The 288,358-nt window shown below is 43.7% G+C and overlaps 2 protein-coding genes, 1 long non-coding RNA gene and 2 other non-coding genes across 5 annotated transcripts in view; 1 reads left to right on the forward strand and 4 right to left on the reverse strand.

The window, feature by feature from the left end:
• Positions 1–17,046, reverse strand: part of SAP30L (SAP30 like) — a 20,277-nt gene extending 3,231 nt beyond the window's left edge. Inside the window, exons 1-4 of the mRNA XM_038740707.1 lie at positions 16,714–17,046; positions 4,748–4,870; positions 3,410–3,508; positions 1–1,430 (exon numbers count right to left, since the gene is read on the reverse strand). The exon at positions 1–1,430 is cut by the window's left edge and continues 3,231 nt beyond it. Coding sequence (XP_038596635.1) covers positions 1,302–1,430; positions 3,410–3,508; positions 4,748–4,870; positions 16,714–16,947 — 585 coding nt within the window. The 5' untranslated portion in view covers positions 16,948–17,046 and the 3' untranslated portion in view covers positions 1–1,301. The remainder of the gene's footprint in view (positions 1,431–3,409; positions 3,509–4,747; positions 4,871–16,713) is intronic.
• Positions 17,047–39,855: 22,809 nt separating this feature from the next.
• LOC119919682 lies at positions 39,856–43,584 on the reverse strand. Its single transcript, XR_005447716.1, has 2 exons — positions 42,741–43,584; positions 39,856–40,938 (listed from the first exon to the last, which is right to left on the reverse strand). It is a non-coding gene; the product is annotated as an uncharacterized LOC119919682 (long non-coding RNA).
• A 513-nt stretch (positions 43,585–44,097) lies between these two features.
• Positions 44,098–225,693, reverse strand: GALNT10 (polypeptide N-acetylgalactosaminyltransferase 10). Its single transcript, XM_038740400.1, has 12 exons — positions 225,533–225,693; positions 159,811–159,913; positions 158,621–158,759; positions 134,379–134,545; positions 82,893–83,078; positions 80,431–80,614; positions 78,718–78,835; positions 57,146–57,253; positions 52,001–52,222; positions 51,468–51,584; positions 49,812–49,961; positions 44,098–45,027 (listed from the first exon to the last, which is right to left on the reverse strand). Exons 1-12 carry the CDS (start codon positions 225,671–225,673, stop codon positions 44,860–44,862), a joined length of 1,803 nt encoding a protein of 600 aa, XP_038596328.1. The 5' UTR covers positions 225,674–225,693; the 3' UTR covers positions 44,098–44,859.
• On the reverse strand, positions 95,616–95,753 carry LOC119920091. Its single transcript, XR_005447858.1, has one exon. It is a non-coding gene; the product is annotated as a small nucleolar RNA SNORA7 (small nucleolar RNA).
• LOC119920170 lies at positions 154,881–155,019 on the forward strand. The gene has a single exon (XR_005447934.1). It is a non-coding gene; the product is annotated as a small nucleolar RNA SNORA7 (small nucleolar RNA).
• Positions 225,694–288,358: the final 62,665 nt, after the last annotated feature.

Raw genomic sequence — 288,358 nt, forward strand, 5'->3', positions numbered from 1 at the left:
TTCTAAACATGCACTTTAAGCATGGTTATGCCACATACTTGTCCCCCAAATATTTTGCAGGGCTCTGTTTCTTACCTGTCAGGGCCTATATTTGCCACGTTAGACATTTTGTGACCATCAGGCGTGGGGAAAGATGACCTTATTATTTAAGGCTGAACAAAACACATTTAAATCAAATGTGGCCTTTCAACCAGGGAGAAAGATGGCACTGACAAGAAGTGGAAGGACCCTTACATCATTATTCCACCCGAAGGTCCTAGGCAAAAGTCACCTAAGCACTAGACATCCCCTCTCCCCACAAGCACAAGAAAACCAAAACCTTCCTTTTAAAGAAAAGCCAAACAAACAAGCCCCCAAATCCCTGAAGGTATTTTGCCCCAAAGCCCAAGGCTTTACCCTTGGTTTTCCCTAATAGGGAATGTTATGCGGTACAAGATGTCAGCTAACATAAACACTAAACTACCTAGACTTTGAGAGACATCATTAAATGAATTTAAAAGCCGGATTTGGAATTCCAACTTAAATTTGAATGGTTTCCACTTTAAAGATTCACTCCTTCACTCCTGCAATAGCAAATCAGGAAAATTGGAAGCCACTTAGAAAAACCTCACAGCAATTAACAAGTAGGCTCCTGTCAGAGACAGAAAGGGTGGCTGGGCCTGCTCCCATTTTTCCTTTTTGTATTACCCCGAGTGTCGAAACCCGTTTCAAAGTCATTAATGAAGAAGGATGAATTGGGAGGACGTGGCCAAGTATAGTCCCTCCAGTGAGCACTGGCTGAGGCCTGGGCAGAATGCACGCTCATGCACCACAGTCTGTAACTGAGACTTCTGCTTATTGTGGTAGTCTACTCTCCCCAGCGCTTAGTACAGTGCTCTGCACACAAAAGGCGCTCAATAAATACAACTGACTGACTCTGCCCTTTCAGAGCTGTGGCACAGACATGCGGTGGGTCCGATGCCATCGCTTGTTTTATTGACAACCTCCTCGACCCCAAACCTCCAGAAGTAATCAGGGTTTTAACGCACTGCACTGTGAATGTGACAATTGGAAATACATAGCTTTGCTCTTTATTTCTTCCTAGGGTTCAATTATTGACTTTAGATGAAAAGAAACTCTTTCTTTGATACACATGCTGAATCGTTAAAACACTTCCTTCTGTCCAAAATGATTTACATTATTCCATCATTCGTACTAATTTTTTATTATTATTATTATTTACATTAAAATTTAACAGTCTTCCTTGGCTTCAACGCGCCGGATACCACCTGTCCTTAATTTCTTTAAAGTCCGACTCATCATCACTCCAGCTGCTTGCTACTCTCTGATTTCTGGTCCAGCCTACTTTTGTTACTCTTCACCATGTATATGAAGTAAGCCAGGGTCTCCTTTTCATTCACAGGGATATTCCTGAAGTGGCGGCTGACAGTCTATGGGAGCGGGAAGAAAAAAACAAAACAGAGGGTAGGGTCTCAAAATGCTGGAACTGGATAAAAGGATCTTTACGGAGCTGCAGATTTTTCTCCACCAGCGGTTTCCAAGATAATAAGTGACACTGAGAAGCAGCTTGGCTCAGTGGAAAGAGCACGGGGTTGGGAGTCAGAGGTCGTGGATTCTAATCCCGGTTCCGCCACTTGTCTGCTGTGTGACCTTGGGCAAGTCACTTCACTTCTCTGTGCCTCAGTTACCTCATCTGTAAAATGGGGATGAAGACTGTGAGCCCCATGTGGGACAACCTGATCACCTTGTATCCACCCAGCACTTAGAACAGTGCTTCGCACATAGTAAGCGCTTAACAAATACCATCATTATTATTATTATCATTTTTGCATATTAACTCAGCCTATCCCCTCCTCACCCCCTTCACTTCTCTGGAAATGTGCTGAGATGCACAGATCTCTGAGAGGCTAATATTACTTTCCAGCTGGGTCAGTTAAATATTTAGAATTCAGGTATTTCTCTGGCAGAAGATAAATACTTGGGGAAATATAATAAAGGAAAACACCATAATTTATTAAACGTTTTAGGTGGGTATTCTACAAGTGAATACAGATACTTTACCTGCTTCATCTCCTCTGATCCCTCCTGCCAAGATTCCAGAAAGAATAAATGGAAAACTAGATTTTCTAAAAGGCAGGAAAGGTTTGACAGCACCTACGGTTTATTTGGATACTATCCCTGGGCAGATTAAGAGAAAAAAGAGTTCAACTTCCTTAGAAGAGATAAAAAGGTAGGAAAAAATTAATGAAAATATGATGGGGCTGTCAGCTTTTAAAGTATTGGTGCTAAAATGATCCTCGGAAGTGTGTATCAGAAACAATAACACAGCCCATTTTTTTCAGTTAAAAGGGGAAATAATGGAAACTCACAAAAATGACATAGATCTGGGAGCAAGACGGCAAATCCAGGGCTGTTTAACTGCCGATGTGTTTTTTTGTTTGTTTCAAATGATGTTAAGGCTCCAAGGCAGAAGGCAAACACTACTTAACTTTATCAGGAAAGAAGAAGGGACAGTCAGAACAATGTCTACCCCAAAAGGCAGGGACAGAGCTAGTCAGGGAGGGAGAGGGGTGGTTGACTTGGGTATAAAAAGGGGAACCCTAACTCCTGCTTTTCCCTAATCATAAGAATAACTTGGGTCATTACTGGATCAGATGATGGTGTGCTAAACCCAATACAGTCATTTCTCCTGTAACGCGGGGATTATGTTCTTTGACGAACCCCACGTTAAGGAAAACTCGATATAGGGCTCATCGCTTGATCATCTGCACGCACACAACTCTTTCTTCTAACAGAGCTTTCTATACAGACACATGATGTTGGAAGATTGCTTCCTAACCCCACAATAGCTGTCTGTCCCAATCTAAAGTAAATACATAAGTCAGAGGAGAACTGAGGCTACTGTTTCTTTGGGGATGGTTGTCCTTGGTATCCATCTATTAGCGAGGTCGTCCCACCCAACTCTGACAACTTTTTCTTGTACATCCTTAACTTTTCACTCCATTCCTTCACCTTCTAATACCCTGTCCAAGATTGCTGCCTGAAAGGGGTGGATAAGAGAAGCCACTGGAGTCACAACCATCTCTGAAAATCTTCTTGCTCTCTTCCCCCTCTCCTTCCGCCCCTGTATTGGTGACGAAGGGAGGTTTGACGTGAGGGCTGGGCTAGGCCTAGATCCCATCTTCACCTCTGAACAACACTCAGAGCAGGGAGGGGATCCTGGGGACGGGGGTGGGGGGCACGGGCGACAGCACAAAACCAGCATCCTCTTGGTGATGCTAGTCTGTTCTTTACAAACTTAAACCACACAGAAAGGAAAAATGGACAACAGTTAGAAAGCCCACTATTTTCTCTTTCCTTTATAAAAGTTTTTTTTAAAAAAGCAAACCACGTAAACTCCCCTACATACTTCTGCTAACTGTGCCTTATTGAATCCTGGTCTGGTCTGCAGCTTGTAATGCCTTTTGTAACGCCGTAAGGTGTTCACTTGCAACTGGAACAAATCCACCTGGAGAAGAAGCACAATGAAGAAATCATCCCCAAGTCCTTCTCTCTATTTCAATTCTTAACATTCCTTAAAAACTCAGGAGTCAGTCAGTGTTACAGGTATTAAGGTAGGGTCACTGTGCAGATTTTTTTTTTCTTTTTTAATTCAAGAATACTAGAGAACTGCATAGTAATGAAATATTCAAGGGCCGGGAAAGTTTGGCTGCCTTGACCTAGCCTAAAGGGACCTCCCAGGGGTCAAGCGAGATGATAATGACAAATACTGATAAATGTGACCCCACAAATTCCTTCCTTTCCCCCACCCCAAAGCTTTCCTTAGATTTGTTTGTGAAACACATTTGATAGTTCATGTAGAAAACAAAACTAAACAACCAACTGCAAAACTATTTTTTGAAAAAAAATCTGTAAAAAATAAGAGACATAGTTTGAAAAATTTATTTTAAATCTGGAGACAAAGGACGGGCTACACTTTCCATTCCTGCATCGTCATTTCCACTCTGAGCGCTAACAAGCAACTGCCTTATGAAAAATTCATACACTGAATATTCAGCATACACTCTATGGCTCTACTTTTGCTGAGACTTAAGTGAAAACAATTTAGAAAGAAAAAAAATCCAATACTCCTTCCCGAAGGTTATTAGGCTTCCCTGGATAAAAGCTGGAATTTCTAAGGAAAGTTGAGTCCTTAGTTGGAGAAACCTTCTCCTAATGATACCAGTGCCATCAACTATGGCAAAGATTCTCAACAAAACATTATCAAAGGACAGTCTCACAGCCTTCAACATTAAAGGGAAAAATTCAGAGCTTTAGGAAAGCTTTTGTGATAGGACCTCCCCAAAGATCTTGAATCTTTACCTTTCAATCAGGATGAATTATATCAAAAAGCATCATGATTTTTTTCTCAGTCTGGGCCCGAGGTTCCAGTATGTGCACCACACCAAAGCAGAAATCAAGCCTGAAGTCCAGATTTGCCTAATGTATTCTTTCCATTTATTATTTTTGCTATAAAAACCTATACAGGCAGGATGTTAAAATCCCTCCTGAATGGTTTTTTCTTTCATATTTAAAACAAGAAGTTATAGTTTTAATAAAATGAAACGAAGCTGGTTAGCCCATGAATGTTTCCATCCTGAGATGGGAAAGCTATATGGGTTTTAGAGTTAGACTTTCGGTGAGTCGAGTGATCGATCAAATGGAGTCCAAGAAATCCTGGTCATGGAAGTAAGCAACGCTCATTTACCTCTGGGACATCTGTTTCGTGCTCAGGGGAATCACCTCCATCATCACTGGTCTTTCTCTTCCTTTTATTTCGTACGCTCTGGATGAAATTTTTATGGAAATCACAGATATAAAGGTGCCTTACCTGGAAGACAGGAAAGGGGAAAATTAAGCTACAATTTCCAATGCCATAAATGGTCTCTTTGGCACCTAAGCAACTGATCATCAGAAAGATGATTTGGAACCTTCACTGGTAACTTGGGCATAAACTTTTACAGGTGTGGTATCACAAACAGATTACCAAGAAATGTGCAACCTCACAATTCTGACTTCTCTAGATGTGAGCTCCTTGTGGGCAGGGAATGTGACTCCCAACTCTGTTGCATTGTACTCTTCCAAGTGCTTAGTACAGTGTTCTGCACACAGGAAGTGCTCAACAAATACCACTGACTGACTGATCTTGAGCTGAATTTGAGCCTGATCATTATGGTGAATTTTACATTTGCTTTTAGGGGGAAAACAAAAACTGATGCAAAAAATACAGCTCAAGGCTTCTACAGACTGAAGCAGCAGCACTTATGGTGACACACATAAGCTCTTAGCAAAGAATGTCAGCATTAGCGACAAGGTCTATACAAAAATGAACGGCCTAAAATTAGGGTACTTCCCAATGTTCACACTAAAGTAGATGTTACACTAATATTCTTCCCTCCATTTTGCAGTTGGGCATTTTGGAATGAAACTGAGTACAGTTTCCGAATTACACATTTTAGATAAAATAAGTATACAATAAATTTGCATGCATTTCCCTTGAAACTGGGTATTTATTATCAGGACCTGGAATTCCTTATTAGATAAAATGATGGCTCCTGAACAATTTTTAAGAATCAAAAGACAGTTTTTCTTGTCACCCAAGCATCTTGCAGTGGGATGTCCAATGCAGGAAAAGTCACTTTTTATATATGTTCCAACAGGACTGGCAAAAGAACCTGGCTAACTTCAAACAATCTTGTTTTGTGGCAAGAATATTCCCTAATTCACCCATTATTTTATATCAGTCAATCAATCAATAGTATTTATTGAGCGCTTACTGTGTGCAGAGCACTGTACTAAGCGCTTGGGAAGTATAAGTTGGCAACATATAGAGACAGTCCCTACCCAACAGTGGTCTCACAGTCTAGAAGGGGAGACAGAGAACAAAACCAAACATATTAACAAAATGAAATAAATAGAATAGATATGTACAAGTAAAATAAATAGAGTAATAAATATGTACAAACATCTATACATATATACAGGTGCTGTGGGGAAGGGAAGGAGGTAAGACGGGGGAGATGGAGAGGGGGGCGATGGGGAGAGGAAGGAGGGGGCTCAGTCTGGGAAGGCCTCCTGGAGGAGGTGAGCTCTCAGTAGGGCCTTGAAGGGAGGAAGAGAGCTAGCTTGGCGGATGGGCAGAGGGAGGGCATTCCAGGCCAGGGGGAGGACGTGGGCCGGGAGTCGACGGTGGGACTGGCGAGAACGAGGCACGGTGAAGAGATTAGCGACGGAGGAGCGGAGGGTGCGGGCTGGGCTGCAGAAGGAGAGAAGGGAGGTGAGATAGGAGGGGGCGAGGTGATGGACAGCCTTGAAGCCCAGGGTGAGGAGTTTCTGCCTGATGCGCAGATTGATTGGTAGCCACTGGAGAGTTTTGAGGAGGACAGTAACATGCCCAGAGCGTTTCTGGACAAAGACAATCTGGGCAGCAGCATGAAGTATGGATTGAAGTGGGGAGAGACATGAGGATGGGAGATCTGAGAGAAGGCTGATGCAGTAGTCCAGATGGGACAGGATGAGAGCTTGAACGAGCAGGGTAGCGGTTTGGATGGAGAGGAAAGGGCGGATCTTGGCAATGCTGCAGAGCTGAGACCAGCAGGTTTTGGTGACGGCTTGGATGTGAGGGGTGAATGAGAGAGCGGAGTCTCTCCGCTCTCTCTCTCTCTACGCTCTCAAAATTTGTATCTAAATTCTGTAACTGAAAATACAAACTCTAGCACAACTGGGAGTATTCTCGAGACCCAGGTGATAGCAATAAAGTTGGCAAAAATCTGATGTTAACATGCAGTAATATCGTTTTGTATTTTCTTTCAGGGGAGCTTGGAAGCTGTTACGTGTTCATTCTCTGCCAACATCCTTGTGAAGACATTCCCAATTTACTGAATGAGAAATTGAACCTCAGAGAAATCAAGGGACCCAACCCAGGTCACAAAACCTTTTGGCAGAGCTGAGTGAAGCACACAGGTCCCCTCACTCTCAGTTCAGCATTCTTCCCACTAGATTCCCCTTCCTCTAGACTGTAAGCTCATTACGGGCAGGAAAAGTGACTGCCACTTCTGCTATATTGTACTTTCCCAAGCACTTCGCACAAGTGCTCTGTACATCCTAAGTGCTGAATAAATAACACTGACTGATTGAGAGACTAGAATTTTCAACTGGAAGTATTTCGATATTGAGGAAACCCTGCCACTGCGGAACTGCTTCTGACTGGGCTCCTTGCTGAAATGAGGACTCGGGGGGAGTCCAGCAAGAAGCGCTGCCGCAGCAGTAACCATAACAGTAGTAGCAGCAGCCGCAGGAAAGACGAGAACCTGCCGGGGGCACAGCATAAAGTGGCCTGCATCCCCAGAAGCAGCAGGGGACAACAGGAGAAGCAAAAACAGTTTCATGTCTTAATGGCTCCAGCTGCTATGGGAGTGTCTGGGTGTGCAAGAAAATGTGGGCGTGAAGGGAAGAGCAAGGGATGGGTATAAAGGGAGCTGTACAGGTGTGCAGGGACTGGGGGTGGGGGGGGAATGTGTGCTTAAGGTGAAATTTTGAGACCAAGGGGACCGTCTCGATGCAAGGTTCAAAAATGCGGCTTTAGACTCTGCCAGATCAGCTCAATTTAAATTCAGAGCTTAGATCTCTCAAGGGAAAAGAACTGGGTTATGTTAATAGGAGTCATTTTTAAAAGAAGCATTAACTTTTTAATAAGCCACAGGATAAAGCCAGCATGAAATGAAATACAGCTATCGGCTGATCATCTACATTACACTGCTGGTACAGTTCAAAATCAGCTTTGACTTATTACCCTGTCTATTTGGTAATTTATTAATAAGCATAAGTTAATTTTCTGGAATTCAGAAGCTTTTGTTTTGGGAAGAATTCTTTCCCAATTATGTGTACTATTTAGATTTTATAAGATGCCGGTGAGTTAAAATTAAATTCTTGACTGTGAACTGAATAGAATCCCTTTCAGAAATAATGACATCACCTTGCTACATAAGTTGCTAGGGAATTCACTCCTAGAAAGCAACATTTCAGAAGGTACTTTTAGGAATGCTATTGGTTTGCTGCGTTTTCTTTTAAACAATAGCAATGTAAAAAGCTCCCAAAACGCAGTAAAATATTTACTTTGTACTGGAGTCGGTTACCTCAAATCCTTGCTGTAAAATAGTTCAGAAGTTATTCAATCAATAGGCTAAATGGGAAGCATTTAAAAAAAAAATCAAGATTCTTTTAAGGGCATATTTGATTTTAAAAACATGGTAACGGTAATCTGTTAAGACTACAAGTGAATGCTCACAATTAGTTGATAAAACCAAAACCCACACAGAACTCATTACAGTGTTTTTCATTTAGATGAACTCCACTGTACGTTCCTCAAAATGAGTCAATCAATACCTATTACTGTATTGTGTAACTCATATCTAGGAACTACTGTGGATTTAGCTTGAGATCCACAGTCATTGGCAACGCCTTCAAGTCGACAACACCTTCAGTGCTAGAACTGAACTGCGGACCTTAAAAGCAAGTCACCGCGCTACTCACCCAGGGATACTTAACGACCGAGAATCTAAAGGTGCTTTCCAATTATTAATTTACTAAACCTCACAAGTGAGGGAATATCAATCTCCAGTCAGATTTTATAAATGGGGAAACGATGCCAAGAATGCGAAGATGGCAGATAACTAGGCTTGGTCCATGAATCCCAAACCAGGGGATAGGTAACTCTTGGCTCTTGAACGAAAGCATTCAAGAGTAAAGGCTCCATTCCCTGTTAAATAAAAGCAAGTCTAAAAATCTCAGATTGACCACCTTGCTACCGATCGCGGTAGAATGTGGCAGTGTTTCTGCTATTGATGTTTGACAGCCAACCGTCTCCAAATTCTTTAGTTGTGTAGAAAAAATCTGTGAAATATCAACCAATAGGGAAAAAAAAAGAAAACTCAAAAAGAAGCTTGACTTCATTCTTCATTTAAAACGTCAGCATATCAATCGTTTGGGAGTGTCAGCTACCCTACAAAGTTCCTGGTAATGAATAGTAGGAAATGATAATTACATAAGCGCTTAGTACAGTGCTCTGCACACAGTAAGTGCTCAGTAAATATGATCAAATGAATTTAAACCTTGTCCCTCTTATCAACAGCCTTCATAACTGATTTTATGGGTCTCTGCCCTGTCTGTCAAAATATAACAGACGCTATTACCGTGGATCAATCAAGAGTATTTACTGAGCGCTTACTGTACGCACAACACTGAGGATGCAATATAATAGAGTGGATAGATGGTATGCAGAGCACTGGACTAAGCACTTGGAGGATGCAATACAATACATTTGGTGGACCATCACTGTCCACAACGGGTTTACAGTCTAGTGGGGGCCTTACTGATGCAAGAGCCATCTCCTCCGCAGCCCTGATAACATTTGAGTCCCTTCCTTGGGACCAGGTCCACTCTGCTCTTCCTTAGCAGGATTAATAATAATGATAGTATTTGTTAAGCGCTTACTATGTGCCTAGCACTGTTCGAAGCGCTGGGGTTCATACAAGATAATCAGGCTGTCCCACGTGGGGCTCACAGTCTTAATCCCTATTTTACAGATGAGGTAACTGAAGCTCGGAGCAGTGACTTGCCCGAAGTCCCACAGCTGACAAGTGATGGTGCCGGGATTAGAACCCACAACCTCTGACTCCCAAGCCTGGGCTCTAAAGTGGTTCTGATCACCAACTCAGCGTGGCTCTGTGGAAAGAGAACGGGCTTGGGAGTCAGAGGTCTTGGGTTCTAATCCTGGCTCCGTAACTTGTCAGTTATATAAAAAATAAGTGCTTAGTCCAGTGCTCTGCATACAGTCTGCACTCAATCAATACGATGGAACTGAATGAATTAGGGGAGGGGGGGAGGAAGGGAGGGAGGGAGAGCGGAAGGAATGACGGCAGGAAGGAAGGAAGGAAGGAAGGTAGGAAGGAAGGAAGGAAGGAAGGAAGGAAGGAAGGAGCCGTGTTGAGGCTGGACGGGGAGTGGGGATAATAATAATAATAATAATAATGATGACATTTATTAAGCGCTTACTAATAATAATAATAAGGGCATTTATTAAGCGCTTACTATGTGCAAAGCACTGTTCTAAGCGCTGGGGAAGTTACAAGGTGATCAGGTTGTCCCACGGGGGGCTCACAGTCTTAATCCCCATTTTACAGATGAGATAACTGAGGCCCAGAGAAGTTAAGTGACTTGCCCAAAGTCACACAGCTGACAATTGGCGGAGCCGGGACTTGAACCCCTGACCTCTGACTCCAAAGCCCGTGCTCTTTCCACTGAGCCACAATGCTTCTCTACTATGTGCAAAGCCCTGTTCTAAGCGCTGGGGGAGATACAAGGTGATCAGGTTGTCCCATGGGGGGCTCACAGTCTTCATCCCCATTTTCCAGATGAGGGAACTGAAGCTCAGGGAAGTGACTTGTCCAAAGTCACACAGCTGACAAGCGGCGGAGCCGGGATTAGAATGAGTCGGGACCGTCTCTATCTGCTGCCGGCTTGTACTTCCCAAGCACTTAGTCCAGTGCCTTGCACACAGTCAGCGCCCAATAAATACGACTGAATGAACAAGACTGTGAGCCCGCTGTTGGGTAGGGATCGCCTCTATCTGTTGCCAACTTGTGCGCTCAGTCCAGAGCTCTACACACAGACTAAATGAATGAACTTCCCAAGCGCTCAGTCCAGTGCTCTGCACACAGTCAGTGCCCAATAAATACGACTGAATGAATGAACTTCCCAAGCTCTCAGTCCAGTGCTCTGCACACAGTGAGCGCCCAATAAATACGACTGAATGAACAGACTGTGAGTCCGCTGTTGGGTCGGGGCCGCCTCTATCTGTTGCCAACTTGTACGTTCCCAAGCGCTCAGTCCAGTGCTCTGCACACAGTCAGCACCCAATAAGTACGACTGAATGAATGAACTTCCCAAGAGCTCAGTCCAGTGCTCCGCACACAGTCAGCGCCCAATAAATACGACTGAATGAATGAACTTCCCAAGCGCTCAGTCCAGTGCCTTGCACACAGTCAGCGCCCAATAAATACGACTGAATGAACAGTGAGCCCACTGTTTGGTAGGGACCGCCTCTATCTGTTGCCAACTTGTGCGCTCAGTCCAGTGCTCCGCACACAGTCAGCGCCCACTAAATACGACTGAATGAATGAACTTCCCAAGCGCTCAGTCCAGTGCTCTGCACACAGTCAGCGCCCAATAAATACGACTGAATGAACAGTGAGCCCGCTGTTTGGTAGGGACCGCCTCTATCTGTTGCCAACTTGTGTGCCCAGTCCAGTGCTCCGCACACAGTCAGCGTCCACTAAATACGACTGAATGAATGAACTTCCCAAGCGCTCAGCCCAGTGCTCCGCACACAGTCAGCGTCCACTAAATACGACTGAATGAATTAACTTCCCAAGCGCTCAGTCCAGTGCTCCGCACACAGTCAGCGCCCAATAAATACGACTGAATGAACAGACTGTGAGCCTGCTGTTGGGTCGGGACCACCTCTATCTGTTGCCAACTTGTGCGTTCAGTCCAGTGCTCCGCACACAGTAAGCGCCCAATAAATACAACTGAATGAACAGACTGTGAGCCCGCTGTTGGGTCGGGACCGCCTCTATCTGTTGCCAACTTGCGCGCTCAGTCCAGTGCTCCGCACACAGTCAGCGCCCACTAAATACGACTGAATGAATGAGCTTCCCAAGTGCTCAGTCCAGTGCTCTACACACAGTAAGCGCCCAATAAATACGACTCAATGAACAGACTGTGAGCCCGCTGTTGGGTCGGGACTGCCTCTATCTGTTGCCAACCTGTACGTTCCCAAGCGCTCAGTCCAGTGCTCTGCACACAGTCAGCGCCCACTAAATACGACTGAATGAATGAACTTCCCAAGCACTCAGCCCAGTGCTCTGCACACAGTCAGCGCCCAATAAATACGACTGAATGAATGAACTTCCCAAGCGCTCAGTCCAGTGCTCCGCACACAGTAAGCACCCAATAAATACGACTGAATGAAGAGACTGTGAGCCCGCTGTTGGGTCAAGACCGCCTCTATCTGTTGCCAACCTGTACGTTCCCAAGCGCTCAGTCCAGTGCTCCGCACACAGTAAACGCCCAATAAATACGACTGAATGAATAGACAGTGAGCCAGCCCGCTGTTAGGTCGGGACCGCCTCTATCTGTTGCCAACTTGTGCGCTCAGTCCAGTGCTCTGCACACAGTCAGCGCCCACTAAATACGACTGAATGAACTTCCCAAGCGCTCAGTCCAGTGCCTTGCACACAGTCAGCGCCCAATAAATACGACTGAATGAATACACAGTGAGCCTGCTGTTGGGTCGGGACCGTCTCAATCTGTTGCCAACTTGCGCGCTCAGTCCAGTGCTCTGCACACAGTCAGCGCCCACTAAATATGACTGAATGAATGAACTTCCCAAGCGCTCAGTCCAGTGAGTGCCTTGCACACAGTAAGCGCCCAATAAATACGACTGAATGAAGAGACTGTGAGCCCGCTGTTGGGTCGGGACCGCCTCTATCCGTTGCCAACTTGCGCGCTCAGCCCAGTGCTCTGCCCACAGTCAGCGCCCACTAAATACGACTGAATGAACGAACTTCCCAAGCGCTCAGCACACAGTGAGTGCCCAATAAATAGGACCGGGCGAATGCGGGGCTGGATCAATCAATCAATCGCATTTATTGAGCGCTTACTATGTGCAGAGAACTGTACTAAGCGCTTGGGAAGTACAAATTGGCAACATCTAGAGACAGTCCCTACCCAACAGTGGGCTCACAGTCTAAAAAGGGGGAGACAGAGAACAAAACCAAACATACTAACAAAATAAAATAAATAGGATAGATATGTACAAGTAAAATAAATAAATAAATAGAGTAATAAATATCCATCCGAATGCGCAGCTCGGAGAAATAGAGTGGCTCCCGTTACCCTGCTGTCGGCATCGTGGATCTGCCACATGTCTGCTGTGTGACCCTGGGCAAGTCACTTAACTTCTCTGAGCCTCAGTTCCCACATCTGTAAAATGGGGATTAAGATCATGAGTTACAGTCTACAGGGGGAAAAAGACGTTAATATCATCAATCGTATTTATTGAGCGCTTACTGTGTGCTGAGCACTGTACTAAGCGCTTGGGAAGGACAAATTGGCAACATCGAGAGGCAGTCCCTACCCAACAGCGTGCTCACAGTCTAAAAGGGGGAGACAGAGAACAAAACCAAACAGACTAACAAAATAAAATAAATAGGATAGATATGTACAAGTAAAATAAATAAATAAATAGAGTAATAAATATCCATCCGAATGCGCAGCTCGGAGAAATAGAGTGGCTCCCGTTACCCTGCTGCCGGCCTCGTGGATCTGCCACATGCCTGCTGTGTGACCCTGGGCAAGTCACTTAACTTCTCTGAGCCTCAGTTCCCCCATCTGTAAAATGGGGATCAAGACCGCGAGTTCCAGTCTACATGGGGAAAAAGACATTAATATCATCGATCGTATTTATTGAGCGCTTACTGTGTGCAGAGCACTGGACTAAGCGCTTGGGAAGTACAAGTTGGCAACACATAGAGACAGTCCCTACCCAACAGTGGGCTCACAGTCTAAAAGGGGGAGACAGAGAACAAAACCAGACTAACAAAATAAAATAAATAGGATAGATGTGTACAAGTAAAATAAATAAATAAATAGAGTAATAAATATCCATCCGAAGGCGCAGCTCGGAGAAATAGAGTGGCTCCCGGTACCCTGCTGCCGGCCTCATGGATCTGCCACATGTCTGCTGTGTGACCTTGGGCAAGTCACTTAACTTCTCTGAGCCTCAGTTCCCCCGTCTGTAAAATGGGGATCAAGACCGTGAGTTACAGTCTACAGGGGGAAAAAGACATTAATATCATCAATCGTATTTATTGAACGCTTACTGTGTGCAGAGCACTGGACTAAGCGCTTGAGAAGGACAAGCTGGCAACATATAGAGACGGTCCCTACCCAACAGTGGGCTCACAGTCTAAGAGGGGGAGACAGAGAACAAAACCAAACAGACTAACAAAATAAAATAAACAGGATAGATATGTACAAGTAAAATAAATAAATAGAGTAATAAATATCCATCCGAATGCGCAGCTCGAAGAAATAGAGTGGCTCCCGTTACCCTGCTGCCGGTGGATCTGCCACATGCCTGCTGTGTGACCTCGGGCAAGTCACTTAACTTCTCTGAGCCTCAGTTCCCCCGTCTGTAAAATGGGGGATCAAGACCGTGAGTTACAGTCCACAGGGGGAAAAAGACATTAATATCACCGATCGTATTTACTGAGCGCTTACTATGTGCAGAGCACTGGACTAAGCGCTTGGGCGGTACAAGCTGGCAACATATAGAGATGGTCCCTCCCCAACAGTGGGCTCACAGTCTAAAAGGGGGAGACAGAGAACAAAACCAAACATACTAACAAAATAAAATAAATGGCATAGATATGTACAAGTAAAATAAATAAATAAATAAATAGAGTAATAAATATCCATCTGAATGCGCAGCTCGGAGAAATAGAGTGGCTCCCGTTACCCTGCTGCCGGCCTCGTGGACCTGCCACATGCCTGCTGTGTGACCTCGGGCAAGTCACTTAACTTCTCTGAGCCTCAGTTCCCCCGTCTGTAAAATGGGGATCAAGACCGTGAGTTACAGTCTACAGGGGGAAAAAGACATTAATATCATCAATCGTATTTATTGAGCGCTTACTGTGTGCAGAGCACTGGACTAAGCGCTTGGGCGGTACAAGCTGGCAACACATAGAGACAGTCCCTACCCAACAGTGGGCTCACAGTCTAAAAGGGGGAGACAGAGAACAAAACCAAACAGACTAACAAAATAAAATAAATAGGATAGATATGTACAAGTAAAATAAATAAATAGAGTAATAAATATCCATCCGAATGCGCAGCTCGGAGAAATAGAGTGGCTCCCGTTACCCTGCTGCCGGCCTCGTGGACCTGCCACATGCCTGCTGTGTGACCTCGGGCAAGTCACTTAACTTCTCTGAGCCTCAGTTCCCCCATCTGTAAAATCAATCAATCAATCAATCGTATTTATTGAGCGCTTACTATGTGCAGAGCACTGTACTAAGCGCTTGGGAAGGACAAGTTGGCAACATATAGAGACAGTCCCTACCCAACAGTGGGCTCACAGTCTAAGAGGGGGAGACAGAGAACAAAACCAAACAGACTAACAAAATAAAATAAATAGGATAGAAATGTACAAGTAAAATAAATAAATAAATAAATAATAAAATGGGGATCAAGACCGTGAGTTACAGTCTACAGGGGGAAAAAGACATTAATATCATCGATCGTATTTATTGAGCGCTTACTGTGTGCAGAGCACTGGACTAAGCGCTTGGGAAGGACAAGTTGGCAACATCGAGAGATAGTCCCTACCCAACTGTGGGCTCACAGTCTAAAAGGGGGAGACGGAGAACAAAACCAAACATACTAACAAAATAAAATAAATGGGATAGATATGTACAAGTAAAATAAATAAATAAATAAATAGAGTAATAAATATCCATCCGAATGCGCAGCTCGGAGAAATAGAGTGGCTCCCGTTACCCTGCTGCCGGCCTCGTGGATCTGCCACATGTCTACTGTGTGACCTCGGGCAAGTCACTTAACTTCTCTGAGCCTCAGTTCCCCCATCTGTAAAATGGGGATCAAGACCGTGAGTTACAGTCCACAGGGGGAAAAAGCCATTAATATCACCGATCGTATTTACTGAGCGCTTACTATGTGCAGAGCACTGGACTAAGCGCTTGGGCGGTACAAGCTGGCAACATATAGAGATGGTCCCTCCCCAACAGTGGGCTCACAGTCTAAGAGGGGGAGACAGAGAACAAAACCAAACAGACTAACAAAATAAAATAAATAGGATAGAAATGTACAAGTAAAATAAATAAATAATAAATAAATAAAATGGGGATCAAGACCGTGAGTTACAGTCTACAGGGGGAAAAAGACATTAATATCATCAATCGTATTTATTGAGCGCTTACTGTGTGCAGAGCACTGTACTAAGCGCTTGGGAAGTACAAATTGGCAACATATAGAGACAGCCCCTACCCAACAGCGGGCTCACAGTCTAAAAGGGGGAGACGGAGAACAAAACCAAACATACTAACAAAGTAAAATAAATAGGATAGATATGTACAAGTAAAATAAATAAATAAATAGAGTAATAAATATCCATCCGAATGCGCAGCTCGGAGAAATAGAGTGGCTCCCGCTACCCTGCTGCCGGCCTCGTGGACCTGCCACATGCCTGCTGTGTGACCTCGGGCAAGTCACTTAACTTCTCTGAGCCTCAGTTCCCCCGTCTGTAAAATGGGGATCAAGACCGCGAGTTCCAGTCTACAGGGGGAAAAAGACATTAATATCATCGATCGTATTTATTGAGCGCTTACTGTGTGCAGAGCACTGGACTAAGCGCTTGGGCGGTACAAGCTGGCAACATATAGAGACGGTCCCTACCCAACAGTGGGCTCACAGTCTAAAAGGGGGAGACGGAGAACAAAACCAAACATACTAACAAAGTAAAATAAATAGGATAGATAGGTACAAATAAAATAAATAAATATTGTGTGTGTGTGTGTGTGGGGGGACACTGACGGTTTTCTCGATGTCCAGCTTGAGCTTCTTCTGGGAGATGCTCTTCTGGATCCTCTTGCTGAAGGAGGCGTTTCCTGCGGGTCGGAGGCAGCGGTCCCCGTCCTCGATGAGGCAGCAGGTCTGGCCGGCGGCGGCGACGGGGGGGACGGCGATGGCGGCGGCGGAGGGGATGAGGGCGGCGGCGATGGCGGCGGTCCCTTCCCGGCTGTCGTCCTCCGGTCCGAAGCCGTTCATCGGTCCGCCGTCCCGTCCCCCCGGCCCCGTCCGACGGGAGGGTCCCCGGGGCCGCGGCCGGGAGGCGGCCTCCCACCGCGCCCCCTCAGCGCGCCGTCATGGCGGCCGGCGCGACGCTCTCCTCAGCCGCCCTCCTCCTCCTCCCCCTTGAGGACGGCGGAAGTCCCGCCCCCCGCCCTCCCCATTGGCTGCCCCCGCGCGGTGGGCGGGGACTCCCGCACCGCCCCGCGCTCCCATAGGCCGGACCCGCTGTCCGTCGCCTCCCGGCCCCGCCCACCGAGCGCCCGACGACAGAAAGGGCGAGGCGGGCGGAGCGGGCGGGGGGCGCGCTCGCTTGTCGCCGGAATAATAATAATAATAATAATAATTAATAATAATAATAATAGTATTTGTTCAGCGCTTACTATGTGCAAAGCACTGTTCCAAGCGCCGGGGAGGTTACAGGTTTTTCCCACGGGGGGCTCACAGTCTTCACCCCCCCATTTTACAGATGAGGGAACTGAGGCACAGAGAATAATAAATAATAATAATAATAATAATGGCTCACAGTCTTCACCCCCCCCCCATTTTACAGATGAGGGAACTGAGGCACGGAGAATAATAATAATAATAATAGGCTCACAATCTTCACTCCCATTTTACAGATGAGGGAACTGAGGCACAGAGAATAATAATAATAATAATAATGATAATAATAATAATAATGATAATGGTATTTTTAAGCGCTTACTATGCGCAAAGCACTGTTCCAAGCGCCGGGGAGGTTACAGGCTTTTCCCACGGGGGGCTCACAGTCTTCACCCCCCATTTTACAGATGAGGGAACTGAGGCACAGAGAATAATAAATAATAATAATAATAATAATAATGGCTCACAGTCTTCACCCCCCCCCCATTTTACAGATGAGGGAACTGAGGCACGGAGAATAATAATAATAATAATAGGCTCACAATCTTCACTCCCATTTTACAGATGAGGGAACTGAGGCACAGAGAATAATAATAATAATAATAATAATGATAATAATAATAATAATGATAATGGTATTTTTAAGCGCTTACTATGCGCAAAGCACTGTTCCAAGCGCAGGGGAGGTTACGGGTTGTCCCACGGGGGGCTCACAGTCTTCAACCCCATTTTACAGATGAGGGAACTGAGGCACAGAGAATAATAATAATAATAATGATAATAATAATAATAATGATAATGGTATTTTTAAGCGCTTACTATGCGCAAAGCACTGTTCCAAGCGCAGGGGAGGTTACAGGTTGTCCCACGGGGGGCTCACAGTCTTCACCCCCCATTTTACAGATGAGGGAACTGAGGCACGGAGAATAATAAATAATAATAATAATAATAATAATAGCTCACAGTCTTCACCCCCCCCATTTTACAGATGAGGGAACTGAGGCACGGAGAATAATAATAATAATAATAATAGGCTCACAATCTTCACTCCCATTTTACAGATGAGGGAACTGAGGCACAGAGAATAATAATAATAATAATAATGATAATAATAATAATGATGATAATGGTATTTTTAAGCGCTTACTATGCGCAAAGCACTGTTCCAAGCGCAGGGGAGGTTACGGGTTGTCCCACGGGGGGCTCACAGTCTTCAACCCCATTTTACAGATGAGGGAACTGAGGCACGGAGAATAATAAATAATAATAATAATAATAATAATAGCTCACAGTCTTCACCCCCCCCATTTTACAGATGAGGGAACTGAGGCACGGAGAATAATAATGATAATAATAATAGGCTCACAATCTTCACTCCCATTTTACAGATGAGGGAACTGAGGCACAGAATAATAATAATAATAATAATGACAATAATAATAATAATGATAATGGTATTTTTAAGCGCTTACTATGCGCAAAGCACTGTTCCAAGCGCAGGGGAGGTTACAGGTTGTCCCACGGGGGGCTCACAGTCTTCAACCCCATTTTACAGATGAGGGAACTGAGGCACGGAGAATAATAATAATAATAATGATAATAATAATAATAATGATAATGGTATTTTTAAGCGCTTACTATGCGCAAAGCACTGTTCCAAGCGCAGGGGAGGTTACAGGTTGTCCCACGGGGGGCTCACAGTCTTCAACCCCATTTTACAGATGAGGGAACTGAGGCACGGAGAATAATAAATAATAATAATAATAATAATAATGGCTCACAGTCTTCACCCCCCCCCCATTTTACAGATGAGGGAACTGAGGCACGGAGAATAATAATAATAATAATAGGCTCACAATCTTCACTCCCATTTTACAGATGAGGGAACTGAGGCACAGAGAATAATAATAATAATAATAATAATGATAATAATAATAATAATGATAATGGTATTTTTAAGCGCTTACTATGCGCAAAGCACTGTTCCAAGCGCAGGGGAGGTTACGGGTTGTCCCACGGGGGGCTCACAGTCTTCAACCCCATTTTACAGATGAGGGAACTGAGGCACGGAGAATAATAATAATAATAATAATGATAATAATAATAATAATGATAATGGTATTTTTAAGCGCTTACTATGCGCAAAGCACTGTTCCAAGCGCAGGGGAGGTTACAGGTTGTCCCACGGGGGGCTCACAGTCTTCACCCCCCATTTTACAGATGAGGGAACTGAGGCACGGAGAATAATAAATAATAATAATAATAATAATAATAGCTCACAGTCTTCACCCCCCCCATTTTACAGATGAGGGAACTGAGGCACGGAGAATAATAATAATAATAATAATAGGCTCACAATCTTCACTCCCATTTTACAGATGAGGGAACTGAGGCACAGAGAATAATAATAATAATAATAATGATAATAATAATAATAATGATAATGGTATTTTTAAGCGCTTACTATGCGCAAAGCACTGTTCCAAGCGCAGGGGAGGTTACAGGTTGTCCCACGGGGGGCTCACAGTCTTCAACCCCATTTTACAGATGAGGGAACTGAGGCACGGAGAATAATAATAATAATAATAATAATAATAATAATAATAATAATAATAATAATAGTATTTGTTAAGCGCTTACTATGCGCAAAGCACTGTTCCAAGCGCCGGGGAGGTTACAGGTTGTCCCACGGGGGGCTCACAGTCTTCACCCCCCATTTTACAGATGAGGGAACTGAGGCACGGAGAATGATAATAATAATATTAATAATAATAATAATAATCTCACAATCTTCACTCCCATTTTACAGATGAGGGAACTGAGGCGCAGAGAATAATAATAATAACAATAATAATAATAATAATAATGATAATAATGGTATTTGTTAAGCGCTTACTATGCGCAAAGCACTGTTCCAAGCGCCGGGGAGGTTACAGGTTGTCCCATGTAGGGCTCACAGTCTTCACCCCCCCATTTTACAGATGAGGGAACTGAGGCACAGAGAATAGGCACAGGGCTCACACTGAGGCACTGAGGCACGGAGAAGCAGCGTGGCTCAGTGGAAAGATCACGGGCTTTGGAGTCAGAGGTCATGGGTTCGAATCCCGGCTCCGCCACATCTCTGCTGTGTGACCTTGGGCAAGTCACTTAACTTCTCTGAGCCTCAGTTACCTCATCTGTAAAATGGGGATTAAGACTGTGAGCCCGACGTGGGACAACCTGATCACTTTGTACCCCCCCAGCGCTTAGAACAGTGCTTTGCACATAGTAAACGCTTAACAAATGCCAACATTATTATTAATAATAATAATAATAATAATAATAACTAATAATAATAATCGCTTACTATGTTCAAAGCAATGTTCCAAGCGCCGGGGAGGTTACAGGTTGTCCCACGGGGGGCTCACAGTCTTCACCCCCCCATTTTACAGATGAGGGAACTGAGGCACGGAGAATGATAATAATAATATTAATAATAATAATAATAATCTCACAATCTTCACTCCCCTTTTACAGATGAGGGAACTGAGGCACAGAGAATAATAATAATAAATAATACTACTACTAATAATCGCTTACTATGTTCAAAGCAATGTTCCAAGCGCCGGGGAGGTTACAGGTTGTCCCACGGGGGGCTCACAGTCTTCACCCCCCATTTTACAGATGAGGGAACTGAGGCACAGAGAATAATAATAATAATAATAATAATAATAATAATAATAATAATAATCGCTTACTATGCGCAAAGCACTGTTCTAAGCGCTGGGGAGGTTACAGGTTGTCCCACGGGGGGCTCACAGTCTTCACCCCCCATTTTACAGATGAGGGAACTGAGGCACAGAGAATAATAATAATAATAATAACAATAATAATAATAATATTTGTTAAGCGCTTACTATGCGCAAAGCACTGTTCCAACAATAGTAATAATAATAATGGTATTTGTTAAGCGCTTACTATGCACAAAGCACTGTTCCAAGCGCCGGGGCGGTTACAGGTTGTCCCACGGGGGGCTCACAGTCTTCACCCCCCCATTTTACAGATGAGGGAACTGAGGCACAGAGAATAATAATAATAATTATTATTATTATTATTAATAATAATAATAATAATAATCGCTTACTATGCACAAAGCAATGTTCCAAGCGCCGGGGAGGTTACAGGTTGTCCCACGGGGGGCTCACAGTCTTCACCCCCCCATTTTACAGATGAGGGAACTGAGGCACAGAGAATAATAATAATAATAATAATAATGATAATAACAATAATAATGGTGTTTGTTAAGCGCTTACTATGCGCAAAGCACTGTTCCAAGCGCTGGGGAGGTTACAGGTTGTCCCACGGTGGGGGGGGTTTAACAGTCTTCACCCCCCATTTTACAGATGAGGGAACTGAGGCACAGAGAATAATAATAATAATAATAACAAGTGCTTACTATGCACAAAGCACTGTTCTAAGCGCTGAGGAGGTTACAGGTTGTCCCACGGGGGGCTCACAGTCCTCACCCCCCATTTTACAGATGAGGGTACTGAAGCTCAGAGAATAATAATAATAATAATAATAATAATAATAATAATAGCAACAATGATGGTATTTGTTAAGCGCTTCCTATGTGCAAAGCCCTGTTCTAAGCGCTGGGGAGGTTACAAGGCGATCAGGTTGTCCCACGTGGGGCTCACAGTCTTCATCCCCCATTTTACAGATGAGGGAACTGAGGCACATAAAATAATGATAATAATAATAATGGTATTTGTTAAGCGCTTACTATGCGCAAAGCACTGTTCTAAGCGCTGAGGAGGTTACAAGGGGATCAGGTTGTCCCACGTGGGGCTCACAGTCTTCATCCCCATTTTACAGAGGAGGGAACTGAGGCCCAGAGAATAATGATAATAATAATAATGGTATTTGTTAAGCACTTACTACGCGCAAAGCACTGTTCTAAGCGCTGGGGAGGTTACAAGGGGATCAGGTTGTCCCACGTGGGGCTCACAGTCTTCATCCCCATTTTACAGATGAGGGAACTGAGGCACAGAGAATAATAATAATAATAACAACAATAATAATGGCATTTGTTAAGCGCTTACTATACGCAAAGCGCTGTTCTAAACGCTGGGGAAAGACAAGGGGATCAGGTTGTCCCACGTGGGGCTCACAGTCTTCACCCCCATTTTCCAGATGAGGGAACTGAGGCCCAGAGAAGTGAAGTGACTTGCCCAAAGTCACACAGCTGACAAGTGGCAGAGCCGGGATTTGTAATAATAATAATAATAATAGTATTTGTTAAGCGCTTACTATGCGCGAAGCATTGTTCTAAGCGCTGTGGGGATACAAGGGGATCAGTTTGTCCCACGTGGGGCTCACAGTCTTCATCCCCATTTTAATAATAATGATAATAATAATTATTATTATTATAATGACATTTATTAAGCGCTTACTATGCGCAAAGCACTGTTCTAAGTGCTGGGGGGATACAAGGAGATCAGGTTGTCTCACGTGGGGCTCACAGTCTTCATCCCCATTTTACAGATGAGGGAACTGAGGTACAGAAAATCATTCATTCATTCATTCAATCGTATTTATTGAGCGTTTACTGTGTGCAGAGCACTGTACTAAGCGCTTGGGAAGTACAAGTTGGCAGTAATAATAATAATAATCATGATGGCGTTTATTAAGTGCTTACTCTGTGCAAAGTACTGTTCCAAGCGCTGGGGAGGTTACAAGGGGATCAGGTTGTCCCACGGGGGGGTTACAGTCTTCACCCCCATTTTACAGATGAGGGAACTGAGGCACAGAGAATAATAATTAATAATTGTGGTATTTGTTAAGTGCTTACTATGTGCCAACCACTGTTCTAAGCGCTGGGGGGATACAAGGTGATCAGGTTGTCCCATGTGGGGCTCACAGTCTTCACCCCCATTTTACAGATGAGGGAACTGAGGCACAGAGAATAATAATTAATAATTGTGGTATTTGTTAAGCACTTACTATGCCAAGCCCTGTTCTAAGCGCTGGGGGGATACAAGGGGATCAGGTTGTCCCACGTGGGGCTCACAGTCTCCATCCCCATTTTACAGATGAGGGAACTGAGGCCCAGAGAATAATGATAATAATAATAATGGTATTTGTTAAGCACTTACTACGCGCAAAGCACTGTTCTAAGCGCTGGGGGCATACAAGGTGATCAGGTTGTCCTGCGTGGGGCTCACAGTCTTCATACCCATTTTAATAATAGTAATAATAATGATGACGATGTCATTTATTAAGCGCTTACTATGCACAAAGCACTGTTCTAAGTGCTGGGAGGGAACAAGGTGGTCAGGTTGTCCCACGTGCAGGTCACAGTCTTCATACCCACTTTAATAATAATAATAATAATAATAATAATAATAATAATGGCATTTATTAAGCACTTACTATGCACAAAGCACTGTTCTAAGCCCTGGGGGGATACAAGGTGATCAGGTTGTCCCACGTGGGGCTCACAGTCTTCATCCCCATTTTAATAATAATAATAATGTCATTTATTAAGCGTTTACTATGAGCGAAGCACTGTTCTAAGCACTGGGGTGGATACAAGGTGATCAGGTTGTCCCACGTGGGGCTCACAGTCTTCATACCCATTTTAATAATAATAATAATAATAATAATAATAATAATAATAATGGCATTTATTAAGTGCTTACTATGCGCAAAGCACTGTTCTAAGCGCTGGGGGGATACAAGGTGATCAGGTCTGACGTGGGGCTCACTGTCTTCATCCCCATTTTAATAATAATAATAACAATAATAATAATAATAATAATAATAATGTCATTTATTAAGTGCTTACTATGCGCAAAGCACTTTTCTAAGCGCTGTGGAGGGGATATAAGGTGATCAGGTTGTCCCACGTGGGGTTCACAGTCTTCATCCCCATTTTAATAATAATAATAATGATAATGTCATTTATTAAGCATTTATTATGCACAAAGCACTGTTCTAAGCGCTGGGGGGGGATACAAGGTGATCAGGTTGTCCCACGTGGGGCTCACAGTCTTCACCCCCATTTTAATAATAATAATAATAATAATAATAATAATAATAATAATAATAATGTCATTAAGTGCTTACTATGCGCAAAGCACTTTTCTAAGCGCTGTGGGGGGGGATATAAGGTGATCAGGTTGTCCCACGTGGGGCTCACAGTCTTCATCCCCATTTGAATAATAATAATAATAATGATGGCATTTATTAAGCGCTTACTATGTGCGAAGCACTGTTCTAAGCGCTGGGGGGATACAAGGTGATCAGGTTGTCTCACGTGGGGCTCACAGTCTTCATCCCCATTTTAATAATAATAATAATAATAATAACAATAATAATAATAATAATGGCATTTGTTAAGCACTTAACTATGTACTAGTACTACCGAAGGTTCAGAGTCATCGCGTCAGTTGGGCGCCTAACCAACCATAATATGGATGAAGTGGATTCGTGTAGGATGGCAAGGAAAGCTGAAGTTCTTAAAATCTCTAGCATTTACATGGGAAAAATCCACTTGACTAAAGCACCACCAGGGAAAAATTAATGTGCCAATCAGTCATTCAATCCATGGTATTTATTGGGCGCTTACCGTGTGCAGAGCAGTTTACTAAATACTTGGGAGAGTACGCTGCAATGGATAAGCTTGCAATAAGCTTACAGTGTCCAGCTAAAACCAAGCCCGATACCTTCTTCCCAACTCTTTAATCGCTGTCATTATCCTAGTCCCTTAAGAGATCCTCTTTCTGATTAACCTCCTCCATCCAACCTATTAGAATCAGTCAATCAATCAATCGTATTTATTGAGCGCTTACTGTGTGCAGAGCACTGTACTAAGCGCTTGGGAAGTACAAATTGGCAACATATAGAGACAGCGCCTACCCAACAGTGGGCTCACAGTCTAGAAGGGGGAGACAGAACAAAACCAAACGTACTAACAAAATAAAATAAATAGAATAGATATCTACAAGTAAAATAAATAAATAAATAGAGTAATAAATATGTACAAACATATATACATATATACAGAATGTGACCTCATAGAAAGAGCACTGGGCCCGGGAGCCAGAGAACCTCGTTTGGGATCCCAGCTTTGCCACTTGCCTGCTGGGTGACCTCGGGCAAGTCACTTAGCTTCTCTGTGCCACAGTTTACTCCTCTGTAAAATGGGAACTCAATACCTGTTCTCCCTCCTATTTGGACTGGGAGGTCAAAGAGGGACAGGGACTGTGTCCGACCTGATTATCTTGTATCTTCCCCGGTGCTAGACATAGACCAAGCACTTAACAAACACCACTGTTAACGAACACCACCATTCCCAAGTCCTACCTGTTCTCCCTCAGTGGTATTCCGTAAACCCATCTCCTTTTCCCCATTTTCACAGTCCCTGATGTAGTTTTCTTAGTCTAGGTGTTAACTTCAGGATCGCTTCCCTGCTGGATTTCTTATCTCAACCTCTTTCAACTCCACTCTACCCCATTCGCAGAAGCAAGAATCATCCTCACGTCTAAAGAATATTCTACTCCATCACTCCCGCTTCTCAAGAGCTTCCTAGTCGGGAAAAGGAGAAGAAAGCATCCAGCAGAGCAACCTTGGGACTAGTCTATGTCCCGTAGCTTGTGTCGCTCAGTCCGTGGGTGATTTTCATCTAGTTACTTCCAATCAACGTGGGTCAGATGAGCATCAAGCTCCAGTATTTCCTTTATACTTGGTCCTTCCAGCTGTGGAAAAGGAAGCATTTCCTCTCTTGGAGCGGAGAGTTATGCCATCTGGAAGCAGTCATTCAGTTGTATTTATTGAACACTTACTGTGTGCAGAGCACTGTACTAAGTGCTTGGGAGAGTACTCCATCCAGGCAAATCTAATTGCTGCAACTTGCCCGTGACTCTCCCATTTGCATGCGATTGCAAGCATCCTCTGCTTCCTCGTCTTCACCGAAACAGTCCCTTTCTTCCTTTAAACCTCTACTGAAAATCTGTCTCCATGAAGCTTTTCTTGATAAACCTCACCTGGCTCCAATCACACTGGAGATGTCAGTCACTCCTTGAAGCTTAAATGTATTTCCACAAATACATGACAAATAAATCTACATTCATTCATTCATTCAATCATATTTATTGAGCTCTTACTGTGTGCAGAGCACTGTATTAAGCACAGTACAATAATAAAGAGTGACATTCCGTGCCCAATATATTTCTGCAGTCGGTGTATTTATCTTTCTGCTTTTTACTTCTTTGGGTTCAATATTTATAAATTTGTGTCTTTTTCTCTGCTCTGACTCCCACTGTTAGATGTCAACTCTTTCTCAGTAATCCAAAGGTGTCCGGTTCGGTATTTTGCACATAGAGATGGAACTCACTGAGTAGGGCCGGATTGGGTTTTACTCAGGTGCTCGCACTCCCGCGGCGGTACATTGCAATGCTGCAGAATGGATGGACACAGTCACTTTTCTGCCTCAATGGGCACATTTCGTGCCACCTAGTTGGGTAGTGGCTGTGGCAGCAATAGAAGAAATAAGGGCTTGGGAGTCAGAGGACGTGGGTTCTAATGCTGGCTGCGCCACTTGTCTGCTGTGTGACCTTGGGTAAGTCACTTAACTTCTCTGTGCCTCGGTTACCTCCTCTGTAAAATGGGGTTTAAGACTGTGAGCCCGTGGGACGACCAACCTGGTTACCTTGTATCTACCCCTGCGTTTAGTGCTTGGCACTTATCATCATCATCATCAATCGTATTTATTGAGCGCTTACTATGTGCAGAGCACTGTACTGAGCGCTTGGGAAGTACAAATTGGCAACATATAGAGACAGTCCCTACCCAAGATTGGGCTCACAGTCTAAAAGGGGGAGACAGAGAACAAAACCAAACATACTAACAAAATAAAATAAATAGAATAGATATGTACAAGTAAAATAAATAAAAGCAGTAGAACAGAGAAATGCTTTACGTTTTGATTTCATGACCCAACTGAAAGCTTACGATCAGTGGGAAGTTTCGCCGCCACTACCTTGCTATTATAGATCACCTTGGCCCGGAGAACACAAAGTAGCATGCCAACACCAAAAGTCCCGTCCAGAAAGTACCGAAGAATTAATAAAGTAAGAAAAAGGCACATAGTAAGCGCTTAACAAATACCATTATTATTATTATTATTATTATTATTTCAAGCCAATGACTGCCGGTGTCTATGTTCACAATTTCTCCTCCCCTTCTGCAGTTATGGTATGGGTTGCTATTTCACTCTGCATAGCTTTGCCGATGAACTTGGATGGTAACTTAGGAGGACTAAGCCCTCCTTTCCTCTTCGCCCTCTCCTTTCTGCATCACCCTGACTTGCTCCTTTCATTCACCGCCCCCTTCCCAGCCCCACAACACTTCTGTCCACATCTGAAATTTGTTTATTTATATTAATGGCTGTCTCCCCCTCTAGGCTGTAAACTTGCTGTGGGCAGGGAATGTGTCTATTTATTGTTATATTGTACTCTCCCAAGCACTTAGTACAGTGCTCTGCACACAGTAAGTGTTCAATAAATACGATTGAATGACTGAAAATTGCTGCTTCCAGATGGCATAACTCTCCGCTCCAAAAGAGGAACTGCTTCCTTTTCCACAGCTGGAAGGATCAAATATAAGGGAAATACTGGAGCTTGATGCTTTGCTCATCTGACCCACGTTGATTGGAAGTAACTAGATGAAAATCACCCACAGACTGAGCGACACAAGCTACGGGACATCGACTAGTCCCTAGGTTGCTCTGCTGGCTGCTTTCTTCTCGTTTTCCTCGTTATTGCAATTTTCATTTTGCCCTCGATTTCAGGTTGGGCAAGGCAAAATCCAGCCCATAAATTGATTTGCTCCGGCCCACAGCGCTGGACCGGGGCCACCAGTTGATTTACAGAAGCAACATTTCCTCCTGTGGCATTTCCTCCGGGCCGCAGTACGTCACCTCCCTTTGCTACTGTTCTCGGTTGCTGCGGCAGGGGATTGTCGATTGGATCCATCACGGGCGAAAGAGCCGTTGCTTTGGTCTTTCAAAGCCCTTTCCCCTCTTCTCCCCCCCATCCTTTTTTTTAAATTGGTATTTGTTAAGTGCTTACTATGTGCCAGGCACTGTACTAAGCGCTGGGGTGGATGAGTTAATCGTGCCCCACCTGGACACAATTAATCCCCATTTTACAGATGAGGTCCCTTTATTCATTTAATGTCCATCTCCCCCTCTGGACTGGCAGCTCATTATGGGCAGGAAACCTGTCTACCAACTCTATTATACCGTATTCTCCGAAGCGTTTAGCAAGCACATAGCAAGCATTCAATAAATACACTTGATTGATTGATTGATTGATTAAAGAGTCTTGCTCCATCAGTCAATCAATCAATCACATTTATTGAGTGCTTACTGTGTGCAGAGCACTGTACTACATGCTTGGGAAGTACAAGTTGGCAACATATAGAGACAGTCCCTACCCAACAGTGGGCTCACAGTCTATAAGCTCAAGGTCACTCAAGATCCCCTCCATCTATTCTCCCACCATGGCAGTCACCTCGTGGAAATGGAGTATAAAATGGAGTAAGTGGCCTGAAGGCCAAAATATTTACCCTTTCCAGTTTTCCCACTCTCCTGGGAGTTGCAGGGGCTTTTTCCAGTAGTATCCACCATACGGAGTGAAAGCCCACAAGGTGTTCTGAGCTAGGTGCTTGGGAATAGGCAGACGGCAAAGAGACCCAATTCCTGCTCTCCTGTTGCTTACAATCAAATAAGAGCAGGAAGACTGACAAACCAACACCAATATGAAGAGGTGTGCATGTACAGTCTACGCATCAATGGCAAGAACACGATGAGGGCAGTGGGATGGTGGATGGGGGGGCATGAGAGAGTCAATAGGGAAAGTCTTTCTTGCTTTCTCGTTAATAGGGGATGGCTTAGGCTCCATCTTGTAAATGCTTAACTTTCTTGTCGGTTTTCCGACCTCCGTTTCTGATGCCAACTTGTCCCCGGAATGGCTCCACCACTGGGGATCCTGCTCAGGGTCTTCAGGCTTCGGGAAGTAGGGGATCCCAGACGCTCCTTCTGCTGTTGCTCTTGGGAACTTACTTTGAACCTAGCCAGTCTCTCAGCAAGTCTCTATTCAGGGACTTTGTCACATTTACTGTTGCTTTCATTTAGCCGGGCCTCTCCAGGGAGCTCAAAATGCCATACAGGGTTTTTTGTTATAATGTAATTAATGTTTTCAGCCCCGCTTGAGTCTGGGGGCTAATCATCTCCAACCGCAATTCTTCGTGAGTAAGAATGATTTTTTTTTTTTCCACGTGGGAGCTGTTCACATGTTTCCTTTGGCTCATCAGGCCCATCTGAGGCCAGCAGGGAAGCAGACAGGCAGCTGGAGGAAACATTCCTGGACGGGTTCTCAGTCTGATGCTTCTCAGTCCACGATGCGGTATTTATTGAGCACTTACTGTCCATTTTCTCCTTCCTTTTTCACAGAAAAGAGGAAACGGAAGCATGAGGAAGTTTGGCCTAGGCCAAACGGAGCTGGTGACCCAGCTGAATCCGGAATCTAGGGCTTGTGCTTTCCAAGCCAGGGCTCTGTTGTTTTATTGGCAAAGAGCGGAGTTTTTAATTTAGAAAAAGCAATCTCTCCCCTGAACAACCGCCCTCATCCTTTCTCCTCTCCCCTCACCTCCCCCCCGCCTTTCTTGGGAGCTGGCATAGGATCTGACAAAGCCGCATTTCAGAGCTGTGCTTGGAACAAAGGCTGCAAAGTTGCTAAGAAACCTGCCTTCCTGAGATTGAGTGCTTTTGTCTTGGCCGCATCATCCGAGAGAGTATCCCGGGCATCCGGCCTGCGAGGAAAAGAGCCCATCGGCGGGCTCGGCTGTCTCCGAGAGGCGACTTCCACCCTGCTTTCGGGAGCTTCCCGGGGTCGGCCTTCTCTCATTTTGACCCTCTTGCCTTTTTGGGGGTCAGGGTCAAAACGGAGGCAGGGCTGCCAAATGGACAGATGTTGTTGGAGCTGGGGGAAAGAGAGGAATGTGACACCTAGCCACGGAGATAGGAGATCTACTGTTTCATCAAAGGCGCGAGTGCGGGGCACGCTCGGCCTCTCCGGAAACCACTCGGTGTTAGGCGGACAGAGCCGAGCGGACTGCAGAAATGAATCTGTCTGAGCTTCCGGGGTTAAAATGGATTGCTGTTAACACAACGAATCAATCAATCAATCAATCGCATTTATTGAGCGCTTACTGTGTGCAGAGCACTGTACTAAGCGCTTGGGAAGTAGAAGTTGGCAACATATAGAGACAGTCCCTACCCAACAGTCTAGAAGTCACAGTCTAGAAGGGGGAGACAAGAGAACAAAACATATTAACAAAATAAAATAGAGTAGATACGTACAAGTACAATAAATAAATAGTTACCTTATCTGTAAAATGGGCCTGAAGACTGTGAGCCCCAATGTGGGACAACTTGATCACCTTGTATCCCCGCGGCGCTTGGAACCAATCAATCAATCAATCAATCGTATTTACTGGGTCTAGTGCGCCCAGGCAGATGTGGGAGTAGCCAGTAGTGGAAGAAAATGATTCTCACCCGTGGAGACCCAGGAAAACAATTTGGGTGGAGATAAGATACAAAGCACGGGAGCTCCGCTCCCCTCCCTGGCCCCCTTCTCCCCTACTGAGGGAGGAAGCCAAGGCAGTGCTGGTAAACTAAGGCAGGCTTTGTGGTGAAGGCTCAACCGATGAGAGACTGGAGAGTCTTTTTGAGTAAGAGAAACCGGTTCCAGTCCTTTATTAGAGTCCTAACCAAGGTATCCCTCCTCCCCGCAATTGTATCTCTCTCCAATTATGACTTGAGAAGCAGTGTGGCCCAGTGGGAAAAAGCATGGGCTTGGGTATCATTAGGACCTGGGTTCTAATCCCAGATCGGCCGCTTGTCTGCTGTGTGACGCCTGGCCCAGTAACTTCACTCCTCTCCGCCTCTGTTACCTCATCTGTGAAATGGGGATTGAGATCGTGAGCCCCTCATGGGACAGGGACTGTGTCCAAACCGATTTGCTTTATATCCACCCCAGTGCTTAGTACAGTGCCTGGCACATACTAAGCCCTTAACGAATGCTACAATTATCATGCTTCTTCAGTACCTAGGCTAAATTCCATGTTTTTGAGACGGATGTTCGCAGTGGCCTTTTTATAAGATCATTTTATTCTCCGAGTGTACCGATGACCTGTTCCCTGTAAAAACCAAGCTTAGAAATGTCACAGGGCATCTGTTTTTGGGTCGGTGTAGAGTTCTAACCCAGCTCCAGTTGGAGTCACAGTACGGGGCCTGGCATGACCAGGGCCAGCTTCAGGCAGGGAAAAATTGTGACCCCGATATCTATAACGTGTGAGATGTTCAGTCAGGTGTGCAGCTCCAGACTGTAAGCTCACTGTGGGCAGGAAAAGTGTCTGTTCATTGTTGTTCTGTACTCTCACAAGTGCTTAGTACAGTGCTCTGAACACAGTAAGTGCTCAATAACTACATTTGAGTGAATGAATGAATGAATGAATGAAGGTCCATCCCTCCTCCACTTGCTTCAGGGCCACTGCACTCCCCTCCCCAGTCTATGATGATGATGATGATGATAATAATAATGATAATAACTGTGATACCCTCCACAGTCTATGATGATGATAAGAATTGTCATAACTAAGGACTTACTATGTATACTAAACTCTGAGTAGATACAAGACAATCACGTTGGACAGTTTCTGTACCACATGGGCCTCACAGTCTAAGTAATAATAATAATAATAATAATAATAACAATGGCATTTGTTAAGCACTTACTATGTGCAAAGCACTGTTCTAAGCACCTGGGGGACACAAGGTGATCAGGTTGTCCCACGTGGGGCTCACAGTCTTAATCCCCATTTTTCAGATGAGGTAACTGAGGCTCAGAGAAGTTAAGTGACTTGCCCAAGGTCACACAGCCGACATGTGGCACAGCAGGAGTCGAACCCATGACCTCTGACTCCAAAGCCCGTGCTCTTTCCACTGAGCCACGCTGGAGGGAAAACAGGCATCGAATCTCAGTTTTATTGATGAGGAAACCGAGGCCCAGAGAAGTTAAGTCACTTGCCTGAGGTCACGCAGTAGGCAGTGGGGGAGCTGGGATTAGAACCCGGGTTTTCCGACCCTTAGGCCCATACTCTTTCCAACAGGCCAAGCTGCTTCTTGTTAATATAGGTGATTTGGACAGAGGGAAGCTGGGGACTTCCAAATCTTTAACAGCTACCAATCTCTCCCACGTGCCTCAGAAGGTGCACCCTGAGGCCTCTGGAGTACATCAATATACGTAAATCAATAAAATCGATAAATAGCAGACATATTTTACTTGTAAATATCTATTCTATTTATTTCATTTTGTTAATATGTTTGGTTTTGTTCTCTGTCTCCCCCTTTTAGACTGTGAGCCCACTGTTGGGTAGGGACTGTCTCTAGATGTTGCCAACTTGTACTTCCCAAGCGCTTAGTACAGTGCTCTGCACATAGTAAGTGCTCAATAACTACGATTGATTGATTGATTGATTGATTGATTGAGTAGCCTTGGGCAGGGCACAGACATTCCCTACTGGTCCCCGGATTCCATTCTGAGTGGCCACCTTTCATTTATTCATTCAACTGTATTTACTGAGTGCTAACTGTGCGCAAAGCACTGTACTAAGCGCTTAGGAGAGTGCAACAATAAACAGACACAATCCCTGCCCACGACAAGCTGCTGATGGCAGGGGGGATAGGCTCCGGAGATGAAACCTTTTCAGATCAATCAATCAATCAATCGTATTTACTGAGCGCTCACTGAGGGTAGGCCACTGTACGCACTTGGGAGAGCACAATATAGAGATGTTAGCACTCTTGACGTCCGAACGGAAGGGGCTGGTCACCCATCGTAGAGGAGTTTCAGTCCACATTGCGAGGGAAATTTGAACGCGGCATTGCTTGGTGTGCCCTATCATTCAGTCGTATTTATTGAGCGCTTACTGTGTGCAGAGCACTGTACTAAGCGCTTGGGAAGTACAAGTTGGCAGCATCTAGAGACAGTCCCTACCCAACAGCGGGCTCACAGTCTAGAAGGGGGAGACAGGCAACAAAACATATTAATAAAATAAAATAAATAGAATAAATATGTACAAATAAAATAGAGTAGTAAATCTGTACAAACATATATACATATATACAGGTGTATATATGCAGTATATATATACATATATACTGAATGGTGGGTCCTATCAGTCCCAGCAGGGCTCTGCCAAAACACGGCCAGGGGGTAGATGCCCAGGGCTAGAGCAGGGGCTCTGATGTTCACAAGGTTTTGGAAATAAATTCAAAAGGGGATGAAGGGGAGGAGAGGAGGCCCAAGCAGTTCTATCCTGTCATGGGTTTCGGTTTCGGACATGCTAAAACTGGTTCCAAAGCATTATCTGTGAAGACAAGCTGTTTCCCTGAACCTGGGGTGCTTGAACTCAGGCAGCAGCAATAGTTAGCAGGCCGCAGGCTCCATTCATTCATTCATTCATTCATTCATTCATTCAATCATATTTACTGAGTGCTTACATGTCTTCCTCCTCTTACCAGTCAGCCCCCAAACTCCGCTCCTCTGCCGCTAACCTCCTCACCGTGCCTCGTTCTCGCCTGTCCCGCCATCGACCCCCGGCCCACGTCCTTCCCCTGGCCTGGAATGCCCTCCCTCTGCACATCCTCCAAGCTAGCTCTCTTCCTCCCTTCAAAGCCCTACTGAGAGCTCACCTCCTCCAGGAGGCCTTCCCAGACTGAGCCCCCTCCTTCCTCTTCCCCTCCTCCCCCTCCCCATGCCCCCCGCTTCCCCCCCAGCCTTACCTCCTTCCCCTCCCCACAGCACCTGTATATATGTATTTATGTTTGTACAGATTTACTACTCTATTTATTTTATTTGTACATATTTATTCTATTTATTTTATTTTGTTAATATGTTTGGTTTTGTTGCCTGTCTCCCCCTTCTAGACTGTGAGCCCGCTGTTGGGTAGGGATCGTCTCTATATGTTGCCAACTTGTACTTCCCAAGCGCTTAGTACAGTGCTCTGCACACAGTAAGCGCTCAATAAATACGACTGAATGAAAGTAAGAAGGAGAACAGGAATTTAATCCCCATTACATGGGGAAAAATCGGGAGGGGAATTAGCTCAAATGGTAGAGCACTCGCTTAGCATGTGAGAGGTAGCGGGATCGATGTTTATTTTAGACTGTGAGCCCACTGTTGGGTAGGGACTGTCTCTATATGTTGCCAATTTGTACTTCCCAAGCGCTTAGTACAGTGCTCTGCACATAGTAAGCGCTCAATAAATATGATTGATGATGATGATGATTACACAGATGAGGAAAGTAAGGCACAGAGAAGTTCAGTGACTTGCTCAAAGTCACACAGCAGGCAAGTGGCAGACCAGGGATTAGAACCCAGGCCCTCTGATTCCCAGGCCCACACTCCTTCCTCTAGGTCATGCTACACAAGGTACCTGTATTTTTGTTTTCTTAATTGCAATTTTCACTGTATTGGGCTGCAGTACAATACCAGTACAATAGAGTTAACAATATTGCCACAGATGCCCAGAAGGTAGCTCACCTTGGGGATTTTGCCGTTGCGAACGTGAGACAAAGTGCTTTTTTTGTCAAAATGAGCAATGGGAAAATAAAAAGAAAAGAGACTGAATAGAACCCAGTCTAACAAAATAGCTAAAGACAAAAGCTTCTAGACTGTGAGCCCGCTGTTGGGTAGGGACCGTCTCTATATGTTGCCAACTTGTACGTCCCAAGCGCTTAGTACAGTGCTCTGCACACAGTAAGCGCTCAATAAATACGATTGAATGAACGAATGAAAAGCTAGAGAAAAAGACGTGCTGTGATGGAATCACCGTCATCCATCTCCTACAATGTCCTCTGTTAAAAGGAAGCTGAGGTGTTGGATGTTGGTGCATTTAAAAGCTCATTCAATAATAAACACTTTCATAATAAATTATTGAATCCTTTAAAATTGTAGATGGTAAGCGATGTCAAGCTCAGTGTCTTTGAGGTCAGACTATTAAATCCATCCCTGTAAGTGAGCAAACTGTATGCCCCTCATTCCCTGAGCAGAAACAGGAGCAACGTGACCTCGTGGACAGAGCCCAGCTGTCCTGGGTTCTAATCCCCGCTCTGCCATTTGTCTGCTGTGTGACCTCGGGCGAGTCACTTGACTACCCTGTGCCTCAGTTAACGCATCTGCAAAATGAGGATTAAGACTGGGAGCTCCAAGTGGGACAGGGACTGTGTCCAACCTGATAAACGTGTACCTAGCCCAGAGCATAGTAAAGTTCCCGGCACATAGTAAGTGCTTAGTAAATAACATTTGAAAAAAAAAACAAAAAATTGGGTGAGCAGGTGAGACCAGAAAATGGTGCTGCCACCGCCTTGATGGCCAAAAGTTGGAGGTGGAGTGGAGTGGGGTGCCTGGATTGGGGTCAGAAGCACCACCAGTGTTTGCCGAGGCCCTTGGCGGCATACAATAAAAATAGTAGGAGTAGCCTAGAGCATATTTGACCTAAAATGATTGCAAGAAGGTTCCTGTTCTACTTTGTTAATTATAATAATGTTTGTTATTATCTTTTTCATTTTTGTGGCTATGTGTCAAACACTGTCCTAAGTGCTGGGCTGCATAAAAGATAATCAGGTCCTACATGGGGCTCACGGTCTACGTTAAGAGGGAGACCGGGTATTGCACCCCCATTTCGCAGATGAGGGAACGGAGGCCCAGAGAAGTAAGGTGACAGGCCCCAAATCGCACAGCAGACAAGAGGCAGAACCGGGATTAGAACCCAGGTCTCTGACTCTCGGGCCCATTCTCTTTCTACTAGGCCATGACACTGTTCAGAGGTAACAGTTTAAAATGCTCTCTTCAGTTTTCCGGCGACCACAAACCCATACGTCTGATTCAAAGGCATAAAGAATTTCTTTTTTAATCAATCAATCGTATTTATTGAGCGCTTACTGTGTGCAGAGCACCGTACTGAGCGCTTGGGAAGTACAAGTTGGCAACATATAGACAGTCCCTACCCAACAGTGGGCTCACAGTCTAGAAGGAAGCTGAAGAAAATAAAGACAAAATGGGATATTTAGGCCAGGTCAGATATGTTAAAAATGGAAAAACTTATATATAAAAATCATAAAATCATTAAAATGGAACCTTTGGAAAAAAAGGACAGCATTTAATAGCTGTACAGTTGTGTCCATTATGTTGAAGTGTCACTTGGACTGTGTCCAACCTGATTCCCTTGTATCTACCCCAGCATTTAGCACAGGGCCTGGCACACAGTAAGCACTTAACGCACACCACGGTGGTAGCTGCAGCAGTCTCCATTCCGACCTGTTCCTGCAGCTAGGCTCCGAGGAATTCTTGCCCCCCATTAGGAGCCCACAATGCCAAGAAGTGGATGGAGAAGAGGCCGTAGGAGCAGCGGCAGGAACAGATGAGGAGACAAATGATGGCGGCTGCTGCTGTTTAGAAAACCATCAGAGCTGCGTGGACGGTTGGAGCCTTACGGACCGGCCTGTTCAGCAAATGTCCCAGCCTTGGTTCTCGTCTCAGGATATTAAGGAGATGCTCTCCTTCCTTACTTCCTCCCAGAAGTAACTGGCCATTTTCGGACCAAACATTTTCAACTGGAGCGGGGCTCCCGTGAGGTAGGTAGTGCGCTCAACTGGTTCATGAGGGAAAGTTACTGGAGCCCGAGAGGCAGCAATGACATTTAGTGGCAGTTATTGGTGATGCACATTCTACAGCTTCCCCCAATCAATCAATCGTATTTATTGAGCGCTTACTGTGTGCAGAGCACTATACTAAGCGCTTAGGAAGTACAAGTTGGCCCCACCTCTCATTCTGTGGTATTTACCGAGCGCTTACTGTGTGTACAGCACTGTAAGCACTTTGGAGAATCCAACACACTCGAGCTGGTAGACACCATCCCTGCCCTCAAGCGGTTACGGTCTAGTGGGACTTGGGATGTCAGAGGGCAGCGTTCATTTCTTCAAACAGTTCCTCTCTTAGGGTAACGGCATGCTGACGGAGCAGGTGGAAATGGAGCACTTAGCTTTGGGTTCCAGTGGATTCCTGAGAAGACACAGTGGTTTCAGCCTGACCGGATGATTTTTAAAGAAAATCTTGACAGCAACCTAGGGGGAGAGAGGGGGAAAGAGAGAGAGAGTGTGTGTGTGTATGTGTGTGTCTCCACATCACTAGAGAATGGCAGAGAAGGTGGGGAAAAGAAGTTTAAATCCCTGACTTCTAGTTCAGACTACTCCTATGTATTGCCATTATTACATTTAACAATAATAATTGTTAAAGCACTTACTATGTGCCAAGCACAGGGGTAGACAGACGATGATCGGGTTGGACAAAGTCCCTGAACCACAGTCTAAGAGGGAGGGAGAACAGGCTTTGAATTCCCATTTTACAGATGAGGAAACTGAGGCACAGAGAAGTGAAGTGACCTGCCCAAGGTCACACAGCAGGCAAGTGGTAGAGCCGGAATTGGAAGCCAGGTCTCCCGGCACTCTATCCGCTAGACTGCCCTGTTTTTCTAAGCCCTTGGCATGTGCATTCAAATAAATCCAGACCCATAAGCCTGGACAATAGTTTGAGGCTTAACTGGGAATATGGGAAAGTGGCCAGCTTATCTAGGACACCCCTAATTTGCATCATTTTCAACTAGCAGCCGAGTCAGCCTTTAAAAATTCTGGACTGTTCCTGCTTGACAAGGACATATGGTCAGTTTCACTTCCCCTAGTGCCTCCCCCTTCCTCTCCTCCCCTTTCTTCCTCTCCTCGCAAATAACCTTGTTGATATAAAATTAAGATTGGAAAGAGCCTACAGTAGATTAATTTTGGATGCTTAGGAGTTTGCATTTCCTAAGGGCTCCCATATGACCAATTCTCCCTTTTTATCACTTTCAAGCAGGCGTATAACCTGGAATAGACATCAATTTCCCCTTATAAAATGATTACAGTGGACGCTTAATGAAAGGGAAAAGTCCTCTCTCCCCAACACTACTAGAACTTGCGGCTGTTTTTAAAGGAATCATCAATTTCAGGGCTGGCATTAATATTGTAATTCGGGAGGGGAGGACTGCTGCACAGCAGAATCAGAGAGAAGTATTTGTTCTAGAATCCCAGCTTTGATAAAGAGGAGAAATTAGGCAGAGCTGGGTTTTCCTCTATGCCAGGTACGGACCAACCCTATAATGGGAAAGTGGGGGTGGACTGGAGAGTGTTGACAGTGGTAGAACTAGACACTCTCATCTCCATCATGCCCAACTCTGAGAAAATGTTGGTCCAACAACAATTTCCTAAAACTAAGCACCACCTAGCTTTCTCATTTCCCGTTGCCATTGCCCCAACTAGCCCGGTCCGGTTCTCCCAACCAAAACGAAACAAGCTGTTCCTCTAGACACCCTCTCTCATTCACCCATCCAACCAGCCCCAAATAACACAGCAGAGAAGAGGGAAAGGGAGGAAGTGACACCCATCTCCCCTCAGCTATGATAAAGCGAGGCATAATGAAAGGAAGAGACTTACAGCTACTCCGGAACCCAAAGATCCTAACTAAAGCATCTTTGACCCCGTTTTGAGCTTTCATCCCCACTGCAGATTTCCATGAGCAGAACGTGATGCTCATCGCCCATGCTGCTTTAGGTTGGGCATAGGTTACAGACTTGGAATCAATCAATCAATCAATCAATCGTATTTATTGAGCGCTTACTGTGTGCAGAGCACTGTACTAAGCGCTTGGGAAGTACAAGTTGGCAACATATAGAGACACTTGGAACCCATTGCCATGTTTGTTTTGGGCGGGAGGATTTGGATTGTGTCCCTAAACTCGACTCTGGAGTGGGACGGAGGGGTGGGTAAAACTATCTGTGGGCTAGATTTGGCCAATGACAGTTATTTCCTATTTAAACTCCAAGTCGTGGGCGTTAAGCATTTTCAAATCTATCTCTGCATTGTTCAGCTGTCTCTAGCCTACTTTATAGGGTTTGGGAACCCTGAGCTGAGAGCAATCTTTTTTCTTTTTTCCCAAGTTCCTTTTCAGAATTCCTTTTGAAGTCTCACAGCCATCACTCTGGCAGGGCTTAAAAGGCCCTTAATTAAAATCAACTTATTTCCCCTTCCCACTCTCACATTTCCTTAGCTGATGGGTGAGCTTAGGCTGCAGCCAACTGGATGAGTCTCAGACTCTCTGGCAGGCAAAGCCTTTACTCAAGCACATGGAGCATCCATTCAAGAAACCCCTTGTTTGGATGCTGAGACTCAATGTTCACCTTTGAAGAAAGAAAGTTTATTCTGGACGGTTTCTACCAGTGCATTGGCCTTGAGTGTCCAGCCATCTACTTGAAAAACATACAACATGGGCACACAACAGGAGCATAGCCGGACACCCATTTACAGAAAGTGAGAGGGAATTTTTTATTCATAGCAGTCATTCTTGTACACAGTTGGTAAGACCTTCCCAAAGGCTCATCTTTTTTTTAACAGGAAAAAACAGCTGGGCAAAACAGTATTTACATTTGCCCCTAGTTTTTCTTGAAGGGGGGTGGGTCTCAGTCCAGGCACCATTAGAAAGAACACTTCCCATGTCCTCACCAAATAGCACCCACAGTGATCAAACAGTTTGCAATCTTATGGCAACATGAATACTATGTACACAGCATTAAAAGCTATTTAGGGCTCTCCTTGACCTGCCTGGGGCTCCTCCTGAAGGGACAGGGAGTTTGTGTCTTTTGTGATGGATTCAATTCTGCTCCTTCTTGAGATAAAGCTGTACAGTTCATGCAGTTCGGTTCTCTTGGTCCTTCCTTCCTCCCAGAGCACCTCAGTCGGTTAGTCAATCATTTATTGAGTGCTTACTGTGCCCAGAGCACTATATTAAGCGCTTGCGAGAGTACAATAGGACAATATGACCTTCTTCAGAAGCCAGTGGGTGGTGTCCAGGTGAGGCCCCAGACCAGAACCTTTCCCATGCTCTTAACAAGGAGGTACATCACAGAAAACAAGTGGGTAGTTCCATATAAAGGACCGGCTATTTTCATGTTTACAAATCTTCTGAAAACACACATTAAAAATCAATTATTTTTTCAGTATTACAAATAGAGTACCGTTCAACCTTTACACAAATGAAGCATTGCTGCTGAAGGGGTTCTGAGTTAACAGACCTACTGTTAAAGTGCTAATCATTTTTTTACCACCCAGGGGTTAGAAGCATGGGCTAAAGTAGCATAGAAATACATACATAGCTATTGGAGGCACCATTAAGTTGATAAAAAAACGATATTCAACAGTGTGGAGTTGGAGTGACATGAATTTTTGACAGACCCGAGATGATGCATTTTCAATAATAACTTGTCTCTCTTTTTTTTTCCAAGCTGGCTTTGAGGCCTTTTTAGTTGATTAGCCTTTATACTCCCTGATTACCAATGGGGATCAGTAACTGATGCCTCCTAGAGAGTGCTCGATATTCCAAATGCCTTAAAATGGGGAAAAAAAAATCAAAGGAAAATTTGTCAGTCATTGCAGCTACTGATGCCTTCTGGGCAAAAACAGAAACACCAGAAATATTCGAGGTCAGAAAAGAATAAGAAGAAGGCTATTTGATCTTCCACAGCAGAATCTCAGAAAACCAAAGGGCTTTTGGAGGAAATGATCAAACGTCAAAGGGCTTTATACAAAGGCTGGGAATATGAAAAATTTCTTTATTCAAAATTTGCCTCTAGGAAGGACAATTTATTTAAACTACGCAAAACTAAGTTTCACACAAGTCAAAATTTGGCTTGACACATAGAATCCTATGACTGGAAGAAACGTTCACCGGGCATTTCGTTCATCCCCCTGCCTCATTTTTAAAGCCCTTCAGAGAAGAAAATTACCATTTCTTTTGATGACCATCGAGGGTCTAAAATCCTTTTTCATTGGGAAGCTTCCTATCATCTATGATACATCTCGCTGTCTACATAGCATAGCTAAACATTTCTCTTATATAGCTCTGAAAAGAATCATCTCAATCAATAACACCACAATCATTTGTACCAACACTTCAAATAAGTCAGTAAATACTGGTTACTACAAATATTTAAGGTGGAAATGGCAACCAGTTGGTGGTCTCTATGGTTTAGGGAACAAGTGATTCCTTATCAACTTTTCTTGGGGTCAAAAACTTTTCAACCTTGGCCTCCCTCTCTGATGTTCTCCTTTTCAAAAACTCGCCTATTATCAGAAGAGAACCGCCACTCTCGCAAGAACACTTGTGAGCTTGCCACTTTCCCTTAAATGACAGTTTTAGGGCGTACCCTCCTCTGCTCATTCAAACCACCACACATTCTGGAGCTCTGATATAAGAGCAAAGGATGATCATTTCCCCCTCTGTGTTACCTGAATGTTCTCTTCATGAAAAACGGCTGACGGATGAATGCTAAGCCAGGACCCGAAGGCTAAAAATTTGGAGAGCTAAGCCAATCAAATGACAGTGAGCCTGTTGTTGGGTAGGAACCGTCTCTATACGTTGCCGACTTGTACTTCCCAAGCGCTTAGTACAGTGCTCTGCACACAGTAAGCGCTCAATAAATGCGATTGAATGAATGAATGACAGTGATTCAGGATCTACAGTTTGTTACTAATGATAGATTTTGTAAGGGGCCTGTACCAATTCTTGAGGTTTTGCCAGCTCGCTGGTTACAAAAGAGAGACTTTGATTCTCTCTCTTTACAGGATTCTCAGCAGATGGTTTTTGAGGTTATAAAACAAGATATGGAGGAAGAATAGGAGGAAAGGAAGAAGACAGGTGGAAGGATCTTTTTGCTCATTTTCCATTTGGATTCAGACCACCTAAAATGCCTCATCGCATTTAGTGAATACCAGAATGTCAGGAGCCTAGCTGCTCTCTCTATTCTGGGTCAAGGGTGACATGGCAACAGGTGTTCTGGAAGTGGGTGCTGCACTCTAACATTTGGGGTGTGCTTTTGAAATGTGAGTCAAGGGTTATTGTGCACACAACTTTCAAAGGCTGCGGTCACAAAAGCTGCTCATGGGTTTCAGCTCGCTCCTTTTACAGTTCCAAAAGACAGGCCGGGGCTTCCTTGATTGTCCTTCTTCGTTTGTGCCAGACAGCAACAGCCCCAGACATCCCGATGGCTAATTCAGAAACCTAAAGTCCTCTGCTCCTTGGTCAGCACTGTCATCCCATCACCTCTCACAATTCTAAACTCCTTACATGAAACTGGACATCAATTCCCCCTCCCCATCCCACCCACGCCCAAATAGTAATTGCACTCACCATCAAAATTCCCTGGCCCCCTTCATTCTTGTCCAGCAAGGCACTAGAAAATGGTTCAAGTTTAGGCATTTGCTGTACATTTGCACTCTTTATAAAGGCACAACTTTTATTTTAACGATGCTGCAATGTCCTTTAAAGAGTAATTTCAACACCATCTGCTGCCCCTAAGAAGATTCAAATATCCAGAGTATATACAGTGGCCCTGGACCCTCAAGCAAAGACCTCAATCTCTTCATTTGCTTTTACATCTGACACCCCAGCATGGATTGATGAGAGAAACCCACGAAGCCTCTCCGGGAGAAGAGAAGCCTACATTCTCAGCTTCTGGAGCAGAATAGGGCTTTACGCTCCCCGCAGTAGCAGTAACACAAATTGAAACTAAATGACTACATATAGCTAATTGGATGGGAAAAAGGGGTTCACTTTCCTCTAGATAACTGGGTTTTTTACAATAGAGGAAATGCTTGCATGCAAAAGAAAACCTCTTTTAAACTCTAGTCATTTAATTTGTAAACAATGAAACTAATTGAGATAATGAGTTAAGCATTTGTTAGGCTAGTCTGGTCAAAGTTGTTGGTGGTAAAAAACAATTCCTGTATTTTAATCAGTGAGTGGCTGGTTGGCCACAGTATTACCTTCCATTAGCTTGCTAAGTCTCTGGGAAGCTCAGACATAATTAAGGAAGGGAAATGAACAAATAACAGGGAAGACATTGGGCCGGACCTACATCTGCTCATGGGGCATTTGCTTCTTTTAAGATTGTAAAAAGGAAGCAAACATGGTCTAGTGGAAAGAGCACAGGCCTGGGGGTCAGAGGACCTGGATTCTAATCCCGGCTCTGGCTCTGCAATTTACCTGCTGTGTGACTTTAGACAAGTTACTTGACTTCTTTGGGCCTCAGTTCCCTCATCTGTAAAATGGGGATTAAAGACCTGTTCACCCTCCTACTAGACTGTGAACCCCTTGTAGGACATGGACTGTGTCTGATCTGATTAACTTTTAACTACTCCAATGCTTAGAACAGTACTTGACACACAGTAATCACTTAATACCACACATCAATTGAGAGCATTTATTGAACAACATCTAGGCGTGCAGATATGATCCTTGCCCTCAAAGATTTTACAGTCTAAAATCTTCTTCAGTAAGATTGTCAATCACAGCAGAGCTTTTGAGGTAATGGATTCTAGTCAGTATTAGGAGTCATGAGGACCCAAATTTCATTAGGCCAAATGGAGGCCAGAAGACAAGGATGCACAGTAAGGATTGAGTTAGGCTGGACTGGAATCTCAGTCCTCCCCTGGTTCCTATTTCCCACCTCTTTCCAAAATACACACCCACCCACCCCCGCCCCCGCCATGGATTTTGCAGAGAATGCCCATGAAATGCATTCATTCATTCAATCGTATTTATTGAGCGCTTACTGTGTGCAGAGCACTGTACTAAGCACTTGGGAAAGTACAATGCAACAATAAACAGTGATATTCCCTGCCCCCAGTCCTATTTTCTCTTGCTTCTAAGATCCCAGGCTATCCCTATGGGCAGATGCTTGCTTTGGAGTGCATCTTCCAGGAACATTTTGACCCGACATACGGGAAATACCAGTCAGTGAACTGCTTTCCACCAGATGACTTTGTACCTCGTAGCCCCGAAGCAAATTTATTCTGGTGGCAGGACTCCAGGCTGGAGGGTCCAGGGTACACTTTGCTTGACTGGATTCTGCAGGGTGTCCCCTCACCAGAAACACCTTTCTACAGCTCTTTTGAAGCAGGGTGGTTTCCCCCTCAATTTTATTGGGAAGCAAAGTGCAACAAGGGTCAGGCTCAGATTGCCCTGAAAATGCAAGTTCAGGCCTTGCCCTTGAGAAGTTCCATCTTATCCAATGAGAGATGAGGTGGGGGAGGAGGCAGCATCAATGGAATAAAAAACTGGCCCTAAACCCTCCCCACTCCCTCCTCCTGAGATGCTCCCTTTTATTTTAAATGACTGTTTGAAAAAAGTTATTCTCTTAAAAAAATCTGGACCCCCCCCCTTCCCTGTAAAAAAAATAGCTGTAAAATATATATATATATATATATATATGTATATATATAGAGAGAGAAATGTGGGTATTTAGTCCCTATAGGTCAGGATTCCTGTTGAATTTTTCCAAGATGGTTGAATTTGTGTGTTCAAATACCCACTGCTGTGTGGGAGATGAAGGATTGCAGGTGTTCATAAAGATCTTGCGGTCACTCTCACTGCAGTCCATGCAGCTGCTACTGACTGGATGATAGAGGGTCTTATCCTGTGGGGAAAAAGAGATACGATGAACAGAATCTCCTGGATGAAGAAAGTGTCCCGAATGTTCACAATTACCAAAGGAAATGACCACTGGCAAGACTCCGAGAAGCAGATACGATTTTGCCCCTGACAGCTTCGTATCGCTACCCGGGTGCTGGAAGCCAGTGAGTCCAGCTGCTCTGAGAATCGAACTCACCTTTACCATCATCATCATAAATGATGGCATTTATTAAGCGCTTACTATGTGCAAAGCACTGTTCTCAGCGCTGCGGAGGTTACAAGATGATCCCGTTGTCCCACGGGGGGCTCACAGTCTTAATCACCTTGTAACCTCCCCAGTGCTTAGAACAGTGCTTTGCGCATAATAAGCGCTTAATAAATGCCATTATTATTATAATTATTAATCCCCATTTGACAGATGAGGTAACTGAGGCACAGAGAAGTTAAGTGACCTGCCCAAAGTCACACAGCTGACAACTGGTGGAGCCGGGATTTGAACCTATGACCCCTGACTCCAAAGCCCGAGCTCTTTCCCCCGAGCCACGCTGCTTCTCTGCTGCTTCATCATCATCGTCAATGGTATTTACTGAGCACTCACTGTGTGCAGAACACTGTACTAAGAGCTTGGGGAGGGTACGATACAACAGAATTGGTAGTCGCAGAGAAGTGCAGGGGGCTGAGGGGCTCAGGGAACTCAGCCAGACACTGGCCTGGTTGGCTTTGAACCCCTGGTCTTAGCCCCGAGGCCTTAGGTCTATTTGGGGAAGCAGAAGAGAAGTGGTGGGAGGGAAGGACGGGGGCAGGGTTGACAATCGACTTTTGGCTCTAGATGGCTTTGGTCAGCTCCAGGAGAGATATGGAGGGTGGCATCTCCCTCCTGGCAACACACATCACACCAGCGTGCCGATAGTAGGGGTGTTGGGAGGTGGTAAGCTCTCTGAGGGAAAAGCTGCCCAGTGCACAGACAGTGGGGGCATTGGGGGTTGGTAAGCTCCCTGAGGGAAAAGCTGCCCACCTGCCGCCATACAAACGGGGGTCTGGGAAACTAAGTGGGGGCGCCTCCTCTTGTGCAATCGGAAGATGAGATAGTGAACCTATGAAACAACTGCATTAACAGATTCGTGGCTGAAGAGGTGGTGTTGGTTTGCTGTCGGACAGTCATACGTGTGCAGGAAAACTGCAGCAAGTGACGCTACTACAGAAGCTAGTCTCTTTCTTGCAGGAAGGAGAGAGAAGGAACCTGTTCTGAATCCTTTCCCTTCCTCTACTGGGGTGGTGGGGTGGAGTGTGTTCATATGTGTTGGGCCATTGCAAGCCGTAGGGGTGGATGTGACTGTAGTTTTTTTTTTTTTGTATGACTGTGTTTAACACATATGCGTATGGGATGGGGAGGCCAGAAGTTTTTGGGGGGGGGGGGGGGGGAGAGAGAGAGAGAGAGAGAGAGAGAGAGAGAGAGAGAGAGAGAGAGAGAGAGAGAGAGAGAGTGTTTTAGACTGTGAGCCCACTGTTGGGTAGGGACTGTCTCTATATGTTGCCAACTTGTACTTCCCAAGTGCTTAATACAGTGCTCTACACACAATAAGCGCTCAATAAATATGATTGATGATGAGAGAGAGAGAGAGAGAGAGAGAGAGAGAGAGAGAGAGGAGAGAGAGAGAGAGAGAGAGAGAGAGGGAGGGAGGGAGGGAGACCAGAAGCCTTTGGGGTGAATGTGACTGTATGTGTGGTTTTGTCCGAATATGTTTGTGAGAGGTGGATAGCCGGGAGCCTTTAGGGTGGATGTGATTGTGTGTGCTTTAGTTTGACTAAGTGTGTGTGTGGTTGTAAGATGGGGATGAGGAAGCCGGAAGACTCTGGGGGGGGGGGGGGGGGAAGAGAAAGAGAGAGAGAGAGAGAGAGGGAGAGAGAGAGTGGGGGGGGGGGAGGCCAAGAGCCTTTAGGGTGAGTGTGATAGTACGTGTTTCTGTGTGTATGGGGGCGGGAGGAGGAGGAGGAGGGGGAGGATGGCGAGGCCAGGAGACTTTGGGGTGGTGGATGTGACCGCTGAGCAATCAGTGGGCTCCACTCTGCTCACTCCTCACAAGGAAACCCGAGAAAAGGCCTTGGGCCAAGCCCCCTGCTGCCAAATGCTGCAACGGCCTGAGCCGGGCCCTGGTGGCACCAGACGGTGCTGCCGAGAGCCGCAGGCCGAGCCACCTGACCCACCAGTCACCTAGCCAGCCTCCAAGCCACAAGTGGGGGCAGGGACGCTGCAGCCCAGCCCGCCTCAGGAAGGGGCCATTTCCGCAACCCCATTCTCCTTGCTGCAGTCGCCTTCCACTTTCATCTGACCGCATAAAGAGCCGCTCCTGGGCTGCTCTTCCCACCCTACCTGGGCGGCCGGGAGAGTAATGGCTCCAACTTAATCCCAGCTCCACCACTTGCCTGCCCTCAGGCAAGTCACTTCACTTCTCTGTGTCTAGGTTCCCTCATCTGCAAAATGATGACTAAGACTGTGAGCCCTATGTGGGACGGGGACTGTGTCCGACCCCATTATCGTGAATCGACCCCAGTGCTATGGAACAGTGCCTGGCACACAGTAAGTGCCTAACAAATACCATAATTCTTTTTCTTCTTATTATTATTAGGGAGCAGCCCCCATCTAGAAGTGCCGAGAGCATCCGGAGCGTCTCTTGGGGAGCCCCAAAAGGTTGGCACGGCACTGTGTTGTGAGTGCTGCAGCCCAGTTTGGATTCAGGCCAGACTATGGGTCTTTCCCAGACCCTTCGAGGGGCCATGGCCATGAGCGCATCGCACACCAACCTACTGTACTTTGAGTAGCCAAGGTATCATTTCCTGCTGCCTTTGGCCCTTCTGGAAAGCTAAAAAAAGACCCTATACCTATCGACATGACCATGTTCCTTGGATTAATTCCAAGGGACAGTGCGATTTCCAAACGCTGATCACAACTCCAACAAGAGTTCAGGGACTTGCCACCATTCATTCATTCATTCAATCGTACTCACTAGCGCTTACTATATATATATAGTATATATGTTTGTACATATTTATTACTCTATTTATTTATTTATTTATTTTACTTGTACATATCTATTCTATTTATTTTATTTTGTTAGTATGTTTGGTTTTGTTCTCTGTCTCCCCCTTTTAGACTGTGAGCCCAATGTTGGGTAGGAACTGTCTCTATATGTTGCCAATTTGTACTTCCCAAGCGCTTAGTACAGTGCTCTGCACATAGTAAGCGCTCAATAAATATGATTGATTGATTGATTACTATGTGCAGAGCATTGTACTAAGCACTTAGAAAGTACAATTCGGCAACAGAGACAATCCCTACCCAACAACGGGACGGAGAGGTGAAGTGACTTGCCTAAGGTCACACAGCAGACAAGTGGCGGAGCCAAGATTAGAACCCATGACCTTCTGATTCCCAGCCCTGTGCTCTATACACTACGCCACATTCCTTCTCCTCCTTCAGATCACAGTGTGCTACAGCAGACACAATTCTTTTTGGCATGAAAGATGCTGGACAAATTCAGAAAACAGTATCAAGACCTCCAAATAGTTTTCTAGAATTTATGAACATGTTTACAAACTCTGTTACATATTGTACTCTCCCAAGTTCTTAGTACAGTGCTCTGCACACAGTAACCACTCAATAAATACCTCTGATTAATTGATGGATGAAAGCATTTGAGAGCATAAGTAGATCTGCAGATGTACTTGCAAATGTGGCTGCCCTGAAAAGTTCAAGTTTCTGAGTATCAGTTGCATTTACTGAGTGCTTATTGCATGCAGAGCACTGTACTAAGGCTTGGGAGAGTACAATACAACAAAAAACAGACACATTCCCTGTCCACAATGGGCATACAGTCTAGAGGAGGGGGGACAGTCATCAATACAATTAAATAAATTACAGATAAGTATGTAAGTGCTGTGGGGCTGAGAGTGGGAAAGAGCAAAGGAAGCAAGTCAGGGTGACACAGAAGGGAGTGGAAGAGGAAAGGAGGGGCTTAGTCTGGGAAGCCCTCTTGGAGGAGATGCACCCTCAGTAAGACACCACACATTGTTACCAGCATCCATAAAGCAAGAATATTTTTTTCCCACTTCTTTCTGTGTCACCCTTATACTTGGACTTCCACCCTTTATTCACCCCTTCCTCAGCCCCACAGCACTTATGTACATATCCATAATTTATTTATTTATATTAATGTCTGTCTCCCCCTCTAAACTTTAAGCTCATTTTGGGCAGGGAATGGGTCTACCAACACTTTTATTCATTCATTCATTCATTCTATCACATTTATTAAGCGCTTACTGTGTGCACAGCATTGTACTAAGCGCTTGGGAAAGTACAATACGACAATAAACAGTGACACTCCTTGCCCACAACGAGCTCACAGCCTAGAAGAGGGTGAGAGACATTAATACAAATAAATAAAATTATAGATATATACGTAAGAGCTAGGGGGCTGGGATGGGCGGAAGAGCAAAGGGGGCAAGTCAGGGCGATGCAGATGGGAGTGGGAGATGAGGAAAAGTGGGCCTTAGTTTGGGAAGGGCTCCTGGAGGAGATGTGCCTTCAATAAGTCTTTGAAGGAGGAGAGAGTAATTGTCTTTAGGATTTGAGGAGGGAGAGCGTTCCAGGCCAGAGCCATGACACGGGCCACTATTGTACTCTCCCAAACGCTTATTACAGTGCTTTGCATACAGTAGTACTTTAGGAATACAACTGACTGATTGACTAAATGGGTAATGCACTTCTTGGTCTTTCCCCCCGACTCTTACTTTTCTGTATTTCCAGAGTTGATTTCCTCTCATCCCATGGCAGTCATAGAGGGTGACAGGGCTGCTGTGGGAGATAGCATCAAAACAGAACTTTTTGGTGTGCTGGGGATCCCCGGGTCGGATGTCTTCCCTCCAGCTGAAGGTGAACACCTGTTGACAGAGACATATGACACTCTGAGAAACATGAAGGAGTATGTGGGGAGGCTGGGGCAGGGGAGGGAGAGACGGGGGGGGGGGGGGGAAGGTGGAGAAAAGAAGGAGAGAGGGAGGGAAATGAGGGCTGGTGAATCACTGGGGTGCCCCTTTACTTTAAGCCCTCCCTCTGGACCGACCTTTTCCCTGGAGAAGGCCAATAACCCTTGCAAAGTTGATTAGACACCTGGTCACCAGAGTCTGTGACTCACTGATCACCACGGGACAAAGCTTCTGAATTATCACTTGCCTTGGCGTCCGGTTCCGGCTAACGGGAGTATCACAGATGAGCGTACAGGGAAGAGATGCCGGGAACAGGGCAGAAGGATGTTGCCCACCATAGGGATCACTGCCGGTGATTGGACTGGATTTCCAGTTTCCCATAGGAACACGGGCTTCAGGATCCTCTCCCCAGTTCCCTCAACTGAGGAGTTTCACTTCGCTTTGAAGTGGACTCCCTGCTTTCTGTTCGTTCCTTAGCTCGGTTGCTCCATTCCAGGCTGACATTTTCCACCCACAGTGAGGAATAAAGATGTCAATTTGGGGCATTTTTATGCCTTTTTAAGAGACCGGTTCAGTCTCTTCTTCAGCTGAGTCAGCCCTTCACTGGTGAAGTTTGTGGTGTAGACTGCGGCTTTGCCTCTGGTTAGGGGCCATTAGCCACGCCAGTGAGTTCATTAACACGCCTGGAGCTTCTTTCTATCACTCATTTCAGTGGATGCTTAATAAATAATAATAATAATGGTATCTGTTCTGCACGTCTTATGTGCCGAGCACTGTACTATACCCTGGAATAGATATGACGCAATCAGATCGGACACAGTCCCCGTCCCACATGGAGTTCAGAGTCTAAGGGGGAGGAAGAACAGGAATTTAATCCCCATTTACAGATGAGGGTTGGGGAGGATGGACCGGTTAAACTGATGGCCTTTGGGATGCAGTTTTCCAGAGGGACAGAAGATCCACTTTCCAACAGTCACTGGCCTCTACAGTGTCCACCAGAGGATGGACAAGGCCTCAGTGAGTCTGAAGCCCACCCAGTCAGAGAGTCGGCCTGCGAGATTTCATCCACCGCCAGGCCCAAAAGCCAAGATATTAGCAGTGCCCTTACCTCGCTGAACTACTTCCAAGAGGTGAGTAAACACAACTAGAATGGTCTGTGCTGGACTTCTGGTTTTCTACCCTGGCAAAGCATCCCTTTCACCCCAAATACTGCAGAGAGGTTCTCATACTCAGCCTTCGAACCTTGGACAGCTTTCTCCCACACTGGAATCCAGCTGCTCCAGGCCTAGCACCGAGCAATTATTTTCCAAAGTCTGTCACCGAGGATGGTAACGGGAGGCCTGGGAATGAAGACCCCTGGGAAGAGCGAGTCTGTGGCGCTGAACTCTGGGCCATCTCTGGCGCGCCGCCTCCCAGCTAAGGAAAGATCCGAGGGCGTCTGTGGAGGGAGAGGTCAGGTACCTGCATGTTGTTCCACGCTGCTTCTCCTCGGCCTTTTACGCAGCTGTCCAGCCTCAGAGGGGAACCCAAAGCTCCATGTTTCGTGTCTGCACACAAGCCGGTTCCCACGTTGCGGATCTGAAACAGCAATCATTTAGTTCTGTGAGTAGAGTAGTAGTAATAGTATTTATTTAGTGCTTGCTGAGTGTAGAGCCCTGCACTTAATGCTGAGGGCAGAGGGTGCCATCTTTAGAGTGGGCTGGGATTCCATAGCCAACAGGGACACGCTGGGCTGAGAGATCCAGGTCTCAGGTCTGGGATTATCATTTAATCCAAGAGGGTTCTGGGCAGGTTAGGAAAACTTCAGGTTGCTTTCTGGTCAATGACGCCTCTCCACTTCCTTCTCTGTGGAGCCCACCAGACTGGCAGCTTTGGAAGGGTGCAGGCTAACTGTTGTAAATTCCTAGGTCGACCAGATGCGTGTGGGGAGAGCACAGCATGTCACCTTTCCCGTCTCCCCACACACCCACTCTTCACGTTCCCCTAAGACCCACCTCTCCCCAAGCTGCTGCCGGAGGTTCCACTGGAGGGTAAAACTTGGGCAGATCCCAGGCTACCTCAGTCATGAACCACCTGAAGCTCTTGCAGTTGAGGTTGTTCCGCAATTCCTTCTGGGCCACGACGTCTCCGGCTGAGAGATGCCGATATTCTGGTCGGCGCTGGTATATGTACTCGGCGTACTCATCCATCCACACCTCCGCTACCCGCTTCAGATTCTACGGGGACACGGGCCAAAAGAGAAAGGAGGTGGACTGAAGCTCTGAAAAACCACCCTTTACCCTCCTTTCCTCCCTCACGACTCCATTTTGAGGTGTCTCATGTAGGTTGAGAAGGATTTTGGTTGGCCTAATCTAAAGCCCTTTGTAGGCTGGTTTGCCAGGAAGCCAACCCAAATGCTTCCAGCCCTCCTCCAAATCATCATCATCATCAATCGTATTTATTGAGCGCTTACTATGTGCAGAGCACTGTACTAAGCGCTTGGCAAGTACAAATTGGCAACATATAGAGACAGTCCCTACCCAACAGTGGGCTCACAGTCTAAAAGGGGGAGACAGAGAACTAAAAACCAAACATACTAACAAAATAAAATAAATAGAATAGATATGTACAAGCAAAATAAATAAATAAATAGAGTAATAAATATGTACAAACATATATACAGGTGCTGTGGGGAAGGGAAGGAGGTAAGATGGGGGGGATGGAGAGGTGGACGAGGGGGGGATTCACTTGTAAATCCCATATTTTGAGTCACGGTGGTTGGGATACTGCGAGAAGCAGTGTGGCTTAGAGGAAAGAGCACAGGTTTGGGAGTCAGAGGTTCTAATCCCTTCTCCACCACTTGGAGTTGTATGACTTCGGGCAAGTCAGTTAACTTCTCTGTGCCTCAGTTACCTCATCTGTAAAATGGAGATCAGTTGCCTATGGGCTGGTGGGGGAAGGGTGGCGGGGAGGACAGAAGGTTGTCACATTCTTCACCAGTGCTTCCCCCCTGTTCACTATGCCACCTCATTCCTAAATCCACGAAGGGACACCCCCCTCACCTCCACTTGTGAGCTTAAGCAGTTTATTTGTGGAGCACAATCAGGCCTAGCAGCATCGATAGTGCTGGCAAACCTTGCGCTCTGTTAAATTGAAAATTCATTTAAAAAGTCCAAGGACAGAAACTCCAACGAGCTAAGGCAACGTCACCGTGATCATTAAATTCACACTCTACAACAAAAGTCGGGGCTGAATTCTTTTTTTTTTTCCTGGTTGTTTTTAAATGTACTAAACTTTACCGGCACAGAGATCTAGTATAAGCCTTATGATTCACTTGTAAAATTACTACACAAACATTTTCAATCCCCGTGGGCAATTATGTGAACACGTGAACACAGTTATGTTTTTATGATGCATTACTCAAACCGTGAGAGGCAGGAGGCAGTGTGAACTACTGGAAAGGACACAGGTCTGGTGGGAGTTGGATGGCCTGAGCTCCAAACCCAGCTCTGCCTCTATCTTGCACTTAAGCTCCCGGGTTTCAGTTTCCTCAACTGTAAAACGATGCTTGCATTCTCCCGATTTTACAGGAATGAAAAAATGAGATGGATATGGTGGTAGCACAAATTATTATTCTCATTACTGATGGATCTGGACTGCAAACTCATTGTGGGCAGGAACAAGTTTACCAATTCTGTTATAGTCTACTCTCCCAAGTGCTTAGGACAGTGCTCTGCACACAGTAAGTGCTCAATAAATCAGATTGACTGATTTTTGGAGGTACACTTTGAATACGCCAGGCAGAAATCTATCAATCAATCGTATTTATTGAGCGCTTACTGTGTGCAGAGCACTGTACTAAGCGCTTGGGAAGTACAAGGTGGCAACATATAGAGACAGTCCCTACCCAACAGTGGGCTCACAGTCTAGAAGGGGGAGACAGAACAAAACCAAATATATTAACAAAATAAAATAAATAGAATAGATATGTACAAGCAAAATACATAAATAAATAAATAGAGCTCTTTTTACATAGTACGAGCTCAGTGAATACCACTGATTGATTTAGGGACAGTTAAATACTCTGCATCTGGAGCAGAGTAAAACAAGGGCTGATGCTGACATTTAGCAAAACGTTTCAGAAAGGCACACAGAAACATTTCGCTAAATTTCAACCTCAGCCCTTGTATCACCTGAAATTATTCATCATCCTAAAACTACGCCATTTCCTTGTTTCGTGGAAGGCAAAGCTGATTTGCTTTGTCAAATATAAGAAATATATTACACTCAGCCCCAAATCCCTTAGAAGGTGAGCCCCATGTGGAACAGGGACTTTGACCTGAATATCTTGCATCTCTTACCCCAGCGCTTACTATTAGTATTATTATCATTATCATCATCATCTTCCATCAATTCTAAAGAAATGCAGAGAGGGTTTCAGTTGTGGAGTATTGGCACTGAAAGAACTAATGGGACAGGTCCAAAATTATAAAAGGGACTGGTGATTAGAACAAGAAAAAATGGGCTTGAATTAAAGTCTGAAGGCCTTAGGTTTAATGCTTTTCAAGAAAAAGGGCTATTCCACACAAGATAGGTGATGTTTTTCTAGACTGTGAGCCCACTGTTGGGTAGGGACCGTCTGCATATGTTGCCAACTTGTACTTCCCAAGCGCTTAGTACAGTGCTCTGCACATAATAAGCGCTCAATAAATACGATTGATTGATTGATTGATGAATGAAGGGTTGTTTTTTTTTTGAGGGTATTTGTTAAGCGCTTAATATGCGCCAGGCACTGTATGAAGTGGTGGGGTACATACAAACTAATCAGGCTGGACACAGTCCCTGTCCCACATGGGGCTCAGTCTTAATCCCCATTTTGCAGATGAGGTAACTGGGGCACAGAGACGTTACCCAAGGCCACACAGCAGTGGCGGAGTTAGGATTAAGTAGGGACCGTCTCTATATGTTGCCAACTTGTACTTCCCAAGCGCTTAGTACAGTGCTCTGCACACAGTAAGCGCTCAATAAATACGATTGATTGATTGATTGATTAAGTAGGGACCGTCTCTATATGGTGCCAACTGGTACTTCCCAAGTGCTTAGTACAGTGCTCTGCACACAGTAAGCGCTCAATAAATACGATTGATTGATTGATTAAGTAGGGACCGTCTCTATATGGTGCCAACTGGTACTTCCCAAGCGCTTAATACAGTGCTCTGCACACAGTAAGCGCTCAATAAATATGACTGAATGAATGAATTAGAACCCAGGTCCTTCCGGCTCCCAGGACCGTGATCTACCCAGTAGTCCAGGCTGTTTCTCTTGTGGAATCGTTCCCTCTAAACGTAGGAAAGAAGGGCCTTTCTGTAGGATGGTCTCTTTAGGACTGGCAGATTCGTATCGCCGGTAAATCCTCCCATCAACGCTGCTTTTTGCCAATCATCGTCATCATCATCAATCGTATTTATTGAGCGCTTACTATGTGCAAAGCACTGTACTAAGCGCTTGGGAAGTACAAATTGGCAACATATAGAGACAGTCCCTACCCAACAGTGGGCTCACAGTCTAAAAGGGGGAGACAGAGAACAAAACCAAACATGCTAACAAAATAAAATAAATAGAATAGATATGTACAAGTAAACTAAATAGAGTAATAAATATGTACAAACATATATACATATATACAGGTGCTGTGGGGAAGGGAGGGAGGTAAGATGGGGGGGATGGAGAGGGAGACGAGGGGGAGAGGAAGGAAGGGGCTCAGTCTGGGAAGGCCTCCTGGAGGAGGTGAGCTCTCAGCAGGGCCTTGAAGGGAGGAAGAGAGCTAGCTTGGCGGATGGGCAGAGGGATTGGGGGCATTCCAGGCCAGGGGGATGACGTGGGCCGGGGGTCGACGGCGGGACAGGCGAGAGCGAGGTACAGTGAGGAGATCAGCGGTGGAGGAGCGGAGGGTGCGGGCTGGGCTGGAGAAGGACAGAAGGGAGGTGAGGTAGGAGGGGGCGAGGGGATGGACAGCCTTGAAGCCCAGGGTGAGGAGTTTCTGCCTGATGCGCAGATTGATTGGTAGCCACTGGAGATTTTTGAGGCCAATCATAATACTTCACGCCGGCTTAATCTTCGGCGATTGTGGTGACTTCTACTATGAGCTGGCACCACTGGAGGGCAACATGGGCCCTCTTTTCAATCGGACGGTTGGGAAAACAGACGTGGCAAACGAGCTTGTGGCCAATTTACTTGACCGTAATAGAGAGGGCATTTCTAGGGCACAGTGACAAAATAAAAGAAATAGAATAAATATGTACAAATAAAATAAAAGAGAGTAATAAATACGTACAAACATATATACATCTATACGGGTGCTGTGGGGAGGGGAAGGAGGTAAGGCGGGGGGATGGGGAGGGGGAAGAGGGGGTGCAGTCTGGGAAGGCCTCCTGGAGGAGGTGAGCTCTCAGGTGCCTCTGGTTCCTGTCTCGTTCACCTTTTTCACCCCTCACATTGCTGTGGAAGGTCAGGAGCCACGCACGGCTCAGAGCTGCCTTTGGGATAGATAAGGAAAAAAATCCCCGTCCGGTAGGGAACTGGTTAGAGCTGAGCATCGCTGGAGATTCATTCATTCATTCAATCATATTTATTGAGCACTGTGTGCAGAGCGCTGTGCTAAGCGCTTGGGAAGTACAAGTTGGCAACACATCATCATCATCATCAATCGTATTTATTGAGCGCTTACTGTGTGCAGAGCGCTGTACTAAGCGCTTGGGAAGTACAAGTTGGCAACATATAGAGACGGTCCCTACCCAACAGTGGGCTCACAGTCTAAAAGACTAAACAAAACAAATTAACAAAATATAATAAATAGAATAAATATGTACAAATAAAATAGAGTAATAAATACGTACAAACATATATATATATATATATATACAGGCGCTGTGGGGAGGGGAAGGAGGTAAGGCGGGGGGATGGGGAGGGGGAGAGGGGGCTCAGTCTGGGAAGGCCTCCTGGAGGAGGTGAGCTCTCAGTAGGGCCTTGAAGGGAGATTTGCCACCCAGCCCTAGAAAGCCTCATGTCTAGCCGGCTTGCACTCAAAAGTGACCCGATGGGCTCTGCTACTGGTGCTGGTCTGACCGCCCCGGGAAATAGAAAAGTGACCGCCTACTTACCCGTGCTAGGCTGACTCCGGTGGGAACCTTATATGGGACGTATTTCCTGTAGATATGGCCCACCCTGGAGCAGGGAATGTCTTCCATGCGCCCGCCACACATCCACACCTGAAGAGAACACCAGAGAGACACAGGCCTTTACCAACAGTCTTTTCCCCCAGGGACACAAAGGCAAAGCAGCTGCAAAACTCTGCAGTTTGAAGGAACGCTTGTCATAAGGGAGCCCAGATCTTGCTGGTCTCAACTTCTCACCTCTGATCAACTCCTCAACTTTCATTTTACTAGTCTCCACCTCTCACCTCCAACCTCGTTAGCCTCAACCTCTCACCTCCACTACAATTCCACATCTCCTCTACATGGATAGCCCGCCACAAGTGCCGCAACGTCACCTAACTTTCCCATTCCATTTGACAAAACCACCGTTATCCCCATAGCGAAGCCAACGACCTTGGTACGAATGCGTCTTGTACGCTGCACTGCACTTGGAAGATGCCCGATAAATAATAATAATAATGATGATGGTATTTATTAAGCACTTTCTATGTGCAAATCAATCAATCGATCGTATTTATTGAGCGCTTACTGTGTGCACTTACTTACTAAGCGCTTGGGAAGTACAAGATGCCAACTTGTACCCAACAGTGGGCTCAAAGCACTGTTCTAAGCACTGGGGAGGTTACAAGGAGATCAGGTTGTCCCACGGGGGGCTCACAGTCTTAATCCCCATTTTACAGATGAGGGAACTGAGGCACAGAGAAGTTAAGTGACTTGCCCAAAGTCACACAGCTGACAATTGGCGGAGCCAGGATGCGAACCCATGACCCCTGACTCCAAAGCCCGGGCTCCTGCCACTGAGCCACGCTGCTTCTCATACCACTGCTATGCCTACTATGACTACTACTGCCAATTGCAACACCTTCCTGTCACTGACGCTTGTTTTCCACTATATAAAGGGTCACTTGCTCCATGGATTTGTTTGAACCCCGATTATTCCCTTTTGTAGATGAAGAAACTGGAGCCCGGAGATACGGGACTGACTCTAGATGACACAGGAGATCACTGTCAGAACAGGAATTAAAACCTAGATTTTTTTTCCCTATCAATGAGATTTATTGAGTGCTTACTGTGTGCAAAGCAATGTCTTAGGAGAGTACAATACAACAGAGTTGGTAGACACCATTTGTACCCACAAGAAGAAGCAGCGTGGCCTAGTAGAAAGAGCAAGGGCTTGGGAGTCAGAAGGATGTGCGTTTTAATCCGGGCTCCGCCACTTGTCTGCTGTGTGACCTTGGGCACTTAACCTCTCTGTGCCCCAATTACCTCCTCTGTAAGATGGGGTTTAAGACTGTGAGCCCCATGTGGGACAAGGACTGTGTATAATCTGATTACTTTTTATCTGCCCCAGGGCTTGCTATGTGTCAGGAACTGCTCTAAATACTTTTTTGTTTTGTTTGCTTTTTATGGTATTTGTTAAGCAAGCACTTACTACGTATTTAACAAATATCATTAAAAAAAACGAAAAAAAAAATGAGCTTACAGTCTAGAAGACTGTAGCCGCTTATAGAGGCCGCCTCATTCCACTACGGAAAGCCAACCCCGTTTGGCACGACCCGGGTCACTTAGAGGAGGCAGACGGCGATCCTTTCGTCTCTTCAATGTCCTCACCCAACCTGGGGTTTTGTGCTTGTCCTCCCTTTCCCCGGCGTGGCTCACGGGTAGGGCCATTTGAGGCCCGCTGAAAGGTACCTCAGCACACCAAATCTGATGAATCGACGGTTAATAAATTGTCAGGTCCCCAAATTTCATACCTCGATGGGGCTCCAGAGTGGAGTAGAGTCATTATCGGAAGGGAGAAAAACCCCCCTCCCACCGCACCCGCTCCCTGAATACTATCTGCTAGCGATCGTTATTATGATTTCGATTCCCAGATGCACTCTTTGTCCTCTCTGATTCCCCAGATGTAATCTAAGCGGGCTGTAATTAGTGGAAGGCCTTGCCCGAAGAAATGCAATTATATTCCAATTCTGGAGGAAAAAAAAATTGAGCGGGTCAATGGAAGAGAACATTGGTCTCAAGATAATGGCCTCCCGATGCTAGATTAATGTCAAGGCCAAGCCAAGAAGCCTATTTCCAAAGCAGGAGATATTGATCCAGAGCCAACATCCTATAACAATAACTCTTCCTCTATGCAACATGATTGATGCGGACGCAATGCTTTTGTCTGATGGATGTCGCTGAAGCAGTTACTGTTGTGCCCTCTGCCATTATGGTTTTCCAGCGGGGAATACCTCACACACTTCATTTCTGAAAGCCCCCACTGCTCGGACGATTAAGGCAGCTTCCAGTTCACTCTCCCCCGTATGAAACCTGCATTAGCTAACTAGGCTAAGACACTCAGCCCTCCACCCGCTCGCTGAAGATTCCCGGACATCGACAGCTAGCCGATTCTGGCCTCCCTCCTGTTTTCTTGGCGTGGTTCGGATTTTCGGGGCTATAATTGCGGATGACGCAGGGTGACGGCATTCTTGTTGACTCCATCATCATCATCAATCGTATTTATTGAGCGCTTACTGTGTGCAGAGCACTGTACTAAGCGCTTGGGAAGTACAAGTTGGCAACATATAGAGACAGTCCCTACCCAACAGTGGGCTCACAGTCTAAAAGGGGGAGACAGAGAACAAAACCAAACATACTAACAAAATAAAATAGGATAGATATGCACAAGTAAAATAGAGTAATAAATATGTACCAACATATATACAGGTGCTTCATATATACTCGATGCTTCATCTATATGACCCAAGGGCCCTGAGAGCATCCAAGAATATCGTGGGAACGTGGAGGTGAATGGGGAAGTGGAGACGAGGGGAAATGTGCTGGAGGAGTGTTTGGGCTGTGCCTTTCTCATTACTGATTTGTAGCTGTAAACTCCCTAAATCATGAGCCGATTTCACCAAACAGAAGGCGCTTCAGTAACGCTCTGCCCATAGGGAGACAGATACTAAGCTAAGAATGGTTAGTTCAGACATCCTTCGCTCTCTTCCTGCCTTGCAGGATACCTACCAACCCTCCCTGGCATTGTCACGGATGAGAGTCTGCCCTAATAAACCAAATTCCATTTCTTTTGCCCAGAGAGTTTGTGACCTGTGCGCTGGGAAAATACACAAAAGGCTCTCGGGAGGGTTTTTTGGCTGGTGAAGAAGAGAAGAGAAGCAGCATGGCCTAGTGGGATCAGTTCTGATCCCGGCTCTGCCACTAGTCTGCTGTGTGATCTTGGGCAAGTCACTTCACTTCTCTGTGCCTCAGTTTCCTCATCTGTAAATCGGGGATTAAGTCCGTGAACCCCATGTGGGACACGAACTGTGTTCAACCTGATTGTGTTGTATCTACGCCAGTGTTCAATATAGTGCCTGGCATAGTAAGAGAAGCATGAGAAGCAGCGTGGCTCAGTGGAAAGAGCCCGGGCTTTGGAGTCAGAGGTCATGGGTTCAAATCCCGGCTCAGCCACTTGTCAGCTGTGTGACTTTGGGCTCCCCCTTTTAGACTGTGAGCCCACTGTTGGGTAGGGACTGTCTCTATATGTTGCCAAGCCAAGTGCTTAGTACAGTGCTCCGCACACAGTAAGCGCTCAATAAATATGATTGATGATGATGATGAAGTCACTTCTCTGGTCCTCAGTTACCTCATCTGTAAAATGGGGATTAAGGCTGTGAGCCCCCCATGGGACAACCTGATCACCTTGTAACCTCCCCAGCACTTAGAACAGTGCTTTGCACATAGTAAGCGCTTAATAAGTGCCATCATTAATAGTAAGCATTAACAAAAATCATAAAAAATACAGTTTGGTAACCCGGGCTTAACTTAGGTCCTCTCAGGGAGGTTGATGAGAAGAAATGGCTAGAGCTGATTAGTCCATTACTCATTTCACTGTCTCCTTTGGTTCCGGGCTCTCTAATTCTGCTGCGGTGTCGGGGGAGTAATAGCTGGGATATACTATCACCGCTGTGGATGGCAACGAAAGATGGAGCAGGAAACTGAATTAATTTTTGGCCGTAAAATCCAGTTTCACTCTCCAGCGGACCGGTTTTGTTGGAGGCTGTTCCGAAAATAGGTTCGTCCAGGGATCGGTGTTTTCGTCGGGGTCCGATGACAGACACTCTCGTGAAAGCAAGCATAGTTAGGTGGTGATCCAGGAAGACTCCATGAAAACCATGGATACGTCTCCGTCCCTCCCTCCACCCCACTGCGTGTGCCGTCACTGGGGTCCCGGTGGCGGGCAGTAGCTGCGACGACAGCACAACCGAGAAAATGCAGGAGCACACGCCTGGACTTGTAACCCCCTGGAGCTGCAGCACAGCTGTAACAGCCGTAGTAACACACAGAAGGTTGTAATTGCTTCCCGACAGATGGACCTGTGGAGTGGGGAGGAGCCCCCACACTCTAACAGTAACGTACGGCAGCTCCTGTTAATAATTAATAATGATAATAACAATAATATCTGTTGAGCACTTCTGAGCCAAACACTGTACGAAACGCCGGGGTAGACAGAAGATCCCACATGGGGTTCACAGTCCTCCCCCCGACCTCTTTTAGACTGTGAGCCCACTGTTGAGTAGGGACTGTCTCTATATGTTGCCAATTTGTACTTCCCAAGTGCTTAGTACAGTGCTCTGCACATAGTAAGCGCTCAATAAATTCGATTGATGATGATGATGATGAGCAATCAATCGTATTTACTGAGCACTTCTTGTGCGCAGAGCACTGTATTCATTCAATCGTATTTATTGAGTGCTTACTGTGTGCTGAGCACTTGGGAGAGTGCGATACAACAGAGTTGATAGACACGTCCCCTGCCCATAGTGGGCTTACAATCTAGAGGGGACTTCTGTACATATTCTAATATTATGTAGTTTCTCTTATCTAAATAATAATGATAGCATTTTTATTAAGCGCTTACTATGTGCAAAGCACTGTTCTAAGCGCTGGGGAGGTTAACAAGGTGATCAGGCGGTCCCACGGGGGGCTCACAGTCTTCATCCCCATTTCACAGATGAGGTAACTGAGGCCCAGAGAAGTGAAGTGACTTGCCCAAAGTCGCACAGCTGACAAGTGGCGGAGCCGGCATTTGAACCCATGACCTCTGACTCCAAAGCCCGGGCTCTTTCCACTGAGCCATGCTGCTTCTCGAATCTAAATTTATTTCAATGCCCATCTCCTCTACAAGACTGTAAGCTTCTTGAGAGCAGGGTTCTTGGCTCCCATGTATCAACCAATTTTATTTATTGAGTGCGTACTATGTGCAGAGCATTTTAAGAGGGAGAACAGGTACAGAATCCTGATTTTGCTATTGAGGAAACTGAGGCACAGAGAAGTGAAATGACTTGCCCAAGGTCACTCAGCCGATAAGTGGTGGAGCCAGGATTAGAACCCGGGCTCTCTGATTTCCAAGACTGTGCTCTTTCCACTAGGTCAAGCAGCTCCTATTTGTTTTGTTGTCACCTCCTGCACATAGCCAAAGTTGGGTAGGGACCGTCACTATATGTTGCCAACTTGTACTTCCCAAGCGCTCAGTACAGTGCCCTGCAAGCAGTAAGCGCTCAATAAATACGATTGAATGAATAAATGAATGAAGTTCCCAAGACTGGCTTGATGCAGCAGCAGAAGCAGCGGCAATTCTCTGCAGCACCCAAGAAATCAGACAGAGTGAGGCCTTCGAAACCTGTATTATGACACGCAAATCAAGCTAAGGAACTCGAGTGGAAAAGGTAGGGTGCCAAAGTGAAAGAGATCCAGATCCTCAAAGGATCTGAGGATTTTTTCCTCAAAAATCTCCAGTGGCTACCAATTAATCTGCGCATCAGGCAGAAACTCCTCACCCTGGGCTTCAAGGCTGTCCATCACCTCGCCCCCTCCTACCTCTCCTCCCTTCTGTCCTTCTCCAGCCCAGCCCGCACCCTCCGCTCCTCCGCCGCTAATCTCCTCACTGTACCTCGTTCTCGCCTGTCCCGCCATCGACCCCCGGCCCACGTCCTCCCCGGGGCCTGGAATGCCCTCCCTCTGCCCATCCGCCAAGCTCGCCCTCTTCCTCCCTTCAAGGCCCTGCTGAGAGCTCACCTCCTCCAGGAGGCCTTCCCAGACTGAGCCCCTTCCTTCCTCTCCCCCTCGTCCCCCTCTCCATCCCCCCCATCTTACCTCCTTCCCTTCCCCACAGCACCTGTATATATGTATATATGTTTGTACATATTTATTACTCTATTTATTTATTTATTTTACTTGTACAGGTCTATTCTATTTATTTTATTTTGTTAGTATGTTTGGTTTTGTTCTCTGTCTCCCCCTTTTAGACTGTGAGCCCACTGTTGGGTAGGGACTGTCTCTATATGTTGCCAATTTGTACTTCCCAAGCGCTTAGTACAGTGATCTGCACATAGTAAGCGCTCAATAAATACGATTGATGATGATGATGATCTGTGCAGACTGCCATGAAACCTAAAACTTCTACACACTGTAAAAGACATTACATAGCCATCATGATGGTATCACTGAAGAGTGAAGAGGGTGTCAGTCTCATCCCGGACAAGGAGGAAATTCTCGAAAAGGATTCTGTAAGCTCCTTGTGGGCAGGGATCACATCTACAAACTGTGTTGTACTGAACTCTCCCAAGTGCTTAGTACAGTGCTCTGCACACAGTAAGTGCTCAATAAATACCACTGATTGATTGAACCTGTAACTATTGGGGAAGTCACTACAGCCATGAAACATGGCAAAGCACACCTGCTGACATCCACAAGCATGGAGGAGACACCTTTCTTAAGCTCCTCCTCAACATATGAATCACTGAGGAAATGCCCCAGGATCTCCGAGACACCACCATCAACGCTACTTCGAGAAGAAATGCGAAAGATTATTACTCTCCACAGCAGGTAAGAGCTTAGTCATAATATTCCTAGATCGGGCTACATGAGAATATCATCCACCAAACACCCCTGAATGCAATAATGGCTTCAGATAATAATAATAATTGCTGCGTTTTTTAAGCACTTACTATTTGCCAGGCACTAAGCGCTGGGGTAGATCATCATCATCAATCATATTTATTGAGCGCTTACTGTGTGCAGAGCACTGTACTAAGTGCTTGGGAAGTACAAGTTGGCAACATATAGAGACGGTCCCTACCCAACAGTGGGCTCACAGTCTAAAAGGGGGAGACAGAGAACAAAACCAAACATACTAACAAAATAAAATAAATTGAATAGATATGTACAAGTAAAATAAACAAATAAATAGAGTAACAAATATGTACAAACACATATACATATATACAGGTGCTGTGGGGAAGGGAAGGAGGTAAGATGGGGGGATGGAGAGGGGGACGAGGGGGAGAGGAAGGAAGGGGCTCAGTCTGGGAAGGCCTCCTGGAGGAGGTGAGCTCTCAGCAGGGCCTTGTGCGCTCTCAGTAGGGCCTCAGTAGATACAAGGCGACAGAGTGAACACAGTCCTTGTCCCACATGGGGCTCACAATCTCAATCCCCATTTTACAGATGAGGTAACTGAGGAACATTCATTCATTAATTCAATCATTTATTGAGCGCTTACTGTGTGCAGAGCACTGTTAAGCGCTTGGAAAGTACAATTCGGCAACAAAGACAATCCCTACCCAACAACGGGACAGAGCAGTGAAGTGACTTGCCCAAGGTCGCACAGCAGACAAGTGGCGGAGCCAGGATTAGAACCCATGACCTTCTGATTCCCAGGCCTGTGCTCTATCCGCTATGCCATATTCCTTCTACTCCTTCAGATCACGGTGTGCCACAGCAAAAACAATTCTTTATGGCATGAAAGATGCAGGACAAATTCAGAAAACAGTACCAAGACCTCTAAATAGTTTTCTAGAATTTATGAACATGTCTACCAACTCTGTTACATATTGTACTCTGACTGAGGTTGCTGTGGGGTGGGGGGAGAAATAGTTGGGATATAATGGCACTGCTGTGGATGGCAACAAAAGATGGAGCAGGAAATTAAATTAATTCTTGGCCGTAAAATCCAGTTTCACTCTCCAGTGCATTGGTTTTGCTGGAGGTTGTTCCTAAAATAGAGCTCTTGAGACTGTAAACTCCTTGTGGACAGGAATCGTGTCTACCAACTCTATTGTATTGTACTCTCCCAATTCAATAGGGAAGACTGAGGTTATTTACCAGCCATCGCAGATTTTTCTTGGCACATCCAAGTTAAAAACTGCCAAGGAATTCTGCTATTGAGGCAGCACACTGTCCATTTTCTCCTATGGTTCTTAATTTCATTGCCTAACTAAGGGTCAGGCACTCCACTTACTCGGGAGATCTTTATTTATAGCTGAAATACCCAGACTTACCACAAACATCAAAGTCCAACGTTTGGAGAGGTGCCTTCAGCATTACCTTTGTCCTATATTTAGCATTTAACAGTGAAACAGGATCACAAACAATAAGGAACTGGAATGCTGTCAGGTCATCAGCTGATGCTAACCATAACCCAGGTTTGCTGGGCAAGGAATAATGACGGAAGACGGAAGACATTTGCCTTGGGAAAATGAAGGCCACGTGGAAACTTGAGATCCGGAAAGGTGAAGTGGTTTGCCCGAAGTCCCACGGCAAATCAGCGGCACAATCTGGCATGCAGTCCAGACAGAGCTACGGGACTGGAAAGATTTATGCTTGGCCCATTGTGAGCAATTATAAGTCCACTGAGAACTAGACTGACGAGGAGCTTGGCTCTCAAAAATTTGATGCTCCAGAAAGAAAACTCTCTGGCTTCAGTTTCTAGAGTGGCAGTGTATAGAACTGGCAGCAACTGCGATCCTTTTTGGACTCTACGGGCAGATTTTGTCCACATCCTCATTACGGGTATTTGTTGATCACCTACTATGGCCAAAGTCCTGTACTTGGGGAAACGTATGAAAGAAGTACAGGAGGAGATATCCATCCTGGAAGGGGCTTATAATGCTAACAGGGACGATTAGAGAAGGATACTATGGCAGGAGAACACATTTGGAACATAATCATGTCATTTTTACAATCATTTCTTGCCATTATAACATTTGCACTCCCTGGCTGCCTCTTTGGTAGAACCCTTTTCCTCTCCATCCCTCTGCTGAGGACGCAGCTGCTAACTCCAGGAGCCCTGCTGCTCTGCCATAAGGAATCTTCAAATGTAGCTTGCCAGCTTTGCTCTCGGGACTTTTTTTTTTTTTTAGGATTTTTCCGCCTAGAAGTGGCAGAGTGCCACTCACCCAGTACAAATCCAATTTTAAGGCAGGTTTCCCATTCATTTTCATTGTTGCTTTGATTTATTTTATTAGTGAACTTCTTTTGTGCAGAGAGGGAATTCATTATGGCTTCTATACAGACAATTACCAGTCCTTATCTACCAAACTGAAGAAGAAACAATGTGTTGTGATATGCATCAGTGAAACACAATGGAATGACTAAAGAGAAAGAATTTAAAACAGCTCACTGCTGAATGGGGAAAATATACACGGTTAATGTTCACTGCAAGAATCTTTGTCAAGAAGATAGCTGCCACAGGGCAGCATGGTTTCCTGGAAAGAACAAGGGTTTGGGTATTAGAAGACTCTAGTGCCACCTTTGCCACTGGCCGGATGGTGGGCAAGTCACTTAATCTCTCTGAGCCTCAGTTAGGTCATCCATAAAACGAAGAGGAGGTTCCTGCTCTCCCTCCCTCTTGGATGTTAAGCCCAGCATGGGCCTCTCTGTCCAAACCAATGATGAGACATTAATTCATTCATTCAGTCGCATTTATTGAACGCTTACTGTGTGCAAAGCACCGTACTAAGTACTTGAATCTTGCTGATTATGAATCTACCCCAGTAATTTGCACTAAGTGCTTAGTAATTTTTAATGGTGCCTCTTAAGCGCTAGGTGCCAGGAGCTGCAGTACGCAGTGGGGTGGTTACAAGATCATCAGATTGGACACAATCCTTGTCCCTCATGGGACTCTCAGAGGGTAGAGGATTTAATCTCCGTTTTATGGATGACGTAACTGAAGCCCTGAGAAGTGAAGTGACTGGCCCAAGGTCACACAGCAGACAAATGGCAAGGATTAGAACCCAGATCCTTTGACTCCCACGTATGTGATCTATATGTTGCCAACTTGTACTTCCCAAACGCTTAGTACAGTGCTCTGCACACAGTAAGCACTCAATAAATACGACTGAATGAATGAATGCTCTTTCCACTAGGCCCTGTATTAATTATTATTATTAGGAAAGCAACCAACCTCCTCTTTCTCTTCCCACACCCAAAAACTGTGCACCATCAATCAATCAATCAATCGTATTTATTGAGCGTTTACTGTGTGCAGAGCACTGGACTAAGCGCTTGGGAAGTACAAGTTGGCAACATATAGAGACAGTCCCTACCCAACAGTGGGCTCACAGTCTAAAAGGACTGTAGCCACACAATCAGTATGGCAGGAGAAATATCACTAATTCATTTTGCTGTTAAAATCTCTGCTGAGGATCATTGAGTCTTTTCCTAAGTTACCTGGTGACTGGCCTTATTCTTCTATTAGTTTTCTGACGTTTCATACATAGCCAAAACCTTTGGCTAACAGGTTACTGAATTTGTCTCAAGTGGAAAGTATTTCCTCTCCTCTCCTCCCATCATCCTTAAGAAGAGTATACTGGGAGGTGATAGGATTACAGCCTAGTAATAGAGCATTGGCCTGAGAGTCAGAAGGTCGTGGATTCTAATTCTGGCTCTGCCTCTGTGTGCTGGGTGACCTTAGGCAAGTCACTTCACTTCTTTTTGTCTCAATTACCTCGGCTGTAAAATGGGGTTTGAGACTGTGAGCACCACGTGGGATAGGGACTGTGTCCAACTTGATTTGCTTGTATTCACCTGGCACACAGTAAGTGCTTAACAAACACCACGATTATTATTATTATTATTAACTAAAGTGCACTTCAACTTTTTTCTACTATCACTATCACATAGCTAGCAGTCCCAAAATTCCCATTCTGCATCATAATGGAAAAGGACTACAGTGCCCCACCTCCTCAGTTGAATGGTTATGAAGTGGATGGGAATTAAAAGCAAAGAAGCTCAGAAAGGAGAACGAACAGGATACTCATGGGGGTAGTGTTAACTGTGATACTTAGTGACCCCCTTTATATAATTGTCCTTTTTTAATGTAAAGCAAATAGACCGCCCTCATTTCTTCTCCAGTAAAGCAAATATTACAATGAATTACCCTTAGGTGGGGGGAGGTGAGAGGGTTGAATTCTCCATATGTTATTAAGTATGGCTGGCTGAAAACAGAGGTTACGAAAAAATCCAAGTTTGATCTGATGGGTATGGAATGGAAGGTGGAATATGAATTTTGATGAGAATGAATGGGAATCAGACCAAATATATAGCCTGTAGAACCCAGGGATGGTTTTCTAGATTGCAAGCTCCTTAAGGGCAGGGAAAGTGCTTACCAATTCTTTCGCATTGTACTCTCCCAAGCGTACTGCAGTGCTCTGCACATAGTAAGCGTTCAATAGACACCAATGATTGACTTTTGTATTCAAAGTCTACGAACTGTGGCTGAGAGAAATATGCCACCAACTCTCCCTGCCATACCTCTTTCAATGCATACATATTTTCCAGGTGCTTGTTGTAGCACCAAATACTGTTTTTAATGCAAGCATTTACACTTTAATGCATTTAGACACACCATTCCTCTTCCCCACCCGCCACCTCCTCATCCACTTGTCAGCTGTGTGACCTTGGGCAAGCCACATAACTTCTCTGCACCTCAGTTACCTCATCTGTAAAATGGGGATTCATTCATTCATTCATTCATTCAATCGTATTTATTGAGCGCTTACTGTGTGCAGAGCACTGTAGTAAGCGCTTGGGAAGTACAAGTTGGCAACATATAGAGACGGTCCCTACCCAACAGTGGGCTCATGTTTGTACGGATTTATTACTCTGTTTATTTATTTGACTTGTACATATCTATTCTATTTATTTTATTTTGTTAATATGCCTTGTTTGGTTGTCTGTCTCCCCCTTCTAGACTGTGAGCCCACTGTTGGGTAGGGACCATCTCTATATGTTGCCAACTTGGACTTCCCAAGCGCTTAGTACAGTGCTCTGCACACAGTAAGCGCTCAATAAATACGACTGATTGACTGATTGCCAACTTGTACTTCCCAAGCGCTTAGTACAGTGCTCTGCACACAGTAAGTGCTCAATAAATATGACTGATTGATTGATTGATAGAAGGGGGAGACAGAGAACAAAACAAAACATATTAACAGAATAAAATAAATAGAATAAATATGTACAAGTAAAATAGAGTAATAAATAAATAAACAGAGTAATAAATAAATAGCGTAATAGAGTAATAAATAGAGTAATAAATAAATAGAGTAATAAATAAATAGAGTAATAGATTAAAACTATTAAAACTGTGAGCCCCAAGCGGGACAACCTGATCACCTTTTATCCCCCCCAGGGCTTAGAACAGTGCTTTGCACATAGTAAGCGCTCAACAAATACCACCATTATTATTATTGTTATCCCTGCCCTTGCGCCACAGCCATCACCCAAACCATAACTCCTTCTGGCACTAACTCTTTCTGACAGTGGGACTCCTAATGGCAAACGTGAAATGGCTTCCTCCTGGATTCACATTTTTTTCTGGGGTTTAGGAAGAAGAGAGAGAGAGGAAAAAAATAAAGAGCAATTCTGGATCCCTGGGCTCTGATAATGGTTCCTTTGCTACTGCTGGTGGTCGTGGGGACTAGGATGGAGGGAGGGTGGCTTTCGGGCGATCGAGGGCTCATTCAGTTTTTGGTTTTCTGCTTCTATTCTCTTGGCCTCTGCCCCTTTGCAGTCTGACCCTAAAAGGCCGGGGCCAATAATGGGCCTTGTATTTGAATATGTGAAACACAAACCAAGGCCACCCACTTTGAAGAATGGTTGGTGGGGAGGGTGCTGTTCCCCCCCAGGGCTAAGACCTTTATGGAATACAAAATGCTCTGGGCAGAATGCATCCCTTGTTCATGGCAGGCAACTTTCCAAACTGCTGGAACGCTGCCGGAACACGTGCACCAGGGGAAAACAGAGAGCCCTCACAGCAGCATGAGCAAACCTGTGACATGAAGTTGGCAATGGATTTCTGGGCAGCTCCTATGGAGCTGGGCTTCTCCCGAACACCTGCAATGAGGGGTCCGAGATGAGGGTAGCTGGGAGGCGGATGCAGGAGGAAACACATTTCCCATGCAGATGGATCTTTGGATTTATAGCTGGTGCTGCAATACCATAGGATTTGTGCAGGAATCACAAGAATCCCCACCCCATGTGTGCATATTCTCCTGTGGATCAACAAAGAGGAATTTAGTGACTGGTGAATGTCTTCAGGAGTTGATGTCTGAGTCTAAAACAATTTCGATAAAAGCATCTTTCTCACTGATAGGAGAAGGTCGAGCAAGTTGACCTTATGATAATGCCAGAAAACTGGATAACTGAAAGCTTGTACAATCTTTCCATCACTTGGAACAGGTATCTGAAGGCATGAAAGGGCTTTACAGATGCTCAAGCATATACTTTAGCAAGACTACACATACAAACAAATAACTTGGAATATAAGAATTACATTCAAAAGTAAGAGGTCCAAACAGAAGAGAGGAGTCACCTTTCATTGGACTGGGATTAATTATTTTTTGGTTTAAGTGACAGGCTAAAAAAGCTACCGTCCAAGGTATCTAATCAGTATGTGGACAGTCCGGTGCTGGAGGGAATGCAAAACGACCATTAGTTAAAGATCTAAATTTGCTTAGGTGGGTGCACTGTGAGGAATTTTCAAAGTGAGGTTACAAAGGATCCTCGATGGAAGATGCGTTCTTCCAAGTGCCAGGTAGTAGACACTGAAAGGAAAAGGAAAAGGAAAAGGAAAGGAAAGGAAAGGAAAGGAAAGGAAAGGAAAGGAAAGGAAAGGAAAGGAAAAGTTCCAGTCATATGCCCAGAGTACTGGTTTCACAAATCGCTGGAGCCTCTTTAGAAGACAGCCAAGTGCTTTAGTAGTCAGTTTATCTTTATGGCATTTATTAAGCACTTACTATGTGTCAAGCACAGTTCTAAGTGCTGGGGTATATACAAGCTAATCAGGCTGGATACAGTCCCTGTATCACATAGGCCTCACAGTCTAACTGGAGGGAGGAGGATTTAATCCCCACTTTACAGTTGAGGAAACTGAGGCACAGAGAAGTTAAGTGAACTGTCCAAGATCACACAGCAGAGAAGTGGCAGAGCTGGGATTTGAATCCAGGTTCTCTGATTCCAAAGGCCTGTGCTCGTTCCACTAGGCCATGCTGTTTATTAGTTGTTGAAAGACTAAATGGGCAGTATTAAGCAAGTGGGTGGCAGGGGACCAGGAGAATAATCTCTGACATCAAAAATATCAGATTAGTAGGGACAGGATGGGGATGATGGCTCTGGGTTTACTCACCACGCATCACCAACCGCCCCCCAAATTCTAGGATTTTAAGGCTTCATTTTTTGCTCCAAATTAGAGTTCTTTACATAGTGTAAATATCCCAAAATTGCTCATATTTGCCCCATGTGGCCTTTGGGAGGGGGGAACTCCCCCTTGAGTGCTCTAGCTTTCGGGGTACGATTTGCCACTGGAAAAGGAAGACGTCTATTACAGTGTACTATCCTGGCCTCTGTTTTTTTTGAATGCTAGAATTAAGTCCTTTGCTATGAAAGGTGAGGTCCTAATGATAATCATAACAACAATGATAAAAATACAATGGTATTAAGCACTATGTGCCAACTACGGTACTAAACACTGGGACAGATATAAATTAACCAGTTGCTGCTGCCTGTGGGGCTCACAGACTAAGGGGGAGGGAGATGGGGGATTACTGAATCCCCCTTTACACAGATGAGGAAACTGAGGCACAGAGTATTTAAATGACTTGCTCAAGGTCACACAGAGCAGGTAAGTGGTACAGCCAGGATCAGAATCCGGGTCCTGTGATTACCTGGCCTGGGTTCCTTCCATTTGGCCATGTGATTGTGCCTGAAAAGACCCATATGGGATAGACACACTTCACACTCTGGTATTTGTTAAGCGCTTATTATGTGCCCGGCACCGTACTAAGTGCAAGAAAGTGTAAACCTCTGTGGCAATAATGGGCTTGTCCCATATCAGATCCACCTGTGTTTCTGACTCTGCCTCATTACATCCTAAACTTTTAAAGCCTCTGTTCTACAAGAGCAACTCCTGTTCTGATTTCTGCCCAGTAGGGAGGTCTGTCTGCTGTTTTTTTTTTTTTGTTCTTTGTTTTAATAGCATTTATTAAGCGCTTACTATGTGCAAAGCACTGGGGAGTTTACAATGTGATCAGGTTGTCCCACAGGGGGCTCACAGTTAATCCCCATTTTACGGATGAGGTAACTGACGCCCAGAGAAGTTAAGTGACTTGCCCAAAGTCACACAGCTGACAAGTGGCGGAGCCGGGATTTGAACCCATCACCTCTGACTCCAAAGCCCGGGCTCTTTCCCCTGAGCCATGCTGCTTCCCCACACTGTCTCCCTATACTGTTTATCACTCTGCTACACACATTATGTCTTTTCTGGAGGGCAGTTCCCTTGTGGGCAGGGAATGTAATAATACTTATGGTATTTGTTAAGCGCTTACTATATGTCAGGCACTGTACTAAACGCTGGGTTGGAAACTAGCAAATTGGGTTGGACACAGTCCCTCCCATGTAGGGCACACAGTCTCAATCCCCATTTTACAGATGAGGTAACTGAGGCACAGAGAAGTGACTTGCCCAAAGTCACACAGCAGACAAGTGGCTCTACCAACCCTGCTGTATAGTACTCCCCGAAGCACTTAGTACACAGTAAGCACTCAATAAATTAATTGATGAATGTTAAGTCTTTAGCTTGGTTTTGGAGAGCACACCTCTGGATATCTTCAGTTGCAGGGTTTTTTTTTATGGTATTTATTAAGTGCTTACTATGTGCCAGGCACTGTACTAAGTGCTGGGTGGATACAAGGTAATCGGAATGGACAAAGCCCCTGTTCCACATGGGGCTCACAGGCTTAATCCCCATTTTACAGACGAGAGAACTGAGGCACAGAGAAATGAAGTGACTTGCCCAAGGTCACACAGCAGACAAGTGGCAGAGCCAGTATTCGAATCCAGGTCCTTCTGACTCTTGGCCCGTGCTCTATCCACTAGGCCACACTGCTTCTGTAGGCCTCTAGACGTATCAGGTGCCGCGAGGTGGTACTGACACATCTCCGGTCTCGTTGCATGTCACTGTCAAATCTCTGAGTCATTTTCCACGAAACCCCTTGATGTCTCCTTGCCATACCCACTGCCTTGATGGCAGCTTGGTAGTCGGTGTCTCTGAAAAATGCCTACTTTCTGACGAAGTCTTTACTCACGCCTGGGGGATTTTGTTCCAGTAGGACTGCTGTGAAACTATCACCCCATGCCTTATAGGTTTCTTTATTTTCCAGGAGCTTGACATTTAGCTGTCTTGAAAGTTTGGACGCCACTTTGCTCTGTACTGTGGGGCAGCCTGAGTTTGGAGTGTATGAACAGACAATCAGTCCGGCACCTAGCCCCTCCACACCTGAAGTAATCTGTAATGGCCAATTTTCCTTTCCTTTTCCTCATTAATCTAGAGTCCACAGGATCTTTCTCGGTACCACTACCCTGCTGGTTCAATCTCTCATCCTATCCCGGCTGGATTACTGCATCAGCCTCCTCTCTGATCTTCCAACCTCCTGTCTCTCCCCACTTCGATCTATACTTCACGCTGGTGCCCGGATCATCTTTGTGCAGAAACGCTCTGGGCATGTTACTCCCCTTCTCAAAAATCTCCAATGGCTACCAGTCAACCTACGCATCAGGCAGAAACTCCTCATCCTCGGCTTCAAGGCTGTCCATCACCTCGCCCCCTCCTATCTCACCTCCCTTTTTTCCTTCTACAGCCCAGCCCGCACCCTCCGCTCCTCTGCCACTAACCTCCTCACTGTGCCTCGTTCTCGCCTGTCCTGCCGTCGACCCCCAGCCCACATCCTTCCCCTGGCCTGGAATGCCCTCCCTCCACACATCCGCCAAGCTAGCTCTCTTTCTCCCTTCAAAGCCCTACTGAGAGCTCACCTCCTCCCGGAGGCCTTCCCACACCGAGCCCCCTCCTTCCTCTTCCCCTCCCAATCCCCCCTGCCCTACCTCCTTCCCCTCCCCACAGCACCTGTAAATATGTTTGTACAGATTTATTACTCTATTTATTTTACTTGTACATATTTACTATTCTATTTATTTTATTTGGCTAATATGCTTTGTTTTGTTGTCTGTCTCCCCCTTCTAGACTGTGAGCCCGCTGTTGGGTAGGGACCGTCTCTAGATGTTGCCAACTTGTACTTTCCAAGCGCTTAGTACAGTGCTCTGCACACAGTAAGCGCTCAATAAATACGATTGAATGAATGAATGAAAGTGGTGGAGGCGGGATCAGAACCTATAACCTCTCCCAGGCCTGGGCTCATTAAGCCACACTGCTTCTCTTGTCACTTCAAACTTGACATGTCCAAAACAGGACTCCTTATCTTCCCACCCAAACCCTGTCCTCCCTTCAAAGCCCTACTGAAAGCTCACCTCCTCCAAGAGGCCTTCCCAGATTTAGCCCCCTTTTTCCTCTCCTCCTCCCCATCCCCCCCGCCCTACCTCCTTCCCCTCCCCACATCACCTGTATATATACTTGTACAGATTTACTACTCTATTTATTTTACTTCAATAGCCAGTCCTTAATCAATCAATGGTTTTTACTGAGTGCTTACTGTTAGCGGAGCACTGTACTAAGATTAGAAGAATCCAGGTCCTTTAACTTTAACCTTTTCACTATGCCATACTGCTTCTCAATTAATTGCTTACTTTTTATCCTTTATGCCTAGTCCCTTACTCTTTTACATATTATCTATTTGGTAATTTGTGTTTGCTCCTTTCCCTCATTACATGGTAAATTCTAATACGGCAAGGTACAGTTTATGACTCTACACTAGGAGGTACTCAATAATTGTTGTTGATGATTGCTGGCTGTAGTAGAATTAGTATTTATTAAGCACATACTATGTGCAAAGGAAAAGAACACATGGGAGAGAATTAGGTTCCTTATTTAAGAGCTGTAGGTCTCCCTTTCAATTACATAATCACTGCCTGTTTACCTTGGTAAACAGAACCATAAGATTTCCCAGAAATTTCAGAGAGTTTCACCCCTTTGGTTTCCCAAGTTCTTTTTAATCAGAACAAACCTCCTATTCTAGGAATCGGAGCAGAATTATGTATCTATCAGCCTCAGATGAATGCGCCGATTTATCTTAATTTCTTGAAAATACACAGAGTCTTTCAGCCGAACCTCCATTTTCTGTCCCCAAGAAGAAAAGGGATATTTTTTTTGCCAAGATTAATCAGCGGGAATTGAGCCTTCCACGAATTACCTGCTTGGGCCTGAAATGGAACCCAAACGAATGAAGTTGCCTTGTTTTCTGCAGATCAAGCAGTGGCAGGCTGAGGCGGCAGGCTGAGGCTGTCAGCTGGGACACGATAACAAAGGCAAAGACAAAAGAACTTGCAGATGTGCTGTCGTCGCTCTTGGAAACTTGGACTTTCAAGGGGGTTAATGAGAGAAAGAAAAGTGTTCTCCTTCCTTCTGGAAGTTATATCATTATACCACCACACTTACTCATTACAATGAATGAGATAATTGGATCAAACTGAAACAGGAGTTTCAAAGGTTTCTTTTTTTAATCTCTCCAATCGCAGGATTAGAGACCACCAATATGGCTTTAATAGTCAGTCTTTGGTAAATAAACAAGTGGGGGGAAATGCCATTTGTTCTGTAGCAGTTCCACCTGACTAGCCCCATTAGATAAGTCATTAAAAGAGCACAGAGCAAAATCATTTAGGATTTTGAGGTCGTTGAGAAGAACTGCTATGCTCATTCACAGTAGGGAGGAGGTGAAGGGGCTTGTTGGAAAGGGTCTCTTTAAGCAGGTTTCACTTTGCTCACTCATTTTTCCATATGGAATCTAGTTGGACACCCTCCACCTCAGCGTCCAATTTCCCAGTTTCATTTGGAAGGACAAGGCTTTGGCAAAAAGCCTGAGAAAGTGACTTCCCAATATTTGACTGAATTTTAGTTCAAGACCAGGTTCTTGAACTCGGCTTCTCCATTACAAATCTGAAGAGGAACTTGTGGATAATGCAGGAGATAGTATATTAAGGTGGCCAAGTGCCATCCCTTGTGACAAACAGAAATGACCACGGGGTACACTGGCTGATGAATTAAGGCTTTGTCTTCTCTGGGACATATGTTAAATGCTTTCAGAGAGAGAAAAAAAGCACTACTCCCTATTAGTTGAGCAGAGGACACTGCTTTATTCAAAGTATTTTGCTATAAAGATTTAGGTTATTAAACCCTTCGTCATTCTGGCTTTCTGACCCCCTACTTTTCTAATCAAAAGTCAAGAGAGGTTGCAAAGTGTAGGATGCCAAGTTCAAAACTGAATTCCTGCGGTAGATGTCCTAATCGAGCAAAAACTCCTCACTCTCGGCTTCAAGGCTGTCCAGCGCCTCGCCCCCTCCTACCTCACTTCCCTTCTCTCCTTCTCCAGCTCAGCCTGCACCCTCTGCTCCTCTGCCGCTAACCTCCTCACTGTACCTCGTTCTCACCTGTCCCGCCATCGACCCCCAGCCCTCGTCCTCCCCCTGGCCTGGAATGCCCTCCCTCCACACATCCGCCAAGCTAGCCCTCTCCCTCCCTTCAAAGCCCTACTGAGAGCTCACCTCCTCCAGGAGGTCTTCCCAGACTGAGCCCCCCTTTACCTCTCCTCCTCCCCATCCCCCCTGCCCTGCCTCCTTCCCCTCCCAAAGCACTTGTATGTATTTGTACAGATTTATTACTCTATTCATTTTACTTGTACATATTTACTGTTCTATTTATTTTGTTAATGATGTGCATATAGCTCTAATTCTATTTGTTCCGACGATTTTGACACCTGTCTACATGTTTTGTTTTGTTGTCTGTCTTCCCCTTCTAGTCTGTGAGCCCGTTGTTGGGTAGGGACCGTCTCTATATGTTGCCGACTTGTACTTCCCAAGCGCTCAGTACAGTGCTCTGCACACTGTAAGTGCTCAATAAATACGATTGAATGAATGAATAAATGATAGGAACTCTATCATATTTGTGTGGTTATCCCTTTGAACTCTACGGACTTTCAGAGGGGGTATCACTGGGGTAGGGCAGAGTGGCCTCAAGCACACAATAAGCGCTCAATGAATACAATCGATTGAAGTAGCCCTCTAGTTTTCAACATTCCCCTGGAATTTGCTTCCTCTCTCTCTTCCTTCAGCCTACAAACAATTGGACTCCTTTTTCCCCACTGTCTGGCAAAACTGCCGTTATCAACGGCCTACACAATCTTCTCTATGTCTCGACTTTCTCCAGTTCACAAGTGGACGATTCCATTTCTTCCTCCTTTGCACCTTCTCCCAGGGGAGTGGATGAAATAATTGCACTGGGTCTCTAGAGATCTCCAACTGAAAGGTACTACCTAAGGATGCTCAGGTCTGAAAGCCCATCTTAATCGGGCCTTAAATTCCATCTTTGCTCCCATGTGGGTACTGAGCTTTTCTTCATCAAGTATGAAAGTCTGTATTTCCTCCCATATGAAGAGAGAACCTTTTCTTTTCCCCTCTGCTGTTGATAATTAATTTTAAAGCCTTGGGTCACCAAGTCCGGGTGAAAGACAAGTCATAAAACAAAGTTGCCTTGATAATAGATGGTCTGACTAAAGAGATTCTCAGGTTTCAGGGACAATTCATCATGTACTTTGCACGAGTTCTCATCTGTTTGGCTTTTTTCATTTTTCCTTAAATGTGAAGTTCTAATCACTAAGCATCATGTTGTATCTTAGAGAGAGGAGAGGGTCTTTCCAAATGCAAAGTTGGAAAAATAGAGTAAGCCTTGGAAAAGGAAAAGGAAATGCCACAGAGGTAACTTTGTTTGCAGGAACAGATCTGTCACTGCCTCGAGGCACTAGTGCCAAGTTCTCTCGTCCTCAGGCTTTGGTTAGGGCACTGAAACCTGCTCATATAGTCTCTAGGGCACAAACTGCAATTGAAATAAAAAATACACACAGGTATCTTGTATTATTAGTGAAATAGATTTTCCTTTTTAAATTTTTCTGTAAAATCACCATCTCTATTTCTGCCCCCAGTTTTCTGCCCACAGGGTCTTCAGAACAGCTTGCCACTGCAAGCGCCACAAACGGCACAGCATTTTCCGTCGATGCTACTGAGACACCGCTCTCTTGCTGCTATTTAGCATGTCTCCAGGGTTTTTGAGCCCAAGTATTCTGGGATATTTCCATCATGCTTGACACAAATAACATTCTAAAAAGGTCAAAAAAATCCCCCAAAGCAGCCCAGAACTCTACCAGATTTCATGTTTGCAGTCTAGTCTAAGGAAAATGTGACTTTCTGAGATAGCTCACCTTAAAAGAGATTTCATACTGTTCTCCTCCCCAGATCTCCAGCCCAGCATCGTAGCCGCCAAGCTCCCAGAACCACTTTTTATCCACAGCAAACAGTCCCCCAGCCATGACTGGAGACCTACAGGGAAAAAAAACAACAACTCAGTATCACAACTCAGAACCCAAATGCAGTCATCTTGCCAGGCAGCATTGGAAACACCCCTTGGACGTCTGCATCCCAATAGGAAGGATCCTTTGTTTCTAGCATTCCAAAGCAGCATGGCTTAGTGGAAAGAGCAGGGACTTGGGAGTCAGATGTCGTGGGTTCAAATCTCAGCTCCGCCACTTTTCATTCATTCATTCAATCGCATTTATTTAGTGCTTACTGTGTGCAGCGCACTGTACTAAGCTCTTGGGAGGTACAAGTTGGCAACATATAGAGACAGTCCCTACCCAACAATGGGCTCACAGTCTAGCAGGGGGAGACAGACAACAAAACAAAACATGGAGACAGGTGTCAAAATCGTCAGAACAAATAGAATTAAAGCTATATGCACATCATTAACAAAATAAATAGAATAGTAAATATGCACGAGTAAAATAAATAGAGTAATAAATCTGTACAATTATATATACAAGTGCTGTGGGGAGGGAAGGAGGTAGGGTTGGGGAGGAGGAGAGGAAAAGGGGGCTCGGTCTGGAAAGGCCTCCTGGAGGAGGTGAGCTCTCAATTTATCAGCTGTGTGACTTTGGGCAAGTCACTTAACTTCTCTGTGCCTCAGTTACCTCATCTGTAAAATGGGGATTAAGACTGTGAGCCCCACGTGGGACAACCTGATTACCTTGTATCTACCCCAGCGCTTAGAACAGTGGTTGGCACATAGTAAGCCCTAAACAAGTACCACAATTATTATTATTATTATATTTTCGCTGCTTCTCCCCCCAAGGATGCAAGAAGCCACATTATCTTTGTGGAAAGGGACAGAGTAGGGCTCCTCTCAATGGAAAATGGCAGCATTTCCAGAATCTATGACTCAAAGCTGCAGTGACAAACATCAAATGATGAGCAGTGGATATAGTAATTCACATAGTGCTCCCACCCTCCGGACTTCCAAAAAGGCACCAAAATTTAAAGCTAAGCCTCTTTCAAAATGTGCTTTCTCTCTCTTACTCCAATCAATGGTACCTATGGAGAAAATGAGGCCATCATTCAAAGATATTACATACCCTTGAGTAATAATAATAATAACAATGATATTTGCCAGGTGTTTACTATGGCCCAAACACTATTCTAAGTGCTGGGATAGACACCAGACAATCATAATGGATTGAGTGCTCTGGATGTTTTAATGCTGACATGCCTGTAGGTCAAGGAGGGCTTTCAGAAGTTTCTCGTGCTTACTCTCCAACGCTCGGGAATTAGTGGAATTTGTTATCATCCAACTGGATTTTGTCCATACATTACATTGTTGTTTCTAACTTGCTGTTCAGAACTGGGTAACAGATAGATACACGGAATCCTAGATGATATTTTTTGCAGAGAGGACAGCATTTTCCATTATTTATACGAAAGCCAACGAGTAACAGCGTGAGCCAAATCACCGCAGCAGGATACAGATAAACAGGCAAACAACTAGGAGTCACACTCAACTGCTAAGAGCCCTTTTTTTGGTAGTACCGGTGCTTGGAGACTCTCTGAGGCACTGGGGCCCCTCCACATTTGCCCACACTTACTCAAACGGGTCACTGGGGTCAGGTTTCTGCAACTCCTGGGGAATCGGGATCCTCTTGTAATACATCTCCCAGTCAAATGCTCCCCTCATGGCATCTCCCGCCTGGGTCTCATACCCAAAGTGGTCATGATCGATCACGTCGATCATCGGGCACACGATGGTCTTGCGGTTCCGGGCGATGCGATCTGTCAAGGCCACAGACACGTGTTAGGAAGGGAGCAAATCTGGAGCCCTTGAGTGGCAGCTCCGGGAAACTACGGTATACAGGCCCTTGCATTTTTTTTTCCAGTCCTATTTGTTAAGTACTTACTATATGTCAGCACAAGGGCTGGGGTAGGTACAAGTTAATCAGGTCGGACAGAGTCCTTGTCCCACAAGGGGCTCACAGTCTAAATAGAAGGCAAAATAGATATCGAACCCCCATTTTACATTTGAGGAAACTGAGGGAGAGAGCAGTTAGTTGACTTTCCCAAGGTCATACAGCAGACAGTGGCAGAGCTGGGATTGGAATCCTCTGACTTTCAGGCTCGTGTTCTTTCCACTATGCAACACTGCTTCCCACTTTAAAGGACATTAGGTGTACCACAAAATGAAGTTCCGAGCCTGTCCGGGGGCAATTTTCCTCAATACGAACTTAGCTTTAGAGCTGCTGCAGCACCATACAACAGACCCCCTTCCCCCACAGTCAACTTACTCCTAGAGATGTTTGTTTTTTTCTCATCGCAGAGTGAAACTCATTCCAGTTTTCCCTATGTTTAACTCCTTCAATTTCAGGTCAGTCTGGGGCTGATGACAGGTGGTCCTAGCCCTAATTCTCTGAGCAATTGACCTCCTGAACTTAGATCTTCCAACTCATCTTCGGGTATCCCTTGATTAGAGTTTGGGAGCTTAGCTTGGCCTGTCATGTGGCACACACCAAGGAACTGGGATGTGTTTATTCCACATTACTGGGGTGGAAAAGCATTGAAAAAGTCCAACAAGGGAACAATACTGCATTTATTCTCCTGGGGTAAAAAGTAACTCTTTCTTGATTCTCCTTAGAAAGATTCATTAGAGACAGATTTTCTGCTTTAGGCTCCCTTGGGCTTACTCCCCTCCCACTGCTACTTCTTGCATTGCCCTTTTGGTGGTTCTCTCTTTCCCGGGACTTTTGGGAGGTGAGCACAGCCAGGGAAGGTGGATGGAGATAAATGCAGTCCCGAGTGCAGGGTTGTGCTGGATGGGGCTTCTTCAGCCCAGCCTGAATCAGCCGGGTACCTTTCCCCACCCTTCCCCGACTGATCCAGCTGCTCAGATACTGAGTCCACAGCTGCTCCCTGAACCTGAGCCAGATTTGTGAAGTGATTTGTGCCACTTGCTCACTCCTCGCTTCCACCACTGCCACTGGGGTGCACGTTCCAGCGTGGACAAGACTGGACAAACGAGGCTGGACCAGCCCTAAAGTATTTATGCCACCTGAACCATGGGCTTGTGTTTCCACTGGGCTATGGGGAGAGAGCCTTTGGGTGCTGGGGTGGGGAAAGTAGGAGACGGAGAAAGAGAGAAGCCCCTCCCCGGGGGTTTCGGTTCCCCGTCTGATAGGTGGGAGGCTGGGGAAGGGATAAGACGACCAACTTTCGGCCCAGCCAGTGCGTGGCCTAGTGGCAACGGCACGGCCTGGGGAGTCAGAGGACGTGGGTTCTAATCTCGGCTCCGCCACTGGTCTGCTGTGTGACCTGGGACAAGTCACTTAACTTCTCGCAGAGAAGCAGCGTGGCTCAGTGGAAAAGAGCCCGGGCTTTGGAGTCAGAGGTCATGGTTCAAATCCCGGCTCCGCCGCTTGTCAGCTGTGTGACTTTGGGCAAGTCACTTGACTTCTCTGTGCCTCAGTTACCTCATCTGTAAAATGGGGATGAAGACTGTGAGCCCCACATGGGACAACTTGATCACCTTGTAACCTCCCCAGCGCTTAGAACAGTGCCTTGCACATAGTAAGCGCTTAATAAATGCCATCATTATTATTACTATTATTATTATTCTCTGGGCCTCAGTGACCTCATCTGTAAAATGGGGATTAAGACTGTGAGCCCCACATGGGGCAACCTAATCACCCTGTATCCTCCCCAGTGCTTAGAACAGTGCTTTGCCCATAGTAAGCGCTTAACAAATGCCAACATTATTATTGTCTGGGCCTCAGTCACCTCATCTGTCAAATGGGAATTAAGACTGTGAGCTCCATGCGGGACAGGGACTGTGTTCAACCCGACTGGCTTGCATCAACACCAGCACTTAGTTGCAGTGCTTAGCAGTGGTGAACGCTTAATACCAAAATTATCATTAGTGATAGTTGCCACTTGATTTGGGTAGAAAACAAATTTTGCAGGTTCCTGGTTTGCTGCCGTGGGAAATTTCCCGGAGAAAAGGCAAGTAGGTGGCTTGTTCTGCAATTCTGAAGCTCATTCTTGCTGAAGATGGCTTCCTTACCTAGCAGTGGGGGGAGCCAATTGACATTAGCTTCACAGTGTGAGTCTAAGAAGGTAATGACATCTCCAATGGCCACCGAAGCCCCGAGCATTCGAGTCCTTATCAGTCCTTCTCTCTTCTTGGTCCGAAGAATCCTCACCTTGGGAAACCGCGCCATGTAGTCTTCCAAACGCTTTCTCAGATGCTCTGCGAACAAGACAAAAAGGAGAAAGGCCCAAGAATAACTCCTTCAAATGTCGTGTGTCCATTGTCAGCTCAACATCCCTGCAACTCAGAGGAAAGCTAGGTTCCGGTCTAAGGGAGAAAAATAAAAGAGATGTGTGTTTTCAAGTTTACTGGATTTCAGATTTTATTCCCAGCAAGGATCATGAGTTAATGCGGTTGGGCATTTTCTTGATCCAGGTCTTACGTCACAGTAGGATTATGCTCCTGTAGTCCCTTTAGACTCATTCAGAGTTGCCCAGTTGTGTGCTTTTTCCCCAGGTTTTAATTTTGCCTTGAGATAAAGCGGGAGATAGAATGAAGGTCACTGTTGACTCCAAATAATAGGCAAAATCTTCTGAATTTCTTGCGTTTTCTGCAGCCAGAGTCTGGCTCTCGGCTTTGATGCTCGTTACAGTTGGGTTCCACAGACTAAGGCCAAATTCCGTTTTTTTCCTTTACACTCCAGTCTTTGATACTTAAAAACAATTTTTCCTTTTTAAAGTGCTCTTTGCGAAAACCTGACATTTCCCCCTACTTCCGGTCTCTAATTTAAAATCCTCCAGAAATCTCCACAAGACCAAATGCGTTTTGGCGTAATGTCCCTTACACCCTGTACAGCTGTGGCAATTAAAATATACGTATAGGTTAGTGGGCTCAATAAAATCTTTACTACTTATTGCTTTCTCATGAAGATTAATATGTCATTCCTCACCCTTTTCCTTTCACCTCAGAACAAGGCCTTTGCAGTAAGGAGAAATCAATCTATGCTAATTGAGCTGATAAATCTTCCTAAAGGAGAACTTCTAGAAGAACAGACAAGATATTAGCAGTCTTAGTGACATTTTAGATACAGTGTAGAATAGGCAGGGGCTTTGTCAAATTTAAACAAAAAAAAATCATAGCTGTCATCTTTGACTATAGCTGTTTCAACACAGGGTGAAACTGATAAATCATTAAAATGACAACCCTTTTCAACTCACACTACTTCTTCCACCAGATAGGAAATGGGACTTTCTCTTGGTTTTAGTCATCTAAAACCACAGAATTAGATTACCATCATTAAATCACCCTTGTTACAGATGGGCTTAGTAATTACAGATCTACTAATTAAGACCTGCTGGCAAGTTTATGGAAAAATCTGAATAATTATTTAGGGACGATTAGGCTTTTCTGTCTGCATTTGAATAAACATTTACATACAATCAAGACTGCTGCCTCTAATAGAGTGATTTTATTTCTCAAGTTTATCCAACAAAGAAAAACTTACATACGCTTGTATCTTGATTGGCTTTACTACGTCACAACTACTCTGCCTTAATTTTTCCTTCCTTAAAATGGAGATTACTCCTTCTGTGAATGGTTTTATAAGAATGGGCTATAATTGTATAGGCCTCTGAAGATCAGAAGGATAAGGAATGTGATGGTATCTTCCTACCTCCAATTCACAATCTTTAGTCTGTGGCTTCTGATCTCTCTCCTCGGCAACCACCAACAAAGGAAAACTGTAACAACTTTGAGAGGGAAATATAAACAGCCTTAAAAGACATTTAGGAAGCTAAGATTCTCCTTTCTGCACAAATGTTTTAGCAACAATGGAGCCCAGAGATTAAGGAGAATGAGGAAGCAACAGGACTATTTCTGATGGCTTTCTTAAGAGTTTGATGTCTATCTCCCCCACTAGACTGTAAGCTTCATAAGGGCAGGGATTGTGTTTACGCTGTACGGTACTATCCCAAGCACTTCCTACAGTGCTCTGCACAAAGTAAGCACTCAATAAATACCATTGATTTATTGATTTGATTTCTGGAAATTACCAAAATTTTGAGACCAGACTTACAGGTAAATATCAAATATGTGTTGGCTGACAAAGATGTTTTTATTAGCATCCCAGAAGAGGTGCACAGGGAATTCATAGCCATTACCCGGGTGAACTTGTTACTTGGGAGAAATAGCCTTGGTTAAAGAGATATTTGCAAAATTGCTTTAATCTCTTATTACAAGGTTCTTACTGGGCAAGGGGCATTGAGACATTAGATTACGCTATACATACTCTTACAGGCAGTTCCTCTGTTGCTTTAAATCTAAACTGATTTTCTCCTGGATTTAATCAGGATGCCAACTATTGGCTTACTTTCAGAGCTTAGAACAGTGCTTTGCACATAGTAAGCGCTTAAGAAATGCCATTATTATTATTATTATTATGATCATCATCGTCGATCATATTTATTGAGCGCTTACTGTGTGCAGAGCACTGTACTAAGCGCTTGGGAAGTACAAGTTGGCAACATATAGAGACAGTCCCTACCCAACAGTGGGCTCACAGTCTAAAAGGGGGAGACAGAGAACAAAACCAAACATACTAACAAAATAAAATAAATAGAATAGATATGTACAAGTAAAATAAATATATAAATAGAGTAATAAATATGTACAAACATATATACATATATACAGGTGCTGTGGGGAAGTTGTACATGTCGCCTAGCTGGTACTTTTTCAAGAAAGTTGTGGCAACTGGTTTGCTGTGAACTAATGAGCAAACTGATTAGTTAAAAAGTTAAAAAATACATCATTTTTTTCCCAATAAACCTAGTTAAATTCAAACACGAGAATTTCCATTTATAGTTCCTCACATTTCCTCACTTATTTTTAATGGCTCTTTGAAAATTCTAAGTAATCTGCTTTCCCATTTCACAGTGCACAATCCTTACGATGAATTCATTTATTGCAATAATGCAAATCCTACCATCACAAACACACTGATTTCTACCAAAACTGTCCCAACTACATGTTTGGGGTAGAACATGGAAGAACAATTAGTGAACACTCTTCCAGCAGCATGTGTCTCTGGAAACACCTCAACTGGGCATTATACTACACTGGATATGGGATAACTGCTTCAAAGCAGTGTGACATAGTGAAAAGCGTCTGGGCCTGGAAGCCAGAGGGCCTGGGTTCTAATCCCGGCTCCACCACTTGTCTGTTGTGTGACACTGGGCAAGTCACTTAACTTTTCTGGGCCTCAGTTACCTCATTTGTAAAAGAGGGATTAAGACTGAATGTACCCCAGCACTTAGTACAGTGCCTGGCACACAGTAAGTGCTTAACACCATTAAAAAAATTGGACTTTTCCTTAACACAAGAACACAACCCCTACTAAAGGACCAGACAATTTCATTAAAAAGAAGAGAAAGAAATGAGGAGAAATTTGAAAAAGAGGAAAATATCACTACTTTTGTCAGTTCTAAGGATTATAATTCCTAGAATGGCACAAAGTTTGATCTGGATCTGAAAAGAATGTCAACGACACATTTATATCTGATGATAAACTGTTTAAGCATTTTTGGAAAAAAGAAAGGAATAAGGCATCAAACTTTGGGATCTGATTACCAAAGTACCTTTCTTTAATTGACGAAAATCATTAGGACAAAGTAAAAAACATTCTAGTATACTACATTTTAATATATTGAGATGATATCCCTGGTGTGCATGCATCTTCTATGCCATTCTATGCCTCCCAAAATAACTGAGACTACACTACTATTAGATTGAGATTTTCAAGACATGGAGACACTGGCTTGCAGTTTTTGGTTACGTTAGATATACTGCACATTGATTAACATTACAATGTATACATAAATCAGTTGCTTTTTAAAATCAATAATCAGCACTCACAGCAAGAAGAGATTAGTTACACTGATAAAATAAATGGATTTAACAATCATCATCAATCGTATTTATTGAGCGCTTACTGTGTGCAGAGCACTGCACTAAGCGCTTGGGAAGTACAAGTTGGTAACATTACAAACGTGTAATCAACTGTTGTCTGACTCACTTTTCCTGGCTTGATTTTTGTGGGTGGGATTCTGGGGGTGGTGGTCGTGGGGGAGATACAGAATTTATTGCTATTTTTCAGTTAAAAGATTCACAGCATTTTGCGCTTCTGCTTCTACCAAATGAGTTAAGGGTTCCTTAGCCTCATGGGTTTCTTATTCTAAGACTTCAGGGGATTGAGGCCCTTATAGATTTTTCTTTTTTACTGCCAATCTGATGGGAAAGAACCACAGCTATAATATCCAATGCTGGTCTACTTATATTACTGCATTTTTATTGCTGGATAAAACAGCCAGATCTCTGAGCTCTCTCAGCCAGTGCATTGGTGCATTAAGAAGTTTGGGGAGGTAGGTGTGGGTGAAAAGAAGGAACGGGCTTGGGGAGTGTGAGTGGAACCACACTTGCTCTTACTTAAACTCAGTCAGTGGAGAAGACTGTTTCTAAGAGGTGGGGGACCAAATAGGAAGTTCCATTTCCTGGGTGGAGAACCTCCTGAAAAAAACATTTCCTTCATAAAGTCGTGTACAGGCTCAAGTCGGCTTGTGGTCCTGAGTCTGAGGTCTCGGGAGGCTTCTTTGCTTTGCTGGGGAGGGCTTCTTCTTTGAATTCAAGTTGGGCTTTGATACCCTTCCTCCTTAGAGCTCCGAGGGCTTTCAGGAAAGCAGTATGGCAGCTGAGACGCTCCAAATTCCAACAATCCACAGGAACAAGCCAATTGTTTCTGAGTAATCTGTCCACATGTGGCAGGATCCATTTGAAGTGAAACCTGGGATCCCTTCTGGCTCCCTCTGGTGCAAACTGAATCTCAGTCCGACTCTGATGCCTCAATACTGGGGTCCCAGCCGGAATTCCTACGATTCTCGGGTATAGTACCCCTTGCTACATTGTCCTCTCCCAAGCAGTTAGTATAGTGCTCTGTACACTTTAAGCACTCAATAAATATGACTGATTTCCTTCTATCAAAATTCAACAAAACCATTACCTTATTCAAGATGTGTTCCTAGATTAACCCCCTAAGATTAATCCCTATTAACTCCTATAGCACCTCAGCAAGTGACACAGTGGGCTTCTGCTATAATGTGGTACCTGACCTCCACGCCTCTGGGCACCATCGGGCCTATTCCACAGTTTCGTGTGGTGCAAGGTATTCCCTGGCTTCCAATTTGTATGGCACCAGGGTTTCCCTTAATAATAATAATGATGGCATTTGTTAAGCGCTTACTAAGTGCCAAACACTGTTTTAAGCGCTGGGGGGGGGGGGGGGGGGGGATACAAGGTAATCGGGTTGTCCCACATGTGGCTCACAGTCTTAATCCCCATTTTACAGATGAGGTAACTGAGTGATTTGCCCAGTTACACAGCTGACAATTGATGGAGGCAGGATCAGAACTCATGACTTCTGACTCCCAAGCCCGTGCTCTTTCCACTGAGCCACGCTGCCTCTCTAACCCTTACCTTAGTGCCCCTGTGGTGTCTGAGAGTCCCTTCTTTCCGGGTTTCCAGAATTTGGGGGGCTTCCAGGACCTGGGCTCTAATCCCGGCTCTGCCACTTGTCTGCTGTGTGACCATGGGCAAGTCACTTAACTTCTCTGTGCCTCGGTTACCTCATCTGTAAAATGGGGACTAAGACTGTGAGCTCCATGGGGGATGCTGTCCAACCCAATTTGTACAGTGCCTGGCATAGCAAGTGCTTAACAGATACCACAATTATTACTATTATTATTCCTGGGGGAAGTCTGGGGTTACCTATGGATCCATTCTATGCCTTTGCTATGATTTAGTGAGGTGCATGAAAGCAGGGTTAATGTTTTAAATATCTTTTCCATACATCTATATGGATTTTATGCCTCCAGTTTGATTGAGGGACAGCACAGAGACTCCTCCAAACAGTTCTGAGGTCAATATTTTGCACCTGTGGCTGCTCAACCTACAATGCTGAATGACTGGCATGCCCAGTTCCTGGGATGGAGCATGGAATCTAATTAATGAGCATTTTGGGACATTGACTACTCAAAACCCAAATGAATCACTAGGCTAAAAGGGAAGACAGACCACACCTTGGACAGTCAAAGAGGCAAATAAAAGTTAATGCAAATGCTGAACAACGAGGGAAACCACTCCAAATGGATGGATTGCCGAATAGGGTAGCTGGCTTGCAAACACTATAGTTTCCAGTGCCAGCTAACCTTCCTCCTGAAGGGAGGAACGGCTGAGGCAGGAGATCTTAGAAGAGAAAACTCTCATTTAATAATAATTATGAGCTTTTCTCCACCTGGAATGCCTTCCTCATTTCTTTCTGCTGAATAATGTCCCTCACCTTCATCCAAACTCTGCTCAAGATTCACTTCTAACATGAAAATTTTCCCAACTGGCTGCACAAAAATCTAAGTCACCTCTCACCCTCTTTATCAATCAATCAATCATGAGCATTTATTTAGCACCAGCTATGTATAGAGTGCTCTGCCCCTTCTCTGCTGTGTGACCTTGGGCAACTCATTTAACTTCTCTGTGCCTCAGTTACCTCATCTGTAAAATGAGGATTAAGACTCTGTGCCTTATGTGGGACAGGAACTGTGTCCAAACCAACTGCCCTGTATTTACCCCAGTGCTTAATACAGTGCCTGGCACAGAGTAGGTGCTTAACAAATACCACAGGGGAAAAAAAAGGAGCAACCTACATATGAAACACACCAAAAATATGCCTCCATATCTCTAGGAGTATCTATATCCATTTGTTTCATTTTCCTGTTTTAGAGATAAGCTTCTTGAGGCCAGAAACCATCGTCATTTATCTCCTATGTAACTATACACACATTGCTGATATACACCAAAAACATCTGGTTTCATTATCATCTTATTCCATCTGACCCTCTTTGATGGAGGTGCAACAGTAATAGCAGCTATTTGGCTAAAATCTGGGTAACCAGGGAGAGAGGAGAAGGATGAGGAGGAGGCCTTGATATTAGCCCTAAATGGCTAAATCAGCCCCTGAATAACTGAAAATCCAGAAAACTCCACTCTGGGACCAGAGTGAATAGTTCTTTGGATATCTGAGATGGCTTTAATAATGCAGAGGCTGCCATTCACTAGAAATTGCCAATTGCTTGTGCTTTTTCTGTGGGGGAGTTTTAAGTGCTCTGGGCAATTTGCAATTTCCTTAGACTCCTGGCCATTAAAGTCAAATCATTAATGTACTACTTCTCAGTGAAGGACTGACGGATTTATTCACTTGTATTTGTTCCATAGTTGGGTAATTTTTCCCTAATGAATGCACTTTAAGGTACTGACAATCTGGCGTGAGGGAGGGGGAACAAAAGAAAAAGCTTTAAGTAGAAATAGAGTCCGCATTTAAAGGACTCAGCACTCATTTGCTACAAATTTTCAGGGTCTACCTAGTTGCTTTGTTTTGGTTTTTAAATGCAAGGCATCTTGTCCTCATATACATCCGCCATTTTTCAAACCACTCACTTGGGTTTATGAGGTTTTCCTGAAGTTAAACCCTACCCATATGGCATTTCACCACCTGGAAGGGGTTTAATGTTTACCTGTAAACTTGAAGGTTTTGCTCTTCCACCTCGTTTATGAAGATATTAAATAACACTGGTACCGGCAGAGTTCCCCGAGGGTCCTCCCGATTCACCCTTCTCTTTGGTTTTCAATCTTTCTGCCTGATTTCTATCCACAACAGAACATTCCCTTTAATCCCTGGATTACTCAGTTTTTAAAAATAGTTATTGTTACAGAACCTTGTAAAACATCTTTTGCAAATATAAATACATCATGTGCACTTGTTCCCCTCTCTATCAGCTGGGATCTTGTCAACTTAACTCTAATGGTTTAGCAAAACACAATTTGGGTTAGCAGACCCCCCCAAAATTGGGTTTTTCAAAGTGTTCATTGATCCTAAACTACCGATTGGCTTGGCTTGGGTGCAAGACTTCCAGCCTGTAATTCGCATGGTCACCAATGAATAAACACTTCCTAGGGGTGAGATTTACAGAGATCGGCCAGACCTCCGTGTCAGTGACCGTTTGTAACAATGTTGCTCACTCTAGCCAGGAGTTCTGAAGCTTTCATGCTGAGGTCCTTCAGAATTTCAGTTTCTAGTTATTTGATTGTATCTACCTCATTATTTTGGTATAAAAACTCCCATGTGGTCACCACCATCTGACCTACTTATTCTGACCTGTCTACTACAAAAAGCAACTTGAGTGTGGAAAATTCTCTAATATCAAGCGCTTAGTACAATGCTCTGCACACAGTCAGCCTCAATAAATACGACTGAATGAATAACTCTTTCTTAGGACAGTGCTGTCCTTCAATCAATCGCATTTATTAAGCGCTTACTATGTGCAGAGCACTGAATGAAATACTTGGGAGAGTACAGAGTTACTAAACACGATCCTTACCTTCCAAGTTTACAATTTAGTGGGGGAGACAGACACTAAAATAAGTTACAGGTAGGGGGAAGCGATAGAAAATAAAGACACGTATATAAATGCAACAGCGGTTGGGTGGGAAGGGATGCGTACCCAAATGATTAGGTGACATGAAGTGCTAAAAGAGCCACAAGGGAAGAAATTGGCTTGGGGTGGGGATGACACATTAATTAGGGAAAGTCTCCTGGAGGAGATGTGATTTCCAACTTCTTACTTCTTCAGAGAGCACAGCTGCCCAGATCGCAATAAGTTTATAAGAAATGCCAAAGGTCACCTCAATGGTTCAACCAGCCCCATACACCATTTCTGACAATGGTCCTAGAATGCACGGTGAAACAGTGAGGTTTGCTTTCAATGACACTTGAGCAGCCACTGGACCAGTTTTCAGTTGGTTAGTCCTCTGCCTGGGCTGATACAGCCCTTAAAGACTACGATATTTATACGTCCACCCTTATATGTCCACCCTCCTTCTGCCTCGGCTTCTGTCACCGATTCTTGCAGCTCAGAATCGACTTCCCTTTCTACAGGGACCCAGCACACAAACACAACTGCTCTGAAACAGAGGTGGAAGTCAGGGGTCTCCTGGAGACTACAATTTTGCCAATCTCCACAAAACTTTCTGTTATGAAATCATTATGTTACGTTGCATTACTTCTGTAATCCACAAAATATATGTCTCCTATTTCCAGGTTCACAAAGGGCTGTCTGGTATACGTAAGTGCTGTCGAGTCAACCTACTCGATGATGATGATGATGATGATGGCATTTGTTAAGCGCTTACTATGTGCAAAGCACTGTTCTAAGCGCTGGGGGGATACAAAGGTGATCAGGTTGCCCCATGCAGGGCTCACAGTCTTAATCCCCATTTTGCAGATGAGGTAACTGAGGCTCAGAGAAGTGAAGTGACTTGCCCAAGGTCACACAGCAGGCGTGTGGCGGAGCCGGGATTCAAACCCACGACTTCTGACTCCAAAGCCTGTGCTCTTTCCACTGAGCCACACTGCTTCTTGAGACCCACCCTAATAGTCTCACAGCTCTAAGTTTTTCTTCATGTCCCTAACTTTCCTCCTGGTAATTCATTTCAACTTCTTGTCTGTGGATTTAATAAAATCACTTAACATTTATCAGTATCAATTCCTGTGGCAACTGATGTCTGTTTTGAACACCCTTCAAACTTCAGTGGTTGCTTGATGAATAATAATTCTGTGCTTATCTTGTTCAACCTTCAATCCTGTTCCTCTTAGACATCTTTCCAGGCTGAAGAGGCCTAAGCCTTTTAGGTTCTGGAGTCAAGCTCCCTTCCTCAAATTGCTGGGATTAGTTTTCGCTCAGCAAAGGCAGAGAGAAGGGATGAAGAGAAATGAAGCATTCGTTCATTGAATCGTATTTATTGAGCGCTTACTGTGTGCAGAGCACTGCACTAAGTGCTTGGGAAGTACAAATTGGCAACATATCGAGACTGCCCCTACCCAACAACGGGCTCACAATGCAAAGAATATGGGCCCGGGAATCAGAGGACCTGAGTTCTAATCCTGACTCTGCCACATCTTCTATGTGGCCTTGGGGAAGTCAGTTAACAATAATAATAATGATGGTGTTTGTTAAGCTCTTACTATGTGCTAGGCACTGTACTAAGCGCTGGGGTGGATACAAGCAAATCAGGTTGGACACAAACCCTGTCCCACATGGGGCTCACAGCCTCAACCCCCATTTTACAGATGAGGTAACTGAGGCCCAGAGAAGTGAAGTGACTTGTCCAAGGCGACATAGCAGACAAGTGGAAGAGCCAAGATTAGAACCCATGACCTCTATTTATTTATTTATTTTACTTGTACATATCTGTCTAATTATTTTATTTTGTTAATATGTTTGGTTTTGTTCTCTGTCTCCCCCTTCTAGACTGTGAGCCCACTGTTGGGTAGGGAGCCGTCTCTATATGTTGCCAACTTGGACTTCCCAAGCGCTTAGTACAGTGCTCTGCACACAGTAAGCGCTCAATAAATACGATTGACTGATTGATTGACCTTCTGACTCCCAGGCTTGTGTTCTATTTATCACACCACGCTGCTTTAATAACGATTGTTGTATTTGTGAAGTGCGTACTGTGCGACAGTGGGAGGATATACGCAAATCGGGTTGGACACAAACCCCGTCCCACACAGGGCTCCCAGTCTTAATCCTCATTTTACAGATGAGGGAATTGAGGCACAGACGAGTTAAGTGTCTTGCCCAAGGTCACACAGCAGACATGTGGCAGAGCAGGGATTTGAACTCAGGTCCTTCTGATTCCCAAGCCCATGCTCTATCCACTAGGCCATGATGCTTCTCCTTATCTTAACTTCTCTGCGCTTCAGTTACTTCATCTGTAAATGGGGATTAAATCCTACTCCTCCCACTAGACTGAGAGCCCCATGTGTAGACCGGGTCTAACCTGATTATCTTGTATCTGCCCCAGCGCTTAGAAAAGCACTTAAATGAGCCCCCTGTTGGGTAGGGACTGTCTCTATATGTTGCCAATTTGTACTTCCCAAGCGCTTAGTACAGTGCTCTGCACACAGTAAGCGCTCAATAAATACGATTGATTGATTGATTGATTAAAAAATGCATTTGGGCCAGAAATGGACGGTGCTCTCTAACCGACTTGGGAAAAGCTCTCCTAAAGTAGTGACCAGGACAGTTAGTCTTTCTATTTAATGATTACCAGATCTGACTCAAAGCTAGGATGTGCGTGCTGACATCCTAGGGCTCACCTGCCCTAACACAGCTGCACGATTTGAATCAGCAAAGTTTCCGCACTGCCACAAATCTCCAAAAATTAGAGATGGAACTTCAAATACGTGACATATGAACTAGAAGTGCCTAAGAAAAGAAACTTTCTTGATCCTCTCAGAAGTGCACTCTAGCAGAAACAGCTAAGGACTGGGAACAATCATCCAAGGATTATCCATCTCTTTGGGTAAGTCCCTGAAGACTGCCCGTGCCTCAAGTTTCCTATCTTTAAAATGGGTATTGAAATGAAGGCATGATGTAATGGGGCTGAGTCTCTTCAACGCTTGTGAAGCATTTTGGACTTTTGGAAAAACAAAACACCGCAAATGGGAAAGAGTTTATTCTTTTTAAATTGCTAATGTACTGTTTCCAAGACTCCAAGCTGCAGAAATAGTATACTTTTGGTATGTCAATCATCACACAGTACATATTGTCAGAAGAACATTTATATGCCTGGCTTTCTTGGCAGATGAAAGTATTATGGGTGCTTTGGGACAGATGGGCATGCCACCGAAATCTTCTAATGAAGGATCTCACCACATCCTTTAGCAGACGCACCTTCTAACAAACATACTTGGAAATACACAAGACCCCTATTGGTGTTGTTAATATTATTATTAATAGAGTATTTGTTAAGAGCATACTATGTGCCAAACACTGTGTTAAGTGCTGGAGTGGGTTAAGGATAGATAAGGTCTATTCTATTTATTTTATTTTGTTAGTATGTTTGGTTTTGTTCTCTGTCTCCCCCTTTTAGACTGTGAGCCCACTGTTGGGTAGGGACTGTCTCTGTATTTTGCCAATTTGTACTTACCAAGCGCTTAGTACAGTGCTCTGCACACAGTAAGCACTCAATAAATACGATCGATGATGATGATGACTGTCTCTATACGTTGCCAACTTGTACTTCCCAAGCGCTTAGTACAGTGCTCTGCACACAGTAAGCGCTCAATAAATACGATTGATTGATTGATTGATAAGGTCCAGACCCGCTCCCACAAGGGGCACCCAGTCCTGGGCCAGCACTATTGCAGGCGATAATACTTACGAGAAGCAGCGTAGCGGATAGAGCACGGGCTGGGAGTCGTGGGTTCTAATCCCAGCTCCGCCATGCGTCTGCTGTGTGACCTTGGGCAAATCACTTCACTTCTCTGTGTTGCGAGCCAGTGTGGGACAGGGACTGTGTCCAACCTAATTAACTTGTACCTACCCCAGCTCTTAGAACGGTGCTCGGTATATAGTAAGTGCTTAACAACTCTTGTCTTGCACTGTTAAGTCATTTCCAACCCACAGCGACTCCATGGACACATCTCTCCCGGAATGCCCTATCTCCACCTGCACTCTTTCCAGTAGTGTATCCATAGAGTTTTCTCGGTAAAAATATGGAAGTGGTTTGTCATTGCCTTCTGCACGGTAAGCTTGAGCCTCCGCCCACGACTCTTTCCCACACTGCGGCTGCCCGGCACAGGTGAATATGACTTGTAACAGATTGCTTTCCACTTGCTAGCTGCTGCCCAAGCTAGGAATGGAATGGGTTTGCTTCTGCTTGACCCTCCCTCCTGTAGCCAAGACTGGTAGAGAACTGGAATTCCTCCAGATGTGATCCTGAGAAGGGGCTTAACAAGTACCACGATTATTATTATTAAAGGATCCCAAGAAATAATGAAATTGGTTTGCTAAACTAATCTGGATTGGTGAGTGGAGTTAGAATGCAGAATCATCTCCACGTGGTTTAGCTTAACCCTGATGGCAGTACTGTTCGTTACTACAGAACCATTCCCGGTATCTTTCTTTGGACTGAACCCATATTCTGTCTCTGGTTTGGTTGAAGATAAATTGTGTGCCTTCCCTGATCATCCCAGCGCTTAGAACAGTGCTTTGCACATAGTAGGCGCTTAATAAATGCCATCATTATTATCGTTTGCTTGTAAATCATAAGCCCCTATATTTTCTTCTGTCACATTACAAATGACACCACTCATCTTTACTCGACTATTTGGTCCTAACATGCTGCTTAGTGAGTTTAAGAATGAATTACACTCCTTCCTGAAGCAATCCCATCTACAAGCCAGCTCCCAGAAATAGAAAGCACTTTATCATGGAAATTAACTCCGCTTCCCTATTTTGGTGAAGATGAGTAATCCGTTTAAAAAGAAATGCCATTATCCAAACAGGCAGCCTCTCCACCACTTTTAATTTCATCTAAACGCTTTAGCCCCTTTTTCGGGAGGTGGGGAAGGCAATAAATCCATTTAATAATCACACTACCAATAAAAACACTTCAAATCTCACTATCGTCATTTAATTACAGGCTGCGCTGTTTTCCTAAAACCACCCCAGTCAATTTGCTAAAAGAGATCATTCTGCCAACTGCAAAGAAAGTTTTGTAGTGGGAGCCAAGACAGGGCTCGTTTCTGCAAGTCTGGCCCTTAGCAGAGAGAATTCCTATTCGTATAAACCGTGGTGGAACGTGCCAGGGTGATGACTGTCTAAGCGGCCCCCACAGTGGCCCAGGAGGTTGTCATAGCCAAGCTTGAATCCCGAATCCTCCCCGGTTTTCCTGGCTCCAGCCTTTCTCCTCTATCGAATCTATACTTTCCTCTGCTAAAATTACCTTTGGTAAAACGAGTGACCTGTAACTGTCTGTCCTCTCCTCAGAAACCTTTTTTTTAACGGCATTTATTAAGTGCTTACTACGTGCAAAGCACTGTTCTGAGCGCTGGGGAGGTACAAGGTGATCAAGTTGTCCCACAGGGGGCTCACAGTCTTAATCCCCATTTTCCAGACGAGGTAGAGCTGACAATGGGCGGAGCTGGGATTTGAACCCGTGACCTCTGACTCCAAAGCCCAGGCTTTTTCCACTGAGCTTGGGCAAGCCCCCTAACTTTTCTGGGTCTCAGTTTCTTCATCTGTAAAATGGGGATCCACACCCAGTTCTTTTCCCCTCTTGGACTGTGAACCCATGGGGGACAAGGACTGTGTCTGACCTGATTAGGACCTACTGAGAGCTCACCTCCTCCAGGAGGCCTTCCCAGACTGAGCCCCTTCCTTCCTCTCCCCCTCGTCCCCCTCTCCATCCTCCCCATCTTACCTCCTTCCCTTCCCCCCAGCACCTATATATATGTATATATGTTTGTACATATTTATTACTCTATTTATTTATTTTACTTGTACATATCTATTCTATTTATTTTATTTTGTTAGTATGTTTGGTTTTGTTCTCTGTCTCCCCCATTTAGACTGTGAGCCCACTGTTGGGTAGGGACTGTCTCTATATGTTGCCAATTTGTACTTCCCAAGTGCTCAGTACAGTGCTCTGCACATAGTAAGCGCTCAATAAATACGATTGATGATGATGATGATGATCATATTCCCCTATATTTATATTTATTACTTTATTGTACTTGTACATATTTATTCTACTTATTTTATTCTGTTAATATGTTTTGTTTTGTTGTCTGTCTCCCCCTTCTAGACTGTGAGCCCGCTGTTGGGTAGGGACCATCTCTATATGTTGCCAACTTGTACTTCCCAAGCGCTTAGTACAGTGCTCTGCACACAGTAAGTGCTCAATAAATACGATTGAATGAAAAGGTAACTGAGGCCCAGAGAAGTTAAGTGACTTGCCCAAAGTCACACAGCTGACAATTGGCGGGGCCAGGATTTGAACCTCTGACCTCTGACTCCAAAGCCCATGCTCTTTCCAATCAATCAATCAATCAATCAATCGTATTTATTGAGCGCTTACTATGTGCAGAGCACTGTACTAAGCGCTTGGGAAGTAGAAATTGGCATCACATAGAGACAGTCCCTACCCAACAGTGGGCTCACAGTCTAAAAGGGGGAGACAGAGAACTGAACCAAACATACCAACAAAATAAAATAAGTAGGATAGAAATGTACAAGTAAAATAAATACATAAATAAATGAATAGAGTAATAAATATGTACAACCATATATACATATATACAGGTGCTGTGGGGAAGGGAAGGAGGTAAGACGGGGGGATGGAGAGGGGGACGAGGGGGAGAGGAAAGAAGGGGCTCAGTCTGGGAAGGCCTCCTGGAGGAGGTGAGCTCTCAGCAGGGCCTTGAAGGGAGGAAGAGAGCTAGCTTGGCGGAGGGGCAGAGGGAGCAGGGCATTCCAGGCCCGGGGGATGACGTGGGCCGGGGGTCGATGGCGGGACAGGCGAGAGCGAGGTACAGTGAGGAGATTAGTGGTGGAGGAGCGGAGGGTGCGGGCTGGGCAGTAGAAGGAGAGAAGGGAGGTGAGGGAGGAGGGGGCGAGGGGATGGACGGACAGCCTTGAAGCCCAGGGTGAGGAGTTTCTGCCTGATGCGCAGATTGATCGGTAGCCATTGGAGGTTTTTGAGGAGGGGAGTAACATGCCCAGAGCGTTTCTGGACAAAGATAATCCGGGCAGCAGCATGAAGTATGGATTGAAGTGGAGAGAGACACGAGGATGGGAGATCAGAGAGAAGGCTAGTGCAGTAGTCCAGACGGGATAGGATGAGAGCTTGAATGAGCAGGGTAGCAGTTTGGATGGAGAGGAAAGGGCGGATCCTGGCAATGTTGCGGAGCTGAGACCGGCAGGTTTTGGTGACGGCTTGGATGTGAGGGGTGAATGAGAGAGCGGAGTCGAGGATGACACCAAGGTTGCGGGCTTGTGAGACGGGAAGGATGGTAGTGCCGTCAACAGAGATGGGAAAGTCAGGGAGAGGACAAGGTTTGGGAGGGAAGACAAGGAGCTCAGTCTTCGACATGTTGAGCTTTAGGTGGCGGGCGGACATCCAGATGGAGATGTCCTGAAGGCAGGAGGAGATGCGAGCCTGGAGGGAAGGGGAGAGAGCAGGGGCAGAGATGGAGATCTGGGTGTCATCAGCGTAGAGATGATAGTTGAAGCCGTGGGAGCGAATGAGGTCACCAAGGGAGTGAGTGTAGATTGAGAACAGAAGGGGACCAAGCACTGAACCTTGGGGAACCCCCACAGTAAGAGGATGGGAGGGGGAGGAGGAGCCTGCAAAAGAGACTGAGAAAGAACGACCGGAGAGATAAGAGGAGAACCAGGAGAGGACGGAGTCTGTGAACCCAAGGTCAGATAACGTGTGGAGGAGAAGGGGGTGGTCCACAGTGTCAAAGGCAGCTGAGAGGTCGAGGAGGATTAGGACAGAGTATGAGCCGTTGGATTTGGCAAGCAGGAGGTCATTGGTGACCTTTGAGAGCGCAGTTTCCGTGGAATGAAGGGGACGGAAGCCAGACTGGAGGGGGTCGAGGAGAGAGTTGTTGTTGAGGAATTCTAGGCAGCGCGTGTAGACAACTCGTTCAAGGAGTTTGGAAAGGAATGGTAGGAGGGATATGGGACGATAACTAGAAGGTGAGGTGGGGTCAAGAGAGGGTTTTTTTAGGATGGGAGAGACATGGGCATGTTTGAAGGCAGAGGGGAAGGAACCAGTGGAGAGTGAGCGGTTGAAGATGGAAGTTAAGGAGGGGAGAAGGGATGGAGCGAGAGATTTCATAAGATGAGAGGGAATGGGGTCAGAAGCACAGGTGGCCGGAGTAGCACTTGAGAGGAGGGAGGAGAGTTCCTCTGAGGATACCGCTGGGAAGGATGGGAGAGTAGCAGAGAGTGTTGAGAGCCGGGAGGTTGGAGAAAGGGGGGAAGAGACTTTGGGGAGGTCGGACCTGATGGATTTAATTTTGTTAATGAAGTAGGAGGCCAGATCGTTGGGGGTGAGGGAAGGAGGAGGGGGAGGAACCGGGGGCCTGAGAAGGGAGTTGAATGAACGGAAGAGCTGGCGGGGGTGATGGGCATGGGTGTCAATAAGGGAGGAGAAATAGTTTTGTCTGGCAGAAGAGAGGGCTGAGTTAAGGCAGGAAAGGATAAACTTGAAGTGAACTGAGCCATGAGTTTTCCACTGAGTTTTCCACTGAGCCATGCTGCTTCCCTTCTGTGGTTACTATTCATTGATTCATTCAATTGTATTTATTGAGCACTTACCGTGTGAAGAGCACTGTACTCATTCCCCACTATATCACCTAGAAACCACTGACCATTGGCTCTAAGGGACTCCATCAGCTCACTCTCCTTTACTCTCCTGCTTTCGATCTCAGGTTCGGACCCTTCCTCTGGCTGGAAACTCCCTTCCCTTAAAATCCACCAGCCCCCATCTCTCTCCATTTTTACAAGCCCTTCTAAAATCCAACCTGCTTTAGGATGTTTTCCCCAATTAATTTTTCTTCACCCCAGGTTATAGCCTCCCAACTATCTCAGCACTTTTGCACTAAAAACCCCACTGTACTTTGGAATATTTTGTTTTATGTACTTTTTAACTTTAGCACTTATTCCTCCTGTCTGTAAATTACTATATGAGAGGCAGTATGATCTAGTGTAAAGAGAGCATAGGGGGAGTCTTCAGGCTACCAACTTCTTTTGGGCAGGGAATGTGTCTGCTACGTTTGTTGAACTGTATTCTTCCAAGCATTTAGTACAGTGCTCTGCACATAGTAAGCACTCAATAAATACCATTGATTGATTGAGTCAGGACACCTAGGCTCTACTCCCATCTCTGCTTCTGGCCCGCTGGGTGACCTTGGGCAAGGCACTTAACCTCTCTATTTCTCTGTCTTAGATTGTGAATTTTTCTATGTGGGAAAAGGACTATTTCTGATCTGACAATGTTAAGCACATAGCAAGTGCTCTTGCCTCTCCTGTTAGATTTTCAGCTATTTGCAGTTGAAAGAGCATACGAGCATGAGGCTTTCTGCATGCAGGGATCTGGGTCCCAAAGAGGACTTTATTATAGTCACTAGCCTTAAATTTAGAGTCTCCTGAAAGCATCTAATCTCTACACTCAAAATTTAATGTGGTACCTTTACTCTTTCCTTCTAAAGTATAAAGGAAACTATACAAGTATTGAGCTTTTCTTTAACATTTCATTTTCCTCTTCCTCTCATAACTCACATGCTTCAAGAAAAGTGCTCTCTCTGTGGCAACAATTTATAGGAATTATAGAAGACGGGGGGAATATATTACAGGGGATTTCTGAGTGAATATCGGTAATCCTTGATTGATCAGTACTCTGGAAAACCTCAAATATCACTTGCATGTACAAGTCATCAGTGAATAAATTTTGGGGACTCAAAATACACTTCTCCAGGAAGTGTTGAAGGATTCTGGGAGGTGAAAGAAAAAAATGGAAGGGACAGTTAAAGATGCCTGTGAACTTCATTTTATCCCTTTTAAATTTAATCAATCAATGGTATTTATTGAGCACTTACTATGTGCAGAGCACTGTAGTAAGCGCTTGGGAGAGTACAACATAACAGAGTTGGTGGACACATTCCCTGCCCACAACGAGCTTTGCCTCAGGGATTTTCCCCATGAAACACTGTCAGATGTTCTAAAGCCTTTTATGTTTGGACTACATATTCCTGTGTTATTTAAATAAAGAGCCATTAAAATACCTTTTGAAGTACCAGAAAGACATGGCTGTTTTACCTTTAGTTGAGTGAACTAAAAGAAAGGGACTGAAATGCACCGATACTCCCATATCTTCCCATTGGCAATCATCAATCAATGTTATTTCTTGAGTTCTTTTTGTATGCAGAGGGCTACACTAAGGATGGGAGAGTACAACAGAGTTGGCAAACATGTTCCCTGTCTAGAGGGGGAGGCAGAAATTAAAATAAATTAGGGATATGAACATAAGCTCAGTGGGGCTGAGGGTGGGGTGAATATCAGGTGCTTAAAGGGTACGGGTCCAAGTGCAGAGGCAATGCGGAAGAGAGAGGGAGTAGGGGAAATGGCATAATTGGGAAAGGCTTCTTGGCATTTGAGTAGCTCAGTATTAGAGTTTTGAAGCCAGAGGTAAGGAGTTATATTTCACAGAATTTTTAAGCCCTCATTATATGCCAGACACTGCACTAATCAGTAGGGAAGAAACGATCTAATCCGGTTGGACATAATCCATGTCCCACATGGATTGTGAAGTCTTAATCTCCATTTTACAGATGGGGTAACTGAGGCACAGGTAAGTTAAGTGACTTGCCCAAGGTCACACAACAGACCTAGGTCCTTCTGCCTCTCTGGCCTGTGATCTATCCACTAGGCCATGATGCTTCTTGAATGATTGAGAGAGAGGAGATGAGGATAATGCCAGAGTTAAGGGCTTGTGAGACAAGGAGGATGGTGGTTTTGTCTACAGTGAAGGGGAAGATAGGGAGAGGACCGAGTTTGGGTGGGAAGATGAAAAGTTCCCCAGCCAACTTCTTTGGGTTCTGTTAGCTGGGAGGCAAGTCTCCAGTTAAAACATAAATAGAAAGAAAAACTGGGCAGTAGTTGAAGCAAAATCCAAAAACTTCAGACAGCTGCTGGGCCCATACGAATCGCCTAGTCCCCCCAATTGGTGTCATGTTGTGATACCATCTTCCTGCTCACATTCTTATGTTTGTTGCTTAAGTATTTATAAGTGATTTATTATGTCATGCACTAAGCACTGGGGTAAATCAATCAGGATAAATCAATCAATCAGTTGCATTTATTGAGCACTTACTGTGTGCAGAGCACTAAGTGCTTGGGAGAGTACAATATAACAAGGTTGGTAGACACATACCCTGCCCACAAGGAGATTAGAGTCTACTGGGGGAGACACACTTATAAATAAGCTATGGATTTGTATGTAAGTGCTGTGGGTGGGTAGAATAAAGGGTATAAATTCAACTGCAAGGGTAATGTAGAAGGGCAAACCAAGATATGGTCCCCATCCCTCATAGGGCTCAGATGAGGAAACAGAGGCACAGAGAAGTTACAAGACACCTGCCTATGGTCATAAGGTGGGTCAGTGGCAGAGTTGGGATTAGAACACAGATCTCCCAACTACCAGTCCAGTGTTCTTTCCATCAGGCCATACTGCCTCTCAAGGATGTGTTAGATGGCCTCAAAGGATGGGTATGGGCATGGTTCGGCCTCTAAATAAGACCTTGGCTAGAAAAATGAATTTCTGAGTTGATGGCTGGCCTGGCCTGCTTTCTTCTATTTCTTGCTTCATTTATCTGAGTGTTGCTCTTCTGATGCACTCATCATTCTCCCTGTAGTGAGATATATAGTGTGTGTGATTCCCAGCTCCCAGTGGCACTTGGAAGAGCGGTCTCAACAGAGGGGAACCTTAGGGGAGTGTAGTCTAGTGGATAGAGTAATCACCTAGTTGGGTGGGCCTTTAGGGTCTACTGACCTCACTTCGCCCATTGAAAAATCACCTCCATGGTTGTCAATTTCCCATCTTTTACGAAGCAGAGCACAACATTCTAGGGCTAGAGACACCCCTGAAGTCACCTACCCCATTCTCCTGTCTTCTGGTAGTGCTCACACTGAAATGATCGCAGACAGGTAACTCAGATGCTTCTTGTTTTCTGGAGACGTTTACAAATGGGAGAGATCCTCATCCCACTTTTGACAATTCTCTAGCAGAAAATTCTCCTCCTTAGTCTAACCCAAATCATTTGTGCTGCAGGTTAAGTCAGTTGCTTCTAGTTCTTTTTCCGGTGGATAGTAACACCATCTGGGTACCATTCTCAGTGAAAGAGATATTAGGAGGTTTAAAGAATGTGGTGAAATTGTTTTTCAGCCTTTTCAATAATAACAATTACTTTCTTACTACATACAGGGTTATTGTAAAATGATATACACAAATTGTTTTAAATTCCTCAAAGAATCTGCACCACAAGGTAGAGCTCTTATTATTTCTGTCAGTGTTTTGTTTCATCTTTTGTTATGTCTCTGTCACCAAGTGCCCTCTCCCCTTTTTTATTTTTAGATTATGAGCCTCCCGAGAGACAGGGATCTAGTCTAATTCCCATCTATGTATTCTTTCCCAGCACTTAGCAGAGTGTTCTGCAAACAGTAACTCCTTTGGGGGGTGGGGGAGGGTATTTGTTAAGCACTTACTATGTGCCAGACACTGTTCTAAGTGCTAGGGTAGATACAAGGTAATCAAGGTTGGACCCAGTCCCACATGGGGTGAAGGTGTCCTACTCCTCAATTTACAGATGAGGTAACTGAGGCCCAGAGAAGTTACATAACTTGCCCAAGGTCGCACAGCAGAGTGCCGGAGCTAGGATTAGACCCCAGGTCCTTCTGACACCCAGGTTTGTGCTACATCATATCCAATTCAGGATGTTTTTGGCGCTCTGCGCCGCTCATTTGAACTGAACAAGTCAACCTGTGCTATTCATTTGGTAGACGTAAAGTCCGCATTCACTAACTCCAACAAAGATCATTTTGATCTTTTCAAACGTGTTCTAGCACCTTTTTTTTTTGCCCATCTTGAAACCTTTGGTTGGATGGGTTTTTAGAATTAGCAACGGCACCGAATACTGTCACTTCTGTGTACTATCTGTTAAAGCCAAACCTTTGTTCCCATTAAAATCTACAGGTGACATAAATGACGTCAAACTACTTTCTGGAGATTTCAAGCCATGTCACTGTCTGCCCTCCTGATTATTTAGCCCTCTGTAGAATCAGTGCAGATTCCTTGAAGAAATGACTAAACTCATCGCATGCTGTTCTTTGAAAAGGGTTGAACAATTAGGGTGAGATTTCTGGAGTCATTCGGCTTTCTTATTTAGAGACTCAGAGTTATTTTGGCCTAGAGTTCTTTTTATCTTGACGGTGGCTGTTTTTTTAAAAGCAAAATCATTGCATGGATTAAGCAAAAAAAGTTATCATGTCCAACATAGATATCCTCTTTACTGTTCAAAGAGGGTGTGAGGTAGAACAATAGATGAACCAGCTAGATATGCTCTCTTAGCAATCTTTCCACATTTTCACCATAAATAACTGCTCATTCTAAGAAGTTTCCCATTCACTGAAAACAAGGAGGCTGGCTGCCATTCTCTACCTTCCCCAGACGGCTTTCCTAGAAATCACTGTCCTTGGGAGTTATCGTCCCTCCCTGGTTGACCTCAGGCAACAGTGGGAGAAGCAGCATGGTTCAGTGGATAGAGCACGGCCCTGGCAGTCAGAAGGTCATGGGTTCTAATCCTGGCTCCGCCACTTGTCCGCTGCGTGACCTTCGGCAAATCACTTCATTTCTCTGGGCCTCAGTCACCTCATTTGTAAAATGGTAATTGAGACTGTGAGCCCCACATGGAACAGGGACTCTGTCCAACTTGATTTGCTCGTATCCACCTCAGCGCTTAGTACAGTGCCTGACCCCTAGTAAGCGCTGATCAAATACTATTATTGTTATGATTTTAGGGGAGGGAGGACTTTCTGCACTTTAAAAAAATGCTTCCAACCCCGCACCCTATATCTTTTTCTATAAGGAGAGTGGTGGGGATGAGGAATGGGGCAAGCCAGGCCCCATGCGCTACCCGTGGTGGCTGTGGTTACGGAAACCCATTACTAATAGGAAGAGATAGATATAGAATGTGCATATTCAAAATGGCTATTTCAGGCCTAGTCAAATGAAAATGGCTCTCCTCTTTGTCCAACTCTGACAAGGGAAGTAGGTAATGTTTATAATTCAATTATTTCCTCAGGAATTTGTTAATATTTACCTCTGCTAACATGCTAACGGTCATCAGAGATTTAATTGGTCACCTCATTGGTTCCCCTGCCTCCAGTCTCACCCCTCCAAACTATACTACACCCAGCTTGCCCAGGTCACCATCTTGAAGCATTTTTTACTACACACCTCTAAGTTCCTCAAAGCTTTCAAGGGCTTCCCATTTCCCCCTGCATCATGCAAAACCTCTTCCCAGTGGGCTTCAAGACTATCCCCCAACTCTATCCACTTTACCCATCCGCTACCTTTACCCACTACTCACCAGCTCACCCTCTTTGTTCCTTACAAGCCAAACTTCTAATTGCACCTCTCCTCCACCTCTCCTGCCTCTATCCCCTTGCTCATGTTGTTCTCTGAGCCTGAAACCACCCATGAAATCCACTCCATAAAATCCGACAGGACACTGCTCTCCTTACATTCCCCATGTTTAAAGCCTTCCTAAAACCCACCTCTTCTCCAATTAACTTCCAGCCCATCTGCCATCTCTAGTATGCATTATGTATTTATTCTTGCCCTTCCCCAGCACTTAATCATCATCATCATCAATCGTATTTATTGAGCGCTTACTGTGTGCAGAGCACTGTACTAAGCGCTTGGGAAGTACAAATTGGCAACATATAGAGACAGTCCCTACCCAACAGTGGGCTCACAGTCTAAAAGGGGGAGACAAAACCAAACATACTAACAAAATAAAATAAATAGAATAGATATGTACAAGTAAAATAAATAAATAGAGTAATAAATATGTACAAACATATATACATATATACAGGTAATAATAATAATAATAATAATAATGAAGGCATTTATTAAGCACTTACTACGTGCAAAGCACTGTTCTAAACACTGAGGAGGTTACAAGGTGATCAGGTTGTCCCATGGGGGCTCACAGTCTTAATCCCCATTTTACAGATGAGGTAACTGAGGCACAGAGAAGTTAAGTGACTTGTCCAAAGTCACACAGATGATAATTGGCGGAGCCAGAATTTGAACCCTTGACCTCTGACTCCAAAGCCCGGGCTCTTTCCACTGAGCCACGCTGCTTCTCCATAACCAACTGCACAGTCAAATATTTATTCTGCTATCTCTTTGTAAATATTTGTTTGTACATCTCCTCCGACAGCATAAGCTCCTTGGCAGGGAGAACACAACTCAGGTTTATGTATACTCTTAGTACAGTGGGAGCTCAATAAATCAATCATATTTATTTAGCCCTTACCGTAACCTCGTAGTGGGCAGGAAATTTGTCTGTTTATTGTTATATTGTACCCTCCCAAGCTCTTCCTACAGTGCTCTGCACACAGTAAGCGCTCAATAATACAATCGAACATATGCAGAGTACTATACTAAATACTTGGGCGAGTACAATAGAGTTGATAGATACATTTCCTGCCCACATCAAACTTACAGTCTATACCATCATTATAACTACTACAATATTAACTTACATTAAAATTTCTTTCTGGCTAACATAGCTTATTCTGTTCAAAAATCATGCACACAAACTAGCAGAGGGTAACTGATTCTAGGCAAAAACGTGCATCATACCTCTAATTAATTAAAATAACCAGCTGCCACACATTAAAGGTTCACATCATTGTTGTTAGTTATCTGGATATTTCATTACGGTGCTTTTCCCTAGGTGAGAAAAATAACAATTCAATCTAACAGCTAAATCAGCTCCAACAGAATGAAAAAACAGTCTTTTAAAAGTTGTTTGCTTAACTAGGCCCATCCTATTATACCCCAATAATAGCATATAGGTTACTTGTAACAAAAGAGATTCCCTTTATCCACCTCCAGAGTTTTCCTTTCTCCTCCCAGATTCTTCCTCTGAGTGACTTTGATTTTTTTTCAACAAACAGTTGCTGCGAGATGGAGAACAAAATGGAAACCTGACTCCACCACGTCCGCTGCATGGCCAAGGGCAAGTTATTTGACTTCTCTGAGCCTCAGTTACCTCATTTGTAAAATGGGGATTAAGACTGTGAACCCTGTGTGGGACAGGGACTGCGTCCAACTCGATCATCTTTTATCTACCCAGCCCTTCGTATAGTGCCTGGCACAAAGTAAGTGCTTAACAAATGCCGTTCAACAAATACCTGTCCTACCTCACCTCACTGTTTTCCTATTACAACCCAGCTGACATATTTCGCTCCTTTAATGCCAATCCACTCATTGTACATCTCACCACTAACCTCTCGCCCATGTCCTGCCTCTGGCCTGGAATGCCCTTCCTCTTCATATCTGACAATTACTCTCCGTCTTCAAAGCCTTATCGAAGGCACATCTCCTCCAAGAGGCCTTCCCTGACTAAGCCCTCATTTCCTCTTCTCCCACTCCCTTTTGAGTCACCCTGATCTGCTCCCTTTATTCACCACCACAGCACTTATGTACATATCTGTAATTTATTTATACTAATATCTGTATCTCCCTCTAGACTGTAGGCTCACTGTCAGCAGGGAATGTGTCTATCAACTCTGTTGTACTGTACTCTCCCAAGTGCTTGGTGCAGTGCTCAATAAATATGATGGACTGATTAAAAAGCTATTCATTGGAGAACTTGACATAGGTGGGTTCATAAAACACAGGGCTTATTAGGGGCTTTTTGTATATTTCCAGCATGGAACTTCAGAACAACTTCTTTTGTGCGTTCTTCAGTTATTTACGAGCCAATAAACACAGTTTTCAGAAGAATGTCTCTTTATCAAGGGCCAAATTCACTTTCAAGCCGGGAAATGCCCCCATATCAACACCTTCAGAGTTTAGAAACTTAGCATAGAAGTAACTCAACAGCTGGCACACCGGAGCTCGAAAATGAGGTCATTTAATTTGGGACCCAGAACCAGACCCTCATTATGATAAACGTCAGAAATCCAAAGTAAATCAAATTTTCAATCGCTAGCCGTGGTTGAACTTTGCCAAGGAGAATTCAGGTCCCACATGGTAATTGAGCCACCTGCATTAACCCAGATGGTCATTTGTGCTGTGAGCTCACAGAGAGGCCTGTATTTCAGCTTGCAAATTTGCCGCACTCAAACCATGGATGTTGTTTCACGTGTTCCAGTTCCTGTTGTAATTTACCCAAATGAGCAGCCAGTATTTCTTGACTGACTCACAAGTCTCCAGCAGGGTGAAATGGGCTCCTACCCAGATGGCAAACGCACAAGAGATTTTCTAACTATGACACTTAGGAATTACACTATTGGAATTTGATTCGAGAATTAACAACTACTTTTTGTTGAAAACCGGGGTTATGAAAACTGCGCTTACCGCGCCGCTTAATGTATTAAAGGTAGAGGAGGGAGGTGACGGCACTTCAGGATGTGAACTTAACTGTTCAAAAATGTGTACCAATTAAAATGATTACCAGTTTCCTCTTGCACAAATACTAACGGCTTGCGGTTCACCAGCACATTTTTCCCAACTTTCAACTCCAAGTGATTTATATGGTTTTTGTTCAACACACACACACATACACACAAAACTAATCATCAAAAAGTCAGGTATTTGTGAGTAGCAGTAATGTGACGTAAATTCATGCCACTGTTAATGAAGAAAGTAGGAAAACTCAATTTTCAGGGCTGGCACTAGTAACAAGGTGACCTCGGGGAAACCTACCTTTTGGGGCCCAGGTTGAGAGAGGGTAAGGGAAGTTGCCTAAAAGTTGGAGCCAATGACCCCTTGGGGTCCGATGAGGGAGGAAGCAATTTAAAAACCTCCAATCAATCAATCAATCAAATTTATTGAGCGCTTACTGTGTGCAGAGCACTGTACTAAGCGCTTGGGAAGTACAAGTTGGCAACATATAGAGACAGTCCCTCCCCAACAGTGGGTTCACAGTCTAAAAAGTGGGCTCACAGTTTAAAAGGAAGGAAGGGGCTCAGTCTGGGAAGGCCTCCTGGAGGAGGTATTTATTGAGCGCTTACTGTGTGCACAGCACTGTACTAAGCGCTTGGGAAGTACAACACCACTGATGGATTAACTCAGTTTCACTCCCAGGGGGGATGTTGTCAAAGTGTTCACATTGTCCAAAAAGCTCCTGGGGAAAGGGGAGAGAGGGAAAAGCCAAGGGAGGCCCGCAGCTGGTTTTTTTTTTTTTGTTGAAATGTCATCCCGGTGACTCCATCCCAGTTGGTTTCTAGGCCTGAAAGAAATGGTTAAAAAAGAAAAAAAAACAAAAAAAAAAAAACAAGCACGAAGCCCCAGGGCTGCCCACCGTGGGGAATTCTGGCCCTTTTGCCTGCCTGTAGTGCGGCTGGAGAAGCAAGTTGTTCCACTCTCTTCACCCTCCATCCTGCCCAGGCTGGGGGCCAGAAAACACTAGATCACTGGGGGCACTATGTTACCACCACAATATGTTACCACCACAAAATTACGTGTTGACCTTCACAGAGCAGAGCCCATTTGAAGGGTAGGTGTCTCTTTAGGCTGCCTACCTGAGGAAGTGAATAACATCAATTTGGCACCCCCAGATGATAGACCGATTTTTCCCAACTCCTAAAACGAGCTCTGACCTCCCTCTCAAGATACCAAAAAGGCTTACAGTAAATCTTCCCTTTTTTCCCCAATTCCCTTATTGTATTTGTCTGAGTGTTTTTCCATGGTGATCTTTAGCCCATCACCTTCCCCTAGTTTCCTTTTATAGCAGTAGAATTTATTGAGGACTTACTCTTTACTAAGTCCTTGGGAGGGTACAACAGATAGCAGACACGGGTCCACACTCTTCGTTCCTGTAGCACCATGTTGCTCACTGTGCCCTGATCACATCTATCTCCCCGCTTAACCCTTTCCCATGCTTTCTCTCTGGCCTGGAACTTCCTCCCCAATATATGTGCCAGACCACCACTCTCCGCACCTACAAAGCCTTACTGGGGTGGCATCTCCTCTGGGAGGCCCTGCCCCAATTATGCCCTTTTTTCCCCAGCTCCCTCTCCCATCTGTGTCTATGTACTTGGATCTTAGAGCAGCATGAAGAGCAGCATGGCATAATGGATAGAGCACAGGCCTGGAGGTCCAAAGATCATGGGTTCTAATCCTGGCACTGCCACTTATCTGCTGTGTGATCTTGGGCAAGTCATTTAACTCCTCTGTGCCTCAGTTACCTCAAATGGGGACTGAGAATGGGAGCCCCACGTGGGACAGGGATTGTGTCCAACCCGATTTGCTTGTATCCACCCCAGGGCTTAGTACAGTGCCTGGCACGTAGTAAGCGCTTAACAAATACCATTATTATTATTAATAATAATATCAATACATTATGGATATGTACATCAGTGCTGTGCAGGCTGCAAATCCAAGTGTCCCCTCATTAAGTATTTTCTGCCCAGCCTTTTACAGAACAATATCGCTAAATAACGTAAAGGGAAGAGCCAAAATCAAAAACAGAACAGAACCTGGGGGAAAGTCAATTACTTAGAGTCTCTGGCAGAATATCTCATCTATGTACTTTTTTCCTAGCACTTAGTACAGTGCTTAGCACATGGTAAGCACATACCATTATTATTATTAGTAGTAGTATTACTACTATTACTTCTTTAGCATGCGGAAGCATTCATTTACTAAAAGTACCCTAGAACAGAGTTTCCCAGCTGGCATGTTGCGGGACGAATTTAGGGTGCTCTAAACTATGTTGCACAATATAGGGGGGCTCTGGGCTTTGAATTTTTTACATGACATATGTCTTTTATGTTCCCAAATTCAGGATTTGTGCAACATCCTAAATGGAGGGAGCTAGTTGGAGATGCCAATGCAAGCCACTGTACAAGACGTTGGAGCCCAGGACTGGATTAATGCAAAGGCTAGGAGGATCTTGGGTCTCAGTCAAGCCCCCCAAATCATAGCCCCTCTTGACTTTACCAACAAATAGTACTCATTGAGCACTTACTCTGGGTAAATCAATGTATTCAGAGCTTGTGAGGGTGCGATATAGTTATTAGTAACATAATCCATCAGTCAGTCATATTTATTGAGCAATTACTGTGTGCAGAGCACCGTACTAAGCGCTTGGGAGAGTACAATGTAACACTATCAGAGAAACATTACCTGCCTACAACAAGCTTACAGTCTAGAGGTGGAGACAGACATTAATATAAATAATTACAGATATGTACATAAGTGCTGTGGGGTTGGGAGGGGGGAATGAATAAAGGGAGCAAGTCAGCAGGGAGTGGGAGAAGAGGAAAAGAGGACTTAGTCAAGGAAGACCTCATGTGCCTCATGTACTCATCAGCTCTCTCCCTCCTAGTTATCTACTTACCTACTCTCCTCTGCTATATATTGATTGATGTGGCAGACCCTGCAGAAAGGCAGAGAGCCGCTCCCCTCAAGACTTTGGCTCTTCCAGAAGGCCCAGAGTGGAGATATGGGGTGTGAAAGACTGTCAGTTACTCAGCTGTATTTATGGAGTGCTTACCGTATGCAGAGCACTGTACTAAGCGCTCGGGAGAGTGCAATATAACAATAAAGAGACACATCCCTGTCCACAATGAGTTTAAAGTCTAAAGGGGAAGAACGACATGAGCAAAAATAAATTACAGATATGGACATAAGTGCTGTTGAGGGGTGTTGCCATTTTTAAAGACTTAAAAGGAGGTTATCAGGACCCAGCCCACAGGAGAAAGGCCCTGGACCACCTACAATGGTTGAAGGTTGAATACTTGACGCTTTTAGGACAAATGAGAGAATGTGTACGACTAGAATGAAGGCATTTGTGTGTGACTCTAGACTGTAAGCTCGTTATGGGCAGGGAACAGTTCTGCTAATTTTGTTGTACTCTCCCAAGTGCTTAGTACAGTAGTCTGCACATAGTAAGTGGTCCGTAAATATGGTTGATTGACTGATTACCTGAGGTCTCTGCACTGGTGTTGCCAGAATGGGGTCCTGCTGACCTGATTATGAGAGGACCCTGTTGGAATGCACTTAGTACAGTGCTCTGCACATAGTAAGCGCTCAATAAATACGATTGATTGGTTGATTGATTGATTGAATGGAGGGATTCTTCTGATTTGGGAGATGCCTATTTCCGGTATACCTTTGATAAATCTGCATCTTCCTACCCCAGGGGCTCACAAGGTGGCAAATAAACCTTAGTGAACCCCAGCTTTGATAATGGCCTATCAAATTTGAGAGTTGGAGACTGGGCAGATGTGCATTTAAAAATCAAGTCCCATGGCTTCCAGTGCCTGGCACAAAGTGCTTAACAAATACCACCACCATCATCACCTTAACAAGGTGAATTCAGTTTAGTGAACATATTATACACTCAGGTACCTGGGCCACTTTCTTTTCAAAAGCTGGAAATCACTGAGTTACACAAGGACATATTTTGGGGGGAAGAGGGCTAACCACTGAATTTTCCATTTTAATAGATCCAAGTTATTAGAAATAAAATTCTTAGAAATATAGAATGGGGAATTTAACTATTAGAGTTAGAAGATTTCCCATATAAATCATTTTATGAATGGTTTGTCATGCTAAAACCTATAGGTTGTAAGAAAAAATGGTTATTTTTTTTTAAATAAATTATGTATGTCCATAGTGCAAAAACTCTACATATTCATATATAGAAGGAGGGTGGTCTAGTGGAAAGAGCATGGGCCTAGGAATCGGAGACCTAGGATTCTGATTCTGGCTCTGCAGTTTGTCTGCTGTATGAACCTGTGTGCTTCTGTGTGCTTCACTTTCCTCATTCTCAAAAATGAGGATTAATTCCTACTCCCACCTATTTAGACTAAAGCCCCATATGGGACAGGGACCGTGTCCAACCTGAGTACCTTGTATCTACCCCAGTGCTCAGCACATAATAAGCACTTATAAAATACCATAATAATCATTAATTATTCATGACCCTTCAAAGCCCTACTGAGAGCTCACCTCCTCCAGGAGGCCCTCCCAGACTGAGCCCCTTCCTTCCTCTCCCCCTCGTCCCCCCTCCACCCCCCCATCTTACCTCCTTCCCTTTGCCACAGCACCTGAATATATGTATATATGTTTGTACATAGTTATTACTCTATTTATTTTACTTGTACATATCTATTCTATTAATTTTATTTTGTTAATATGTTTGGTTTTGTTCTCTGTCTCCCCCTTCTAGACTGTGAGCCCACTGTTGGGTAGGGACTGTCTCTATATGTTGCCAACTTGTACTTCCCAAGCACTTATTAAAGTGCTCTGCACACAGTAAGTGCTCAATAAATATGATTGATTGATTGATGACCAGATGCATAAATTGGAAGACTAGAACACAGCTTCTCTAAAACCCATAGTGCTTCATATGTAAACACTGTATTTTTACTGTCTACACTGTATTAGCTGTTGTACTCTCCCAAGCACTTTGTATAGTGCTCTGCACATAGTAAGTGCTCAATAAATGCCACTGATTGGTTCATTGGTTTTCTAAAGAGTGATCAACTAGAAGCATTTGGTGCACTTAAAAGAAAACTGATATGTACACTTTGTGTCTTACATCTAAACCTTTATAAATCTACTGAAAGACCAAAAAGAGTTCTTCTATTAAATCCTTTCCTATTCCAAATGCTGGAACACCATGCTCTTTGGAACATAAAGCTATGGAAGTAATACAGCCAGGGATTGGGTGGGGCAGGCTATGGGTAGGGTGGGTTATTTACTCAATAAATGCTTAGGATTGGAAAGGGGCAGTTGGGCTGCAGGTGGGAAGGAGGCCAAGACAAATTTTCATAGAAGTTTGTCAAGCCAGACTGATAGTTTCATATGGTGATAGGGACACACACCCAGTAATTAAGTTTCTACTTAAGCTGCTTGACCCAGGCCTGTTTTAAGAGGATTTTTGTGGTGTATCTTCAAGAGACTGGTTTTTAAATGAGGATTTACGCTTCCTTTGACAACCTCAAGGACAAAGGGAGACCAGGGAGCATGAAGAATTGGTACGAAACATGAAGCGGGGGTGTAAGTGAGAGAGTCAGAAGTCTCTGCATTATTTCCATTATCAATTTTCTCACCTACCATATATAACCAACTGGCCTCACGTCCTCTTTTTGTAAGATGGGTATGCTACACTATCTCTTTCTCAGATGAGAATTAGTGAGGATTAGTGAGCTATTTCTTTTGAGAGCCTAAGGAATCGAGGCTACATTAAAGACTTCCTTGACTGTTCTAGTGAAAGATTAAATCCACAACACACAAAATTCACACACTTCCCCATAAAAATAAACACTGAGATTTGCAGAGAGAAGTAGAGAGTGCAAGCTGGCTAGTCACATAGTGGACAGTAAAGTTAAGTGTATTCAAGGCCAAATTTCTAAGTTTCAACAAAATTCAATAGGCCAGAATTGCAACTTATTTCTTATTGAATCTGAGGTACAAATATAATAAAACTCTCATAAAATTCTTCTCACTGAATGACTGGGAAAACAAACACCACTACTGGCCGTAACTTCATGCCAAGATTAGAGGCTTTAAATGCTTTGCAAGCTCGGATTTTCCAATTACATTGTTTATTTGGTCAAGACACAGAGCACATGGAACTTGCCAGAGATCCAAATGCCAGGATCTCTGAAGCTCAATGTGGCTCTGTCCACTTTATGCTAACAATTTTAAAAGGATTCATGGCAATAAATGTCATTAAATCATTCACCGCATGAACAGTTACAGAATAGGGATAATTGAAAATCATCAGTTAATGGGTGGTGGGCAACTTCACTACATTTTTTAAATCTTCAAGATCTAACTACCGCCTGGGCCTCTGGGTGGAAGGGCAGAAAATGAAATCCACGGAACGATACATGCTTCATGTTAATGAGGTAAGAAGCTCAAATGGGTTTTAATTAGCCTCTAAAAGGAAGTAGATTTGAGTCTGGTTGGAGTAGGGATAGAGAAGTCAACTAACAATTATGTCAAACAGGTTACTAGACCAAGAACAGCTTCTTGAATCTCCTGTGGAAGGACAGCTACTAGTAGCAGTAGTACTAGTAGTAGCATGGGTAAAAGTAGTAGTAACCCACTGTTGGGTAGGGACTGTCTCTATATGTTGTCAATTTGTACTTCCCAAGTACTTAGTACAGTGCTCTGCACACAGTAAGCGCTCAATAAATACGATTGATGATGATAACAGTATTTATTGAGCACCCACTCAATGCACTATACTAAATACTTGGGAAAGTACAACGGAAGCACAAAACATGGTCCCCGCCCTCAAATTTAGATAAGTGATGTGCACTCTGCACACAGTAAGTGCTCAATAAATAGACCACTGATTGAGTATATGTCGGCTTAATAATATCTGTTGAGGTTCCAGAGAAAGTGGGGGGGTAGTCCCAATATTCAATGATAGCTGGAATGTAAGTTGTAAACCTACTGTACTAGAGTGAAGGATAACAATAATAACTGTGGCATTTGTTCAGCATTTACTATGTGCCAAGCCTGGTACTATACATAGGGATAGATGCAGGATAATCAGGTCAGATGCAGCCCCAATAAGTAGGGGGGAAAACAAGTATTTAATCCTCATTTTGCAGATGAGACAGACGCAAAGAGAAGTGAAGTGACTTGCCCAAGGTCACACAGCAGGCAAGTGGCAGGGCAGGGATTAAGAACCCAGCTCCTCTAACATCCAGGCCTGTGCTCTTTCTACTAGGCCGGGCTGATTTCCATTGGAGGAATAAAAAAATGTTTTTGGGGGCTAAAGCCCAAAAAATGATAAGGCTGTCCTTTCCATGCAGTGGCTGGAAGATATTAATTCAGTTAACAGTAATTCAGTTAACAGTACGTTCTCTAATTCTGGACCATTTTCTCCACACCTGACTAGATGATAAAAACTGCTTCAATTCTTCTAAGTCACACTTTTATTTCACAGTTTACCATCTAGCATTCCAAAAATTATAAAGAATTTGAGTTATGGTCTAGGGATTTTAAATAATCTACCAAATGATCAATAATCTTTCATCTACTCTACTAGACAGTTTTGTAACAAAACACAATTTGAGGACAGGACTGGGAGAGAATGAAAAATCACAGGATGTGCAAGAATTTAACAACTGATGCCGTAAAAGCTCTTTTAATAAAAAAAACCTACGCTTGCCACTGATGATAAATATTAGAAATGGATACCTGCCTAGACGGAAACACACGTAGGAAGAGGAAGAGAAATGGAATTTATCTTCATGACTAAGGTGGTGATAACATCCTGATTTATGAGTAATACCATATTTCAAAAGGTCATCCTTTAATTGGGATGATTAATATTAAATTTCATACATTACATGGGCTGTTTATTCAAGAGTATTATTGAGACTGAAGTGAAAAACGGAGTTGCCCATCAAGGTGCTGATGACTACACAGAAATAAATGATTGATGCGGTACAAGGCATTTCAATGCTTTGAACATCAGCAGTCATTTATTACTGGGCTCTGAGGCAGTGGAAGGAGAATAATAAGATTGATCCAAGGCAGCTCAAAACCACCCCTGATGTATAAATATACATTTCCCACTCTTCTCTGTCCCAGGTTCTCTGAACAAGGCAGCTTACCCAGTTAGACAGCTCTTTTAATGATGCTCGATAATTATATTACTGTCTTCTAGCAGACAATAAAGCTTCAACATCTTGAATAACTTAAAAATTTCCAGAGGTATAAAGGGTGAAACGGGGATCGGGGGGAGAGCTCTGAATTGGGAAGAAAGGAATGACAGTAAAATCCAAAGTTGTTTCATTTTAGACAAAAGAACGGATCTGAAGTGCCACATTTCAAGAGTAGCAAGCTTTCCTGAACTGCTTGTCTCCTGGACAGATTCTTCTAAAAGGCCCAACGTGGTCGAAGTGTTTTCAGCATGGAAAGAATTGAGACAGTGGGCCAATGGGCTTTCTGCCCTGAGCGCTCTCTGATTTTACCAAATGTGATTTTACAGGATGCTTCCGGAAATTCCCTGGAACCACTTGCTCGTTTATTCAATTGTATTTATTGAGCCCTTATGATGTGCAAAGCACTGTAATAATAATCATAATAACGATGATTATGGTATTTATTAAGCGATTACTATGTGACAGTCACTGTACTAAGTGCTGGGGTACCTACAATCAAATCGGGTTGGACGCAGTTCTTGTCCCATGTGGGGCTCACCATCTCAATCCCCATTTTACAGATGAGGTAACTGAGGCAGGGAGAAGTAAAGTCAAGGCCACACGGCAGACAAGTGGAGGAGTCAGGATTAGAACCCACAACCTTCTGATTTCCAGGCCCATGCATTATCCCCTACGCCAATAGACTTGATAGTCTCTCTTTATTGCTGTATTGTACTTTCCAAGTGCGTAGAGTACAATATAATAACAAACAGACCCATTCCCCTCCCCACAACTTGTTATGGGGGAGAAATAAATTCAGCACGATTACCTCAGACTTTGAAGCGTTAGGTTCTCCTGAAGGCAAGATAGCAAGAAAATACTGAGCGGCAACAACAAAATGGGTCCTGACAGAGAGAATTGCGGACACCACTCAGACAGGCCAAAAGACTGTGGGAGAAATACCTGCCATTTTCAGAGATTTACCTACTTTTCTTGCAAAACTGAGGGGAGGCTCCTTCTGATTCTGTACTCAGTGTTGGGTAGGAAAATGCCAAGAAGGGAAAGCAAGACCTGGATTCTATCCCCAGACATTGCTTCTCTTGTTTTAAGTTGGCAGTGCCGCTCTGGATGAGGGTAAAGGAAGAAAAGACGGATAAGGACCCCGAACGAATTTCCCAACAAGGCAAACAAAAGGCCAGAAAGACATGAATGAAATACACACAGATGTACTTCGGATCAGTAGCAGAAAACTAAATACAACAATGAGCAAAGAGAATTCTTTAAAATACCCAATCTCATTTTCCCTGTATATTTTTTATCCGCTGACCTGGCTGTGCCTCCATGTTTGTCTGTTTTCACCAAGTTCACTGAAGCAAAAGTTTAAGGGGGCATGATGACTTTCTTTACTCTCTTTGCTCACACATGCTAAAGTCTTTTTCTAAACTAATCTTCGGCTCTAAAGCTTTCAATCACTCCTGACAGTACCAAAAAACGGCTTAGTCTTTGACAAGTTGAAGCTAAGTAAATTCAGCTGCTTTGGAATGCTGTGAGAGGGAACATATATACATTTTCCACATTTAAATATAGATTTTTTTACACGTGGATAACTTGCAAATGTCTGAACCTTAGGGCTTCTCATACGGGTAGCTCTCCAAGAGACCGGATCTGTGGGAGTGTGGAAAAGTATTTAAAAATAAAGCCTATGTGAATAGAAGTACAGTTTTGTTCTCATACAGGAAACTTCCCCTCAATTTTTAACTGAGCCAAGTTGGTGTGGGATTACACACTTTTCAACTGCTATAGGGAAGGATTTTAGTTCATTTGCTTTGAGACCTGGTGTACTTTAGGAATCACGTGCACGTAGATTGTGAGCTTCTTGAGGGACAAGGTCTGCGTCTAATTCTCAACTGTGCATTCTTTCCCAATGCTTTATATCTGCTCTACAAACAGTAAGCACTTAATAAATACCATTACTACTAAGTTGTAACATAAGGGGCGGCTAAAAAAGAACATTAGCATGAGAAGCAATATGATCTAATGGATAGAGCACAGGTCTGAGAATCAGAAGGACCTAGGTCCTAATCCCGGCTCTGCCACTTGTTTGCTGTGTGACCTTGAGCAAGTGACTTAACATTTCTGTACCTCAGTTACCTCACCTGTTAAAAGGAGATTAAGACGGTGATCCCTATGTGGGACATGGACTGTGTCTAATGTGATTAACTTGTATCTACCCCAGTACTTAGTTCAGTACCTGGAACATAGTAAGCAATTAAATACCATTAAAAATAGTAGGTGTTAAGAGATGCTGATTCTACTTATTTATATTGATGCCTGTTTACTTGTTTTGATGTCTGTCTCCCCCCATCTAGACTGTATGCCCGTTGTGGGCAGGGATAGTCTCTCTTTATTGCTGTATTGTACTTTCCAAGTGTGTAGTACAGTGCTCTGCACACAGTAAGTGCTCAATAAATACAGTTGAATGAATGAATTCCTTTCCTGATTCTGCCACCTCTTCACTGAGGAGCCTTTCGGATATTCAGCCTCTTAAAGCTTCAGTTTCTTCATCCGTAAACTAGGGAGAGCCTCATTTTACTTCACAAGGGTGTTGAGTGACATGGAAAATGCCAATACGGAAATACAAGGTACGGCATTTACTAACGCTGCCAGATTTTCTTTTACATTGGATTTTTCCACTTTCCCTTGTGGTAAGTGAAATGGAATTAAGCACAAGGCTTATCCCTGATAATGCATTGGTAAAAGAAAATACAAAGTTAAGAACTGAGACTGCTGAATGGCCTGCAACTTAAAAATGCTCTCTCAGCACACCGGCAATGATTTGGATTTCCAACCTGACTTTGGACACAAAATGAATGGGTCAGTAAGAGAACTTTAACTTTGAAGTTTCAGCAATTTCAGCAGCAAAATTTTAATTCTCAAAAGGTGGCTGCAAAGCGGATTGACCCATATTTTGGATAAACATGACGGGTATTTGTTAAGCACTTACTGTGTGCCAAGCTCTGTACTACGCACTGGGTTAGATACAAGATAATCGGGTAGGACATAGTTCCTGGCCCACTTTGGGTATGTGGGCAAACAGCTATTGAGTCCCTATTTTACAGATGAGGAAACTGAGGCACTGAGAAATTAAGTGGCTTACCCAATGACAAATAGCAAGTAAATGGCTTAGCAGGGATTAGAATCCTTGTCCTCTGACTCCCCAGACTGTGCTCTTTCCACTAGGCCCTGCTTCTTCTCACTGACGTGCTTCAGGTGCCTGAGGAAATACTGATTTCATATCAGCAATAGCCATTGGTCTGTGAAGCAGACACCTTTAGTTAGGTACAAAATGAATATTATAGGTGGCCTTTGCTAGAACAGCCAAGGCTGCTCAAAAAAAATGGCACAGCACCCAATCTCCGGTTCCAGGACCGTAGTTTGGTGGTCATTTCAGAGGAACTCTAAACACGTTGGTCAGAATCAACAGCTACAGGCTCAATGATGTGCTTAACAGGGTGTTAATGGTTCAAGTGTGCAGTTCGATGCTGTTTCTGCCACACAGTTTAACTGGGCAACCCAACAGTAGCCAGAGCCCATACATGAGGCCAAGGGAATGGTTGCTGAATGGATGTGTTCTCATTTAAGAAGGAATAGAAAAGCAGGCTATGGATCTAGTAATTGCAGGCTAAGGTGTCAAAAATGTCAACCGCAGTTCAGTGACTGTTTTAATAGCAGGTTCTAAATTCGTATGGTTTTTAAAAACAACACTTTTTAGCTGAGTGATTCTCAAATTTTCTTACTGAAGACCACTTGCCTCGTTAGCCATGGTTTAAGGGACCAAGCCAGCTTTTGTCCTTATCTTCCAACTCCCAGGGCCAACTGAAAATTTCCTCACCAGGTTTGAATCTTAATCCAAAAATCTCCTGACAAAAGCCAGTAGTGCAGGGCCCATTTATACTTAACATTGCTTAGAGGCCAGAAAAAGCTCTAAAATGATCTAGCTCTCCACAGCTCTCCGGGGCAAGGCTGAGTCGTCAGATTGGGGTAGGGTGCAAAACAATAAGGATAAGGAGTTTTAGTTTGGATGAATGGCACATTCAGGTTTTCCTCACCTAACATGACTTTCCGACCGCATTTTGGAGTATCTATGCTCAGTTTTCTACACACCATCTTAGCTACTGGGTACATCATTTAGAGTAACCACAATATTTTTTGGCTGTGGATATCACTCCCATCAGTTCTCCAATAACGTGTTCTCTTTACACAGTTTGGATAGACTGTACACTCTAGAATGTAAGCTCCTAGTGGGCAGGGAATAGGTCTGCCATCTCCGTTATATTGAGCTCTCCTAAGTGCTTAGTACTGTGATCGGCACACAGTGAGTGCTCAATGAATAAGAATGATTGATCACAAAGTCTCCTGCTAAACTGTCTGATAGAACTCAGGGTGGTAGTGGAAGAGAGTTGCGTTCATGTACATGTTGCCAACTTGTACTTCCCAAGCGCTTAGTACAGTACTCTGCACACAGTAGGCGCTCAATAAATACAATTGATGATGGCAGCCATCAAGGAAATCAGTATGACAGGGTGCTTTCCTTAATGCAGGAACAATTTCTCCATATTACAGGAGAAATGATTGCGTCTGTTCAATTCAAGCATGTTGAATGTGAATGACATTGTGCTTTTATATCACCATATCAGTACTTCATTAGCATTACCCTGGAAACTACATCCACCACAAACTGTGCTATTGGTCCAGTGGAAAGTGCATCCTGGAAATCAGGACACCTCGGTCCCAGCCCCAAGTCTGCATACCTGCTTCATAATGGGCTGCTCCACGGCTTGCCTACTAGCTTGTGGCACCTGGTGCCGCAGCCAGAACGCCTCATTCTCGGCTTCAAGGCTGTCCATCACCTCGCCCCCGCCTACCTCACCTCCCTTCTCTCCTTCTCCAGCCCAGCTCACACGCTCCACTCTTCTGCCGCTAACCTCCTCACTATGCCTCATTCTCGCCTGTTCCGCCATCGACCCCTGGCCCACATCCTACCTCTGGTCTGGAATACCCTCCCTCCACACATCCGCCAAACTAGCTCTCTTCCTCCCTTCAAAGCCTACTGAGAGCTCACCTCCTCCAGGAGACCTAGTCAGAATGAGCCCCCTTTATTCCTCTCCTCCTCCTCCCCTCCCCATTGTCTCCGCTTCCTCCCTCTACCCAACTCCCTTCCCACAGAACTTGTATATATTTGTACATATTTACTTCTCTATTTTATCAATGATGTGTATATAGCTATACCTCTGTTTATTATGACGGTATTGACACCTGTTTTGTTGTCTGTCTCCCCTTTCTAGACTGTGAGCACAATGTTGGGTAGGGACCGTCTCTATACGTTGCCAATTTGTACTTCCCAGGCACTGAATATAGTGCTCTGTACACAGTAAGGGCTCAATAAATACGATTGAATGAATGAATGAAAACACTAACACTATAATCAATTCCTGCACACAGGTCATGAACCTCAGGGCTGAGGATCATCTGACAGGAAAGTTCAAATTCACTGCTACCACGGCCTTTTTGGTAAGAGTAAACTTTAGCATGACACACTGTAGCTGATTAGTGAACTTCCACTGCAGGATTAAAGTAGTCCATGGTGTTTGAATGCTGAAGGCAGTAAGTTGGGTCTGCTGGTTTCAAATCGGCTTAGAATGCCTTTTTTTTTTTTTTGGTATTTCCTACAAGCCTTCTTGAGTTTCAACTAGTGTGACTGAAGCCAGGCAGTCCCTAACCCTCCTTTTACTTCAAAAAACCTCTGTTCTTTCCAAATTCCGGGACATTCAGGTACGCTTTATTCAGTTTGAAAAGGAAATCAGTCACAGAAGAAAATATATCCCACTAGAGGAAAGCCAGCACTAGTCTGCAGTCATGTAGCCCAAAGCCTCCTGGCTTGAGCTTGCTTTCCTCCCTTGCTGCTTTGAGGTATTTATGCCATTAGTTCTTTCCCTGTGTGTCTCCCCTCTTCAATCGATCAATCAATTGTATTTATTGAGTGCTTACTGTGTGCTGAGCACTGTTCTAAGCTCTTGGGGGAGTACGACATAACAGTGTTGGTAGACACATTCCTTGCCAACAAGGAGCTTACTGTCTAGAGAGGGAGACAGACATTAATATAAATTGCAAATATGTACATATTCATTTGATCGAATTTACTGAGCGATTACTGTGGGCAAAGCACTGTACTAAGCACTTACTTAGATATGTGCTGTGGGGCTGCGGGTGGGGTGAATAAAGGGTGAAGAAAATCCAAGTGCAATCCTCCCTCTTCTCCTCCCCCCCCTAGTATTCCTTGTGCGCTAGGGACTACGTCTAATGCTCTTGCATAGTTTCTCTCACATCTAGAACAGTGTTTTGCCCAAATAAAACATGTTAAGAAATACAAGAAATAATGGTAAAAGTGTGGTGACTGTCCGCCCCACACCCGCGAGGGTCCCGAACCAGGTAATTCAGGAGTTTGGGCCAGAAGTAGAAGTGCTTGGATTGCTCAACCGGTGAGATGGTCTGGCATACGTGTCCAAGGGAAGGAGCTCCAGGTCTCCCCAGCGTGTGGACAATCCAGAGATGAGGATGTGGCAACGTTCAGCATTCCGCGTCTGATGAAAGAGTATAAAAACCCCAGATTGATCTGGAAGTCCTTAGTAGCTGCTATGTGAAGGACACCAGCAGGTCTGGACCTGGCCTCACCCGCTGCGACAGGGGATACCCACGCTGTGATTAGCCAGAGTTGGGATGGAGAACTCAGGAATTCAGTAAGTGTCGGAGCCACTGTAATCGGCTTGTCGCAGAAAGAGACAGGAGGCTGAGAACCATATCTAAGTAGTAGCTACAGGGAACTCAACTGAAGTTCTTGTCTGTTTATATTGACTGTCAGCTGTAACTAATAAAATGCTTATCCATTATGCCACTTGGGATCTCTCATTCATTCTTGGTTTGGAATCCAAAACTAACCCAGTTCCCACTCTTCCCCTTCAGGGTTGGTTGGTGATACAGGTATAGATGGAAAAAAAACAAAAAAAAAACAAAAAACTTGGGCCCTTATTAAAATATGCCCTCACTGCACCATGGCTGAAGGAAGAGGCTTTTACAGTGGAATGATCAAACTTCCTGATCTTCTGCGGGGGTTTTATGTGAGAGGTATAAAATCATGTCCAGAAATCTATGACAAAATGAATACGACGGGGGATGGGGAAAGGGATGCCCTAGAAGCAGAGATTTGTGCCGCCCCTCTCTTCAACATGTACAACCTTCATTTTTTCCTGTTAACGATCCAGAGGGAAGCACTTGGTTGAATGCTCTGCACATTAGGTGCTCAGTAAATACTATTTATTACTTGATTTCAAGATGGTGGATCAGTTTTGAGCCAGAGGGTTGGGGAAACCTCAGCAGCAACATGAAGTCTTTACCAACGTGAGTTCTATTCTAAACGAGCCAGCTAAACCCCATAATGATGGCCCCACTGGTAAGTGGAGAAAAAACGATTTTGAGAACATCTAAGCTTTGGCTTTGTCAGTGCTCAACACACAGTGAGAGTTGTGTTAGTTTTAATAGTGGAGATAAAGGTTATTTCTTTGTTGAAACCTCTCTGGCTTTTACCTCAATCCTCCCACCCATTTTTTCTTTAAAATTTTAATTTTTCAGTCAAAAGTTACATATAATAATAATAATAATGATGATGGTATTTGTTAAGCGCTTACTATGTGCAAAGCACTGTTCTAAGCTCTGGGGGAGGTGGCAAGGTGATCAGGTTGTCCCACAGGGGGCTCACAGTTTTCATCCCCATTTTCCAGATGAGGTAACTGAGGCCCAGAGAAGTGAAGTGACTTGCCCAAAGTCACACAGCTGACAGTTGGCAGAGCTGGGATTTGAACCCATGACCTCTGACTCCAAAGCCCGGGCTCTTTCCGTTGAGCCACGCTGCTTCTCAGAATTCATCACATTTGGTCACCAGATAAAAATCCTGTTCAGCCTGCATGTAGGATCTTTGGAATAACTTTTTAATTATTTGTTCTAGATTGTTTAATATCTTACCTTAATGTCTATTTCCCAGCTGGTTTGCTAATTTCACCTGGGAACGCTTGCTCCGCTCATTGTACTCAGTACATAATAATTGAAAAAAGCAAAAACACTGTCTGGAACTAGCAGTCTTGTGGCAGAACAAAATGCTAATTAGTGGAAAAATGTAATTAAAATGTAATTTTAGTGTATACGGTCATCTTGATGGTAATAGAGTCTCACAGATATAATTAGTGTCCTACAAGTTTGAATAGGGAAGTTTATTCACTTAATTTGATCATCAAGATTAATGAATACCTGCTGGAATTAAATGCGAAACCATAAATTTACACCGAAGTGCTGTAGCTTTGCAATTATTTATGACACAGTGCTTTAAAAACAAGGGGTCACAATTGAAGATTAGACATTTCAATTTACACTTAGACCATAAGAGCAGAGTGCTTTTGTATTTGTGGTGACCTAGTGAATAAATTACAGGAAGCTTTGTTTTAGACAAGCCCACTGTTGGGTAGGGACTGCCTCTACGTGTTGCCAATTTGTACTTCCCAAGCACTTAGTACAGTGCTCTGCACACAGTAAGCGCTCAATAAGTACGATTGATGATGATGATGAAGTCATGAAATAACTTATGTTATGTGCTACTTTCTCAGGTAAGCCAGAAACCACTCTCAAGTGTTGTCATGAAGTTGCAATATGAGAGCTTCTCCAGGTGCAGCAGGTTCTCCAGAAGGAGCTGCGATCAACAAACACCCAAATAATAATAACTTGAATTTGTTCAGGCTTTTCATTTTCCAAATCATTTTCACACCAATGATCTTATTTTATCCTCAAAATACCCTGTGAGGTAGGAAGAGGCAGAGTGGAAGAGCTGGGACTAGAACCAGGGACTCTTTTCTTCCAGTTGCATGCTCTTTCTACTATTTCAACGATTCCCTGTCTCTCCCTTTTCCCTCCGACCTCTTTTCACATTAATTCTGGATTTTCTACACACAGTAGGTACTCAAAAAATACCACTGATTGAATACCTGATTGATGTTCTCGGACCAGTGGGGGGAAAAAAAAAGCTCTAATTAGAGGTATATGGTCCTCTGGATGGAAATTTCAAACAGACAAAACTGTCAGAGTAAGATTCTCGAAACCTTTCTGCTTGAGTCTGTGTATAGCATGTTTGGATGATCTCTTTGACCACCTGGTCAGAATGAGGAAAATGAATTGGAAGTGCTAGATGAGTGAGGAAGTTGTAAAATTTGGGCACGTAGCAATAGCGGGAGACTTCAATTTTCCCCTCACAGATTGATGGAATCAAGAAGAGAGATGAAGGAAGAATTTGGGGACAGGAAAAATGGCTGTTTCCTGGAATCACTGGTTGTAAAACCAGCAAAGAAAGACATTACACTGAATTTGAGTAGTGAACAGGAGCTGCTGCAGAAGGTACATGGGGGTGAGATTCAGGCCCTCTGCAATGTAACATTCTTGTTAAAAGGAGGGGGAAGGGAAGGCAGAACAAAAATAAACAAAAAAGCCCCCCAAGCCCCAACACAAGGAAATTTAATTTTAAGAAATAAAACTGAGAAAAATGAAGACCTTAAGGAGAAACTGAAAAGTGTTCGCAGGGGTAGTTGAAAAAATAGTGAGGTACTGGAAGAATTCCAGTCTCCTGATTCTCGGGTCTGTGCTCTTTCCATGAGGCTACATTGCCAATTGCCCTAATCAATTCATCAGCAGTATTTGTTGAGAACCTTCTGTGTGCACAGTCCTGTATTTTGGGCTTGGGAGAGTACAAGAGATTTAGGAGACCAGATCCCTGTGGCTCTAGGCTTTAATCCCGAGGGACTGCTGAGGCAAATCAATTGTATTTAATCAATCAATCATATGTATTGAGTGCTGACTGTATGCAGAGCACTGTACAAAGCACTCGGGAGAGTATATATATATATATATGTTTGCATATAAAACGGTATTTGTTAAGCGCTTACTATGGGCCAGGCATTATTCTAGTGAGTATATATAACAGAAAATGTAGACTGTGAGCCCATTGTTGTGTAGGGACCGTCTCTATACGTTGCCGATTTGTACTTCCCAAGCACTTAGTACAGTGCTTGGCACACAGTAAGCGCTCAATAAATATGATTGAATGAATGAATAACAGAGTTGGTAAACGTGGGTCCGTGCCCACAAGGAGCTTAAAGTCTACCCCTGCGGCACCCCGGTCTGTATTCAGAACACGTCCTGTGCCTCTGGGGTTAGATTTTATTGCAGCACCAGCTTGAAACCTTACATATTGTAGTATGTCGAGAAAGCTTTGATTTTGACTGGCTCTGGATGATTTGGCGGTCCCTTCCCCAACACACTTGTTGGATGCTGAGCTTTATGTTTTGTTACTTTAGTATTTATATTATTTCACCTTTCCTATTGAGTCTGTTGCCAAATTCCTCCACAATTCCTTCCTAGATTGGGAGCTTCTGGAGGGGACCATATCTCATTTTCACCAATGTATTTTTTCCCCAACACTTAATACAGTGCTCTGCAACCATCAGGTGTTTAATACATGCTGCCGCTGCTAATACTACTACTACTCAAGGAACTTACAATAGAGCCTTCAAGGCATTCGGAGGAGGCAGATAGATTTAAAGGCTACCACAAATAACACTTTCAAAATCCTGCTTAGTAGGATGGTTTATTTAAAAGCTATTTAAATTCACTCTGCAGTTGTCTTTTTTATTTTAGGAGGGAACATGTTTATTAGTAAAGGTCAGAGGCTGTCCTTTCCTCACCTCTAATTAAAACAAATCTGCTGGCTGTTTGCTGATGATAATTGTTAGTCTGAGTGCTCCATTAGCGGAAGACATAAAGTGGTTGCTTGTTTCGAGCTTTCTGGACCATATAGCTTGGCAGCAAAACAAAACAAAAAAAACCCACCAGACCAAAGAAAAAGCCTACTGAAATGCCAAAGACACTGCAATCCTTTAGTTCTGTATGCCCACCTGCTTCCTCCCTCCCACATAACATTAGCAATGACCAGGAAATGTTAGATCTGGGCAATGACTGAGGAGAGGAAATATATTTTCTGAAATTATTTGTAATGTTGAGACCTCCGCTTACTAGTTGGTAATTTGAGGGCAGCCACTGAACATCACATAATTTAAGATTTAACAATTCAGTGTCCCAGGAAAGCTGTCCAAATGTTTTAAAGGCTGGAGAAGACAGATAAGAGTGTATCTTTTAAAGTTAATTTATCAATCCAAACTGGAAGGAGACAAGCAGCTGTCATACTGACCAATTCTATGACGGGTGATTTCCTTTTTACCATTTGACTTAACATTTTATTTCCTTAAGCCTATCTTAGAGCTAGTGAACATTCAATAGTTAATGTAATTAAATCGTGGTGCTTGAACTCTCTTAGTTATCTTCGAATGGTTAAAGACTATTTTCATGGAATTTGTTAAGTGCTTACTATGTGCCAAACACTGTACTGAGGGGGAAGATACAGGCTAGTCTGGTTGGGGTTCACAATCTTTATCCCCATTTTGCAGTTGAGGTAACTGAGGCACAGAGAAGTGAAGTGATTTGCCCAAGCAAGTGGCGGAGTTTAGATTAGAGCTCATGTCCTTCTGATTCCCAGGCCCATGCTCTATCCACTATCTGATAGTGGATAGTGCCTAAAAATGGTGTTTATTAAACGCCTGCCATTCACAGACTCCTTCATTTATGTCTTTGGGTCCAATCCAGACTCAAAATACCATTCAGGCCCTAAAACCATGCAAGTGCAAATGAGAATTCTCTAAAATCTACTACTTCAGAATGAATAAAGAATTCATTCCTCCACCCTCCTTCCCCTAGTTCTCAGCCTTGTTCAGTCGCCTCAACGTTTTTGGCAGTTACCTTTAGCTGATATCCTAGATATTTTTTTAAGCGAGTTTGTGGCAATCACAGTTGCAGGCTAACAGAGGCACATCTCCATAAAAAAGATGAGGCACACAGCATCAGCCAGCCAGAAAGAGCTGGTGATACAGCAGTCAACTAGAGACTGCCACCACAAAAGTTGAGTCTATCTCCCTCCGAGGGACCCTCATTTCTTTCTGACAAAATAGAAATTCCCTCTCTGACACAGTCCTCATCCTGTCTCTTCCCCCAGCCACTTCCCAAACAGGAGGAGAGACAGAAACCGTATTAAAGGTATTAACTGAGCACCTGAGTGCAGTGCACTGTTCTAAGAGCTTAAAAGCACAATGGAAGACAGAGAAAAACCCTATGGTACTGGATTGGGTCATTTCAGGGGTTTCAGGCTGGGTGTGCAACTATAATCCTTGTCCACATATCCATCTTTCCAACACGGCCTATCACACAGTGCAAGGAACTCAGTGCATTTTGAAAGCCAATAAATATTTCATTTTCAGAAGGGTCACTTCCATTGAAAATGGAGAAAATAATCGAAGAGAAATGACTTTTCTTTCATTTTCGAACAACTCCACATATACAGAACATAAATCTGAAGGCACTCATGCACAAACGCGCCACCTTCTCTTAACACCCTGTCAGCTGATCGTTTTCAAGTAAAGATCACACATTTGAGAAGCTTCTGATATCTCCTAGAAAATTCTGAAATATATTCTATTTATAAATAGGGTTGAGTGGGGTTTTTTTTTCCCTTTGTCCACATTTGGCTCACTCGTTCACCAAAGCTGCTTACTTCAATTCTTAAATTAAGATCCAGATTTTCAACTAATTTAATTTTCTCCAAAATCTAGGTCCTAACCTTTTGTTAAATCACAATTAGTAACTATGAAGACATTGATTGATGAACAAAAAGAGTAACATTTTAATAGAGATTTATTATGAAACACCCGTACGCTTTGGAATCTCTACTCCCAGCATTAAATGGCTAAGAAGAAAGAGCTGGGGAAAGTGATTTCTAAAACCTTTACCTATTCATAACTACACTCAACTAAATATTCTCCTTAAGTGTGACGTTATTATTCTCACTCATTGAACAAAATTACCACTCTTTATAGGTCTCTTTTCCTCAAAAGTCTCAGAGAGCTCTCTCAGAGTTATCTCAGTCTTTCCCAAGAAACACATTGGGTGGTATTAATCCACAAGGAGAAGGTGACATAAATAGGACCAGGACATATATTACCTGACCTATGCATGCCTGAGCTATGTTCACTACTGGATCATGCTGTTCCCTCAAAACTCTTCTAACTTCATACACCACAGAGGCCAAAGAACTCAAATTAAATCTTTTTTAAAAAACTGTCTCTCTTGTTTAAATGTAAGCTTCCTGAGGGGAGGGACCAGGTCTTAGTCTTTTGTAATTTGTCTCAGGGCCTATGAAAGTGCCTCAAATTTTTACACTCAGAATTAAAATCCAAGTGATGTTACAGTTTTCAATCACTACAGTTTTCAATAACAGTTTTTCAATAACACTACAGTTTTTCAATAACTGGTTCTTATTTTAGATGGATCTCCAGGGTTTCTCAAACATCAAAAAGATCAGAGAAGGCCTTCTTTTTGAGAGGACCTGTAATATCATTAAAGTGATGTTACAGTTTTCAATCTAATGATATTACAGGTCCTCTCAAAAAGAAGGCCTTCTCTGATCTTTTTGATGTTTGAGAAACCCTGGAGATCCATCTAAAATAAGAACCAGTTGAGAGGAGGAATGTTTGAGTCTTCTCAGCAGCTTTCCACAGACACACTGAATATTATGGGGGGGTGAGGGAGCAATGGTTACTGCCTTTATTTTCGAGGAGCAGCCATGATAGTGGCAGTTGAATGGTGTAGGAGTCTCTAATGGGGTCACGGCAACCAAATGGCCTAGTTCTGAGTATCTAGGCTTGTGGAGCTAGCTCTAATTCGTTGCTGAGGGAAATGTAGAAGAATGAGGAAGGGTGGTATGGATGGCATGACAGTAGTTCGGCATTGTTTGGGGCATAATCATCTCTGGGAAACTGGCTGGAACCGGCAGGCGGGGCATCTGCAGGGTCTGATCTTTTTGTAAATAGGTAGGTCTCAGGAGATCGCTGTCAAATTGACAGGGGCGAAACCCAGTGGCTTGAAAAGTGTTTGAGAATGACACTTACATAAGCCAGAAATCCCCTTGGAACCCACAATGGCATGCAGTTCTTTTTTTTTTTCTCCAAATGGCATTTGTTAAGCACTTACTGTGTGCCAGGCAGTGAACTGAGCACTGGGGCAGATACAAGCTAATCAGATTGGACACAATCCATCAATCCATGACCCGGATGAAACTCACAGTATTCACCCCCATTTTACAGATGAGGTAACTGAGGAACAGTGAAAATAAGTGACTTACCCAAGGTCACACAGCACACAAGTGGTGGAGCCAGGATTAGAACCCAGGTCCTTGTGATTTCCATGCCTGTGCTCTATCCACTAGGCCATACTGCTTCCAGTGTGGAAATCTTCCTCCAGAAAACCTCCATGCTTCACAACTGGCTGCTTTTACTCTTCCAGGCCCCAAAATTACAATGTAATGTCATATCAAATGCCAGTTTACTTTAGTCTCAAGACATTTTAACATGAATATGGATATTGTCACTGAATCCTAATGAGTCCTCTCAAGCATCAAGTTACTTCTTTAAATCATCAACTTAATGTGTATGGCAGCAGCCAAGAACAGCCGAGTTAGGCATTATCAGGAGGGACCCAGAACATCAAAAGGCAGAGTTTTATCATTAGGTTCGTACACGAAATACTGCAAGAGATTCTGGTTGTCACATCTTAGTACAGAGCTGGAAAACCCACAGCTAAGTGAAACAAAATGAGGAATAGAGCAACTCTGCAGACAACAGACTGAAAAGAGGTGAACTCATAACAATATTAATAATTATACTAATTGTTGTATATGTTAAGAACTTATTATGTGTCCAGCCCTGTACTAAGCACTGGGACTCATAGTCCACGTAGGAAGAACAACAGATATTGAATCTCATTTTAGAGATGAGGAAACACAGGTCCAGAGAAGTTAGGTGACATGCCCAAGGCCACACACAGCACACTAATAGCCTGCTCTTCACTTTGAAAAGGTGAAGGTTGAAAGGGGACATGACTGATGCTTACAAAAGGTCTAACACCCAATCCCACAATGAGGGGACTCCCACTGAAGCTCAAAGATGGTAAAATTCAAAACAAAAGGAATTTACTACTACAGGAAACTGTAGAAGTCAAAAATCAAGAGCGGTTTGGATCAATTCAAGAGTGCTCCAAAGGGGTCTTTGGGCAAAAGTTAGGACTGCACAAGGAAAAGTTAGGAATGTTAGATGGTTCATCCTTAGCCATCAGGATAGTTGTCAAGAAAGGCAACGGACAAATTAGTTCTAGAAACATCTGGCTGCATCTGTTGGAAACAGAATCCTCGACTGCCCATCTTACCTCCTTCCCTTCCCTACAGCACCTGTATATATGTATATATGTTTGTACATATTTATTACTCTATTTATTTATTTATTTTACCTGTACATATCTATTCTATTTATTTTATTTTGTTAGTATGTTTGGTTTTGTTCTCTGTCTCCCCCTTTTAGACTGTGAGCCCACTGTTGGGTAGGGACTGTCTCTATATGTTGCCAATTTGTACTTCCCAAACGCTTAGTACAGTGCTCTGCACATAGTAAGCGCTCAATAAATACGATTGATGATGATGATGATGACAGACAAATGAGTTGGCCTGGGAATAGCACTGCTGACATTCCAGTAAGTTCACATCAAGTACCAGCTGCAGGAACAACAAAAATATGAATTCGCTTTGTGTGTGTGTGTGTGTGTGTGTGTCTGTGTGTGTACGTATACACACAAACATATATACATATATATATGCAAATGCATTAATGCCATCACGTACATTTTTGTCAGCATTATATTATAAATTCTTCCAGGGTAGGGATTGTGTCTCTTGCTTGCATATATTCTTAGTCACCTAATCCAGTGCTTTGTACTGATGAGCTGGTCAACAAATACTACTGACAATGATGAAACATGTTTCCTTTTTTATGTATGCCACAAGGAAATGTATCCTTGCAGAAAAGTTCTGATTAACTTTTGCAAAATTTTACGAGGCATGCTCAGGTTAGCCTCCTAAGCAATGAACACACTAATGAAGTTTCTAATAGTGGTAACAGTACTTATTGAACAGTCTCTGGGACCAATGCAATGTACTACGCATTTGGTAAGTACAAAAGAGAGAAGTGACACGTTCCCTGTCCACAAGGCGCTTACACTCAAATTGGGAAGACAGACACAAGCATTACTAGCAGAGGAATCAAAGTAAGCAATTGAATGCACAACTCAATAACCTATGCCCTTATTCTGAGCAGTGTTACATATGCTTTGATAATGCTGGAGGGTTTGGGATTTGGGGAACTTACTGGGAAAGGCTTGTTGGAGGAAGGGCACTTTAGGATTTTGAATTGGGTGAGGTCTGTGGTATGTTAGATTTGGCAAGGAAATTCCAGGCCTGAATCTCGTCCTAGTTCTAGATCTCCTACTGGTTGCAAAACCTTACATAAAAGTTTATTCAGAAACACAAATACCAAGTGCACAGACAGCCTGGATGAAATATTGCTGAAGCATTTTAGAAAGGAGTATCCCACACTTGAAACACCCTGAAAAGACGAAGCTTCTCCATAAGCACTTTGTACTTTGCTTAAGTGCTTAGTAAAGTGCTGACGTGCTTAGGATAGTGCTCTGCACACAGTAAGTGCTCAATAAATAAAATTGAACATATGCATGCACATGCCCACAAAGACACAGACACACACACACACACACACACACACACACACACACACACAAGCTATGTCTCTCTATATGTTCAAAGAAGTTATTGAAAGTGGCTGTTGCCTAAGCGTGTTGGTTGGGCCAAGTGCCTTGATCCATACCCTACGTCTTCCCTCTAACGTTCAGTGTTGCTAAGCTTTCTTTTCCCCTTTAGCTGTTTCAGTGTTAATTAAAAAAACTCCAGCGTTTAAAACCCAAGTATTATCTGTGGGCATTAAATCTTGATTCCCTCTAGTTAGTAGCATCTATTTTTGATTTCAGTTGTGCTTATCATAACCACCTCGATCGCTGAAGTCATCCACCAGCACGATCTCTGCTACTAACTCCGGCGGCGAACGGTTCAGGACACTGTGGACAGTGCGCAAGAGGGAAGACCATCCCTCATTGTGGAATGGGATGATGACACTGGTGTTTGGCAGCTTCTCCAGGTACAACTTGTTGTTACAGCTAAAGAGGAAAAAAACAGAACCATTTAGCTTCAAAATTCAACTCGGGAAGTAAATACTAGAGTTGGCCTTGAATCAATCAATCAATCAATCAATCGTATTTATTGAGCGCTTACTATGTGCAGAGCATTGTACTAAGCGCTTGGGAAGTACAAATTGGCATCACATAGAGACAGTCCCTACCCAACAGTGGGCTCACAGTCTAAAAGGGGGAGACAGAGAACAGAACCAAACATACCAACAAAATAAAATAAGTAGGATAGAAATGTACAAGTAAAATAAATTGAAACTTGAGTGTTACTAGCTACCTGAGCATTATTTGAGTAATCTTCCATAAAGTCTTCTAAGAAGCCTTCCCCAATTATGCCCATTTTTCCATGGCTCCCTCTCCCTTCTGCATTGTCTGTGGATATGGATCTGTGAACTTTGGACATTTGATATTCACCCCACAGCACTTATGAACATATCTCAAAATTACGTTGTAAATGATTTATTTATATTAACGTTTGTCTCCCCTTCTAGACTGGACGCTCATTGTGGGCAAGGGATGTGACTAACAACTCTGTTGTACTGCAGTCTCCCAAGTGCTTGGCTTAGTACAGTGCTCTGCATACAATAAGCACTCAAAACCATTGTTGTTGATGAAGGGGTGGATTCTATACTCATCACCCAGCATCTTTTCTGATACAATGCAATCCAAATACCGCATTTAGCACACCTACATGTCATGATAGCTAATTTTGTCCCACTTACTTGTATTTCATCATGAAGGCTTTATTGAACAAAGTGCTTGTCCACCTATTTGTTCATGTGGCCTTCTTTTGAAGAATCTAAACCTCCATAAAATAAAGACTGTGGTCCACTCAATATGTTTGGTGCAATGCACAGTTCACTGTTATGTGCATGGGGGTCTTAAATATATCGCTTGATGCTATGAAATCTGACGATGGTATTGATTCAGGGAGCTCTGAGAACCTTAAAAAACAGACCATCCACCTTCACAATGGCCTGGGAGGTAAGTAGAAGACAGAGGCTATCATCCTATTTCATGAACGGAGAAACACAGGGACAGACAGGGAGGGAGACATTGGGTATAGGGATGAGAATTCTTGGCTCCAACCAGTTTGTCAATCAAGCAATCAATGGTATTATTGAGGGGTCACTGTATGTACAGCACTACACTAAGCACTTAGGAGAGTATATTACACTACAGTTGATAAATATAATCTCATTCTAGTCACCATGAAAACTTTGCTTAGGCAAGTTTTGGGTACCAAACCTTTTTCCATACAACCCACACATTCAATCTTTAACCAAATCCTGCAGGTTCTACCTTCACAACACTTTCTTCCCTTTCCACCCTTTCTTTCTTCTCCAACTGAACTGCCACTACGCTGATCCAAGCACTTATCCTATCCCTCCTTGACTATTGCATGCAATTGCAATTTTACATCTTCTCAGGGTAGCCTCCGAGGAAAGCCCTGAGGTTCTGTCTGACCCAAGCAAATGAATCAATGATACTTGCCGAGTGCTTACCGTGAGCGGTGCACTGTACTAAATGATTGAGAGAAGACAATACAACAGAGTTGGTGGATCTGTTCCCAGCCCACAGGGAGGTTACAGTCTAGAATCCTTCCAGGGTTTGAAGTAAAAAGCACCCGGGGTTCAAACTCAACACATCACAAGGGGTGGATGGAAACCCTACATGTAGGCTATGGTTTTTGATGTTCAACTGTCCCTCTGGTTGACATCTCTTTAGGGAGCTTTCTTAGGACAATTGGGGGTGTGGTGTAGGGAGGGAAAGAAGGATTACAACCTGATATAGTTGACTATGTAGTGTTTCTACCACTCTTACCCTCACCTCACAGAACCTGGCTGTTCTCATTACAGCTCAAACACTCTAACAGACTCTTCGTTTGCAAGCTGATCAGGCTCCGGGAAGGTGATTGTTAAAAAGACAAATTCCAGAGAGTGACAGGCCGGAACCAACCCCTGGTCAGCTGGAGTGCTTTGTGATACCGAACACTGCACTCTCACGTACGGATATCCTGAAGCAAGAGTGGGAGTTTTAAAAAGACTCTGTTAAAAGGGATCTCCGTCATTTCAAAGTGTAGGAGGTTGAAACTTGCCAGAGAAAAAATCTTCCTGGCAATACTGAAAGAAGAACATCGAAAGAAGAAGCACTGGGCGCACAAAGCTAGTTTCTTCGCCCTGGCTTTTCCCCGAGGCTATGAGCAGAGAGGGTCTCCCACAGAGAAAAGTGAGCAAGAAGATTTAAAAACAAAGAATAGCAAAGGACCATGTTTGCTACACAGATGCCTGGTGTCTCAGGTAAACTACCAGCCTAGAGGACACGCAACCTGTTGGTCGCGTTGTCCGGAGAGTTCTGACTGTTCGGGCAATCAGGATTCACAACGCCAGACTCATTACCTCCTACCCATTACTTTCCTGTTGCCTGCCATGCCTATCTGCCCTGACGTGGGGGTCCTTGACCACCTTCCTCATTGGCAGCAGCATGAGTGCCACTGGTGTGCACAGCAAGGCAATTTAATGAGATTAAATCAAGTGTCTCGGTGCAGAGTGCTGTACGAGTGTAGTAACCAGTAAAAGATACAGCGAGGCTTAGTGGATAGACTACAGGCCTGAGTGTCTGAAAGACCTGGGTTCTAATCCCAGTTCCACTACTTGTCTGCTGTGTGAATTTGGGCGAGTCACTTTACTTCTCTGTGCTTCAGTTCCCTCAACTGTAAAATGGGGATTAAGACTGTGAACCCCACGTGAGATAGGGACCATGTCCAACTCAATTACCCCGTAGCTACCCCAGGGCTCAGTTCAGTGTTTGCACATAGTAAGCACTTAACAAATACCACAATTTTTAGAAGAAAGGGTTTGAGCCACGGTGGTGGTTATAAGGGTGAAGAGAAAGAGGAGGATCCATGAGGGAAGGAGAACCAACAGTTAAGGTAGAATGAAGATGGGAGTATATATGTATATATGTTTGTACATATTTATTACTCTATTTATTTATTTATTTTACTTGTACATATCTATTCTATTTATTTTATTTTGTTAGTGTGTTTGGTTTTGTTCTCTGTCTCCCCCTTTTAGACTGTGAGCCCACTGTTGGGTAGGGACTGTCTCTATATGTTGCCAATTTGTACTTCCCAAGCGCTTAGTACAGTGCTCTGCACATAGTAAGCGCTCAATAAATACGATTGATGATGATGATGATGATGGGAGGTAAAACAGAAGTCAAAGATGATACCAAGACTGTAAACTTTTGTCATTTGGAGGGTGGGGGTGTTGTTGACCATGATGGGCAGGATAGAAGAAGAAGGTTTTGGAGGGAAGAGGAGGAGTCCCGGTTTTAAGGTACTGAGTTACAAGTGCTTGCAGTTCCTCCATAGGGAGATGTCCTGGAGGCAGGAGGAGAGAGATTGTAAAATTAGAAGACATCAGTACAGGGGCGGTACCTGTAATCACAAGAGTGAATGAGCTCCACAAGAGAACGCGTGTAGAGTCCAAAACAGAGCCCAGTGAGACAACCACAGTTAAAGTTGATGGGAAGATGAAGAGCCAGCAAAGGATACTGAGAAGGAGCAGGAAGAGAAAAAGAGTACCAGGAAAGTACTGTGCCAGAAAAGACAAGGCTGGAGAGTTTCTAGATGTGGTGAACACTAGCAAAGGCAACCAAAATACTGAGGAGAACTTGAACAGAAAAGAGCCCATTATATTTAGTAACAGGGCAGTCTCATGGAGGATTACTTCTGTAATGCACTCACCGTTGCACTCTCCCTCCTAGGTTTATACTGCAGAGTGATCACCACTATGTTAATATTTTGAATTCATTAAAGGTGAGAAACTGACATTCAGGGGTCCATCGATTTGCCTAGAAATGATTTAAGAAGTACTCAGCTAGGCTACCAGGATGGGGAAAATAACTTCTCATCAACACAGTGTTGAAATATGTCTGTGGCTCACACTAGCCTCTCGGTTGCCACCTCGAAAACCTTCCTTATGATCACTATTATTACCATCAACTGTCTTCACGTGTGCCATTATTATCATTTAGATCACTGTGCAACCATTCTGACTTGAACTGACGGTGGCTTAGTCAAAAAGCCAGGTCAGGGACAGAACTACCCTTGGGAAGCCAGTTCTAGAGGTCCAAAACCAAGATCCACGTGGGCCAAGTTGTGCCTCCAAATGATAATCTTTCCAACTAAGCTGGCATCCACCCTGGTCAAATGCCCAAAGTCTTCCTGCAGCTCTGGATTTGGAGATGCTATTCCCAATATTATTTTGTAACTACCTCAGCGCTTAGCACTGTGCTTGGCAGAGACTAAGCACTTAACAAATGCCAGAGTTTTTACTGTTATTATTTCGAAACAAGTTGCTTAACTTGCTTCAGTTTCCTTAGCTGTAAAATAGGAAAATCAATATCTGATCTCCCTCCTAATTAGATTGTGAGCCCCAGGTGGGACAGGGATTGGGTCCAACCTGATATAAACTTGTATGTACCCTAATGCTTAGAACAGTGCTTGACATATTGTAGGCACTTTATAAATACCGTTCAAAAAAGTGAGGGAAGAGGGAGAGAGGGGTGAGAGAATAGGGGAGAGGTAACCTGACTGACACCTCAGTGACCTCTGATGATGACTATGAGCACTTTTTCATAGAGATATCAAGTACTGATTGAAACGGATGAAGCTCAGGTCTGAAATGAAATTTTAGGGAGGCAGCTCTCTCAGAGGGTTATCATTACAATGAAGGAGCTGTGAATTACTGATCTGGCCACTAATCTAGTTGGGCAAGAATCGGGGCCTTCTCTGCCCAAGGCTGCTGTGAGTGATAATAAAAGCGATTCTCAAGAAGCTGGAAGAAACAGACCGTAACAATTACATTAACTTTGATGACTCTTCTAACCAATCAACCCTGCAAGACAGGTTAGCAGGCACTGGGAATAATTCATGATGTTCCCTGTGGTCTTAAGCAGAAACTAAGTATCAAAACAACAGAGTTGTCTGCTCATGATTTTTCACCTATCTCCGTGATTGGCAGTGAATTAAATAAGTGAAACCATCCTGTCTAGGAATTTCTTCCCTTAACTTGCCTGAGTCTTCAGAGGTAAGAAGAATGGAGATAGCTTGTTTTCAATGAAGTTCTGACTTTTTATTGATTTAAGGAAAGGGTCTATGGAAGCACTGACAGTTCTAATCAATTTCCTTGTGATCTCATGGTGAAACCAGCATCCAGTTACTGCACAGTGCAATCCTACTGTAGCCACACCATCTATTTGGCATCCTTAGCCTCACAAAGAGGTACATGTCTAAAATAAGGCATTGAGGGAAATAAACAATGCTTAATAGACCAATTTAACTCGGAACAACAAAAGAAAAACTATTCAAAACTGCCACATGGATCTGGACTCAACTTGGGCTTTCCTACTTTTACAGATCACATGACCACATTTTATTGTATTTATTATTGTTGTTATCATTATATTTGTTTAACATTTACTAATAATTGTGGTATTATGTGCCAAGCACTGTTCTAATCACTGAGGTAGATATAAGATATTTAGGTTGGACACAGTCCTTGTCCCACATAGGGCTCACAATCTAAATTGGAGTGGGATTTAATCCTCATTTTACAAATGAGGAAACTGAGTCACACCGAGTCAAGTTAAGTGATTGGACCAAGGTCACACAGCAGCCGAGTTGACTTCTCTGCCCCCGTTACCTCATCTATAACATGGAGATTGAGACTGTGAGCCCCACGTGGGACATGAAACTGTCCAACCTGATTAGTTTGTATCCATCTCAAAACTTAGTACAGTGCCTACGTGTTTAACAAATACCATTAAAAAGGGAGAGTGTCAGAGCCAGGATTAGAACCCATGTCCTCCAATTATCAGGCCCGTGCCCTTTCCACTAGGCCATGCTGCTTCCCTCACGTATGCTCTGGTATGAACATTACCCATGAATTCAGTCACAGCTAGAGTCTTGTGGTTTAAAACAACAAGCAACTATGGAACATGCCTGTAGGAATCCACTACCTGACCTTTAGAGCTACCCACAAAGAAAGATCACTAAGCCAATATGTCTAATGGCCAGAATCTTCAGTTTCTAAGAGAAGTGGGATTTCTGACTCTGCTAATTAAAAGTTTACCTAGAAAGAACAAAATGGTCTGGATTGGAGGAGAGCAAAAGCCACCCCAAGAGTTACATGTCAGAGTTGCCCTTTAACCACTCTCAATAGTGTTTCTAGGGATAGAATCACTGGGAGTTGGCCACAAACCTGTTCTGTTGAATAAACGACATAAAGGCCAATGCTTCCGGGCTTAATGCACTTTTGAATACCAGGAAGAAAGATTATGAAGCTAATGTAACATTTGGATGCCTATTACCCCCAAATTTGGCTGAACTTGAATGGCTGTCAGCATTGCGAGTCCACTGGGAAGAATAACTAAACAAATAAGCTAAACAAAGACACTTCCCTCAAAGCACACAACCATAGTACAAGAGAAGGTGGAGCCCCCATTTTGATAAAAGACAAAGGCTGACTGGCACGAAAAAGTCTCTGGCAAATTTTAATCTTTGAGATTCTAATTTTCTCCAGGTTTGATGCATCGGAATATAAAGGGAGGGGCCATGCAAATAAAACATTTTACTGATTGCTCAAGCAGCTGGAAGGTCTCATTTAGTCTCAGGTGAGAAGTGTCCTTTAGTGAGAAAAGAAAAGATGCACAAAGGTGCAATTTGTTAATGGCTATCCTTGACTGCAGGTGTGACACTCAGAAATCAGCATTGCTACACTTCCTTCCACTTATAGATGTTGGTATAAGTTCTTGTGCTATAAACACCAGAAATGACAGTGAGAGAATAATAAGGTGATCAAAAAGGAAGAGAAGCCAGAAAAGAAGCTAAAATGATGCAAAGATTTTTCTTCTGCAAACGTAAACATTTCTTGAAAAAATAATATCACCTCATTTTAGCTTCTAACTGAATAGGGTTCCAGCTAAAGGAGCCCTGTCCAGTCTTGGCAAAGTCAATGAGCCAGACTGTCACCCTATTTCAGCAGTGAGTCATGATGAAAGTCAGAACTGAATATGGCCAGAATCTTACTTCTGGGGTGCTTGTGAGGTTACCTCTTGACAGCTCATTGTGGGCAGGGAATGTATTTATTGTTATACTGTACTCTCTCAAGCTCTGAATACAGTAAGCGTTCAATAAATACAACTGACTGACTGAAAGCTTGTTATGGGCAGGGAATGTGCCTGTTATATTGCTGCGCTTTACTCTTTCTAGAGGTTAGTACAGTACTCGGCACTGTAAGCACTCAATAAATACGATTGACTGACCCTAGGGATTGTAAACTCCTTGTGGACAGGAAATGTGTCTCCCAACTCCGTTACATTATACTCTCCCAAATGCTTAGCACAGTTCTCTGCACACAGGTACTGCCCAATAAATATGATTGATTAATTGGGATGGTGTTGCTTACTGGGCTGAGGTGGGCTTTGAGGGGCAAGGGTCAGTGACTGGCTGGAAACAGAGAGGGGCTTATACCCTGGATTTCCTATCCACGTAAGCCCCTAGAAGATAGGTGACTACGACAGGTGGCCTGTATGACTACTCTTCAACATTTGATGATGGAAGAATCTGAGACACAGAATATGGGAACTCTTTGTGTCTCCGTTTCCTCACCTGTAAAATGGGAATTTACTAACTGTTCTCCCTCCTATTTGGACTGTGAGCCCCACGTGGAACAGTGACTAACCTGATTATCTTGGATCTACCCCAGCAATGAATACAGTGCTTGGCACATAGTAAGTGCTTAAAGATTGTAAGCTTGTTACGGGCAGGGAATGTGTCTACCAATTCTGTTGTATTCTACTCTCCCAAGCCCTTAGTATCGTGCTCTACACATAGTAAGTGTTCAATAAATACCACTGGCTATTAAATATCACTATTAGAATTGCTCCCATCACTGACAGGAAAAGGAAAACAAAATACAATTAAGTAAAACTTGTTTTTCCTTCATAACATTTTGCAAATGGATTTATTTTTAATGGATTTATCGAATGCTTTTAATTCCACAGCACGGAGCACCTTCCAAAGATAAAATTAGAAGGCAATTCAGCCCATCAGAACACTCGATTGGCTGAGCAACCAGAAGAGCTTTCAAATTCCACACTCATAGCCCGACTCCTGCTGTGGGGGTATCCGCTCTCAGGGTGTTCTATTTTGAGGTTAACTTGCGGGAAAGAAAACATTCCTAATTTCATTGCATTTCAGTTCTTTCATATGACAGGTTTTTGCTACATAAACATTGCACAGAAAGTCTTTTTGTTTGCCTTCCACATGCGTCATCAGCAGTTTGCCAATGACTTGCTTTGCACATTTCTTCCAAGAATGTTCTGTAACACAAAGACGGAATATCTTGGGACAGAGTACTTAGCGCTCAGTTTCTGGGGTGCAGTAATATTCAACTATATGAATTCTACAGGAAACACTGTTAAACAGCTGCAAAAAAGCCTCTGATATTTGTGTGAAGACAATGGCTTCCTTACACACTCTCATTTCACATAAATCATCAGATGGAGGAGTGCTTCAAAAAAATTACATATGGTGCTAATGATTGGCTCTCTGCCATTACAGTCCTATGTGGCGGCATAAACTCTGCAAGTCTTTGGGTAGCAGGTCTCTGACAGGTTATTAAAGTTAAAGTATGGGAATCATTAGTGAGCTTTTAATGAACTTTAACAACCAGGTCCATCTACTATCGGTCATGTGGATGACTAAAATACTACTTTTCCACTTTGATCTCTAAAAGGGAATTTAACGGCAAGGCAGCATTCATGTTTGAATATGGGATTTTCCATATCAAGAAGGAACTCGAATAAAACCACAGGAACTATCCACATCATCGGATTCCTAATGGGGTCCGAGAAAAGGTGTAATGGTGGGCCTCAGTGCAGAACCCTGGCTTTGGGCTCCTTTCCTTGGCAACCTTAGCTGGTCCCCCTCCTAGACTGTGAGCCTACTGTTGGGTAGGGACTGTCTCTATATGTTGCCAACTTGTACTTCCCAAGCGCTTAGTACAGTGCTCTGCACACAGTAAGCGCTCAATAAATACGATTGACTGATTGACTGGAGAAGAATGGAATGGAAAGGGAATAGAGGGGCAAGATGCTTTTAGACTTTCACTCATCCTATCCTTTTTACAGCTTCCGGAATGCCTGAGTTGACACTGTGATCATAATTGTAGTGTTTGTTAAGTGCTTCCTATGTGTCAAGCACCATACCAAGCACTGGGGAAGACAGAAGATTATCAATTTGGACACAGAACCTGTCCCTCATTGGGCTCACACTATGACCATCTAGATCAGGGGGTTGGCAACTCATGGCTTTTGAGCCACAACTGGCTCTTCTTGGTACCAAAAATGGCTCTTGAGCACTGGCTGCCATGGACTTGGGAAATAACAATAATAATAATAATGATGGCATTCGGTAAGTGCTTACTATGTGCAAAGCACTAAGTGCTGAAATGCCATTAGCCTCACCCACATGGCTTTTGGGGCAGGTAATAACTGGCCTGCCCTGTCCCTCTGAGCAGGGGGAGTCAAGATGGCAGATTCCCTCCTTATCCTTCTCCTGCAGTAGGAGGCCCCATCTGGACCAGGGACTGGTGGATTTTCATCTTTCTCTGGAAGGCAGAGCAGATTTCGCTTCTGCCACCTTAAAGCCTTCTAAGTATCAGCTGAGGCTGGGGCGGAGGTGGGCCAGTCCATCTAGATGGGGAAGGGGACCATTCACCCAACAAGGTGCTGGGGGCAAGAGTAGCTCTGCTGTTGGGCACTGCATGCACTGAGTGAGCAATAGGGGGGCTGTACTTGGGGCAGGGAAGCCCTGGGCAGAGGGTGAATTCAGTCCTCACATATCGTGGTTTCCACGGGCCCTCGGGAAGAAGCTTTACCCTCTCTCTTTTGCCTGGTGTGGGACACCTGGGTGGTGAGGAGAAGGTGCGTGATTCGGTGACCACAGCGATTAGCAAATTGGGCACCCATCCCCAAAATAAAAGAACCAGGAATAAGTTTGTCTTCCTGTTTGTTTTCTCTCTCTCTCTCATTTCATAATTACACCTCTAAATGAAGTAAACTATTTTATAATATAGTATTTAAGTTGCATTGACTCTCCCCCTCGTCCCCCTCTCCATCCCCCCCATCTTACCTCCTTCCCTTCCCCACAGCACCTGTATATATGTATATACTTTTGTACATATTTAAGAGAAGCAGCGTGGCTCAGTGGAAAGAGCATGGGCTTTGGAGCCAGAGGTCATGGGTTCAAATCCCGGCTCCGCCAATTGTCAGCTGTGTGACTTTGGGCAAGTCACTTAACTTCTCTGGGCCTCAGTTACCTCATCTGTAAACTGGGGATTAAGACTGTGAGCCCCCCATGGGACAACCTGATCACCTTATATCCCCTCCAGTACCTAGAATAGTGTTAAGCGCTTAGTACAGTGCTCTTAACACAGTAAGCGCTCAATAAATACAATTGATTGATATTTATTACTCTATTTATTTTACTTGTACATATCTATTCTATTTATTTTATTTTGTTAGTATGTTTGGTTTTGTTCTCTGTCTCCCCCTTTTAGACTGTGAGCCCACTGTTGGGTAGGGACTGTCTCTATATGTTGCCAACTTGTACTTCCCAAGCACTTAGTACAGTGCTCTGCACCCAGTAAGCACTCAATAAATACGATTGATGATGATCATGATTGACTTACTGTGCCAACCTCTCAATGACTCCATTTTGTCTGGTTATTCTGCACCAAAAAAAAGGTGCCTAGAGAGAACTGGAGGAACTCACAGCATTTTATTTATCTACTTATTCATGGTATTTGTTAAGTGATTACTTCGTGCCAGGCACTGTTCTAAGCACTGGGGTATATACAAGATAACTGGATGCAGACCATGTTCCATATGGGGGGGGGGCTCTTAGGCTTTATTCCCATTTTACAGATGAGGTAACTGAGTGGCAGAGAAGTGAAGTGACTTACCCAAGGTCACTCAGCAGACAAATAGCGGAGCTGGGGTTAGAATGCTGGTCCTTCTGGCTCCCAGACCTATTCTCTATCCACTAGACCACACTGCTTCCCACACTTCCAGGGTGCCTTAGGTGATCAGAATATCAACTCTTTGATCGGACCACACTGGAAGGGCATTTTTCCAATATATCGGCCCCTTCCAAATGAGGACGCCGGTGCAGCTGAACTGGCTACAACAGCTAAATTTTGCTTATCTTGGCAATATAAAGACAAGTACAGAGTAGGGAAATACCGCAAACTACCAACATCTGCAGTTTCCAAACTGAGCAACCTAAGTATTAGCGGTCAGTTGGGGCTTACCACGTGAGATCTCGGCCAACAGTACGCTAAGCAACCAACTTTTTCCCTTTCCAAGGGGAGGATGAAGCTTACATTTTGCTGACCTTCTCTTGTGCTCTTTTGACATGTGGAAATCACATCTATCTATCAGCTTGAGCCCAAGCTGATTATCAGAAGCAGAACATGGTCAGGGAAATCAAAGAGGGAGCAAAAGCAAAAGTTAGCTGCTGGTTTCAATCCTGTTAAATGCTTTATTGTCTGCCACCCGAAGGGGAGAAACTTGATCCTAATCCTGGCATGTCTGCAAGACTCCGGAGGCTCGGGCATTTGCTGCGAAGTCCGACAAACCAACACGCTGAAGCAAATATGATGAAATCTTCAAATGACACGATGGGAGGCATCAGGCATGTGGGGCCACGTCAGCCTGGCCCAATTGCCTGCACAAAGCCATCCCCTTGGTGCCTCGATTTTAGAACCAATTCCCAGAGCAATTCCTTGGTAATCCCGTCGAAACGATCTTGAGCTCTCAGCTCAATTGCCATTCTTTGTGTTCAGATTTCATTTGGCCAACGTAGGCAGGGCTGGGGTTTATTCACACGTGGTACGGGCTCTCGTGTCTAGCTACAATCCAAGGCTGTTAGGGGCCTCCCTCCTCCCCAGACTGCCCTCCCCATCTTCAGACTCCTACTGAAATCATATCTCCTCAGGGAAACCTTCCCTGACTAATCTCCCATCCCACACCCATAAATTTAGTTCCACTCCCTAACTCTAAACCCATCCTCCCACCCCCACAGCACTTAGGTACATCTCCTTATACTCAGTTGTTTCCCTTATTTGTAATGTATTTTAATATCTTTCTCCCCCATTAGAGCACTATAACTAAACTCCTGAGAACAGGGATTATGTTTATCAACTGTACTGAAGCAGTGGGGCCTAGAAATCAGAAAGAGCTGGGCTCTATTTCCAGCTCTGCCACTTTGCTGTGTGACCTTGGGCAAGTCACTTAATTTACCTGTGCCTCAGTTACCTTATCTGTAAAATGGGGATTAAGACAGTGAGTCCCATGTGAGACAGGGACTGCATTCAATCTGATTAGCTTGTATCTACACCCCCCTTTTAGACTGTGAGCCCACTGTTGGGTAGGGACTGTCTCTATATGTTGCCAATTTGTACTTCCCAAGTGCTTAGTACAGTGCTCTGCACATAGTAAGCGCTCAATAAATACGATTGATGATGATGATGCTTAGAACAGAGCTTGACACAGTAAGCACTTACATACTATCATAAATACCATCATAGTACCGTGCTTTGCACAAAGTGCTCAATAAATACCACCGATGAATGAATGAATGTACACAAAAAAGGTCCACGATTCAAGTCTTAAACTTGAGATAATTTCTCAAAGAAACAAATTTTCACATTCAGTTTGCAAAGTGAACTTTTCTCAGGAGACCAAAATAGCAAAACAGAATAAAAGTTCTGCCTCCTGGTAGGATCTACAGAGTATAAAGAGTAACTAACTCTCCTACACATAACTTGACATTGTGTTTAGTCTGCTAGCCTAGTCCATGTCACGGTGTTTTATACTGAGTGCCCACACTGTACTGGATATACAGCATGGGCTTGGGAGCCAGAGGTCATGGGTTCTAATCCCGCCTCTGCCACTTGTCAGCTGTGTGACTTTGGGCAAGTCATTTAACTTCTCTGGACCTCAGTTACCTCACCAGTAAAATGGGGATTAAGACTGTGAGCCCCTCGTGGGACAACCTGATCACTTTGTACCCCCCCAGCGCTAAGAACAGTGCTTTGCACGTAGTAAGCGCTTAACAAATGCCATCATTATTACTGATATATACTGTACAGGACATACTGTGCTCTAGTCCATACTTTACCACCCATATCATTTTTCTAAAAAAGAGTTTAGTCAACATCTCCCCACTCCTAAAGAACCTCCAGTGGTTGTCCATCCACCTCCATATCAAACTCCTTAGCATTGGCTTTAAAGCACTCAGCTTGTCACTTTTTCCCTTACCTCACTGATCTACTATAGCCCAGCCCATACACTTGACTCTCCTAATGCCATCTTGCTCACTGTCCTTCGACCTCACCATGGGCCCCTTTTCCACTTCCTTACTCTGGCCTGAAACTCCCTCCTCCTCCATATATGCCAGACCACCACTCTTCCCCTTTTCAAAGCCTTATTAGAGTCTCAGGAGGCCTTCCCTGATTGAGTTCTCTTTTCCATGGCTCCCTCCCCATTATCTTTGCAACCTTTGGACACTTGGTACTCACTCCACCCTCAGCCTCAGCACTCGTGTATATACCTGTAATTTATTTTTCATTCACGTGATCGTCTATCTCCCTCTCTCGACTGTAAGTTCATTTTGGGAGGGGACTGTGTCTATCAACTCTGTTGTACTGTACTCTCTCAAGCACTCAGTAAGCACTCAATAAATACAATATATAAATTGATAGACTGACACCACGCAAAATCAAACGTGACCCTTTTCCTAACCTCCCGGAACATCTATTCAAATGGCAAAAATCACACATGGCACGTACGTACAGAACACATGATCCACAAAAGTCAACCAAATATGTTTCAATCGGTTTTCATACAAACTTGTAGCTTTCCTTGTTTTTCATTTCTCATTTTATTTCCTGACATATCCAACGTGGATCCCCTTGGGAAGAGTGATTGAACGAAACCCTTCATTTCCTATTAACTGCCCAGAACCTTTTCACTTAAAATACACAGTTCCAGGGGAACAGTCCTTTAATCAACAAAAATTGCTCTCAAATGCTCAGAATATGCTGCCATTAGTAATTAACGCTATTTATGAAAAATCACCTTACGTACTAGCTTTGATGAAAAAGTGTTTGTTCCTTGGGATAAGTACAGACGAGACTTGGCTCAGTGAGTAGTTAACCTAAAAGATGAAAGCGTGGCTCAGAGACAGGCCATGTGACCAGATGACCCTTTGTAGGTGGGGTCTTGAATTCGAGTGGTGCTGTTTTAATAATAATAATATTAATTGTGGGATTTGTAAGGCGCTTACTCTGTGCCAAGTGCTGCTCTCAGTGCTGCAGAAGATACAAGAGATTCAGTTCAGTCTCTGTCCCAAACAGGCCTCACAATGTAAGTCGGAGGGAGGAGTTATTGGATTCCCCTTTTGTAGATGGGGTAACTGAGGCACAGAGAAGTTAAGTGACATGCCCAGGGTGAAACAGCAGACTTGTGGCGGAGCTGGGATTAGAACCCAGGTCCTCTTACTTCCAGGCTCATGCTCTTTCCACTGGGCCACGCTGCTCCTATACTGAGCTGGCTGGTGGAAGGAGCCTGGCAACTGTAAGGTGCCTGTGAAGAGGAGCAGCGTGGCTCAGTGGAAAAAGCCCGGGCTTTGGAGTCAGAGGTCGTGGGTTCAAATCCCGGCTCCACCACTTGTCAACTGTGTGACTTCGGGCAAGTCATTTAACTTCTCTGGGCCTCAGTTCCCCCATCTGTAAAATGGGGATGAAGACTGTGAGCCCCACGTGGGGCAACCTGATCACCTTGCAAATTCCCCAGCGCTTAGAACAGTGCTCTGCACATAGTAAGTGCTTAATAAATGCCATTATTAAAAAAAAAAAAGAGGGGGTGGCAGTGGCAGGGAGATAGCTAAATGGAGGAAAACTTTTCCTTCAGCACTTCTCTCTTCCTCATCACTCCCCTCTAGACCGTAGGCTCACTGTGGGCAAGGAATGTGTCTGTTGCTATATTGTACTCTCCCAAGCACTTTAGTACAGTGCTCTGTATACAGCAAAGGCTCAATAAACACTACTGATTGACTGTGATGCTGGGGCATCCACCGCCAGGAAGGAGGGGATGGAGCTCTCTTTGCCCCCTACTTTACTCTGTCTAGCCCTCCCCATATTCCTTCCACCTCCTCCCTCCATTGTCTTCATTTGCCACCTGGCTCAGGGACCTGTCCCTGTTCTCTGGAGGCCTCACGGCTTTCCCATTTTGAACTTGCAGAAATCTGGTCACCTTATACAGTGGACCTGAAAGCAAAGGTAGGTTGCGGTGGGCTTCTCTGCTTTTGATTAGGGAAGATGAAGGCACACAACAATTTGTTATGGACAAATCTGCTACTTCTCAACATTTCTTGGATAGGGAGGAGAAAATATAAGTACATAACAACAATACTGGGTTTGGTGACTGGCCCCCCTCTCTATCCCCCCAGCCTTACCTCCTTCCCTTTCCCATAGCACCTGTATATATGTATATATGTTCGTACATATTCATTACTCTATTTTACTTGTACGTATCTATTCTATTTATTTTAGTTTGTTAATGTGTTTTGTTTTGTTCACTGTCTCCCCCTTCTAGACTGTGAGCCCACTGTTAGGTAGGGACCCTCTCTATATGTTGCCAACTTGTACTTCCCAAGCGCTTAGTACAGTGCTCTGCACACAGTAAGCGCTCAATAAATACGACTGATTGATTGATTGGCCCAACCAACCTGGTACTCTGGAGGAAGTGTGGGTGAACAGTGCTCAGCGCACATAGTAAGTGCTTAACAAATACCATCATTATTATTATTATTATTGTCCTCATTGACATTTAATCTAACGTGCCAGGATATACAGAGGAGCAGCATGGTGTAGTGAAGACAACACAGGTCTGGGATTCAGAAGGTCATGGGTTCTAATCCCGGCTCCTCCAATTCTCTGCTGGGTGGCTTTGGGCAAGCCATACCACTTCTCTGTGCCTCAGTTACCTCATCTGTAAAATGGGGATGAAGAATGGGAACTCTGTGTGAGACATGGACTGTGTCCAATTGGATTTGCTTGCATCCACTCCAGCACTAAGTACACTGCCTGGCACAAAGTAAGTGCTCAAATACCATAATGATTATTATTATTACCTAACATCTCTTTCATTTCCCTCTACATCCCTCCTTTGCAGCTAATCAATCTTTATGGCCTGCTCATTCGCAAATGGATCCAAATTTTCTCTAATCAACCAATATTTTCAGCCTGCACAACTTTATGGAGAAGCAGGGTGGCTCAGTGGAAAGAGCCCGGGCTTTGGAGTCAGAGATCAAGGGTTAAAATCCCAGCTCCGCCACTTGTCTGCTGTGTGACCTTGGGCAAGTCACTTCACTTCTCTGGGCCTCAGTTCCCTCATCTGTAAAATGGGGATTGAGACTGAGCCCCACATGGGACAGGGACTGTGTCCAACCTGATTTGCTCGTCTCCACGTCAGCGCTTAGTACAGTGCCTGGAAACATAGTAAGAGCTTAACAAATACCATAATTATTATGTTACCAAATTTTCTACGCTTAGTGCCTGCTGTGTGGCTATTTTTCTTTAAACTGACCACATTTCAGCTTCCAAAAAAGGGCCAGTCAAATCACCAATTGCAAGAGGGAAATTTTTCTTTGGTTTCTGTGGAAAGAAAATATCTTCAAGACCAGTGAACTGCACGGCAAAGCCTTCTTTAGCTCCCGCTTTATTGTTGCCAAGAGGTTCATACCTGTGTAGGCAAGAGATGTTCAAGTTAGCAGCAGCTGTCTGACGGCTGCAGGAATAGCCCTTGTTCATGGCTGTTACAGTCAAGGTTAACTACTTATCAGAATAAAAAGCAGGAACTATCCACAGTCTGCTGTGAACAAAATGCTTCTCAAGAGAATTCACTTCAGAAGTTTCTTCAAGACTCAGAGGGAAATGTATATATGTTTGTACATATTTATTACTCTATTTATTTTACTTGTACATATCTATTCTATTTATTTTGTTAGTATGTTTGGTTTTGTTCTCTGTCTCCCCCTTTTAGACTGTGAGCCCACTGTTGGGTAGGGACTGTCTCTATATGTTGCCAACTTGTACTTCCCAAGCGCTTAGTCCAGTGCTCTGCACACAGTAAGCGCTCAATAAATACGATTGATGATGATGATGAAAGGGAGAAGGATGCCTAGAAGTATATGATTATTATATTCAGATTCCCATAGTGCTGACTGATTAAATTATGATTACTACATATTACACATTCCGTTATTAATATTAACAATAATATTAACAACAATGCTTATTACTTGACAAGCACTGTGCCAAGTTCTTGGGGAAGATATACTACAATCATTCCCAAATGGGGCTCACAGTGTAAGGAAGTGAGAAAACCTGCATTTAATCTCCATTTTACAGATGAGATAAGAAAAGCAGCATGGCCTACTGGATAAAGTATGGACTCGGGAGTCAGAGGACCAGGGTCCTAATTCAGGTTCCGCCATCTGTCTGCTGAATGACCTTGGGCAAATCACTTCACTTCTGCATGTTTCGGTTACCTTATCTGTAAAATGGGGACTAAAACGGTGAGCCCCACGTGGGACTCGGACAGCGTTCACCCTGATTATTTTGTATCAACTCCAGTGCTTAGTACTGTGCCTGGCACATGGTAAGCACTTAACAAATACTGAAAAATACTACTAATAATACTAAGGTCACACAGCAGGCCAGGAGCAAAACTGGGATTAGAAGCCAGATAGTATGACTCCCAGTCCTGTATTCCCGCCATCATGCCAAACTATATCTGGTTGTTGCTTTGTAGTGCTCATTCTATACTGGATGCTCCACAAACACACCAGTTCAACACAACCAGAGGATGCAGGTTGTCAAAAGACCAGCTCCTAATTCTGCAACCGAATTCTACTGAGAATGGGTAGTGAAAACATGCATTCTATTTGGAAAGTGTAATGAAAACATGCATTGGGGGGAAAGAAATGAGTGTCATCAACTGGCCACAATACTACTTCTAAAATATGAAATGCCCCACTTTCTGAATAAGAATGGGTAGTGAAAACATGCATTCTATTTGGAAAGTGTAATGAAAACATGCACTGGGGAGAAAGAAATGAGTGTAATCAATTGGCCACAATACTACTTCTAAAATACGAAATGCCCCACTTTCTGAATAAGAAGAGTTGCATTGCTTCTTTTTTCTTTTAAAGACAACTCAAATTCAATACCAAGTTTCATCTCTACAGGTACTGTTGATTTTTTTTTTAATCCATTCTAAGAAATCCACACGGTTTTTTTAATGGTGCTTGTTTAGTGTTCACTATGTGACAAGGACTGTTCTAAGTGCATGGAATAGATAGAAGTTTATCAGGTCAGACGCCTTCCCTGACTCACGTGGGATTAATGGTCTAAGTAAGGGAGAAGAATAGGAATCGAATCTCCATTTTACAGTTGAGAAAACTGAGACACAGAGAAGTTAAGTAAATTGCCTAAGGTCACACAGCAGGCACAAAGGGGAGCAAGTATTAGAATCCAGGTACTTTGCTCTTTCCTTTAGGCCATACTGCTTCCCCATTATATACATATTCATTCATCCATTCAATTGGATTTATTAAGCGCTTATTGTGTTCAGAGCACTGTATGAAGTGCTTGGGAGAGTACAATATAGCAATAAACAGACATATTCCCTGCCCACAACGAGCTTACAGTCTAGAGGACGAGCTTACAAACAGCAAAATAAACTCAAGCAACATTTTGGCCACACTGGACTTAGCTTATCCTGCCCAGCTATTTGGAGTGCAAATAAACTCTTACACAGAGGAATCAGTATAGAGGTGCTTGTTTTATAAATTCTCAAAAGGCATCGATATTGAGCATCAGCTACAATCAACGGTATTTCTGAATTATAATAAAAGTTAACCTTAAAAAAAAACCAGGCATTAACTGAATGATGGAAGGGAATATATGGGTCAGAAGAGGAAGAATTTTGCTATTGGTGTTAACAAAATACTGTCTGCTCCCAGAAGGGAAAATCTCAATCTCTTCTCTTGCAGGAATATCCAGGCCCTTGAGATTCCACCTGCCTGTTTCACACTTTGCTAGCTCATTTACCTTTAAATACAGATATGAAGGGCCATGCTCAAAACTGGCTCCTGGAGAAGGCAACAATTGTTCTGAATGACGACTACCACTTGATCTCTCGGGGTGGGGGGGGAGAGAGTATTGCATATAACAACTAATACATGTTTCCTGAAAAAGCAGCTAATTTCCAATTAATTATTTTTATTTTAGCACACCCAATTCCACCAGGTCCTATAGCTTCACTTTGGGAGCTTTTGGTCTGGGTCATATCCACGATGCCAAAGCGCTCATGAGCCATCACACCTGAGGCTATTAATAGCCTCTGTCATTCTCTCTCTGCATTTCTAGGAAGCTTATCTCTGTTGATCAAGTAGTGCACAGTTACAAAATGTCAAGCATGTTTTCAGCACTACATAAATTTAAAAAGTGCTAAAATTGCTAATAAGGCAAGTCAGTCTCAGAAAGCATTTTCACAGATCGTTCTGCACCTGGGGAAAATGAAGAATAGACACACTGACACTTCAGATCTCTGCAGTGGAGTGGTGTGATCCAGGCCAGACTGGCTTGCAAATCATTCCCGGGAAATGTTGGCAGGAATGCTAGAGCGCGGGGAGGAAATGTGGCAATGTTCAATTAGTCAAAGCTCCTCAACTTCTACCAATCACTCTCCTATCTCACTCTGAGGACCTCCTTCCTGCTCTAAACTGCAACTGGAATGGGGCTACTTGGGGCCGAAAGCCTGGATCAACTCACCAGCCTGTGGCATGCTGGTGAGTCAGTTTGGCCCTGACGGAACATGAAACACAATTCCATCAGGCTTAGAAATATAGTCCAAGCAGGTGCTTTCCAAAATTTCAGACAGTTCCTGGCCTAGGCCCTTCAGGCTCCCCCGAAAAAAAGATTCTTAATAGTTAAAATAATCATGGCTTTTATTTTGTATTACTTTGCGTACAGCACTGTGCTAGCCAGTGGGATAGATAACAAAACAATCAAATGGGACACAGTCCCTGTCACAAATGGGGCTCACAATCCATCTATAAATTTAAGCCTGCACCCCTTCAGCATTTAGTACACATCCTTATCCCCTCTCAGGGTCTCATCTGCAGAGTTTCCAATACTCTACCAGTCTCGACTATGGGAGGGAGAGTCAAGCAGAAGCATACGCATTTCCACTCCAAGCTTGGGCAGTGGCTAGTGAATGGAAGGCAATCTGCTACAAGTCAAAACTCACCAGTGCTGGGCAGCGGCACGTTCTGACGACTTGACATCTGTCCACATGTTTTGTTTTGTTGTCTGTCTCCCCCTTCTAGACTGTGAGCCCATTATTGGGTAGGGACCATCTCTATATGCTGCCAACTTGTACTTCCCAAGCGCTTAGTACAGTGCTCTGCACACAGTAAGCACTCAATAAATACGACTGACTGACTGAATGAATGACTCAAGTTGACTGACCGCGCGGAAGGAGGCAATGGTAAACCACTTCTGTATTTTTACCAAGAAAACTCTATGGATCCACTACCAGAACGACTGCAGATGGAGGTGGGGCATTCCGGGAGAGATGTGTCCATGATGTCGCTATGGGTCGGAGACGACAACATCGTAAGACAAGACACATCCTTATACCCAGCTGCTTCCCAGATCTGTAATTTATTTTAGTGTCTGCCTCCCCTCATTAGATTGTAAGCGCCTAGAAGCAAGGGTCATATCTACCACCTGTACTGTACTCTCCCAGGCGCTTAGTAAAGAGCCCTGCACACAGCAGAGTGATCAATAACTGACTGGTTTGACCAACTGATTAAGAGCATGACCCTTTTCCTCATTTAGGCCCCGAGAGGTTAAGTGACAAAGCTAGGACTAGAATTTGGGTCTCTTGACTTCTCAACCCCATGCTCTTTCCACAAAGCCACACTGCCTCTCTGTGAACTGAGGAAACAAACACAAACATTTGAATGTTTCACTTTCATTTCTATTTTCTATTGTTGAGACCATTCCAAATCAGAAGTTCACTAATATTTCCTCCCCAACCCACCTTACGCTAGCTCCCCCTGATTTTACCCAGCTCTACTGTTTTTTCTATAGGGAACGCTGGTAGAAATTGCTTGTAAAATTCTTCCAAGTCTTGAGGAAATATACTTCGTAAACCCAACAAAAAGAAAGCCAATGAGTACCTTTAAAGCAGGTACATAAATTGAATCTATGAATCTACTGAATCTAGCTGGAACCCCCTACCATTGTGGCACATTATGAATGGGATTTCCCTGATTGCATACCTGGTGTGTGAGAGGATTTTATCCCACAAAAGAACCCAACATTTTAAACTCACATTAAAGATAATCACAGCCTCAAAGTACCCATGTGCAGGAGACCGTGGTCTAACCAAAGTGCACAGTTACGTTCTCCGTGAGGCTTGGCTGTATTGTACTAAGGAAGCTCAGCTGTGCTATAGAAAAGCTTTTAAATGCTGGCCAGTCAACCAGCTAGTTTCTCTTCAAGGTTGGTGGGAGGAATAAAGGGAAGCCTTTTCAAGACGTTTGGCTCCCCATTCAGTCCAAATTCTGGATGTTCCCCAAAAACTTCAAATAATTGGAGCCACACTGCAGAGCTTCCGTTTTCTCTGGTGGTGGTGGTTTTTAACCAATGCAGTTTCTTAAGACCAAAAGGCAGCTGGCAAAAACACACAGCGTCTCAATTCAGTATTTGACTCACCGCTGCCAAAATTCAGTTTGACGGAACAAAAGCTAAACACAAAACAACAAACTGAAAAAAATTGTTTAAGCTATAGAATGGTAAGGAGTGAGTCAGATACCCTAATTTGTCCACAAATTTCTGCTGTTATACCTGAAGGGAACTTCCCCACTGAACAAACAGGGACTTCAAAATGTTTGGGCACTGGCTGTGCCCAAAACGCAGGCTCCGCTGGTGGCTTAGGGTCCATATGTAACCTTGCAAATAGAGAGATGGATTTATATAATTGAATTTTTTAAGGATGGATTTAGAGAAGAAAGAACTCAGTGTTTCAATGGTGCCTTTCATCTCAGCTTCCTTTAAATACTACCCTTGCTTTCCAGATGAATCAGAAGTGATACAGAAGGTGACGGTAGAGATAATAAAATACTGGGACAGATGACTGGGGGAAAGACATGGAATCTTCATCCATGGAGAGCCCTAAAAGAACCAAATGAACCAGATAACAGAAAACCATGAATCATTGATGTTTTATGACCTCTTAAGCTTTCTTCCAACTTTACAACTGTGAAAGACGACTTGGTGGAAGCTTGGCACTGAGACTCCCTTTGGGGATGAGGACTGAAATCATGGAGAAGCAGCGTGGCTTAGTGGAAAGAGTCAGAGGTCATGGGTTCTAATCCTGGCTCCGCGAACGGTCGGCTGTGTGACTTTGGGCAAGTCGCTTCACTTCTCTGGGCCTCAGTTGCCTCATCTGTAAAAAGGGGATTAATGAGAGCCCCCCAGGGGACATCCTGATCACCCTGTAACCTCCCCAGCGCTTAGAAAAGTGCTTTACACATAGTAAGCAATTAATAAATGCGATTATCATCATCATCATCATAGTTCCTCAGTCAGGCACCTTGTACTGCAGCTGGAGCCCTGCCCTGGAAGTACCCTGTCTGTGGACAGCTAGAAACAAGCATGGATTGGCATCAGCTCCTGCATACTGATCACCTTCTCCCTTTTCCCCTTCCCTCACCCCCGCGGTCCCAAAACTGTGGTGGGGTGGCTATGGGAGGCTGGGTGGGCTTGGCTGCACTTTTGAGCCTGATCGATTCAGTCCCTGCGGACTGGAACCTGCAAGCCAGGCCCGGAGCGTACCAGGTTCTACCAGTGGTATCCAAGTTCATTAATCATAACTTGAAAGATCCCAAGGTGTTCCTTAGCTTGCTTTGCTTTATTCACTGAAAAAGAAAGGAAACAACTCCTATGGCTGCCCTTGAGGAATAATTAACGAAACCAAGATTCCAAACCCTTGCCATTACAAGTTGATATGCATGTAGATATGCATGCCAGGGTCTTGCCCAGTCAAATGACACCTCTCCTCCTCATCCCCCTCTCCATCCCCCCCATCTTACCTCCTTCCCTTCCCCACAGCACCTGTATATATGTATATATGTTTGTACATATTTATTACTCTATTTATTTATTTATTTTACTTGTACAAATCTATTCTATTTATTTTATTTTGTTAGTATGTTTGGTTTTGTTCTCTGTCTCCCCCCTTTTAGACTGTGAGCCCACTGTTGGGTAGGGACTGTCTCTATATGTTGCCAATTTGTACTTCCCAAGCTCTTACTACAGTGCTCTGCACATAGTAAGCGCTCAATAAATACGATTGATGGTTGATGATGATGATGGGGAACCAATAACTGTGCATTCCTCACCTGGAGCTCTAACCACCAGTTCATGAACGTAACCACTCAGAGCTTGGAGCCTGCTGACAGTGACTTCACTCACTTGGGTTCATCAAAAAGGACATGAAATCAGGGGTGTGCTGAGGAAAACCCAAGGGGACATTCCAATCCAAGCCTGGACGCTCTTAAAATCCAGCTGTTATGTTTCACTGTCTGAGGCAGCACTGCACCCATAATACATTTCCTTACCTTACTGCAGCCATTCAGTAACCTACTATTTTTCAACCAACACACATGTTCTCCCTAGGGCAGCAGTGTTGAGGGCAGCATAGCTTTAATACTGGCAACTACCAGGTGATTCAGTACTGTTGCTTTGTTGCAGCAATCAAAAATGTCCAAATTCTTAGTTACAACAAGCGTAGCAATTTTATGACACCCAAAAGAGAAGGAATACTTACTTTGGGTGTCGAATATCAGGCAGGGAGCGGTTCAGGGAGATTTTATCACTGACGAAGATGTTGAATCCATTTTCTCTATAAGCTTGGTCTACTCGTTCAGCATCAGTCATGGGGTAAGGCTTTCCTTGCTCTCCATTTCCTAGGGAAGAAGCACCCAGTAAATGGTTATATTCCCTCTTGCTTATATGATTGACTAAAATTTGGTTTAGGAGCATGAGATGCAGCGTGGTCTAGTGGCTAGGGCCTGTGGGTCAGAAGGACCTGGGGTCTAATCCCAGCTCCGCCACTTTTCTGCTGTGTGATCTTGGGGAAGTCACTTAACTTCTCTGGGCCTCATCTGTAAAATGAGGATTAAAACTATGAGCCCCATGTGGGACATGGACTTTATCCACCCTGATTAACTTGAATCTACCAGAGTGCTTAGTACAATGCCTGGCACACAGTAAGCACTTAACACAAATACTTCAAAGAAAAATGAGTTATGTCCAAAGGGATCTTCAACGACAGGTTGATAACTTGTTCAGTCATATGAGCTGTGAATATGGCCCAGAATGGGCATGGCTTTAGTTTCTTTTAAACTTGCCTAAAATTGAAGAAACACAGTTCTAACATTTTGTATTTGACTTTTAAAGAGTCCATTCCAAAAAGGAATAAGTCTAGGCTAGCTGATAATTAGCCTACAGCATTTTCTATTGCTTCTCCAAATGGGATGAACACACCTCATTCCCTCCCTCTGTCTATTCTTTGAGAAAAAAAATACAACAACCAAACCATTCTGGTTCTTGAGACATCTATTCCTGAACTAAGCCTGCCCCAACTCCCTTTAAGGCAGGCTTTCAGTCTACTTCCTCAGATACCTCATGATTCCGAAGAAAAGTGCTTTTTGGGGGATGTTGTCCTTTTAATAAAGGTGACTTACCTGATGTGCACTAGGAGGAAAAACGTGGAGAAACTTCCCTTCCAAGGACCAATAATTTATTTAAGTCGAGTCCATTAATCATTTCTCATCCATTTTCTTGCCTTTAAGCATTATTAGTCCCGGGGTCTGACCTGTCCATGAAAACTGGTTGAAGGGAGAACACTACAAAAAGCACCCTTCCTCCTCTGTCACTATTCTTGGGCAGGTAAGGTTTTTCCAATCACCCCAAAACACTACAAAGCCCAAAGACATAAAATGTCGCCTTCCATACCTATGCGCTCTGAGTCTTTCCTGATAGCTTCTTTATCATGCCAGTCCTTGTTCCTTTGTCCATCTCCAAAATAAATATCCTTCCTTGGCCTCACTTGTGAGCCCTTTAAAACACACAAGATGAACAAAAGTGTTAAACAAACCATAGCAATGGACAAGAAATTTAAATTTCTTGTGTGCTTAAATGTGTGCTAAGAGTCAAGAAACCAGCTCCTCATCTTGTGAAAAGCTGGCCTGGCAACCCATGTATACCTTAAATGACTAAAGGAAGTTGGGATTTTAGGTTCAAAATGCATCAAAGGAAGTTTTACACTCTTTCCATGACTACCAGAGTCTGTTGTATAGCACCACTGTTCATGTGTAAATGTCCCCTTACAGGGTATCCCAGCAGGAGGGGGTTCTGTTTAAATATGTGCAACATTCACGTTAATCAGAATAATTTCTTGCTTCACGCTGCCCTTTAAAATCCCTTGTGTTGTTTCCATGGGAGTGGAAGGGGCTGTAACCAATAGTTCTATTTCCCATTTGATTAACAATAACGGCCTTGAATGGGTGACCTGCAGCAGCAGTTCCATTAACAAGCAGATTACATGAATACGATCTGCTACAGGCCTGTTCCTAAGGTCCCTAGCTGCTCCTCCCCAGAGCTAATTTCCACAATTGCTCAATATACCTACAAGAATTCTTCTAACAATGTTTTTGAGTTGAAAGTTTTTTGCTTTCATATTCTCAGGCACTGTAAGCCAGGGTATAGGAATAAATTGTAAAAATAAAATCCTCCAAAAGAAATTATTTCATTCATTCACTCAACTGTATTTACTGTATGCAGAGCACTGTAGTAAACGCTTGGGAAGTACAAGTCGGCAACATACAGAGACGGTCCCTACCCAAAAACAGGCTCACAGTCTAGAAGGGGGAGACAGACAACAAAATATAACATGTAGACAGGTGTCAAAATCGTCAGAACAAATAGAATTAGCTATATGGACATCATTAACAAAATAAATAGTAAATATGTGCAAGTAAAATAGAGTAATAAATCTGCATAAATATATATACAGGTGATGTGGGGAGGGGAAGGAGGTAGGGCGGGGGGGGATGGGGGGAAGAGGAAAAAGGGGGCTCAGCTTGGGAAGGCCTCCTGGAGGAGGTGAGCTCTCAGTAGGGCTTTGAAGGGAGGAAGAGAGCTAGCTTGGCGGATGTGCGGAGGGAGGGCATTCCAGGCCAGGGGAAGGACGTGGGCCGGGGGAAGACGGAGGAACAGGTGAGAACGAGGCACAGTGAGGAGGTTAGCGGCAGAAGAGCAGAGGGTGCGGGGTGGGCTGTAGAAGGAGAGAAGGGAGGTGAAGTAGGAGGGGGCGAGGTGATGGACAGCCTTGAAGCCCAGGGTGAGGAGTTTTTTGAGGAGGGGAGTAACATGCCCAGAGCATTTCTGCACAAAGATAATCTGGGCAGCAGAGTGAAGTACAGATTGAAGTGGGGACAGACAGGAGGATGGGAGATCAGAGAGGAGGCTGAGGCAGTAATCCAGTCGGGGTAGGATGAGAGACTGAACCACCAAGGTAGCGGTTTGGATGGAGAGGAAAGGGCGGATCTTGGCAATGTTGCGGAGGTGAGACCGGCAGGTTTTGGTGACGGATTGGATGCGTGGGGTGAACGAGAGAGCGGAGTCGAGAATGACGCCAAGGTTGTGGGCTTGTGAGAAGGGAAGGATGGTAGTGCCGTCTACAGTGATGGGAAAGTCAGGGAGAGGGCAGGGTAGGGAGAGGGCAGGGAGAGGGCAGGCAAGAAATCTATCCATTCACCAACTTGGATGTGGTCAGGTTTGCCATAATACATAAAATTTCACAACAAGGTTTGGCTAGAAGGTGACAGTAGAATTAAGGAGTGGTCTCCTGACAACACTTCAAAACTGGCTAGAAAATGTGTGTGTGTCTTTGGGGATGGGGTCGGAAGAATGGTTGAGCAACTTCAGGCTGCATCAAACATGGGAGTATGCAACATGATTGCTCCTTATCGTGGGTTATTTTAAGAATCTTTACGTTCCTGTTCTGGGATGAAATTTCTCCAACAGGAGCATGTACAAAGTATAAATAACCTCAAACGTATGCCACTGCCTTTTACACATCCAAGTGCCACTGCAGGGGCAACTTCTACACCTGTGATCCCCATTCTTCTAGGGACTCACTCCCCAGAGGTCACGTTCTTTGGCAACTCCATAGGAAATGCCTTTCAACTCCCTGTGAAGTGTATACCAATAGCCAGAGACAGCCCCAACCTTCTCCATGCTGTAAAGAACCCCAATAGAACCTAATCTAATCAATCAATCAATCGTATTTATTGAATGCTTACTATGTGCAGAGCACTGTACTAAGCGCTTGGGAAGTACAAATTGGCAACATATAGAGACACTCCCTACCCAACAGTGGGCTCACAGTCTAAAAGCGGGAGACAGAGAACAAAACCAAACATACTAACAAAATAAAATAAATAGGATACCTAGATACCTCCTGGCTGTCTGGGTCCTTGGTTTGGGAGCTAGAGGCAATAGAGCATCAATTCATTTATCATAATCATCAATGGAGCTTTGATTGAGTGCAGAGCATTAGGTGAGTACAATAAAACAGAGCAAATAGACACACTCCCTGCCTACAAGGAGCTTACAGATTACCATCAGGAAACTTCCACATAGGCTCCTGAAGTTTATTCAAGCTCCAGAAGCAATAACACTTCTGTACCTGGGAGTAGATGAAAACAGAAAGTTTCATGGAAAACTCTATATCATGCTGATGTAGCTTAACTTGACACTTGATTCAATTCAACCAGCAACTGCTGGTGGCACAACTTAAATGTGTTTCATAATCACCTGTACCTCATGAGTGTACACAGAGTTTGGTGCTATTAGAAATAAAATTCCTGGCTAATAGCAACAGTGGCATTCTACACCAGTCTCAGATGTCACACTTGCCCTTTAATTAATAACAAAAAAGACACAAACAATTCTTTTCTAAAGAAAGTAATTACTGGGCAGAAAGATGTCTAGGTTTTAAATGCAAAGAGAAGTTGAGATTTCCTTAAAATCATATAGACCCTTTTACAATGCTGTGATTTTATTCCTTGGGTAATGTCTTGAGCTCTTTCTTTCCCTTAGTTCCAAGTCCTCATTTTTCAAGGGGGAGTAAGGATTAAAAGGCATACTAAACAATAAATTGAAAATTGATTTAGGCAGCTGTAAATAACCATTTCATGCTATTACTTAACGTTCTACTAAAGGAACCAATAGTCATTCAACAGCTGAACGCACACACACACCCATACACACTGAATTTTGATATTTTGTTTAATCACTATTTAGTGTGCTTGGCTCCAGCCATAATACGAGAAGAATGGATGGAGAGGCAAGCCAACTACTGTTGGGCACAAGAAAGATTCATTCAAGTCATACACTTAATCCCAAGACTTCTTAGCAAATATATTCAAATTTCAGAGGGAATCAAGTAGTATCTTCTTAAAATGAAAGAAAAATTATCCTATAGCCATGAACATCCTGGGAGGAAAATTGAGTAGGTTATCAGGTTCATCCAGGGTCTGATAATGTATTACAGGATAAATGAATTCCATGGAAGCTTTATGATGGATTTTTTTAAACGATTCCTGAAATGCTGAACATGAAAGGAAAATAATCTCAAATGACAACATAAAAAAAATCGATACTATCCCTACTTTGAGAAAAGAAACAGCTTTCTGATGTTGCACTATAAACATGTTTGCCTGCTAAGTACATTACTACATTAATAACCTTCACAAAAAGATAAAAAAAAAGGAACCCAACATTGGAAAGCTCTCTGTTCAAGGCCACTATCGAGGTTACTCTTGAATTTGACCACCTCCCAATTCTGCAAAAAAAGGCAGTATTGCGTATGGCAGCAGAATATGAAAAGGTAGTAGAAAATGTCCCTTTCCCTGAAATGATAAGACCCAAGTTAAAGTTCTTTCACTTGCTTCCTGAAGTGGCTACACTTGATTTGGCAACTGGGAAGAACCTCAACTTCCTAAAAAAAATATATGGTTTAGTTTTGGGTTTGAGCAAAAATGCGAACAAATACTTCAGCCTTGGCACTTCTATTAAGAGTGATGGCACCTATAATAATAATAATAATGGTATTTGTTAAGCGCATACTATATGCAAAGCACTGTTCTAAGCACTGGGGAGATAAAAGGTGATCAGGTTGTCCCACGTGGGGCTCACAATCTTAACCCCCGTTTTCCAGATGCGGGAACTGAGGCCCAGAGGAGTGAAATGACTTGCCCGAAGTCACACAGCTGACAATTGGCGGAGCTGGGATTTGAACCCATGACCTCTGCCTCCAAAGCCCGGGCTCTTTTCACTGAGCCAAGCATTTTCAAGGGACAATGCCACCAGGTGCCTTACTTACATGCAAACCTATTCTTCTCAAGCTGAGGTAGAGGGGAGGAAGGTGACCTTCCCCAGTTTTGACTGGGGTCCTCAACTTCATCCAGTCTCCTCATCCTTCGAGGCCGACTCATCATCACTGTAGGCAGGGAACACGTCTGCCAACTGTGTTGTACTGTACTCTCCCAGGAGCTCCGTACAGTGCTCTGCACATAGTAGGTGATCAATAAATATCATAGTTAAGTGATGAGGATGACCACTATCAATGTTATCATTTGGTATATATTCATATCCTGTATATATGTTTGTACATATTTATTACTCTATTTATCTATTTATTTATTTTACTTGTACATATCTATTCTATTTATTTTATTTTGTTAGTATGTTTGGTTTTGTTCTCTGTCTCCCCCTTTTAGACTGTGAGCCCACTGCTGGGTAGGGACTGTCTCTATATGTTGCCAATTTGTACTTCCCAAGCGCTTAGTACAGTGCTCTGCACACAGTAAGCACTCAATGAATACGATGGATGATGATGATGATGATGACTGTCTCTATATGTTGCCAACTTGTACTTCCCAAGTGCTTAGTACAGTGCTCTGCACACAGTAAGCGCTCAATGAATACGACTGATGATGATGATGATGACTGTCTCTATATGTTGCCAACTTGCACTTCCCAAGAGCTTAGTATAGTGCTCTGCACACAGTAAGCGCTCAATAAATACGATTGATGATAATGATGATTTGGTGATCGCCTATGTGCACAGCACTGGACGAGGTGCTTGGGAATATTCAAAATAGGTGGACACCACTTGCCCTTATGCTTAAAAACTCTCTAGCCCCAGTTTCATCCTACTCTTACAGCAGATAGAAGGGAAGAAATTATAATAATAATAATAATAATGGCATTTATTAAGCGCTTACTATGTGCAAAGCACTGTTCTAAACGCTGGGGAGGTTACAAGGTGATCAGGTTGTCCCACGTGAGGCTCACAGTCTTAATCCCCATTTTACGGATGAGGTAACTTAGGCTCAGAGAAGTTAAGTGACTTGCCCAAGGTCACACAGCAGACATGTGGTGGAGTAGGGATTCAAACCCATGACCTCTGACTCCAAAGCCCGTGCTCTTTCCACTGAGCGACACTGCTTCTCTGCAATTATGCTGTCAGGCCACCGGCAGAGTTAAATGTAAGATAATGGCATAAATGAACCCCCTCCTACTGTTAACCTATTGTCTCTAGGTAAAGTACTACAGAAAAAAAATGATAACATTTTAACAACTAGGACTAAGTTACCGCTACGCCAGGCAACATAATAGGCATATCTTCAAAATGAAAGATAAACCTGTTTTAGATTAATGAAGATACTCCCAAATACTTTTATGGCCAGGATCAAGCCAATCAGACAATTCTCTCTAGTTCCAGCCAAATTTCCACATTTCCGAACATCTTATTTTTGTGCCTTCATGGCATGAAATATACCAAGATGTGGGAACCTGAAGATTGGATAAGACTCCACAGAGACAGGGCAGAGTGCCAGTAATTAAGATGATATATCATTTAAAATGCCAACCACCCTGCCAGGGTTGCCTTTCTTCTGGATTTGTGGTCCGCCTAACAAAGTTATTACCATTCAAAAAACTGGGAGCTAATTCACCCTCATTACCATTATCCTCCTGTAACACTCGTGATTGTTCATTAATACGAAGATGGGACCAATTACAGAAGATTTCAAACATTTTTAATGAGGAGGACCTTGAAAAGTTCACTCCACTCCTTGAGGTGTGAAAATTCATTAAAATGTTGCAAAATGGCAGAACAAGAGCCAAGAATTTCAGGATGAATGATAAAATGACTTTCATACAGGGTGAATCACACTGTCGCCAATTTTTCTCTTTCCACCTTCACTTTAATCGAAAAGCGCATTGCTCTCTAGTGTGGGCTTCTAAGTTTAAATGCATAGTACAGCTAAGTATACTTAGTGGAATTTTAGCATGCCACATCTAGATTTTTAAAAAAGATATATCTATCCCACACCCTCGGAACCAGCACCTAGGAGCGACCTAGTTTCAACGCAGTAGCGTGATGCCAGGAGACCAGATTAGTTGATTTGGGGGGTGATCTTGGCCAATCGCCCAACTTCCCTGAATCTTGGCTTCTTACCACCTAAATGGGGGCCCTTTCTTGCCTGACTGTTGAAGAGTACCAACTAATAACCCCAAATAGGCTTAAATGCCATGATACAGATACAAAAGTGATAATGTCCCAAGAATAGACCCTGAAAACATCTGCTTGGAAAAACAGTTCCTTAAAAAACTATATAAAAAAAACACAAAAAAGCAAAAGCATCCTAGTTCATGTACGGTGAGATTTACAGTGGGGACCCATCTCGAGCTTTCTTTTAATCAGGGACGTAAAGGGTTTTGAAGCAGACGGGTGAGGAGAGAGAAGGGATGAGGCAGGTATGCTTACTCCAAAATGCACCTATGAATAAATAAATTCCTGGGAAAAGGCAAGTTCCAAAATGACAAAAGATACATCCTCTAAGTCTCCAATACATCTTCAGAAATACAATGAGATACAAAGAGCAGTTAAAGCTATTTACAGTCGATTTTTGATTTCTCATAAGTGGATTATTCACTTTGCGTATTATCTGTGGTAAGTTTTTTTAACATCCCAACCCTGTAATTCTTTCCCCTCTGACCTCCCACAATGCAGATCCCACAGTCTGTAGCAGGAGCTTTCTTCAGGCTCCCCTTACCACTTGGCTGACTTTTATCTAAAGAGAAGGGGAAGGAATTGGGAAAAAGAAAGTTTGCATGAGAAAAGGAGGTCACCCAGGTTACCAGTGCCCTACAGGTGATGGTGAGGATTAGCTAACTGAAATGGAGTTTGAATAGCAGCCTGCAAAACCTAAAGTGCTCCATATATACATATTAATACTAATATTAGCACCACCTGCTCACTTGCTTCCATAATGCAATTGTTTTCAAATTTTTATTGATTGCCCATTGTCACATGTTCTGGACAATATAAAAAATGAGTTAAGTGGACATGATCCCTACAGTACAGGAATTTATTACTAATAACAGACAATACTAACTGAGACCAATAAGAAGGGTCACATTGAAAACTAAACAAAATCCAAAATTATTTATCTTGAGTAAAAGCAAGAGGCAGGATATTTTCTGGGAGAGTTAGTTTAATTTTTCTCTGCCTGACTTCATTCCCCACATTCCCCCAAGCTGTACCTTTCCATTTGCAATGGACCATTCCTCTTTTCCTTGGTTTTCCTCAATAATAACCGGTATTGTTAAGTGCTTACTATGTGCCAGACACTGTATTGCTGGGGTAGATACAGGCAAATCAGGTTGGACAAAGTCCCTGTCCCACATGGGGCTCACAGTCTTCATTTTCCATATGCGGTAACTGAGACACAGAGAAGTTAAGTGACTTTCCCAAGGTTACACAGCAGGCAAGTGGCAATTAATATTAGAATCCAGGTCCTTCTGACTTCTAGGCTCATGTTCTATCCAACAGGCAAGCTGCTTCTCAAAGGCAGGTAAAGAAAGGTCTGATTTTAGATTTTATAAACAACATAGGAAGGCTCAGAAAGTCCACAGCATCAATTAATACTGCAGTTATACTAGCCCAGAAGCATGCTTGGCATAGATATTCCTGAAGGATTTGTTGACTGGCTTGACATTTGTTTCGCTGTCTTCTCCACTGACCACTGAATTCAATGCAAAGGCCTCTCTAAAAACAATTGTATTCTCCTGGATTAGGAGGGCTAAAGAGTAGTATGGCCACTAAGACTAGCCTCAAGGGCTTTTGGACCATTATTTTACTTGTTGAAAGCCACACTAGTGGGCATACATGTGTAATCTGTCAAAAGCCAAACACCCCTGACTTGACTGATTTTACGCAGTTCTTGTACTGCTTTACTGTAGCTCTGACTCCATCAGTCACTGATTACGTCCTGCCCTGCCATTCCCCACACCAAAGTTTCTTATATGCAAATAACCCTAGAAAAATCATTTCGCCTGAGGCCTTTTTCCCCTCTTTTGCTGTTTATTTTATAAAATTGTATAATACTTCTCAGGATAATCTCTGGAGATAATGTAGCTCAGCCTTTTTTTTTTTTTCTTGAGTTCAAAGGCTCATGAGAAGAGACATACAATTTCCTTCAGCATTTTGTCTGTCAAAGCCTGAGGTTAAGTTTCACCCTGTTACTGAAATGGAAAAAATCTCATTTCTCTCCAGCATTTATTCATACCTGGGAAGCATATTTCAAAGAGAGTACGATGTCTACCTACAAGTTTCTAAGGGAAGAAAAGCTGTTTGGGAATTGATTTTGACTATCTCTTCCAAAAATAGCTAATAGGCCTCAGCTGATATGAAGCTATCTCTGTGTAACATCCAGGCATTTGGTACTAGGCAAAAGTGCCCAGGTGCATTTTTCACATCAGGAGAAGTTGAGTTTCCCTTTACACATAACCTACTTTCCCCTTCCTTTCCTGCTTACTCAGAATATTCCTCCCCTTCTATGCCCTGGGAACTTCTGGAAAGCTTAGGGATAGAGCCATCTCAGTGCAGGGGAAGGAGTTTGTGTGTGTGGGGATTACAAGGCTACCACCCTATTTCCACCCCTCCCTCATAAACCCAAAATGAGGGACTCTTGCTTCATTCAAGATCAGAAGCATCTTCCCCAGTCATTACACCATCCAGTTCCCCCCTCCTCTCCCACCACTCAGAGTTCTAGGAACAATAATACTAATTATTACATGCAACATCCTGAGAAGCTCAATATGGGTATTTTGCTATTCCAAGTCGTTTCAGTATAGGATAGGATGCTATTTTGAGGTAATTATAGCTTCCTTTGGGATACACAGTTACACCCAGAGACTGCTTTCACTTCTCAACGTGTCTGTTTTCTGGTACATCTGTGGTATAATTGGTACCGAAGGTCTGGGATGACCTCAGTTAAAGAAGACTGGGGCAACCACAAAATATTTCAAGCCAAAACTTATGAAGGAGAAGTCTGAACATGTTTGGCAATAAATCTGAAACTCCAGCAGACTGTGAACTTGGTAGACAGAGCACCATAAAAGGTATGGTTTTAAGTAAAGCCACATATTGGCTGAGGTACAACTCTCTAAGTTTAAAGACAGCATGCTTTGAAAGACTTCAAGTGCCTTGTGGACAGGGAATATGTCTCCCCATTCTGTTGTATTGCACTATCCTAAGCGTTTAGTACAATAACCTGCCCACAGAAAGCATTCAACATTTACTACTGAATGACTGAATGTTCCAGTGGACAGATTTAGTGCTTCAGCCCAAAATCTTCATTAATCTGAATTTTTGACTTGTCAGTACCACCACTATTCCAGATATAAAACTAAGTACAGGTTCATCATCAATCGTATTTATTGAGCGCTTACTATGTACACAGCACTGTACTAAGCGCTTGGGAAGTACAAATTGGCAACATATAGAGACAGTCCCTACCCAACAGTGGGCTCACAGTCTAAAAGGTTGACTACACGGTTGCACAAAGGTTGTTCTACAGGTTGAATACTAAACATCAATTACCCATAGAAAGATCAATTAACTATTTCTCACTGCTTACACCCTTTCCATATGTTACCAACTTGTACTTTCCAAGCACTTAGTACAGTGCTCTGCACACAGTAAGCGCTCAATAAATACGATTGAGTGATTTCCCCGCCTAGAACTCCCTCCTCTTCAAATTCACCAAACCCACCTCCCTCTAGTCATTCCCCCAAACAATCCCCAAACGTACCATGTCATCCCACCAGCCACCCTTGAGCACTTAAATGGTTTATTTATTCATTTTTTCTTGCTTTTACTGCTACCGGTTGAATCTGTTGTACTCTCCCAAACACTAAGTTCAATGTTCTCCACTCAGTCACTTAAAAACTACAGATGGATTGATTTTCCTCCTGTTGACTCTGTATACAATTTGTTCCCAGACTCCCTCAGAATGTACACTCAAAGGCACTTAAGCACTTAGTACAGTGCTCTGCACGCAGTAAGTGCTCAATAAATACGATTGATGAAGGGATGGAGCCTCTACTTTTATTGTTTGCTCCCAAACTGCTTTATACATGGTGGACACTCAAATACAAATGAACACATTCCCACCATTTGCTTTTACATCTGCTATCTCCCGATGCCCTGCAAAAATATCTAGCTTATGCTCCAAACTCTTGTAAAAAGAACTGACAGTTACAGACATAACAAAATGTGTATTTGGTAAAAAAAAAAAAAAAAAAATGAATCCCACATTACTTGTGGGAAGTCACAGAACTTCCTGTCGTTGCCTTGGTTACCTGAGCACGTTCTTTATTGCACATTGTGCACACCTCATTTATTTTAATTAATCAAATTTCTTTAGAACCTGTTTTCTTTTGCCAACACTGTTAGTGGAAGTTAGGCAATTGAAGCTGGGGCACTTGAGTGAGAATAGGACTTTCTCTGGATGCTTAAGTACTGTTGGGGGAATCTGCAACGGAGAGGACTAGACATATTTAGAGAAGACTAAATAGTATCTAGCACAATCTAATAAATTGAATTCATTTATCAAGAAATTTCAACTATCATTCAAGACTTAAATATCCTAGGTTTCAAGGCATAATTATAAATTGTAGAAATCAGGCCCAAGAAGAGAGCTGTCTCGTGATTCCATTTTTCATGTCTTTCCACGTTTCCCAGAAAAGTCAATCAATCAATCAATCGTATTTATTGAGCGCTTACTGTGTGCAGAGCACTGTACTAAGCGCTTGGGAAGTACAAGTTGGCAACACATAGAGACAGTCCTAAACATACCAGATCAATCAATCATATTTATTGAGCGCTTACTGTGTGCAGAGCACTGTACTAAGCGCTTGGGAAGTACAAGTACAAGTTGGCAATAGATATCATATTGAAGGAGCCATTTTCTGAAGAACTGTCTCCATGCTCTGTTGACTGACCCAGCTTCAATTGTGACCTACACTTTCATTTTTCCTTCGCTGCCTTGGTTTGTATTTTAGTTCTTGAAGTAACGACAGATGACTACACAGTTGGCACTTGCTGTGTCTGTCTGAAATAAAAGAGGGCTCAGGGCTCATAGACAAGACATCTTCAGCCCCTTTCCCAACTGGTGAGGCCAAGAGATATACACACCTTCGTTCTGAGAGCTTAAACATAGACAAATAATTTTATAGGGGTAAGGCAACAATTACATCAAGTAAATTTCATGGGTGAATGCTTTATAGTATCCCTTTGATTTCTGTGATTTGAACTGCTATGTAGGACACTACTTCTGGTGTACATTCACTTAGGTGGATGCTGTTTTCTTTCAGTGAGGAATTTGGGGACAGAGGAACCAAAACAAAAAAAATAGAGAAGCTGTATCAGAGAAGTAGGGTGACTTAGTGGATAATGAGCCTGGGAGTCGAAGGAACTGGTTTCTTTTAATTCCGGCTCTGCCACATGTCTCTTGCATGACTTTGGGCAAGTTACTTAACCTCTCTGAGCCTCAGTTATGTCTCCTGTAAAATAGGGATTAAGAGTGTGAGCCCCATGTGGGACAGGGATTGTGTCCAACCTGATTAACCTATATCTACCCCAGCACTTAGAACATATTTATTACCCTATTTATTTATTTATTTATTTTACTTGTACATATCTATTCTATTTATTTTATTTTGTTAGTATGTTTGGTTCTGTTCTCTGTCTCCCCCTTTTAGACTGTGAGCCCACTGTTGGGTAGGGACTGTCTCTATATGTTGCCAATTTGTACTTCCCAAGCGCTTAGTACAGTGCTCTGCACATAGTCAGCGCTCAATAAATACGATTGATGATGATGATTGATGAAGTACAATAATAATAATAATTATTATTACTATCAACTTATAGAAGGTCGATTCGCCACACTCTGATCTTGGCGCCACAGGAGACATGAGATGAAATCTCTTTACACCTGGAAATAGTGAAGTCTTGAGAGGTAGTAAAGTTTACTAATTTAATGATAATAATAATTTATAATAAGAATGGTATTTGTCAAGTACTTACTATGTGCCAAGCACTGTGCTAAGTGCTGGGGTAGACACAAGGTAATCAGGTTGTCCCACGCTGGGCTCACAGTTTTCATCCCCAGGAGTCAAGCTTTCTGACCCAAAAACCACCTAGAAGCAGCATGGGCCTAGTGGATAGAGCACATGCCTGGGAGTCAAAAAGACCTGAGTTCTAATCCCACTTCTGCCACGTGTCTGCTGTGTGACCTTAGGTAAGACACTTAATTTTTCCATGCCTCCGTTACCAATGGCGATTAAAACTGGGAGCCCCATGTGCGACATGGACCGTGTCCAATTTGATTAGCGATCTACCCCAGCACTCAGTACAGTGCCTGGCACAGAGTAAGCAGTTAAATACCATTAAAACAAACATCTAAGACATTTGGTGTGGCGGATGAGCACAGCAGGAATCCTGAAAATAACAGGCAAATGTCAGCAGTGTAGACTACAGCAGCTACTGAGTTAACCAACCAGTGATACTGAGCATTTTCGGTGTGCAGGGAGGAAGAAGCGTGGCTCAGTGGAAAGAGCCCGGGCTTTGGAGTGAGAGGTCATGGGTTCAAATCCTGGCTCCACCACTTGTCAGCTGTGTGACTTTGGGGAAGTCATTTCACTTCTCTGGGCCTCAGTGACCTCATCTGTAAAATGGGGATGAAGACTGTGAGCCCCTTGTGACCTCCCCAGTGCTTTGCACATCCTAAGTGCTTTATAAATGCCATTATTATTATTTTCCCCCTTGTCCCCCTCTCCATCCCCCCCATCTTACCTCCTTCCCTTCCCCACAGCACCTGTATATATGTATATATGTTTGTACATATTTATTACTCTATTTATTTTACTGGTACATATCTATTCTATTTATTTTATTTTGTTAGCATGTTTGGTTTTGTTCTCTGTCTCCTCCATTTAGACTGTGAGCCCACTTTTGGGTAGGGACTGTCTCTATATGTTGCCAACTTGTACTTTCCAAGCGCTTAGTACAGTGCTCTGCACACAGTAAGTGCTCAATAAATACGATTGATGATGATGATGATGGTGTATTCAGCTGTGGCACAGCAATGGTAACATGCTGCAGACACTTTGGCCATAAAAGCGTTTGTGCATAAAATTCCTCTGCGCAGTTTTGCAATGTGTGACACCATTGTTGCCCTCTGTGCCCCAGTGGGAACATGACCGGCAGGGACAAGACAGTGCAAATGGCATTTGTGGATCACTAACTCGCTATCCTTTTTTTTTTTTTTTTGGTAAAGATTCCGGTTCCAAAATCTTTGTGATTGGATTGAGACTTATTTTCTTCCATTTACTGCACGAGACTCGATCATACATCATTACATCCATCAGGCCTTCTTGAAAGTGTCTTCATTCCCCAGAGGTGTGGTATTTGGCAGTCTGGAGACCACTCTGTAATAAATTGATTTTGCACTGAAGTTTGGAGCTGATCAAGCAACGATCAGTCCAACACTTGGCACCTTGCAGAGCCGCAATGTCACCTATTTTCCTATCACTCAAAACTTGCATACACCTATCTCTGGGAGTGGGGAGGGTTATTTTTGCCTCATTATTACAATGCCCCAGTTTTGGGTGGTATCCTAATAAAACTTTGAGGAACACAAAGCTCAGAATGCTGGCAGAGGCCGGGGCCATGAATCTTGGGCCACAGTAGCTCATGCCCTTCCCTAATTCTGTAAATGCAGTACTTGGTTGCATGCAGCATGGCTGGGAAATTATCATGCCACGATCCATATGCACTGAAGTGAAAGTATATTTTCATGGGAAGCAGTGTAACCTAGAGGACACGGCATGGGGTTTTGAGTCAGGAGATTCGGGGAGGGCTCTAGTCCCAGCTCTGTCACTTGCCTACGGTGTGAACTCGAGCAAGTCACTTAAATTCTGTACCTCAGTTTCCACATCTGCAAAATCGGGATTCAATCTTAAATCCATGTGGAACGAGGACTGGATCCATTCTGCTTAACCTGTATTTACCCCAGAACTAGGTTCTAGCAGGGTTATTGCTACCTTTTCATTAATGCAAGAGAAGATAAGAGAAGCAGCTTGGTTCAGTGGAAAGAGCCCGGGCTTTGGAGTCGGAGGTCATGGGTTCAAACCCTGGCTCCGCCAATTGTCAGCTGTGTGACTTTGGGCAAGTCACTTCACTTCTCTGTGCCTCAGTTACCTCATCTGCCAAATGGGGATTAAGACTGTGAGCCGCCCGTGGGACCTGATCACCCTGTAACCTCCCCAGCGCTTAGAACAGTGCTTTGCACATAGTAAGCGCTTAATAAATGCCATAATTATTATTATTATTACTACATATTACTATATTATAGTATTACTATATAATTACTATATAATATATTATTACTATAACCTACTCCCTTTGCCTCACAGTGCTTTGTGAGTTCAGCACTGCACTATAACTCCTGGAAAGCAAAAACACATGGAATTTTCTGCTTTGAGTTAAAAAAATATTGATAGTTGTTCAGTATATCGCTATAAATGACAAAGTGTATCGATGGAATCTCAATGGCAAGGGGAGGGATGGGGGAGGCTGTGGAAAAAAAAAGTGTTTAGCTGACTTTGCTTTGAGAGCAGTTTGCTAATGGCATTATTGTATGTTCCCAACCTTACTAATAATCACTCAAGCTGCAAACTTGCTACTAAAGTCTCCATGTTGTAGGCAATTATTTGCCTCTGTACAAAAATGTTAATTTCATGGTTTTGTAAACACATCTTCCGGTATAAAAGACCAATCTGCCTATAAAAATTACTTTCGACAACCCCCTTGGAAATCTTTTGTGGCAAAAAAAAAAAGTCGGTCAGTTAATCAATCTCCACAATACATTTTAGGAGGAAAAGAGAAAGGGAAGTTCATTCTTCCCAAGTGCTTAGTACAGTGCTCTGCACACAGTAAGCGCTCAATAAATATGATTGAATGAATGAATTGAGGAAGTAGAGGAAAAGAAAAACATTAACAAAAGGAAGGAACCAAACCATGAAGTTACTGAGGGTCTTCTGGGCCCTTTTGGTCACTCAGACATTGTCTGAATTAGGAAAGCATTTCAGGAACCTAGAAACATGCAAATTTATGGGCCTTCATCCAAATACCTATTAAGCCTTCCATATCCAAGAGATTAGCACTGCAGTGTTTGGGATTACCACATGTGAAAGTTCTAAAATAAACGCTATTTGAAACATTATCAGGTGACTTTGTGCGGCAACTATCTTCTGGAAACCCACTGAATGGCTACCCGAAAACAACTAAAAGTAGACAGGGCAAAACTCAATCAATCAAAGGCATTTATTGGGGGCTTACAGTGTGCAGAAAACTGTATTAAGTTCTTGAGAGAGTGCAGTGCAATAGAGTTATAGACACAACACTCCCTGCCCACAAGAAATGTAGTCTAGAGGCTTTTGTAATGGTATTTATTAAAATACTATGTGTCAGTCACTGTACTAAGAACTGGGGTACATACAAAATCAGGTTGGACACAGTCTCTCTTTTACCTCAGAGGGCTCACTGTCTTGATCCCCATTTTACAGATGAGGTAACTGAGGCAGAGAGAAGTTAGGTGACTTGCCCAAGGTCACACAGCAGGCAAGTGGCAGAGCCAGATTTAGAACGCAGGTCTTCTGATTCCCAGGCAGAGCACTGTACTAAGCGCTTGGGAAGTACAAATTGGCAACATATAGAGACAGTCCCTACCCAACAGTGGGCTCACAGTCTAAAAGAAAGGAAGGAACCAAAGGCCCATGCTCTTTCTACTTCACCACACTTCTTCTTCTTAAAGAGAGCTCCTAAGTGGAGTGCTCCGGCGACTGTTCGCAAGTGATGCTACACCATTTTCAACTTTTAGGCAAAGTTGGTGTGGGCAGGGCAGGTTTACCAACTCTGTTATATTGTACTCCCCCAAATGCTCAGTACACTGCTCTGCACACAGTAAGCGCTCAATAAATAGGACTGACGCTTGGTTGAATCGAAGACCTGCTGTAAGCTCTCAGGGGATCAAATAGCACACCACCCCTGACTGCTGGACCACAAGCTGTTCTGGGCTGCTGAGCTTTTTTGACATCTCCATTAAAAATAAACTCTGAAGAGAGAGGACTAAATCGAATATCAGACTCCCCGGTATGAAATGCGATTGCTTTATCTTCTCCTGGGAGGGCAATAACTTGACAAATATGCATAAACCTTTGCTGCTAGGAAATAAACTGCATGAAATTATCTAAACTCGGAGTCATTAGAGATACACATTGTGAATTTAGAATCAAAGCACTCTATAATTCAGAGTGAATCTGCACAGTAAAGGATCAGCCACCATATTGCATTGAGAATTGTTCGTTGAAAGGGCTTTGGGCTCTGCATATGTTTCTGAATTTATTTCCTGGATTTATTCTTTGGCGAATGGAGGGAGGTATTAAATATAACAAACCACCATTTCCAAATCTTATTTTGCTTATGGGGAGGGTCTCATCAATACCAGCATATTAATCTTGCCTACTACAACCAATTCCCCAGGGTATGAAGACATAGCAGGGATAAACAGAGTATCCTTCTTCAAAGTGGGTTGGTTCAAACTTAGCTTAAGCTGAAAGAAAAATGATCTTATGGCTTTAACTAGTTCTTCAGAGACATTTCTATTATGCAGTTCATGCAGCATAAATTGGCAGACTGTTCAGCAAAATCAGAAGAAGCAGCGTGGCTCAGTGGCTTTGGAGTCAGAGGTCATGGGTTCAAATCCTGGCTTCACCAATTGTCAGCTGTGTGACTTTGGGCAAGTCACAACTTCTCTGGGCTTCAGTTACCCCATCTGTAAAATGGGGATTAAGACTGTGAGCCCCCCCGCCCCCCACCCGCCATCTGCCCAAAAAGACTGGCTTGGGAGGCTGTAATGGTGAGATCTTTTCAGCTAAGCCTTCAGAAAACATTAAAATACACAAAGAACTAACAATGTTTGTCTAGATTCACCTTCTGCTAGTCACTGGGTATTAAAATGAACTATTGCAAACTGTGAAATCAAAATGTAAAAATGATGGTTTAAAAGGTGCCATGAATTCTATTAGCTATCCTCCCAGATCTCACCAGAGTGTTTTGCCATTGGGTTACGCCCAGATATTAAGCTCCTTGAGGGCAGAAATCTTGTCTATTCCTATTGTACCCTCCTAAGTGCTCTGCACTCCTGACTGATTGGCTTGAACAGAAGTCTTTAGGGCTGTGAGACACTGTGTAATGCTACTTCTCTCGAATGCGATTTAGGGCTGTGCAAAAAATTGCACTGGATCCTCATTAGTACTAGGACTACGTTTAAGCTGAAAGAATATGATTTGGTTCTAAATGTCTAATTCAATTTTTAGGGAACCCAAGAAGTGCCATATCTAGTAGGAGTAGCACATCATTAAGTGATGGAGTCTTTCCTTCTTTCTTCAGTCTCTTCTTCCTAAGAATCAGCAAAGCAGCCCCTGAGTTGGAAAGTGTTCAAGAGGCTCTCCTCACTGCAATACCATCACCTTTTTCACTATCTACAGCTTCAGAAAACTATTTTGGAAGTCAATGCAGGTATATTCTGGGTCATTTGACCCATCTCTGTCCCCAGAAAAGTAGAGGTTGAAAAATTTAATTCAAAGACCTAATAATAAATGACTAAGATCTGTGAGGTGCGAACCCATGTCTCTGACGGAGATATAACTCAAATAACTTCAACGGGCACAGTTACGGCCCTTAATTGCCAATTGCTGTGCTAGCAAAGGAAATGGATCTTTTAAGCAGTGCTTTCCACTTTAGGGAAGATGAATCATGCAGACTGTTGGCAGTGCTGTATTATGGTCAGTCTTTGGCCATCCAAAGGTTTCTGCTGAAGGTTGGCAAGGGAAATGTATGGAAGAAAAAGGAGAAACTAACTCCCCTGGACAGGCGCCTTTAAAATGTTGTGCAAATCCATTGCCATCCGCTGTCACCTCCTGAGCACTTCAGATGATGCTGAACCTCAACCCCAATGGGGAATAACCCAAAGCTTTCCAGACATAACAGAAAGCAGCTTGGGATATTCCTAGAGGAGCTCAATTACTGCAGAAATGCCCGGAAGCCTCAGACTTGCTTTCTCCACTGCTCCCCTGGTGCCAAACGCAAGGGATGAGTCAGTGAATTTCAATGCTCCACTGTAAAATTAAACTTCTACTGTCACAAACCTTGAATGACCATTACAGCCAATACTTCACAGCTGACTGGCCGAACACATTCATATATTAAATTACTCTACCATTCACCTGACATCAAACTCTTTCAAAGACAGTAGGGCTACAACTCTTAAATTTTCCCAAGTGAAAATACAGAATATACTGTGATTTATTCTTAGTGCTATGGGTGCTTCATAATAATGAAGCACTTAGAACAGTGCTTTGCACATAGTAAGCGCTTAATAAATGCCCTCATTATTATTATTAATAATAATACTTATATATTTGCTTTAAACTCACTCAAATTAATTCATTCATTCAATCATATTTATTGAGCGCTTACTGTGTGCAGAGCACTGAACTAAGCGCTTGGGAAGTACAAGTCAACAACATATAGAGATGGTCCCTACCCAACAACAGGCTCACAGTCTAGAAGGGGGAGACAGACAACAAAACATGTAGAAAGGTGTCAAAATCATCAGAATAAATAATTAAAATTAAAGCTAATTAAATGTTAAGAATACATATATTGACTTTGTTACAGTCAACTAATTATATTGAATCAAGAAGTAAACTTGTTTCATGTGAAAAAAATATTCAATTTTAAAGGTAATTTAATTGCACTAAAACTTTAAAGGGAGTGGATAAAGGCTTCATGTTAAACAAAATTTGAAGAGACAGGACTTGCTATTTGACCCCCTTTTAAATAGATATCACACCCACACACGTGCAAAAATAACTTGAATACATACTTTAAATATACTTTTTTTGCTACTTCACTAGTCACTAGGAATTAAGGTTTATATAAAAATGTCTGATTTTAATGAATCGCATAAGACTAAAAGAATTCGCAGTAATTAAAAGAAGGAGAGGTGGACAATTCTCATGCAAACATCATTAGCAGAGGGGTTGTAGATGAAGAATCTGATTAATTAGCAAAGACACAACAGCAACTTCTTGTTCTCGTTAAATAACTCTTTGCTAGGCTTAGAAAGATCACTGCCTGCAAAGTGGCAATGCCTCTATAGTTAAAGCCTTCATCGTTTAATCCTTCTGCCTCAGTACGGAGTATTCGCCCAGTGTCTGGAATAATAATTTATGAAGTGGCTCTAATTATAGGAGTCTAAAATATTTCATCCATGAAGGACAAGTAGTATGATTCTTTTAAATATAGGAAAGGCCATAACTCAGGAGAACCAGAGACACAGAAGTACAAGGTTTGTTAAAATTCATAACCCCTTCTCAAAAGTGAAATCATTTCTTCTGACAAGCCACAAGAACCCATTTCAACAGCAGAAAAAAGAAAAGCTGCCCAAACCAATTTTCAAGCCAAAGCAGATATTTTTTTTTTCTTGTTTGCATCACCCAAGGAAGGATCAGATATCATTTCTCTCTTTCCAAGTAGAGGAAATGAGATGAGAGTCAACATTCTTCCTACTTCTTAGTATTGAAAAAGTGACTGGATTAGTAATCAACCATTCAAATCCACACCCCACAGCACTTACGCACATATCCGTAATTTATTTATATTAATGTCTGCCTCCCCCTCTAGACTGTAAGCTCATTGTGTGAGCTGGTATTTAAGTGCTTACTATGTGCCAGGCTCTGTATAAAGTGCTGGGGTAGACAAAAGATAATCTGGTTGAACACAGTCCCTGTCCCACAGAGCGCTCCCAGTCTCAATTCCCATTTTACAGATGAGGTAACTGAGGCACAGAGAAGTCGAGTGACTTACCCAATGTCACACAGCGGACAAGTTGAGGAGGTGGTATTAGAACCCAGGTCCTCCTTATTCCCTTGTGGTCTGTACCCTATCCACAAGGCCACACTGCTTCTCTACAACACTGCAGACTACTGTAGACTCTGTGTGTCTACCAACTTTATTATATTGTACTCTCCCAAGTGCTTGGTACACTGCTCTGCACACTAAGTGCTCAATAAGTATGATTGACTGACTAATGACATTTGTGCCAAACAATCTGCAGTGTTCACTATTTCAAATGTTCAACATTACAGAGTCCAAGATTGAGTCTGAAACAGAACGCATCCTTGCAATATGAAACTAATTTTAGTTTTGTCGCATGGTCCCTGTGACGTGTAGTGCGGCCCAGGGGAGGGAACATGGGCCAGCGAGTTAGAGGACCTGGGTTCTAATCCTGATTCTGCTGCTTGTATGCTGTGTGGGCAAGTCACTTTACCTCTCTGGACTTTGGTTTCCTCTTCTGTAAAATGGGGAGTAAATCCTACTCCCTCCTGCTTAGACTGTGGGCCTATGTGGGACAGAGACTGTCCAACCTGATTCTCTTTTATCTACCCCAGTGTTTGGCACATAGCACTTAACAAGTAACAATAAAAAAAAAAAACACTACTCCTAAGTATCGTCCATAAAAACAGACTGAAAAATGGTTGCTGCGAAGATCTGTATTAGAGATAAAGAAACTGAATCACTGATATGTAACACGGTCGGCCAACGGTAGGGAAGAATTTCAGTTTTCTGGTTGCTGGAAGCCAGAACCCTACTGGCCATTCTGACTTATTAGGAAAAAAACCTTCCAGGTCAGAAGTATGTTCAGAATTGAACTCTTTTCCTTTTGCATAATCGTTTGCAGCAATGGATGTCATCCTAAGTCACAACTCTCTAATGTAACACTATAATGGTCTCAGCAGAAAAAGTAACATTTTCTGTATCAAAGAAAAAGGTTGTGCTATGAAAGAATGATACTCTGAAAGACGTATTTTTCCAAAGTTTTTTTTATAACACACCAATAATCTAATAAATTCTAATAACCTCGCAAAGGAACACTTTAAAATCCACAATTTTCAGTCTTACAAATGAAATATATTGACTAAGTGAAAATCTCGTGTCACTTTAAAGAGTTTCCCATAATGGGAAACTACCTCAAAATGGGATCCCTTTAGTGGGCCAGCTCCTAACCTGTTTTGAGCCTACTGCAGCCCGCTATTTTGGCACAACAACAACCCTCACAGATGCTGGACACAGCAAAGGTCAGAGGATGTGCTGACTGCATCTACATATCTATCCTATTTATTTTATTTTGTTAGTATGTTTGGTTTTGTTCTCTGTCTCCCCCTTTTAGACTGTGAGCCCACTGTTGGGTAGGGACTGTCTCTATATGTTGCCAATTTGTACTTCCCAAGCGCTTAGGACAGTGCTCTGCACACAGTAAGCGCTCAATAAATACGATTGATTGATTGATTGATCTACTGCAGACTCGGAGCCGGTTACAAAGGTTCCCGAGGGAAAGTGAAGCCACTTCCAACCCAATTTCCCGACTCTCCACTGCGGCAACCGAGAGGAGTACAGTCTGCTAAGATTTACAAAACTTGATTAGGGACTGTGCGGGCAAAAATATTTCCCATCTCTTTCTGACAGTCTCTTTTAGACTGTGAGCCCACTGCTGGGCAGGGACTGTCTCTATATGTTACCAACTTGTACTTCCCAAGCGCTTAGTACAGTGCTCTGCACACAGTAAGCGCTCAAGAAATACGATTGATGATGATGATGATGACAGGATGGAGATCGGGTAGAAGGATGGACCCCAGGGGGGTGAGGAAATCAGTGTGGCCGAGTGGACAGAGCACATCTTGGGAGTCAGAGGGACCTACCCGGGTTCTAATCCTGGCTCTGCCGCTCATCTGCTGTATGACCTTGGGCGAATCACTTGGATGAGTCACTTCACTTCTCTGTGCCTCAGTTCCCTCAAAAGGAAAATGGGGATTAAGACAGAGTCTCCTGTTGAACATGGACTGTGTCCAACCCGATTATCTTGTATCTACCCCAGCGCTTAGAACGGTGCCTGCCCACAATAACAATAATAATAATGATGGCATTTATTAAGCGCTTACTATGTGCAAAGCACTGTTCTAAGCACAATGATTTAATAGTCTAGAGGGCCTTCATTTGGTCATTAGCCACTCACTCTGAATAAGTTGCCTGGATAGCAGTGGAAGATTCTTGAAAGGGGCATGTCAAATACACTACTAGAATTGCTCAGGCAAGAGGCTGCTTACGAGAAGCAGCGTGGCTCAGTGGAAAGAACATGGGCTTTGGAGTCAGAAGTCATGGGTTCGAATTCTGGGTCTGCCAATTGTCAGCTGTGTGACTTTGGGCAAGTCACTTAACTGCCCACTGTTGGGTAGGGACTGTCTCTATATGTTGCCAACTTGTACTTCCCAAGCGCTTAGTACAGTGCTCTGCACACAGGAAGCGCTCAATAAATACGATTGATGATGATGATGATGCTCTGGGCCTCAGTTCCCCCATCTGCAAAATGGGGATTAGACTGTGAGCAACCTGATCACCTTGTAACCTCCCCAGCGCTTAGAACAGTGCTTTGCACATAGTAAGTGCTTAATAAATGCCATTAAAAAAACAGGTAGCAGGTGATTGAGAGAGAACTACTGCAACACTGACTGGGAGAGAAACAGATGTGCATTCTTTTGGTCCTTCACACTGCTTTGATTAAATTTAATTTCACCTTTTTAAAAAAATGGTATATGTGCCAGGCACTGTACTAAACACTGGAGTAAGTACAAGATAATCAGGTTGGCCACAGGTTTCTGTCCTACATGGGGTTCACAGTCTTAATCCTCATTTTACAGATGAGGTAACCGAGGCACAGTGACTTGCCCAAGGTCACACTGCAGATAAGTGGCAGAGCCAGGATTGGAACCCTCTTCTAAACTTGGCTGCAGTTCAAATTTTTACAATCACAGTCAGTGGGCCATCCGAGGGGAAAATGCTACTAAAGGGTGAAGGATAGGTTGGAGAAATGTTTTGGTTTTTTTGTATTGTAAAACCAAGTCCTTCTGAGGCCAGACTCACCTTTTGTCAACATTGCTTTGACTTTCTCGAGACAGGTGAGTTGAACCAATGGCAGCAGATACATTTACATTGCACACAAACTACAAATCAGTGGCATTTACTGAGCGTTCACTGTGTGCAGTGCAAATGACCCGTGCTGTGTGGAGAGGTTGAGGCTAAACTGCAGGATGTAGAATGACTCATCCAGGAATAGGGTTGCTACATCTTCCCAGCACATCAGGAGAGCAGAGATGGCAAAGAAAGAAGAGTTCATCAAAATGAAAATTTGATCGCTTTAATTAGCAAGAAGGAGGAATGGGATGAGCTTCCAAAATATCCATTATTTATATACATAATGTACATTATTACATTATTTACATATGTACATAAATAATTCACCAGAGTGGGGAATAAAAAAAAAAATCAGGAAAAGTACCTTCAACAAACCCAGAGTTTTCTAATGCAATTTCTGATAAGAGAGTTGAACTACAAAATATATTCTTAAAGTTGTGTGTTCAGCTAGAGTTTCTTGGTGGTTATTGAATCTCCAGAGGTAAATCAAAGAACTGAAGGGGTACTCCAGTTAAGATAGACAATGGTTAGCCTGTGAGGGGAGGAAGGGGAGGGAATTAAGGAGCAAACAGCAGCAGCAGCCTTTAGTACAGGCCAGATCATGAATTTTTCTCAGCATCCGGGGTTTGTGGTACATAGTTTTTCCCTTGTTCCACCAACTCCTCCATAAAAGGATGAGAGAGAGAGTTTGTGTGTGTGTGTGTGTGTCTGTGTGTGTTTGGGGGCAGGGAGGAGAGAGAGACAGATGGGGAGGGTGAGGCAGAATGGGAGATTATATATTATGGAGGGATAAGTGGGGAGGGGGATGAGGGTGCATACTTCAGGTGAAACTTTGATACCACAAGGGCAGAGTTTCTTAAAAAGCTTCTAAAATGTATGTTAAGGTTAGGTTTCCCACAACACTGCCCTGAGAAATAGGATCCTACAAGACAGTATTGCAAGGATTAGGTTTGCCACAACACTGCCCTGAGAAATAGGACAGCATTGCTAGGAGATCTTTAATCAACCATTGGTTGGGAAAGCCTTCCCACAACTCCAGCTCCTTTCCCAGACATCAGTGTCCCCAAACGTAGGGGACTGGGATGGCAAAATCCCAAAAAGAGGCCATGGGGGAGCTCCACTGCTCAAGAAAACACAGCTTCCAGATCTAGATCAGTCTCCTTTTCACCCTCTTCAATGGGAAAAAGGTGTGCATTAATTATTTATAGAGCAGTTGGCTTCCAGAGGACATTTGTCAAAACCCATTTAGAAGTGCTAATGTTGAATATGTCTGCAGCTGGTTAGGGAACCACAGGAAAAATCAAGTAGTCTGGTTCAAGTTCATGACCGTTAGAAGAAAAATATTAAAACCATATGCCTGAGTTTACCTTGGTCCCAAATGTTCTTCCTTAATAGGACTGCATGTCTTTAATGGTTACAGCTTCACAAACTCCACCAAACTAATTTGGGGGGGGCCACTTGGTCTGCCATTTTCAAAACCTGATTTCTACAACACTGGTAAGTCGAGGTCCTCATCCATCACCACCCCTGGCTCTTGCAATAAAAGGGTCAATACCCTTTGCAAGGTAGAAAGGAAACACCAATGTAACAAAGCCAGTGTTCAACTCATTGCTTAGGTTTCAGGACTTGGCAATTAAAATGCAATTGTAACACAGTGTAAACTCTGGTTTAATTACACCCACTTGGATTTGAACTTGTCAATGGTCTTACATTCACTGGTTCCTTAAATCCACATGCTTAGTGACCCCGTCAAAGAATTCCAACAGATTAGCAACTATTATTTTTTTTTTCCTTAACGGAATCACTTGGCCTTTTTCCCCCGGTTGTTCCGGTAACTGCTCAGTAATCCTAGTGAAATTATACAGGACCAATTTTCCAGGAGGGAGATTCCCCTGCACACAATTCCCAGGATGACCTCTGGAACTTCTCTTTGAGTTTATCTACTGTTGTGGATAAGCCTTTTGCTGCCTGCAGTGCAGGAGAGAAATGCACACAGGCTTGAAACACCGTTTCTTAGGTTGCAATAGTGTTGGGTAGCTAAGATCCTCTTTGTATACTGGAAGTAAGAATGGCAGAGCTAACATGGTGAAAGCAACAAAATGAAGAGTTCTAGCACAAACTTTTGAGTGTCATTTACCTTTAACATGAAGTCAATTAATCACTTGTATTTTCTAAGTGCTTACTGTGTGCAGGGCACTGTACCAAGTGCTTGGGAGAGTACAATATCACAGAGTTGGTAGACACATTCCCTGCCCACAACAAGCTTACCAGTCTATGGGGGAGAGAGACATTAATAAAAAATTAATTACAGATATGTGCATAAGTGCTGTGGGGAGGAAGTCTCTGAGATGACAAAATGAGAATGCTGGCAAAAGGGATTTGGATTCACTTATAAGAAATGTTATATTAAGGCTCAATAGTGAGCCTGATCCTATAGTGAGCAAGTGAGACAAAATCAGCTCTTTCTGGATCATGGAGATACTCAAGCATTTATAATGGAAGCCCCGTTTCTAGACTGTAAGCCCGCTGTGGGCAGGAATTGTCTTTATTTATGAATTGTACTTTCCAAGTGCTTAGTACAATGCTCTGCACACAGTGAGCGCTCAATACCATTGAATGAATGATTGAAAATATAGCACAGCGTGCTAATTGAAAAGTGAGAGAGCCCAAGGCTAATCAATTAATAGCATTTAACAAGTGATTACTGAGTGCAAAACACTGAACTAAGCACTTGGGGTTGTACAAATATGTCAAGCTGTAGTCTAGCAGATTTGGGTTGGGGGAAGGAGTTCCAGCGTGAACAAGAAGTCGTCAGAGAAGCAGCGTGGCTCAGTGGAAAGAGCACGGGCTTTGGAGTCAGAGGTCATGGGTTCGAATCCCGGCTCCGCCACATGTCTGCTGTGTGACCTTGGGCAAGTCACTTAACTTCTCTGAGCCTCAGTTACCTCATCTGCAAAATGGGGACTGACTGTGAGCCCCACGTGGGACAACCTGATCATCTTGTATCCCGAACAGTGCTTTGCACATAGTAAGCGCTTAACAAATGCCATCATTATTATTATTATTATTATCAGCAAGGGGAGAGATGGCTCGGGGAGAGGCAAATACTGGAAGCTGGGAAGTAGTGGATGAAAACGGTTGATATGTACGATGGGGGGAACTGATGAAGAATTTTAAAATCAATTCTGAATTTTTGCTTTATGGAGCGGGTGATGAGTAGCTGTTGGAGGTTTTCCAAGAACATGACCTGGACGACAGTGTACAGCACCGCAGGCACTGAAGTGGGGAGAGTGTGGAGGCAGGAAGACCAATGTGGAGGCTGATGCAGTGGAATAACCATAACATGACTAGAGCTTGAACCATAGTGATAGTTGCTTGGGTGGAATGGAAGAAGCTAGTAATAGTAGCTTAGGGCACCTTAGGGTACTTGGGGCACCTTGAGCATAATGTACTCTACTAGGGAAGCAGCATAGTGTAGTTAATAGAGCATGGGCCTGGGAGACAGAAAGTCATGGGTTCTAATCCTGCCTCCGCTACTTTTCATTCTGTGGTACTGAGTACTTACTATGTGCAAGCCACTTGTCTGCTGTGTGACTTTGGCCAAGTCACTTCACTTCTCCTGCCTCCGTTACCTCAACTGTAAAATGGGGATTGAGACTGTGAACCTCACATGGATGGGGACTGTGTCCAACCCGACTTGCCTGTATCCACCCCAGCGCTTAGTACAATGCCTGGCACATAGTAAGTGCTTAACCGATACCACAGTTATCATTATTATTAATAGCACTATGTTTAGTATGAACAAAAATGGAGAAGTGACATTTCCTGCACACTGGAAGTTTACCTTCTATTTGAGAAATATTCTGGAGGAAGAACCGGCAGGCTTTAGCAGTTGATTGAACATGAAAGCTGAAAGACAACGAGAAGTCTAGGAATCAATCAATCAATCGTATTTATTGAGTGCTTACTGTGTGCAATCAATCAATCATATTTACTGAGCGCTTACTGTGTGCAGAGCACTGTACTAAGCGCTTGGAAAGTACAAGTTGGCAACATATAGAGACAGTCCCTACCCAACAGTGGGCTCACAGTCTAAATGGGGGAAGACACAAGCTTGCAGGCTTCTGTGATCACACAAGATCAAGACTACACAACCAGCAAGTGGCACAGCCAGCAATGAAACCCACATCTTCTGATCCTAGTTCTGTGCTCTTTTCACCACACCACATTGCAGCTTTGTAAATAAGCACTTGTTGAGTGTACTTTCACTTCAAGTATCAAGAAGGGTCACCGACAAGGAAGTTCTGTAATGAAGTCAGACCTTATCATCTCAACAAAGACAGGCTGGGTGGAACATGGGGGAAGGATGAATAACAGCAGGATACGCAAACAACTGCTGTAAGGAGAGCTGGAATTAGGAAACTTGGATCTGTATCCTTTAAGCACTTGATATTCATCCTCCCCCCGGCCTCAGAACACTTATGTACATATCTGTAATTATTTATATTAATGTCTTTCTCCCTATCTAGATCATTCTCCTTGTGGGCATGGAACATGTTTACCATCGCTGTTGTACTGCACTATCCAAACACAGCACAATGCTCTGCCTGCAGCGTTCAATGAACACCACTGATTGAAACTTAAAGCAGGGAGGACAGAGGAAGTGTTTAAGGACCTGGTAAAACAAAGACTCACACAATGGCTAGAAGCTGGGAAATCAATTGCTAAATATAGACCGGCATAGCATACTGCTAACAAGAAAGAAGTTGCTCTTTTTCAGTAAAAGCTTCACAAGGAACAAAGAGGCAATTGAAAAAAAACAGCACTGAGGATTTGCAAGCCCGAAACACACCCCGAGACAGCCTTTCTGGGCTGGAACTGAATCTCACCTTCACCTATTCAGTCACCCTCACATTCACAGATGAATTATATCCATATATTCAAAAGACTTTTAATTCAATGCTTTTAATGTTTACATATGTAAATACTTAATTTTCAAAGTGCTACCTTTCATAGCTTCTACAGCAATCAATCGAATTGAATGAGGGTTTACTGTGTGCAGACCACTGATCTAAGTGCTTGGGAGAATACAATAGAAAAGAATAGATAAACACGTTCCCTGCCCACAACAAGCTTAAACTCTAGGAATTGGGAAAGACAGGAGGAATGATGGGGTGGGGGAGGTAAGATAGGAAGGGGAAAAGTACCTTGGGTTAATTCACTGAGAGCTATCAATCTATGCTAAATACATCTGTTATTACCTGGTGCTAAATTGAAATCATCATCATCATCATCAATCGTATTTACTGAGCGCTTACTATGTGCAGAGCACTGTACTAAGCGCTTGGGAAGTACAAATTGGCACGGCCTTTAATCACTCTATTTAACTCAGTCAAAATATTTCCAAGGTTGGGAAGGAGGGAAAAAGAAGTGTTTAAGCCAAGGCAAACTTTGCAGCATTTTCTCAAAGTGAGATAGCAGGCATGTATTACATAACAGCAGCATAGGAAGCAGTGTGGCTTAGTGGAAAAGACACGGGCATGTATGTCAGAGGACCTGGGTTCTAATCTCAGCTCTGCCAGTTGCATGACCCTGGGCAAGTCATTTCTCTCCCTCTGTTTTCTCAGCAGTAAAATGGGAATTCAAAAAAAAACCTGTTCTCGCTCCTACTTAGTCTGTCAGTCCCACGTGGGACACAGACTGTGTCTGACCTGATTAACTTGTATCTACCCCACAGCTGCTTGACACACAGTAAGTGCTTAACAAATACCATAAAAACACCATTAAGGGTGTTAAAAGAGCATTGTATTGGGAATCCTTGAAGTGCAATGGTAACCAAGATAAGAAAAAAAACCCTTTTTTCAAAAATTTTTTTCAATTAAAAAAAAAAATGGAAAAAATTTACAAATAAGTGGAATAAACCCATATACAAGGTGCTAAGAGTGGCTGATGAGATAACCTGATCAGGGAGGTGAGGATCAATCAATGGTACTTGTACTTCCCAAGCGCTTAGTACAGTGCTCTGCACACAGTAAGTGCTCAGTAAATACGATTGATTGATTGACTGATTGGTACTTGCTGAGCTTAATATGTGCAGAGAACTGTACTAAGTGCTTGGGAGAATACAATACAATAGAGTAGGTAGACAATGTTCTATGTGTTGCCAATTTGTATTTCCCAAGCGCTTAGTACAGTGCTCTGCACATAGTAAGCGCTCAATAAATACGATTGATGATGATGATGACATGTTTCCTGCCCAGAAGCAGCTTATTAATGGAAATACCTCTTGGAGGAATTGCTTTACAGGGGTAGAAAAGACTGGGTTGGCAGATTTCAATTAATCAATCATTGGTATTCAATGAGTACTTACTATGTGCAGAGCACTCTACTAAGCACTTGGGAGAATACAGTATGACAAGAACGAAGGAGTAGCACAAGGGGAAAGGGAATGATAATGAGTCGGTGATGGAGAGGGAGCGGGGAGAGCTAGTAAAATAATGCTAAGAAACACCAGTGTAAGAGAAGAAGCAGCAAAAGTCTTTAATATATACAACTGAAACATCTGTCCGATAGATGGTCTGGCTAAAGTAGAATATTAACTTAATTCAGCCTGTCTCTTGAAAGCAACACCTCTACCAATTCTTGATGCTTCTAAGCCCGGAAGGAAATAAACCAACGTAAGTCACGAAGGCAGCTCAATTCAACACAGTTCCACTCAGCAGCCTAGAGCCTTCGTTACAGACCACAGCTGCAAGATTCAAAACCTTCTCATCACAGAGAAAAGGGCTCGGCAGTCAAAATGGCTCTCCACAGGGGAGACAGCTAATAAGCTACAATACTGGCTCTCTGCCTTCATAAAGAGCCCTTATCAAAGTGAATAACAAATGTCTGATATGTAATACGAGGAACGTGGGATTCAAAATGGTTTGACTAAGTCCCCCTTCTTGTTAAACGCTATCTTTTCATCAATTTCACAGAGCACAGTAGTAGGGGCTTTGAAATGCCTCCTGAACAGTAAACGATGGGAGCTGGGTTAACCTCAGATTAGAAAATAAAGTCTTTAAAGTAGTGTCTAACTTTGAGCTTGTGACCTCATCTCCTCCAATTTGCCAGACAGGGTTGGGAATGCCACACCAGTTTCCAAGTGGTGGTCCATGATGGGCCTGCCATGACAACAGTCCTGACCACCTCTAAAGGGAAATGGTCCCCATCACACATATTGATGGGGGGAGAGGGGTCCAACATGGCCCAACAGACTAAACACTAGTCCTAAAAACCAAGAGACTGAGAGCTGATTTCTAATTCCATGCTTGCCGCTGGACTGCGATCCTCTCAGCATTCCATCTGGATCTGATGAGGCTCTGAGGTATTCCAAAAGTCAGGTGAAAGGGGGAAAGAGATGGAAAACCAGCACAAGGAAATGACCTCCAGATACCATTCATTCTAGTAGTCACGCCTGAGCAACCTGGCACCATTTCATTTTCCTGCTTTCTAGTATAACAGTAACAAAATAAAGTTTAAGCACAAGAATAAGAAAGAAAAACACTCCAACCATCTTTTTCCAATTACTACTATTTAGGAGACCCACGTCATTCCTGGTGCGATAATGCATCTCATACTGGGTGCTTTGGAAAAGCTGTAAACCCACTTTGCAGTGGTTCTATCTTCCCCCAGTCTCACCCAGTCCAAGACAGCATTGCTGGGGCACAATCCTTGTTGAATAACAGTGGACAGTTACAGCAGAGATGTTGTTTTGTTGCCTATGTTTTGTTTTGTTGTCTGTCTCCCCCTTCTAGACTGTGAGCCCGCTGTTGGGTAGGGACCGTCTCTATACGTTGCCAACTTGTACTTCCCAAGCGCTTAGTACAGTGCTCTGCACACAGTAAGTGCTCAATACGATTGAATGAATGAATGGGGAGGATTCTGTTATAATGTACTCTCCCAAGAGCTTAGTACAGTGTTCTGCACACAGTGAACACAATAAATATGCCTGAATGATGGCATGGATAGGAAGAAATTACACTTAAAGTGTTTTGCTTCCTCCAGATAAATTTCTGCCCACATAAATGCCAGCTGCATATTAACGTGAACTACTACTTATGCTTCAAAAGTATAAAGTGCTCTAAAAATGTCCAATTAAGTGAAATCTGGGAGACATATTAAAAGGGAAAAAAATTCAGGAGACTTTTCTTTTCTGAAAAGAATGTGAATGAACATACAAACCCAATCCACGGCTTAAAAAAAACAAAGGCCTAATCCAGGAGCAAGGGCATGGGCTGAAGCAATGACATTTTTAACCACAGCAAAGATAATCTCCAGATTCTACAATATCCACGAATCCAATACAATTTGTAGGTGACAGAGCTAGTGCGTAGGGAATGGGTCTGTTATATTGTACTCTTCCATGTGCTTAGTACAGTGCTCTAAACACTGTAGGTGCCCAATAAATACGACTGATTACTGACCAGAGTCTGGCCCCTTGTACTGCCAACAATTCATTGCTACTACTGCTAACTCTCTTTCTAAAACACTTAGTGGCAAATTGTTCTGTTTTATTTTTCTAAATTAGGTTGCTTCCCCCCTTGAGCCCAAAGGTATTTTCACAACACTGTACACTGGGAAAAATGTTTAGTATTTAAAATGAAACATCAAGACTCCCCTAAGATTACCAAAGCATCTCCTAATTGTGTAATTTTAATTTAGTTTCTGGGAGTGTTTGTGGAAGGCTAAACTATGAAGGATGACGAACTGGGAATACAAACTGCCCCGATTGAATACTTGGCTAACACAGTTTGAGGGCTGATTATCTCTATCTTGTGCCAGCCCATCACGTATTAGGGCAGGAGTGTGTGGTTTCTGAGTATGTATCATGACACTGCTTGAGCATGTGTGAGCCCAGTGTGTAAAGGTAACAGAGGCCCAGAGAGGTGAAGTGACTTGCCCAATGACACACAGCAGACATGTGGCAGAGCCGGGATTAGAACCCAGGTCCTTCTGACTCCCAGTCCCAAACTTTATCCACTAAGTCACGCTGCTTCTCCAATATGTACCTGGACCTCAACAGGCTCAAAATCTAGCAATGTAAGTGGGTGCGGAGATTGAACTGAAAATAGCAACAGAAGGAGTGATAAACCAATAAGGTACTAAAACATAACAGATAACAAATTCAGAAAAGATTAGTTACGTCGTCAAAAGTCAATTTTCTGAATACTTGTAACCCAAAAGATTGATTACCCGGACCAAGACTAGTTGGGAATGTATCTACCAATTTTGCTGCATGATGTACAGCGCTTAGTACAGTACTACGCCCACAGTAAATGCTCCATAAATAACACTGATGAATTGATTGATAGTTCAAATAATCAAAAGAAAAAGCCTGGCCACTTAAGCTTAACAAGTGCCTATATAAGATAATTAAAGTGGGTTTGATGAGCCAATGATCAATTTTCTGAACTACCCATAGCCTCAGTCAAATCAGATAAATGGTCTTCTCCTGCCATCCCGAAGGGGCATCCAGCCCCTTTAAGCATAATAAATGTAATCCCGAGAGCACAGGGATGGTGGGGGGGTCATTATGTATTGTGAACAAGCTGCTGCTGCTAAACCCAGTAAGCTCTTTCATTATTATTATTATTGAGCACTTTCCTTATTATTATTATTATTATTAATAAAGCACTTACTATGTGCAAAGCACTGTACTAAGCACTTTCCTTCTATCCAAGTGGGCATCCTCTGTCATTCCAAAACCTGATCAAGGGCTTGCAAGAATTAGGATGAATCCGTGTAATACTGAAGGCTATCAGGCAAGGGTTAAAAAAAAGAAATAACTCAGGGGCTCAGTGAACATTCCACACTGCTTCCATCCATCAGCCGACCCCCAGTGCACCCAGGAGAGCTAATCTTAGAGCTCTGTGTGGAACATTTTTTTCAAAATATGACCCTGTTTCTTTACTAGAATCAAAGTGCTACAACTACAGGATCATAAATTCCATGAAGTGACTTCTAATGGCAGTGTCGGTTTGCAAAATGCCAAATGGCAGCAACAAGTGAACACTATAAATTTCAATTTGACTTCACTGTTACAGCTAAAACATTTTGTAGGGTTTTAGTGATGAGACCTGCTTCCAAGTGAATTTACAGTGGCTCTAGGTGAATTTAAAAAGATGCTAGAGGAGGAAACAAAATGGGCCTAAAAATCGACTGAGATTAGCTGAAAATATACACAAACATACACAGCCCCAAAGCAGGCTTCAGGGCAACTGAGCAGGGTGGTCTTAGGATATGTCCAAGAGCCAAAGAGGTGTGCTACCCATCTGGTCAAAGGAAGAAAAAGAAAGCCTTCAAATATGGCACTGGGCCTCTGGCAGTTATCGGTAATGGAGATCAATGTAAAATGAAATGGAAAGTGGCTCTTGACCAGCTTTGGGATACAACTGCTATTTCCCTCTGCCCTTTCTCTCCTGAAATCAGATGTAGGCCAGGCACACAGAGGAGTTGTTAAGACCAAGATTCAAAGAATCTGTTTTTCCTTCTTGGTAAAATGAGACCTTTTACTTTTATTTGCAGCAACTCTAAAACCTTTATCATTTAGCAGGTTCCAGGCCACAGTGGTTTAAAGACTGATGGAAACTGTATTAAGCCGCTGCTGCCCTTGCCCACAACGTACAAATTTCTTGTCTGGTACAATAAAAGTATTAAGGAAAAAAAAAAGTTGGCATTTTTCCCATAACAGTTTTTGTGATCATATCTTTTGACTTTTGGTATTCCTCGTATAATCTCTTCTGAACACAGGGCTGGAGAAGTAATTAATCACAAGTGAAGGGGGAAAAAGGACTTAAAAGTCAAAAAAGAATAAAGTAGAGCAATCAAAAACACCCAGGATTGACAGTGGCAGGTAGCCCACAATTTCCATGGCTCAAAAAAAAGCCTATTCCTAATAGCAAATAACACTGTGTGTGTGTGTGTGTGTGTGTGTGTGTGTGTGTATACGTATACACACATATGTGCATCAATTCAAGCATGATTTATCACTGACAATGATAATAATGAAAAGACAGATATCCACATATCTACCTAGTTGCCTACTCACCTATTCTACAAATTGATCTCTCCATTAGATTTTTTTCCCTCCTCTTGCAGCTAGAAAAATTTTTCAGACCCAGGAAAAATCAATGTTGTGCATCAAGCTCTTAAGGGATCTATACAGCAACCACCAACTACTTTAAAACTCTGCTTAGAAGCATCTCTTAACGTCACAGATTTCTTCTATTCTGTTACTTATCTAATGCCTATCGTTCAAATTCAAGAGAAGCAATGTGGAGTAGTGGAAAGAACACAGGCTTGGGAATCAGAGAGACCTGGGTTCTAACCTGGGATCTACCACTGGCCAGTTGCATGACCCTGAGCAAGTCATTTATCTTCTCTGTGCAATCAGATGATACTCTCAATCACCTTGCCCCCTCCTACCTCACCTTGCTACTCTCTTACTACAACCCAGCTCTCACATTTCATTCCTCTAATACTAACCTTCTCACTATGCTTTGATCTCATCCATCTCGCCACCGACCTGTTGCCCGCATCCTACCTCTGGCCTAGAATGCCCTCCCTCCTCTCAGACAGATACTTGCTCTCCCCCACTTCAAAGCCTTATTGGAGGCACATCTCCTCCGAGAAGCCTTCCCTGACTAAGCCCTCCTCTCCTCTTCCCCTACTCCCTTCTGAATCTCCGACTTGGTCCCTTCGTTAATCTCCCCTCTCAGCCCCCAAACACATATGCATCTATCTGTACTTTATTTATTTATGCATATTAATGTCTGTTGCCCCCTCTACACTGTGAGCTCATTGTGGGTAGGGAATGTGTCTGTGTTGTACTCTCCCAAGAGCTTAGTACAGTGCTTGGCACGAGGTAAGCACTCAATACCACTACTATTACATTGATAATCTGAACAGATTTAGGATGGGCCTAAACAATGAATCACAGACTCTCAATAAAGCTGGAAAAGCCTGTAAGGGATCCAAGGGATCACCTGATCTAGTCCCCTGCCTCCATGTAGGTGAATGAATACTTTGAAATGGACAGCAGTTTATTCTCTCCTAAAAGATCTCTAGGGATTCATTCATTCAATCATATTTATTGAGCGCTTACTGTGTGCAGAGCACTGTACTAAGCGCTTGGGAAGTACAAGTTGGCAACATATAGAGACGGTCTCTACCCAACAGTGGGCTCACAGTCTAGAAGGGATGGAGGGATGAAGGGAATGAGAAGGGATGGAGACTACCAATTCTATCATAGCCCATCCCAATGATTTTTTTCCCTGGCAGGGAGGAAGTCCTTCCTTATATTCAACTATAATCTCTCCTGCTTCAATGTAAACTGATCTCCCCTTATTTGGTCCTCTATAGATACAGATAGCAACTGGTCCAGATCTCTCTCATAAGATTTCCACTTAAACAGGAGGTCAGTTACATATTCATTCTCAGCCTTTCCTTTTCCACGTGAAACAACCTTAATTGCTTCACGAACCTGACAACCTCTAAGTAGCAAATCCAGGAGAAACTGGAACGAGAAAAGTTGACTTTACAATCAACATTTTGTGTTTCCTCAGAAAAGTAGGCGGTGAGAGTTTTCTTTCAAAAGTAGCTACATGTTTCGACTACAAGGTAAAGACGCACTGCTTGACTCCAGGAGTTGCTGGTATCTCAGACATAAAAATAATTTCCTGCAGCAATCAAGTACAAACTTCCCACCATGTGAATTATCATTTGTGAACTGTTCAAAGATAATATGAGTAAAAAGAACCTTTTTGTACTAATTAAAATGAAGTCTTTTATATAGGATGCTAGGCATAAAAGGTATATCAATACTTAAACACCCTTCATTTGCACCAAGAAACATTAGAAAGTGCTGGTCTTTGGTTCTCTTTCTGAGTAGACACACACTGGGTGTGGCCTGCTAATCATGATGCTTATAAATACAAATAAAAAGATATTTCATAAAATCCAACAATTTTTTTTTTTTTTACAATACCAACTTCATTAATGCTAGTTTGGACTTAATTGTTTTTATTGAGCACTTACCAAGTGCAAAGCACTGTACTAAGCACTTGGGAGAGTATAATACAACACTATTAGCAGACATGTTCCCTACCCATAATGAGCTTACCAGAACAAAACAAATAATATGTGCTTCGGCTTTCCCACAGAATAACTATGTTGCTCCTTTATATAACTATATAAACTGTGCCTATATAACTGGTCTGATAAGGGGAAGCATTTAAATTGCCCTTTTTGTAAAAATCTAAATCAGATCCACATAGCCCACTGAAATACAGTATTCTCTATTTCCCGAGCAACTCTTTATTGGGACATAGAAACTACAACACAAAGACATCTCATTTTCATGGAGCTTTCTATGCATATAAATTGTTGAGCATGGGGATGGCCTAGATCTGGCTCTTGATTTATTATTCATTTTTTTCCTTGTAATACCATCTCAACTGCCCTCAAAGGACAGATGGGTCCTGGAAGAAATTTAGAACTGCAAACCAATAGCATTTCAACTAAGCAAAAGGAAAAAAAAAAGTCTAACAGGCACTCTGAGGACAGTCAATAAATACTTCATGATTATGAACTCCATTTTGATGAAGATTTTCATCATGATGATAATAATCTTAATGTCTCTAAGAACTAAACAAATTCTAAGAGTGAGAGAAATGGAATGGGTTTTTGGAAACTACCAATCTCCCACAAGATTTGCCATTAATTTATATGATAGTGTACAAGATATTTTGCCACATTTCCTGTTAGGAAAACTGAGAGGATGACTGCTTATTATGCACCTTGCAGAGAAGGGATAGCAGTGTGGCTTAGTGGAATAAGCACGAGCTTGGGAGTCAGAGGACATGGGTTCTAATTCCAACTCTGTTGTGCCTGCTGTGTGACCTTGGGCAAGTCACTTAACTTCTCTGTATCTCAGTTACCTCATCTGTAAAATGGGGATTAAGACTGTGAGCCTTGTGTGGAACAAGGACTGTGCCCAACCCAATTACCTTGTATTTACCCCAGCGCTTAGAACAGTGCCTGGCACATAAGTGCTTAACAAATATAATTATTATTAATGTAAACAGTATATTCAAGACACAAAACAAGCATGCCAAATACTTCTGACCTCACACTTAGGTGCTCTAGAAATAGCAAGGTGGGTGGCTGCTGATACTGACCTCAAACTACTGTCCTGAAACTACTGTGCTACGGCAAGCAGGAAGAAGTGGAGAGTAATTTTTGCATATGCCAATTCAAATCTTTTCCCTTTTCAGTAAATGTGTAGTTTTCTATGACTTTTTATGGTGCCTTCAGCTTTCTAGCAAGGCAGTTGTCTTCCCCAGAGTTAGATGGTCTGTTTCTCTTGTGTGGTTCTAAGAACTGATTCATTTGAAGAAAATCTGACACCACAATTCATTTGGGAAATGGCTTGGAACCCCTCCAGTTGACGATTTCAAATAAAGCACAGAAAACTATGCATCAAGGGTTGGGTTTTCTGAAGGGGAAAGTTCCACAGGCTAGGGAGAAAGCCTGAGGTGAGAAAGTTGAATTATTTCTACTGCACAAAGAATGAGACCCTGAACAGACTGAGTGACTTCGAGAGTATATGAGCAAAATATCTTATCCGATAACCTCATACCCTACAAGTCTGGAATGGGGTTTAATCTGGGGAAAAAGGCCAGATAAGATTCCACAGCAGAATCTGCACAGGATTTTGATTTAAGGAAGCTCTGAACAAAATAGATAGGAGGATAGTTACTAAATGGGATCTCCAAAAAGTCTGGTTCTGTTTAATTACAAAGAAGGAGATAAGAGAATCGGTTTCAAACACTTCCTTGTGTTAAAAAAGATCACTGACCCAACAATACCATTTCCTGGGTGAAAAGTCTCATGGCTAAGGATCTTACAATTGCAAAATGTACAAATCCCAAACGATCTAATAATTTTTAAACAATAACTGTGGTATTTGTTAAGCACTTACTATGTGCCAAGTACTGTGCTAAATGCTGGGATAGGTAAAATACAATCCTAACATAGAGTCCCTGTCTCACATGGGGCTCACAGTCTAATAATAATAATAATGATAATGGTATTTGTTAAGCGCTTACTATGTGCAAAGCACTGTTCTAAGCACTGGGGAGGTTACAGGTGATCAGGTTGTCCCACGGGGGGGCTCACAGTTTTAATCCCCATTTTACAGATGAGGGAACTGAGGCCCAGAGAAGTTAAGTGACTTGCCCAAAGTCACACAGCTGACAGTTGGCGGAGCGGCGATTTGAACCCATGACCTCTGACTCCAAAGCCCATGCTCTTTCCCCTGAGCCACGCTGCTCCTCCTAATGAGGAGTGAGAACAGGTACTTACTTCCCATTTTAGAGATGAGGAAACTGAGGTGCAGTGATTTACCCAAGGCAAGTGGCAGAGCTGGAATTAGAACCCAGGTCTCCTGACTCCCAGTTCTACGCTCTTTTCACTAAGCCATGCTACAGTGAAGTTAAAAGATATGGTGTCTAAGCACCCAGGAATGGGAACTGGAAAAGTCTTTCTGACTTTTTACTTTGAAAATATCTTCTTGAAAAGGCCAAAATTTGAATAAACAAATAAAATACAAAAAAGTGAAGTATGAACATGCCTCAGTAACTAGCTATTCCTAACGGTCCCTCTACCAAAGATAAGGAGTAAAAACTCCTTTGAAGATTAAATAGATTCTATTTCTAGAACAATGGAGTCACTGATATGGTGGGAGCCTTGGAGCAGGGAAGTAGAGTTACAACACATTACTATAAACAGAGCTAAGGGAAGTCATTTGTTTCAGAAGAGCAAAAATCCAAAGATTTCTCACTAATCCCTTTCCTATCCTGACAGAGACATAAAGAAGAATTCAGGCCAGGGATTATTACATTTCATAACCTGCCTCAGGGTAAAAAAAGCCCACAACAGCCTTTTTGGAGTAAAAGTCCAAAAGGTTATAATGCTGTGAGCATTCAGTAAAATGTTATTCTCCTTAATTATCACCTAATGTAGGGTGAGTAGCTACCCATGCTAATTGGGGGCAGCAAAAACTTGGGAAACGAAATTCACAGGTAATCAAAAAACCTAATTTTAGTCCATTTCAGGAAGGCCTAAGTAGTACAATGGGCAGTTTGGGAGTTTTGCCTTCTCTCCCTGCTTTTTTTTTTACCATCTTTTCTGAGTGATAAAATGCCACAAAGATAGCCAGCAGGACAGAACTGTGATATTTTTTAAGCACTTTCTATGTATCAAGCAGTACATTAAACGCTGGGGTAGATACAAGATAATCAGGTCGGACACAGTCCCTACTCCACATTTGGCTCACAGTCAAAGCAGAAGAGAGAACAATCAATCAGTCATATTTATTGAGCACTTACTGTGTGCAGAGCACTGTACTAAGCGCTTTGGAGAGTACAGTATAACAGTTGACAGACATGTTCTCTGCCCACAACAAGTTTACAGTCTAGAGGGGAAGACGGACATTAATATAAATACATAAATGACAGATATGTACGCAAGTGCTGTAGGGCTGAAGGAGGGTCGATTCAAGGTTGTGAATCCAAGTGCAACAGGATTTGCAACAAAACAGGTTTTGAATCTCCATTTTACAGAAGAGGAAACCAAGGCACAGAGGAGGAAAGTGATTTGCCCAAGATGTCACAGCAAGCAAGTACTGATGCTGGGATTAGAACCCAGGTCCGCTGACTCCCAGGGACATATTCTTTCTGCTAGACCACACTACTTCCCATTGCCTGGAAAGGCATCAATAATAATTCGTGGAAAAATTGGAGATTAGCTTTCTGAGTGAGTTGGACGGATGTGTGAAGATTCATAGTTATTCAAATGTTTGGGTTTTCCAAGGGAGTTTGTCTGCCAAAACCCAGGTCTAGTGTCAAATTATTTGAGTCTTCTAAGAATCCAGAGGAACAAAATTAAGTCTCCTTCAAAGCCCTACTGAGAGCTCACCTCCTCCAGGAGGCCTTCCCAGACTGAGCCCCCTCCTTCCTCTCCTTTTCCCCCTCCCCATCCCCCCCGCCTTACCTCCTTCCCCTCCCCACAGCACCTGTATATATGTATATATGTTTATGCATATTTATTACTCTATTTTACTTGTACATATTTATTCTATTTATTTTATTTTGTTAAGATGTTTTGTTTTGTGGTCTGTCTCCCCCTTCTAGACTGTGAGCCCGCTGCTCGGTAGGGACTGTCTCTATATGTTGCCAACTTGTACTTCCCAAGCATTTAGTACAGTGCGCTGCACAAAGTAAGCGCTCAATAAATACTATTGAATGAATGAATGAAAAGTCTCATCAAACACGTATTTTCCCTCTCTCATTCCCAGAAACTGTAGATGCTCTATATTTCCATAAGGAGGATCAGCTCCTCAGGAGTAATCCAATCATATGTATTGAGCACTTGCTGTGTGCAGAGAACTGTACTAAGCGCTTGGACCTTGATAGCACTGAGCTACCTCAACATAAGAAAATAAAGCTTTCGGATGATAGAAAATAAAGACCAACTCTATGGAAGTTTTTCAGGAAAATTGGTAACAAGCACTACGTGCCAGGCACTGAACAAAGTGCTGGAGTAAATACAAGGTGATTGGGTTGGACACGGTCCCTGCCCCACATGGGGCTCACCATCTCAATCCCCATTTTACAGATGAGGTAACAGACACAGATAAGTGAAGTGACTTACCCAAGGTCACACAGCAGACAAGTGGCAGTGCTAGGATTAGAATTCAAGTCCTTCTGATTCCCAGGCCCATGCTCTAGCCCCTAGATCACGCTGCTTCTACACAGCAGCTACAGTTAATTCTTTTCTTGGATCAGTTTGGAAGGTTTTAACTGCTTGCCGCTATATTAGACAGGGGAATGTCCATTTGGTGGAAAATTCTCTCTCACCCCAGGCTGACCTTACGCAGATATTAATGGCCCAGTTCTTAAAGCTCTAAGAGTACAGCCTGCAACACTGACAGCTTCCTGTCCATTATGGAGGCACTTAAAAGTTGCATTTTTTTCCTCAAAGGAGAACAAGTGCAGAAGGCTAATATTTGATAAAATGAACTTCTTGATGCCTTAGAGAAACAACCTGACATGGGGAAGCTAAACACTGGTAGAGGACCATATTAATGTTTCACCTTTGGAGGCCTAATTCTCAAATCAGCTTAAAGGAATAAAACAAAATGAGTTCCAAAGTTTCATCCTGGACCCCAAGTGGCCAGATCTATCAGTCGGAATTAGTTCAGTTTGGAAATTCATCACTCAGCTCGAATGCTTAAAAGTAGCCCCTAGGCAGATGGGTTAAAAGGTTCTAAAGATGGGTTATGAGTCAAGAAGAAAAGGCACAGACCCTCTCGAGGCCATGAACAGAGAGTAATAACCTCCTTCTCAGTCTTGGTCTGGTCAAGCATCCCACTCTTCAAAGCTGCCATAGCTCCTTGGTGGGAAACAGCTAAACTATAAACCCTTCTCATTCCAGAATCTTGACCTAATCTCTTCACAACTGTTTGTCCATTTCATCAGATTCCCACACACCAGAAGACCTTGAGTGGGCAGGAAGCAGAGCTATTTTGGTGCAGGGCAAATTAGTGATGCCACAGCTGAAACACTGAGCTGGTGATGTGATTCGCAATTGACGTGGTATTTTTATAATGAGCAAAATAGGATCACATAATTTGAAAGACAGTAAGATATCTAATATGTCATTTAAGTGCCATTCCTTGGATGTTAAAATGGCCAACTTATTACATTTGGGGGTATTTATTCTTCCGTTTGTTGATACATTTACACTTGAATATGCTTTGAAAAACACATCTTCTTCCTCTTCGATTTAACTCACTGAGTTGGTCCGACTATTCCTGGACCAAGCAGTAGTGTCCTGAGTACAATCTAAGTAGTGGTAAATAGTATGTCACTTTTAGTTTTAACATCCAAACCTCTAAAAATAATTTTGCTGGCATTAGGCAAGATAATGCACATCCTCCAGAAATAATTCTGAAAACAGAAAAATAAAACATTTTAGTTTTCAGGCCATTTCTTTATAGGTCCTTGAAGTGAAAATAATTACAATTTTAATACAGCAAACACTGTGAGGTTAAGTAACTTTTATACAAAGGAAATTAAATACTGTCAAAGCACATACATATAAGTTTTCTAATTAAGACTCCTCTTATCTCAGCCGAGCCAGGATTTTCTCTCCTAGACAACATACCCTGCTTTCCTCAAATCCTCTGAAGCCCAATGAATGCCCTGCCTGTTGATTAGGTCTCTAATTACATCATAAGTAATATTGGATGCTACCCTCACCCCATTTAAGGCTCAGTGTGTATACACACACACACACACACACACACACACACACACACACACACACACACACACACCTCCCCCCAACCCCCGCTGATAACAGCCTCCCCTTGAAGAATCAAAACCAATGGATCCTAAAGTTGGAGGGTTGAAAGGACCCTAAGATAATTTGCTTAATGTTTTTTCAAAACCCTTTTCACAACAGATAATTCTATAATACTTGGTCCAGTGCTCTGCACACAGTAAGCGCTCAATAAATACGATTGAATGAATGAAAGGCGAGGCCATTCAGGGGTCCGAGCAGGGGGTCTGGGCGAAGATTATCCGCGGAGGAAGGGCCTCCCCAGTCTCTGGATCTCAGTTACCTCATCTATAAAATGGGGATGAAGACTGTGAGCCCCCCTGTGGGACAACCTGATCACCCTGTATCCTCCCCAGTGCTTAGAACAGTGCTTTGCACATAGTAAGCGCTTAATAAATGCCATCATTATTATTATTATTATTCTCTGCGCCACAGTTACCTCATCTGTAAAATGGGGATTTAAGACTGTAAGCCCCCTGTGGGACAACCCGATTACCTTGTATCCTCCCCAGTGCTTAGAACAGTGCTTTGCACAGAGTAAGCACTTAATAAATGCCATCATCATTATTATTATTATATTATTATTATTATTATTATTATTATTATTCTCTGCGCCTGTTACCTCATCTGTAAAATGGGGATGAAGACTGTAAGCCCCCTGTGGGACAACCTGATGACCTTGTATCCTCCCCAGCGCTTAGAACAGTGCTTTGCACATAGTAAGCGCTTAATAAATGCCATCATCATCATAATACCACATAGTTTTGATTCTAACAGACATTGACTAAATATTCAATTTTTTTTCAGTTCAATGTGAAATCGTTTGCCATATTATTTGGAAAAACAGTATTACAGAAAAGTTAATCAAAAGCAATTTTTTAAAAAAACTTAATAGGGATAAATTACTGAACACACTGTCCTAATGTTCATCTTATAAATCCCCTTAATTCTCTATTTGCAAATAAGTGACATTTAGCTAAGCACTCATATTTCATCAACTCCTTTTTCCCTGGCTGTAAGCTGAAATTTTGTGACTATTGACATCAGCTAAAACTGTGTTAATAAAGCAAATATTCAGAAGAGCTGGCAGGTTCTGGTGAAGGAAGTCATGGTAGATATTTATTGTCAAGTAACAGAGACCCCCTTCCAAAACAAAGTGCTAAATTTACCTTGGCTAAAACACCACTGGTCTTTCGCACTCCAACCTTCCAAACCAGTGAAGTACATTAACAGGCTTGAATAGAAAGATTAAAAGCCCATTTCAACAGAAGTTTGGTTTTAGTTTGCTTTTGGTAGTAACCCTAAAAGTGGTAAAGGTATTTATTGAGCACTGAGCTCTTGCGAGTATACAAAAGAACCAAACATTCAATCCCTGCCCACAAGGATCTTAAAATCTAATGGAGAAACAGACATACAAAAGAATTTGCCAATAGTGGGAGCCGTAGGAAGAACAAGGAGTGGATAGGCATTATGGAAAAAGGAAATAGAATAGATCAAAACAAATAATTGATTGTAAAATATAAACGTAATTATTGAAGATGCACATTAAGGCATAAATTCTAAGGGTGGCTTTTGGGAATGATACAACTGGGAGTGTGGGGGAATAATCACTGAAGATTTCCTGAAGGGGATGGGATTTTTAGGAGGGTTTTAAAGATGAGGAGGTCTGACAGATAGGAAAGGGAGCTGAAGGAGGCCCAGGTTGGAAGTACAAAGCAAGAAAGAGCTGTCCTTATAAGAGGCATATTTTTGTTCAGTAGAATGTGAAAGATAAGACTTTGAAAATTAAATATTTGTGTATGTACATGTAAAACATAACTCAGAATCTTTCATTATTGGTACATATTTACTTTTCTCTTTGATCACGTAATTATGTATACTGTCCTTTTTAATCATCGGCTGCATTCTGAAGTATTACTGGGTTGAGATGATTAGGTGATAAGAGAGAAAAAAGAAGGATCTAGCCTGAATTGCTGAAACGTCCTTATTCTTTTAATGATCAATAATATTTATATCTTATAAGTGCCTACTCTGTGCTACGCACTGGAGTTGATGCAAGATAATCAGATTAGATTCAACCCCTGACCTACCTGGGTCTCCCAGTCTTCGAGGAAGGGAGGACAGGTATCTTATCTCCCTTTTACAGAGGTGGAAACTGAGGCACAGAAAAGCTACTTGACTTGCCCAAAGTCTCAGCAGAGGCAAGTGGTGGAATAGGGCTAGAACCCAGTTTTTGTTCTGTTTTCACGGTATTTGTTAAGTGCTTACTATGTGTTAGGCGCTGTACTGAGCCCTGGGGTAGACACAAAATAATCAGGTTGGACATTGTCCGTGTCTCACATGAGACTCTCAGTCTTAATCCCCATTTTACAGATGAGGCTAACTGCAGCACAGAGAAGTTAAGTGACTTGCCTGAGATCACAGAGCAGACAAGTGGTGTAGTCAAGAATTAGAACCCAGGACTTTCTGACGCCCAGGCCACGTTGCTTCTCCTGATTCTTCTAGGCTGTGAGCCCGCTGTTGGGTAGGGACCGTCTCTATATGTTGCCAACTTCCCAAGCGCTTAGTACAGTGCTCTGCACACAGTAAGCGCTCAATAAATACAATTGAATGAATGAATGGCTCCCAGTCCTGTGCTCTTTACACTAGGCCATGATTCCTCTAACACTTGCAAACTCCTTCCCTACCTTGTTCTATCAATTAAATCCCTAATACTATTTATTTGGGGCTAACTCTGTGCAGAGGACTCTACTAAGGGCTAGGGAATACTACAATGGAATAAGTAGATATGAACCACCCCACAGCACTAATATTCAGAGAAGCAGCGTAGCTTAGTGGAAAGAGCATGGGCTTGGGAATCAGAGGATGTGGGTTCTAATCCTGACTCCGCCACTTGTCTGCTGTGTGACCTTGGGCAAGCCACTTAACTTCTCTGTGCTTCAGTAACCTCATCTGTAAAATGGGGATTAACAGTAACAATAATAGTAGTAATAATAATAACAATAATGGTATTTGTTAAGCTGTTCTAAGCGCTGGGCACGGGATTAAAACTGTGAACCCTATGTGGGACAACCTGATTACCTTGTATCTACCCCAGCTCTTAGAACGGTGCTTGGCACATAGTAAACACTTAAATACCATAATTATTATCATTGTACATATCTATAAATTGTATATTATAAATTATTCATTTATATTACTGCCCAACTCCCCCTCTAGACTGTAAATTCATTGTGGGCAGGGAATATGACTACCAACTCTGTTGTCTAGTACAGTGTTCTGCATACAGTAAGCACTCACTAAGTGCCACTGATGATGGTGATGAGTAAAAGATATGTACCTGTGGGGCACAGCAGGTGTGAGTACCCAAATGCTTAGGCTACACAAAGAGGTACTGAAGTCGCACTGGGGAAGGGGAGATATAAGGTGAGGAAATGAGAGATTTAATCAGGGAAGGTCTCATGTATGAAATGTGATTTCAGAAAGGCTTTGAAGATGGGGAGAGCAAGATGTAAAGGGAGAGGAAAGGTCCAGGCAGAAGGGAGGGCAAGGACAAGGGCATGGGCATGGAGTCCACAATAGGAAAAAATGAGTGAGGCACAGTGAGTAGGCTGATTTGAAGGAATGAAACATCCAAGCTGGGGTGTAGTGGGAGAGGAGAGGGGTGACAGTGAGCTGGCAGAGCCTTAAAGCTGATGTTCAGGAGTTTCTGCCTAATAGGGTGAGATGGGGAGATGAGTGCAGAACAATCCTTCAGAAGAATGATCTGGGCAACAAAGGGAAGAAGAGACTGAGAGGGGAGAGACTGATGCAGTAGTCAAGTCAGGATTTGAGAAGTGCCTGGACCGCATGGTGCAATTTGACTTAAGGGATTAGTTTCCCTGCTGGTCTCTCAACCTCAATCAATCAAGTGCTTAAAGGGTACAGATCTGAGCGGATAGGTGATACAGACAGAAGAGGGAGTAAGGGAAATGACGGCTTAGTTGGGTAAGGCCTCTTGGAAGAGATGTGATGCTTGGTTGGGGGGGGGGGGGGAGAAGGGGTGTCACATAACTAGTTACTAGTCTATAAACCCACTCCCCGTAAGGCTAAACAAGCTTTCACAATAACTAGTCTTTATTAACCCACTCTAATGCTAAACTATAGTGTTTTATAAGGAAAAGGCTCTTCTGCTTGTCCCTCTAGAGTGCTCAAATTTTCAAGACTGCCATCCCAAAAAAGGAATGGGCAAGGCACCTTCGCTCAGCATTGGAATGCAGCCTCTTCTAGGACGGCAATACAGGAGCTGCTTTTGAACCGTGCTAGGAGAGGAGGCCTATCCAATTAAAGCACAGCAGGGATGGGAGAAGCAGAATGCCATTATCAGAGCTGGAATTGGACTTCCTGGAGGGGTGCAAACAAGCCATAACAGTGGGATCTTTCTTGGCCATAAATATCCAGTCTCACTTTGCTGTTCTTTAAGCAAAGCTCCCCCACGAGCCTGTTCAAATGGCCACTGGTCAGTGCGACTGTTGCCAACATTATTTCCTACACTTCAATGTTTTACCGTTCATTGTCCAGAAAGGCCCCATTCCAACTGGGCTTCTAACCTCAAGAAGCTACAAGGCTTGAAGCCAAGGGTAAGGTGGTAGCCGCACCCCAGAACCTTGGAAATTCTCCAACAGTTATTTCGACTGGAGAGAAAGGGAAGCACATGGAGCTGTCCTATTTGATAAACTTAGTCTGCCCCATCTGCTTCCTTTTTTACTGCCTTACCTTCAACTTCTGACACCTGCTAGACTCCCATTTTTCTTAACAAAACAAAAAATCCTTAAGCAAATTTCCACCAGGAGGACATTAAACGCCTGCAGAGTCCAGAGTTGAAATTAATCATATATTCCACTAATACCTAGGGCCCAGCAACTAATGGCTTTCTTAATGGGCCCTACTGTTCTTTTAATATAGCTCTGGCTATGAGAAGAGTCAGCTGGCGCCGCTACAACCGAAGGAGGAAGCCAGTGGCAGGAAAAGTGACATGGACATGAGCTCAGATGCAGAAGAGGTAAAGCAAAAACAAAAAAGTCACAGCTGTAACCAGTCTGATAAGAAAAAGAACAGTGCCACCTTAACATCTAGGTTCCCCAGTGGGCCAGCTCTGCTCTGTCCTTTCTAAATCTCCTTCATAAACTCCTGGCTCTCCATCAGTTCATCAGACAGAAAAAAATACATAAAATGCACTTTGTTTTTTACATATCAATCTTGATGAGAAAATATGGGATACGGCTGGATAACTGCAGACAATCAAACTTTCTGGTTGTTCGGAAAGGTCAAATAACCGATAATCAAAAAGTGCTATATGTTAGATGATGTGGGGAGAAAGGTTTAGGGAGACCAAAGCAAACTTGGTCTACACTTTACCTCCTTAGCCAAAAGAAAACAATTTGCATAAAATTTTGCTCTGGCATGAATTAAAGGACATACTCTAAAAACTGAAGCACATAAAAATCACAGAAAACCAGTCCTGGTGACAAGATAAAAATAGCAGGCATTTTCTCAGTCTTGGGTCATACAGGAACTATTGCTTCATAAGGAAAACTAATCTCCATACGAGTTTAAGATTTTTCCTTTCTTCAAACTTATAAGCTATTTCTCAGTTTTATAAAGAACACAAGTAGTGAAGATTGGCATCAGAAGTCCACCTAAGCAAACTGCGAATGCAAAACCGAGTCAAAAGTGTGTGCCAGTAGTCATCACCCATTTGGGACCGAAACCAGCTTACGTCTGGTTTCACACATCTTTTTTTTTTGATTGTCAACACCTGATCTGTATAGGGTGGGAAGCAACTGTGAGTAAACAGCAGCTTTCTAGCTGAGGTGGTAAAATGTGCTTTCCAATGGTAGCATGCAAAACAACCAAAAAGCCAAGCGTGCAGAAAATAAATAAATAATGGTTCCAGATGTTTCCACCCATCCGATTTTAGAAAGCTCCTTCAAATAAAAAAAAAAAAAGGGCAGCCAGCCACCTTCCATCAGCACCCGCCAGCAAGGGGGAAAATATAGAAGGCTTACATTTGTAAAACATTGGCAAACAGCACACGGCACTTGGGAGGATGCCCAAGGTAATATAGCAGAAGGCAGCCTGGCTGGGGCTCGGAAATGGGACACCACATGGAAGGTGTTGGGGCAATCCTGGGGTTGGCATGAATCCCACAACATTGGTTTGTGGATGCCTCTTTTCTCAGGGGATGGGCTCAAACCCTATTCTGGCGAAAGCCCTGGTGTACCGGAGAAACCAGCTTGGTCTAGCGGATAAATCAGGGGCCTGGGAGTGAGAAGGATCTGGATTCTAATCCCGGCTCCGCCACTTGTCTGCTGTGTGACCTTGGGAAAGTCACTCACTTCTCTGCGCCTCAATTCCCTCACCAGTAAAATGCAGAGTAAGACTGTGAGCCCTATGCGGGGCAGGGACTACGTCCAACCCGATTAGCTTGCATCTACCCCAGCGCTTAGAAGACTGCCTGGCACACAGAAGTGCTTGACAAGTATTACAATTATTATTATTGTTATTATTATTACTGCTACTACTCCCTGGTGAATTGACACAGTCACCAGAGATGATGACTTGTATAATATGTTTGTACATATTTATTACTCTATTTATTTTACTTGTACATATCTATTCTATTTATTTTATTTTGTTAGTATGTTTGGTTTTGTTCTCTGTCTCCCCCTTTTAGACTGTGAGCCCACTGTTGGGTAGGGACTGTCTCTATATGTTGCCAACTTGTACTTCCCAAGCGCTTAGTCCAGTGTTCTGCACACAGTAAGCGCTCAATAAATACGATTGATTGATCGATTGACTTACCTACCATCAGCACATTAAATTCTGGTTCTAGTCCATTTTCTCTCTCTCCTTTTTCTTTTTTAAATGGTATTTGTTAACAATAATAATGACGGCATTTGTTAAGCACTTGCTATGTGCAAAGCACTGTTCTAAGCTCTGGGGGGATACAAGGTGATCAGGTTGTCCCATCTGGGGCTCACAGTCTTAATCCCCATTTTACAAATGAGGTAACTGAGGCACGGACAAGTTAAGTGACTTGCCCAAACTCACACAGCTGACAATTGGCAGAGCCGGGATTTGAACCCACGACCTCTGACTCCAAAGCCCATGCTCTTTCCACTGAGCCATGCTGCTTCCCTTAAGTGTTTACTATCTGCCAGCTAATCAGAATGGACACGGCCTGGGTCCCACATGGGGCTCACAGTCTTCATCCCCATTTTACAGATAAGGTAGCTGAAGCCCAAGCAAATTAGGTGACTTGCCCAAGGTCACACAGCAGGCAAGTGGCGGAGCTGGATTAGAACCCAGGTCTTTTTGCCTCTCAGGCACCATACTCTATCCATTAAGCCACACTGCTTCTCTTCTTAAGGTTATCTAAGCAGATTGGTTTATTAGCACAGAACATCAACTTGAAAAACCAAAGAGAAAAGCTAAAGAAGTAAAGAAGAAAAAAAAGTCCTAAATATTCACACACAAAACAATCCCTCGCAAAATGAGCATTACTTCCAGCCATTAAATACATTTGGGCTCAAAAGTGAACATTTTTACAGCAGTCCCTTAAACTCAAGTGATGCTGACATGACAATTGTGCCTACTGAGAGCAACCTACTGAGTCTGGTTTCAAACAAAAACTTCTCATCAGCTTTAAGGCCCTCAATTAGCTCTCCCCCTTCTACCTAACCTGGCTGCTCTCCCACTGCAACTCAGCCCACACACTTCACTCCAACACCAACCTACTTGCTGACCCTTGATCTGGTCTCTCTTGCCATCTACACCTTGCTCTCACCTGAAACTCCTTTTCCTTTCATCATCATCAATCGTATTTATTGAGTGCTTACTGTGTGCAGAGCACTGTACTAAGTGCTTGGGAAGTACAAATTGGCAACATATAGAGACAGTCCCTACCCAACAGTGGGCTCACAGTATAAAAGGGGCTCACAGTCTAAAAGTCTGACAGATCACCACTCACCCAAGTTCTAAAGCCCTATTAAAATCATATCTAATAATGATGGCATTTATTAAGCACTTACTATGTGCAGGCAAAAACTCCTCACTCTCGGCTTCAGGGCTCTCCATCCCCTCGCCCCCTCCTACCTCACCTCCCTTCTCTCCTTCTACAGCCCAGCCCGCACCCTCCGCTCCCCTGCCGCTAACCTCCTCGCTAGGCCTCATTCTCGCCTGTCCCACCATCGACCCCCAGCCCACATCCTCCCTCTGGCCTGGAATGCCCTCCCTCCACACATCCACCAAGCTAGCTCTCTTCCTCCCTTCAAAGCCCTACTGAGAACTCACCTCCTCCAGGAGGCCTTCCCAGACTAAGCCCCCTCTTTCCTCTCCCCCTCCCCGTCCCCCCCGCCATACCTCCCTTCCCCTCCCCACAGCACCTGTATATATGCTTGTACAGATTTATTACTCTATTTATTTTACTTGTACGTATTTACTATTCTATTTATTTTATTTTGTTAATATGTTTTGTTTTGTTGTCTGTCTCCCCCTTCTAGACTGTGGGCCCGTTGTTGGGTAGGGACCGTCTCTAGATATTGCCAACCTGTACTTCCCAACCGCTTAGTACAGTGCTCTGCACACAGTAAGCGCTCAATAAATATGATTGAATGAATGAATGAATGAAAGCACTGTTCTAAGCGCTGGTGAGGTTACAAGGTAATCAGGTTGTCCCACGGCGGGGCTCACAGTCTTAATCCCCATTTTACAGATGAGGTAACTGAGGCACAGAGAAGTTAAGTGACTTCATCAATCATCAATCGTATTTATTGAGCGCTTACTGTGTGCAGAGCACTGTACTAAGCACTTGGGAAGTACAAATTGGCAACATATAGAGACAGTCCCTGCCCAACAGTGGGCTCACAGTCTTGCCCAAAGTCACACAGCTGACAATTGGCCGAGTTGGGATTTGAACCCAAGACCTCTGACTCCTGTGCTCTTTCCACTAAGCCACACTGCTTCTCTTCCCTTTCCTCCCAGGAAGCATTTCCTGACTAACTTCACCCACCCTCTACCCTTTTTTCCTTCCCTTCTGGGTCCCCTATTCAGTTGACTCTGTATCTACCCGTGCTTAGAATAGTGTTTGATAAATAGTAAGCACTTAAATACCATAATGATAATAATACCAATCAATCAATGGTATTTATTGAGTGCCTACTGAATGCTGTTCTAAGCACTGTTCTAAGACCATGGGAAAGTACAGTACAACAGTGTTGGGAGACACATTTCCTGCCCTTAAAGAGTTTACAGTCTAGGGGGCAAGACAGACAAAATAAATTACAGATATGTACATAAATACATATTCTGATGACTTGACACCTGTCCGTATTTTTTGTTGTCTGTCTCCCCAACTCCCCCTTCTAGACTGTGAGCCCGTTGCTGGGTAGGGACCGTCACTATATGCTGCCAACTTGTACTTCCCAAGCGCTTAGTACAGTGCTCTGCACACAGTAAGTGCTCAGTAAATACGATTGAATGAATGAATAAGTGCTAGGGGAGGGTGGGGAGAATAACAATTGCTTAAAGGGTACACAGGTCACACAGAAGGGAGGAAGAGTAGGGGGAGATGAGGGTCTAGTTGGGGAAGATCTCTTGGAGATGTGATTTTAATAAGGCTTGGAAGGTGAGATGTCAGAAAAGAAGAGGAAGTTCCACCACTTTGATAGTCAGTACTTACGTATACATCACTTATACATAGTTGCCTCCTCTGTCTGTATTTTAATGTGCGTCTACTCCACTAGACTGTACTCTCCTCAAGGGAAGGGACAGTGTCTACCAACTCTACTATATTGTACTCTCCCAAATGATTAGGAGAGTGCTCTGCCCAGAGTAGATACCCAGCGTGGCTTAGTGGAAAGAGCACAGGCTTTGGAGTCAAGGGTCATGGGTTCAAATCCCGGCTCTGCCAACTGTCAGCTGTGTGACTTTGGACAAGTCACTTAACTTCTCTGGGCCTCAGTTACCTCATCTGTAAAATGGGGATGAAGACGTCATCCCCCGGGCTTGGAATGCCCTCCCTCTGCCCATCTGCCAGGCTAGCTCTCTTCCTCCGTTCAAGGCCCTACTGAGAGCTCACCTACTCCAGGAGGCCTTCCCAGACTGAGCCCCTTCCTTCCTCTCCCCCTCGTCCCCCTCTCCATCCCCCCCATCTTACCTCCTTCCCTTCCCCACAGCACCTGTATATAGGTATATATGTTTGTACATATTTGTTACTCTATTTATTTATTTTACTTGTACATATCTATTCTATTTATTTTATTTTGTTAGTATGTTTGGCTTTGTTCTCTGTCTCCCCCTTTTAGACTGCGAGCCCACTGTTGGGTAGGGACTGTCTCTATATGTTGCCAACTTGTACTTCCCAAGCGCTTAGTACAATGCTCTGCACACAGTAAGCGCTCAATAAATACGATTGATGATGATGATGAGCCCCCCGTGGGACAACCTGATCGCCTTGTAACCTCCCCGGCGCTTAGAACAGTGCTTTGCACCTAGTAAGCGCTTAACAAATACCATCATTATTATTATTACCATTAATAAAAACTATTGATTGATTGATAGTGAGCCTCAACCCTGATATCTGAGAGAAAACATGCTAGAAGAGGAGTCGCACATGCTGAAGTCCAGCAGCGGGGCATGTAAAGACATGTACTCTTCAGAACAGTTAGTGTTCAAAGTTAAAAACTTGAAGAATTGGCAGGCACAGTGAGATTTGATGAGTCTCAAAATATGGGTCCTCTTCCCCAACCACCTGAGTCCCTAGTCTGGATCCTCTCTCCCACTCCACTGGTTCTGGAGTATTCAAGTGTTTATTGTAAAAAAGAGTCTAAATGAACCCAGCTAGCCTCCTAGGGAACCTACAACTATATTCCTTGCTGGACTGGAGTTGAGGGCCATCTCCGTGGTGAAGCTTTTTTCAGAGACACATAGCAATTACAATCAAATGGGCGGAATTGAGAAATGCTTTTTATTAATTAGGTGATAGAGACCTAGTGGGCAGCCTGTGCTGGTCAACAAACCCTGTCAAGAAGTGACATGGACTGAGCTCCCTGATCAGCTGAAGTATCAGAGACGTTCAAGAGGATCCACCGTGCCCAAAAGCAAAAAGAAGAGCCGTTTCTCGTACAGCAGGTTGGTGGGAGAAACTCGCCGGTTTGCTTTGCCGTGGCACATGCTACAGTCCCCGTCGTTTGGTTTTTAAGAAAGTCTGAACTGCAAGCTGGAGAATCTTAATGATGTGGTTTCAAATATTGCCAGGAAACAGATTCTCTCTCCTTTCTGCAGGCAGCAGAAGATACCAGTCTCGGCAAAGAGAACGAGTGACAGACACGGGTTCAAATACTCACAGCCCAAAACCAAAGCATCTTTGCACAAGGGATCTTTCTTTGGGGTGTTTGGGATCATATTGCTTCTAGACTGTAGGATCCTTTTTTTTGGTATTTATTAAGCATCTACTATACGCCAGGCACCTTACTTAGGATGGGGGTAGCAACAGGCTAATCAAGTGGGACACAGCCCATGTCCCACATGGGGCTCACAGTCTCAATCCCCATTTTACAGGTAAGGTAACTGAGGCACAGTGAAGTGACTTGCCCAAGGTCACATAGCAGGCAAGTAGCAGAGCCTGGGGCTCCTTGTAGGCAGCGACTGTGTCTACCCACTCTATTGTATTGTACTCTCCCAAGTGCTTAGCACAGTGTTCTGCACATAGTAAGCACTCAATACATACCACTGATTGATTTCAGTCACATTTGAAACAATAGGGAAACTTCACTGCTGGTGGAGTCCCCTTCAAATATAAAAAAAAACTATATTATAATAATAATGATGGTATTTGTTAAGCGCTTACTATGTGCAAAGCACTGTTCTAAGCACTGGGGTAGACACAAGGTAATCAGGTTGTCCTACATGGGGCTCCCAGTCTTAATCCCCAATTTACAGATGAGGTAACTGAGGCACAGGGAAGTTAAGTGATTTGCCCAAAGTCACACAGCTGATCAAAGGTGGAGCAGGAATTAGAACCCATGACCTTTGACTCCCAAGCCCGTGCGCTTTCCACTAAGCCACGCTGCTTCTCCATATAAGTATATATCATGCACATACATTCAATAGCAACAAGAAATATTTACATATTTGTACATATTTACTATTCTATTTATTTTGTTAATGATGTGCATTTAGCTTTGATTCTATTTGTTCTGATGACTTGACACCTGTCCACATGTTTTGTTTTGTGTCTCCTCCTTCTAGACTGTGAGCCCGTTGTTGGGTAGGGACCGTCTCTATATGTTGCCAACTTGTACTTCCCAAGTGCTTAGTACAGTGCTCTGCACACAGTAAGTGCTCAATAAATACGACTGAATGAATGAATGAAATGTTATCATTCTGGATGTTACAAAACGGATTCAGTCCGTTCTTCCTTAAAGTGAACTTTTACTATGTGTTTTGGACAGAACGCTACTTAGGAATGAGGGATTGTTCTTTTGACGATACGCATTTATCTCAATAGAAAACGATGCTTGCAACTGACTAAGCTCTCTGGAGGACACGGAGATCTTCTAGCTATTTCACTCTCTCATGTGCTTAGTACAATTCTCTGCACATAGTAGGCAGTAATAATAGTGATAGTATGACTGAACAAATGATTAAGTGCTTACTGTGTGCAGAGCACAGTTCTTAATTCTTCTTTCCCAGCGCTAAGAATACACAGGTGGGAATTAAATATGGTCCCTGTTCCTCAGAGGGCTCAAAATCTAAAGGTGCTCAATAAATACTGTCGACTGATATGTTGCAAAAAACAATAATAGAGATAATAATAGTGGTACTATGAACTACGTGCTAAGTATTGGGGCAATCTATGTGCTAATCTATTACTCTATTTTACTTGTACATATCTATTCTATTTATTTTGTTAATATGTTTTGCTTTGTTCTCTGTCTCCCCCTTCTAGACTGTAAGCCCACTGTTGGGTAGGGACCATCTCTATATGTTGCCAACTTGTACTTCCCAAGCGCTTAGAACAGTGCTCTGCACACAGTATGCTCTGAATAAATACGATTGATTTGATTGATGGATCAAGAATTTTAAAATGGCACATGTACCATAATGTGGTTAATGACTGCACACACAGGCACAGCAAAATTTTGAGGCCTACTATGCTAGATGCTCATCATTAAAATTGATTTTTTTTTAAAGGGAGACACCTTATGGGATGTATTTATTACTTCATATTTTTATCTCTTCAATTATGACCAACGGGGATGGTGCACATGGCCTCTGAGGGAGAGACATCCTTCATCTTCTCATATTAGAAAGCAGCGTTATATGCAAATGTGACTTTTTCCAGATTACATCACTTTGAACAGACTCTTCATCTGGGATCCTATCATCCCAACAACATATTCAAGACTCCAGAATCCCCGCTAGATACCCCATAAGTATCTGCCTGGAGAGTCTCCTAGAATTGTTATCAAACAACTTAATGCTCAATTTTAATACACCAGACTTAAAGGCAAGAATGCAGCAGATCCAATTTGCCCCATTAAATATGTTCTTTTCAGGCAGTATCACGTTTCACCTGAGAATGCAAACATTTAAATGATTAACTGTCTTGAGATTTCCAGGCATTTTTGTGGAAGCAGCTTAGCATAATCATTCCAAGACTAAATTTGCATGGTTCCTGATTACTTAATTTCCTGAACTGTTTGTCTCTGCCACCGGGAAGATAAAGATGGTAAAACTCCCCTTTCATTGATTTCCTGACACTCTAAGGATAAAGCACGGTCCTGTAATAAGAAAGAATGAAGCGCCCTAGACAATGATGTTTAAAATCATTGGTATTCTCTTATTCCCCTGATTAGAATTAACGTTACTAAGAATATATCATTTTCCTCTGATGCCCCTTTAGAGACAAAAAAGTAATTCCCAGCAGTGGGGGACGGGAAAGGGATACTACATATAATTTCTCAAGGACACTGGTCAATTGAACCAGTCATTAAACTCATCATTAACCACTCATTAAAACCAGTTCAAAGCACGCAAATTAAATGGATGGAGAATGAAACCAAGAAATTAAGCACTGAAGGAAGAGGGGGAGGAGGCGGCCCCTCCAAATGAAAACAGCCACATTTTTAAGATAAGCTTCTCCGGCTCTGCCTTCAACGTTCTGGGAAGTCAGTTTTCTCACCAAACAATGCTCTAATTCTGAAAATACTTTCTGTTGTTTCTAAATCACCTTCCTTGCACAGCTCCATTGCCGACAATCATGTTGACTAGCACAACACTGGTTAAGTGGATTTATGAGCTGGAGGATGATAAGCTCTGACAATTTGGTACTCCGTATTTATCAAACATGGAGAGGCAAAGATTCTCACTGGGGATGAAGTCTCCCCATGCAAAGAAACTTATCTTCATTAGAAAGAGAATAGGAATTCAATGCCACTTCCTCTAGTCACAACAACCTATGGCTCTTGGCACTTAGCACCAAACTTGTCTCTTCTGTGTTTTATTTTTATCTTTCCTCATGTGTCTCTCTCCAAATTCCTCTATGCCCGATTCTTTTACTGTGATCCCCTCGGGGCCAAGGCCCAGGTCTATTCTCACTTGGCATCCTTTCTTCCGGGGCTTAGTACAAGGCACTCAATAAAAAATGTTACAGCTATGACATACTATTTTTGTCTTTATCCCATTTCACCTGCAGTTACTGCTATCGGGAAGGTCAACTTTGCCCTTTAGGCTGACTTTCAATAATTCTGAGAGTGACAATCTGAGCTAGGAATTTATGAGACTGTCTGGAAAGCCTTATAAAACTCATGATACTCAATTACTTAAGCAGCGGTATAATAGTTCAGAATAATGACATACTGGGATGCAAGAAGACAAACTGTTTGCGGCATTGAACATACACAGCATTTGTTGTATTCTCCCAAAAGTGCTCTTTACATAGTAAGAGCTCAGTGAATACCACTGATTGATTTAGGGACAGTTAAATACTCTGCATCTGGAGCAGAGTAAAACAAGGGCTGATGCTGACATTTAGCAAAACGTTTCAGAAAGGCACACAGAAACATTTCGCTAAATTTCAACCTCGGCCCTTGTATCACCTGAAATTATTCATCATCCTAAAACTACGCCACTTCCTTGTTTCGTGGAAGGCAAAGCTGATTTTTATAAAGGCAGGGAGGAAAAAGGAGCAAGTCAAATCAAGAACTCTCCTCCACTCCCTTCTGTCTCAACCTTTCTTCTGTGCTTCAGTAAGCTTTCTGGAGTGAAATAAAAGAGCATCCCAAAGACTTTTAATGGTTCCACATTCTCAGTATTCAACGGTTTATGTATCTGATTCAGCTAAAGCTATGGACACTTCCCAAGATGATGGAGAGCACTGCTTTCCCCTTTCCTTTTTCTCTATACCAACAGGTTGTACCACTCCATCACTCCCCACTCCTCTGCGTGAGAAGATTCCTGGAGAGCCCAAGGAGAAAAAAGCAGCTAACCCTGATCTTCTCACTCAGAGCTGAAATTTCAAAAAATTAGATTCAGAAAAGCATGAGTTGCTACAGTAAATGAAATGCAGTCACTCTCCCAGTTGGGTCAGAATTTCAGATGCTGCGTTAATAGCGGACATGTGTAGATCACCCAAGATGGGCACGTGGTTTTAAACATCCCCACAGTTAAGAGGTTCTGCCCAGCTCAGTGCCCTCTGGATTGTAGAAAGCCACAAAGGATATGTCCCGAAAATGTCTCCTAATCTTGCTTCCCATTTAGTAACCCCCTCCTACCCCCAGGACGGGCACCGAAAGGTTTGGGTTTTTTAAATTATTTGAAAAGCAACAACATCCTCTCCGTTAGATGGAAATGAGCAGGTCAGCCGCACAAGAGATGCTGCGATGGCAAGGGGGCTGGTGTCTTTTAAGTTAAATTTGTCTACACAGTGACAGGACGGTCTCCAAATCCGGGGCTGGCGACTTCAGTTCTTGAAGGAGTCGTCCAGGCAACTAATATCCCCTGTGGAGCCCACCAAAGTACTCGGTTTACCATCACCTCCTCCTTGGAGGTGGTGCAGGGACAGGACCCCACAGGGTGATCCTGAAAAGGAAGCAGCTGCAAGTGGCTCAGGGGATGAATGAGAACAGAGGGAAATGTGAGCTGGGGGCAGGTGAATCCTAAATGGATGGAGAGGGAATGGAGAGGAATCCTAAAGGGATGGAGAGGGAAGTGACTCACAATTCCCCTTCGGAGGGTGTAGAAGGGGGGCGGTTTAGGGATGGGACGTCCACAGAGTTGCTGGGGGAATAAAGGATGCTGAAGCCCAGGAAGAAGAGAGTGGAGGGGACGGTGGAATACTAGACCTGAGTTCATGTGGGAACAACAATAATACTGATGGCATTTGTTAAGCGCTTACTATACGCCAAGCACTGTGATAAATACAAGGTAACCAGGTTGTCCCACGTGAGGCTCACAGTCTTCATCCTCATTTTACGGATGAGGTCTCTGAGGCCCAGAGAAGTGAAGCGGCTTACCCAAAGTCTCACAGCTGACAGGTGGCAGAGCCGGGATTAGAACCCATGACCTCGGAGTCCCAAGCTCTTTCCACCACGCCACGCTGTTTCTCTGAAGGTGGGGAGGAGCAGAGAGGAGGAGGGGAGGGGTGGGGGGTACGATGGAAGGACCAAGAAGAGGCTCAGGGAATGCACGGAGGAGAAAGCAATCCTTACGGGGGGGGCGGGGGGGGGGAAGCTGCTTAGTATCAATCAATCATATTTATTGAGCGCTTACTGTGTGCAGAGCACTGTACTAAGCACTTGGGAAGTACAAGTTGGAAGTACAAGTTAGTACAGTGCTTTGCACACAGTAAGCGCTCAGTAACTTCCCAAGCGCTTAATACAGTGCTCTACACACAGCTGTGCGACTTGTCAGCTGTGTGACTTCGGGTAAGTCACTTCACTGGCCCTCAGTTCCCTCATCCGTAAAATGGGGATGAAGTCTGTGAGCCCCAAGTGGGACAACCTGATCACCTTGTATCCCCCCCAGAGCTTAGAACAGTTCTTCGCACACAGTAAGCGCTTAACAAATACCATCATTATTATAGCACTGAGTCCAGTGCTCTGCACATATTAAGCGCTCAATAAATATGATTGAATGAATGAATTACTGTTATAAGCGCTCAATAAATATGACTGAATAAATACGATTGACTGAAACTAGCTGGGGTGCCCCGCGGGAAAGGGCCGAGACAACTAAGTCGTGCAAGGCTCGGGTGAGGAGAGGGGCAGGGATCGGGGGGATAATAATAATAATAATAATGGTGGCATCTGTTAAGCGCTTACCATGTGCGAAACACTGTTCTAAGCGCTGGAAGGGGTACAAGGTGATCAGGTTGTCCCACGTGGGGCTCACAATCTTCATCCTCATTTTCCAGGTAAGGTCACTAAGGCTCAGAGAAGTGACATGCCCAAGGTCACACAGCAGACATGATAATAATAATAATGATGATGGCACTTATTCATTCATTCATTCAATCGTATTTATTGAGCACTTACTGTGTGCAGAGCACTGTACTAAGCGCTTGGGAAGTACAAGCTGGCAACATATAGAGACGGTCCCTACCCAACAGTGGGCTCACAGTCTAGAACCTGATCACCTTGTAACCTTCCCGGCGCTTAGAACAGTGCTTTGCACATAGTAAGCGCTTAATAAATACCATCATTAGTAGTAGTAGTAAGCGCTCACTCAATACGATTGAATGAATGAGTGAATACCCATCTATAGAGAAGCAGCGTGGCTCAGTGGAAAGAGCCCGGGCTTTGGAGTCAGAGGCCATGGGTTCGAATCCCAGCTCCGCCACATGTCTGCAGTGTGACATGTGGGCAAGTCACTTAACTTCTCTGAGCCTCAATCAATCAATCGTATTTACTGAGTGTTTACTGTGTGCACAGCACTGTACTAAGCGCTTGGGAAGTCCAAGTTTGCAACATCTAGAGCCAGTCCCTACCCAACAGCGGGCTCACAGTCTAGAAGGGGGAGCCAGAGAACAGAACCAATTAACAAAATAAAATAAATAGAATAGATATGTACAAGTAAAATAAATAGTTACCATATCTGTAAAATGGAGATCAATCAATCAGATTTATTGAGCGCTTACTGTGCGCAGAGCACTGTACTAAGCGCTTGGGAAGTACAAGTTGGCAACATATAGAGACAGTCCCTACCCAACAGTGGGCTCACAGTCTAGAAGGGGGAGACAGAGAACAAAACATATTAACGAAATAAGAGTAGATATGTACAAGTAAAATAAGTAAATAGTTACCTTATCTGTAAAATACAAAAACGTGGGACAACTTGATCACCTTGTATCCCCCGCGGCACTTAGAACCAGTCAATCAATCAATCGTATTTATTGAGCGCTTACTGTGTGCAGAGCACTGTAGTAAACGCTTGGGAAGTACAAGTTGGCAACATCTAGAGACGGTCCCTACCCAACGGCGGGCTCACAGTCTAGAAGGGGGAGCCAGAGAACAATCAATCAATCAATCAATCGTATTTATTGAGCGCTTACTATGTGCAGAGCACCGTACTAAGCGCTTGGGAAGTACAAACTGGCAACATATAGAGACAGTCCCTACCCAACAGTGGGCTCACAGTCTAGTAACAAAATAAAATAAACAGAATAGATATGTACAAGTAAAATAAATAAATGAATAGCTACCTTATCTGTAAAATGGGGATGAGGACTGTGAGCCCCAACGTGGGACAACTTGATCACCCCCGCGGCGCTTGGAACAGTGCTCCGCATGTAGTAAGCGCTTGATAATAATAATAATAATAATAATGGCATTTATTAAGCGCTTACTACGTGTAAAGCACTGTTCTATGCGCCGGCGAGGTTACCAAGTGATCAGGTTGTCCCACGGGGGGCTCACAGTCTTGATCCCCATTTTCCAGATGAGGGAACTGAGGCCCGGAGAAGTGAGTCTTCTAGACTGTGAGCCCACTACTGGGTCGGGACCATCTCTATACGTTGCCAACTTGAACTTCCCAAGCGCTTAGTACAGTGCTCTGCACACAGTAAGCGCTCAATAAATACGATTGACTGATTAGTACAGTGCTCTGCACGCAGTAAGCGCTCAATAAAAACGATTGATTGATTGATTAGTACAGTGCTCTGCACACAGTAGGCGCTCAATAAATACGATTGATTGATTGATGAGTACAGTGTTCTGCATGCACTAAGCGCTCAATAAATATGCTTGATTGATTGATTAGTACAGTGCTCTGCACGCAGTAAGCGCTCAATAAATACGATTGATTGATTAGTACAGTGTTCTGCACGCAGTAAGCGCTCAATAAATACGATTGATTGATTGAAGTGACTTGCCCAAAGTCACCCAGCTGACAACTGGCGGAGCCGGGCTACGAACCCATGACTTCTTGACTCCAAACTCGGGCTCTTTCCACTGAGCCGCCGTAATAATAATGCCATTATTGTTATTATTACAGGTGCTGTGGGGAGGGATGAGTACAGTGCTCTGCATGCAGTAAGCGCTCAATAAATATGATTGATTGACTGATTGATGAGTACAGTGCTCTGCACGCAGTAAGCGCTCAATAAATATGATTGATTGATTGATTGAAGTGACTTGCCCAAAGTCACCCACCTGACAACTGGCGGAGCCGGGCTACGAACCCATGACCTCTTGTGACTCCAAAGCCCGGGCTCTTTCCACTGAGCCACCGTAATAATAATGCCATTATTGTTATTATTACAGGTGCTGTGGGGAGGGATGAGTACGGTGCTCTGCGCGCAGTAAGCGCTCAATACAATTGATTGATTGATGAGTACAGTGCTCTGCACGCAGTAAGCCCTCAATAAATACGATTGACATTGATTGATTGAAGTGACTTGCCCAAAGTCACCCAGCTGACAATTGGCGGAGCCGGGCTATGAACCCATGACCTCTTGTGACTCCAAACCCGGGCTCTTTCCACTGAGCCGCCGTAATAATAATGCCATTATTATCACAGGTGTTGTGGGGAGGGATGAGTCCAGTGCTCTGCGCGCAGTAAGCGCTCAATAAATACAATTGATTGATTGATTGATTGAAGTGACTTGCCCAAAGTCACCCAGCTGACAACTGGCAGAGCCGGGCTACAAACCCATGACCTCTTGTGACTCCAAAGCCCGGGCTCTTTCCACACTGAGCCGCCGTAATAATAATGCCATTCTTATTACTGTTATTATTATTACAGGTGCTGTGGGGAGGGATAAGCACAGTGCTCTGAGCGCAGTAAGCTCTCAATAAATACGACTGATTGATTGATTAGTACAGTGCTCTGCACGCAGTAAGCGCTCAATAAATGCGATTGATTGATTGATTGACTGATTAGTACAGTGCTCTGCACGCAGTAAGCGCTCAATAAATACGATTGATATTGATTGATTGAAGCGACTCACCCAAAGTCACCCAGCTGACAACTGGCGGAGCCAGGCTACGAACCCACGACCTCTTGGGACTCCAAACCCCGGGCTCTTTCCACACTGAGCCGCCGTAATAATAATGCCATTCTTATTACTGTTATAATAATAATAATAATAATGACATTTATTAAGCGCTTACTACGTGCAAAGCCCTGTTCTAAGCGCTGGGGAGGTTACAAGTTGATCAGGCTGTCCCACGTTGGGGGCTCCCAGTCTTCATCCCCATTTGACAGATCAGGCAACTGAGGCCCAGAGCAGTGACCCGCCCCGAGTCACCCAGCTGACAACTGGCGGAGCCGGGGTTGGAACCCACGACCTCTTGGGACTCCAAACCCCGGGCTCTTTCCACACTGAGCCGCCGTAATAATAATGCCATTCTTATTACTGTTTAATAATAGTAATAATAATAATAATGACATTTATTACGCGCTTACTACGTGCAAAGCCCTGTTCTAAGCGCTGGGGAGGTTACAAGTTGATCAGGCTGTCCCACGTTGGGGGCTCCCAGTCTTCATCCCCATTTGACAGATCAGGCAACTGAGGCTCGGAGCACTGACCCGCCCCGAGTCACCCAGCTGACAACTGGCGGAGCCGGGGTTGGAACCCACGACCTCTTGGGACTCCAAACCCCGGGCTCTTTCCACACTGAGCCGCCGTAATAATAATGCCGTTCTTATTACTGTTATAATAATAATAATAATAATAATGACATTTATCAAGCGCTTACCATGTGCAAAGCCCTGTTCTAAGCGCTGGGGAGGTTACAAGTTGATCAGGCTGTCCCACGGCGGAGGCTCCCAGTCTTCATCCCCATTTGACAGATCAGGCAACTGAGGCCCGGAGCAGTGACCCTCCCAGAGTCACCCAGCTGACAACTGGCGGAGCCGGGGTTGGAACCCACGACCTCTTGGGACTCCAAACCCCGGGCTCTTTCCACACTGAGCCGCCGTAATAATAATGCCATTCTTATTACTGGTTATTAATAATAATAATAATAATAATAATAATAATAATAATAATGACATTTATCAAGCGCTTACCATGTGCAAAGCCCTGTTCTAAGCGCTGGGGAGGTTACAAGTTGATCAGGCTGTCCCACGTTGGGGGCTCCCAGTCTTCATCCCCATTTGACAGATCAGGCAACTGAGGCCCGGAGCAGTGACCCGCCCAGAGTCACCCAGCTGACAACTGGCGGAGCCGGGGTTGGAACCCACGACCTCTTGGGACTCCAAACCCCGGGCTCTTTCCACACTGAGCCGCCGTAATAATAATGCCGTTCTTATTACTGTTATAATAATAATAATAATAATGACATTTATCAAGCGCTTACCATGTGCAAAGCCCTGTTCTAAGCGCGGGGGAGGTTACAAGTTGATCAGGCTGTCCCACGTTGGGGGCTCCCAGTCTTCATCCCCATTTGACAGATCAGGCAACTGAGGCCCGGAGCAGTGACCCGCCCAGAGTCACCCAGCTGACAACTGGCGGAGCCGGGGTTGGAACCCACGACCTCTTGGGACTCCAAACCCCGGCCTCTCTCCATCATCATCATCATCAATCGCATTTATTGAGCGCTTACTCTGTGCAGAGCACTGGACTAAGCGCTTGGGAAGTCCAAATTGGCATCACATAGAGACGGTCCCTACCCACCAGCGGGCTCACAGTCTAAAAGGGGGAGACGGAGAACCAAACCAATCAATCAATCAATCAATCAATCAATCGTATTTATTGAGCGCTTACTATGTGCCGAGCACTGTACTAAGCGCTTGGGAAGTACAAATTGGCATCACATAGAGACAGTCCCTACCCGATAGTGGGCTCACAGTCTAAAAGGGGGAGACAGAGAACAGAACCAAACATACCAACAAAATAAAATAAGTAGGATAGAAATGTACAAGTAAAATAAATAAACAGAGTAATAAATAAATAAAATAAATAAATAAATAAATAAATAAAATAAACCAAACGTACCAACCAAATAAAATAAATAGGATAGATAGGGACAAGTTAAATAAATAGAGGAATAAGCCACGCCGCTTCTGTATTATTATCTATTATAGAATCTATCATTCCGGGGGCTGTGGGGAGGGACGCCCGCGGTTTCCCCGGCAACGCGCCTCACGCGCGGCGGAGGGTCCGCACGCGGGGCGGGGGGGGGGGGGGGGGGGGATGGCGGCGGTTTCCAGGGCAACGCGGCTCACCCGTGTGGCGGAGGGTCCCGCGGCGGCGGTGGCGGGCTGCCGGTCCCGGTACAGGGCCCACAGCCCCACGTTGGGCAGGAGGACGAGGGCCGCCAGCGCCAGAGCCGCCGCCCGCAGCACCCGCTTCTCCTTCCGCCTCATCGGGGCCCGACCGCCCCCCTCACGACCGTCCGCGGCGGCGGCCCCACCGCCACTGCCCCACACTTCCGCTGCTCCGCCGGGGTAGGGCGGCCGGGCGCTACCATCCCCGCCCCGCCGGGGGGGGGGGACGCCTCCCCCCCCCACCCCCCTCCCAACAGCCCTTCGTCCGCCCTCGCGGACGCCTGAAATCATCGCGATAATATCGATTTCCCTGTCCGAAGGGTGTCCCTCCTAAAGCGTCTCTAATGTAGCCCTGGGCTCTAGACGGGCCGGTGGCACGGAACTTGGCTCCCCCCGCGGCCCGTCCCCGGAATGGTCCGCTCCGCTCTGGGGCCGGCACCCCGGGACCTCGGATAAAGTCGGGGAGTTCACGGGAAAAGCAGCGAGGCGGTCCACGGGACACCCCCCCCCCCCGCACCTAATGGACTTTTCTTCCATTCATTCATCCAGCAGCCCCCCCCCCCACACACACACACCTAATGGACTTTTCTTTCTTTCTTTCATTCATTCATTCATCCATCCAGCGGCACCCCCCCCATGGACTTCTCTTTCATTCATTCATCCATCCAGCGGGCCCCCCCCCCCCACCTAATGGACTTTTCTTTCATTCATTCATCCATCCAGAGGGCCCCCCCCCCACCTAATGGACTTTTCTTTCATTCATTCATCCATCCAGCGTGGGCCCCCCCCCACCTAATGGACTTTTCTTTCATTCATTCATTCATCCATCCAGAGGGCCCCCCCCCACCTAGTGGACTTTTCTTTCATTCATTCATCCATCCAGCGTGGGCCCCCCCCCCACCTAATGGACTTTTCTTTCATTCATTCATTCATCCATCCAGAGGCCCCCCCCCCCACCTAATGGACTTTTCTTTCATTCATTCATTCATCCATCCAGCGGGGGGGGCCCCCACCTAATGGACTTTTCTTTCATTCATTCATTCATCCATCCAGCGGGCCCCCCCCCCCACCTAATGGACTTTTCTTTCATTCATTCATCCATCCAGCGTGGGGGCCCCCCCCACCCCATGGACTTTTCTTTCATTCATTCATCCATCCAGCGGGCCCCCCTACCCCATGGACTTCTCTTTCATTCATTCATCCATCCAGGGGGCCCCCCCCCACCTAATGGACTTTTCTTTCATTCATTCATCCATCCAGCGGGGGGGCCCCCCCACCTAATGGACTTTTCTTTCATTCATTCATTCATCCATCCAGCGGGGGCCCCCCCCCCACCTAATGGACTTTTCTTTCATTCATTCATTCATCCATCCAGCGGGGGGCCCCCCACCTAATGGACTTTTCTTTCATTCATTCATCCATCCAGCGGGGGGGCCCCCACCTAATGGACTTTTCTTTCATTCATTCATCCATCCAGCGTGGGGCCCCCACGTAATGGACTTTTCATTCATTCATTCATTCATCCATCCAGCGGGGGTCCCCCCCCACCTAATGGACTTTTCTTTCATTCATTCATTCATCGATCCAGCGGGCCACCCCCCCACCTAATGGACTTTTCTTTCATTCATTCATCCATCCAGCGGGCCCCCCCACCTAATGGACTTTTCTTTCATTCATCCATCCATTCACCCATCCATCCACCCATCCATCCATCCACCCATCCATTCATCCATCCATCCATCCATCCATCCATTCATCCATCCATCCATTCATCCATTCATTCATAATAATAATAATAATAATTTTGGTACTTGTTAAGCACTTACTATGTGCCAAGCACTGTTCTAAGCGCTGGGAAGGATACAAGGTGATCAGGTTGTCCCATGTGGGGTTCACAATCTTAATCCCCATTTTACAGATAAGGTCACTGAGGCACAGAGAAGTTAAGTGACTTGCTCAAAGTCACACAGCTGACGAGCGACAGAGCCGGGATGAGAACCCATGCCCTCTGACTCCCAAGCCCAGGCTCTTTCCACCGAGCCTTTACCATCCATTCATCCATCCATTCATCCATCCATTCATTCATCCACTCATCCATCCATGCATTCATTCATTCATCCATCCATCCGTTACCAACTTGTACTTAGTACAGTGCTCTGCACACAGTAAGCGCTCAATAAATACGATTGAATGAATGGATGAATGAACAAATGAATCCATTCATCCATTCTTCCATCTCTGTCTCCCCCTTCTAGACTGTGAGCCCACTGTTGGGTAGGGACCGTCTCTATATGTTGCCAACTTGTACTTCCCAAGCGCTTAGTACAGTGCTCTGCACACAGTAAGTGCTCAATAAATATGATTGATTGATTAATTACAGTTTAAATTATTGATCTAGTTATGAATCTGCACTAGCAACATCAGAGTTGTTTTAATCGGCAGTCCTTGCAAGAACACTTTAAAAAAGTGTATTTGCCATCTTAAACAAGAATGTTTATTTCAGATATATCATCCCCACATGAAAAAACCACCTCCACTGCATTGTACTTTTCTAAGTGCTTAGTACAGTGCTGTGCACACAAGGAGCATTCCCATAAATACCCCTGACTGAAACTTAAGTACTAAATAGTCAAGCATTTCAATCCATCTATCGATCATTCATACTTATTGAGCCCACAGTGCTTAACAAATACCATCATCATCATTATTATTACTAAACATTTGGGAGAGTATAATACTGCGGAGTCAGTAGACACGTTCCCTGCCCATGAGGAGTTTACAGTCTAGAGGGGTAAAGAATGGCAATAATAAGAAACAATTTATATAAATAAAAAACAGAAACAAATAATAAAGGGATATAGAATAATAGAAGTAATTACAGAACTGGACGGTACATAGGGAGGATCATTTGGTCCAACTAAGTCACAGTGCTTCATTCTTCTTTTAAAACCTCTAGATGTGGAAATTCCACAGCCTCCCTAAGTATGTACTTATCAGCATTTCCATTTCTCCTTTCTCTTCTATCTGTTTATTATTTTGTGTCTGTTTCACCTGCTAGACTGTAAGCACCCAAGCACTTAATATGGGCTTAGTAACTATTATTGATTGATTCTTCACTTGTTTCAGTGTTTTGGCACTCTGGCAATCAAGACGCTCTCCTTTAAGTCTAGCAGAATTCCCTTTCCCATGCTAAAGGCCACAGAGCTGAATATGGTCAATTCCCTCTTCCTCTTTAAGGCGTAAACTCCTGTGGCCAGGGACTGTGTCAATTCTTTATTTTGTTCTTCCCAAGCACCTCACAGAGTGCAGGTGAGAGCTCAATAAATACTACCTATTATTCCTTTGCTTTCTGAGTGCTTGCCCCCTCCCCGCTACTACTATATTCACCTTCTTCCAACTTATTACCAAAGCCTGAAACATCATCATCTTCACCATGATCATCATTAGCCTCGATATTTACTGAACGCTTACTGTATCCTGATCATTATGAACTTGGAAACATAATATGAAAGTAAAAGACATGGTTTTTTTCCTCAAGGTGCTTACCTCTGTTTTCTAAAAAGACCTTTAAGTGAGTTGGCACCATCAAGACTTTTTTTTTCCTAGCGTGACCAGACAAAAGATGGGCTCAGTATCAATAACCTTTTTTTAGGGATGCCTGTCTGACTTCCTAATTAGTATCTTTGCTCCTGATCTTTGTTTGCCAAAGGTAGTGTTTCTTTTAAAGAAACGCTACCATGTCTTCTGCTAGGTTTCTTTCCCTATCACTAGGTACTCCGCTGGTCCTTAATGATAATATCAATAATAAAAGTCTTCACCTCAATCGCATAGTTTCCAACTACTAGCAACAAATAGCCTGCCAAGCCTTCAGACCTCTAAAAAGGCCTCAAGATAGAGAAGCCACTGTTGGGGAATGGAGTTTCTCTGAGGGTGTTTGTCACCCTGATTTGATTTGCAACAAAGAAGTCATTCTGTTCATCGGGACACCCGCTAAACAGATTCTGCTCTTTTGAAAATCAATAGTATTTAGCCTAATTAAAGTAAGTGAATAAACAAAGTTCATTCATATCTATCTTGTTCCCCGCTAAATTGCAAACTCCTTGAGGGAAGGGACAGTGTTTTTTACCTTTTCATCTGTTTCCCAGGGTAGAATCTAATGCTTTGCACACAGTAGCTTCTCAATAAATATACTTGTTGGTAGTGTTGTTGCTAATGTGTGGCTCAGTGGAAAGAGCGAGGGCTTGGGAGTCAGAGGTCATGGGTTCGAATCCCGGCTCCGCCACTTGTCAGCTGTGTGACCTTGGGCAAGCCACTTAACTTCTCTGTGCCTCAGTTACCTCATCTGTAAAATGGGGATTAAGACCGTGAGCCCCAAGTGGGGCAACCTGATCATCTTGTAGCCCCCCAGTGCTTAGAACAGTGCTTTGCACATAGTAAGCACTTAACAAATACCACCATTGTTATTATTATTATTAATGCCTCTAGACTGTCAGTCCGTTGTTGGGTAGGGATTGTCTCTATATGTTGCCAACTTGTACTTTTTTTTTAATGACATTTGTTAAGCGCTTACTATGTGCGAAGCACTGTTCTAAGCGCTGGGAAGGATACAAGGTGATTAAGTTGTCCCACGTGGGGCTCACAGTCAATCCCCATTTTACAGATGAGGTAACTGAGGCTCAGAGAAGTTAAGTGACTTGCACAAGGTCACACAGCAGACATTTGGCGGAGTCGGGATTCGAACCCCCGACCTCTGACTCCAAAGCCCGGGATCTTTCCACTGAGCCACGCTGCTTCGCCGTACTTCCCAAGCGCTTAGTACAGTGCTCTGCATATAGTAAGCGCTCAGTAAATACGATTGAATGAATGAATAATGCACGGGAAGAATTGACCACAGCTTTTGAATTATGAATAAGCTTTATCAGGGATGTTCACATCAAGTGAAACTACCTGAAAGGGCAAAGGCGGCTCTCCAGTCTACGTCGGGGAGTTTATCATCTGGGGTTACTACTGAAATGAATAGCATGGCTTGGACTATTAAAATGTTTCGATTACGCTTTCCACGATCTTGGTTTCCTTCCAGACTTTCGCAGAGGGACTGAAACAGAGTGGATCCCGGTAATATCCACTGGGTGACACTTGCCAGCAAATTTCTGTGGATCCGTGTTGCAGCCCTGAAATCCAGGAAAACATTACGTGTAGAAAGCGGGCTTCAGGACGCCTACAACTAGACTTGAAACGGGGAATTTTTTTATTCCTATTGTACATAGCTCTTACTGATTACTTTCAGGAAATGATCATGTGAAATAGCTCCCTTGTAGGCTCCGCAGCCAGGATCAGGGGTGCCAATTTTTTTCTATTTTAAGTTTAGGGCTTCTAAGAGAAGGGCAAATGAGACAGGGTTGAGGAGAGGCAGGGGATCTTAGAAGAGATTTGGGGTCCTTTTGGTTCCTCTTCTAAATTCTCCGGCCTTGTCAGAGACCCGGGATGACTGAAGTTGGGATTATAGCAAAATCAAGACTTTGGTCCTTCAGCTAGAAACTCACCATTGCAATTGCCTCCATGATGTTGGTCCTATGACCTAAAGTAATTGTTTGGGAGTCTTCCTGGTATTCGGTCCCGTGTTTTATGTTACCCTATGAAAGCAGAATATATGCCAGAGGTATAATAGTAATAACAATAATAGTATAATATTTAAGTGCTTACTAGAAGAGCAGTGTGGCTAGTGGATAAAACATCAGCCTAGGAGTTGGAATGACAAGGGTTCATTTATTCAATCGTATTTATTGAGCGCTTACTGTGTGCAGAGCTAATCTTGGCTCCTCCACTTGTCTGCTGTGTGACCTTGGGCGACTCATTAATTTCTCTGGGTCTAAGTTATGTGAGACACGGACTGTGTCTAACTCGATTAACTTGTATTTTGCCCCAGGACTTAGTAAAATGCCTGGCATATGGTAAGCACTTAACAAATACCATAAATCACAAACAACAACATATATGCTAAGTACCTTACTAACAGCTGGGGCAGATACAAGATGATCAGACCCTAAATGCGTTCACAATCTAAGTAGGAGACAGAGTTAGTACTGAATCCCCATTTTGCAGGTGAGGAAACTGAGGCACAGTTAAATGACTTTCCCAAGATCACACAGCAGGCAAGTGGCAGAGGCAGGATTAGAACCCAGATTCTCTAACTCCTAGGCCCATGCTGCTACAAACTGGTATGGTTTATCAGTGAATTCGTCAAATCGATTAATCCAGAACATTATGCTTAGATAATCGCGAAGACATTCTGACTTGCAACTTCAAAAAGGATATAGAAATTCCTCAGAAAGGAAAGGCCGCCGAGAGACTATTTCCCCAGGTTTTAGATCATTTTTCTACGTGCTGAAGCTTTCATTTCCATATTTAACGTGCAAGTTCTTCGGCTTCTATAAATAGCTTGGTAAATCAGATGTAGTTCATCATTTTGCCATTTCGCGATTTTATTAAGAAAATATCTGCACACCAGTTGAAACCTCAAAAGTTTGCTTTCCTACTTGTCTTGTTCCAGTGTGCACCTAAGGTTGGTTGGTTCTCTATGCAAAGTCTATTATCAAAACTCCGTGTCAGCTTGAGCTCGGGACTGTGGTGTTGGGATATTGCAAATGTTCAGGACTGAGCCCACTGTTGGGTAGGGACCGTCTCTATATGTTGCCAACTTGTACTTCCCAAGCGCTTAGTACAGTGCTCTGCACACAGTAAGTGCTCAATAAATATGATTGATTGATTGATTGAGTGGAGTGAGCCTGAATCCCAGCTCATCTCACTGGTGCTCATCCTGGAAACCACTTCAGCCTAGATCTGGATCCGCCTCTGGACTGTAAGCTTACTGTGGGCAGGGAACGTGACTACCAACTCTGTTATACTGTAGCCTCCCAAGCGCTTAGTACAGTGCTCTGCACACAGTCAGTATTCAATTAATACCACTGATTCATTGACTGGGGTTTCCCTTTGATAAGCAGCATTGCCCTGGGGTCAGGAGAGAAGCGGTGAGAAGCAGTGTGACCTAGTGGATATAGTATGGGACTGAAAGTCAGAAGGATCTGAGTTCTAATCCCGTCTCTGCCACACTTATCTGCTCTGTGGTCTTGGTCAAATCACTTCACTTCTCTGTGCCTCAGTTACCTCATCTGTGAAATGGGGTTTAATATTATGAGCCCCACATGGGCCGTGGTCTGTGAGCCCGTTGTTGGGTAGGGACTGTTGCCAACTTGTACTTCCCAAGCGCTTAGTACAGTGCTCTGCACACAATAAGTGCTCAATAAATACGATTGAATGAATGAATGAATGAGTAGCTTGTGTCTACCTCAGGGCTTAATACTTTGTGCCATACTGGCACTTAAATACCAAGAAAACAACAACAAAACACAAAGCAAAGGAGAACGAGGCAGTTGAGTTGGAAAATCCGGGACAGGCTGAAGCAGTCTGTGGGGGTGGTCTTGGCTCCGGCTTTCATTTGCACCAGGAGAACAATAACACTGTGCAGAAACCCCTGCCCACCCTAGGGTGGTTACTTCATGACCAAATTGGCTTTAAAAAGATCCCAATGTGAAAGAATAATTGAAATTATTGCCTTTGCAGAGCAGGGCATTTGGTTTTTCTGTTTCTCTTCACTTCCCTCTAGACTGAAAGCTCCTCGTGGACATGGATCATGTCTAACAGCTCTGTTGTAATGCACCCTCCCAAAAGCTTAGTACAGTGCTCTGTATAGTAAGAACTTAGTAAATGCCAATGATTGATTCGTTTAATCATGCATCAAACACCCAACATATAGAAACTGTGAGCCCATGCCAATGATTGATTCGTTTAATCATGCATCAAACACCCAACATATAGAAACTGTGAGCCCACTGTTGGGTAGGGACTGTCTCTATATGTTGCCAACTTGTACTTCCCAAGTGCTTAGTACAGTGCTCTGCACATAGTAAGCACTCAATAAATACGATTGATTGATTGATTGATTTAATGGCCAGACACTATACTAAGTACTGGGGTAGATACAAGCTCATCAGGTTGGACACAGTCCATGTCCCAGATAGGACTCACAGTCCTAATCTCCATTTTACAGATGAGGTAACTGAGGCACAGAGAAGTGAAGTGACATACCTAAGGTCACCCAGCAGACAAGTGGCAGAGTTGGGATTAGAACCCCTGTCCTTCCTTCTTACTTCCAGGCCTGTGCTGTATTTACTAGGTTGCTGCTTTTCAAACATGTCTTGCATCAAGTATTTTGGGGAGTGAGAAGAATTAATTAGCCTGTTTCATATGATCTCTGGCTGTAGGTCTAGAGAACTGAGCTTCTGCTCTCCCTGATTAGTTGGCTAAGGACAGGGGTAGAGCCTGGGAGAGATGAAACTGCCCTGCAGTTTCAGCATCATAGGCAACTTCCAGGTCTTTCCTGGTCAATCAATCAATCAATCGTATTTATTGAGCGCTTACTGTGTGCAGAACGCTTGGGAAGTACAAGTTGGCAACATATAGAGACAGTCCCTACCCAACAGTGGGCTCACAGTTTAAAAGGGGGAGACGGAGAACAAAACCAAACATACTAACAAAATGAAATAAATAGAATAGATATGAACAAGTAAAATAAATAGACTAATAAATATATACAAACATATATACAGGTCATATGAATCAATCAATCAATCAATCAGTCAGTCATATTTGTTGAGAGCTTACTGTGTGCAGAGCACTGCACTGAGCACTGAATCTTGAACTTATTATCAGCCACGCCACATTTTGCCATTTTTCCTGGAGAGCTCCCCACCCTCCAGTGGTTTCAGCATCCACCTTTCTTAGATCTTTGAAGCCACTAACTGAAAAAGACAAAAAGTGAGACAAAACTGGCAGGAAATCTCCACCGCCCTCAGCTCCTCTCCTGCTCTGGTCTGGACTCCCAACAACCACTCAGACAAAAGGGGGTGCCGCTGCCTAGTACAGTGCTCTGCACACAGTAAGCGCTCAATAAATATGATTGAATGAATGTTGGGTCAAAAACACATTAAAGGGTGGAGAAGGGAGGGCAGGTTAGAGAGCAAAATGGACTCCGAACAGGACCTGAGTCTAGAAATGGACAGATGTCACTGCACAGAATAATCAAAAGCTTCCTATCATTTTCTATATGCATTTCAAAGATCCAGCCAGATAATCAAAGCTAAAGGAGGGGCATGCAGAAAAGAATGGAGGCAGAAAATTGATAGGTCCTGGGATCGAGACTGTTGACCTTAGATTTTATCCCAGTAATGGGCACAGAACAAACATGACTGAGGGATATCCCACTGGTTTTACAGCTTGGGATTCATCATTTAATATTTGCTTACTGCTGAAAACACAAACATTCCACCCTCAGTATAAAGTTAAATTGTGCTCCACCCATGATAATGTACAAATTTATGAGGGTTGCTATTCTTCACTGTCCTACAATTATAACCAGATGTTTTCTTTGTTTTTCACTGTCAAACAAGGGGAAATGAGGTTAGTTGCAACAGGACCATTTAGACTGAACAAAATAATTCCCTCCCGGTGTATGGGGAGTTAAGAATGGTGGAAGTACTTCTTTCTAGGGGTGTTTTTATAGGTAAATTTCCAAGAGCCGAGTACAGAGGTCTGCAAGCAGTAGGCATGACTCCTAGTGCCATTAGGTGCTTAATAAGCAGCAAGGATATGGAAACTATCAGAAAATTCAAGATTAATTCAAGAGGTGAGCCTTTAAGTGCTATCATGGTAGGGTATGGTTTTCAGGAATTGTCTTTAGTGAGAGCAAATATTGTATCTGCCATAAAGATACTCATCTTCTTTTGGAACAGGGTCAAGGGTGGGTGAAGCAAACCAGGGAGGGGGAGAGGAGCGGGTGATTGATTAAGGGAAGGATAGGAAGAACAAATGGAATAGGAACACAGGGAAGTACGGAAGTAAAGAAGAGCTTTAATGTGGAGAATAGAAACAAAATATAACACTAAAGCCACAGGATCTACATTTGGAAGATTCAACTGAACCACAGCCCTCTCAGTATCAATTAAAGCATTAGTTGGTGTTTATAGCAGGAGGGAAAAAGAAGGAAATGCTCATTTTTCTCTCCCTCAAATTTGTGTCTGTGTCTGGTTTTCAGTGCTTTTCCCCACCAGCATCAACAATCAGAGAGAGTGGAGTTCACATCTGTGACATGCTTAGAAAATCACTTCTTATGTAAGAGATATCCCCGGATTTCAATTTGTGGTTTGGAATTGAGGATAAAGTTGTTTAATGCTTAGCTGGAAATTGAAATATGTGTTCATTCCAAAGATAACAAGCAAATACGTCAGTGGGGTGAGGCTTTCAACTTCTGCACCTTGTCCTTGTGGCCTGGATTTTACTTTGAGATAGTGACATTGAGAATAAGGTCAGCAAAGGAAATCCATGAACACAGATTCAGGCTCAAGATAGAAGGTCAAAAAGCATTAAAAAAAACCCAGAACAAGTGAAATCCAGCATCTGACACGCATGCAGTAGAAAGTCCCCAGGGAACAGCAAAATTGGGGAAGATTTATTTGCCCTTACCAGTCCTGAGCGCTCCCTGTGGCATGTTTTCAGGAATACTTAATAAAATACTGAACTGTTCAGCCTCAGTGGTTTCAGAAGCATCGACTGCATATCCATTCCCTGGTTTACATGTTTTAGTGATTTCTTTCCTTTTGCACCGATTTCACTGCCATGAGCCAATGAAAGTTTTTAAACCTTAAGCTCCTTTGTGGTGGACTGGCAATTCAGGCAGAAATAATTGTGGTATTTGTTAAGCGCTTCTTATGTGATAAGCAATGTACAAAGCACAGGGGTAGATATGGGATAATCATGTCAGATACAGTTCCCTGAACCACACAGGGCTTACAGTCAAAGTGGGAGGGAGAAGAGGTGCTGAATGACCATTTTACAGATGAGCAAAGTGAGGCACAGAGAAGTTAAGTGACTTGCCCAAGTCCCAACTGGGCGCATATCTGGTCATCAGTAGAAATGGGGATGACACAGATACTGTGGTCTTGTTGCCCTGTTCAGGCCAGGCTGGGCAGGGCCTAGGGCAGGGCCTGGGGCAGACCTGGTTAGTGTGAGCTGACACCCTTATTGACACCCACGCCCATTGCCCTCACCACTTGTTCCAGACATTTAACTCCCTCCTCAGGCCCCCTATAGCCCCACCTCCTCCATCCCTTGCCCCCAGTGTGACCCGGCCACCTACTTTATTAGGAAAATTGACACTATCAAGCATAATCTCCCTAAAATCTCCCCTACCCCTCCTCAGTCCCTCCCCTCTCCTACCCCCTACTAAACTCTCCCATCCTTCCCAGCAGTATCTTTAGAGGAGATCTGCCTTCTCGCAGAAGCCATGCCTTCCACCTGAGCATCTGACCCCATTCCTTCACATCAATCAATCAATCAATCGTATTTATTGAGCGCTTACTGTGTGCAGAGCACTGTACTAAGATCTTGGAAAGTACAAGTTGACAACATATAGAGACAGTCCCTACCCAACAGTGGGCTCACAGTCTAAAAGGGGGAGACAGAGAACAAAACCAAACATACTAACAAAATAAAATAAAGAGAATAGATATGTACAAGTAAAATAAATAAATAAATAGAGTAATAAATATGTACAAACATATATACATATATACAGGTGCTGTGGGGAAGGGAAGGAGGTAAGACGGGGGGGGATGGATGAAGCTTATCAAAGCTCTCACCCCCTCCCGTCTTCCCTTCATAATAGCCATCTTCAACCCTTCTAGACTGTGAGCCCATTGTTGGGTAGGGACCGTCTCTATATGTTGCCGACTTGCACTTCCCATGTGCTTAGTACAGTGCTCTGCACACAGTAAGCGCTCAATTAATACGATTGAATGAATGAATGAATGACACAAGACTCTACCCTAAAAGCCCACAGTCAAGCTGAGCTTCATTTTCCACCCAGTTCCCGTCAACATTCAGCTTGAATCTCAGGGAAAGGGACTTGATTCTCATCTTCTAGTGGGAAAAGCAGCTGGAGAGGCCAGGTATTGACCACTTGTTGCTGAGGGAGGAAACCGCTCCTGCTGACTTCAACCTCTCCAGTCTTTTCCGGCATCTGCTACGTTGTCACTCTAACCTGGGTCTCCGTAACTGAGGACTGATTATGATCGATGCCCACTGTGCTGTGAAATGCAAGAAGATAAATGGTCTTGGGGAAAGAACAGAATAAAAAAGCACACTCCCTAAAATACATTGCTTCAGCCTCCTCTCGGGCACACCCTCCAGAGACAAGCTGATAGATTAAGGCTGGGTTGGGGAAATGGGTTTTTTTCTGGGAGGAATACTTGAGCTTGCCGCTGACAGAACTGCCCTAACACCAGTCAGGATTAAGATAAGATTCTCTTCCCAATTCAACTACCTTAATATAGCTTGTTGCCAAAAATACATCTCCAAAATCAACACTGAAGATTTTTTAAGTTTATTTTGGAAACCTTAGGCGTCAATCCAGGAATATTAATGGATCGGTTCAAACATGCCACGCCCCAATTTTCAATAATTCCTGATCAGGCTCACACAGGGGAAACCGCGGCACTAAATAAATGAAAATGAATAATGAAGGGAATGGATGTCATATGCTTCTCAGCGATGCAAACATTACTAACCTGGTTTTCAGGCTAATGAAAGTGGGGTTTGGTCGCTAACACTTTTCCTGTTACTACTATCATCGTGGAGCTGGAAAGCTCTGGATTGAGTTTGTGGAGATGAGGCAGGTTCCCGGATTGTTTCCTGGTCATTGTAACAGGTTTTTGGCCAAGCGAAGCACCTTCAGGATACTGAGAAACAGTGTGGTCTAGTGGAAAGTGCACAGATTTGGGAGTCAGGAACATGGATTCTAAACCTGACTCTGCTTCCTGCTTGCTATGTGACCTTCTACATGGGCCCATAGCATGATGATGATGATGATTATGGTATTTAAGTACTTACTACCTATCAAGCACTGTACTACACGCTAGAGTAGATACAAGTCAATCAGGTCCACGGTCCTTGACTCACATGTAGCTCACAGCCTAAGTGGGAGGGAGAGCACATCTTGAATCCCATTTTACAGATGTAGAAATTGAGGCACAGAGAAGTGAAACAACTTGCCCAAGGTCACCCAGCAGGCCAGTGACAGAGCTGGGATTATAACCCAGCTCCTCTCACTGCCAGGCTCGGGTTCTTTCTACTAGACCAGATTGCATCCCCAGCTTCAGAAATAAAGCAGCCTTTTTGAAAGATTTGACTTTTAAAAAAATGTACATGCCAGAGAGCCTTTTCCTCCCACCAACACTCTCCTCTTCTGCTTTCTCCAGTGGTGGCAGGGAGCAATTTGATTTGGGCAGCACTGAGCTTCTCCTCATCTGAGGCTGAACCTCGAGGCAGGGAATCTGGGTTTGGATCTCCCTGCCTGGAGAAGGTTGGGAGAGTCTGTGCTCAGATTTCCCTGCCTGGGGAAGTGGAGGGGAGTTGGGGGTGGGCGGAGGAAGGGGTCTGCTCTCAGGTCTCCCTGCTTGGGGAAGGTGAGGGTTTATGCTCAGCGCTCCCCACCCGAGGAAGGCAGAGATCTGCACTCTGGAGCCCAGGGCAGAAGCAGGTTTAGGGGTGGGGAAGGAGAGCACTGTTTTGCTGCAGAGTGTAGCAGCATGATTTGACAACATCACCCTATCATCATACTGCATCCAGCATGCCTCATGGCGTGATACACTATGTGTCACTTGAAGGGTGACATTCAAGATGCACAACTTGCTGAGGTTGACCCTTGGCCGGGGCCCCATTATGCCTTGAGCACCATAAATATATCGCTTTATAGAACACAAGCAGGAGCCTTGTTCTGCAGTGTCAAAACCAACCTAGCTCCAACAGCTTTCCCCCATTTCCACGCAGTTTTTCCAATTGACGATGAAAAGAGTGAAACTGAGGTAGGACCAGTGTCTTTACCAAGATTGACAGACCAACGAGTTGGAAAGCAATTTCTAAGTGGCTTGGACCATGGTTCTCTCTACCTAAGAGGGATTCCTTTGTCTCGACATTCCAGCTCTTGGAGTGATGGTGGCTCCCATCCTGACTGTTCTTCTGTGCTGCTGCATAGAATAGTCTCAGCACAAGTCAGGGAAATGCTTCTTTATCTCCTTTCTGCATTATGGTTCAATTACTCTGGGTTGAGTCCTTTGGAAAGGCACCTTATCGGTTCTTCATTAGAATTAGTTGAAAATCCAATCATTTCAGGAGCATCACCATAGCCTTACAATAGTTTTCAAACCGCTTAAGCCATGAAAGCTTAGATTTAGTCTGCCAAATGTTCTTTGACCCATCACCATTTCTCTTATATCTCTCTGTGCTTCCCACTTTCGACTCCAAATGTCAGAGATATACTCAATTGACTCCTGTCAATCCATTCATAGTATTTGTTGGGCACCTACTGATTTCAGGGCACTGTACTGAGTGCTTGGGAAAGTACAACAGAGGTAAAAGACAGTCTCTCTCCTCAAGGACCTTACAATCTGTTGGAATAGGCAGACTCAAAATTATTTTCAGATAGGAGGAAAAGAGAACAGAAATCTAGAGAAGTGAAGAAGTGGAATTTCAGGAGAACTTTGAAGATGGGGAGAACTGCTGCCTGGCAATTTTGAAAGGGGAAGAGAGTTCAGGCTGGGGGATGGGGACGCAGAAACAAGGGATTGGAAACATGGTGAGGTAAGATGAGGGACAGGGAGAGTGTTTACTTTGGAAGAATGTAGACTGTGAGCTAAGGAGTAGAGGGTCAAGAAGATGGATAAAGCAAGAAGGAGTGAGCTGAGAAACCCTTGAATCCAATGATCAGGAATGTTTGCTTGGTGTAGAGGGAAGTAGAAGCCATTTGAGGTTTTTGATAAGGGAAGGGATGCGAGCAGAGCAGTGCTTTAGGAAGATGATTTGGGCAGTGGAATGTAAAACAGGCTACAGAGGGTAGAGTTTGGAGGAAGGCAGACCAGTGAAGAGGATGATTCAGAAATCTAATCAGGATATGACAAGAGCTTGATCCAGCGTGGTGGCCATTTGAGTGTAAAGGAAGGGGTGAATCGGAGAAATATTGCAGAGAAAGAACTGGCAGGATGTAGCCTGTGACAAAGCAAATAAAAAAGGAGTGGCAGAGGACACTCAATTTCCCTTAGGTCCACTGCTTGCTTTTAATCAAGCACGCTGTCAGGGGGTTTTGAGGCCTTGGGCATGTGGGTCAGTGGTTACTTTCATGACTTGGCTATTGTATAGTGCTTCCTTCCTGTCAGTGTCAAGGGATGACAGAAACTTGCTGCTTTACTGACTCCATTAAAAGAACATTGAGTGTCTAAAGAAAATTCAGGGCTGTGTTTTAGCTGGGAGGCTTTTTTCCAACTTTGGCTAGGCAGGAAGACGTATCACTAAGTGAGCAAGTTTTCTAGCTAGAGAGTACTTTGGCATTGGGAAAAGTGTCATTAGGCTTTTTTATTTTTAATACCCTCACCCCCCAGCACAGCCCTTAGAATCTGAGGAGGAAAATGGTCCCTTGAAATGAGATGTCTAGAGAGGGGGAGAGTCAATACAGAAGACACTAAGAGCTCTGATAACTAGGACAAGCTCCCTTTCAAGGAAATTTAAGTGAATAAAATCTTAAATGATATAGATAATGCCATCCTGAGTTACAGGGATCAGCTCTATGTGAATAGGAGTACAAGGAGCTATAAAATGGAAATTGAGGAGAATCAAATTCAGAACAGCTGTCAGGAAGCACTTCCCTCAGTGGAGAACCATAATGCAGGGAATGACCTCCCCAACAAGGTTGTTGAAGCAGAAGTTCCAGGGCCTTTGAAAGCCTTGTCAGGTGGAACCCAGGAGAGACTCGATAAGGTTGGAAGCAGGCTTGCTGCCCCTGATGCTCTGTCTCCACAAATCTGTATGCATAGCCTCATTAGAGATTTCATTTTTACCGGAATAAATTGGAGGAAGTGGCCTTCAGGCTGTTACCTCCCAAAGCTGTGGCAGACACAGCGGGTCCGTATTGATTAATCCCAGAAATGGGGGCCTAATAGCTTAGAGTTTCTCATGGGTGAGCCAAACTGGGGGAAGGATGTCTGTGGGGTTGCTATTCATTCAGTTTAATATCAGACTGTAAGCTCGTTGTGGGCAGGAAACATGCCTACCAACTCTGTCATATTGTAATGATAATAATATTTATGGTATTTGTTAAGAGCTTCCTATGTGTTAAGCACTGTTCTAAGCACTGGGATAGATACAAGGTAGTCAGGTTGTCCCACGTAGGGCTCACACAGTGTTCAGCACTTCGAACAGTGTCTGGCACATAGTAAGTGCTTAACAAATACCATTATTATTACTATTATTAATGCCAATGATTTGCCCAAGGTCATGCAGTAGACAAGTGGAAGAGTCAGGATTAGAACCCATGACCTTCTGACTCCAAAGCCCGTGCTCTGTCCACTATGCCATGCTTACTTCTCCAGCAATGCACTACCTCAAAAGCTTAGGATAGTGCCCTGCACACAGTAAGTGCTCAATAAATATGATTGTTTGACTGATCAGACCAACTGTTTTTCAGCTCATCTGTCCCCTATCTGGTATGGATGGGGCATTAAGAGAAGTAGATTCCACACCTGCCTTGGTCACCTGTCCAGTTTTAACTGCTTTGTTCAGAAAATTATTCCTTGAATCCAACCTAAATCTCTCACGATGGTTCTGTCTTTCGTAGAGAAACCCAGTTGATGTCTTGCTCTATAACATATACCTGAAGATTCTCTTCCACCATTCTCTTCTGCCATAAAGTCTTGTTTCTTTTCTCTTAGATCCTGGAGGCTGCAAACATCACCAGGCAGAGAGTTCAAGGTAATAGTTACTTGATCTCTGATCAATAATGAAGTATCATTGACATTTGAGGGTAAGTCCCCTCTTCTGAGCACTCAAACATTTAGCAGTAACATAAATGGTGCTTCAGAGAATGGAATGCTAAGTTAGGGAGATAATTATTATAATTTCAGGTAATAACTACTACACTTGACAGATAGGAGGAGACAGCTAGGAGGAGCTTATCCTTGGAAAGTGTGGCTCCAGCTGTTCCCGAGACAGTGCCTGTTGTAGATTCCAGGTTAGCACCTGAGTATTTTCTTTATTAAGTCTGCTGAGTTGCCAGTCAGGAAGGAGTAAATTTCTCACCTTGCACAGGAGGAAAGATTTCCTAAATGAACCCCTAGAGCAAAAGCACTTTCACTAGAGAAGCAGTGTGGCTCAGTGGAAAGAACCCGGGCTTTGGAGTCGGAGTTCATGGGTTCAAATCCTGGCTCTGCCACTTGTCAGCTGTGTGACTTTGGGCAAGTCACTTAACTTCTCTGTGGCTCAGTTACCTCATCTGTAAAATGGGGATTAAGACTGTGAGCCCCCCGTGGGACAACCTGGTCACCTTATAACCTTCCCAGTGCTTAGAACAGTGCTTTGCACATAGTAAGTGCTTAATAAATGCCATTATTATTATTATTATTACATGAGCACTTCATTTCCCATTTGTTGTCCTGGTGGGATTGGAGCCAATCAACAACGAAAACAATAACACCAGCCAAATTGAAGTGTTTCTCATGTGAAGGCATGAAAACACCTCTCACGGCAAAATTGTTAGCTAGGGAGATTTCCCAGATAGGAGGTCATAAGTTGATCAATTAATAAATCAATGGTATTTCTTGAGAGCTTGCTGGGTGCAGAGCATTGTACTAAGTGCTTGGGAGAGTTCAGAGTTGGTAGATGAGTTCTCTGCCCACAACGAACTTACAGTCTAGAGGGGAAGACAGGCATTTATATAACTGAATAATTTACTCATATGTACATTAGTGCTGTGGGGCTGAGGGTGGGGTGAGTACCAAATGTCCAAAGAGTACAGAGTCAAGCACATCAGGGGCCAGCCAATAGAAAATCTTGGGTCATATAAGTCCCAAAAGCTGCTAATTCCTTACCTCTTATACACCGGCCCCCACAGAAACTGGATTGTAAATAACTTGAGGGCAGGGACACTAACTAGTCTTTAACATGCTTCCTAATGCAGGCCACAGGGTTGTAGTGAAATTACTTATCTAGAGACATTTCTTTACCAGGGAACTGAGAGATGATCTCTAAGAAGGTATAGGCTGGGAATTGAGAGATGATCCCTAAGAAAGTATACCATCCATCCCTCTAGTAGAGCACACACTGCATGAAGGCCTCTATATTACAGTTAAAGTCAAAATAGCAACTGAATCCTACGTTCATTAGATGAGGTCCAAAGGGGTGAATGGGAAAAACACAGAGGAGACTGTTGAAACATGGAAGGGAACATTCTTGCCTTATGGGAAGCCATGGACTGAAAGCACTCGGAGAAACAAAGGTCTCGGTGAATGTCACAGCTGAAAACAGGACAGGACAAGAACGTGTATTGTGGATGACTTCCAACCTAAGATCACCCTCAATTGCCAAGTAATCATGTAAAAATCTGGGACAAAAGTTTAAAGTTTAAGGACGTATATATACAGGACATATCCTGTATATATGTATGTACATATTTATTACTCTATTTATTTATTTATTTATTTATTTTACTTGTACATACCTATCCTATTTATTTTATTTTGTTAGTATGTTTGGTTTTGCTCTCTGTCTCCCCCTTTTAGACTGTGAGCCCACTGTTGGGTAGGGACTGTCTCTATATGTTGCCAATTTGTACTTCCCAAGCGCTTAGTACAGTGTTCTGCACATAGTAAGTGCTCAATAAATACGATTGATTGATTGATTGATTGATGTCTTAGGGACTGAAAATTAGAGGGTCAGTGAGCATATAAAATTCTCCATTTTCTTTTATATTTTTGAAAAGGGATACATGGGATTTTAATCAATAGTATTTAGTATATTATTTAGTGGAGGAGTTTACAGTATAGAGGAGAAGCTTGCAGTCTAGAGGAGGAGCCGTCAGTTCAGAGGATGAATGGACTGTGAGCCTGTTGTGGGCAGGGATTGTCTCTGCTGAATTGTACTTTCCAAGTGCTTAGTATAGTGCTCTGCACACAGTAAGCACATAATAAATATGATTGATTGAATGAATGAATGACGCTAAACGTGATAAATGTCTATTTATCACTGGGGCATTACCATGTTCCTTCTCTCAGGCAAGGCCTGACTCCTGCTCCTGAAAAACCTAAGTTCCCAGCATAAAGGCTTTGGAGTGGTGGGAGATGGGAGCCCAAGGACCAGGCTGCCATTTACATTGCTGCTCCTTTCCCTGATGGGCTTAGATGGGCACCAGCCCATAGTGGTTTTGCCAGTTCTCTCGTAGGCCAGTCTGACCCTGCCCTCAGAGAGGATAAAAGGTTTCTGTTCTTGGGAATGGAACTCCAAAGTGGGATTTCTAATGGCCCTTGCCATGTTTTCTCACGAATTTCCCATCACTGTATTCTCCAACTATGCTGGACATTTCTGTGTAGGAGGTGTGGATTAATTATTGTGGATGGATGGGAAAGAACATAGAAAAGTCAAGGGAGTAATAATAGTGAAAACTGCAAAATGCCCCCAAATAGACTGAGCAGTCTATGTAGCCAGAACTAATTAAAAACACCTTTAAACACAAAGACACTTGTGGCCCTCCCCACAATTTCATTACTGATAGCGGTCTCTGGGAAAATCCCAGGGGAGACCACTTTTAAAGGCTGTTATGAGAGGACCTTTTCCCATTGGGAATATCGACCGATTCGTCTTCTGAATATTAATTGCTTTTCACAGACCAATTTCCTAAGACTAGATGAAACAAATCAGAGTTGGAATTTGTGAAATGAGAAAGTAGGAGAAAAAGTGAGAGAACAGAGTAGGTGATAATTTGAGGATCTGATTGGATCTGTTCTTTAATGTGTTCCTTTCTTCCTTCCCTCCCTTCTCTCCACCCCGACCTTCCTTCACTCCCTCATTCCCTTGGCCTCTCCTGACTGACTTAAGTTTGCATCTCATCATTTGAGTGGTTCGTTCACCACTTTGGTCTGGGTTGAACACAGACCTTTTCTTCTCCTTAATTTTTCCTGGGTTTTCTTTCATCTCTTTCTCCTGTTTCCGCTCTCCCTGCTACTTCCCAAACCATTGAAAAACTGTAGTCATATATAATGGTAAAAAGCTTTCAAAGTATAGCAGAAAATTGTCCTTTTTTTTCTCAAAAAATGATGAGGTAAAGAGGAACCTCACTGGAGTCCTCAGAGGATGTGCATTGCTCAAGTTGATATTCACAGACATTATTTTAGAGCATAGTTAAGAAGAAAGGACAATGACCTTCATCCACTGAATTCTAGAAAACTGGTCTGCAAGGGACTTCTGAAGGTCATTTGATTCACCCTTTTGTTTCCAGTTAGGATGTATCTCATCCATCTCAGGTCCTACAAAGAATCAGTGTTTGAAGGCTGTTTACTAGATATTATTGATATCTCTTCTCTCAGTTATTGATTTATTTACTTATTTTTATTTATTCTCTCATTCAACTACTGTTTTGGTAATTTATGGAAGCAGCATCACCTAGCAGATAGACCATGGGCATGGGAGTCGGAAGGATCTGGATTCTAATCCCAGCTCCACCACTCGTCTGCTGGACAAGTTGCTTAGCTGTTCTGTGCCTCAGTTACCTCATCTGTAAGATGGGGATTAAGATTGTGAGCCCCATGTGGGACATGGGCTGTGTCCAACGTGATTAGCTCCTGTCTACTCCAGCACTTAGTACAATCAATCAATCAATCAATCGTATTTATTGAGCGCTTACTATGTGCAGAGCACTGTACTAAGCGCTTGGGAAGTACAAATTGGCATCACATAGAGACAGTCCCTACCCAACAGTGGGCTCACAGTCTAAAAGGGGGAGACAGAGAACAGAACCAAACATACCAACAAAATAAAATAAGTAGGATAGAAATGTACAAGTAAAATAAATAAATAAATAGATAAATAGAGTAATAAATATGTACAACCATATATACATATATACAGGTGCTGTGGGGAAGGGAAGGAGGTAAGACGGGAGGATGGAGAGGGGGACGAGGGGGAGAGGAAAGAAGGGGCTCAGTCTGGGAAGGCCTCCTGGAGGAGGTGAGCTCTCAGCAGGGCCTTGAAGGGAGGAAGAGAGCTAGCTTGGCGGATGGGCAGAGGGAGGGCATTCCAGGCCCGGGGGATGACGTGGGCCGGGGGTCGATGGCGGGACAGGCGAGAGCGAGGTACAGCGAGGAGATTAGTGGTGGAGGAGCGGAGGGTGCGGGCTGGGCAGTAGAAGGAGAGAAGGGAGGTGAGGTAGGAGGGGGCAAGGTGATGGAGAGCCTTGAAGCCCAGGGTGAGGAGTTTCTGCTTGATGCGCAGATTGATCGGTAGCCATTGGAGGTTTTTGAGGAGGGGAGTAATATGTCCAGAGCGTTTCTGGACAAAGATAATCCGGGCAGCAGCATGAAGTATGGATTGAAGTGGAGAGAGACACGAGGATGGGAGATCAGAGAGAAGGCTGATGCAGTAGTCCAGACGGGATAGGATGAGAGCTTGAATTAGCAGGGTAGCGGTTTGGATGGAGAGGAAAGGGCGGATCTTGGCAATGTTGCGGAGCTGAGACCGGCAGGTTTTGGTGACGGCTTGGATGTGAGGGGTGAATGAGAGAGCGGAGTCGAGGATGACACCAAGGTTGCGGGCTTGTGAGACGGGAAGGATGGTAGTGCCGTCAACAGAGATGGGAAAGTCAGGGAGAGGACAAGGTTTGGGAGGGAAGACAAGGAGCTCAGTCTTCGACATGTTGAGCTTTAGGTGGCGGGCGGACATCCAGGTGGAGATGTCCTGAAGGCAGGAGGAGATGCGAGCCTGGAGGGAGGGGGAGAGAGCAGGGGCAGAGATGTAGATCTGGGTGTCATCAGCGTAGAAATGATAGTTGAAGCCGTGGGAGCGAACGAGGTCACCAAGGGAGTGAGTGTATATTGAGAACAGAAGGGGACCAAGCACTGAACCTTGGGGAACCCCCACAGTAAGAGGATGGGAGGGGGAGGAGGAGCCTGCAAAAGAGACTGAGAAAGAACGACCGGAGAGATAAGAGGAGAACCAGGAGAGGACGGAGTCTGTGAAGCCAAGGTCAGATAACGTGTTGAGGAGAAGGGGGTGGTCCACAGTGTCAAAGGCAGCTGAGAGGTCGAGGAGGATTAGGACAGAGTATGAGCCGTTGGATTTGGCAAGCAGGAGGTCATTGGTGACCTTTGAGAGCGCAGTTTCCGTGGAATGAAGGGGACGGAAGCCAGACTGGAGGGGGTCGAGTACAGTGCTTGGCACATAGTAAGTGCTTAACAAATACCATTATAAACAAAACAAAACAAAGCAAAAAGCTCTATTCCCTATTAGATTGTAAGCTCTGAAGGACAGTGATCATATCTCATGTGCCTAATGTTATAGTAAGCACATAGTAAATACTACGGAGTCAATACCTGTTCTCCTTCTTACTTAACTGTGAGCTCCATGTGAAACAGGGACTATGTCTGAGCTAATTATCTTGTATTTACCCCAGTACTTTTAAAAATTGTATTAATCATTTACTATGTGTCAAATACTATTCTAGGTACTGGGATAAGTATAAGTTAATTAGGTTGGAAAGAGTCCCTGACCTGTATGGGGCTTATGGGCTGTGTCCAACGTGATTAGCTTCTGTCTACTCCAGCACTTAGTACAATGCTTGGCACATAGTACGTGCTTAACAAATACCATTATAAACAAAACAAAACAAAGCAAAAAGCTCTATTCCCTATTAGATTGTAAGCTCTGAAGGACAGTGATCATATCTCATGTGCCTAATGTTATAGTAAGCACATAGTAAATACTACTGAGTCAATACCTGTTCTCCCTCTTACTTAAACTGTGAGCTCCATGTGAGACAGGGACTATGTCTGAGCTAATTATCTTGTATTTACCCCAGTACTTTTAAAAATTGTATTAAGCATTTACTATGTGTCAAATACTATTCTAGGTACTGGGATAAGTATAAGTTAATTAGGTTGGAAAGAGTCCCTGACCTGTATGGGGCTTATAGTCTAAGTAGGAGGGAGACTAAGTATCCCCATTTTACAATTGAGGAAACTGAGGCACAGAGAAATTACGTGACTTGCCAAAGTTCACGCAGCAAGCAATTGGCAGAGTTGTGATTAGACTCCAGGTCGTTCTGACTACGAGGCCCACGCTCTCACCACTAGGCTGAGTTGCTTACTTAGTATAGTGCTTCACACATAGTAAACACTTAACAAATAGCACTAGTATTATTGTATTGATCAATCAGTTGCATTTTTGAGCACTTTCTTTGGGTAAGCACTGCGCAAAGCACTTGGGAGAGTACAATACACAATAATGGTTCTGTTAGTTATGTGTGGATAATCCACTTTGCGGATTTGGAGGGGAAAATTCTTAGCTTTCACCAACTACTAGCTAAGCTGGACTTATCTCTTATATTCCCTCTCGCTGAGGAACCCACAGACTGCAACTGTCACTCTCTAGGACAATTGGTCATTTGGCATTATGAGCCACTGCTGGGCCCCAAACCACCTCTCTTGGATCATCCACACCCCTTTCCTTCTCCATCAGCATGCATTTGATCGTTATTATTATTAATAATAATAGCCATATTTGTTAAGTGCTTACTATGCGTTAAGCACCATATTAAGTGATGGGGGTGGTACAAGACAATCAGGTTAAACACAATTCCTGTCCCGTATAGGTCACACAGTTCAAAATGTGAGGGAGAATAGGTATTTATTTCCCATTTCATGGCTGAGGAAACTGCGACACAGAAGAGTTGTGGCTTGTCCAGGGTCACACAGCAGGTGACAGAAGCGGGATTAGAATTTAGATCCCCTGACTCCAGGCTTGTGTTGTTTAGTCCATCTGTCCATATAACTTCTCTAATGTTGGGGAATTCAGTTTTCTATGGGTAAGTGACTTTGTCCTGCTCATATCTTCCTTGAAGGTCCCCTAGAGTTTTAGAAGACTTGGCAGAAAGACATGCTAATGAGGCTATAAGGGATTTATGTTGCAGCATGTGAAGCCTTTGCAAATTTTAGAAAGTTTTTTTATGGCATTTATTAAGTGCTTACTATGTGCAGAGCACTGTTCTAAGCGCTGGGGGGGGGATACAAGGTGATCAAGTTGTCCCACGTGGGTCTCACAGTCTTCATCCCCATTTTACAGATGAGGTAACTGAGGCTCAGAGAAGTTAAGTGACTTGCCCAAGGTCACACAGCAGACACGTGGCGGAGTCGGGATTAAAGTTGGGACGCTTTAACTGTGCCTGGACTCTGGATGACGTACATAGTGCCCTGAGTCTCTGCTCACCCCTGCCACCACCAGACTTTTGAATTCTTAGCTTTGTCTTTTATATTGGTTTTGCATTGCAATTTCATCTTTCCTCTTGTGTATGTCACCAAAACCGTCCCTGCCTTATTCTTAACTTGTGAGTCCCCAGAGGGCTAGTGATCCATGTCTAATACTCACCTTTGTATGTTTTCCCAGTGCTTAGTGCCAACTTGTACTTCCCAAGCGCTTAGTACAGTGCTTTTCACACAGTAAGTGCTCTTCTAGACTGTGAGCCCGCTATTGGCTAGGGACCGTATCTCTATATGTTGCCAACTTGTACTTCCCAAGCACTTAGTATGGTGCTCTGCACACAGTAAGCGCTCAATAAATATGATTGATTGAATAAATGAATGAATAAATCCAGTTGAATGAATGAATGAATTCTCCACACACAGTAGGTGCTAATAAATTCTATTATGACTATCAGAGATTGACCAGATCACTGATTGCTGAACTTCTTAAAGGCAGCTCCTTCCTCTCCTTTGGAGCGTGGATAAAGTCGCTGCCCTTATGATATCCATTATGATACCCTTTCTCTCCCGAGAAAGGATGATATGATGTAGGCAAATTTTCCAAAGGCATAGTTTCTCCTCCACTTCCTCCCCATCTCCCTAAAAAGTTTGCCGAGAATCTGGGGAGCTGTTAAGCCTCTCTCTCCCTTATTTCTTCCTGGATTAAGCCCTCTTTTCCCTGGCTCATTCTTCCTCCTGCATCACCTATGCATTTCAGTCTGTGACCTTTGGACATTTGATATTATCCCCATCCCCAACCCCAACTCCACAGCCCTTATGTATATATCTTTAAATTATATATTGTAAATTACTTATTTATTCATATTTATGTCTGTGTCCCCCTCTAGACTGTAAGCTCATTATGGGCAAGGAATGTGTCGGCTAATTCTGTTGTATTGTACTCTCCCAAGTGACTTAGTACAGTGCTCTGAACATAGTAAGTGCTCAAAAAATACAATCGATTGATTGACTCTCTTTCTTTCTCTCTCTCTGTCTCTCCCTCTTAAGACTCCACCATACCCCCCTGCCTGTCCTGAGTGAATTATCCAGCCAGCCAGATCCCAGAGTGAAGGGTCTGGAACAAGGATGAACAGCAGTTCATTCCAGACCAAATCAAAGAGCGGGGACGGACGGAGAGGCTGAAAGGGGAGAGCCGACCTCATAACCCACCATGGGCGAATTCATTTTATTTTCCATTTGCTTCATTTGATTTTGCTGCCTTCTGTGCCCCTTGAAAATGCTCAGCAGCAGGGCTGGAGAGCACAGGCTGCAGGAACCCGGTAACCCGAGCAGAATACAAACGAGTGCAGCTGAAGGAGGAGGGGGAGTGATGCCTGCTCCCCGGGGCACCTGTATTTCTCTCCCCATTAATATGAGCTCCCAGTGCAGAAGGATTTTCAGAACATAGCACAGGCAGAGCCACCAGCGCTGTCAAAGGAGGGGACAGAAGAAGAGAGAAGGAACAGAAGTTGGCATCTTGCTTTTTGTTTTCCTCTTGTGGCCGATCTGGAATCGGAAGCCACCAGCTGTGGATGAGGGATGTGAGGAGAAATCCAAACACAGAGAAGCCAGGATCTTTCCCTCCACCCTGGGAAAGTGTTGTTGCATGGTAATTGGGCCCATTACTTAGGCAATCAGTGGGCTGGGCCCTGAGGTAAACCCACTGCCTCTAGGCTGTGCTTCATGGTTAATTTATATGTTTTTCAAAGGCAGTAAAAAGGTGTCAGACTGGCTGGCAGCCATAAGCTCACCTGTAGCTGTAGGACAACCTGTTAGAGGACTAGAGCCTTCCATGTACTTAGTCATGAAATGTTTTAAGCTTCCGGGACCAAGCACTGTACAAAGCCCTTTGAGGAGTTATAGAGAAGGGACAAGTCAAACTGCTTGCCCTGAAGGAACTGACAATCTAATGAGGGAGAGATGGCAAGTGCAATTCTTTGAAGGTGCAATAATATTCAAGTGACAAATGAATAAGGCCCCTTATTCATTCAATCTAAGGCCCCTTAGATTCTGAGCCTCCTGTGGGACAGGAACTGTATCCAACCTGATTATATCTATCCCAGCACTTAGAACAGTGCTTAGAACATAGTACATGTTAAACAAATAGTATTATAATAAAAGGTATTCAAAGAGCACAGATGTATCAATTATATAATTTAGAGTTTTACGAAGTGTCAAAGGGAAGGGAGTGACTAGTTCTTGGAACTAGATGGAGTAAACTAGGGAAGGAATCTGAGATAAGATGGGTTTTTGCTACATTTTTAAGGGAGAAGAGAATTGTTTGGGACAGAAGAGGAGGAGGAAGGTTGGCACTGCAGGAAGGAGGAATGCTGGGTGAATCGGCACAGAGTTCATTATTATTTGTCTTGATGACATTCATTAAGCCCTTGTGTATTGTACTAAGCACTGGGGAAAGGTGACGGAGTCTCCCACTGGTAGTGATGGATGAACTTCAGCCCTGATACTTCAGAAGAATGATTATACTCCTAATACCTTGTGCAGCATCATCTACATGTTCTCATTCCCTCCAATCATATTTCCACTGAGCACAGAAAGCAATAATCAAATTGGAAGGCAGGGATGTACCACCCTGTGAGGTTTATTCATATGGGTAGGGACTGTCTCTATATGTTGCCAACTTGTACTTCCCAAGCGCTTAGTACAGTGCTCTGCACACAGTAAGAGCTCAGTAAATATGATTGATGATGATGATGATGATGATATGCAGGACCTACTTATGGCCAAAGTGACCTCAGCAAAGTGACAGTGCTGTACTTGAGTGCCGGAAGCGAACAGGTGGTTGTCTTACGGTAGCTGCTGTGGTCTTTGCCCTTGTTAGCTAGTTATTTTTCAGGATTTCTGCTGGATCTGTCCTCCCCACAATCAGTCCTGATGGTTAAATCAGTTAAAATACTAATCCCAAAAGACAGAACCCAGGCCTCCCCAAATCAGAGGAATGCTAATGCCATTGGGCGAACAACAACACTGTGGGCAGGTACAAGGCTAATGACTCAGACAGACACAGTTCCAGGTTCACAGGGAGATCACAATCTAAAATGTTGGGGATGAAGGTTGGAGGTGGGGGTGGGATAGGGGATACACCTGGATAAATTCGACAAAAACAACGGGTTCAAAAGCAGCAGTTTGTTACTTCTGGGAGGGAAGAATCCTCAGACTTCTCCCTGCTCCAGGCAAGACCATCCTTGGTTTGAACCACCACTACCTTCCCAGCATATTAAATGTTGAGTAACCAGGGGTTACAGCAGGGACCCTCCTCTCCCCAGTGGTGGTAGGCAGAGAGGGAGGGGGTCATCCTGGCTATCCTCAGGTAGGTCTGCATGGACTCTGGAACCCTGTTTGGTGGGTGGGAGGAAGAAGTTCTGGATCACGTGACTGCGGTCGGCTAATCTCTTGTGCTCCGGAATCAACCCTATTTATTGAGCGCTTACTGGGTGAAAGGCATTGTACTAAGTGCTTGGGAGAGTATGATATAGCAGAGTTGGTAGACATGTTTCCTGCCCACAATGAGCTTACAGTCTAGAGAGGGATATATGTTTCCTTTTCTTCCTTCCTCTCCCCCTCGTCCCTCTCTCCATCCCCCCATCTTACCTCCTTCCCTTCCCCACAGCACCTGTATATCATCATCAATCATATTTATTGAGCGCTTACTGTGTGCAAAGCACTGTATTAAGTGCTTGGGAAGTACAAATTGGCAATATATAGAGACAGTCCCTACCCAACAGTGGGCTCACAGTCTAAAAGGTATATATGTATATATGTTTGTACACATTTATTACTCTATTTTACTTGTACATATCTATTCTATTTATTTTATTTTGTTAGTATGTTTGGTTTTGTTCTCTGTCTCCCCCTTTTAGACTGTGAGCCCACTGTTGGGTAGGGACTGTCTCTATATGTTGCCAACTTGTACTGCCCAAGCGCTTAGTCCAGTGCTCTGCACACAGTAAGCGCTCAATAAATATGATTGATTGATTGATTGGATAGAGACACTTACATAAATTACGGATATGTAGGGCTGAGGGAGGGGTGAGTGGAAAGAGCCCAGGCTTTGGAGTCAGAGGTCGTGGGTTCAAATCCCGGCTCTCCCAACTGTCAGCTGTGTGACTTTGGGCAAGACACTTAACTTCTCTGGGCCTCAGTTACCTCATCTGTAAAATGGGGATTAAGACTGTGAGCCCCACGTGGGACAGCCTGATCACCTTGTAACCTCCCCAGCACTTGGAACAGTGCTTTGCACATAGTAAGTGCTTAATAAATGCCATTACTATTATTCTTAAATCCAAGTGCAAGGGTGACACAGAAGGGAGTGGGGGAAGAGGAAATGAAAGCTTAACTGGGGAAGGCCTCTTGGAGGAGATGTGCTTTTAATAAGACTTTGAAGGTGGGGGTAGTGATTGTCTGTCAGATCTAAAGCCACTTTCGGAAGCCACCAGCATCTACTTTCAATGAAGAGCATACTGACTCTTGTTCTCAGCCTACTGGTCTCAGATTGACAACCCTGGGAACTCCCTCTAGAGGGTAATAATAATAATAATAATAATAATGGCATTTATTAAGCACTTACTATGTGCAAAGCACTGTTCTAAGCACTGGTGGGGGGATACAAGGTGATCAGGTTGTCCCACGTGGGGCTCACAGTCTTAATCCCCATTTTACAGATGAGGTAACTGAGACACAGAGAAGTTAAGTGATTTGCCCAAAGTCACGCAGCTGACAAATGGCAGAGCCAGAATTTGAACCCACAACCTCTGACTCCAAAGTCCACGCTGCTTCTCTAGGCTAACAATCTAAGAACCTGGATCCCAAGATCAATTCTATTTCATTCTATTCTGGAGACTTCTTAATAATAATAATAATAATAATATTTTTTAAAGACTTGCTATGTGTCAAGCATAGTAATAAACACTGAGGTTGATACAATGCAATCAGGTCAGACGCAGTCATAGTCCAAGGGAGAGGGAGAACAGGTATTTCATCTTCAACTTACAGATGAGGAAACAGAGGCACTGAGAACTGAAGTGATTTGCCCAAAATCACACAGCAGGCAAATGATGAAACTTGATGGAAGCAGCATGGCCTAGTAGAAGGAGCACAGGACTGGGAGTCAGAGGACCTGGGTTCTAATCCCAGCTCTGCCACTTGTCTGCTGTGTGACCTAGGGCAAGTCACTTAACTTGTCTGTGCCTGTTACCCCATCTGTAAAATGGGGATTAAATCCTCCTCCCTCTGAATTAGACAGGGACTGTGTCCAACCCGATCATCTCGTATGTATTCCAGCACTTAGTATGATGCCTGACCCATAGTAGGTGCTTAATAAGTTCCATAAAAAAACCCCTAAAAACAAGTATTAGAACCTGTGTTACCTGGCTTCTGGGCCTAGGTACTTTCCCCTATTCCATGATCATCCCATGCTGCTTCACTGTGCTAAGAAACTGGATTTGGTATTGCAATTGCCGTAGGAGGCTTAGCATTTTCACTGTGGAATTACTTGGGGCTGACTAGGAAAACGAGGGTCTCCATCTGGCTCTTCTAGGGTCTTTTACTTCCCATAGAGGAAAGGATCTCAGATATGGAACCCATAGTGAACCATGGGGAAGTCTATTAATCATTTGGAAACAAAAAAGGCAAACAACATTAAAAATGGATTTTAACACAACGACTCTGTACACAAAATAATTCTGTCACTACAGCAGAGAAAGCAGCTGTGCTCAGCATCAGTGTGGTTACCACTGTGCATCTGGCTGAGATTGTTTAGACCAGCCCACAGAACAGCCCTCCAGTAGTTGACAAATACTTTCACAAGGTTGACAGGATTCAATGACTTGTGATTGGAGCAGCATGTGTTAGCAGTGAAATTTTCAATATTGTTGATTGGTAGTACTTCTTGAGCTAACTCTGACTTGGGTTTACATGACAGTAAATGCCAGTAGGATGTATTTAAATTACTTCCATCACATGTGTCTTATCTCATGACGAGTTAAATGTTTCCCCTTGGAGGAGTGATTGACTCTTCCAATAGTCCTAAATGGCCTCATTTTATCTGGAAGAGTTCAGTTTATTACCTCATGTCCTGGCAGAGTTCACTCCACTTTCATGGGAGTAGAGGATGAAGGTGGAGGAGTTTATTCCCAGAGAGCATATTCTCCTTTCTTACTAGAGAATGAGGCATGAAGCTTCAATTCTTATCTTTAAATCTTGTCCATCATTGTCATTTCTTTATCTGAGGAGCCCTCCCTCTGTTCCCAGAGAGCCGGAAGATCCCAGTCTCACAGCACTCATGTCCATATCTGTAATCTATTTATGTATTTTACTATCTGTCTCCTCCTTTAGATTATAAACTAATTGTGGGCAGGGAATGTATCTGTTATATTGTACTCTCCCAAGCACTTAGTACAGGGCTCTGCACACAGTAAGTGCTCAATAAATACGATTGACAGACTGACTGACAAATCTGGGCTAGTGGTGAGCCAGAGCATCCTGGTAATAAGAACTACTCCAATTGTCCTGATAATTCAAGGTGAAATTGAGTATTGGCTGAATAAGCTGTCCTCAGCACCTTTTCCATTTCACTTTGTTCTTTGGCATGAGGGTCGTTCTACCCTAGGTAGGGTGACTTCTTTCATCATTAACTGTCTGGACTGATCTAGATAGGGAAGCTTTTACAGTTTCCATAGATGGCAAGTGTAGTAAAAATAGTCTTTGAACATTTCTGAAAACAATCCTGCCTCTGTTATTGACCTACTGTGAGATTTTAGGGATCTCAGGACCCTGTTCTGAGGTTAACGTTAAGGCGAGACCCATTTGGCAGGATGTGAAACTGAGGCATAGAGAGATGAAGTGATTTACCTAAGGGTTCACTGACAGTCTAATCCTCCCTGGGATTATAACCCACTTTAGAGATCTTTCTATTTTCCTTTTCTCCTTCCCAGCACATTTGGGCTGGAAAGTTAAGGATTTTCTCTGTCTCTTTTTCCCAGCAGAATCTAGCATTGGCCTTTGAGATCCATAAAGTTCAGTCAGAGTAGATGCTCTGGCTTCAAGTTATGAGCTGTAATCTTGGGCACTGAGAAATACATTTTTCAAGTATAAAATCATCTGGTTAGAAGATTCCTAAAGTGGACCTGAAATCTGTCAAGGGCACCACTTTCAAAGATGCCCAATTCTAGTCCTCAAAAATTACACCATGATTATTATTAGGATGGTTAATAGTAATCACAATAATGGTATTTGGTAAGCACTTGCTAAGGTAACACAGCAGGCCAGAGGCAGAGCCGGAATTAGAACCTTGGTCCTCTCTCTGCCAGGCTTAGCAAAAGCTATTCTAAAAGCCAGCTCTTTGCACTGGGCCACGTTTCTTTCCTTTTGACGGGATGGTTCCTGTCACTGTTAGAAAGCAATTTGTGCAGCCAATGCAAAATAAAAGGTGCATCAGATCATTTTACCAACTCTAAGAAAGCCCCATATAAGATATCTATCTATCTATCTATCTATCTATCTATCTATCTATCTATCTATCTATCCATCTATCTTTAATCGCATATAGGATAGCTCCAGGATACATTTTAGGAAGTCTGCCAGGACATTTTTGCCGGTGAGCTACGGAATGAGAGATGCTTTCTCCTGGGAAACCTGCTTATAAATGGAATGTTTGTTTTGTTTGCTTTCTGGCTGTTAGGCTAGAAGGGAAAAGCAACAAACTCACTGCCCTGATTGAGGACAATTTTATCATTGCAGTGGGGCAGGGAGGGGAGTCTAAAAGTTTCCCATGTTCAGAACTCAAAGCATTGATAAATATTTGGCTATATTCACCCACTTGCACCCAGGTTAAAGCTGGAAAATATTGTTTCATGCAGCCAAAGCTATTCTACAAGCCATCGAATTGTAGTGGGAGGCTGGAAGAAGCAGTGTTATACTAGTGGAGAGAGCACTAGTCTGGAGACCTGTGTTTTAATCCCGGCTCCGCCGCTGGCCCGGCTGTGTAACTTTGGTCAAATCAGTTAACTTCTTTGTGCCTCAGTTTCCTCATCCATAAAATAGGGATAAAATTCCTGTTCACCTTCCCTCTTAGACTGTGAGTCAGGAACTGTGTCTGACCGGATTACCTTGTATCTACAAACTTAAGTACAGTGCTTGGCATAAAGTAAATGCTTAAAAAAAGACAATTATAATCAGGGGCAGCAGTGGTAAGAATGTTGGAAGGGATGCCAGTGTGGTCAGGTGGTGGCTACCATACTGGGAGAGGCAGCCAAAGAGGACCAGCCCAGGGGATCTTGGAGGAGAGAGGCCAGATGGCTAATGAAAGCCTGGCCCTGTGGAGTCTTACTGAGCTGACCTCTCCCAAACCACTCTGCAGAGTTGGGGAGAGATCTAGTGCCTGGTTCCCCAGGCTGGATCTCTCCCTAACATTTATTCCACTCCCTGTGAGCAAAAACTAGGCTCTCAGCCTCCTTCCTTCCCACCTCCCTCCTGCTCCTCCTTGTCCCCACTGATTTTTCTTCCCCTTTCCCTTTACTTCTGCTGTTCCCAGAACATGACACTTTTCAGCTTGATGCTGGGCACCTTGTCGGAAAAAGAAATGGTCATCATGGACAAAATAGTGAGCAATCCAATGATTCCCAGAAGCTCTCCTGGTGGAGAGAGCAAACGAACCTTGGGAAGAAGCAATCGATCAATCATGCACACCTCTTAGTTCCAATTAACCTTCAAGTAAAAGAGAGTTCACTGAAGACTTTCTCCTTTTAGAATGTAAGCTCCTTGTAGTCTATGAAGGTATTGTCTACACTTCAAGTGCCGTGTACTGTTCACCACACTGAATAAGTGCTCAGTAAATGCTGCTACTACTCAGAAAGGCTTGGTTTTCCCTTGCTGAACTTCAAATAGAAAGGAATTGTGAACATTTGACTTCTTAGTTTCCCCTATAAGTTGTGAAATGGCATCACTGTCACCTCTACAAGTCCACCCCAAACTAAATCGGCTTATTCTCCAGTCCTGCAAAAATATGGCCTTAAGAGAACCAGAATTAATGAACGAGAGCTGAGGCTAAATGCTCACTTTGAAACTGTTCATGAGGTGACTTGGAAAAACTGGGTACGGTAACTCTGTCTAACACCGCATGTAATAACAGTAATGTGTCTCTGTCAGGAACTAGCGAACACATCCAAGTAGCTGCTGACCACTCCTGCTCTCTGAGACCCTCAAGGCAAGAGACAAATAAGCAAATTAGGCCGATGATAAATCATTCCCTCACCTCACAGTCAAAACCGAGAATCAAACCTGCAAGGCTGGGCTGTTTGCCCTGACAAAACTGGGAGGCCACTCACAGGTTTGAAAATGCTGGAAAGAGCAATTTTATTCATAAAAATCTGGTTGAGACTCTCTTGTAGGTAGGCATGGGTACATAAGAGGTACCGTATCTACTTCTTTTTCCATTTATTCATGTGTTCTCAAAGAAGCAAACTGGTAAGCCCCAAATATGATAGCTAAGCATCCTGGTAACCAGTGGGAAGAGGAAATTGACTGTGAAAAGGGGAATATGGAAAGATAAACCTACCACCTAGTAACCCTGAAGGATACCAATATAGACCCAATCTTCAAAGAACTGCTATTGCTGAGTTTTAACAGTGGTTTACCTAGTCTGGTATTCTGTCTCTTCCAGAGGCAACAGTAGTCATATACAGTGATTGTCTTCTATGAAATGCATTCCAGTGGTTACAAATGGACCACCTTCCTTATCCAACTTCCCTCTACTGCCTTAACTTTCCCTCTAGTAGCTCATGACTCTATCCAAGCTTCTCTTGTTTTCATACTTTTGGCCTGCTCAATTTCCTATAGTAATAAATTCCATGCCCTCACCACCTGTTGTATGAAGAAATGTTTCTTTTTATTTGTTTGGGACACATCACCTCAAATTTCAGTGTGTTCCCTTTGATTCTAGTGGTGTGAGATTAACAAATGCCAGTATTATAATTATTATTATTAGTGGTGGTAGTAGTAGTATAGGATTTAATAGAGAGCAATTCCGTGTTTGCCCTGTCCACAAGATTTTGTAAACTTCAATCATGGTCCCCTTCCAACTACATCCTTCTGGACAAAAGAGTCAATCTTTTCAGTCCAATGTCATATGGAAGCATCTCCATCCCTATGTTCATTTTAGTTGCCCTTCCCGTACTGTCTCCAGCTCTTTTACCATCATCATCATCATCATCATCATCATCAATGGCATCCACTCATTCATTTATTCAATCATCTGGCAAGTGTTCACTATGTACAGAGCACTGTATTAAGGGCTTGGGAGAGTACAAAACAACACACTTGGCAGGCATGTTTCCCTGCCCACAAAGAGCTTTTATGCTTTTAAAAGTCCAAAGTGAGATTGTATTACCTGTATTAAAAAGATTGTCAATTTTAATTATGCCTGGCCTCTGGGGATTGGTGATATCATTAGATGACATCATTAGGTTTGGGTTGGAGGTAGCTGGCCTTGCTGTAACCAACTGGGGAATGCCCAAGTGACCTGTCAAGTGGTCTGACCCTGACTCCAGGTTTCCTCTCTTCCAATGCTGATGGTGCAGAATCCAAATGAGGGAACTAAGAGAAGTCAGAAGGTGCATTGTGAAGGGAAATTAATACACAATGAATGAGATTTGATTTAGAATCCTAGATGAACTGCCATTTATGTGATTAAGAAAGGGCGATTATGGAAGCAGAAACAGCAGAGCAGAGGGCTAGCATAGAAACCCTTCCAGAAAAGATTTTTGGCAATCTCATGAACTAGGCTTTTATGGTCCAATGAAGATGCAATTATAAGAAGATCCAGGATGGTTTGTTTTTTTTTTTTTCTTCTCATTACGATTCTTAAAGGGAAGAGAGAACAGAGATGATACATGCCAAATACGGGGCAAATACAGGATCTGGGAAGGGGAAGAAGTAGAAAGGAGTAGCCCTTGTAAACTAAAGAAGGGCCAAAATCAAGGCTTACTTTGGACTATAAAAACAAGGGTGTCAATATATTTAGATGCATTAATTTAGGTTTTAATAAAGGCTACAGGTCATTTCAAAGCTGGCACAGCCTCTGGCTAATGGCATTAAATCAACAGAGAAGCTTTTATTTATTCAAGAAGGTTTCTAAGGCTGACAGTCCATAGACCTCTGTTGCTCATTTGAAAATTCTAGCTAATGCCCCTAATCACTCAAAATAGCAAGGGATCCTACAGACATAGAGAATTAGAACACTGATTACTTACTGTCCATTACTTGTCCATAAGGTTCATGTCTCCTAGCCAGGCAGAATAGTGAATATAGAATATCATCATCATTATCAATAATAATAATGATGGCATTTATTGACACCCACTGGGGTGTGTCCACACTGGAATTTCAAGTAGCAAATCTTCTGAGGATAATCTAATGAAGCAGATTTTGACAGCGCTGTTTAAAAACATCTGGATTCTGCAAGATGTTTTCATTCCAGTGATAAGTTTACTGCCAACAGGTTAGGCCATTGGAAGGCCACTTTTAGCAAACCAGTGACACCAGGTCTCAGTGAGGTTGCTTGGCTTTGCCTGCCTTCACCTCTCTCAGTATCCTTAGGCTAGGATTGGGGGGTGCTAATGAACCCCCAGATTGGTGTCCCCCCAGCCCTGAACAAAATTTTTGCTAACTCAAAGTGGGCCAAGGTGTGGGGCAAAATAACAGAAAAGAGAAAAAATAGAGAGAAAAAGAAAGAAAAACAGAGGAAGACAGAGAGAGGAAAAAATGAATGGGGAAGAGATAGAAAGGGAAACAGTCAAAGGGAGAAAGGAAACAGACATGAGGGGCAGAAAGCAGAACGAGAAGCAGTGTGGCCTAGTCGATAGAGCACGGGCCTGAGAGTTGGAAGGATCTGGGTTCTAATCCTAGCTCTGCCATTTGTCTGTTTTGTGACCTTGGGCAAGTCATTTCACTTCTCTGGGCTTGTTAGCTCATGCATAAAATGGGAATTAAGACTATGAGCCCCATGTGGGATATGGACTGTGTCCAAAATGGTTAGGTTGTATACACCCCAGTTCTTGGTACAGTGCCTGCAATTGTAAGTGCTTAACAAATACCATGAGAAAAAACAAAAACAGAAAAAGAAGCAGATGGGGGAAGAAAAACTATACTAACACACCCAGGCACATAGAGAAAAAATTTAGATGCACACACTGGAATGTGCAGAAAAAATAGCCAGAAGACATCCTAGTCAGCTCCACTTCTATGGTAAGCTCCTTCACTAGACTGTAAACTTCTTGAGGGCAGGGACCATGTCTTCCAACTCTGTTGTACACTCCCAAGTGCTTGGAACAGTGCTCTGAATTTGGCAATCACTTAATAAGCGCTATTGATTGACCGACTGTGTCTTTTGTTGCTGCCCCTCAGGCTCTGAAAAGGGATGGAGGTGAAGAGTCTAACCAACAGGGGCTGGGTGACTGGGAGTAATAGTGGAGGCAGTAGTAGTAATACTATTTATTGAGCACTTACTGCCCAACACTATACTAAACTCTGGGACAGAATATATAGATGGGAATTAGATAAGCACTTAGTGCAGTGCTCTGCACACAGTAAGTGCTCAATAAATACAATTGAATGAATATAGTTCCTGTCCCTCATGGGACTCACAACCTAAAATGGTGGTGGTGATGGTGCTTAAAAATGAGTAGCAGCCATAATCACCCAGGCACCCAATCACTGCAGAGTTGTTTCCCCTCATTAGATTGAAGGGCAGAGACTGTGTCTTTTACCTTTTCATTTGGTCCCTAACACCAAATATAGTAGGTCCTAGTACTCAGTGCAGAGCACACAGCCGGCTCTCATTCATTCATTCATTCATTCAATTGTATTTATTGAGTGCTTACTGTGTGCAGAGCTCTGTACTAAGCTCTCAAAAATGATTGAATGAATGAAAGGACATCTGGAAATTTGCCCCAGAGATTCCATGAGTTTCTATTTCTTTTCACTGGTGCCAGCAATAGCCAATGTGTACTACAGTTGCCTCTAACACCGCAGCTCAGGTATTCTCCCTAAATACCCAGTCAAAGATGACTCTTACTGGGTTCCCTTTTTGCCTTTTTGGTACTGGGACAAATCTCCTCAAAACACATCTACTCAACCAAAGTGGAAAGACTGGTCTCCTTCTCCACTCCTCCCTTGGACCTTCCATTCATATCCTCCAGGACCGCTTTCAGAAACAATGCTTACCATTTAACCATGATGAAAGGTCAAGTCTGCAGTGACACTGGATTCCAAGTCCTATTTTGGGCCGCTGAATTGAGAAGAGTTTACTTCTTCCTCCCTCCGAAGGACATCTGGGAGGTGTGTCAGGAAGCTGCAGTAGAACCAACCAACAATCAGTATCTGGTTAATCAAACTGGGACCTGTTAACATAAAGAGTTGCAAATTACACTGACCTTTAACTGATTCCTTTTTCCTTCCACCCAGGAACCCTAGGGATGGAATCCTGAACAAGGGACTCTACCAGATACCTGCCAAATAGGAAAGAGATGGATTTGTCCATTGAAGAAAAAAAATCAGCGTCCCGATGAGATCCTAGGGTTTAAATTCATTTCAAGAGCAATGCAATTGCCCCGGTTTAACCCAGCATGATTCTATTGAAAGCAGTTGACATATAACAAAACTCAGAGAAACTAAAGAGGCTTCAGAGAGGGAGATCTCCACATGGGATATTTTGTTCAGAAGTACTTAACAAGAGGTCAGTTTTCTACATCAAACAGAACTCTTAATCTAATAGGTGAAAATTAGCAAAGGAGCTTTAGGAAATCATAGGAGAATGCATTTGATAGGAAGATTAGACACGGACTGCTAGCAAAATGTCTTCTGTAACTTACTGGGAAAATTTGTTTTAGTTCTTAGAATCCTAGAATCTAGCGGGACTCTTGAGAGGTCCATCCTCCTGCCTCCATGCAGGATCACACCCAAGCCAGCCTCGGCTGGTGATAATTGATTCAACTTTTGAAATCTCTAGAGAGGAACACGCCTCCTCAGATGGACTAAGACAGAAAATACATGCATGATCCGTGTGAGTGTTCATTTCAGAACTTTATGTGGGTTGAAATTTCGTGGTAAGAGCTGGCCTGAGCACAAGCAGACAAATGTGACTCCTTTGTTTCTACTGGTTGAATCTGATTTGGCTTCAGGGAGGTGGAGAAGACTACTGAGGCTGAGAAGCAGTGTGGCCTACTGGATAGAGCATGGGCCTGGGAGACAGGAGGACATGGTTTCTAGTCCTGGCTCCACCACTTGTCTTGTGGAGTGGGGAAACATGGACTGAATGGCTCCAAAGAAAAATGATCCGGGAAGCAGAGTGAAGTATGGACTATAGTGGGGAGAGACAAAAGACAGTAATGAGGCTGATGCAGTAATCAAAGTGGGGTAGGATAAGTGCCTGGATTAATATGGCAGCAGTTTGGATGGAAAGGATTTTAAGAATGTTGTGAAGATTGAACTGACAGGATTTGGTAACAGATTGAATATGTAGGTGGAATGAGATGGATGAGTCAGGGATAATGTCAAGGTTATGGGTTTGTGAGACAGGGAGGATGGTGGTGCTGTCTCCAGTGATGGGAAAGGCAGGGGGAGGAAATCCAAATATTTCACGGACAAAGTGAGCAAGTGCAAAAATGTCTGTCAAAGACACCCACTCTAGTATGCAGAATCACTGTCAGCAGCATCATCTTCAAGCCAGAGGACAAGTCTATTGACCCATAAAGAGAAGAACAATTGACTCACTGTCTCTGGGGGAAGTGATAGGTTTAGAAACTGAGGAGCATTCTTACTCCTACACTTCTTAACCTTTTGGGGGTTTGGGGGACTAAGGGAACTCTCCTCCAGAGAGTGTAATCAGAGACTTTGATGAGCAGCAAAGTCTTAAAGAATGTTGCTGCTGGGGACTTCTCAACCTGTTGAACAATCTGAGAGCTGGAAGGGGCCCTGAGGGAGATCCCCACTCCTGCCATTGGCTCTCTCTGTTTTCTCAACTGAAATATAGAACAATCAATCAAATTTATTGAGCATTTTTTGCGTGCAGAAAACTGAATGAAGCATTGGAGTGAATACAATATAACAGATTTGGTAGATGCACTCCCTCTCCGCAAGGATCTTACAATCTAGAGGGGAAGACAGACACTAAAATAAATTACGGACATGAACTTAATTGGGCCTGATGGCACGACAGGCCCACAGGGTGGGTAGAAGTGGTGGTCAATGGGTAATATGTAGACAAGCTGGGCAAGCAGAAGTGATGAGAAGATTGAGTAGGTGGGAACAGGGGTGAGGCAGATAGGAAGATGATGTATTCTCCCATCAGAAACTAATGGATAAGCCTCAACCAAGAGACTGAGGACTGAGAACCCGGTGCATCTCCCATCATCATCATCATCACCAGTATTTATTGAGTGCTTCTGTGTGCAGACCACTGTACTAAATGCTCGGGAGAGTACAGTACAACAGATTGGTCAACATGTTCCCTGCCCAAGGTGTGCTTACAGTCTAGAGGGGGAACCAGACATTAAGATAAATATGTACACTATTTATAATATATCATTTATAGACAGTATAGATTTATCAATTTATAAATCTCCTCAGGACTTGCACTGTGCACTGCTCCTCACATCTGGTTCCAGAGTCCACTCTCTCCAGGTTTGAGAATGTTAGTCCCAATTCCAGGGCCAATAGTGGGTAGTAGTCCACTTTGCCAATGGAAACTGCAGGCTCCCACCTGTCAACAGCCACCATTGCTAGGAGGAGAGATTACTCATCAACTACAGGAACTAAGGACCCTGAGAAAGGGCCCAGATAATCTTTATCTCCTCCACCAGAAGGAGAGGCTGCATGTAGGAAGTGAATCCTCATGACAGATTGATCTCTGCTTGATTTCAGGAATTAAAGACCTCACACATTCCTACAGGAGTGCATGATGAGGGATTTTAGCCAGAACAGAAGGTCCGACAATCCTGAATTGGGTCGACGGGTAAAAGAAGGAAGTTATGATCATTTCAGGGGAGAGTTTGGATGCATGGGTTTGGCTAAGGGGTCTTTAGGACATGAAAGGCAAAGCTTACGCTGTGATAATGTTTTGCTTCCTGGATTAAGTCAGGTTAGTGAAACCAGGTGAAGGGGACCAGATAGGTGCCTCTTGTGAATGTGATCCTGCTGTGAAGTCTCTTGGCATTTGCTGCCCTCCACCACGGTATGGACTCAGTAACCTCTAGTGGAGGGAAAGGAATGAATTGCTGTCAAAGTTCACAGACTTTAAGAATGCAAGACTGACCAACCTGAAATGCCCAAAGAATGTTTTAATTGCATATTGGCTTCTACTGTGCTTCCTCTTCTATTAAAGATTCCCCAAATCAATAAAAACACAAGTGCAGGAAGCAGAAAACTGTGCCACAAAGCAGAAAATGCCTCAGTAATAATCAATGACCCCTACCCCCAGCATTCCACGGTAATTTAATAATGTGTTTATTTAATTAAGCTTAAATGGAGTCATCAAAAGTAATAAGCAGAGGGTGCTGTTTGCACTTTCTTCCTAGGAGCTCAAGGTGGTTAACAATAGCTTTGTTAAATGGACAACTCTGAACCATTAATTTTTCACCCAGAAGGAGGAAAAAGAAGAGGAGGTATGACACCTGTATACTTGTTTTGTTTTGTTGTCTGTCTGACCCTTCTAGACTGTGAGCCGGTTATTGGGTAGGGACCGTCTCTATATGTTGCCGATTTGTACTTCCCAAGTGCTTAGTACAGTGCTCTGCACACAGTAAGCACTCAATAAATACGATTGAATGAATGAATGAATGAATGAATACCGTGCTCTAAAACCGACCTACTTTGCATCTCCCTGACTGCAGCTGCATGGGTGAAGTCGAATGATTGTATTTAGGCAGTGAACTGGCTAATAAATAGAAAAAAAATATTTCGAGGACTATATTGACGTAATCTCAGCATCTGATGCAGCAGAGACAAACGTTGACAAGTCCTGGTCTGATGCGGTGTGGAAATGTACTGGGCTGTATTTGTGCCCACATCCATACAATACTTAACTGGCTGCTGTGTGGTGTTTGATTAAATATTTAATTGGTTATCTGGGAGAGGAAATGCACCATTAGCTCTTGGGGAATTACACCGTTTGTTCCTCATTTCCTCTTTTAAATAAAACGTGTAACTCATTGTCACTCAAACATAATGCGGCATGCCTATTAAAAGGGAGTGGTGATGGAGTAGAGAGAAATAAATAAACAGGTTAAAGGACATCATTTGGTCTCAATAGGGAGCTAGAATAAGAAGGTTCCTTGAACTGAATTAATTCCTTCATTCCATAAGCCTCTGCCTGCTGTGTGTAAAGCACTATACTAAGTCCTCGGAAAAAGAATCTACCATTCATTCAGTCGTATTTATTGAGCCATAAGAAATAGACTTGTTCCCTGGCCCCAAGAGACTCACAATCGATCTCCAAGGTGGGGATAGTTGGCAATGGATCCACAAGGAGGGATGAAACAATAAAAACACAAAAGCAACATAAAAGGCAAACATGATAAACACCAAGAGGGTGTCAGACTGTTGTGACTAGAGGAGCAAAGTTTCAAGTTTCCCATTGCTCAAATAGGGCTGTTCTCAGGCTCCCTAATATTCCCCAAATTGGAAAATGCTCACACTGCCAGAATGCCCATTGGAGAAGAGGCTGGAGGGAGCCTGGATGGGGTAGAAGAGGCTGGAGGGAGCCTGGATGGGGTAGAAGGTGGGGCTGAGTGGTGTCTCTTTCTTCTCTCTCTCTCTCTCTCTCTCTCTCTCTCTCTCTCTCTCTCTCTCTCTCTCTCTCTCTCTCTCTCTCTCTCCTCCAATGCCCAATGTACCACTGCATCCTCCCTCTACCACACTACTGCCATAGATGTGACCCCAGTAGTCTGAGGCAAACAGGGTGGCAACCATAGGAATATAATTTAGGAACCAATCTCTCATCTACTCTCATGCCAGAGCAGCATCAAACTAAGAACATGAATAATTTCTATATTTATTAACCTTGGCTTCCCTATGTCTCCCTCTTAGTGTCTTCATTTTCCTGTTTTTCTTTTTGTCTCTCTCATCATGTCTCCCTGCTTCTTTTGCCTCTCTCTTCGGATGGGATGCTGGAAAGTTGGCTTCTTGTCATTTCAAAAGGGAAAGAACTGGCTTGAGTGAACTCTGATGATGGACTTTTAATTAGAGACTTCATTAGACAAGCCCTAGAAGGGTTCTCAAGAGGTCATCTAATCCATTCCTCTGCTTCTAGGCTAAACTCAAGCCTAGGAAGCTTCTAGGGACCACCCAAGCCAGGATGACTTCTCTCCCGTACTTAAGAATCTCCAGGAAAGGAGCTTCCACACTCTCATACAGTGGCTCATGCTAGCGACACACAGTCCTAATTCATCTTTGTCTTTGTCGTGACATTTCTTTGGCATTAAATGCAAACCTATGGAAAAATATAGGCATGCATATGGATATGTGAATATAATTTTATTTATTTATCTATTTATATTAATGTCTCTCCATTCTCTAGACTGTAAGCTTGTTGTAGGCAGGGAATGTGTCCGTTTATTGTTGTATCGCACTCTCACAGGTGCTTGCTTAGTACAGTGCTTTGCACACAGTAAACCGTCTATAAATATAAATAATATATACTGAATGTGCTTGTGCATATCAATTTTTTTTGTTGAAGAGGAACTAGCTAACATTAAAAATTGGTTACCAACAACTACTCATAGCTCATGCTGACTTCTGATCGCCAGGCTGACATTTCTGGTCACCCCTGGTCACCTCACAATTGGACATTTAAAGGTCTTCATACACAGTCTGTGCCAGTGTACACATAGTTTAGAAATAGATGTTGTTGTAGGCAAAACAATGACAATAAACAGGAACCTCCATTAATTTTAGATGTATTCAGTGGACATTAGAGTTATCTGCCCTACACAACTAAACAATTTTACTGAAAAAAGTCATGTTCTAAAAGTTGGGGCAGTAGGAAGCATAGTTGGCTGCGTTTAAAGTAGGAGATGTTTATCAAGAGGAGGATTTTAATTAAAACTGGCATTTGGAGACTGCCAGCTATTTATGAAAAGCTTCACTGCTGTAGAAGTGACCCCAGTAGTCTGAGGCAAACAGGGTGGCAACCATAGGAATATAATTTAGGAACCAATCTCTCATCTACTCTCATGCCAGAGCAGCATCAAACTAAGAACATGAATAATTTCTATACTTATTAACCTTGGCTTCCCTATGTCTCCCTCTTAGTGTCTTCATTTTCCTGTTTTTCTTTTTGTCTCTCTCATCATGTCTCCCTGCTTCTTTTGCCTCTCTCTTCAGTTGGGATGCTGGAAAGTTGGCTTTTTGTCATTTCAAAAGGGAAAGAACTGGCTTGAGTGAACTCTGATGATGGACTTTTAATTAGAGACTTCATTAGACGAAAAGCTTTGCAAGGACTGAAGTCAAGCCATCCCTACCCTTCAGCTCCCCTGGTTTTCTGACCGGCACCAGAAGCTCATGGTCAGTCAGTGTTTGGTGGAAGGATGATCTTTGAGTAGACAAATCCTACATCCTGGTTTGATCAATCAATCAATCAATGTTATTTCTTAATCTCATACTATGTTACTGTTCTACTGCTGGGGAGAGTACAATATAACAGAACTGGTAGACGTGTCCCTTGCCCACAACAAGCTTACAGTCTAGAGGGGGAGACAGACATTAATATAAATAATTCAGAATATATAATTTATAGATATGTACATCAATGCTGTGAGGATGAGGTTGGGGCAAATACCAAATGCCCAAAGGTCAGAGATCCAAGTGCCTAGACAAAGTTGACTGGGAAACACCTAGGTTTCTATCTGAGGCAGCTATAAAAAAATCCAAATGCCCCAGGAGTTGGTGTCCCGCTAAACTGGTGAAACTTCTTAACAGTCCCACAGCGGCTTTTGCCCATTTTACATGTTTAATCCACTAGATTGTAAGACCCTGGAGGACAGGGATTGTATCCAACAACTCAGTTGTACTGTACTCTCCCAAGCACTTAGTACAGTGCTCTGCACACAGCAAGCACTCAATAAATACTGCTGATTGACTGATAGACTGCTACAACTGGGCTGAAATAGGCTTAAGATGTGCCTTAGCAGGCTGTGACTTTTAATACTAAGGTCCAAGAACGCTGGAAGACTTTGCCCACTGTGTTTTAGGTCCTTGCCTGGACTGGTGTTCCAGTGTCCTGATTCCCTGATGGAGAAGCATTGTAGTTCTGTGGAAAGATCACTGGCTTTGGAGTCAGAAGTCATGGGTTCAAATCCCGACTCCACCAATTGTCAGCTGTGTGACTTTGGGCAAGTCACAACTTCTCTGTGCCTCAGTTACCTCATCTGTAAAATGGGGATTAAGACTTTGAGCCCCCTGTGGGACAACCTGATCACCTTGTAACCTCCCCAGCACTCAGAGCAGTGCTTTGCACATAGTAAGTGCTTAATAAATGCCATCATTATTATTATATTATTATTCCCAGCCTCCATGACCTCCTATGAGACATGCTTGCCCCTCCACATTCCTCATAAGGAAGACTCATGAAGAAAGCTCACCTCCTCTAGGAGGCCTTCCCAGACTGAGTCCCCCTTTTCCGCTGCTCCTCCTTTCCTCCCTATCACCTACTACCTCCCTCTGCTCTATCATCCCCCCCGCCCCACAGCATGTGTGTATATATGTACATATTTATGATTCTATTTATTTTATTAATGATGTGTATATATCTATAATTCTACTTATTTACATTGATGTTATTGATGCCTGTCCACTTGCTTTGTTTTGTTTTGTTGTCTATTCCTCCTTTCTAGACTGTGACTGTTCGATAGGGATTGTCTCTACTGGTTGCCGAATTGTACTTTCCAAGTGCTTAATACAGTGGTCTGCACACAGTAAGCACTCAATAAATACAATTGAATGAATGAATGAACGAACGAACGAAAGTTCAGGGGCAAAGTGTTTCTCGTATCTCTTTCTTGAAGCTCTCAGTGCTCCCATCTCCCCCTCTTCTGCCCCTCTTGAACCCGCCAATATTTTGTGACTAAATTAAAACCATCAGACATTAGCTACCCCAAAGTCTCCTCCTCACCTCCCCAAGTCCCTCCACCCCTATATCCACTCTCTCATCTTCCCAGCCCTCTCTCAAGAGGATATCTCCCATGGGTTTTCAAATTATAAACCTTCTACGTGTTTCTCTGGCCTAATCCCCTTTCCCTTTAAAAAAATTTTCTCCCATTTTTCTTCCCTCCTTGACCACCTTTTTTAATCACTCGCACTTCTGATGGCTCCTTCCCCTCTGCCTTCAAGCATTCTCATGTCTCTTCCATGCTGAAGAGGCCTTCTCTGGATTACACCACCCCTTCTGTAACAATAATAATAATAATAGTAATGATGGCATTTGTTAAGCGCTTACTATGTGCAAAGCACTGTTCTAAGCGCTGGGGGGGGGGATACAAGGTGACCAGGTTGTCACACGTGGGGCTCACAGTCTTAATCCCCATATTACAGATGAGGTACCTGAGGCACAGAGAAGTTAAGTGACTTGTCCAAAGTCACACTGCTGACAATTGGCGGAGCTGGGATTTGAACCCATGACCTCTGACTCCAAAGCCCGTGCTCTTTCTATTGAGCCAAGCTGCTTCTCTGATGATGGTATTTGTTAAGTGCTTACTATGTGCCAAGCACTGTTCTAAGCGCTGGGGGGATACAAGGTAATCAGGTTGTCCCACATGGGGCTTACAGTCTTCACCCTTATTTTACAGGTGAGGGAACTGAGGCACGGAGAAGTGAAGTGACTAGCCCAAAGTCACATGGCTCACAAGTGGCAGAGTTGGGATTAGAACCCACATCCTCTGACTCCCAAGCCCGGCCTCTTGCCACTGAGCCACGCTGCCTCTCTTCTAGGTATCACCCCATCTCATTCCTCCCATTTTTGTTCAAACTTCTAAAATGGCTTTCATATTCCTGCTTCCTCTCTTCTAGCTTTCTTTTTGACTCACTAAAATCTGGTTTCCTTCTCCTTCACTTCCTACCCTCTTCCAGGTCACCAGTGCCCTCCTCCTTGCTGAATCTAATAGACTCTATGCTAATGAACTCTTGGCTCCTCCATTGCCTTTCACACCGTGAGCTACTACCTCCTCTGGAAATGCTTCCTAATCTTGGTTTTATCGATGAAATTCTCTTCTAATTTATCCTCTAACCTCTCTGGCCACTCCTTCACAGTCTTCTTTGCTGGCTGTTCTTCCACTTTTGCACCTCACATCCTGAAACTGCGGTTGCCACTCAAGACTCTGTTCTGCGTCCTCTTCTCACTTTACAATCACTCTTTCAGGGAACTGACTTATTCCCATAGCATTCTTCAATCATCCCTATGTAGATAGTAAGCCAAATCTTCTTTATTGGACCCAAACTCTCCCTTTCCTGAAATCTCACTTTATCCTCTTGCCTCCAGGACATCTGTGCATAAATGTCTTGCCAGCACATACAGCTCAATATATCTAAAACTGAACACTTCCATCTTCCCTCCCAAGAAGCAGCGTGGCTCAGTGGCAAGAGCACAGGCTTTGGAGTCAGAGGTTATGGGTTCAAATCCTGGCTCTGCCAATTGTCAGTTGTGTAACTTTGGGCAAGTCACTTCACTTCTCTGGGCCTCAATGACTTTATCTGTCAAATGGGGATTAAAACTGTGAACCCACCGTGGGACAACCTGATCACCTTGTAACCTCCCCAGCACTTAGAACAGCACTTTGCACATAGTAAGTGCTTAACAAATACCGTTATTATTATTAAATCCCCTCCTCCACCTATCCCCTCACAGTTCACACCACCATCATCTTCTCTCTTTCAGAAGCCTGCAACTTTGGTAATACCCTAGAGTCCTCACTCTCCTCAACTCTCACATTTAATCTGTGCTAAACCCTGTCAGTTTTTCCTCAACATTTCCTGGATCTGCCCCATTCTTTTCATCCAAACATCCACTGCTCTGGTCCAGACACTCATCACATCCCAACCAGACTAATAAAGCAGCCTCATCACTACTCTTTCTGCCTCCAATCTTTCCCCTCTCCAGATCTTCACTCTTTGGTCAGGATCTTTGATCTGAAGTGTCATTCTCTTCACATCCCTCCACTTCTAAAACATCTTTAGTGGCTGCACATTCCTTTCTCCATCTATTCTTCTCCCTTCTTGTCTTCTCAAATCCACTGTCCTTACTCTCCCATTCCCCTCTTCGTCTTTTTCCCTTTACCTTCTTTGCATGGTCCTCATTCTTCTCTCCATCACCTCTCCCCCACCCCCCAAGGATGACTTTTTTCTGGTCTCCTTGTTTGGGAGACACTTCCCACTGGTGGGACCAGCCATAAGCAGGGTCAGAAAGTAGGCAAGTAGGAGGTGAAGTAATTTAGAGGCATATATTAACTACGATCGCCCGCCACTGCACTTTCAGGAAATGCCAGACACCAGCCAAAATGAAAAAAATGACAGAGTAAACTGCAGATTGGGACTCCCCTGATTCAAGGAGGTAAATGGCAGAAATGAAGAATCTTTTGTTTTCTATGGTTTGGGATTTTCCCCCTTCTGGTCCCCCAGCTGCTGGGTAGTTTATAAATATAAATGGAAGAGTGAAAGTGTATAAACCCCAATTTTATCATTTCCCCATTATCTTCCAGAGGAATGCCTCAGAGGCACTGGAAAAGTGGAGAAATAACAAGTGAGAAGCTCTGGCCCCCTAGATCACATTAGCAGGTTGTGCTGCTTGCAGAGGTGAGAAACCACAGAAGCTGCATTGTGATTTCTCTCCTGTTCCATAATTCAGGGGAAGCCTGAATCTTGTGAGAGAGACAAGGCCTGGGATCCTTTTTTGCTCTTGTCCAGATAGGATAAAGAGCAAAGCATATACACTTTCTCCTCCCTGACAGGTTTTCCAATCCCAGGACACCCTTCCACCCTGCATGTATAGCTGTTATTTGTCCCCCTAAAGACTGAGTGGATCATCTTCTATCAATCGATCGACTGTACATATTAAGTGCTTACTGAATGCAGAACACTGTACTAAGCACTGGGGAGAGTACAATATAACAGAGTTAATAGACACATTCCCTGCCCTCAACATGCTTACAATCTGGAAGGGGAGACAGATATTAATGTAAGTAAATTCTGGATACCATCATCATTATAAAAAACACCCACTATAATAATTGTAATATTGTTTTATCAATCCATGGTACTCTATGAGCACTTACTTTGTGCAGAGCATTGTATTAAACTCTTGGGAGAGTACAACACAACAGAGTTGGTAGACATGTTCCCTGACCCCAGGAAATTTATAGTCTAGAGGGGAAGACAGACATTAAGATAAATAAGCCAAAAAATAAGTGTTATGAGTAAGTGCTTACAATATGCTAAGCACTGTACCAAGCACTGGCATAAATACAAGGTAATTATGTCCTTTTCCATTATGTCCCTCGTCCTCCTCTCCGTCCCCCCCCATCTTACCTCCTTCCCTTCCCCACAGCACCTGTATATATGTACATATGTTTGTCCATATTTATTACTCTATTTATTTATTTTACTTGTACATATCTATTCTATTTATTTTATTTTGTTAGTATGTTTGGTTTTGTTCTCTGTCTCCCCCTTTTAGACTGTGAGCCCACTGTTGGGTAGGGACTGTCTCTATATGTTGCCAATTTGTACTTCCCAAGCACTTAGTACAGTGCTCTGCACATAGTAAGCGCTCAATAAATACAATTGATGATGATGATGATGAATTATGTCAGATACAGCCTAAGGGAGAACGGGTATTTAATCCCCATTATTGTAAATGAGGAACCTGGGGCACAGAGAAGTTAAGTGACTTACCCAAGGTCACACAGCAGGCAAGTGGTGGAGCAAGGACTCCCACTGTTTGCAGAGCACATTCCTAGGTGCTAGGGAACATACAAAAAAAAATAAAAGATATGATTCTTCAAGGAGCTACAGGGCTCATGAGGAGACAATAGACATAAGGTGAATATACAACAGTTAAAAGAGAAAAGACTTAAATAATGAACAAGTGAATAAATAAATCAATAACAAATAAACAGATACATTCATGAGTGCTGCTGTGGCTGATAAGAGCCCTACTGGCAAGGTCTGGGAATTAATCATGATAAATGGGGATGAGGGAATGGGTTTATTATAGAAGACATATTAAAAGAAACAGAGTATTGTAAACTAGCCCAGATTGAGACTCAGTGGAAAGTGAGCACAGGCAAAGGGTTGCAATATATTTTTCCTTGCCCTCAATCCCAACGCTGTAAACCCCTTGAAGTGTTTCATTTTCATCTGTCCACAGTTGAGCCAGACTGTTACTGCAGCGGCTGGAAAAAACAGAAGCAACTCTTTCTGAAGTCTCTTTCCCCTCTCCCCATCCTCTCTCTCACCTAACCTGATGCCACTACTTAAGTGAGATATTCCCATTTTGAGCAGTGTGACCTGCTGTCCCCGCAATCTCAGAATGTTTTGTGAGGGCAATGTCTTAAGGGATGATGCGGCTTCAATCTGCCCCACTAGGTAATGCTACTAACCCTGCCTGCTTATTGCAACCAAATTAAATGAACAGATATCCTGATTTAGAGTTGCCAGAGTCTCTTCCCCTCCCTCGCCACACACATAATGTAGGTTCTTCAGGATACACCTATGTCCTGAATAAACTTGAAACAGGCCTGCATCTCATTCAACTAACCCATCAACCAAATTTCTTGAGTGCTTACTGCATGCAGAGCACTGTTCTAGGCACTTGAGAGAGTAAAATATAACAATATAACAGAGTTGTTAGACATGTTCACTGCCCACAATGAACTTACGGTGGAGGAAGCAGATGACCCAGTGCTTATTACAATGCCGGGCATATAGTAAGCACTTAATAAATGCCATAATTATTATTATTATAAAGGGACTGACCAACTTGAGCAGCATCTGATAAGTCACTGAATGGCACACGGTGACAGAGAACTCCTCCTGACATCCTTGATCTACCCCGCAGGGTGGACTTATCAAATTCTTATTGTATTTATTTTTCCCTTGTGCTTGCAGGTATTGGGCTACGAGCAATACATTCTAAACGTTATTTTTCAGCAGGACAGTGGTTTAAAAATGATTGAATTGGAAATTTCTAGAATTTAGCAACACAAATATCATTTCTGGCACTGACCAATGGTCCATCCAGCCCAAGATTCTGTTTCTGATGCTAGAGGAACAGGACATTTAGAGTAACCAGGTGATGGCTGCCCTCCATGACACCCCTCCTAATGTTTAAAAATCAAAATTTTGGTATTTGTTAAGCACTTACTATGTTCCAAGCACTGTATCAAGCACAGGGGTTGGTCCAAGATAATCAGGTCTGATAAAGTCCCTGTCCCACAAGGAGTTCACAGTCTAAATAGGATTTAATCCCTATTTTACAGATAAGGAACCTGAGGCACAGAGCAGCTTAAGTGATTGAATCAGGGTCACACAGCAGGCACGTGGCAGAACCGGGATTAGAACCCAAATCCTCGAACTCCCAGGCCCGTGGTGTTTCCAGTCGACAATGCTATTTCTCATTTAGGGATGTGCCCTAAAATGTACCAGTTTTCCCTCTAGTAGGTTAATACTGACCATTTGTCCATGAATTTATCCAGACTTCTCTTGAGTCTGCTGATATTTTGGGACTGCCCAACTTTCTGTGGTAATGAGTTCCATAGTCTTAATACCCACAGTGTGTAGAGAAATACACTAGTTCCTATCCAGCACACTTTCCTAGCAGTGTATGAATTTAACCCTAGGGGACTGGGGAGACAATCATTCAATTCATTTCGGAAATGGATGGAAATCTTCCCTGTGCTCGTAATACTGGTTCCTGACATGGAAAGGGAAAGGTGACATGGCCCGCTGAGCTCATAAAAGTTCAATTATCTGGAAGGTTTGTGTTATTGTATTATCTAGGTTTCCTGGCTTTGAAAGGGATTACTTTCAAAGTAAATGGAGGAAGGCAAGGAGGTGAAACCCAATTTGAGTTCAGTAATTTTTTCGTAAAGAACAGGCTGAGCAGAGGCTGGAGCCGCTGAATTCACATAGGAATTAGTCAGATGTAGGACTAATCCTGAATAGGTCCTGGAAGACATTTTCCTAGACACTCCTTATGTACATATCCACAATTTATTTTAACATCTGTCTCCCCCTCTAGACTGTAAGCTCCTAGTTGGGCAGGGGACATATCTTCCAACTGTGTTGTAGTCTCCCAAGTACTTAAGGCAGTGCTCTGCATACAGTAAGCGCTCAGTAAATACTATTGATTTATTATTTTAATAGTATTTGTCAATCACTTAATATATGCCGGGCATCGTACTAAGCCTTGGGGTAGATACAAGCTAATCAGGTTGGACACAGTCCGGGTCCCATGTGTCCCACAGTATTAAACCCCATTTTACCGGTGACCGAGGCACAGAGAAGTTAATTAACTTGCCCAAGGTCACACAGCAGACAAGTGGCAGAGCTGGAATTAGAACCTGGGTCCTTCCGACTCACAGGCCCGGGCTCTATCCATTAGGCCCAGCTGATTCTCAAGCCAACTTGGGACAATAGCATTGCTGCAGCCATGAAGAGGTAAGATAGAGACAAAGCATAAAGTCCAAATCCTTTAGGAGCCACTAGCAAAGGTTAAAGGAAACACAATTCCTCTCTGGAAAAATATTCTTGTCATACTATGCTAGCACCTTTGGTGCCTTGTGTCCCACAAGGTAGGGCTCTATTAAGGCTTGTCAGCACTGGCTACTACTACTACTACTAATAATAATGGCATTTATTAAGTGCTTACTATCTGCAAAGCACTGATCTAAGCACTGGGGAAGTTACAAGGTGATCAGGTTGTCCCACAGTGGGGCTCACAGCCTTAATCCCCATTTTACAGATGAGGCACAGAGAAGTTAAGTGACTTGCCCAAAGTCACATAGCTGACGGTTGGCAGAGCCAGGATTTGAACCCATGCCCTCTGACTCCAAAGCCCGGGCTCTTTCCACTACTACATCCTTAGATGGGCAATTACAAGTGGCTAGGCTTTTTCCCCAGAGAAAGTTCAATACCCACAATCGAACAGACTAGTTCTATTCCATCCCCCTCTCCTGCTAACTGATGGATGCCAGTTATCAGCGGATATGCCGAATCATCTCAGTTGCCTAGAAACCTCCCAGCATATTGATATCGCTGGCCCGTCATCTACTCATTGTTGTTCCCCCATGAGGATCAGGGTGCCCGCAGAGATAAATGTCTCTGTAGGGTGCTCAAAATTCTTTCTTAGCAGTGATTGAATTGAGGTGTGTGTGTGTGTGTGTGTGTGTGTGTGTCTGAGAGAGAATGAGAGAGAGATGCAAAGAAAGCAAGAGAGAGAGAAAGAGAGAGTGAGAGAGAGGAGGGGGAATCCAAAGCCATTTGGTATGAGCTCCCCATGAGTTCTCCAACTCCCTCCAACACCCACAGTTCTAGTCCATCTTCCTGACCACCTCTCACCTCTTAAAAGTCCTAGCATCCACACCTCTTCCCTCCCTAAATGCCCTCTTCAATCACTCACTCTCTGATGGCTCATTCTGCACTACCTTAAAATCCTCCCACATTTCTCCTCTATCCTAAAAAAGCCATCTCTGGATCTGACTGCACCACTCAGTTATCATCCCTCCTCCCTCCTACCATTTTTATGCAAACTCCTCAAATCCCTAATCGACCCTCTACAATCGAGTTTCTGCCCTCTTTCCACCTTGGCATGACTCTGACTTGCCTGACCTAACAGATTCTATCTTAATCCCCCTCCACCTCCCTAGCTGCCCCTGATACTTTGGGCCATCCTTTCTTCTGGAAATACTAACCTAAGTTTTTCTGACACAGTTCTATCCTGGTTTTCCTCTTTCCTCTGGTCAGTCCTACTCATTCTTTCTCACCCACTCTTCCGCTGCTTCCCATCCCCTAAATGTGGATGTTCCTCAAGACTCCATTTCAGATCATCTAAATTTACATTCACTCCCTTAGGGAGCTCATCGCTGTCATGACTATAACAACCATCTCTATGTAGATGACTTCCAAATCAATTTCACAAGCCCTGACTGCTTCTCCTTCCTCGAAGTCTCCCATTTCTTCCTGCCTCCTGGTTATCTCTACATGGATATCCCACTGGCATTTCATATTCTCCTACAAATCATATCTTTCACCTAACTATCCCATTACAGTTGACAACACCACTACCTTCCCCAACTCTGAAGCCCATAACCTTAGTGATATTCCTGCTCTTCAAAACCTCCAATGGTTGCCTATTCCTCTCCACATCAAGCAAAAACTCTTGATTTTTGGCTTTCATTCAATCATATTTATTGAGCGCTTACTGTATGCAGAACATTGTACTAAGGCTTTTAGGCACTCCATCAGTTCCCTCACTCCTACTTATCTGCTCTTCTCCCACTGCACCCCAGGTCCCGCTCTTCATTTCTGTCTGCTAAATACTTATTCTTGTACCTTGTTCTCATCTCCTTTGCCGCTGAACTCTTATTCACACCCTTCCTCTTGCCTGCAACTTCTTCCACCCTTTGCTTTGACAGATCCCAGCTTCCTCCATTTTCAAAGTCTTTCCGAAATCACACCTCCTCTATAAGGCCTTCCCCAGTTGATTTCTAGTGACCTCTTATATTCAACCTAGAGCCTTTCAGAACTTCTGTGCCTCCTGGGTGTACTTAAGTACCCATACTCTCCATTACACCTTTGTCCACATCCTCCATGTCATAAACAAGCACTTAATACAGCACCCTGCACCCAGTAAGCACTCAATAAATAGGATTGACTGATAAGCAGCAAAGTCATGTGCATCACTCATTTTCCCTTCACTTTTCTAACTAATTAATTTTAGTTTCTGTCCTCCTCACCCCTGCTAATTGTTGGAAATCCTTTGTTGGAAATCCCTTCTCTGGTAAACCATTTGCTCTCCCTATCTTCAAAGCCCTTCTGAAATTACATCTCCTTCAGTTAGACTTTCCTAACTATTGTCTCATTCATTCATTCATTCTTTCAATCATATTTATTGAGCTCTTACTGTGTGCAGAGCACTGTACTAAGCGCTTGGGAAGTACAAGTCGGCAAAATATAGAGACAGGCCCTACCCAACAATGGGCTCACGGTCTAGAAGGGGGAGACAGGCAACAAAACAGTCTCTTCTACCCACTCGACTTTCTCTACCTACTGTGTCACCTATGCATTCCCCATTGCCTTTTCTATCTATAATTTATATTAGTATCTGCTTCCCTCACTAGCTTACAAGCTCCCTGAGGCCAGGCATCTTTTCTACTTAATTGGCTATATTTTTTGGCTTCCTGGAGACTAGAGGAACAGCGTGGCTCAGTGGAAAGAGCACGGGCTTTGGAGTCAGAGGTCATGGGTTCGAATCCCGACTCCCCCACATGTCTGCTGTGTGACCTTGGGTAAGTCACTTAACTTCTCTGACCCTCAGTTACCTCATCTGCAAAATGGGGGTTAAGACTGTGAGCCCCACATGGGACAGCTTGATACCTTGTAACCCCCCAGCGCTTAGAACAGTGCTCTGCGCATAGTAAGCGCTTAACAAATTCCATTATTATTATTATTATTATTATTATTATTATTAAGTAGCCAAGGGGAAAGTGCCTACCAGGAGTTTTACTAGGGATATGCACCACTATAATTTATCCATGTAATTACAGAGAATGTGGGAACAGGCTTGCTCCTATTCTCCTCTTCTCTTGTTCTATCTTTCCCAAATCCATTCTGCCAGGGAGAACTTCTGGTTTCCTTCAGCATTCCACTAAGCTCTTATGGCTGGCTGACAGTCTTAGGTGTCCATTCATCTAGAAAGATCTTGGGAAAAAAAAGCAGAAATGCCATCAGATCATTGTTCCTAGGCCGCGATTCAGGCCTTCACAGTGTCAGATTGAATACCTCGGGAGTTTTCAGAGAGTTTCCTTCCTTTTTTGTTTTGACTGATCTGAATTTCAGGGTTGACATGCAGGCATTCGGCTCAAGGTTATGACTACATTCCACACTCTCTGGTTTTTCTGCTCACATTGGCGCTCGCTGTTTAGATGTTGGATGCCTCTAACCCCACTGGCCCAAAGCCCTACCCAGCCATAACTGTGGTTCAGAGAACTTCTGAGAAATGAAGTCCGTTCGTTGCAAATGCCAGCCAAATCTCAATGAGCTGATGTGGTAAGGACATCTGTTCCATTAGAGCCCAGGCTTGAGATAATATATTCTGCCAGAGCTTACTCCTCTCCACAGTTGACTTTACAGGGAAGGGAAATGTGCATTCTGCTTACATCCATGTCCCCTGTTTCTCTAATTGAAAAAAAAAATGAATTGATGTCCAGGATATAGAGTGGTGAATAAAACAGAGTAGAAACTAGAAACATCACATCCCATATTATTAATAATGCAGTTCCAGAAAGCCCCAGAAACATCTCCCAGGACACACTCTACAACTTTAACCTGCTTATATGCTGTGTTCACCACCATCCTGCCTTTAGGGAATATTGTCTCCCCCTTTTAGACTGTGAGCCCACTGTTGGGAAGGGACTGTCTCTATGCATTGCCAACTTGTACTTCCCAAGCGCTTAGTACAGTGCTCTGCACACAGTAAGCGTTCAATAAATACGATTGATGATGATGATGATGATGATACTATCAGTTAAACAGTGGTCTTTTTTGAGTGCAAACTTTGTGCAGAGCCCAGTACTAAGCATTCGAGAGAGTACGATACAGATGGCAGGCAAGATCCTCGCTCTCAAAGAGTTTACCGTCTAATCTCACAAATTACTACTATCCTGAACACCCTCCTCCTTTGCCGGCTCACCCAATCCCCTCCTCCCACCTGCTCTACCCCTGAAGCTGCTTTGGACTAATAAACTCCTTGCCTCTCTATTAGTGAATCAATCAAAGGTATTTATTGAGCATTTATTTTGTGCAGATCATATTAAGTGGTCGAGTACACTAAAGTAGATGCAATCCCTGCCCACAAAGAGTTACAATCTGTGGGGGAGAGTTATTAAAATATATTACAGGTAGGGGGTCACAACAGAGTCTAAGGATATGTGTATAAGTACTATGAGTGTTGTGCTGTCTGACTCTTGCTTCCTAAATGACTCAGTCCAGACCAGCAACTAGTCAGAAACTTCCAGGAGAAGTAGCGTGGCTCAGTGGAAAGAGCCCAGGCTTTGGAGTCAGAGGTCTTGGGTTCAAATCCCAGCTCCGCCAATTGTCAGCTGTGTGACTTTGGGCAAGTCACTTCACTTCTCTGTGCCTCAATTACCTCATCTGTAAACTGGGGATTAAAACTGTGAGCCCCCCGTGGGACAACCTGATCACCCTGTAACCTCCCCAGCGCTTAGAATGGTGCTTTGCACATAGTAAGTGCTTAACAAATACCATTATTATTATTATTCCTTTGACAATATGAAAGTAGCCAATGGGCCGGGTTTAGGAGGAATTGGAGATGAATTAATATATTTAAGGAGCAAGACATTCAAAAGAAGATGAAGAAAGAAGGATAAATGATCTAATTAGGAAGATAAACAAAGGTTACAAAAAACTCATAATGCTCTCTAGCTGGCATTAACAAGAAACTTGTTTTTTTTTTCCCCCAGTCATTTAGGACAGAGTGAAAACAGGCATGAACAAAATGTAATTTACAACTCTTTGATCCTATACTTCAAGAATTGGGATGGGGAGATTTCTATCACCATGCAGTTTAGTGATAATGGAGGTCTCATACCATAGCAGAGTGTGAATGGCTGTCGGGTTCCTGGAGACCGCACTTCGGGTAAGCCAGAGCGCAGAATACAGCCAGTCTCCAATGGGTTCCAGCCAAACCCTAGGCATTCGGGTTCAAACCGGAGGGGATTCCAAGAATCCGCTCCTGCCAGAGGTGGCCTTGAGGGTTTGATATTATCCCCGGTCCTCCCCAGACCTGAAGGTGACGTAGAAATGATGCTGAGAAGGTCGAAAATAAACAGTTCCTAAGGGACCACTCTCAGGGAGCCTGGAAACTGAACCCATAACCTCAAGTCTGGGAATAGTAACAATAATAATAATGATGATAAAAACAATAGGATACTTGTTAAGCCTTTTCTATGAGCCAAGCACTCTACTAAGCTCTGGAAATAGATACAATATAATCAAATAATATAGAGTCCTTGCCTTTCACTGGGTTCACAGGCTAAATAGGGAGAAAAGGTATTGAATTCACTCTTTACAGGTGAGGAAACTGAGGCACAGAGAAGCTAAGTGACTCACCCAAGGTCATACAGCAAGTTATGGGAAGTAGCATGGCTTAGTGGATAGAGCATGGGTTTGGGAGTCAGAGGCCATAGGTTCTAATCCCAGCTCCACCACTTGTCAGCTGTGTGACTTTGGGCAAATCACTTCACTTCTCTGGGCCTCAGCTACCTCATCTGTAAAATGGGGAGTAAGACTGTGAGCCCCATGTGGGACAACCTCATGACCTTGTATCTACCCCGGTGCTTAGAACAGTGCTTGGCACATAATAAGTGCTTAACAAATACCAACATTATTATTATTATTAAATGCCAGGCCTGAGATTAGCACCCAGGTCCTCAGTAAATTATCTCAGTGTCAGGGATCCTTTAGCTACACATCTATGGAGCAAAGCAATGTCCTGAGACCCTCAGAGAAGAAACAGCACCCACATTCATATTTAGCTGTCTCACACTTTTTCTTTAGAAAATTAATCACGGTTTAATTATATTGAAACCTGGAGACAGAATGGAGGATTAAATGGATTATCTACAGAGTCACTTGTTATCAAATATTTATTCACTGGGCATGGAGATAGCGTGAATGGGGTACAAATTATTCAGTGGCAGAGACCAAGGACTGGCTTTGGCCATGTTCCACAGTGAAAAGGGATTACAGTGCTGTCTCTCAAATGCGCCTCAGACCCTTCACAACCTACCTACATTTCTTCTTCCCTTTCATCCCCCTTGCCCTCCCCTCCCTCTTTACTTTCCTCCTACTCTTTTCACTCCTCTTCTATCTCAATCTGTCTCTGATGCATGTTTATTCATCGACTTGGTGCATCCATTTGTCAAACGGGACCATTTCCTCCTTCTCCCGGCAACTGGCCTCCTCCGTTAAGAAGCAAGTTCCACATGGACATGCAGGAGAACAAGGGTGGTGACGGCAAATCGATGCAGATGCTTCAGGGGGGTGTCAGGTCCATCTGATAAGCCTCTCGACCTCCAGCTCTGGCCCTTTCCCTTGGGATGGCATCCCCTGATACCTGACTGGCACTGCGAGGCAGCCACAACAAACAAAATGCAGGCTCCTCTATCCAACCGGACCTGCTCTGGAGTGGCAGCGAGGAAGGATAGAAGCAGAGTTGAGCAGCCTTCACTTGACCCTGTCAATAGGCAGAAAGGTTTCACTTGCCACTCAGGTGCAGTCCTGAGCTGTCAGACAGCCTACACTTGACTGCTCCCTCTCCAGAATATCAATGGATGGGAGATCATTTCGGACACTCACCGTCTTTGCCCCGGGCAGAGGGTTTAGCCCAGAAAGGAAGTTGCTTTTAACAAATGATGGTATCTGTTAATTGCTAATTAAGTGTCAAGCACTGGGGTAGAAACAGATATAAGCAGAACTGGGGTCACATTATCCAAGAAGCACCGTGGCCTAGTGGAGAGAGCACAGGTCTGGGAGTCGGGTTCTAATCCTGGGTTTGTCAAGTGCCTGCTGAGTGACTTTGGGCGAAGTAATTTAACTTTTCTGTACTTCAGTTTCAAATCTGTTAAATGGGTATTCTCTCTCCCCATCAAACAGTGAGCCCCTTGTAGGACAGGGATCAGCCTCCTCTCTGACCTCCCATCATCATCATCATCAGTCGTATTTATTGAGTGCTTACTATGTGCAGATCACTGTACTAAGCCCATCCTCCTGCCTCTCCCCACTTCAGTCTATACTTCACTCTGCTGCCCGGGTAATCTTTGTGCAGAAATGCTCTGGGCATGTTACTCCCCTCCTCAAAAATCTCCAGTGGCTGCCTGTCAACCTACAAATCAGGCAAAAACTCCTCACTCTCGGCTTCAAGGCTCTCCATCACTTCGCCCCCTCCTACCTCACCTCCCTTCTCGCTGTCTACAGGCCAGCCCGCACCCTCCGCTCCTCTGCCGCTAACCTCCTCACTGGGCCTCGTTCTCGCCTGTCCCGCCATCGACCCCTGGCCCACATCCATCCCCTGGCCTGGAATGTCCTCCCTCTGCCCATCTGCCAAGCTAGCTCTCTTCCTCCCTTCAAAGCCTTACTGAGAGCTCACCTCCTCCAGGATGCCTTTCCAGACTGAGCCCCCTTTTTCCTCTCCTCCTCCCTATCCCCCTACCCTGCCTCCTTCCCTTCCCCACAGCACCTGTATATATATTTGTACAGATTTATTACTCTATTTATTACTTGTACATATTTGCTTTTATTTTGTTAATGATGTGCATATAGCTTTAATTCTATTAGTTCTGACGATTTTGACACTGTCTACATGTTTTGTTGTCTGTCTCCCCCTTCTAGACTGTGAGCCCATTGTTGGGTAGGAACCATCTCTGCTGACTTGTACTTCCCAATTGCTTAGTACAGTGCTCTGCACACAGTAAGCGCTCAATAAATAAGATTGAATGAATGGATGAATGAACTGTGTTGGAATGTATTGGATCTTCCCCGTGCTCGACACATAGCGAGCACTTAAATACCACAGCCATTACCCTTTCTCCTTCTTTCCTCTCTTTCCCTACCTCCTTCCTTGATTGCTGCCTCCTTTTCTCTTCTCTGACCACTGGCTGGATTAAGCACACTGAAGACACTTTAGGCATACTCCAGGCACATTAGATTCTAGCAGAGAAAGGGCATGTGTCATGTTTTTCTCCATCATGCCAGCTTCTCTCCCTCATATTTTTCCCATTTGTCTGTTTCAAACCCCACCTTGTGTCTTTGATTCTGGCCCATGATTTGCTGTCCACATGAGACTTGTCCTGATCTGTCCAACTGGGGAGAATCCCAGAGCTTAAGAAGAGGAGGGCGGCAAATAAATGTTCCTGGCTGCCATTGTGAGCGACAGGATCCTCGCTAAATCCCGTTCAGTCTGTGCTCTTTACCCAGACAACAGACTGTGGGTTTAGTGCTTGGATGCTTCATTAACTAATAATAATGAGTCGCTGCCCTTCCCTCATGGGTATTGTAAATGATACAGTGTCAGGAGACACCACTAGAACATGGAATTTCAATGAGGCTGGAATGGGTTGATACTCAAAACATAGATAAAATGCCACAGGTAATCCTTCCCCTGATCTAGTAGGGATGCAGCCAGCCAGCAAAATGACTCACATCCAAAGGAAAACATGCTGGTAAAACAGTCTCAGAATTAACAATTTACCTGCTTGCACCAGTGCATCAGAATTGAGGCTGGGGATGTTGAAATGAGTGCTGGCTTCATTCATTTTACTATCAGTATAACTTCCATAGGAAAAGAGCTGGCTGGTAAAAAAAAAAAATTAAATAAAAATTGTGGTTGGTAGATTTGTTGTGTATAGTTAAGAAACTGGACGAAATGTTATGAATAAAGGCAGCTCCTGGTCCATATCCTAAGGTTATGCTTCTTCTGAGTTTTTCTGCTTTTGCCTTCTGGTTCTGCTCCTGTTCCATGATTCTGCAATGTTCAGACTATAGTATCTTACTTGTTTCCTGCTAGAGGCTTAAAAAGAGGCAAGATTTTTCCTTTCTAGTAATGGACATACACACTCATGCCCCAGTGTCTTCCTGAAATCACACTTCCCCAATTAATCTCTTATCTCATCCCTCTAGACTTTAAACTCTTTGTAGAAAGAGACTGTTTCTACCAAGTTTGTTACATTGTACTCTCCCAAGCACTCAGTACGGTGATCTGCAAACGGTAAGTGCTCAATAAATATGACTGATTGATCTCCCCATCTTATAGCCCTCAACTATTATTTCAGCCCTTCTGGGATTGACCCTGCCTGTTGTCTATCTTCTGGGAGTTAGGAAACCTGAGCTCTAATCTCTACTCTTGTCATTTGCCTGCTGAATGACCTTGAGCAAGTCACTTAAATTCTCTGCGCCTCAGTTACCTCATCTGTAAAATGGGGATTAAGAGTGTGACCCCCATGTGGGACAGGGAGTGTGTCCAACCTGATTAACTTTTATCTACCTCAGCTCTTAGAACAGAGCTTGGCACGTAGTAAGCACTTAACAAGTAACATAATTATAATGTGCCTGCTGGGACTTTGGGCAAGTCTCATCTTCTCCTTGCTCAGTTTCTTCTGTTACAAGATGGGGATTCAATACCTGTTTTCCCTCTCCCTTAGATCATGAGCCTCATGTAGGAGAGAGACTATGTCTGATCTGTCTTGAATCTACACTAACTCTCAGCACATAGTAAGCACTTCAGTATAGCAATTATTATTAGCATACAAACTCATCAATATACCCAGCTGGAGACTGAGCTTCTCATGACTAGTCCTGCAATGCAGGAACCCTTCCCAGTGGTGGGAGAGCTGGACTTTGGTGGCTCAGTTGGAGTAGATTCTGGCCTGAAACAGAAGGTGATATTCCACACTGGGAATGCTCAGTGGCTCTTTGCCCATTTTAACCAGAATTTAGACACCCAAGGCAGGGCAAATAGTTTTGTCTCTGGGACCAGTTCCTTAGGGAAAGGAATGGCTTCAGAGAAACTTTTGATGCCACAGAAAGAAGCCTCAGTCTCCAGTTGGAATGGAAATAATAATTGTGATATTTGTTAAGCACTTACTATGTGCCAGGCACTGTATTAAGCACTGCAGTGGGTACAAGCAAATCAGTTTGCACACAGCCCCTGTCCCACGTGGTGGGGTGGGTCACAATCTTAATCCCCATTTTACAGATGAGGTAACTGAGGCACAGAGAAGTGAAGTGACCTTCACAAGGCCACACAGCCGACAAGTGGCAGAGTGGGATTAGAACCCCTGACATTCCAACTCCCAGGCCCATTATCCATCTACTATGCCATGCTGCTTCTCAGTGGTACTAAGAAGCTGACTGACCTTGAACACTCGATGAAGTCTGTCAAAATGGCCACCTGACCAGCAAATCATTCCCTCGGAACACTAGGGAGTGAAATGCCACAGGGACTGTCAGGTGAAAATGCCAGGGATCAGAGAAGATTGATCCTGAAGTCAGT

Source organism: Tachyglossus aculeatus, chromosome X1 (genome assembly GCF_015852505.1).
Source record: "Tachyglossus aculeatus isolate mTacAcu1 chromosome X1, mTacAcu1.pri, whole genome shotgun sequence".
Lineage (NCBI taxonomy): Eukaryota > Metazoa > Chordata > Mammalia > Monotremata > Tachyglossidae > Tachyglossus > Tachyglossus aculeatus.

Coding starts and splice junctions, on each gene's coding strand:
- GALNT10 (XM_038740400.1), bottom strand. CDS start 225,673: ATGAGGCGGAAGGAGAAGCGGGTGCTGCGGGCGGCGGCTCTGGCGCTG. Junction 80,615..82,892: donor TTGGCTCCCCCCACTGCTAG/GTAAGGAAGCCA, acceptor TGGCCTTGACAG/ATCGCATCGCCCGGAACCGC. Junction 78,836..80,430: donor GACCCCAGTGACCCGTTTGA/GTAAGTGTGGGC, acceptor TTTTCCCTGTAG/GTCTCCAGTCATGGCTGGGG.